The following is a 269,171-nucleotide window of genomic DNA, read 5'->3' as shown; positions in this document are numbered from 1 at the left end:
TTTGTACAAGTTGAAGCATGCGTTGTTCAATGGCATGTGAGTTTGTTTTGTTCCCTTATTTTTCCCAAATAAGTAAGGTAATTCTAATAAATCAAATCTTAACTTATTCACTTATGCATGTCGTACAACGTTATTTATCTATTTTAATTAAAAGAATATACTCAATGTATTCTAATTGTTTCATTGAATAATATAATACATATGTAATTGTTATTATTAAAAATGAGAAATGAGTCAAATGACGCTTATATGAGCTCATGATTTCATGTGTATTTGCACCGAGGACTTCGATGTCATCACCCCTACTTGAAATGGAAGAAATAAAAATGAAAAGCAATACTAGGTAATAAAATTTTACAATGATTTTTGTTTAAATTTTGTGTATGTAGGGTTTAGTCAAACGAAATATAATAAAGCCTAATCTCGAATATGAAGATATTATTATAATATGAAATGATAAGTTAAAAAAATTTATCTTTTTAATTTGGTTTTAAACTTAATGGAGGTGATGTCGGTCCTTATAACAGTACATTGCATGATTAACATAGAACGAGAGTGTGAAATTCACAATAGTTGTGGGTCAGACAGTTAAAAGCGTGCAAAGGAGAAAAGTAAGGAGTTCTCAACTTCTCACTATCATGTACCATAATTGGGTGAATATAATGAGAATAAAGCAAACTACAGAGTATGGAGTTTATGAACTTAAACTCTAGCTCTTTTCACCTTTAAAATTTCAGGTATAATTTGATAAAATACATAACACTATACAGAGTTAGAAATAACCAAAGTTAATAAAATCCAGAGTATGACGAAAGCTAAACTTGATAAGAAATGAGTAGAAACATAGATGAACCCATTCACAGACATTTTGACTTACTTAGCACAAAAGTTGTGAGGCCCAAAGACAGAAGTACTAGGCCCATTAGCTAAGCCAGTTGTAAATTGAGTTTGGGCCCAAAGGCTGGTAGCTGGTCTGTAAGTGGAAAAACATAAGCCCATAGATGCCAACTGCATATGCCCATATGCGTCCATCAACCCATTGCAGAGTTCGGCAGAAGCATAACATTCTGATCTTACTACTACAATATTGATAGTACTACAAAAAAAATCACGAGGGTTGAGATCTGATTTAATTCGATCTCCATATCGTTACATAAAAATAGTTTTCGAGGAGTAAATTTGCAAAATGGAATTTCCCTTCATTTTCTCTAATGCATACGCACTACACTAGACTAATAAGCAATTAAAGACATTAATACTACGATGTCGGATCAAAGTATTAGATGAATATAGAGGACATTAGGTAACAACTAACTATCTTATACACAAATGTAGCAAATACGAACTCGAAAAATAATATTAGATCCTTATAGGAGTACTTAACCTCAAGATTAACAAATAACAATGGTAAGTTTTGTTACAAATGTGTTTGATAATTATATAATATCAATCTAAAATGAAATTGATGGATAACTGATAACATAGTGGTATTCTTGGTACTCCCTGCATCAATTTTTTTTCACTTCATTTGACTTTTCACGATTTTCAATGCACATCTTAAAATATATGGTCAAAAAATTTAAGGTTCGACTCTAAATTATTAATTAATGGGACATAAAATTAGAGAGAAATGGAATAATGTTACTGCGAGGAGACTTTCGGAAGTGATGGGGCCATCACTAAAAGATTTGTTTGTTGAGTCGAGTCTAAAAAATATTGAAATGGGTTAAGAGTGGCCCAACCTTTAAAAATATAGTCGTTGATTGCAATGGTCCTACCGGGCCCTATCGTTGATTCCCAACGAATCTTTCGGCAACCAATCGCAAATGGAGTCTTTTAGTACATGCCGTGAATCGTGATACGGAAGGTTGCGTCAAGCCGTCAATGTATCATATTTCCATTGGTTCCACTTTAATTTACCCCCCTTTTTTCAAAAAAAAAAAAATCTCAATTCTTAAATTAAGGACATTTTCACATTTATTGAAATGAAATGAATATTTTATGAGCAAAGGGAATTAGGAACTAAACTTAGAGCCTGTTCACATTTACTTAATTTTAGTTTAATTCAGCTTCAATCAGTTCAGTTCAGCTCCGATCAGTTCAGTTCAGCTCCAATCAGTTCAGCTCAGTTCAGCTCAGTTCAGTAAATGTGAACAGGTCCTTAGGCTATTATATATATATATATATATATATATAATAATAATAATAATAATAATAATAATAAAATAAAAACTAGCCTCTTTCCTCTCCTATATTCTAGCTTTCATTATTAATTTTGAAGGGGCTTCCATCAGAGTTCACCGGTGGAAAGCCCTGATCTTTTTTTTTTTTTTTAGTTTATTACGGAGTAGGTCATAATAATGTCTTCCTCGAAAGATTAAGTTTATCCCATTCAAAAGACAAGGTTTTCTCGATCTCTTTCAACAGACAAGGTTTTATTTTGCTTAATATGGTCTCTAGTTGTATGATGCTACGATTGATTATTATTCGGATTCGGGTTACGAAATCAGCACAAATTTTTTCTCACAATCAAATTATGAAGCGATGACGGATGCACTAAAAAAGATATATTAGACAACGAATCAAAAATGTGTTGAATTGTTATATCTATGTATTTGGACTCTTAGGGCCTGTTCACATTTAATTAATTTTAGTTCAGTTCAGTTCAGCTCCAATTAGTTCAGCTCAGTTCAGTTCAGCTCCTAATTTTCCTCTCTCATAAAATATTCATTTTAGCTTAGTTCAGTTCAGTTCAGTTCAACTCCAATGAGTTCGGTTTAGCTCATTTCAGTATATGTGAACAATCCCTTAACCCTTCCTTGGTTAGTTCTTGTTTAATTTTGTTAAATTTGTTTTCATTATCGTTAATTGTCAATTATATATGTATAGCTGTCAAAAGTTGACCCAACCTGAAATACCGACTCAAACCCGATTATTAACTGACCCATCTGAACCCGAAAATATGGTGACCCAAACCCGACCTGAAACCAACCCTAGACCCGAGTTGACCCGAATATGTGAGACCCGAACCCGAACATGAACTGACATGGAGATTACCCGACCTGAATGTAACCCGTATATTATTGACCTGAATCGAACCCGACTTGAATCGACATTGACCCAAACCTATTTTAACCGTCAAAACCCAAATTTAACCCGACTTGTTACTAACCTGACCTGAATTTAACCCGATCCAAATTTAACCTAACCTGTTACAAACCCGACCCGAAATCAACCCGACTTGTTATTGACCTGACCCAAATTCAACCCGACTTGTTATTGACCCGACCTAAATTTTACCAGACCTATTAATAACCCGACCCAAAAATTCAACTCGATTTGTTACTAACCCGACTCAAAATCAACACGACTTGTTATTGACCCGGCCTAAATTCAACCCAAATTGTTCCTGACCCGATTTCAAATCACCTTAAATGCAATTTAGACTACCTTATTGTTGTTGATCAAAGCATTTTGTCTAGGGAGACTAAGTCGGTCCAGGCCAGCAAGAGAAAGGAGCATCATCCTCAAATTTAAGAATTAAATATATTATATATTTGTTGTAAGGTCAAAAGAGATAATTATCTTCCTAAATTATAGACTATAGTTCCTAGTATATTGTCATATATATTATAGTCAAAGGAAATAATTAGCTTGATAAAAATGATAATTATCTATTCATACTTAGTTGAACCCGAATATTTATGACAACAAATATTAATCATTAACTTGCAAATAATGATCAATAACTTGCAAATAATGACCAATTTACCGGTTTACAACTTGCACCGATTTCATTAACTCAAGCCTACCACGAACATTTATGACAACAAATAATGATCATATATTATTGTTCCAAACGGCATTATATGACCCCGGGATATATCCCCTAGAATTTCAAGACTTTTCGACATCGGGCCCCGAAACCTCCAAAATTTCTCAAAATATTTACCATGGTCTCTAATATCCTTCGGGATTCCAATTGGGTGGGTGCAACCATCTAATTTGCCTTTAAACGGCCTATTTACCGATCTATAACTTGTACCAATTTCATTAAATCAAGCCTACCACGAACATTTATGACAACATATAATGATTATATATGATTTCAAACGACATTATATGACCCCGAGATGTGTCCCTTAAATTTTCGAGACTTTTCGACACTAGGCCTCGAAATCTACAAAATTTCTCAAAAAACGTGGATTTTAGCCTTTAATTTTGGAATTTTTTGACTTTTTTTTGCCCCAAAATAAAAATTGTCGAAATGTTTACCATGGTAACTAATATCCTCCGGGAGTCCAATTGGGTGGGTGGAACCATCCAATCTGCCTTTAAACGACCAATTTACCGATTTACAACTTGCACCGATTTCATTAACTCAAGCCTACCACGAACTTCTATGACAACATATAATGATCATATATGGTTCCAAACGGCATTATATGACCCCCATATTTATTCCCAAAAATCTCAAGACTTTTCAACACCGGGCCCCGAAACCTCAAAAATTTCTCAAAAAGCGTGAACATTAACCTTTAATTTTGGAAAATTTTGACTTTTTTTGGCCCGAAAATAAAAATTGCTGAAATGTTTACCATGGTCCTTAATACCCCCAGGTAGTCCAATTGGGTGGGTGGAACCATCCAATTTTCCTTTAAACGGCCAATTTACCGGTTTACAACTTGCACCCAGTTCATTAACTCAAGCCTACCACGAACATTTATGAAACAAATAATGATCATATATGGTTCTAAACGACATTATATGACCCCGAGATGTATTCCCTAGAATTTCAAGGTTTTTCGATACCGGACCCCGAAACCTCCAAAATTTCTCAAAAAACGTGTATATTAGCCTTTATTTTTGGAATTGTTAGACTTTTTCCGCCCGGAAATAATAATTTCCGAAATATTTACCATGGTCTCTAATATCCTTCGGGGGTCCAATTGGGTGGGTGCAACCATCTAATTTGTCTTTAAACGACCTATTTACCGATCTATAACTTGTACCGATTTCATTAAATCAAGCCTACCACGAACATTTATGACAACATATAATGATCATATATGGTTCCAAACGTCATTATATGAACCTGAGATGTATTCCCTAAAATCTCAAGGCTTTTCGACACCGTGCCCCGAAACCTCCAAAATTTCTCAAAAACGTGGATATAAGCCTTCAATTTTGGAATTTTTTGACTTATTTTCACTCGAAACTTAAAATTGCTGAAATTTTTACCATGGTCCCTAATATCCTTCGGGAGTCCATTTGGGTGGGTTGAACTATCCAATTTGCCATTAAACGACCAATTTACCGTTTTACAACTTGCACCGATTTCATTAAATCAAGCCTACTACGAACAATTATGACAAGTTGACAACATATAATGATCATAAATGACTCCAAATGACATTGTATGACCCCGAGATGTATCCCCTAGAATATCAAGACTTTTCGACACCGGGTCCCGAATTCTCCAAAATTTCTCAAAAAGCGTGGATATTAAGCCTTCAATTTTGTAATTTTTGACTTTTTTCGCCCGAAAATAAAAATTGACGAAATGTTTACCATGGTCCCTAATACCATCTGGGAGTCCCATTGGGTGGGTGGAACCATCTAATTTGCCTTTAAACGACCAATTTACCGGTTTACAACTTGCACCGATTTCATTATAACTCAAGTTTACCACGAAGATTTATGACAACAAATAATGATCATATATGGTTCCAAACGGAATTATATGACCCCCGAGATGTATCCTCTAAAATTTTAAGCAGTCACCGGGCCCCGAAACCTCCAAAATTTCTCAAAAAACGTGGATATTAGTCTTCATTTTTGGAATTTTTTGACTTTTTTCGTCCGGAAATAAAAATTGCCGAAATGTTTACCATGGTCCCTAATATCCTCTGGGAGTCCGATTGGGTTGGTGGAACCATCTAATTTGCCTTTAAAGACCAATTTACCGGTTTACAACTTGCACGGATTTCATAAAATCAAGCATACTACGAACATTTATGACAACATATAATGATCATATATGGTTCCAAACGGTATTATATGACCCCAAGATGTATACCTTAAAATATCAAGACTTTCTACACTGGTCCCCAAAACCTCCATTATTTTTCAAAAAAAAATTCAAAATTTTTCAAAACTCGTGAAAACCTGAATTAAACCCGACCTATTGTTCACCCGATCCGAATGTAACTCGACCTGTTATTAACCCGACCCAAATCCGATAAAAGCATGACCCAACGTGACCCGACTCAAGCATGACTCAACCCAAACCCGAACCACATAGGTTATGGATTTAATCCAAATTGACCCGACCCACGCTTACCCGACCCAAACCTGACCCGTTTACCTTATTTACAACTCTATATATATGCTGTATATGGCTTTCATTAATAATTTATTTTACGTTTCATTTTATTTATTTTTTTAACGGACTTGTTCTTTTTACTTTATTCAGTTATGGAATACTAATTCATTATTCTTGTTCTCCAATCGCAAATGAAATCATGCTCAATTGATCAATAGAAGTGAACAAAAAATATAAGATCATCTTTAAAGAGCTATAATAGGGTTTGAAGTTTCACAAATTTTTGTATGTGGCTGGCCACACGGTGTGGTTAGCCACAATTTTTATTATTTTTTAAAATACTACAACTCTTCTCTCTCCTTTTTTCTTATCTTCTTCTCCAAGTCAAACCCTACATCACCAACAACCATATATCTACTCCACCAATTTTTTCTCTCCTCTTTTCTTAGCTTCATCTACAAACCAAACTACACATCACCAACAATTATATCACTAGTCCACCCATTTTCTCTCTCCTTTTTGCCAAATTGCTGCAATTAAAACCCAAAATTGTAGAAATTGGGTGTCAAATTGCTGTGAAAAAATGTGATTAATTATCCTTAAGATCATCAACAACATTTGAAGTAGTGAAATCGATGAGAACCAAAGAAATGCAAGCTCGTTTTGTTCGTGGAATCTTAGATCGAATATTCTACGTCAAAAATTGTAAGGTGTTACTAGTTTGGTATGGGGAACTTGTAGGGTGTTACCAGTTTGGTCATGGGTTACATGTAAGGTGTTACTGATTTAGTGAGGGTGTTACTGATTTGGTCAGGAATTACTTGTAGGGTGTTACTGGTTTTGGTCAGGGGTTACTTGTAGGGTGTTATTGGTTTTGGTCAAGGGTTACTTGTAGGGTGTTTCTGGTTTGGTTATGAGGTACTTGTAGGGTGTTACTAGTTTTTCTCAAGGGTTACTTGTAGGGTGTTACTAGTTTTTCTCAAGGGTTACTTGTAGGGTGTTACTAGTTTTGCTCAAGGGTTACTTGTAGGGTGTTACTGGTTTGGTATGGGGCTTACAAGCAACCCTTGAATAAGTGACAAGTAACCATTGAATAAATAATTCATACAAGTAATTTGAAGTAACTCATATAAGTAACCCCTGAATAAGTAACTCATACAAGTAACCCTTGAATAAGTAACTCATACAAGTAACCCTTGAATTAATCCATACAAGTAACCCTTGAAAAAAAAAATACAAGTAACCCCTGAAAAAAAAATACAAGTAACTCTTGAAAAAAAAAACAAGTAACCCCTGAATAAGTAATCTATACAAGTAACCCTTGAAAAAAAAAATTACAAGTAACCCCTGAAAAAAAAAATACAAGTAACCCCTAAAAAAAATACAAGTAACCCTTGAATAATACGAGTAACCTCTGTATAAGTAATCCATACAAGTAACCCCTGAAAAAAAAAAATACAAGTAACCCCAGAAAAAAAAAAATACAAGTAACCTCTGAAAAAAAAAATACAAGTAACCCTGACAAAACCAGTAACTCCGTTATACGAGTGAACGGTATTCCCGTTATGCGCGCATAATCCGTTATTTTTATTGACTTGGCAGCAGGCCACACGGTGTGACTTGCTGCACCAAAAAAGCTCCATTGAAGTTTTGATTTTTGAACCTATGAGGCCAAATCTTATCACTAGGATAAACTTACCTTAATTAGGAATTTATTTTATACCTAACTACAGTTCCAAACACTAAGATGGATTTAAAAATTAAATTATATTTATATACGGAGTATATATTTTTTTATCAATAAGGATTTTGTACGTTTTGCTGGCGTGCTTCAACATAACATTGCTTAGGAGTTAGAATTAAACAATCCTTTGAAAAAAAAAAAGAATTAAACAATTCTTTGATTCATGCCACTATAAACATCCAATCACGAAGTATTTAGATGTCAATGATTCCATCCAAAAGTTGAATTATTGGCACAAATGAATCTTTTAGGATGGGCCCCAACAGGCCAACATGTTAATTTGAGTATTACGATTAACAACTTGAAATTTAAAATAAACATGACATCTAATGATCAATAAGACCACTAATTAAACCTATCAATTATGATATTTTCATTTTCAACCCTTTATTATTTTCGTACGAAGTAACTTTTTTATTCGATACTACAGAGCAACATTTCTAAAATCCCTTTAAAGCAGTATCTTTTTGTCAAAAATAAGAACTAACATATATTTATACATCTAATTAATTGTGTTACCTAATCCTGATCGATTTTGATCATATTTCAATCTACTATTTATTTTTGGTTCAGCTTGGTTTGATTTAATTTCACAGAGCGTCCAAGCTTATTTATGCTCAAATTTTAATACCTTGCTCTCTCTCAACTTACTTAATAGGAAGAATTTGAGTTCAAACTAAATATAATCAGCTTAATTCGATAAATCATAAATTACATTCTACCTGGCCTCTAAGCCCAATAAAATACTAATGTTGTTGTTAGTTGTTACTTGACTATATAGTATAATTTCATCAGAAAGAGGACCTCCCCTTCTGCTCTCTTGGAGAAGGGTCTTTCTTTAACCTAACAAAGGCTTACTCTTTTCTGTGGGATAGGCAACATCAGTCCCAATCTACCTCTCCTGAATGGCAAAACATTTGGAATCTCCAGGCTACTCCAAATATTAAACTCTTCTTATGGCAGACCTTTTGGGATAGACTCCCTACTGCTTCTTGCCTCTCCCACATACACATCATTCCCTCACCATACTGTTCCTTCTGCCCTGGGATCTATGAGGATGCACTCCATGTCCTTTATTACTGCCCTAGAGCCATGGAAGTTTGGGAGAAAGTTATCACCTCCCATCCTCAACAAGCTCCCTCCTGCCTCCAGGAGTGGATTAGCTCCAACTTGAAAGATTCTTCTATCTCCTCATACTTCAATGCCCCTTGGAACTTATCATTTTCAGCTCTTATCTGGAAATTATGGACTAGGAGGAATGCCTGGGTCTTTACTCAGAAATCTTGTCCTATTGACCAATGGCTTAAAGGGGTTAAGGTCTCAATCCAGGAATTCTCATATATCTGTGACAAGGGTACAAGTCCCTCCAAACCCTTGATCAGCAAACCCATTCCTTTCCTTAAGTTCTCCATTGTTGTGGATGCTGCCTTCTGTGCTAAAACCTCTTCTGCTGGCATAGCTTGCTTATGCAGAAATGATAAAGGGGAATGGGTACTAGGTCTAGGGGCCAACATACCAGCTGTGAATGCTCTTCAAGCTGAACTGTTTGCTATATTAGCTGCCATGTCTCTCTGTGCAAATTTTGGATGGACCTCAACCTGTATCTTTTTTGACTGTCAAAGAGGGGTGTTGGGTATTAACTCAGTTCAGACACCAAATGATGAAGCTTATTTCCTATATGACATGTGCAGGGTCCTAGCTCAAGCAAATCCATCCATATCTCTAATGAATGTGCCGAGGATAAAGGTGAAGGAAGCAGATTTTCTTGCCAAGGAAGCAGGGCGGATTCTAACTTTGTCTGAAGTTTTTAGTAGCAACCTTTTGTTTCTGGATAGGTTTAATGTAATTTACGCTCCTCCTGATCCAACTAATTGTGTAGGGTTGAACAATAGACCCACTTTTGGTCCTTACATGGACATAACTCTAGCTAGATAGCTCTTTGATGCGTACTATGATTTGTAATTATCTATCTGCTATTTTCAGGCCTGATATGGCTTAATATATCTGCTCCTTTCCAACAAAAAAAAAATAGTATAATTTGTTTAGGAAAGCTATATTCCTAACATTTGTCATCCAATTGACACCTTAATTATTAGTCTACGTATGGATAAATGATATATAATGTTCACATTATATATGTGTTAAACATTGGATTTGATTTTGACTCAAGTTCAAGCTAAAACTTGGCTCATTAACTAATTAAAGAATAAATCCTTAATCAAATTTGACTAAATTAATTATGAGTTATTCATGAGAAATTATACTTAAATCCATCCCTTTAGTCCCTTACACCTAAGAAAACAAGGGATGAAAAGTTCGAAACTCTAAAAAGCACCAACCAAAATCAAGTATCTTGTTTTTCATCCACTTCTTGTAACCCATAAACTAGGTGCACAGTACAATACACTATATAATATCCAGTTTATTTCATACACGATCATACACGGTTAAATAATTGTTAACATAAATTTTTGAAAAAGTAAGTATCATGTGTAGTTTGTATATAGAAAAAAATTAAAGGTGATAAGTAACATAATATCTATAAATCTAGTTGTTGTTATGACGAATATAAGTAAACTATATATGTAAACAAATAATTAAAGAGAGTAACAAGAAAAGAACATGCATCTTGTGCAATTTGATGGAACTCCAATTCCAAAAGCTCCCTTTTTAATCCAATTTAAAATCAATGACTTAATAGTCAATTTATTATTTTAAATAAAATTGACACGTGTCACTTGATATATAGTCACTTCCAGCACACAATTCCGTCTAGGCTAGGTCAATTAGTCTTTGTGTATATATATCATCGTTTTGCTATGCTGCCACTGCTTACACTTGGATGCTGTCATTTCATTTCCAGTCGCTCTTGAGTCTTGAGGTTAGGGATTTTTCTTCACTTCAAATTAATCGAAGGTAAATCACAACTCCAGTCTTGTGTTTTATTTTTTTTTTAAATTATTCCATGTTAGTTCTTTTACATCACGTTGATTAGAGTTTGGATAATGCATGAGTTTATAAAAAATCTGCACATTTTGGTATGTAAGTGAGATTTAATTTTGATTTCAATTGATTTGGCCATTGGAATTGATATTCAATCTTTTCGATTGCCTTTCTTTATATATGAAGTACTCTGGTATTGATTTACAATTTACAAGCATTTAGTGTTCTGCGGTAAAACAAAGATTTCAAAATCGATAGGTTTATTTTTTTGGGCGTCGTTATCTAAAGTTAATTCTAAATGTATTGATTTTGATTAGTGAACATTTGAACACTTATTGTAAGTTTTCTTGAATTAGTTTATTCATTGAGCGATTAATTCGATCAATATGTGTTTGTGGGTCAAATTTGTATGATACATAAGATCACATGAATTAAAATTAAGTGAAAAATATCATTCTGTATATTTGTTCCACCGCTTCCACGCATGTATAAAAGTGTTTATCAGAAGTAAAAAATTAAGTATGAAATTTACTCTTTTTTTTTTTAAAAAAAAAAGTTAAGAAGTTGGAAGGTAGTAATGGAGGGGGCATGAAGAATGAGATAACTAAAATATTATGAAAAAACCTTCAACATCTTGTATAGTTGATATGTAACTCAATATAATAGTGAGTGTATCACTTGTTAAATGAGCAAGCAAGCCTAAAAACAAGCTTGATTGAATGCTGGTTATTCTGAAGCGATTGCAGAAATGTGTTGCAAATGACTTGTATAATTATCTTGTAAAATTAAGATCGACTCTCCCAATAATTTGATAAAAGTAAGCATGTTAGACCATTCAAGAACATACAATTAGCGAGTACTGATCATTACATAACATATGTAGTGTCTTTATTTCATTTATATCCTTTTAAGGTTGATGATAATAAGAAGACACCTAAACAAAAGTGGTTGAAGGTGTCATACACAATTTCATTAAGTATGAGGTAGATAATTAGATAGTCATAATCTCATAACTCTAACATTTGCAATGTTGTGCATTGAAAATTTGATACAACACTCATCTACAATTGACTCCTACATACCTTATCTAATAGGATAAAGTTAATTATACAACTTAACTTTTTTACTTATCAAGATCATAGTCACTTTCACCTAAACCTGGGCACCGTGCCGGGCCGGGCCGCCGCGGGCCGTGCCTGGCGGGCCACGGGCTGGTTCGTGCCGGCGGGCCCAGGATTTCGTGTCGTGCCGTGCCGGCCATTTTCACAGGCCAGCCCACGGCACGGCACGACCCTCATGCCTGGCGGGCTCGTGCCGTGCCGGCCACGTGCCGGCCTGCGGGCTGGTGCAGTTTTCAAATAATTTTTTTTTTTTTTTTTTTTTTTTTTTTTTTTTTTTTATATGACAACATTATAAATTAATAAGTTTATAATGTATATAAGTTATAAAATTATAATTATAAGTTTTATAAGGTTATAACTTATAAGTTTATAACTTATAAGTTATAAGTTATTAAGTTATGAATTTTATAATTATAAGTTGAATATTTATGTTTTATAATTTGTATATTCAATATTTATATTTATATATTTACTTTATACTATTACTTTAAAATTTAATGTTTATGATTTATTAGAAATTGGTATAATTTTAATTTTTTTTAATATGAATTTACAAATTGTAACAAAACGGGGAAAAAAGGCAAATTGGACTTTGGATGTGAATAATGCGTACTTTATATTATTATTACTTGAGTTGAGAAAATTGTACAATGATAACAATGATAAAAATCATACAATGATGGTATTAAACAAAAATTGGAAAATGATAAAATTGATATTTTTAAAATCGTACAATATACAATAATTGTCTATTCTTCTTCTCCTTCTTCTTGCTCGTCTTCGTCTTCGTCTTCGTCTTCGCCTTCAAGGTCATCGGCTAGTTGCATAGATTGGGAACTAGCCGAACCCGAACCGGAAGCGGAGGTTCCTTCTTCGTTGTCGTTGTGGTCGTAAGAACGGTCTTGTGAGCGATTTTCCGCATCCAACCAATCTTTGAAACACACGCATATTTCTAGTGTTTCGGGTTTTAGACTTGTTCTTCTATCGTCTAAAACCCCTCCGGATGCGCTGAAAGCTCGTTCGGAGGCGACGGAGGAAACTTGGATAGCAAGAATGTCTCGTGCCATTGCCGCCAAAGTTGGATGCTTCGAGCTTTGTTGTTTCCACCATGCAAGGAGGTCGAGGCTGTTTATCTCATCGTCGTCCATGCCTTTGGTGAAGTCGTAACTCAGGTACATCTGCAACTCCGAGACGTCGCTTTGCGTTCTCCTGATTGATGAATCACCTGAAAACCTTGAAATCAAGTTAGTAGCTTGTGAAAATAAATGTTTGGCCTTCTTACTTACGTTTTTGGATGGTTGGGAAGGCCCTGAGCGAGGAACGGTGCCATATTTGGCTTCATAGACTCTATATAAAGCAAAAAAATTGATCCTTCACATTAGTCTTATAGTTTTCTACATCATCGTCAAGAAACATGCATTGAAAGTAAATGTCAACTAACATAAATGTGTTTTCATACTTTTGCCTAGGATCTAATATGGAAGAAAAAATATAAATCAAAGGAATCTCACTATAATATTTACGCCACTTTTTTTCCATTGCTGGAAGATACTGATCATAATCACTTTGATGGCGATGATCAGCGAAAAGTTGGGCGAGTAAGCATGCATTAGAAAGAAAGTTTTGAGCACAAGGATTGTAAACAGTAGAAAAACAATACGTCATGTTATATAATAACTGTAAAAATTGCATATATCTTTCACAGTTATTCCAATCATCATCATACAAAGCATTTTGTGGAAATTTTTGGTTGTAAAATAATGTTAACGGGCCCTTGTACTCAATTGCCTTTGTTAACATGTCATAGGTGGAATTCCACCTAGTTGGGCAATCGGTTCTAATTTTTATTACCCTTATCTTTTGTTGTTTTAGAAAACTATTCCATTCTTGGTATCTCATGTTAGAGCTATTAATAGACATAATAACATCTCTGATTTTGCTGTAGTATGGGCCAATTGCCCGAACTCCATCCTGTACACATAAGTTAAGTACATGGCAAACACATCTAGTATGAAGAGCTTCACCGTCTAATAGTACATCGATTAAGTTTTGTTTGATAAGATTAGTTGTGTATGTCATAGAGGTTGCATTATCAAAAGTCATAGACATCATTTTATCTCGAAGGTTATATTCGTCTATTGCTTGCATTAAATGGTGAGCAATGTTAATGCCGGTGTGTGGGTATTCCAGCATTTTGAAATGTATTATTCTTTTTTGTAACATCCATTGATCATCTACCCAATGGCAAGTCACACATAAATAGTGATATTTATAACCACTATCCCAAGAATCGGCTGTTAAAGATACTCTATAGTTAAGGTTACTCAATTCGGCTTGTAACCGGACTTTGTACTCTAGGAAATTTTTCATTGCGGCGGAACGAACGGTTTTCCTAGAGATTCTTTTATGTTGGGGTTGTAGTGCTCTGTTAATGTAGGTGTTGAATGCGTCACTTTCCGAGAAAAGAAAAAGTTGTTCGGCGTGTACTATCATTTTTCCTAGTTCATCCCTATCCCTCTCATAGTTGTATGTAAAGCCGTATGGATGGAATTGGGAAATTTTGGGCTGGGTTGGATCACTAGCTGGTTTTGCACAAGCTTTCATGTGTCTAGATAAGTGTCCCGTCCCGTTTTTGGTAACTGCCGTGAATACACTATTACATGTTTTACATTTTGCCCATTGTTCACCATCTTTACTTAGGACAAAATAACGCCATACCTCACTCCTTCGTTTTTCAAAAGTAGCATCTCAGTTTCGGTTAACCATTCATGATGTGTGTGATGGTTAGTAGTGGGACTAGTGGGAGTGGCAGTAGAAGGGGTAGAACCGGAGGGAATTCGGGTACTTTCTTGGCTACCTTGGCTAGAACAATAGTTTTGTTGATCACCGATATAATTAGGTGGAAATTGGTATGGTGGTAGTGGAAATTGGTTTAGTGGAAGTGCTGGAAATCCCGACGTATTATATGGCTCATAGCCCGGGGGGAAGTAAATGGGGTCATTGGTTTGACTCGTAATTTGGGGGCTTGTTGTATTTGGTGGTTCCCTAGAACTACTACTACGGATAAGTCGGCCTTTCCCCCTAGACCTAGATGATGGGTTGTTCGATGCCATAATTAACAATTAATTTTTTAATAAAAAGTGGTTAACTATAATAATAATAATTAATAACAATAATTTTAACAATAAAAATATCAATAATATTAATTAATAACAACAACTATAACAATAACAATAACAACAAAAATAAATAATAACAACAATTGTAACAATAATAATAATTAATAACAACAATTATAACAACAACAATACCAATTAACAACAATAATAATTAAACAAGATTATTCTAATAATAACAATAAAACAATAATAAATTTAAGATTAGTTTAGATCTTACAACCGTGCTTCAACGCTCCACTAATTACGATTACGAACTTTTTAATTTTTTCCGATATTAGGAAAATAATTAGAGAATTTAAGAGAATAATTAGAGAATTTAAGAAAATAAGGATTATTAGAGATTTAGAGAATATAAGAGATAAGAAGAAGAGATTGTGATTTTGTGATTTGGGAATGAAATGGAGGTGAGTATTTATAGAATTTTTGGGGAGCAAATTGGCAAAAAACTAGCCGTTTTTTAGCCGTTTTTTTGGCTTATTAAGGAGCTAGAATAAACAGTAACATTACCGTTGGCCCGCGGGCCGGCACGACGGGCCAGCACGGCGGGCCATGCCCGTGCTCGTGCCGGGCCGTGCCTGGGAATTCTCAACCCTGTCCGTGGCACGGCCCGTGGCACGGGAGTTGAACTTCGTGCCGTGCCGTGCTTGAATTTGGGCCGTGCCGAACGACGGGCCGTGCCGGGCGGCACGCGGGCCAACCCGGCCCGTGCCCAGGTTTACTTTCACACCTTTCATCACCTTTGAAACTTACTAATTAAAAAAAATGACCATTTTCCATTAATTTAAACCTTCTTAAAAAAAAGTGAAAAAACAGGGGTTATTTTCATACATTGACTAATCCACCCCTATTACCTTAAACCAAAGATTCCAAAAAAGTGATTAAAAACAGAATATTGAGAAGGACAAAATTGTCATTTCTTTTGGAAAAATATTCTCTCTCCTCCTCACTTTTCCCACCACCTCTCTTGTCCATTCTTCAAGGCCACTCGCTTCTATCTTCAGGTGGCGGATGCCATTTTCGGCCCAAAATCCATATTATCAAAAAAACAATTTCTATTCTTTGAAAAATAAAGGAAAAAACAGAGAGCCTACAATACAAAAACAACATACTTTTAGGTCAAATGGTATCGTTGATTTGGTATTCAAGACCCTAATTGTCACAAATTATTCTTTGTTTTTCAAGAGTTCAGCTCAACTGGTAAGTAGTTGTTTAACCAATATATTTTCTTAAGCTTAATCTTTATCATATTCTGCTTATATATCTGAAGTATGATATTCTATATTTAGTATTATGTCTGGGATTTTTATTGCTTATTTTAGCATCAGCAAAACTGGGTATTTCTTCTTTCAGAGAATCATGTACTGGGTGTTGGTTATATAATGGAAATTAGTTGATTTTTTGAAGTTTTGGGTGGTCAATATGAGTTGTTTATGTGAACTTAGTGTATAATACTTGCTAATTGATATAATATGAATGAAAGTTTAATGATTTTAATTACAGAAAACTTGTCATATAAATTTTGTGGTATGCTAATTTATTTCATCTTATTGAAGAATTGCGTTATAAATGGGTCCTCCTTTCCCTTATTTTTTTTTTAATTTATTTTTGGGTGGGGAAAGGAGATTAGATGATGATGTGGTAATTTGGGTGACGTTCATATAATCAGGAATGGTGTTTTTTTGGTTTGATTATTTTTCATATTTGGTTGTTAGAAATTTGTTCTTGAGGCTACAAACTATATATTTGGTGTTATTTGGAATTAATTCTTCTGTGGTGTTGGTCCCATGTGGTCGTGTTCATATATGTTAGGTGGTTATGAGTTTTTGACCAAAATATGGTATGGATAGTTCTGTAGTTTGAAGTTCAAGGAATACAATTGAGCTAGTTATAGACACTTATGCATTTATTGATACAGGGACATGGTGCATCCTGCATATAGGTTCTTCGTATGGGTGAGCGCGATTGTTATATTTTGCACCCTTGTTTGTGTGGATGGATGTGAGAAATGTCCTCAGGAACCTGTGAGTAATGATGCTTGTGGCTCTTACTCAAGGTATCTCAGTTTGAATCATGGCTCAGGGGATCAAAAGATGGTGCCTCTTAACGACGGTGATGGTTGTAGGTCTGAATTGCTTCACTTCTTTTCGATTAATAGTGGTTTTTGGTCAGAAGCACAGTGTTTGAAGCCGGGAGACTTGGATATAAACAGGATTGATTCAGAAGCTGCGCTGCATAGACAATCAATAAGGTCAGATGGTAGTATTAGTGGATCATCAGATGGTGTTGTATTTCGCTTATCTGATGGGGGCAGTGTTAACTGTTCTTTAAATTTCTTAGAGTTTGGCCATGATAAGTTAACTTCAATTGTGAATGGTGCTGACCAAACTGTTCTTTCTTCCTGTAGTGGGCATTTACTTGGCCAAAAAGAAAAAAGTTTTAGCCTATGGAACATAGATGTAGAAAAGTATACATCCTCAGATTCTTCTTCTCCTTGTGTCAGTATTAGCCCTAGTAAACTGAATTGGGGACAGAACTATTTATATCATTTGTCTGTAGCTTCCCTGACCTTAATGAATACCTGCAATGAACGTGGTCTAAAGGTTTACAAACCTTTTACTACTGATTCACAGTTCTTTCCGTTCAATTTTAGCGAGGTAGTATTAGGACCTGGTGAAGTTACTTCCTTATCTTTCGTTTACTTACCGAATGAGTTGGGGTTGTCTTCTGCTGAAGTGATTTTGCCGACAAGTTTGGGTGGTTTCTTGGTAGTGGCTAAGGGTTCTGCTATTGAATCTCCTTATAAACTGATTCCCTTGGTTGGCTTGGATACTTCTTCTGGTGAGTGGTTGAGTAGGAAATTGTCCATATCTAATCCTTTCGATGAAACCATTGACCTGGAGGAAGTAACTTTATTGCTTTCAGTATTTGAAAGTAGTGGTTCTCTTTTAATAGAGTCAATCTGCAGGAAACAGAATCCTAAAGGTTTTAGCAAGTTTAGCTTTTCCAGTGACAAGTTACTAAATGGTGATACCGAACAATCAGACTCTATAATTATGACAGTTAGGCCTCTTGCCAACTGGTTAATTAGTCCTCATAAATCTCAAAGTGTTTTGGAAATGGCCTTTTCATCTGATTCGGAAAGAAAGGTTGTGGGTGCAATTTGTATGGAATTGTTTAGACCCCTGAAAGATGAGAAGGATATGCTCGTAATTCCGTTTGAAACAGAACTGAAGAAGACAGAACCGTGGAAAGATACAACTTCTTCACTTTCAGTATCTATGGAGGCTGTTGGTCTTTGTGATACAAGTGAAACCACTATTTCTGTATCAGTAAGAAACAGAGCTTTAACTTTGCTAAAGATTGTTAAAATTAATGAAGCTGTTGACAGCAGAAAAATCCTTAAGATAAAGTACTTGGAGGGACTCCTACTTTTTCCTGGCTCTACTTCACAGGTAGCAATAGTGACCTATAAATCCTCAAATATGGAGTACGATTCCTTTCTTGAGATTCCAGGTGTAAGCACAAGCTGTAAGCTAGAAATACTGGTGAATGACTCAACTAGCCCCCTCATTGAGGTTCCTTGCCTGAATATTTTTGCCGTATGTCCCAGACAACAGCGGAGATCCTCTTCTCATATTTCTGACATTGCTGATCTTAGCAATAGAAAAGTACCTCTGACCAACCCTGAAAAGACTCCAATATTAACAAAGGTATGAACAAATTGTGCTTACTGCCTTATTATCTTGACCCACTCTTTGGTTGCTGACTTGCTGCTGCTCCTTGACATGCATAAGTTTGTTTTTCCTTATTGTTAGTGTTGAGGTCTTCTGCTTTTCATGAATGAGGTGGACTTGCTTTCTTCTTGTGTCCTTTTTCCCAACTACTTCATTGCTTTTCATACATATTAGTGCTAATAGACATCGACTCATATCTTACAGGTTCAATGCATAAGTTGATAGAATTAATTAGCAACTAGAAAGAAATTTGACTTGGTCTTGTACTAGTGTTTATCAAATGTGTTGCTGCCTTTGTCTATTTACTATTATTATCATGTCTTTCTGCAACATAAGTTATGGGCTCAGAGAAATAAGTGATCTTTTTTCCACTAAACATGAAATAGTAATTAAGGCCCCGTTCACTTTGTCTTATTTTTGCTGATCTAAAATTAATTTTGCTGAATTGTAATTAATTTTACTGATACCCTATTATATTTCTTCTTTGAAGTTACTGATTTTTATTGAATTGAAATTATTTTTGTTGAACTGAACTTATTTTTACTGAACTTAAATTATTTTTACTGAAGTGAAATTATTTTTACTAAATATTATTTTTTTAAGGTGAGGTGAACAGGGCCTAAGAGGCCTCACTTGTCCTTTTTGCATTCTTTGAATCTTTTTAATCCTGCCTGCTTCTTGACATATTCCTTAGGGTACTTTTTGGTGATTCAATTGACTCTTTAGGGTGTATTTGTCGAAGCACCTAAAGTAGCTAACCCTAGTTATCCATACTCTGATATGCACACCTTAACTAGAAGTCTAGAACCCCACCTTTCTTGGACGGGATGGTTCACTGCTTCAGTACTTCCCTTGCCATGTCATGTGTGTGTTCTGTGGCTGATGAATAAGGACCTGGTTTACTAATGCTAAGGTTTCATACTTTTGTGATGATTGCTCTTAGCATACCAAACATGTGGAAAATAGAGGCATGCTCTCGTTTACTTCTGTTTCAACCTGACAAAGCATTTGTGCACAAGCTACAAGTAGCTCTACTAGTTCATCTTGCTCATCTAGCAGATGATTATGCAGGACCTACCAAGCAAAGTACAGAATAATTCATGGTTATGCTTTACAAAATATTTTTTTTGGAAACCATGTTGCCCCAAATGTAAAAAACATGACGGTGAAGTTGTTTCAACTTTTTAGGTGTCGCTTTCTAAGCTACTATGTTTTCTGTGTGCCCCTTCTTATCTGTATGCTCTTATAAGTTTGCTTTTCCATGTTTAAGTATTAACACTTTCCTGTCAATAAGTAAATAACACTATCTTTTTTGCTACATGAAGGCATTGGATGGTGCAGTGAAAGATGATTTTTTTCATGAAGAGTGGAGAACTCAGAGCTCAATGAGTGGGCTTTATCTGCTTGACAACCACGAGCTCCTTTTCCCGCTGCTCCCAGTTGGGAAATATTATGATAAGTCAATTACGGTCAGAAATCCCAGCCAGCAACCTGTCGTAGTGCAGCTTATACTAAACTCGATAGAAACTGTTGATAATTGCAAAACCTGTTATGGTCATCAACAGAAACCTTCTGCAAGTAGCTCTACCTGTAATGATTCCACCAGGATGAGTATGTGTGGGTTTTCAGTAGCAGACGGTACAGTTACAGAGGCCTTTCTACATCCAAATGGCACGGCATCACTGGGTCCTATCTATTTTCATCCTTCAGATAGATGTGAATGGAAGAGCTCGGCGTTCATAAGGAGTAATCTTTCTGGTCTGGAGATATTATCTCTGCATGGATCGGGTGGATCCTTTTCCTTAGTCTTGCTCGAGGGTTCAGAACATGTGCAGAGATTGGATTTTACTATGAACTATCCTCTAAATATATCCAACAATGAGGATGCTAAATCTGCCTGTCGTAAGCCATTATTAAAGAAGGTCTTTGCTTTTAATGCAGGTGATTACCCTGTCAATGTCAAGAGAATAGATGTCTCAGGAAGAGAATGTGGATTGGATGGTTTTGTTGTACATAATTGCCAGGGTTTTTCTCTGAAACCTGGAGAATCTTTGGAGCTTGGGCTATCATACCAACCAGATCTTTCTGGGCCTGTGGTACAAAGGGAGCTCGAATTGATTCTGGATGCTGGAATACTGGTAATACCAATGCAAGCAAGTATACCTCCAAATTCACTTAATGTATGTGTAGATTCCTTCTTTTGGTCTCCTGTAAAATGTTGCTTGGCAATCGGTTTTGTCATAATCTTACTCTCTCTCTCTCGTTTCAAAATGCCCTCTGAAACTATGGATTCCTCGATTGAAGGAGAGAAGAGATCCATTCCTGTTGTAAGACTTACAGATAAGTCATCATCAACTGTGTCTATCAGTAAGGAGAATCGAAAGGGTACAAAACCAGCTAAAACAGGTCGTGTGAAACAAGTAATCATTGCAGAACATACAGATCGATTTGTGGCTTGCCGAGCTGAGAATACCCCTTTATCAGAACATACTAATCGAGCTGTCAAGAATGCTTGCAAACCTGAGGTCGCACAACCTGATTCTCTGACAATCAAAACTCGCAAGGAAAAGAGAAGGCGTTCTAGGAAGAGGCATGCACTTATTGAAGTTTCCAGCAGCCAAAGTGGGAATTCTACACCATCTTCACCCCTGTCTCCCATCACAACCCTCTCTCCTCCAGAAACGTGCTCCCCATCTCCGAAGAAATTGCAACCTAATGATTGTTTCAGCAGTGAACCACTAGCTGCAGCAAGAGTTCCTGAAATGCAGAGTCAGAATCTTATTTCTACCCAACAAAAACCCCCTGGTGGATCCAAGAAGATGGAAAGCCAAGCAACACTTTTGCCTTCTGTTTCATGTCCTAGGACACATATTTCTCCTTCCAGGTTGGCAATGGAACAGCATGCTCGAGCTCCTGGACCAAAGATTCATCCCCCCAAAGCAGTGCAACCGGAGGAAAATATGAGGGCAGAGGAAGATAGGTTTACTTATGATATATGGGGTAACCATTTTTCTGGACTTCATCTTTGTAGGACTAATAGTTCATTAACCATGACATCTGAAGCTGTAGGTCATTCTAATAGCTTCTTTCTTCGAGGTCCTCAACAAACTCTCATTGCAAACTCTCCACCTCCATCTGTAAGTAGTTTCTGTGATGAAGGTTAATAATATATCAGAAAAATAATCATCATATTTTTTTTGGTAGTAGTACTGCAGTAGACTTGCACATAAAGTTACACGAAATTTATATGCCATAGCGATAGTAATACTAGGGAAAAAAAAACATATGGTAAATGATTAAGTATACATAACCCGTTCCTTTAATATTGCAACGAATACAAGATTTTAAGTAGTGGGAAAGAAGGAATAGAGAGATAAAATTACAAATTTATACTTGTAACAATCCCAGAATTCACCCACTTAAGTGCCCCTGCTTGGTCGTTTAAGGTTGAAACTAGAAAGCAATTGAAAACATAATAGCCCAATTTCATCGGTCACTTTGTGTCTGGTATGTGTGCAATACCTTTGGTATTCTTTCCAAATTTATGCTAAAATGACAACCATTTAGGGAAATCATCTAGATGAAGGTGAAATTCGGGTAGATAAAAGAAGAATTATAAGTTAACATTCATGAGTTTTGTTAATCAGTAGCTATCTGAGGAAGAAAATGTGCATAATTACCTGAATTATTTAATAACTGTAGTTATCAAAAATACCAGATTTTCAAATTATACGGTACCTCATCATTATTGGAACATCCCCAACAATGAATGGGATGGTTAAATAAAGACAAATTATATCTGTTTCACTGCATTAAACTAACAGCCGTATAGAAAATAAGGACATCAAACAAAGAAATGTAAAGTAGCGAAGATGATGGGCGTACCTTCAAAACACCCGGGACTTGAGATCCAATCCTTCCTAAATTTTTTCTATCTCTTACGAGATCAATTATTTTGTTTACTTTAATTTTACCATACCAAATCATAAGTTTTTCCTAGAGTTAAACATAGAGCTACTAAATATAGGGCATGTTTTCTTCAACTTAATTTCCTTCTCTCATAAACAATTCAATTTAGTTCAGTTAAGCTCAACTCTAATCTGATCAGCTCTATTCAGTTCAGTAAATCAAAACAGGTTCATAATCAAGCAAGCATTAATAACACTGATCGACACGTAATTTTGTATTTTGTCATCTAAATTAATACTCCCATAATATGTAATGTATTACTATTACATGATATTTACATGTTAAGGGTGATACATACCATTACTATGATATATTGCCTTAATCATGCATGCATATATGACGCACTAATACTGGATTAATATTATTAAGTTGAGTAGTTAATTAGGATTGAATGACGTACGTACAGACGTGCATGAGTTGTTAATTGCTGCAATTCTACCAGTATCAAGTCTTGCCAATATCAATTACGTGACACTAATTTGTAAATTACGGGTAACGTCCCTTTCTTAATGATATGAAGCTGTGATTTCCACTGAAATTATATCCATCTATCTATCCCAAATTGTTTTTTTTCCTGTTTGAACTTCATTTAAGTTTAAAAGACCAAGCCTCTGATTATGACTACTAGTTTTCCAAGATCTGATCTGATAGCTATTTTAGTTTTAGGTCCCAATTTGTTTCTTCTTATGAGTTTTCATCTTGTTTGACTTTACTTGTGGACTTGTGGTCCGATTAATAAAAGGTCGTATATAATGGTAACGAGTTTAATTTGTATTTATTAATACTCATTAAGTCACAAGTATGCATACGTTTTTTATATTACCGATATATAACTAAACTAAAATGAATTAAGATTGGTACAAATATATTACAATGGGCATTCACATAATCACATTGGACTAGTACGTGTATATGACATGATCATACACGTCACCTCAAATTATGAATCAATAACGCACAGACCATAAGTGTACGCAACAGGTTCCGGTCCAACTTCTTTCCAAATACGTAAGACATCAAAAAAGGTACCAGGGAAAAAAAAATGTTGAGCTTCAAGTATCATTAAGTTGTTGCTGTGGCTGAATGTAGCATCATTACACTGGAAACCTGGTATTTACCAAGATAGTGGATAGTCGTGGTCCAATTTTGTACGTGCTTGCAAAAGTTACGTCGTGGTCTGACCAATATATGTACATTGATCGATCACATAACAAACTAAATACAATAAAAACTTATATAGGGGACCTAATTTAATACAAGTAAATTTTTGCATGAAATGGGCATATATGTAAGAAATGAGTAGCTTTCATGGTTTGCTGGTGCTTTGTTGTGAAAGCTGAAGGTATAATGGATTAATGGTTACTGATTTGGACGAAGGGTAGTCGTGTAATCATAAAGGGCGACATTGTTACAATATTATGGATGTGAAATAAAGTTTCTCTTTAGTATGGCTAAGGTGGAGTGAAAAGGAAGGCAAATAAATGACATGATGTACCGAGCTTTTGATGATAATTAAGATAAGCTGACTCGCAAGCTTTGCAGGAACTTGAACTTGACTCGGGCTAACTACAATTTGAGTAAATCCAATTAGAACTCTATTCGAATGTATAATTGATTGAGCTAATTTGACAAATTCATGATTTAAGAAATTAAAGTACTTGTTATACGTAGTATGATAACTTTCTTATTGGGAGCTCTTAAACATAATTATCTATATATGTGACTGTGTATAAAGTATTCCGTCTTGTAATAGAGAGTGATATTTTTTTTCTTTCAAGCTACCGTTATTAAGCTAAGTTTAGCTTTGCTCAAATTAAATCAACTCGTGATTGACTCGTTCAGTTATTAACTTATTATAATATATCATTCTCGGATGACCATGTGGCAATTATTCAAGCACTAGGGGTAGAGAAACGAAATAGGCTGTCTTATTTAACCCTCATTCCATAGCAAAAGAAGAAGAGGGGAGAAGGGAACCAATGAACCATGAATGCAAACGAAAGAGAAATAACAAAATAAACAACCAAGAAAGAGTAATAAAAACAGAATGATAATGGTATGTAGTGGTAAGTTTTGGTATAAAAGCTAAGGTTGTCCCGTAAAAAGGGTTTGATTACCCTTAGCAGTTATGAAAAGAGTTGGAAGGCATTATGTTTTATTATGTAATGTGGTGGTCCATGTTATATTATCATCAACCTTACAATGTAATGTAATGTGTCCACATGTATTGCTAATACTTTATTTAGTGCCTTTGGTGGCCCCTCTTTTGGCCTTTTTATCACTTTAGGTTTTTTTTTTCTTTTCTTGTAACCGAATTATTGAAGATTGGCCGAATGGCTATCCAACCATTAGTTTTTTTTTTTTCAATAAGCTAATCACCATTTGATCACTACTAGCAATGGAGCACAAATGCACATCGTCATGGGACGGCGATCATCAAGATTTAATTTAAGTCAGCCTTTTATTTATTACACTAAGCATTATCTACAGTATAATAAGAAAGTTAACATACAACGATATTGATCTACACCAGATCATTTGTGTCTATAGACACACGAGCATGGGAAATTACTCATATATTTAGGATTATGGGTAGATTTGAAGTCTTGGAGGTTTATAATTAGTAATGCTTGTATATTTTTTTTGTTATTCTCCCTATGCAAATTATTAAATAGATAAGATGTTGGGTAAGGACGTTAAGGTAGCTTGGTAATAATGAATTTGTAGGTTTTGTTATGTTTTTATCCTTTAATGACCGTATTTTACTTGTATCTTATCTAGATTAGTAGATTACTACTCGAAATTAGATAGAAACTCTTAAAAAGTTTTAACAATAGATTGTTTCCCTAAAATATCTCATTGTTGAAACCCTACATATTAATGTATAGAGTTATTTCAATACTTCTTTCGTCTACAATTATGTGCAACAAAGGAATATGTTATATCTTACAAATAATATCCCTTTGTTGCACGAAAAATATGCTAATGCTAATGTTATTAAAAAATTAAATTCTTCTATTTTTTTAATTCAACAATAATTGACTTTATTATATTATTCAAATATTATATTTGTTCATTGAAAATTTTAAATTATATAATAAAATAAAAGGTGTACAAATATAATGTTATCAAATATACATGAATATCAATCAAAAAATTATTAAATTTATGAAACTTATATTTATATATACCTTATATTATATTGCTAATAAAATGAGGTCAAAAATTTATAAACGATATAACAAAAGTCAAATATTATAAAATTAATACTTGTAATAATGATGATAATATATATCCGAATAATAGGGTTTACTTAATTTCATTATCATCCTCAAACCCAGAATGTTAGAATAATTTTATTAATTATACAAGCCTACAAAAACAGTGGTATTCTTGCAAATATTCCTGGTAAATTATTTTTCACTAGCTAGCTTAGTAGCTTCTAAACCTAGCATACAAAATAATTAAGTGAGTAATTAATTACAGTTGCAATAATTAGTTACAGAGTATAATTACCTACCTGGAGCTGTTTTAGAATCTTTCTTGGCTAATCATTAAATGGCACGTTTGGTTGCTTGGTTTATAAGTCAATTTGCCACATCTAATTAAATTACGTCCGGCTAATTAATTATCATTAATGCGGTACGTCGTTGTCAACAATTCCAACTTGTTATTCAGCAACGATAATCTACTCTTAATTATTATAATTAATTAATTAATATAATCATTTTCATGTGGGAACCAATGTGATTTGTTACACAAAATAATTGTTTTATATATTGATTGCTTACACTTAGAATAGTTAGATATGATAAGCTTTGAAAGGTTATAATTATGTACTATCCCACTCACTGATTAGTGATAATGACATAGTTGCATTAGTACTAATGATCCGAATCTCGCTTATTTTTGGCGTGTCGACGTACGGACTACGGAGAAACAATATCTTCATACACAATTTTGTACTGTATTAATGCAATTAATGATTAGCTTAAAGCCGCTAGAAAAATGATAGTCACTATTAATTTGAATTCGTAAGCTAAAAACTAAAAGAACTTGTGAACTTATTAGAGCATTCGTGTTTTACTTATACTCCATATGAACTTATGTTATCTGAACTTATTTAGTTGTTAATTCAACTTAGAGCTTTTATCAAAATATATTTTAGTTGTAAATAAATTTTACCTAGAGCTTATTTTAATTGTGAATTCTTCATGTGTAAGTTAGTATATGAACCAATGAAGATTGATTTATCATTTTTCGCACAATGATTCTTGTAAAGTAAATAGTAATCTATCCATCGTCGCTAAAATAAATGATAACTTTTAGATGTAAATAAACACGTTTATTGGTAATCTATAATGTGACATAGACTAAGTACTCCGTACTCCATACTGTGTAGGAGGTAGCAAAGAAAAGGCAATAGCTTTTGTGAAGTGGGTTAAAGTAATAAGCTTTAAAGTTTAGATAGGCTTTAGCAAAAGAAGATTATGGTTGGTAAAATAATTGGAGCACGCTGGGGTATTCATGATGAAACAAGGTTGGCGTCACAGTCACACACTCACAAACATACACTAAAAAAAAATATGGAACTATTCTTACATTGTCTACCACTCGCTCATTCACTCAATTTCTTTGGTAATTAAAATTGTAAGGAGTACTAATATCATAATCCTAGCAGCTTTTAGCTTTTAGTAGCTTTTTAGCATGAGCTCTCCAAATTCCAAAGACAAAGACAATGTCTTGCCTCTCTCACCTCCCTACCCCACTCTCTTTGCCATATCACCCCTTTTTCCACCTCTCTTTGCCATTCTTTCATTTTTACAATTTTACACCACATTTTTTTTTAATATTCCTATCCATTTATCATTACATTACATGTTCTGTTTGATAAACATTTTACTATTCGGATTTGTGAATAGGCCTGCTTTGATTTACTGAACTGAGTTGATTGCAGCTGAATTGAACTGATTGGAGTCGAACTAAAATAAATTATTTATAAGAGAGGAAATTAGGAACTGAGTTGAATTGAATTAATTGGAGCTGAATTGGATTAAAATTAAGTTAAAAAGAACATGCCCTAAGTATGCTCTTCGACTATTTTTAATTATCTTTTAGACTTTAATAGATTAATCTCGATTAATACTTTTAATATAGTATCCATATAGAGTAAATTGTAACTATTCTACTCCGTAATAAATAAAATTAATGTTATGTTAAAAAGTGTGAAACACTGAAACTCCAAATAATACAATATTTGTAAGATAGACAATATAAATAAACAAACATAAACATAAAAATAGTAATAGTACTTGAATATAATACTCCAAAACCTATTGAACACCGTTTAAGTTCAATCACTTAAATTCGTCGTCTTCCTACACCCCCTCTCCTTTCTTATTCTTCTGCTATTACAGATTTTTATATATTTTACGTTTTATATTAAAAAGTACGAAGTATAAAGTATTCATTTTGATCTTCTTCCAAAGGAATATAAAAAACCAGGATCAGAAAAATTCAACAAAAAATCAACCCACATTTTTGTTTCTGGGTATCTTTTCAACTCTATTCAAACTCTTTCCCGCTCTGTAATACATTACTCTCATTTCATTTCATAAATTTAAAATACCCACTATTCTTATTTTTCTGCAATTTATTTTGACAATAAAATTAAAAAAATAGCTTAAATGGTGAAGTGCATGCTGCCCATCAAGTGAACAAGATGAACACTAAAGCTCGCACGTCTCAACAGATTCGAAAACACCCTTTGAATCGTCAAAATGTATGAATCTTCTACTTCTCTGTATATTTTTTTAATAGTTGTTTTTGTTAATAATTTTTTTTTTTAATTTTTATGGGTTGATTTTTCTGTTATTCCCAGCTGTCATTTGAAAATTTCTTGGTGGGTCTGTTAATTTGATATACAATGTTACAATCTGAATTTTAGTTGGCAAATGGGTATTTTGTAAATCTGGGTTTTCAAAAGATTAAATCTTTCTTTCTGGGTTTCTGCAATTTTATCTGGAAAAAGATAGAAATTCCTTATCTTTTGAGCTACAGAAAGTAAGCTAGCAAAACATATAACTGTCTTTTTCTATTTTTATATCATTCTTATCTTTATTTTCTTTAATTGAAAAAAAAAGAAGATTTTTGCTGGGTTTTGCAGTTGATATCATTTATAATTTTTTTTTTTCCAAATTTGGCATTTTTTTACAGGAGAATAAGGTGCAGATGCAGGGAACTAGATCACCAAGTGGAAACCAAAAGAGCAAAGAGAAGAAATTGGCATTATTGCAAGATGTAAATAACATTTCCCATATTTAAAAATAATATTTTTCTTATAATTTTTTTGATTTTTTGTTCAATTTATGAATTGAGGATTGGAATTCAGGTTGACAGATTGAAGAAGAAGCTCAGAGATGAAGAAAACATACATAGGGCCCTACAAAGAGCTTTTAATAGGCCTTTAGGTGCTCTTCCTCGTTTGCCACCTTATCTGCCTCCAAATGTAAGTAACACTGTTTTTAATGAAGTATTGAATCTTTGTATTAATATATAGACTAATGTTTTCATTTCATTTGATGATTGTTGGATGAAATTGAGCTTAAGTTGTTTAATGATTATAATTTTAAGTGTTTGTGTGGATTTTTGTAAATGGAGTAATTTGAATTCCTGAAGGGTTGTTTTGATTTCAGACACAGGAGCTTCTTGCAGAGATTGCTGTCCTAGAAGAGGAGGTGGTTCGGCTCGAAGAGCAGGTTGTGACTTTCAGGCATAACTTATATGAGGAAGCTGTATTCATTTGTTCAAAGAGGAAATTGGAGAGTCCTGTGGATTACTACGAGCGAATATTGAGTAGATGTTCATCTAAAGATGAGCATTCTGATTCAGAGATATCTCCAATATCAGTTGCCAGAACGGCGTCAACTTCATCTGACATTGTGTCTGACCGTTCTTCGCTGTCACTAGCTAGAACCACCTCAACGTCATCTGATATTGTTTCTGATCAAACAGCGCAGAATTCTAGTGATTTGGTTAATAGGAAAGGTGTAGTGGATGAACCTAATTCGACTGCAGATTCTTTGGAAAACTGCAAACAGAAAGAAAATAAAACACTTAGCAATTCCAATAGTAGGAATACAAACATTAAAACTCGTCATATTAGGAGAAATTCTGGTGATTTGATGAATGGGAAACAAGGTTTGAGTAATCATGATTTTTCCTTGGAGTTAATGAAGGAGAAGAAAGGAGAAGGTGATAAGAAGTGTTCTATTAACTTCAGAAACATTGAATTCTCAGAAAGAAAACTTTCCAGGGTCAAGACACCGGTTAAGAAGTCTTCTTTCAAGCGTCAACCATCTCAGAAACAGCAGGTATATTTGTCTGCGGTGCTAGTTACAAGTTAGAACATGAAACATGTTCTATACTGCCATGATTCTGACATTTTTTGTCTTTCAGCCAGTAAACAAAGAATTAGGAGGAGACAGCGAGCCAAACAAGATCTCAGAAGACATATTGAAGTGTCTGTGTAGCATTTATATAAGGATGGGCACAACAAATGATAAAGGAACTCAGCTGGACACATCACCTTTATCATTTGTTTCTCGACAAAAGAAGGAAGATTCGGAGTTTCAGGATCCTTATGGAGCTTCTGCAGAAATCAAGGCTAGAGATATTGGTGCTTACAAGAATTTCTGCTTAATTGATGCTATCTCGTTTGATCAGAAACGGAAAAGAAATGCTCTATTCTTGCTTCATAAACTCAAGTTAGTTGCTGCATTTCCCTATATTCTCACTATCTACATTTGGATTGATTGCGTATTAGCATTTTTACTTATCTTAATTATGGGTGTTACTAGGCTCCTCCTTGGAAAGCTTGCCAGAGTCAGCTTGGACGGTCTTAGCCACCAGCATAAGCTTGCATTCTGGATTAACACTTACAATGCCTGCTTGATGAATGTAAGGTCTCAATGCCAAGTACTATCTTGAAACTCTCAACTTATGTGCTTTGTGCTAAGGTTATGTCACTTTCAGGCTTTTCTAGAGCATGGAATACCCGAGAGTCCAGAAAAGGTTGTATTGCTGATGCGTGAGGTAAAATTTCTTGAGGCTGAGCTAGTTTGCACTGTAATATTGTGTCAGAATGTTCCTTTTACAAGTACTGTTGGCTAAACTTGGATAGGTTTTATTAGATCCTCAAACATTTTTACAGTACTGAATGCAAGATGTAGATTTTCTTAATATACATACCTTAAAACGAATTCAGATATCTCTGCAGCTGATCATTGTTAGGCCACTTTGTCGATGCATATTAGTATACATAAAACCACAGTTAAGATTCCTCTGGTGTAATGAGTAGCATAGTCTATCAGGTTCCTCTGGTGTCGGGTTCTAACTGTTATTTAAAGAACATGCAGCTGTGCTCATCATCTCTTTTATATAAATACTGCTGTACCTGTATGAGTCACTTAGGTACATTGGTATGATATTCTTTTGTATATGTTTAATAAAAAATGCTAGTTGTCTGATAATAGCTTTAATGTATCTTAGGAAATGGTATAGTATGGAGTTCTTTCACTGCAACTTTTTATAAGTAAAATTAAACTGTTTTGAAATTTTTATAGGCAACGATAACGGTGGGAGGCCAGAGAATGAATGCAATCACAATCGAGCATTTTATTTTAAGATTACCATACTATTTAAAACAGGTAACCGACACTATCTTTGTTACTATCTTCCAAACAGAGATCAACTCGATGCTTACTGTTAAGTAAATCAACATCCAAGGATGTCATGTATACTGATCTTGCTACATCTTTCTTTCTCAACAGGGTGGCAGAAAATCTGCCAAGGGTGATGACCTAAAGGCAAGCGAGATGTTTGGTTTGGAGTGCGTAGAACCATTGGTCACGTTTGCCTTATCCTGCGGAAGTTGGTCATCTCCTGTTGTAAGTTTTCCCATTACCTTAGCATTTGATTTGGTAACTTAAAGAATCTGAAATTGGAAATGCCCATGTAAAATTGGTTATGAATATATGGATATAGTTCATTCAAATTTGCATGAAGTTGTGTTCAACTAAGAAATTTGATTGCTTTAAGAAATTTGATTGCTTGGTCCCATACTTAGCAGATATGGAGAAAATTTACTCCCTTCGTCCCAAATTCCACATGAATATGTGCACTATATATTTTGCTCAGAGATAAAGGCATAAAGGTGTAAAAAGAATAGAGAGTAATTTGTGGGCGAGTATAGGGCCCAAATTTAGGGAAAGAGTAGAGAGAAATAACTTACTGATAGCAGAATGTACCGAGTAATACAGGACATCTGAAAATGGATTAGGTATGTAACTTAAATGGGGACAATGGAAACTGAGTGTATTGCTAATGAGGTCTCTTGATAGAACCTCGTAGCACCAATCCTTCCCTCTTAAGATGGAAATTCTCCCTTTGCTCATTGTGATTATGTCTTGTTAAAACATAGGTGAGGATATACACAGCATCTCAAATTGAAAGTGAATTGGAAGTAGCAAAGAAAGAGTATCTCCAGGCGGCAGTTGGAGTGTCGAAGAATGACAAGCTCTTAATACCGAAGCTGTTGGATTGGTATCAACTTGACTTTGCGAAGAATTTAGACTCATTGGTTGATTGGATTTGTCTCCAGTTACCTGATGAGCTTAGGAAAGAAGCATTTAGCTGTCTTGAGAGAAAAGAAAAAGTTAATCTTTCAGATTTAGTAGAAGTGGTACCATATGATTTCAGTTTCAGGTACATTATACATCCATAGCTTTTTTGTGCAATTTTAGATTTCATTTCCAGCCCCTGGAGCAATTAGCAGGCCTGTAATTTACTAGCACAAAATTACAGAGTATATAGTTTTTTTATTTTTTTTGGGTTTATTATATCAAATTCTTTTTTTAGTTGGTTTTTGTGAGGCTGCGAAGTAGGTACCTCTATATGTCCACAAAGGCACAAACGGAGCCTCTGTATTGATTTGATTATTTCATTTGATATATGTAATTAGTTTCTTTTCAATTGCTATTTTACATCATTTACTGTCAAAGTTACGATTTAGTATAAAATCAGATGTCTTTCTACTCAATGGTTAATTAGTATTGCCAACAGAGAATCGTCTGTAACTCAAAATGATGCATACTGTTTTTTTTGTCAATTGATTTGAATATGCAAAACATGAACAATATCCGATGGAGAGTCAATGTGATCATGTTCAAAGGCAACTGAGGATCAATAGGGAATACAGTAACGCAGGCATTGTAACAATGTAACATACTGTATTAAAGTCTTTGTAATCAGAAACAATAGTAAGTCTGTACCACGTAAACAGCGACATACTCACACGAGATAGAATACATATCTCCTTTGGTTGACTGACTGGCCGGCTGCACCAAATCTGTGCATCCTGCATCCTGCAGACATAGTTGTATCTTACCTTCTTCAGTACCACCAGTCCACCACACAATTTACTTCATTTTGGACCGGGATTGCCTTTTTTGTACCTAGAATCCAACCAGTCCAACAGGCTAACATACCTACAGTCTTGCCTAATAAATTAAGAATGCAATCAGAGAAATTGTGGACATTGCGGCGATCTAACAAATGATTTATCACATGAAATTCACAATAAACAATCATTCTGTTTGTTCATTTCCCAAACTACCTCGAGTACTAAATATTATCCTACTGTAACTGACCACTCTTACATTTGTGATTCCATTATCTAATTAGAAAGCACAAAGTATCGCTATTTATGGAAAGGGTATGCACATGCTTACATAATGCACTGAACTAGGAAGTACGGACAACTGCACTGCAGTCTGTACTAGTGTACTGTACTGTACTGTATATATTAAATCACTTGGGTACTAAATGGACAGCAGGACTACAAAATATATTTTTCATTTCTCTTTCTTTTGAGACTTGGGCTCAAGCCCATGTATGAGGCCCAAAGAGTGATATGGGCTTGAGTTTGTTTGAGGGCAGACAAACAGATCATTGCAAATCCTCAGTTTCCCCTAAGTTAACTGTTTCCTACCTGAACTCCCACCCCTTCACTTTTGCACTATAAATTGTTAACGTTCTTAACTAATTTTCCTGCTTTACTTTCAATGGACGATTTCGAATGACAATTCATGTTAGACAATCCCAAAACCTTCAGATTAAGGCTTTGATGTTAATAGTAGTAGCAAATAGCAGTAATGGAGTTGGAGTTGTTACTTACAATATGATAAACCATGAAACCAATCAAGGTTGTAGCTTAATCTGTGAGAACATCACACATCACAGTCTAACAGGCCGTCACAGGTCGTTGGCCACTTGCATATTACAATAACACCACTTCAATTGATGAAACTGTGGTCCAATTAACAATAAAGAACATTGTTGCTGGTGGTCCTTTATCCCAAAGTCACATATATTATCCTTTCATCCGATGGTTGATCCTCACAATGGCTTCATAAGTTATGCCGCCACCACGGCGTTGATCAACATCCACCAAGCCGTAATGCGATTACTCCCGTACGGTATAAGTTCTCTGCAATACTGAAAAGATCAAAGTATGTGAGCTGAGATAGAAATCCAAGCTTCTATTGTTCCACTTTCTTGCCAAATCATTACTCCATAATTATGAAAAATAAGAAGTTAAGAGCATGTAACATAGTTTATGTTACACATATTCTCAATTATGAAATATATGTAGTTTTCAACTTTTATAAATCAGATATATCTTCTATAAAAAGTATTGGGTTGAAAAAAAAAAAAAAAAAGGAACCGAAGAACACTAAAAGGCAATATATGGAAAGGAGGCATTCTTTTGGTTGTAAGATCGTCTGACTTCAGGGCATCTTTTATGGTAAAGGTCTGGGGGAAGAGGTCAAAGATCCTTTGGTATAAGTTGAACGCTATCCAAATTCTCCCTCTATCCCTTATTGTTTGCAACATTTAATCCAAAAAAATTCACAAAAAAAATTCAGATCTATGTTGCAAAGAATAAAAGACTAATTTTTAATGGTAAAAAAACCAACAATTTTTCTACGTTAGATACTTCTAAGTTCTAACTTTGTATTTAAGACAGAACTTTGCACGATAAACAGATCGAATTACGTACAGGCATAGAGATTAAACCTTTTAATCCTTTAGATCGAATGTTAAACAATTAAGATCTAGGACCAGACAGCTTTCTCTTAACCAACCCAAATTGTGCACACAATCATTCAACCCTACCTAATCCGACACATAGCCAACACAAGGATCTTATATGCACATATATTATTCCCTAATTGCATTGACAAGTCTTTCAACGACCATAGCTAAATTACAACTAGATTGCATGTAAGCAAATTTAATTGAGATTAGTTGATTAACATTAAAGGCACATTTAATTAAGATTCTAATACGTATTCTTTGTACGTAATGTATTACGTAAAGGACTAAAGGTCCAATACGTAAGCCACATGCAAGGATGGTGTTGTAGGGTAATTAAAGATCTGCTTTGTCTAGCTATCTCCCCTGCATTTTTACGAATGAATAAAATAAGGAATCCAATGTATGTATGTAATACTTCGTATGAAATTTAACTTCTTTAAAAGTATAAACGGATAATAAAAGAATATATTGATAACGACCATACACAGTAAGTAGTATAAACTATTCTTGCAAATTGGCTATTCATCATTTCAGGCTTCAGCATCACTCACAAGTCACAGCACACTTAATTGATAACAACTCTCAAAGAAAGGAAGCAAATGTTTCCCTTTCACCTTACTAGATAACAACATGAGTAAAAACTAGTCATTAAATGTGACTTCATAGGCAAACAAGCTGGATTAATTTTTAAAAATTTCGATTAAAATTTAACTTGAGTCCGAAAATTGTGAAGTGCTGTAATACGGAGTAAACTCTCTATTATTCCATAACAATTAGATAAAAACTTGTACATTATATTTGACATCCCAATAAATAGAAGTTATATATATATATATATATATATATATATATATATATATATATATATACAAACAAAACATTAAAAATAGAATAAATTAGAAATTTCAAGATTTATAAACAAATAAACGCAATATAATAATATGGTAGAAATTTGTAACAAAATGAATCTAAAACAGAAACAGTAGAAAGATACATAAAACGCACACCCATAATCTTGATAGAGCAAGTGACTGTAAATGAAGGACCAGCAATAGCATGATCAAGTTGATTAAAAGGAAAAACTGAAAGTAATGGCATATAGACGATTGCTAGTCATTGGCACTTGCGCAAGTTGTATAGAGCCAATTTGATAAGACAAAATACAAATAGTAATATGTAGATCGTCTGGTTCTCAAGAAAATGCTATATTTAGGTCATAGATTTTATTTCTATAATCAGAGCCATGAATAACTCACAACTAGACAACTTGCAATTCTTCTTATAATAATTATTAATACAAAGTGCTTACACTGTTTACTTTCATTGCTTAATTAACTTTGCTCTTATATATAAAGAAACAACCTTTATGTCTTTATTCTTTACACAGTAAACTTGTTAACAAAGGAGGAATAAGGGATTGGACACATGTAAATTTTCTAGGGAATTTTCTCCTATTCATTGTGAGTACACCCTTTTTATCGATTGACCATATTCTTGGGGCTCTTTTTTTATTGGTTAATCAAAAACCAATTATTTACCCACTTTATTTTCTCCTGTTTGTTTAGAATTTGTTATATACACCCGTATATCGTATGTCCGAGATTATTTACTCAATTAATCAATATATAAGCAAATAATATTTTTACTCATTTGTTGGTTAAATGAGCAAATAATTCCAGGGCACGGTATAATAGGTTCTCTTGTTTGTTAAATATTGCACAATTTGCACTTTCATACCAATACTGTTCAAAAATTTATTTTTTGACTTTGATGATATTAAATTCTTATAATTTTTTACTCTTACACAGTACTCGTATATAGAGTAATAAAAATTATTTAAGATTAGAAATATGCATTTGAATTAGTTAATAAAAAAAGTGTACTGGTACTATTTACCAATTTCCGCCAATATCAGTTACCAACTCGTGGGATTATTCACTTGGCCAACAGCAATTCGACAAACAGCATCCGTGAGAAATGTACAAATTGGTCCATCGCAACAGGCCAATCAATAATTACATATTAAATTCTAAGTGACCGACGAATCTACAGCTAACCCTACAAGTCCGAAATTTTGAGCCATAATTTTTTTTTTTTAAATCTGATTTCTTTTTTTTCCAATCAAAATTATCATGTACAGTAATAAATTACAAATGTTTAAAATACGATAATCACCAAAAATATACAAATAAATTGATGAAAAACTATAAAGATAAAGATCATGTCAAGAAGTAATTGCACAACCAATCCCTTAAACTTTAATAATCACGATTATGATGGTAGTTGCGAGCAAAAAGAACCTCTTAAGTAATACAAAGTACGGAGTATATATATTGTATTCATTCTTATATCTCTAGGATTTATACAAAGCTTCCATAGTCACCATGATTGATTGTACAAAACAAATACAATTGCCAATTTTGTCCGTCAATTCGTCAAATACTCCATCCTTTTCAAGTTATATGCAATAATTTGACTAACACATTTGCACAACTTTAACCATTTATATTTCTAATATATATTAGTAAAAAATTCAGTAGTAATCATTTTACTACAGAATAAGATTTGTTATTACGTGTACTTCGTACTACACTACTACGTAAAATTTACTGTCAAAAAAAAAAAGAAAAAAAAAAACTAGAAAAAAATTTAATCCCAGCAATTCCAATAAGCATTAAATCAAAGGGTCCCAAAAAAATATGCTACAGTAATGTGAGAGTGAAGGGGATATGATCTTTTAGCTGGCAATTTGGCAAATTGACACACACACTTGTTCAATTAACCAATGATTGGAGTATGGGACCAGATAAAAGGGAGGAGCAACAATCTTAGATCTTCCGCTTTTCTTGACAGAATGACCCTAAATTAGTTCTCATTGGTCAGCGCATGTATATCCATGGTCCATCTCATGCCTTCCTTTGCTATTTGCTTAATCATCAAATTTAATGCCATAACCTAATTAATTATTTGCTTCCCACCAACTACAAATCTTTCCAAATCGCTTGAGAAACCAAACAAACTCATACTTCGTAGTTTAATACGCAATACTACATAAATGCACACTTATTTAGGCTCCGTTTGTTTAATCTGAAAACACTTTACCTGAATATAAAGACTCATTTTCTACAGAAAAACATGATTGTAAAATTAGTTTTTCTTATTTGTTTGATTATAGGAAAATATATGAAAAAACAGAAATGGAACTAAAAGGAGGGGAAGGATAAAGAAGAGAAACTAATTAAAGAAGTGAAGAGTAAGGGCATGTTCTCATCAGATTATTTTCAGTTTAGTTTAGTTCAGCTCTAATAAGTTTAGTTCAGTTCAGTTCAGCTCCGCTTCGCTCCTAATTTCCTTCTCTCATAAAATATTCATTTCAGTTCAGTTCAGTTCAGCTCTGATAAGTTCGGTTATGTTCAGCTCTAATAAGTTCAGTTTTGTTCAGCTCATTTCAGTCAATGAGAACAGGCCCTAAAGAGGACAATAAGCATATTTTTTTCCCAAAAAGTAGCTTTCCACCTTTGGAAAAATCATTTTCCATCTTTAACGAAACAAAGGAAAATGAAGAAAAATATTTTCCACCAAAACAAACGAAGCCTGAGTAACTGTTTAGTTATGGATTCCTAAAGGAATTTAATACCCTTATCAACAAAATAAGCACCTGAGAATGGTTTAGAAAACCTTAAGATAGTGTACATATCATTTCAGTGAAAATGAAATGAATCAAATGATACATCAATCTCAAGGCCGGATTTTTTAGTAATTATTTTTCTTTACTTGAGTTTTTACATCTAAATCATTTATATCACAGCAGAAGGCGAGTTATACAGACGAGTTGCAAGTTTTTACAATGACACCAAGTGTATTTCCTTGGGGGCGCAGATAATTCTTCCATACTAAGCGAAGCACCCAAAAAAAGAGAGAATACAAATCCTACCTCATGCAACAAATTCAAGCATTTAAACCGCTAGTTTTACCAGACTTACTTCAATATGTTGCCAAATATACATCTTACAACTACCTTCAATTACTAATAACATGTTAAGCTAATTTTCAATACTAGAATCAATAATTATAAGGTCTACTTTTCCAGGATCTGTATATGCCTGACTTCAGTTTTTATTTGTCTATCATACAATCATGTATGCAAAAGAATATGCTCATCTGGAAAGGAAAAGTTTACTATAAAGAGAATAAGCACTAACCCACGCACATAGCGTACTTAGGCATAGAAAGAACTGTAAGTTGCCCGTGTCACTGTATAGACTAGCAAATGGCAAGCTTCTAGTTCTTAATATATAAAATAAAAAAAATAAAACATGCAAACTTGTCCATAAATATTATTGTGTAGCTAGCTAGGCATATGAGGAACACCATCAAGCCCGTGTAGCTCGAGATTAGCAACTGGCATGATTCTAGCATTCAATTTGCCGCTTTACTGATTCCAAATTCTTTATTCCTTGTGGCTTTTACATGTAAGTTCTAGCATTCTATATGATGCTAAAAGTTGAATAAAATTTAAGAAGTTTGTAAACACATTCGGCTGCTCGACCCTCTAATATAACATAAATGTTGAGATTAATTTACACTAAAAAATAGATATGGTACAACTAGTTCAATGCTGCCAGAAGCATATCATATCATATCATAATGATTTCATTGGCTTGATATGGCAGTCAAGTAGACAAAATAAGAAACTTTTAATATCCAATTTACAACTTGCCTTAGTGGCAATACTAGCTAGAGGATAAAGGTAGGGTGAGAAGAACACTTCACCACCATCTATTTGGAGTACATTGTTGAATGCACCCCAGTTATGTTATTCCTAGCCTCTAATATAGGGTCCACACCGCCTTATACACAAGGTTAAAAGGGTGAAAAGGCATCGAAACCTCTAGAGAAAGAAACTAAATGCTAGAACTCAATTGCAGAAATATTAACTGATTCTAATTTCTAAATTCTGATAATGTTATACTCCCTCCGTCCTATAATATAACGGTATTTAAGAAATAGTCTTTACATACTATCCCAAAAAAAAAAAAATTATTTTTTATCTCCAAAATAAGGAAACAAGAACTATATTATGAGACGGAGGGAGTATATTAGATCCCTAGAGTACAATTCAAAAACAAGGTAAAAACTAAATAAAAATGAGCTTAACATGGAAGTTCCTATAAGTGGGGTGTACTGAAAATGATTTCCCACCAAAATTACTATACAACAAAACATTACCATAACTTGGATTTGCTGTATGGACCCTGACGTGTATAAATAACGGACCAATCATTTAATGTACTCATCATGTGCACAAAGACCAAGAAAAAACAGTGGAATTACATTTTTTTTTCCTTTTCTTTTCCTTTTTTGGACCAAATAAGCTGATAAAAAGTATAAAATGGCTTATCTTTATCAAACACTAAAGAGAGGGGCCACACCTATGACAATTCACCACCATAAGTCCATAACTAAGCAGCTTGGTAACTGGTACGAAAGAGGTGGGAGTATCAAAATTTAGCAGACCAAAAAATGATGATTCCACCAAAAGAATATGGATCTCATGTCAACAGAATAAATCTGGGGTTTTGAGAAGGGAAAAAATAGAGCTACCCTTCAGTACATCGGAACTGCAAGAAGATTAAACATATACGTCAACTCCAAAACTACAGGAAATAATTGGAGAACTAACAAGTCTGTCTGGAGGAGGCAAGCTATAACACCGACAAACAACTTCCGTCGGGTTCTACATGTCTTCTTCATCGTATCTTCTAGATATTACTCCCTTCGTTCTATAATAAAATTTCTAATTTACTTTAGCAATGTCCAACATAGAGCTCTTACTGTTGTAATTCTGATAATTTTTTTTATTTATCTCTTTATTAAAGTGTTTTTCTAAACAAAAACAATAATGTTTATACTTTTCAAACATTAATTAATAAAAAATCATTGATCAGAGAAAGTCAAACAAGAATTTGATAGAGAATGGAAAGGTAATAATGCTAGTTTTTGCTACAAGTAATAACCTCCTCCCCCTACTCCTCTCCCCAAACTTTCCTAGCTTCATTCCTTAACAGTTCTTAGGGCAGATAATTTGGCAGAAAAGGAGATGCAAAACTCAAGCAGTTTCTCCTCAACAAACTCCAAAGGCATTGCTGCCATTGTTGGAGTAGGACCGAAACTTGGAAGATCCATTGCCCGAAAGTTTGCTCATGAAGGCTACACAGTTGCTATCCTCTCCAGGGATTTAGGCAGGCAACCTATTTATTTTCAATTATTATATATCTTGTTCGCTTTCATTCAATTCTTTTGCTTTTTTTTTCCAGGTTCCTCCTAATAAACCTTCAGAAATTATTGGTTTTCTGTGGTTTTGGCTCAGGGAGGCTATCAAGAATTGCAGAAGAGATAGCAAGGGAAGAGAAAGCTCAAGTCTTTGCAATAAGAATTGACTGCTCGGATACGAGAAGCATTAGTGAAGCTTTTGAAGGGGTTCTCTCTCTTGGATATGTTGAAGTGTTGGTCTACAATGCTGCATACCAACCCCTTCCTTTGCATCCAGCCAATTTCACTGGAATTCCAGTCAATTCTTTTGAAAAATCACTCGCAGTTTCATCTGTTGGTGACTTCCATTGTGCTCAGCAGGTAAACCTCACAAAAACTTGATTTAAATCTCCTCCTTCCTCTCGCTTCCTCTCTCTATCTAGATTTTAAATAAATGTGAAGATTAATTAAAACTACTTGCGGGCATGGGTTAGATTCTTCCGGGTATGGTGGAGAGAGGAAGAGGGACAATACTCTTCACCGGATGTTCAGCTTCTCTCAATGGCATGTCTGGCTTCTCAGAATTATGTATGTATTATAATAAATCCTTGCTAATTAAGATTTGGAATATTTGATTGATACAATCACTAATTAAGAATATTAAATTGCATGTATAGTTCATAAATGTTCCATGAATTTTTTTGTTTAAATAAAGGTTGTGGGAAGTTTGCGCTAAGAGGATTATCACAATGTCTGGCAAGGGAATTTCAGTCATTGGGAATTCATGTTGCTCATGTTATTATTGATGGCTTGGTCGGAGCACCAAGGTAAGTAGTGTGACTTGTACCCCTAACTCTTCATCCATTTCAATAGGATCTCAAGCTCAGACTTTCACTCCAGTCTCGATTATTTTTGGTAATATTTTATGGGGGTTTTAATATACTAAGAGCATGTCATCCTCGTATATATCAACCTATTTTTAGATTATTAGATTTTCCGTTAATTAAGAGAATTTATGGTAAGAATGGCCAATTTTTCTCTCCATCCCATTCTATCTTCTAATCCTCTCTTCTCCTCATCCCTCCCTAACTTTGCTAGAAGTGAACTAAACAAAGAGAATGAAAGGCGGTTTCCATGAAACTGAAATTCAAATCAAAATGTTTTCTTAAGAATCAAACACAGCCAAAATAAACCAAAGGGTACAAGATGAAGAAAACCTCTACTCTCACACTTAAAAATATTTCATTAAATTTCCCAACAGCAAAACTCAAAATATAATATCGCAAGCTAAGGCCAATATTCTTCGATTAGTACATTTGTTGACTCCAGGAAAAATTTACAGTGTTTAAAAAAACATGTAGATTAATCCAAAGAGTATTAGATGTATGGGTGTGTGTTCAGCAGAAACGATGCAAATCAAATAAGCTTGAGTGTTAATCTGAGGCAGCATGATCTATACAACAAATTAGGGAGCATCAATTCACTAGTTGAATCTTATTGATGGCTCTGTAGATTCGATAGATTATGAGGTTGGTGGAAAATTATGCAGGGTACCAAGTATATTGCAGAGAACAAATGTAGGGGAGCAACAAAGTGGAGTAGGAGTGGCAGCAGACGGCTTGATGGACCCCGATGCTCTAGCTCAAACCTATTGGCACTTACATCTACAAGATCGTTCAGCTTGGACACAAGAGATTGACCTTCGTCCCTCCACTACATTTAGGTTCTTCTAGCACCAAACCAGTCCTCGCACCATTCATGCAACTAGTATGTTTTACCCAATTTTTATGTCCATACAATGTTTACTTTTTCGACAAGGGATAGACGGAGTGGTAGATCCAGAAAAAGGGGATGCTAGGACTTTTTTGTCATCAATAGTCAGTCATCTGGCAACCATTAAGGTTCAAATCATAGTTTGGCATTGTGTTAATTTGAAGAAGCTAAACAAAAAAGGAGTGATATCTAAAATCTGCATAATGCCAAATCTTGAGTTGAAACCATGATGACAAACGTGGATGGATAAGAAATGCTTTGATTAGTATTTTTATGTTTAAATTGTGTGTATATGTTTTAGCTGTCTTCTTTGGTGGAAGATTTTGTATGCATGTCCAATATGCACAATTAATTATAGTTTCTAAATGTTGATATGTGAACATTTTTCTTGATTATATATCCAAGTTATGTAGCTTGGTTTACCAGTGATTGTGAATGACAAACTAATTTCTCCATACATATTATAGGTAAAGAAGCACATCCCTTATCCCGTCCTATGCGCCTTAACCCTAAACAGCTATGCCAGAATTCTATCCCAAACAAGAGGCTGAAAACCAGACCAACCTGTTGCATACCCAGCACTTCTCTTGACAACAAATGTTGATGACTTGGGCTGAGTCTAAGGAGGGAACATACTGCCAATAGACTAAGAGAACTTTGGTTAACTACAAACTAAACTGGTTGGAAGTTTTTTCCCTAATTTACCCCTAGGTTGTTGGCATCGGCAAGTGCTTTCTGAATCATTATGTCTTAAAATGCCACGTTAAAGCCTTAGGCAACTATAATAATTGAGAAGGCGAATCTAGTAAAGTCTATTGGCCCTAAAAATAAGGATCTAGCTAAAACAGTGGAACAAAGAGTGAAAATGGAGCATACAATGGGGGCAAGAGTTGCATGGAAGATAAGGAGACTTCGTGTTGTAATAGAGGACACAAACTTATTGTAGCCTAATTAAAGCTTAACGGCCCCACCAATTTCTTTTCTCTGTCTGACAAGAAAATTCACTCCAGTATCCTTCAGAAGGTCGAATTGTTGTTATTGGAAAGTGAATGGATGGAGGTTAAGGTACCATGTAGTCCGGTCAAAAAGGGAAGTTTAGAAATGAGTCAGAAGGTGATATTTCTATGAAAGGTCCAAGGCCGTCATTTAGTGGGGACTTAGCCCTATCATGTGCATACGGTGATACGGCAACAAATTCAAGTTCTGTGTTTCCAACACTTTCACATCAAATATCCAATTATGAAACATCTCAAAAAGTAGTGGACACGACATGATGTTAATTGTCTGCTCACCAATAATTCTAAATTCTTTTTAACAGTGGTGTTCTTACTTAAAATGTTAACTATAGTCAGGTAATGCACAGGATGGACAAGCAAAAACGACTCTAAATGGTCAAACTCAGAGATTAACAAAAGCTTTATTGGTGAGCAGACTGAGCTCGGTGAGAACCACCTCTAGTCATATTTCCATTTGAAGGGCCATTTTCTGTAAGTCTGTAACATAGCTATTCTAGAAGGAGATGAATAGGTCGACAAAAGCTTTATAACCCTCAACAAATATATACCTAGCAGCAACAAACGCGTAAAAAGATATTGCTTGAGCTATTTTCTCCTTTTGACTAAATAAAAGCATGTGCAAAAATAACTAAATACCCATACATAGATTAGTTTAGCATTGTTCTTCTGAATTTTGTCAATGAAATAACATAAAGACAACAAACAGTATGTCATATTGTCATGCTAGTATAATCCAAAAAAACATACCAGGTCGATGATGAAAAGCATTCAGCAAATTGACAAAAAGGCCCACGCATAAGTAAATCCTCAGACATAAGCTCTGTAGATATGAAGAGTCCAACTCCCATGCATCTCAACAATAGGGCTAGACATGAAGCATGCACCTGCAGTAGAAAGAGATACAATCAAAGGATGGAGTTGTGATTCTTATCTTGGAGTGAAAAAGATGCAGTAACAGCAAACAAAAATATGAAAAAGGCTTTCAATGAAGTATAAGCTTGATTTCCATTTCTTAGACAATAGACCCAATTTCTTTGCCCAATTAATAAGATCAGTAGTAGCTCAATCCTATTTATCATCAATAAGATGGAAGACCTTGAAACCAATTTGCTGGCCAAGTTTTAGTATTTTTGGTGAAGACTATTCTGTATATCGAAAAAACAGGACACCTTGCAACATCATTAACATTGATAAGGCCTCATAGTTGGCATCTGGATTAAAAACAAGAATCCCACAATGTAATAAAAGGAGTTTAAAACATGAAACGAAAACATTATATAACCTGAACAACTAATTAACAGGCTTTCCAGCATGAATTCCAGCAAAAACTTTTTTTGACAGGGGAAATACTGGAATTATGGGTTCGGTTAGCTTTACTAATGCATCTCTTCTCCTTTATTAATCATAAATCAGAGGAAGAACAAAATAGTAGCTCCCCGTCTGAAAAAATTTGTCATGTTATTCCAACCCCTTGTAAACATAGATATGACACAATAATTTTTAAAGACCTATTTAGGGAAAACCTGTCACGGTTAGTTTAGGAAAGAAGACAACTTCTAGAAGACAGGCTATCAGAGAATATACAACTAATCATTTTAAACGGAGTATCATATTAAAGCATTATGCTCTACACAAAGACTAAACTAGGAACTTATTAACTAAAAATTATTGCCCTCTAAACTAGGCAAAAATTTTGAGGCTAGATTCTACTTCATACCTAAATGATTGTTACACATTCCATTTTAATATATTACTGGTTGGTAACTTGGTTATACTTTTACTTTATTACTATTTTGGCAATCCTTTTCCCACCTCTCATGCAAACTCTTACACTCCTTTTTCGTCCACAAAGCCAGATAGTCACTCTTCACACCCCACCTCCAATATAATGTGTTTATCAAAATTATTATTCATAAACAGAGGTATTATGGAAAGGAAAATTATTTTTAAAAATAAAAAATTAAATTCAGCAAAAACAAAGTTTCTGTTATAGTAATATCATAAGATAGCACCAACCAGGGATGAGAGTTTCTATACGCATATGGATAAAGAACACCAAAGAATCGGTTGTCATCTATGGACATTGCACACCATTCCCACCCTTTGACAACACCTCCAACATGCAGAAATGACACATCTATTAGATCCTGGTTCATGACATCCATGAATTGAGCAGTTCACAAGACCAATCATCCTTTGTCCAAGTGTAGCCCCTGAAGGGAAAAACTGCCTCGAGTCCACTAGATTCACCCGTGGTAATTGAATGTCATAAGAATTACAAAAGGAGCTATGACTGAAATCACTATTTTGTGCTGCGGGCATCACCCTTGTGTAATGATAAGGGATATCACTCAGGAAAGCTGCAGAATTTAAGCCAAATGGAGAACTCCTATGAGGTCCCACAAGAGATTCAGAATAACTTTGAGAAGCACCATGAAATGAATGCAATGTAGAAGCCCTGTTGTCCCGGGATACTAGCTTTTGAGGGTCCCCGAAAGGTTTGAAATTTTTTTCTCTGTTAGAGTTTACTACAGCTCCTTGTTTCACATTCCGCTGTAGATTAGTGTAATGGTGGTTTTTTGAAGATGAGTCCCCCTGCTCTGCACCAAAATGTTTGCCTCCTTTAGGATAATTCAACTGAGAAGATCTTCCACGATGAGAAACCTTCCGAGATTTCCCTCCTAACAGACATTTAGATAGGCTTTGTTTGAGACCATATTTTGGAGAAATTGACACTTGTTAGTTGTTACAGATATTTCTACAGAAACAAGCATAAGGGGCGAAGGGCTTTTAGTCATTCAAACCTTTATCAGTAGATAAAGCATTCTTCCTCTTTGCTCTCTTATATCGTGCAGCTGTTCCTCGTCTATGCTTTTCTGCAAGAACTTTTCTTCTTTCTCCCTCGTTCTTCCATGGCTATAAGGTTTTGACATTTATGAAAATCAATAAATTACAATTATTAGAGCATATGCAAAGAAAAACAGGGATTTACCTGCCTGCAGGTCTTCAATCTATAGAGATTTCGGCCCTTGACAAGCAAAGGAAAGAGAGAAGGCAGTTTCTTTATTCCCTTGCTCCATAGTACCTCAACCTAGAAGATAAAAAGATTTTAGATTGGAACAAAATAAGCTTCATACATTAACAATAAAGAAATCTTTATATTATAGTCATTAATTCATTACACATCTAGGCTACTGCTGTTAGTCCATGTCTGGAATTTACAGGTAGATTTTGTGCTTTACAGTTAACTAATTTAGAGTTATACATTACATAGGCTGAATAGAAATAAATACCAAGGATATGCTTACTGTGAATGTATGTTGTTGCTTGGCTGCACCATAGCTTTCTTTCACGACTCGTCCAGCAACTGTTCTTTTCCCCAAAAGTTTACCTTGTCTTGTCACTTTGTCAAAACTTCTTTGGATGAGAATTCCATTTTATAAAGACACAAGTAAAAGGTTGGAAAAGCAAAAAGAAACAAGAAGAAAGGAAAAAAAACCAGGTACAATTCTTTCACATCAGAAGTAAAATTCACTACGTTTTGTTTCAAATTTTGGGGCCAAATAGCATTATATAATTCATACACAACCAACTAGTTTCCAACTTTCTATAACAGACTCTTGCAGCAAGATATGATGACTACATAATCACTCTCCCCTACCCCCAATAAAAAAAAGGAAAAACGAAAGGAGAAGTGGAGAAGCATTGTCCACCAGAAATGAAAAAGGATCCCAAGAAAACATAATAAAAAAAAACTTCACAAGGATGAGAATGATACCTTCCATACACTTTTTGTTTGAAGAGGACAGTATCTCCCTTGCAGACATCACCTGCTCCTCAGACCAATTTCCACAAAAAAGTATTAAAATATGAAATATAATTTGTAGGTAGCAAGAACAATTGAAGTTAACAGAGGAAAAGAAAGAGATTTTGGTGGGAAAATTAATCATACCTGTGCAATTGATGACAAAGGATGAGCTTGGGTAGAGAATTTCAGCTTTCCCGTCTTTTATCCTGTATATGAAATAGTTTAACTTCAGTTCTCACTCTATATAACAGGTGAGAATCCATCAAAACAAAAACAGCTAGGTAATAAATTACTACAAAAAGAACCTACCTATGGTGCTCTTGCACCCTACGAATACACTCGTCCTTGTTCCCTGATAGTCTAAGATCATGTCTTCTCAAATATGCTTTGCATGCTTTAAGACTTAACTCTTGCAAATCACGTCTTCCTGATTGACCAAAAAAGACTATCTAGTAAATATACAAATTACAATTCTGCATTGGAAAGTTCCTTAGAAGAAAGGCTCTTTATTGACTTCTCAAATATTGCAAGGTGACAATGAACATAAACACAAGCGCAATTTATGGAGAACATCAACATGTATAAAATATTTCACAAAGCCAAACTTATCATTTGCATTTTGCTAGCATTATTTATAAACGTTATAAAGAGTGAAACTAAATTAGATAACTAAATATGAAAAGAATTATACGTAGTATTATAGAAATGTTGAATTGAACAAAAATGGAATTAGCTATTGCCTCATTTTCTTTCACCACAAGCCTAAATAGGATTCAGCCTACCCTAACTACTATCTGTGAACCTAGAATCTAAGCAAAGTCAATAAGCCGACAGCCAAATCTTTCATCTTCTAGCTAACCTTCTCAAAATTACAAAAATGAATAGCAAATTCATCACAACCTTGTATATTATGATCCTCAATTACATTTCTGTAACTCGAAATAAACCACGAGTAACACTAATACCTGAGGAAAGTATATAGTATATACAGCTTCATATATTGTTGAACTGATATGTAATTACTAATTATCATCAATTTGTCACAAAATTCTTCAATAATCAAATTAAAACATCTTAGAAAACAAAAACAAAAATTAATCCAAAAGTAGTGCAGGCAAGTTTATATCTACTTTCACTAAAATGCGGCAACGAAGAAACTAGATAAACAGCTAATTTAAAAACCAAAAATAGCAGAAAAGAACAGTACTAAAAACCTTGAAGAAACTGAATGACTCGATTAGAGAGACAATGATCATCATCTTCAGTTCCACGGAAGTCATCTTTTAAGCAATCATCTTCCTCAGATTCATCATCTTCAATCTCGTAATCATCGTCATCATCAATCAATTCACATTCATCTCCGCTGAATCAAATTCAAACTTGTCATTCTTCCAAATTATCACCAAAAATCAATCAAAATCAACAGCTAGCAATAAATTGAACACAAAATATCTTCAAATTCAGCAAATAATTTATCATTTTCAAAATAAAAATAAAAAAAAGGCGAAAATCGTTATACCTAGAAGATGAAGCAGAATCGGAGGCGGTGTCGTCATCGTCGCCATTATCGTCGGAAGAAGAAGATGAAGAAAGATTAATCAAGAAATTCTTTCCTTTGTTGCTTGTCATTGCAGATACTATAGCATTATAGAGAGAGAAAGAGAGGGAAAATAGAGCGGAATGAATGGAATTCCGGTGAATCGGAGATAAAAAAGGGTTTCGTTTAGAATGAAGAGTACACTTGGTTGTTTCTCTCTCCTATGGTTTTAGGGGCGTATTTTATAGGTTACACTTTTACAGGCGGGACCCAATTCTTTAGCCCGCGAAGGAATCTGATGGATTTCAGGACTTGAGATGGACATATATAAACTGGACTCATTTGAAAGCATCGTACCCGAAAATTTTTTATACGGCGTAGGAGTCTAGGAGAGAATTATAGGCGTGATGTAAGTCACATCTCATTAAATTTATTATACACGGAGTGAAAAATATCTTAAGTGTTTAAAGTTTCTTCTCCATTTCAGCGGAATTAGAGATTAATTCTCATCATTTGCCCCTGGAGAAAAGGGCATGGATACACCTACCCACTAGGTAGTTTACCCGGTTGATGTGGAACTGATGTGGCAATGATGTGTAATAAAAACTGTTTATTTGACCCACTTTTAACACCATAAAATCATTAATAATGCAATTTAATTTTCCAATAAGCATAATACAAGGAACTAGACAACATATTTAATGCATTCCAATTTTCTAAATCTAAATCATTAAAGTGAAGTTTTAATTTACTGTACAACACTAAATAATTTTTATTTTTATTTTTTATTTTTTTTAAAAAAGACCATTTGCATTCTTCATGAGTAAGGTGCTAACTATTCTTCTTTATTGACAAAGTCTTGCATGATTTTCGTTATCAAAAAAATATACTCCATAATTATACAAGCTTCAATCAAAACAATTATTCTGTAATTTGGCTTCAAGTGATGATGTCCTTCCGATAACAATATTAAAGGAGTTTATCACAGGTTAGTAAAATATTTTTTATGTCATAATCTATCAATTTGTTGTGGTATGAAATAATCTTCTTGAAAGCAGATATAGTTTATATCATATACTTATGTGATAACTTAAATTATTAAGAACGATTTTTTTTATAGTCAATATTTTAATTTTAATCAAAATAATACTAGTTTAAAAAATCAGTTATTTGATAGTTATTTTTTTTATTTGATAGTTATTTGATAGTTATTCTATAACATTTTATTTATGATATTTGAAAACATTGTAAACGATTTTTTTATGTGAAACGATTTTTTTTAATCAAACAATAAAAAAAACATATAACTACGGGTTCGTTTGGCATTGTTGCGGTTTTCATTTTTTGGTTTTTTGTATTTTAAAAGTGTATGATATATGTAATGTAATGAATAAAAAATTAGTCAAACTTATTAAAATCATGCTAATTTTGAAAACTGACAACAGAAAAGTGAAAACACCTTATTCTTGTTTCTTGTTGAAAACTCAAAACAAAAACAATGCCAAACAAGCCCTAAATTTTTTTTTTTTGAGGGAATAAACATATAGCTATATTATTGAACAAGATAATAGGAAACAAATTCTTAAAATATCTACATGATAAAAGCAAATAATAGAAGATAAGTATTATCATGAAAACTAAATATTATAAGAATAACTTTCAATTCCCTTGTCTCATATGTCAAACCCCCTGCTTAGACTTTTAGGTTGTTCTATTTTGTTTTCTTTTATTTTTGGATGTATCCCTCATTTGCCAAAAAAAAAAACAAACAAAAAAAAAATTATAAGAATAATAACGTGTAGCTTAGAATTTTTTACCAAAAAGAAAAGTCTTTGACTGTTGAAATATTATTCAAGTAAACAGATTCATTATTTTTTTTTAAAAAAATATGATTTTTTTTTTCAATTTCTCCCTTTAATAATGATTGACTAATTATAATATATATTGTATGCAGAAATTTGAAAATGGATGAGAGTGGTATTGCTAAAGTAGTACCATCCACAATAGATCTTAATATGGAGTATCAAGATGAAGACAGTGACTACGATAGTTCCGATATGGACTTTGATATTAATTCGGAACCGGATTTTATTTGTGACGAAGTGAATGATGTGTTGAGGGATGATGATGATGCAAATGGAACTAATGAAAGTCATCCTATGCTAGAAAAACTTGCTCCTCCAAATGTAGGGATGATTTTTGCGTCTTATGAAGATGTCATTGGGTATTATCATGAATTTGGAAAACAAAATGGGTTCCAAATGAAAATCAGAAGTAGAGAAAATGTCAAAGGTACTGAATGTGGTAATAAGTATGATTGCAAAAGGTTGAGGCTAGTATGTAAGAAAGAAGGAAAGTTTGTTCCTAGGGGGAAGGATCCATCAAAGCCTACACGAAGTGAAGTTACCGGTTGTAAAGCTAAAATTACAGCTACATTTGACAAAAGTAGCGGGGAATGGAAACTCACCACGGTAGTGTTAAAGGAAATTATCAAAGACTAGATTCAAAGTAATAGTGGAATATGAAGTGTCTTCTCTTGTTTTTCAATATTTGATTTCATCTGGGAATTGTACAGAGGTGGATACCAAAAGTTTTTTCAAGTTTTCCAAAAAACTCCATTATATCTAAGAAACATTGGGAAGGGGTCAATCGTCTGTTTGTTTTTTTATTATTATATTTATAATTTTTTTTTTGAGATAAATTTTGAATAAATGGGGTATAACTGTTTTACTCTAAAAAAAATATGTAGTGTAATTTTGGTTTTCTTTTCTATATGGTTGCGACATAATTACATGAATGGATTTTTTTTTAATTTTTTTTTTAATTTTTTTTCGTTTTTTTTTAAATACAAGGTTTGACTTTTTTAGGAAATTAAACTAAATACACCCTTTAAAAAAAATAAACAAAATACTAAATAATATCATATACAGGTCGTTAAAAAAAAATAACATATCAAATGGGAAACAAAAATTTTATCAAGTGTGTTTAAATTTGTTCAAAATGGAAGATGAAACTAATAAAAATGGGGGGGGGGGGGAAATTAAGCACATGAAATGGCAAAAAAAATAAAATCACATTAAATATTAAGGTAAAGTGATTATTTTTTAATTACTTTAAAAAAAAACTGATTTTTGTAAATAATGAAAGAAAATGCTTTTAGTTTGTTCTAACTTTTTTTTTTTACACGTAGATTTGTTCTAACTGAAAAATGAAGATAATAAAAATGAGAAAAAATAAAATTTAGCATATGAACTGGGATTTTGGAAAAATGTAATAGTTTATCAATACATGTTAAGTTAAAGTGATTATAACATAAATAATTAAACAAACTGCGTTTAAATTTGTTCAAACTAAAAGATGAAATTAGTAGTATACCGATGAAATTCATTGATATAAAGCTGGGAAAATACATAAAGGAAGGTTAGTTTAAAATATAAAAAAATAGTAAAATGTAACATTAGAATATATAATCTAGATAACAACACGAGATATAAAATGCATTTATGTTTGAAATCGTTCGGTTTTTATTTAGACCAATTCCAATCTTACCTGAACAATGATTGGATTTGGAAAAATCGAGTCTAATCGGATCCTAATTTTGAAAACAGTTCATCTGACTTACTTCGAATTATAATCCGATTTGGATCTACTCATCAAAATTACTAATTGGATCTGTATTTGGTTTAGATTTGTATCATACTTTTGGATTTTGGTCTTTAATTACCAAGTCAATCATATGATTGCATCCCATGACATAATTTAGCTAGATTGACATCTAACCAAGCACATGTTAAGTTCTTTGACCTAGGTTTGATTAGGATTATTCGAGCTCAAGTCAAACTTAACTGAAGCTTCAATTTGGCAATTCGAGTTTTGCATGATCTAAAATTTTGATGCTATTGAAAGTCAGATCATATATAGGTGCCATGGATTCATAAGAACCTTCGATAAAAACATTCGATTGTAACAATATTCAAATTCAGATTCTAACAAACATGATAAATTTGGATCATATGCAGCTGAACTGAACTGTTTGGAGATGAACTAAACTGAATAGAGTTGAAATGAATAGTTTATGAGAAAAGGAAATTAGGATATAAGTTAAATTGAACTATATTGAACTGAACCGATTGGAGCTGAACTGAAATTAACCTGAAGTGAACATGCCCTAAATTCAAAAAAGTTCAGATGAAATCAATTCAATTCATTTCAAATAAGTTCAGTTAAGTTCAGATAAATCCAGAAAAGTGAAATTAAAGAAAATAGAACACACCCAAAATCTTGGTTAAGTTAATTGCTTGTTATATTGTCGTACTCCCTCTATTAAACTTCATCATCACGTCCCCTTCTAATTCAATTTTGTTATATTGTACTCCCTCTGTTAAACCTAAATGTTAGTATATTTAATGTATCTAACAAAATTATGGGTCTGTTCACAGATACTTAATTTCAGTTCAGTTTAGTTCAGCTCCAATCAATCAATTTAGTTCAGTTCAGTTCAGTTCAGCTCCGTATTTCCTTCTCGCATAAAATATTCATTTTAGCTCAGTTCAGTTTAGCACTTCAGCTCCAATCAGTTCAAGTTCAACTCCAATAAGTTCAATTCAGCTCAGTTCAGTTAATGTGAACATGCCCTATGTTTTAATAATTATGCATGAAACAACTTTATGTATGATGAAATATAAACAATTTTTCATATTCATAACATAAGCAATCATGACATAAAGTTTTCTTTGCTATGAAGGTTCACCCTTTTTTCCTTAAATAAGGTACGGAGTAGTAGCATACTAGTATATACCGTTTTTTATAATCGTATGTTATTGGATGTTATACCTTATCTTAATGCTTGGTTATTTCGCGTAATATGCATTCGTACAATAATACTCTTATGAGTATCAAGTAATTATTAAATTTTTAACATTTTTTTACTATTACATTTCATAACAAATTTTATTGAAAATTTCATAAGATATAATTTTAAGAATATATTATACGTTGTACTCGTATCCTCTATTTTAAAAACTCCGGAGGAGGTACTCTCTATTCAAATATTTTGAAGATGTGAAGAACCCGAAGCACTGTTCCTTAACAAATGTATCTTTATAAGAATTAATATTAACAGATGTATCTTGATAAGAATAAATATAACAAATGTTCCTCCCAAAAGCACCCGAAGAACAATTGATAGAACTTCATTCTTGAATATACTTCAATTATGTATCAACTAATAATAGAAATTAATATTATCATAAGAAACAAAGTTGATCATATAAGAAATACCTTTCTAAGTCATGGTCATATAAATAGAGTTGTCTCCACTAGTACAATAAAGGGGTAGGCCAAGTCTACCAATTAAACTTTCTCAAAAAAAATAAAATAATAAAAATATATATAATTAAGAATGAAAATTAATGGTGCCAAGGGATTCTTAGTTATTCACCATGCAACCTGTTGAATCATTAGTTTAGTAGCTTGATGAGGTAAAATCAGTCATTGGGAGAGAAGGAACAACAAAAGCCACAAATACCAAAATATTATCCTCTTTCCTCCAACAAAGCATTAATTGTGTTTTGATTCCTTTCAATGACATGTACATGCCACATATTATAAGAAATGCCACATTATTTGCCAACTCACATGAGTAGACTACCTAGTGGGTGAATTAAGTTTTCTCCAGGAGAAAAGCTCTAACCACAGGAGCCTTCTTTTTCCCATGTGGTGACCTTAATTGAGAAAATTTTCCGATTTAATTTATTGAAGTTTAACACAATTATTTTTCCAAAAAAGAAGAGGTTTATCACAATTTTCACTTTGATATGCTCCTTATTAATGTTTGAAGTTTAAGCTTTTTTTTTCTCTGTCATTTTTTTTTTTATATATATAAGCTCCGTCTAATGATGACTGAAACTTACATTGGTATAAGGTAGCAATAGGCAAATGGCATGCAAGGTAGCAGGCCTGCTTTGTATTCACTATACCAGACTAAGATTCTATGAATGTGACAGCTCGAGCCTTCGAGATTTTTACAGATACAGTGGATTATATCATCGGAAGATGAACTGATACCAGAACATGCAAATTCCTAGCACTATATTAACAACCAGTTTAAATGAAAGGAACAAGCGGAAAATATATAAGCAAAAAAATACGTAGTATATATAAAGCAGCACCCTCTTTCATTTAACTTTTGACAGCCTAAAACATGATTTGTGCATAGCTTTGATGCTAGGATTAGATTCACAATTAGAGCACTGAAACAATGCAGATTCCAGATATGTCAACCTCTGGGTCATCATCCCCAGCCCACAAAGGCTAAAACTAAACAATATATAGCGATAATTGAATCACATTTTTTTGCCCAGCTTTGAACAACGATTGAGGTTTACATTCCTTATGTGGTCAGAAACATTTAACCTATTTTGTAGTGAGCTGGCCATCAGCACTCAACTCTGCTGTCCAGCCAGTCACAGGTTTCTCATTTAGCACAGAAGTTTCATTCTCTGGCAAGATCTGGAATCAGTTGCAAGACCGAGAGCACCAGGCACGAGTCATGATGGCAATTGCTTGATACTCCCAACAGGCACAAACCACAACAATACGAAGCACCACAAAAGATAGACACAAAGATCACCTATAGTTGCACGCAATCAATGAGGTTTAATTAAAGTCCTGGAGGACACTCCATGAAGCAATTTGACAAAACCAAGAAAGCTCAGCTTCCCATCAGTATGCCGGATCCAGTCATGAAGGACAGCATGAACCGGTATGTTGGGTCCCAGTCCAAGCTCCTGAAACATCATTTGTACACAAATTTAAGGGACTTTGATTTATTATACTTCAGTACATCGAATTAAGGCTGAAGACCATGTCACACTAGGCACTCAGATATGCTTATTATACTTGCCTCAAGTGAAGGAACAAAACACAATAAAGAAATAAGATAGATTAAAAATAAACAAGGTCACAATAGGCAAGAAATAGCAGACAATTTCAGCATGTCATTAGCAAAAGGGTAATAAAAATCTATTTCATTTGATAAGTGCAGGCAATCATCTATCCGTGAAAGGAGATACAAGAGTTGAAAATGAATCCATACAACTGAGACATGAAAGATAGATGACTTACTGAAGCCAGCTCTTCGATCATGATGGGCCTATTACCATCCTTCTCAAAAAGTTCATAGGCACAACGAGCATGCTGGTCCCATCTTTCAAGAGCTTCAAGTTGATAGACACTTAAGGCGGCTGCACAGAATTCCTCAAAATCCATTTTTCTATACTGAAGTGCCGTTAACTGAGGAGACACAAACAGTAGTCAGAATGTGAAATTGAAGATGTTAGCTGGTATCATCCACCAAATCCAAAAAGCACTTACAGAGGTTAAGATTTCATGAGCACGAGACTCCTTCATGGCATCTGTTGCATTTTTCAACAAGGCCTGACCAGACCATAGAAAAAATTATGATTCATATCGTAATATCAGAAACCATTTGTTTCGATCATAAATAAACAATAATAGAAAGAAAGAAAAAGAAGAAAAAAAACACTTGTATTCTAAAAAGCCTACCTCTTTAATATTTTCCAAACTTATGGTTCCATTTTTGCTAGGTTGCAGTAGTGCAAACTGCTCCTTTAAGTAAAACAATTCATCTACAGTCAATGTTTTTGACAGAGCCTGTCAAAGAAATAACAATTGCACACAAAAGTAAGCCAATTAGGAGATTATGAAGGCAAATTGCAAGTTTTATTCAATCGGAAAGACTGGTAAGAGAACATGCTGAAATTGTGTATTATTGTATTCTGCCAGAGTCACCACACAACTTATTTCTCTCAATAACAACGTTTTAATAAAAAGAAGGGGAAAAACTTAAGTAGTATACCCACCCTCAAGGCAGCTTTGCGAAGAGAAGATGAACGCATATAAATCTTGAGAAGTTTGAAGACGAGTACATCAAGAGGAACTTTTACTTGTCCTTGATTTCTAAGCCAGGGATGGCCTGCAAAAGAAGGTAATTAGGAGAAGCATAGAACAGCAAGCATAGCTTCCACGAAAATCTAGCAGATATACTCACAAAGTGCTTGAGCTGCCGTTATTCTTTTTCTTGGATCTTTGTTTAACATGCGCTTTACAAAGTCTTTCGCCTCCAGGGACAAAGAAGGCCATGGTGGTTCATTAAAACTCGGATCAGCTTTAAGAACAGCTCTAAAGATACCAGACTCAGTACGAGCCCAGTATGGTCTGCTTCCACAAAGTAGGATATATGCAATTACACCCACACTCCAGACATCAGCCTCTGTTGTATAAGATCTATGCAGAACTTCTGGTGCAACATAATATGCACTGCCTACAATGTCATTTAACTTTTCATCTGCAGAAAAGTTAGCATGAAAATTCAGAAATAGTTCAACCATATACATATATCAATCCATTTGCAAAAACACATAAGTTAAATGACTAACCCGGCTTCACAAAATCTGATAAGCCGAAGTCAATGGCCTTCAATGATGAATCTTCATCCTTTGATGTAAAAAGGAAATTCTGATCCAACAGCAAACAGATGTTAGAATGAACATGATATAACTATTTGATTAGAGACCTGGTGAGTGGTGATATACACAGGCATTAATCTTGAAAATTAAGGATAGTTGTGAATACAGGTCTCAATAGAGAAGATATTTACATGACAGTTATAGGATGTCATTGGTTATCATGTTCCACGAAATATATCATTAACCAAAAAAACTAATTGGCAACTTGGCCACAATTCTTACAATTCAATCTAGCAACATTCACAACTCACGAAGGAGCCAGTTGACTGCACTACCGCGCAGTGAAATGCTTTATTGAATACTTAGTGATTGCAAACAGAGAAAATAATTATAATGCACACATCGTTTTTCGGTACCTCTGGCTTGAGATCTCGATGTACCACACCTTGCAGGTGGCAGAACGAAACAACGTTTAAGATCTGTATTAACACAACCTTGGCATCTTCTTCTGTGTATTTCCCACCCCTACAAAATCATGTGATGAAAAAATCTTCAATTTAAAATCACAATCATCAATTGGGTGTTTTGTCTGACCAGAATGATATTTTCAGAACTGCGAAAAATTAGTTTAAAAAAATTACCTTGAAAGTATTCTATCCAGCAACTCGCCTCCTCGACACAACCTGAAATGGCATGGAAACTAAATCTCAGCACGTAGAACATCAAAATTATAATGCTCCAGATTAACATCATCCATCACCAGTAAACATCATTTATAGGCTCATGGTAATTAATAAGCATGACTTTGTTAAGGCAGACATTACAAAATTATGTTTAGCCTTCAGGTACAATGATGTTTACAAAGGCAAACATGTATTTCTGGCTATATGTCAACCCAATGTAGCTAATAGGCATTCATAAAGCTCAAAATGGCATAAAGGAATGTAGCAAACCATCAGACTTCATACTCAGAATCAACATACACAAGCATAGTATAAGTAAGTGTGAAGACTACTTACTCCATCACAATGTAAACATTTTCGTTGTCTTCATATGCGTCGTAAATTTTAATGAGATTGGGATGTCCGGCCAGACCTTTCAAGATCTTCACCTCCCTTCTAACATCCTCAATGGCAATAGCCGTGGTCATCTAACAAAAAGATACAATGAGAAAGAATTAGTGCAAAAGATAAAATTACCAACCAGATAAGTCTTGGATGCTCAGCTGGATATTCTGAATATCAATGCATAATAAACTGCCTAATAAATTGCAGTAGCACTTTCAAATCTAATCAATGGTATTACGGAGTATAATAAAATAACGAGCTAAAACTCAACACAAACATCACCTTCCTATAGATTAGTAATTTATAAAATGACTGCAACAAACAATGAATTATATATATGGTCAATATGAATCCTAAAGTTAACACTGATTTCCAGTTTCCATTTTCCGCTATATAGATTGAGAGAGAATAAAAGACGATAGGTTTTTATTAATAGAAAAAATCAATTAAGAGAATTTAACGATGCAGATGTCCTTTAAAAGACTATAGAGCAAAAGGAAAAAGGCAACAAACAATTAGCAAGAGAGTAAAGCAGCTTGCAATGTATTAAAGTCATATGACTATTCAAGAACCGTAACTGACATCTATGTGTATATTTCATCAATGGCTAATAGTTCATGCAGTACACAACTACCCAATTGAGAGTAGACTAGTAGCAACGACAAACATTAAATCCATCCAGAAACACAGTTCCACTTCATCATGTCATCACGATTCACTAGTTGTTACTCGTCAGATGATTGATTATACCAAGCAAATAATTCTTAATGTCAGCTTAATCCTCTTTAGTTTTAGCTTCCAAGTTTTCTAAAGATCCACATTAGAATAAGCAAATGGAATTCCAAGTTTCTAGAGATTCTCACTCTAAACCTTCCTCTTCAAATATGACAAAGTTTGGCTCCATCTATTTCCAATAATTTAGTACCATAGAGTAATATCGCACGACCTCCCATGACCATATTCTAAACCAAATGGTGACAAGCATAGTAGCATATACATCAAAATGATCACAATGCCGCATAACGACTCATTAAAAAACTAAAAACCATCACATAAAAACACGCAATTAGGCATCCGAACTCATGACAACGAGGTTCAAACAACGAATCGATACAATTCCTCGGTCTCAAGGCAAGTCCCCGGTAAACACTCCACACGCCTTCGTCCTCACCCTCATCCTCGAGGCGAATTCCATCAAATAAGACAAACATAGGATGGTGGTGCAGGAACTCAAACTAAGTTCCAAAACAAAATTACAATCTTCACAAAGCAACCTGATCTTACCACCATTAAAATAATAAGAAATTCTACTCTTCTGATATCCAAATATATATATTTATAGTTATACATGTTCCATTATCCCCACAATCACAAACTCACATGACCCTTACTTAAACACAAACCAAGTACATTTTTTTTTATACTTACAGCAGATCTGATCTCTTCAATCCCAACAACATTCAACCAATCTTTTAGCAACATAATTGCAGATAAATCCCGTTACTCACCCATCAAAATATTACACATAATGACATAATTATAATCGATTAATCGCTCTTTTTTTTAACATAAATAAAATAATAAAAAGTAAACATAAAAAAATTACGAAAAAACATTCAAATTCAAAATGAATATGAAACAAAAAGCAGAAAAAAAAATAAAGAGAGGATGAACCTTGGCTTTAGGGATGATCTTGACAGCGACTTGAAGACCCTTCAAATCACCCTTCTTAGCAGTAGCAACCCTAGTATACCCAAAATGCCCTCGTCCAACTTCTTCACCAACTTCATACTTATCCCCAAAATGCTTGGAAAATCCAAACCGTTTATCCAAACCCACACCATTTCCACCACTACCACCTTCACTTCCTTCGGGAATAGAACCTCCGACGCCGTTACCGTTAGGTTTAACCGTTCCATGTCTTCTTGCTAACACTGCTTTTATGTGTTTCGCCGGCGACGGCGGAGGAAACGGCCGTTTGAAGAAACGTTTCGGCGTATTTGTACTTGAGTTTGAATTTGAATTTGAAGTCGCATTTGTAGCAGGTGACCATAATGGTGATTTCTTAGAAAACAAGTAGTGAGCTGGACTTGGACTGTAGATCCCTAAAAACGGGGATTTCTTCGCTTGATTTTCGCCGGAATTTCTCGCCGCTGGCGGTTGATTACTTCCTTCTTCCGGTGGTTTTGGATCGGAAACATACGGTTGCGTCGGTGGTTTTGAAGTACATATACCCATTTTTCTCTATTTTTTTCTCTTTCCTCTTTTTCTCTCTGTAAAACTATAAATTATAGTGTTATAGTGTGAACGCCATTGATGAGTTTTGAAGTAGGAGAGAGAAAGGAAGAATTTGGGATTTTCTCTCTCTAACTACTAGTAGTGCTACTATTAGAGTTGTTAGTGGGAAATTTTAGGGAGACAAAAACAATGAAAAATAAAAATTATTTAATAAAGTTGGGATTTCGTACTGGAGAAATTAGAGAGAAAGAAAGAGGAGAGAGAAAGAAAAAAGAAGAAAAAGAAAAGGAAAGAGAAAGAGAGAGAGATTAAAGGAGTAGTGCTGGGTTTTTAATGTGGACCGGTGGATGGTCCTGTCTGACCATAATTATTTCCACGTGGCATACATCTGATTTTTTTTTTATAAAAAATTTACATTTAAAATGTTAAATTAAATTAGAAAAAATGTTATTACTGGAATACTGAGTAAACTGGATATTACGTTACTGTACAATTAATTTATTTTGAACAAAATAAAAACGTTGAGAATACTGTTTATTCTTACTCCAATTTAATGTCTTTTAATTTTGTGTGCAAATTTATGGAGATGTAAGTTAATACAGACTATACAGTAGATTTAATAAAAGTTGGATTACTTTATTTTTTGATGAAATAATAGCTTTCTTAAAAACTTACTTAAGAGTACAAGTTAAACTCATTTGAAGTGAGAGAGTATGAAAAGGCATAAACTAAGGAAATCTCTATTCTAATTAGAAGATTTGATGTCGTGAGAATTAAAATTTACGAGTACAAGTTAAACTCATTGAAGTGAGAGAGTATGAACAGGCATAAAATAAGGAAATCTCTATTCTGATTAGAAGAGTTGATGCCGTGAGAATTAAAATTACTTTGTAATAGTTTATCTATATATTAAATTTTTCATTTACGGAATAAATTTGTAACAAAATTATTTTATGTGGAATAGAGTTTTTTAGAAGATAAGAGGATTTTACTATGTATAGTTGTGTTACTCCTAATACATGAAAAAAATTAAAAAAGTTGCTGGCTTTGTTGAATGATACAGGACTTGCATTCTTTTATTAGAATAGATTATAATTTTTGACAAAATTGGCTAGGGTGCAATGATTAAATATTTTTCGAAGTCAATGCATTATGATGCTAGACCTTGTTGCAAAATAAAGTTGCTATCTTATCATTTTCGCGGGGTTTGTTAGCTCTCACTATTCCCAAATACAACCTTTTTCTCTTTTTGATTAGTGAGTGTTGACTTATTGGTGCTCATAGACTCCATACTACATACTTACATAGCCATCATAAGATTCATAACCGTATAAAATCCCATGAGCCCACGAATGGCAAAAACATTGACCCTATAAAATTGAAACTAAACACAATTGCATAAATTAACATAGTTACCACTTACCACGATAAATAGTCTAGGGAAAATATAAAAGAAGTAAAAGATTGTTGCAAATGAGAAACATTACACACAAATATTACCATGGAAGAACCAATATCCTTACAATGCTAGTAGTATTAACTCACTCGTATCAATTTTTATTTAAATATGGTCTGTTCTCATTGACTGAACTGAACTGAACTGAACTGAAATGAATATTTTATAAGAGAAGGAAATTAGGAGTTGAACTGAACTGAAATGAATATTTTATAAGAAAATGAAATTAAAAGCTGAACTGAACTGAACTGAATTTCAACGTATGAGAACAAACCCTTACTGAACTGAGCTGAACTAAACTGAAATGAATATTTTATAAGAGAAGGAAATTAGGAGCTGAGCTAAACTGAGCTGAACTGAACTGAATTTCAACGTATGAGAACAAGCCCTAAATTTGGAGTACTCATATCAAATAAGTTTTTTCTAACTCTGTTTTAAATTATGGGTAATATTTAAATATGTTTTGGGAGATATAACAAATTTAATTGTTACGTATAATTTTAGAGACAAAGAAAACAAGATCTCAAATATTAACTTTTCCATAGCATTTATTTTAGGATCCCTTAAATTTTTCATATATATATATATATCCATCCTCAATCATAGCACGTTGGCTAAGTGGCTAGCAAAAGCTTACCTTGACTACAACCTCCAATTTCTCCAAATTATGTCCGTTGCTCCCTTTTTAATTCCACTAATAATTAATAACACAATATGCAATATCTACTAGGAAGTCAACTAGCTAGTTGGATGTTTGAGTAGATACTAGTCTACCACCAATTAACATGAAATTAATTTGCACACATGGAGGGTTATAACAATATTAATTTGTTACAACTCATTACTATTCGTAATGAAGCCTTTAAATGGTACTAACAAATTTTATGTTTGTAAGCACAAGAGGAGACATAAAAATTGATCAAGAATCAACATGTTATAGTTTTTGGTATGAAGAATGATTTTTTAGACCAAATCTCTCATATGTAAGCAAGCCTAGCGACACGATTATACAAACTAGCCTTTTACGTATTGGGGGGATGGATATGTAAGGCTAGGAGCCCTACCCAAGAATCACTAGTAGGGATCAAACCCATTAGCCATATCCTCAACATTTTAAGGTATTTCTCCAACCAACTATACCATATACTTCTTGGTGAATCTAGTCATGTATGTTTGCAATGATTAATGGTGAAAAATATGTATATACAAAGTAGGTATACGATAATGAAATATTAATTCAGACAATCCAACTAATTAGAGGTAAACATAATAAATCAGGCATCCTCACTTACCCTTTAAATACGTACGCATTAGAGTTCATGTGTTCCCTTTGTTGCAATTTAGGGTCTGTTCTCATTGACTGAACTCAGCTGAACTGAACTAAACTGAACTGAGCTGAGCTGAACTTAATTGAAATAAATATTTTATAAGAGAAGGAAATTAGAAGCTGAACTGAACTGAACTGAGCTGAACTGAACTGAATTTCAACGTATGAGAATTAGCCCTTAGTCTTTAAAAAAAAAAAATTATTCCGTATTTCCTTCTACACGAAGCCCACTTTTTTTTTGTATTTATAAATGCTCAATTTTAATTACTAATATATTTTAAATTATTTCATTATAAAATCAACCATATACACCATATGATAAAATAAGGACCTATTCCACATATATACTGGTCATTTTCATTTACTTTAATTATTTTTTGAATGAAAAGTAAAACAAGAAGGCGATTTTGTTTTAAATTAAATTACAAGATTTACAACTGTTAAAATAAGAAACCTATAGAGAAAGAAATGGTAGTGGATTTGTCAAACAAAAATGAGGAGCCGCCCTATCACATGAATGATAAGCAAGCATTAAATAGAGGCACCGGAATTTTATAAATTACGTATCTTAGTTTTATAGCAGCTTCGTCCTTAAGTTATGCCATTTGCCACTTCAGAAGCAACGAATTATGCCTTTTTCGCCCTAATTTTTAGTCTTAATCCCATTTTGTCTTTGATCTTATAGAAAAAGACTACTTGCCTAACTACCAAGGTGGTGTCTTAGTCCTATGTGAAAATTAAGGGATTACACGGTATATCTAAAATCGTAATTTCTTACTTTCATTTTAATTGACACATTTTCTTTGAATTGATGTATTTATGATTAAATTACAATCTGTCAAAGGTTAAATAGTGAATCGAATGTGTTAGCTAGCCAATTCCGTGCGGAACCATGTGAAGATTATAAACTTGGCTGTTGATTTCCATACTTGGTTGCTAAACGCCTTTTCAGAGTTATAAATTTTCTCATATAGTACTATGTTTCAGTCAACTGCATGCCCTAATAGCTAACCACCACATGCATGTCTACCGATCATTTATTGTTACAACTACTAACTTATTTAGTTATTATATACATGAAGCTACTATTAATCAAGGAAATTTCCAGCAATACGTAATTAATCAATTGAATAATGAACCTAATTCCGATCATAAACCACTATGAAATTAATTTAATTAATTAATTTTTTGGGGTCATGCAAATCATGAGCAATTTCTTAAGTATAAAAGTTGATCTTGTTGGTTTATCCTTGATAAAGTAGGGTGAAGGAAAAGAAGACAAAGTTGGAAGCAACGAACACAATACCTTGACAATATTGTTAGGCACTTGATCCATTCAAAATCTAGTAGAGTAATCAACAAGCAGTAATAAATGTACCATAAGACATGTCTCTTGGTTACCACCTCTATGAACAAGAGAAATTATCACAATTGCATGATCATAAATTCATAATGCACACATAGCTCATTGATACGCAAAAATATTAAATTTTCTTATGGCTTGTTTGGATTTAGTTTATTTTCAATATAAAAAATAAGGGAACTAATTTTTTTTTTCTTTTTCTCTTTCTTTAAATAACGTTGTGTCTACTTTTGATTTTTTTTTTTTTTGTAGCTACTTAATATTTGGAGTTTCACACTTATAATAGCACTACACGTACAATTCAATAATTCATAGCTAACATGTGGTTGGAGATCAAGTAAGGTTTAAACCAGCATTGTTATTGTACGGGATGATACTGGTACCGATATGATTCTAGTATAGTCAGGTTGGATATTGGTTTTGGCACGCTTTTTATAACATCATCTTACCTGTACCAGTATTACACGGTGGCCACGTGGACAACCATGCAAGCCACGTGGTACCTACTAAGCTTGGTTATCTTCTTATAAATACCCATGGTATTTCATTTATAAGGTACAATTTCTCTCACTAAAATGCTCTCTCTCTCTCTAGAATTCTCAAATCTTCTTTCTTATTCTTATAAATTTGAGACTAAATTTATATATCATCAGAGCGGTTATTCCCAGACACACCCCGAGGTTATTAGCTAATCCACGTTGATTGTGTAGGTACTCAATTAGACGACAAATTTTTACCGATTCCATACATGAGTTACCGGAGCTCACCCAAAACAGTTATCTTGATATCATTATGAACCAATCATGCTATTGTTTGACAAAATTTCATAAGCAAGCTAAGCGTTATAAAAATGTAAAATAATTAATGTAGTACTATGCAAATAATGTCAAGTAGTTGAGAGTCAAGAGAGTGTACAATAGTAAGACAAAATCAGTTCACATCCTTTCAAATTTGTAGCATGCTCTTTTTTAATGGATGACGTTATTATTAAGGAGCCCGGCCATTTTATTCTATCAATGTCACATGCGCACCAAACTAACCATGATGACCAAATCCTAAGACAAGAGCGGCTGCTGCATAAACCTAGCTAGTACTCCGTAACAAATTAAGAACATTGCATGAAAGTAATATTAATTGTGAAGTTAAGGGTTGACAAAAATTTACTTCTTTAGGGTCTAATTTTCAAAAAATAAATAAGAATAATAAATTTATCCAAGTAGATCGGGAGTTCGGGACCGAAGAGCAATCAAGAAATACTACCTGATAAATTTATATTATTCCCTATAATTTAAAAACCTTTATATATCGGTCTTATTTCGATCCAATTCAAACCTCTCTATATACCAGTCTTGGATTAGACCAATTTTTGTTTAAATTTATGCCTAAAATAAGCTTTTAGAATGATTATTTTTCTCCTCTAATTGTAGTATTTTAATTATAATTGTATGTTATGACTTACTTCTATACGTAGTATATGCTTATATAAAAGACATTAAACAATTAGCATGCATTGACCTCAAACCAACCCAGCCAATAGTTAGGTTTGTTTCAAATGAGAGCCATGACTAGCTCACTACTGTCACTAGCTCAAATAGTGTGTAATAAATTTCAACTCCATTTACCCAAAAAGATACAAAGCACTTTATAACAATTTGAAGTCATCCCTCATCAGTGTGTTCTTTCTTGTGGCAATGGAGAGGAAACTTTTGCGTTCTTTCTTTTGACAATGGAGAGGAAACTTTTTTTGGTTGATATCAAGGATTGAAGCTTGAGCTATTCTAAAGGTATTATAAGCTTTTCTTGGACAAGGATAAATAGATTTGTTGGACAACGTTGTTTTCACAAATTTTTTTTGAAACATTCCATATCACCTAAATTTATAGAGAAACAAACAGAGCTGCCGATATATTTTAAAATTTTGATCATCACATGTTAGGAGATGACAAAAGAAGTGGCATTTATACTTTGTCCGAATTGAAAAATAATGGTATATACTACGTATATAGTTTTTGTTTAACATGCTGTCAGCAAAAAAGCAAAAAAAAAAAAAAAAGAAAGAAAATTGTTATTCTAAATACTACAGGACGCAAAGTTATAAAAATGCTTACAATACATTGGTCGCTAAGTACAAAATTTGTATGTACTCATATCTTGTATCCTGAAACAATATAATGAGGATTATCAAATCTGTTATCATCTCATACCTTTTATATTGTCCCCCCTGACAAACAGAATCTTAACTGTACTAGCATCTCAAATGTTATTTGTAAATCTTGTTGTTGTGATGAATGATGATTGGGTTGTTAATTAGGCATGGTCGCTAATCCCGGCTTAAGTTAAGAATTAATATGATCTCCTTAATCAATGATTTGAGGTTGTTACAAAAGCACCACATGCTACATTGTTAGGAATATAGGAAAATATATTATTCTGATATATTTTCCATATAGATTTCATAATATTATATTTAGGATAATAATATATCTTAGTGATATTCTAAGATAGATTTATCGAAGCTTATATGATAGAGTTTATATTGTGTAGGTTATCTTTTGTACGCTATAAATAATAGCCAAGATCATCAATACAATTCAAGCTATTCTCTCATAAATAATTTGTCATGGTATCAAGAGCAGGTTAAATCTTGGGACCGTTCACACAAATACTCCCCCTGCCGGTGGGTTAGAATATTAAACCCACCGGTGGGATTCATAAATTTGCTTCCGCTATGCAATAGTATTGCTCTTTGAAATTTCTATTTTTTTATTTAATCCTTTTTTTTGGATTACCATGTGATACGTGGGTTATTATTGGTGTATGTGATCAATATGAATGATCATATGTGATTTGGTTAGGTTGTAGTGTTTGAGTGTGCTTCCTCCATTATTGCATCTCCATGGAGATGAAGAAAAGCCACGTTTGGCGTATTATTTATTATTTAAAAAAAAGAAATGCAAAAGACCACGGACACCAGCGAAGGGCCTGGCAAAGAAGATCACGGACACCAGCAAAGGGCTGTGGCAAAGAAGATTACGGACACCAGCAAAGGGCCGTGACAAAGATGACCACGGACACCAGCAAAGGGCCGTGACAAAAGACCACGGACACCAGCAAAGGGCCGTGAAAGAAGACCATGGACACCAGCAAAGGGCTGTGGTAGCAAAAGTTCGTTTTTTTTTAAATAAAAAAAATTGAAGGCGACATCAACATAGTAGTGCAACTCAATCGACTTCAACAAAGTGCGACTTTCCAATCGTAACGTTCGTGTTACTGCCGTTACGATTGCGGGAGGGTGTTAGGAATATAGGAAAATATATTATTCTGATATATTTTCCATATAGATTTCATAATATTATATTTAGGATAATAATATATCTTAGTGATATTCTAAGATAGATTTATGGAAGCTTATATGATAGAGTTTATATTGTGTAGGTTATCTTTTGTAGGTTATAAATAATAGTCAAGATCATCAATACAATTCAAGCTATTCTCTCATAAATAATTTGTCATACATTCCTACAATTAAGCCCCCTATTTTTTAATGGATCTATAATCCCCTGTTCAAATATCGAGTATTACCCATTAACTATAGATTTATTGTTTATTCATGTTGCATTATTTACACATTATTTCATATTAAGGTGCATTAACTATAAGACATTAAATACGAGTATTTCACATTAATAATAAAAGAGACCCTACGTAAGTGCAAGTGTTTGTAGGACAATTCCATCACCCCCTTGCCCCTTCCTCGCTTACACGGTAGCTACCCTCCCGGCCTCCCTCGGCTCTATATGCCTTTCTCTTGGATCAGTTTGAGCACAACAGCCAAATAGTGACCATCTATTACAAGTTACATCCATTTCAGCCCACCTTTCCTACAGACAAGAGATATCAACATCAAAGAATAAAGCACATTAATTTGGGTTTGCAAGAAAATGACATTATTTGTACGGATTTTTCACCAAATACCACTGAGTTAAAGCTTAATTCACCATATACCATAGAAAACTTTCTAATACACCGTATAACTAACCTTCAGTTTAACTAAAATGTCACAACATGCCATTAATGACTAACGGACGTTAACACCGTTAGTCATTAAGGCTAATAAGGCCACGTGGCAACATATGATTGGTTCCCTTTTAAATTACTTAATTTTAAAATAATTATATAATTTTAATTAAAAAAAATAAAAAAAAAGAAAAAGAAAAAAACCCAGCCACCCACGTCCCTCTAGCCAGCCACCACCGTCCCTCCAGCCACCCACGTCCCTCCACCCAGCCATCCACCACCGGTCGGCGAAAAACTCGACCATAACCCTTGCACTGGCGCGGAATTCCGACCACAACCCCCGCACTGATCTGAAATTAGACGAGAATACCCCCGTCGGGCCGCCGTACTCCCTTTCTCTTGAACCACCGGCGAAATACTAGAAGAACAATCGAACCACCGGTCACGAAACAACCCATCTCCCTCGAAGAACCCTTCCCTAACCATCGGTCAGCGCCCAAACCCCCCTCCCCCGCGCCGACGAATCAATTTCGCCCCTATTGGTGCCATTTCCACCCTAAACTAAACCACCACGTATGTCGAAATCCTATAACCAAAATCTAGGGTTTCGATTTTGGTGTTTTAGGGTTTCGGGGTGGTGGTTTTCGGCAAGTTGGGCGGCGGCGACGTGTGGGAGTGGATTTAGGCTGCCGCGCGAAGGTGGTGGCTGGAGATTTCGGGAGGGAAAGGGGAATTCGTAGGTGGTGCTTGGGAATTCGAGAGGGATAGGGATACTCGCAGGTGGTGGCTGGGAATTCCGGAGGGAAAGGTAGCTGGGGTCGGGAATTTCACCGGCGGGGAGGGGGGACGATCGCTGGCCAGCTGGGGGTAGGGTCAGGGCTAGGCTGGTGGCGGCGGTGGCTAAGTTGGTGGTGTTTTTTTTTAAATTTTTTTTAAAATAATTTCTCTAAAGTTAGTTAATTAAATAAAGAATATTAATAAGAACCAATTATAAGCTGCCATGTGGCACAATTAACGTTAATGACTAACTGAGTTAACGGAAAGGGCAAGTTGTGAAATTTTCGTAAAACTGAAGGTTATATGGTGTATTAGAAAATTTTTTATGGTATATGGTGAATGAAGTTTTAACTCAGTGGTATATGGTAAAAAATCCGTTATTTGTATTGTGGTGCTAACCCTCTAGCCTCGAAACAAAATCTATACCAGAATTATATTATTAGTTCTGTTTACCTTTCGGTTATCAATTATGGCCCACGAATTTAACTATACCGACAAGCATGATCCATCCTCATATATATATTTAGTAAATTATTTATTGTTTTGCTTGTTGTTTCTTCTACTTCTTTCTTTTCTATTAATTAATCAAAATTTGGACAATAGATACACCAGATAAAGTTGATGATGTGTTTACTTAGTAGGAAAAACAAAACAAGTGGTTGAAGCAAAATAATGCCATTTACTCATAGAGTAAACCATGTACGAAGTACGTACTTTGTATATATTTTCTCAATCCTTCTTCTTCTTTTTTTATTTATTTTTTATTTTTATTTTATTTTATTTTTTGTTTGTTTTGTAACATATAATATACTTATAATGTAAGAAAAAACAATAATAATAATAATTAAATTAAATTAAATACTTATAAAACTTTCATATACAGTTGCCTCATAGTGCAAATAAAAAAGAAAACCTCATTTTTTAATGGAAAATGATAAACATAGCCATAAGGGCTATGTATAAGAGGCTTAAAATGAAAAGATTGAGGAAAGATTAACATTAGTTACACCGATCTGTGCGTGATTTTGTTATGAATTATTAAATTCCCAACTTAATTCCATTATATTTAATATTTATATATAGTCCTAAGGCTACACGTATCATTACCCTTTTTTAATAACAATATAATGATGAACATTTCGTAATTTATATTATGATGCAATTATAGATATTATGTCAAAATACAAGTAAATAAAACTAAAATCATGCAAATTTAAATGTTACACGAATTATTCGATTGAGGGAGTAGTTAAACAATTAACAAGATAATCATCTCCTATTCTCCTACCAGAATAGCTAAGTACTCTGTAAATTAGGGGCTTGTGAGTCGAAGCATAGTTTAAGTATTTGTGTATTATTGTTGGTGGGGTTGTAGAGAGATGATCGGAGGTGAAAACTCAACCAACAAATGATCATTGACAAGACCGGTAAAATTCCCGCGTCTTTAGACCAACTGTCTATAGCTTTTGGGTCCCACTAAGATAGTGCGCTTTTGTCATTTTTTCAATATTCCTTGGCTTCTGTTTTTCTTCTCAGTATTTTTTATTCTAATTATGACGTCATTCATGTCCTAACATAGGTCAGCAACACAGTACTCCCGCCAAAAACTAAACACAAAATTACCAACTCCGTTTGTCGTCAATCTCAATTCTTATCCACTAATTTCTCTAACATAACAATCATGCTACTATTAATTAGGGTCGTTATTAAACAATTAATTGAAATTGTTTTTATTATGGTACAACTGTACAAGTCGCTTGGGGTATTTGACACAACTCATAAGTATACTACTCGTTTCATCTAGTGAACTCTAGCAATAGTATTCTTAACAAAAATGTGATCTTACCTTTGAGAAACAAAAATTATCTTACCTCTCATCCCACGACGCTTAATGCTTATGCCATTATCATCTACACCTCAACTAGTATTGCTATAGTTATGTGAAGTTCCAATCTAGCATTAATTTTGAATTTTCAATGAATCTATAAAATTAGCAAATACAGGCTTATCCTAAAAGCAATTGATTATAAGCAAATTTATCCACAATAATACATGATTGTTAAGCATCAACATCTTCTTCGTCCATGAAGGATATATAGTTGATAGGTTTAATTTGTTCTTAACAAAACCACTTCCACAAATTGTTTTTATATCACCATCAATCACATCGAACTAATATACAGATCAGCAGTGCTTTTACGTTATCAACTAGTCCACTTACATATAAAGGTTTCAATTAAGATGATCGGTTCTGGTGAGGTCGGGTCGGGTCAATTTTTTAAAGTTGAGTCATACTAAATTATTGTATCCACGTAAGTCGAAATCTTAATTGGATATTTTTCGAGTTGATCGGTTTCAAATCGGGTCGGATTGGACGTGGTTTTGACACCTCTACTTACATACCTTAATACCACCACTTTCACCACAAAACTGTTATAATCACCACCACCACCATTCATATTAATTTTGATCACAATGTACCAATGTACCATACATGAATAATTTAAATAAGTTATGACAAAATAGGTTATGCATTGCTTTCTTTGAACAATTGTTATAACCCACCCACAACTTCTAACTTTTGAAGTTCTTAATCAACGAGTAAATGCCCCCCAGGCCCCCACAAGTTAAGCTCTCAAAATTTCAGCATTCTTAATCAAGAAAGTAGCTTGGAAAGAATTACAGTACAATAATAATGCGACAATCCAAATAAGTGAAGTGTGGGCTAGGCACTAGCATTATGTTTAAGGAACCTCCTCCACCAAAACCCAATTGTTGAAAATGTGTATCCGAGTTTCAGTGACTGAGTGTTATCGTTCCATGATTTGATGGACCACAATTCAAGTCTCCATCAAACAACAAGTGAGTAATTAGTTCGTTATAGATGTGTTCCTTATTTTATCAGGTTGTACTTCATTCTCTGTTACTATATGCCTATATACAACTACAGCGTTCTTATATGTTATTGTTAATAATGTATGTTACATTACAACCCATTACTACGACAACCACTCGCTCTATCTCTTACAATATCAGCATTCTATCAACCGCGAAGAAAGTAATGTACTACTTCAATTTAGCTACATCTCGTTTCATTCTTCCTTTAATGAATTTAGCCCTCTCCCTTTATTATTTACAAAAATCTCAATATATTTATATCGCAAGCCTATAATCACGCCTAAGATCAAGGGGGCATATGAGATATGACACTATAATCTATATTCTATACCATATCAAAATATATATTTATACAAGTACAATATATGCTACTCGTAATATATACACAAAGATACCACAATAAAATATATCTCAATCAATTAAAATACATATATACTTAAGGGTCTGTTCTAATAGACTGAAATCAGCTGAATTGAACTGAATATTTTATAAGAGAAGGAAATTAGGAGCTGAACTGAACTGAAAATAAACGTATGAGAACAGGCCCTTGCATGGCCCTGCCCCCCACCTTGAACGAAAGCAATGTGTTCCTAACTCATTATGGATAGAAAATTTAAACAGGAACAAGGCCCGGCCCCTGCATGGCCCTGCCCCCCATCTTATTCAAATTGGAAGAATGTATATTTGGTTCCCTTGATGGTCAGTCGATCAGCAACCTAACCTGAATATATACAATAATATGATCTGATCAAAGATAAGGAATATATTATATACTATAATTATGTGATGAATTTAAAATATTAAATACAAGTGGACCGACCAATAATATGAAGAATATTTTATATAATCAACTTACTGTAACAACTTCTTGTCTCCTCATCTTGTTTAGATCAATATCCAATGAACTACCCTTTGGATGGAGCATTTAATAAAAGTACATACAAGTTTGGGTTAATACGTGCTTATTAGACAGCAACTGTTTTAACGATATTTGTTGCGCCTATAAAGTATAAACATGAATTGTATTTACACAAGTTGAATTGCAATTTTCATAATTACAGTACATATTATGTAACATTTATTTGTAATTATTCCAACAACTGTAGATTAGATTGATTATCCCATCAAAATAATTTTCGCAAATCTGTAATTTAATTTTTCTTATCATATGCTTAATCTATGATCTATCAATATGAGTTATATTTTTAATTACGTATATGGACGAGTGTTGATAATAATCAGGGGCGGATTTAAGGGGGTTCATTGAACCCACAGATTTTTCGAAAAAAAATTAAAAGTTTTAATTATTTTTTTTTTTTAAAAAAAAGGATTAAAACTAATTTATGTGAGATAAATAATCTAATGTCAAAGCCTGGCACATTGGTAAGGGAGTGATTGTTAGAGCATTGAACCTATCATCATTTTTTTAATAATAGTGTGTTATGTGCGAAAAAAGGGTTAACACACTATTATTTAGTTAATCTATGATCATCATTTTTTTAAAATTCCGAACCCACAGTTCGAAATTCCTGGATACGCCACTGATAATAATAGTGTGTTATGTGCGAATTAACGTCGATCGCCATCTAGAATAATTCTTTCAAGGACTAGGCTTCGAAGGGGCCTTCGGCCTTAGTAGGCCATGACTTCTCTCAAAGGCTCAAGGGTGTCTATTAAAAAAAATAAAAATAAAAAATTGACAATTTATATTAAGTTGGTTTGATGGTTTTATTGGTTTGGCTTTGGAATTTTTGTATAGAAGAATATTATAAGATTAAAATAACCTTGTCAAATCTTATAAAAGAATAAAAAAGGAAAAATAAAAATAAAAATGAGAAACATCCTACCCATGCATTTAGGATATATATATATGTAAAAATGGTAAATTGGAAAATTTGGAAAATATTGGAATTAATTTGGAAGATACTATTATGCTCAAATAAGGAAGTTAATACGTGCATCTAATATTAATTCCTAATTTTTGCCATATAAATGTATATTACGTATAAAAAGATTCCAATTAACTTAATTAACTGTACTAGCTAGAGCCAACTTAAATTCTTACACACCTTCATTCTCATTCATTATATATAATTACCATCTACATTATTCATTACAACACCTCTTTCCATCCATCTCTTTCGCCAAAAAAAAAAAGACTTAATTGGATAACATGGGTAGAGCAAAAATAGCAATGGAGTTCATTGTTAAGGAAAAAACAAGGAACGCTACTTATGGGAAGAGGAAAAAAGGGTTGCTTAAGAAAGCACACGAGTTATCGATTTTATGCAACGTACCGGTTTGCATAATCATCTACCCTTACAAAGAAGGGAAGCAATCCTCGGAAGCTGAGGTTTATGCTTTTAAAGGGGACTTGATAACGGAGTCTAATGCTATGGATTTGTCTCGAGCAACCGATCCGATGGTTGCTCGAGAGATGATTGATAGGTACGTTAGGATTCCTAATGAGGAGAAGTACAAAAGGGCTCTTAACTTGTTTGACATGTTTGATGAATGGACTAAAAAGGCTGATCAAGAGTTGTCCAAACTAAGGCATAAGAATGCATTGGTTAAGTACCCTTGTTGGGATTCTAGATTTGATGGGCTTACTCTTGAACAACTTATGGAATTGCTTGTTCATTTGGATCAGAAGATTGAGTTTGTTAGGCAAAAGATTTCGTTGTTTAAGAGTAATAATAATCATAATCATAGTCATACTCATAATCATGAGGGCGCGGCTTTGGTACCGTACCTTGAGCCTACGCCAATCACTAGTCATCAAATTGGGTTCCCTTATGTTGAAGGGTTTAATCAATTGACCTCATTTAATTATCCTATTAACAACAATAATTATAATTATCAACAATTTTGCCACCAATTAGTGCCTTTTAATTATCCAAATCTCGATAATCAAGGTGGTGGTAGTAGTAGTAGTCATCAAATGGGTGGTACTAGAATGGATGATCAGGGTGGTAGCAGCAGCAGAGGTAGCAGCTTGATGTATAATATGAACTCAATGCCCGGGGTTGTACCTGTGTACTATGATCAAGGGCGAGGATTTGTTGATAACTTCGGGGCGACATCATCATACGGTGCTGGTTTAACTATGTCTATGCCCTTGCAGTCGATGCCTATGCTGCCTAATGCTTCATTGCAAAGGCAGAGGCAATATCATCAGATGTACTACAAGCAGGTATGTGATTAAGATTAACATATTAATTCATATAATTGGTCTTCATGCATTTTTTTAAAAAAATTATTTTTATAATGCACGTATCATTTATTGGTTGGCATGACCATTAAGGGATAAGACATACTCTCTTTATCGCATAATATAAAGAAAGACTGTAGGGAACTGTATTGACTACTCTCTCATTGTTTCTTTTCGAAATAACCTTCACTCTAACCACATACTTGAGCTATCCTTCACTCTCTTCTAGTCTTCTTTTCGAAGTAATGGTTACATTTTTAACCATTAATATATCGATTATTCTACAATTTTTATTTTTCTATTTGTTACAGTATTTTATATTATATTGCCCATACTATTTTACAAGTTTTAAACTACTTTTCACCTCATATCATAACAAGGGTTTAAAATATTTTGCAGAATGGGTGAAGATCAACATATGAAGCTGTGTAATCTATCATAGACCCAAGAAATAAGAAATCACTTTGCTAAGTGTGTAATTTAATTAGTTTGGCGTTTATTTAGAATGGTTTTTAATAGACTAGTTTTGGTGTTTAATGGCTTTTATTAAACACCATACCAATGTTTCATTCTGGTTTATGTTACCAGATATACTTTTTCATAGTTCTGTTAATCTTTTTAACAGTCATAATACAGATTCACAGCTGATTTAAGCTTCCTGAAATTCGAACCATATCACAGAATGGAAAGCTAGGGAAGAATGAACAGAAATTAAGTATTTTTTTTCCCTTCAAATTTTAAGTTTTTAACAATACAAATTCTTCCAGTTTATCATAATTACTCACATGTAACAATTTATTTATGAAAAATAAAATTAAAAAATTCACAGCTTATGTAACAGTGTAACATTCAGTTGCACTTGTTACAAAAATATCATGAAGCCATAAGCAATTAAGTCTAAGGTATTGAGGTGTGAGCTAGCACAACAAACCTCCTCCACCAAGTGCTGATTCTAGATATTCTGTTTCTCTGAGATGACTGTTGAAGGACCAAACATCTCTTTTGGACAACTCAAGTACACTTATTTATGTGTTGGATACGTCTCCAGGATGACCTTCAAAAGGTACAAGTCTCCTATACAAATTTCTTATAACTTCTCCGTGTGTTACTACAATCACTCGCGCTCCTGCAGTGTCAACATATACAAACAGAGAAAATAATTCATGTGTTAGTACAAAACTAAGTATGGAGTATTTCGTATTATATAGCTGCTTGTTTTGCAAATATTAACTACAAGCACAACTTATTAAAGCCCAACCTCTATGTTTTTGAGCAATTCTTTGCAGTGAAGCTATGCTTCTTATGTGCAGTTGATCTCGACTTTCACCTCCACCCTGTAGATGTAGTTCAAAAGCTTAGATAGATATAAATATAGACCATATAATTTGGATGTCACATGTCAGTCTAAACTCAACAGAGTTCAACCAGAGATGAATGCTGCTGCTTAAATTTACAGCTATAAGTGATTTTATGATAAAGTAGATAATTTCTAAAGATAAAAGAAATGATACACACCGGAACTTCTTCACCTGATATGAGAGCTGCAAAAGCCTTGGGGTAAATCTTGGATATTGATTCATCATAAACAACTCCCTGAAGCTCCCCTATATGTCTTTCCCTCAGGTCTTCATCACGATTAACCTGAAAGGGAGTAACATACAAGCAGGAAGCAATTATGTTTGGTTTTTTATACTGCAAGTGGTACTAGATCATTCTCATCAAACTAGACCTTAGTAAGGTAAAAACCTACATTTCTTAGGTCCTATCAATTTCAACAGATTTTTACAAAGTATTTTATTTTCAAAACTCATTTAGTTTGACCTTTACTAATCATAACTAAATTTTGGAAATTCAAATTGAATTTTACTGATCAAAATATTTTTTGCTGATTCACTGTAATAGGAGGATATTAGAATGCTGAGTCAGCATAGTTAATAAGTCAGCCAGAGTTAGTTGAGATATTTTTAATATCTCTTTTCTTTTTACATAGTATAAATACTTGTAATAAATGTAAAAACTCATTCATTCAATTTTTGGGAAATAAAATCACAAAGAGCTTTCTCTCTCGTTCCTTCTGAAAACCTCTGTACATCTCTCAGTTCATCAATGGCTGTTCACCATTGAAATTGCTTGAATTAGCGGTTTAACTTGAGATTCCAGTATACACTTAGTATACTGTTACATTGGTATCAGAGCAAACCCATTTCAAGAATTCGGAATTCTTGAAAATACCCTGTTCGATTGAAAAACCCAGATCGATTGAATTCGATTTTCTTCGATTTTTCGTTGATATTCTTGTTTCTTGAAGATTCTTGGAGTAATCCTGGCACCAATTTCTGTGAAAAGAATGGTATCTGTCGAGCAACAGGTGAAGGATCTTGAGTTGCGTTTGGGAGAGCAGCAGAAAGTTAGCTCTGTTTTTCAAGATCGGGTGCTGAAAATGATGCAAGATTTGAGCGCGAAATTGGATGAAGTTTCCCCAAATACTCCAGTTTCAACCCCAAAAACGCCTGAACTAGGGTCCAATTCAACCAGGACTCTTGGGTATGTTCCTAAACTCAAGTTTCCTAAATTTGACGGCCATAATTGTAGACTGTGGATTAAGAAATGCAACAAGTATTTTAAGCTGTGCAAGATTAATGATGAACAGAAGGTTGATCTTGCTAGTTTGAATATGATTGATAAAGCTGAGGTGTGGGTTTTCTAGTTATTTGGCTAGTAGAAGTATTGTTGATTGGACAGATTTTATTGTTGATTTAGCTGCTAGATTTAAGGACTCTAAATCTGATAATGCAGTAGAGAATTTTAATAAGTTGCATCAGGTGGGTTCAATTGAGTCGTATAGTATGTTGATGACTTTGAGGAACTTAAATCTTTGATGTTACAACAAAACCATGGGTTAACGGATTCATATTTCCTTGCTAGTTTTATTGGGGGATTGAAGCCTGCTGTTAAGCCCTTTGTTAAGGCTTTTAAGCCTCAGACTCTAGCAGATGCTGTTGAGTTTGCTAGGTTACAAGAAGAAAGTTTAGAAGCATCCAAGAATATGGGTGAATCCTATACTACTTATGGTGCTAAGAATACAATTTCTAGTTCTAGTTTAGAGCCTAGTACTACAAACTCTGGTGCTTTGGTGCCTTTTCAGTCTTCCAAGCCCTTACATAAACCTCAGATTACCCTTACTGCTGCTGAGAGAAGGGAAAAACAACTTAAAGGGTTGTGTTATTTCTGTGACCAACCTTATGAAAGAAATCATAAGTGTCCACTTAAGCAAACTCAATTGTTTATAGTGGAAATACCTGGGGAAGATGAATGTGAGGAAGAAGGGATGGTAGAATCTGTGCAAGATCTGGATTCTACAATGGAAAGCATTGACCCTCAGATTTCTGTCCATGCTTTGTGTGGGAATCCTAGTTTTCAGATTATGAGAGTGACTGGTGTTTGTGGTAAAAGTCCTCTACATGTTTTGATTGACTCTGGTAGCACCCATAATTTCTTAGATATTGATGTTGCTAGGAGGTTAGGGTGTAAGATTGATAGTATTTCTCCTCAAGCAGTAACTGTTGCTGATGGTAACCACTTAGCTTGCCAGAATGTGTGTAAGGGATTCAAGTGGTCTATACAGGGCAATGAATTTGTTTCTGATGTGTTACTTCTTTCCTTGGGGAGTTGTGATATGGTCCTGGGTATTCAGTGGCTCAGTATGCTTGGGACAGTGTGTTAGGACTTTAAGAAATTAGTCATGAAATTTGAATTTCTGGGAAGGCAATATGTGTTGCTGGGTGAGAAATCTAAGAAAGCTGTGGCAACTGTTGGTCAGAAGGTTGACAAGGTTTTTAATCAGCCTAGTCAGCTGTATTTTTTACAGTTGATACCTGATAATTCAGATATTGACCTGTTTTGTCTGAAGACAGAAGTGACAGAGATACCTAGCAGTATGAACAATCTGTTAGAAGAGTTTAAGGCTATATTTGAATAGCCAAAGGTTTTACCTCCACATAGAGGTGTTTTTGACCACAGGATACCCTTGGAATTTGGAGCTGATCCAGTGAGTATCAGACCTTACAGGTATCCTTTGTCACAAAGGGATACTATTGAGAAGCTAGTTAAGGAAATGTTGGAGCAGGGTATAATTAGGGACAGCTGTAGCCCTTTTGCTTCTCCAGTGGTATTGGTAGGTAAGAAAGATGGGTCTTGGAGACTCTGTGTAGATTACAGGGAGTTAAATAAAAAGACAATCAAAGACAAATTTCCCATTCCAGTGGTGGATGAATTGATAGATGAGTTAGCTGGTTCTTGGATTTTTAGTAAAATTGACTTGAGAGCTGGGTATCATCAATTAAGGATGCATGATGAGGATGTGTTTAAAACTGCATTTAAGACTCACAATGGGCATTATGAGTTTTTAGTGATGCCTTTTGGCCTCACTAATGCTCCAGCTTCATTCCAGAGCTGGATGAACCATATTTTCAGGCCATTGCTTAGGAAATGTGTGTTAGTCTTTTTTGATGACATATTGATCTACAGCAGTACAGTGCAAGAGCATTTACAGCATTTGAGATCTGTCTTTGACTTAATGAGGCAGAATACTTTATATGCTAAGAAGAGTAAGTGTTCTTTTGGGATTGACAAAGTTGAGTATTTGGGCCACTTTATCTCTGGTAAAGGTGTAGAAACTGATCCAAAGAAGGTTGAATCAGTTGTCAAGTGGCCTATCCCTAAGAATGTGAAGGAGTTAAGGAGTTTCCTTGGTTTGGCAGGATATTACAGAAAGTTTGTTAAAGGATATGGGTACATTTGTAAACCTTTAACTCAGTTGTTGAAAAAGGGTGAGTTCAAATGGACTAGTGAGGCACAAGTGGCTTTTGAGACATTAAAGACTGCTTTAAGTACTGCTCCTGTACTTGCTTTGCCAGACTTCTCAAAACCCTTTGAAGTTGAGACTGATGCCTCAAATGTGGGTATTGGTGCTGTTCTTATGCAAGATGGTCATCCTTTGGCATTTTTAAGTAAAGCTTTGGGACCCAGATGGCAGAAACTGTCAGTATATGAGAAAGAACTTTTGGCTGTGGTTACTGCAGTTCAAAAATGGGAACAATACTTGACTGGTCATCAGTTCATTATCAAGATTGATCAGAAGAGTCTTAAGTGGTTGCTTCAACAAAAAATCTCCACCCCATTCCAGCAACTTTGGTTATCCAAGTTAATGGGATTTAATTATGAGAATGTGTACAGAAGTGGCAGTGAAAATGTTGTGGCAGATGCATTGTCTAGAGTATCTGGATCTGAGATTCTTTTATTAGCCTTGACTGTCTTAGACTCAAATTTATCTCAGAAACTTAAAGACAGTTATGAGCTAGATGTGAACACTGCAAGGATTTTTAGAGATGTTCAACTTGGTCAGTCTGTTATTCATTATGCTGTGACTGTGGGTTGCTTAGAAGAAAAGGCAAATTGGTGGTAGGGCCAGATGATGATTTGAAGGCAGCCATTTTGAGCTGGTTACATTCTTCTGGGCAAAGTGGTCACTCTGGAAAAGATGCTACCCTAGTAAGAGTCAAGGGCATGTTTTATTGGAAGGGCATGACTGCATATGTGTCAAACTTTGTGAGAAATTGCTTGGTATGTCAAGCTAGTAAATCTGAAAATGTGGCTAGTCCTGGTTTGCTCCAGCCATTACCAATTCCTTCTTAGGTATGGACTGATGTTTCTATGGATTTTATTAGTGGGTTACCAACCTCCAATGGCAAGACAGTTATTTTTGTGGTGGTGGACAGGTTTAGCAAGTATGCCCATTTTATAGCAATGGCTCATCCCTACACAGCTATTGATGTAGCTCAGAATTATTTGGACCATGTTTTTAAATTGCATGGTTGGCCAAGATCTATTGTTAGTGACAGAGATGCTGTTTTCCTAAGTAATTTCTGGAAAGCTTTATTTGAGTTGCAAGGCACTGAGTTGCTACTTTCTTCAGCTTACCATCCTCAAACTGATGGGCAAACTGAGAGAGTTAATAGGTGCCTAGAGACATATCTCAGATGTATGACTAGTGAGTGTCCTAAGCACTGGTGCAGGTGGCTGGCCTTAGCTGAATGGTGGTATAACACAACATTTCATACTTCAGCACAAGCTACACCTTATGAAGTTGTCTACTGTCAGTCACCACCACTTCACCTCCCTTATTTTCCAGGAGAATCAAAAGTGGATGCAGTTGACAGATCTCTGCAGAAGAGGGAAGAGATGATTCAGAGAGTAAAGTTCCATCTCAGGAGGGCTCAAGACAGAATGAAGGCTCAAGCAGACAAAAATAGAAGTGACAGAAATTTCACAGTTGGAGGTTGGGTGTGGTTGAAACTTCAGGCTTACAGGCAGAGTTCTATTAAGGGACATACTAATGAGAAGCTGTCTTCCAGATTTTATGGGCCTTTTCAAGTCTTGGAAACTGTAGGCAGTGTTGCTTACAAGTTGAAATTGCCTCAGGATGCTCAGATTCACCCTGTTTTTCATGTTTCTCAACTGAAAAAGTTTAGGGGTGTTTTGCCCACTATAACTCATATTCCTAGTTGGCTACATGGGAAAGATGCAAGTGAAGAATGGGAGCCAGAAGCTATTTTAGACAGAAGAACAGTGAAACACCATAATCATGCAGCTGTTCAATACTTGATTGACTGGAAGGATTGTCCTGCTACTGAAGCTACTTGGGAATTTGCTGAAGATTTTGAGAAGCGTTTTCCTTCTTTTGATGTGTCAACTTGAGGACAAGTTATTTTAAAGGGGGGAAGTATTGTAATAGGAGGATATTAGAATGCTGAGTCAGCATAGTTAATAAGTCAGCCAGAGTTAGTTGAGATATTTTTAATATCTCTTTTCTTTTTACATAGTATAAATACTTGTAATAAATGTAAAAACTCATTCATTCAATTTTTGGGAAATAAAATCACAAAGAGCTTTCTCTCTCGTTCCTTCTGAAAACCACTGTACATCTCTCAGTTCATCAATGGCGGTTCACCATTGAAATTGCTTGAATTAGCGGTTTAACTTGAGATTCCAGTATACACTTAGTATACTGTTACATTCACATGTACCATTTTCATGTTGAGTTAGCATACAGAGTTTACATCCTAAAATCAAGAACTGAAAACAAACAGTAATACTGATTTAAGTCCATAGAGAGGCTCTACTCAAAAAGCTCACCTCAAGCCCACCACATTCGGCTGCTATAGTTTCAGCTGTCTCTAGTGCCCTCATCAGATCAGATGAGTATACAACTGAGATATTAGGTTCCCTTGAAAGGCGTTTAGCAACCTTCAACAAAGACGATTAGAATTATGTGATTGAGGAATAATCGAACACAAATAGACCAAATACGCAGAGCATCACTACAAATAAACTTACTGCAACAGCCTGCTGTCTCCCAGCCTCATTCAAGTCAATATCTGACTGCCCCTGGATCATTAAATCAAATAGAATTACAAGTCTCAGTACTGAGTAATAATTTGATAATATACTTTCTTAATGAACATTTTTTTGTTTTTTCATACAGTTAAAGTGGATATGCAATTTAGACTAGTCCTCACCTGCATTTTTCCAATAGCATTCCATACAGTTTCACCATGACGAACAAGGATAAATTCGGTACAAGATTCATTAGTTGGAACGCATTTCATTGTCACCCTTTACAAATGGTACAACCAAATAGAAATAATTTAGATTCTCTATAATAACCAAATCACAGAAGTTTTAGATTTTCATCTATTTGCTCTATTTCCCTCAAATTTTCTTATACGAAGTATTAAGTCTCAAAACATTATTGTATAGCTTAAAAGACAACATAAAATATAAAATTTTCGCAATAACATAAAAGAACTACAATACACTAATATAGTCAAGCAACCAGATTATACTGGATACAAGACCAAAAAATAAATAAAAAACACAACAGAGAGACAGAGAAAGAGGAGACCTGGAATCAGAGGCAGCCATTTGGTTATAGAAGATGCAGGGAAGTGAGGAGGATGCCGGATGACGAATCTTGCAGCTCTCGTTAGCTATATGATGCCTTTCCTGGTTGACTTAGGGATGTCCTTTTGCAGCAGTCAGCTTAGTTTAACATTAACATGTCTATTAATTATAAATGACTACCTAAGCTCCACCTAATGCACTCACACCTTATTTTATCTTTTGTCTAGACTTGGTAACTGAAGATTTATACCAAATTAGTTTAGTCTAGAAATCTAAATGAAACCCTTTGGGGTTTTTTCAAAAAAAAAAAAAAAAAAAAAAAAAAAAAAAAAGAAATCTAAATGAAAATTCACATATCCACTGAACCCAAATTACCTCTGAACTAGTGCCTAATTTTATAGACATGCATCTCATTTACCTCTGATTTTTCAGTGTAAGAAACATTTAGCTGATTGTTATGTGTGTGAGTGTGTCTATAAATATTTTTTCTAACATTCAGCTTATCAAATACTCCGTATTCAGAAAGGGTCCTTACATCAATCTATAGGCTATAGCTACGGCTTACAACTTGTGTCTAACTCAAAAGGACATACTCCATAATACATATATTGATATATAACACCTACCCTTGCCTTTCACTAGGCTTCAGTGCAGAGTTTCCAATTAAAGAAATTGGTAATTATACATGTAATCGAGGTATAATCTAAATCACGAATCAGGACTCAGGAGTAAGCAAGTCCTAGAAATATTATCCCCCATGTCTTGCACATTACATGTGATTTTAAATTGCGACTGCATTTCACAGTCATAGGAAGAAATACAGCTAAACAGCATCAGTACTGTTTTCTGCTACTATGAACCTATGAATCAATGTATGCTGTGGCTGTTCCCATAATTGACATGCAATAGAATCCTTAATTTAAGTAGATAAATTTCCAGCATTTGGATTTCTGTATTAATATCATTCGAGTCATTAACTCCACTCATTGCAACTATCTCAAATTCACAGCTAACTTAAGCTTCCTGAAATTCAAACCATATCACAGATTGGAAAACTAGGACACATAGATTGAACAGAAATGAAGTAATCCAATTTTTTTTCTTCAAAATATATGTTTTAACAACCCAAATTCTTCCAGTTTACCATAATTATTCAAATGAAACAATTCATTTAAAAACAATAAAATTAAAAAATTCACAGCTTATGTTTAATTTCTCGCACTTCTCCACCAAATGCTGATTCTAGATAATCTGCTTCTCTGAGATGACTGTCATCATTCCATGTTTTGAAGGACCAAACCTCTCCTTCAGATAACTGAAGAACACTTACAGATGTGTTCGATATTCTAGGAAGGCCTTCAAAAGGTAAAATTCTCCTATACAGGATTCTTACAACTTCTCCGTGTGTTACTACAATCACTCGTGCTCCTGCAGTGTCAACATATTAGCTGCTTAGCTAGTTTTTCCAATATCATAACTACAAGTTTACAACACAGTTTACTTGGAACTATACCTCTATGTTTCTCGGCAATTCTTTGCAGTGAAGCTATGCTTCTCATGTACAGTTGATCATGACTTTCACCTCCACCCTATATATGTTCAAGTTCAAAAGCTTAGATAGATATAATTACAGACTATATAGTCTTTAGTTTGGATATCACATATCAGTCTGCTACTTAATTTTACAACTATACGCGATACATATGTTATGCTACTCCATTGCTCCACACAAGATCGATTAATCAACTTAATTTATACCAGCAGAGATCCAATAATTTTATGATTGTTTAGATAATTTCTATTGATAAAGAAATGATACACACCAGAATTTCTTCACCAGACAAGAGAGCTTCATGAGCCTCGGGTTAAATCTTGGATATTCATTCATCATAAACAACTCCCTGAAGCTCCCCTAAATGTCTTTCCCGCAGGTCTTGATCACATATAACCTGAGACGGAGTAAGATACAAGCAGGAAGCAATTAAGTTTATTCTCATTGAATTACTGATTTTTACTGTCAACTATTGATAATCGTTGGCATACAGAGTTTTCAATCCTAAAATCAAGAACTGAAAACAAACAGTGAAACTGATTAAGTTCAAAGAGAGGCCTACTCAAAAGACTCACCTCAAGCCCACCACATTTGCCTGCTATAGTTTCAGCTGTTTCTAGTGCTCTCTTCAGACCAGATGAGTATATACATGAGATGTTAGATTCCTTTGAAAGGCGTTTAGCAACCTTCAACAAAGATGATTAGAATTATGTGAGCGAGGAAGTAATCGAACACAAACAGACCAATAATACAGAACATAACTACAAAACTTACTGCAACAGCTTGCTGTCTCCCGGCCTCATTCAAGTCAATATCTGACTGGCCCTGGATCATTATATCAGATAGAATTACAAGTCTGAGTACCGAGTAATAATTTTCTATGTACCTTCTTAATGAACATTTTTTTTTTCACTTAAAGGAATATAAAATTTAGATAAGACCTCACCTGCATTTTTCCAATAGCATTCCATACAGTTTCACCATGACGAACAAGGATAAACTCGGTACAAGACTCATTAGTTGGAAGTGGAACACCTTCCATTGTCACCCTTTACAAGTGGAACACCCCAAACAAAAATGATTAAGCTTCTTTTCAACAACCAAATCACAGAAGTTTCAAATTTTCTTATATTTGCTCCATTTCCCTAAGAATTTCTTATATCAAGTCCCTAAACATTGTATAACTTGAAATACAATAAACAGCACAAAATTACTCAATAACATGTCTATTAGCTATATGATGCAGATCTCTGTTAGCTATATAATGCCTTTCCTGGTTGACTTGGGGATGTTATTATGAGAACATGTCTATTAGTTTATTAAAGACAACCTAATTTAGCATGTCTAGCTATTAGATGTTAACACGTACGCCTTTCCTGGTTGACTTGCCAACTTGGGGATGTTAACAACTCAGCTCAGTTTAACATTAACGCGTCTATTAGTTTTTTAAAGACTAGCTAATTAAGTTCCACGTAACATATTCACACCTTAATTACCTCTGAACTAGTACCTAATGAGTCCAACTGCTGTACACATGAACAAATTGGCCTAAGTTGCCACTCATGTCTGATTTTTCAGTGTAAGAAACAATCAGCTGATTGTTATGTGCGTCTATAATTACTACGTACTTTTTCTAACAGTTTGTTATCGCAATCGAGGAATAATCTAAATCAAGAATCAGGAGTAAGCAATTCCTACAAATACTTTCACCCATGTCTTGCACACTACATGTGATAGACTGATATCAAATTGCGAGTTTGTGACTGCATTTCATAATCGTCAAAAGACCTACAGCTGATATGCAAGAGTACCCTTAAATTAGATAAATATCCAGCATTTGAATCTCTTTATTAAAAATGTTTAGCTCCACTCATGCCAAATATCAATGCAACTATTAGAGTTTGCAAACAACAACAAAGAAGTACAGAAATCCTCCTTGATACAGCAAGTCTCATCACGAGTTAATAATCGTGTACCAGGAAATCAAGCATAAGCTAGCTAGCTTGAAGCATCGCCTCCATCTGGATAATATCCTAGTTCTTTCAGATGACTCTGATCATTCCATAATTTGATTGACCACTGGTCTCCTTCAGAAAATTGAAATATACTTATGGATGCATTCCGTATCCCACTAACAGATTCTCCAGGTATAGCTAGCTTGTACATATTTTTTATGACTGTATAATGAGTTACTACAACTACTCGCGCTCCTGTAATGTCATCATTCATCCAGAAGAAAAAAGGTTATTACTTCATTGGAATTTTTTATCCCTTGATACAAAAGAGCTGAAAGCTACTTTTCTAAACATTACCTCGGTGTTTTTCAGCAATTCTTTGCAACGAAGATTTGTATCTGTTATTCAACTGATCTCGACTTTCACCACCACCCTGCAGATGATGATATGTATTTTCAATGTTCAGAAAATCTTCAATGTCAAATGAGCTTTTGACCCAAATTAATACTGTAATTCTATTTCATAGTCCCATAGCAGATGAACACATCAAGTCAGCAAAGAAAGGAAATCATGCATTCAGACTTTTTTCAAAAAAAGAAACCATACACACCGGAATTTTTTGATCATTTCCAGCTGACTTTAATGCTTCAAAGGCTATAGGGTTAACCTTGGGTGATTTGCTAAATGCAAGTCCTTGAAGATCCCCTACATGTCTTTCCCGCAGGTCTTTATCTGTAACAACCTGATTTTGAGACCCATATAAAACTTATGAGCAGCTAATTACCATATAAACATATCATATCAGTACACTGCACACTTCTGGTACAACAAATTAATCTAATACAAGCATGTTTAAACTGTTATCAAAGATTTACACTATACCTGTCAGTAAGGAAAGTCACTTCAGTATTTTTCCTTTTTTTAATGTAACTATTGGTTTTTGAATCCAAGACTTTACCACATACTTAACTGAAATTCTAGTTCATCTCATCAAATTCAAGCCCCAATATTAGTTCCCCTTGTTATACCCAAAGAAGGATAAAGTTGTATTATTTTGATTGACAAGTAACAAACCTCAAGCCCACATCTAGATGCTATTGCTTCCGCTGTCTTGAGAGCCCTCTTCAAATCAGATGAATATATAGCGGATATATTAGGCTCCCTTGATAGTCTCTCAGCAACCTTAAAAAAAAAAAGAGAGAGAGAAGGGAGGATTATATTCAAGGACTGAACAAGAGAACCTAGATCAGTGCATAATATCATAACTTACTCTGACGGCTTGTTTTCTCCCAACTTCATTCAGCTCAATGTCCGTCTGTCCCTGGATCATTAACAAAGAAGTAGAAATTTGAGTAATTAACAGACACCAATAAGAATATATACTTGAAACAACCTTTATTATTGCATATAGATGAAGCAAGAATTTAGCAGCATAAAATATAAATGAGAGTGCCATATAGGCATCTGCTGCAGGTTCTTTACAGGAGCATAATTTGTGTAATGCTAGACTCAAGTCAATTTTATCAGACAGGTTCTACTTATACTATCAAAAAGACAAAACCGAGCTCGCTAGAAAAGCAATACAGCCCAGAATCCCCTTGTGATACAAAGACATATGTAGATACACAGAGCAGACCAAATTTTGAAACAGAGAATACAAATGAAAGCTGGAATAGGAAATCATTAAAAAAGGTCTAACCAACTTTATATATCTAAGAAAATTGATTGTAAAATAATTATATCATGTATTGCATATAAGTTGTTTTCCCCCTTTTTAGGCTAATTTTTACCTGAATAACTCTTGAACTCATCTGATATTTTGTTGTGAAAGGTACTTATTTTCCCTTATCTAGACTTATTAGATCTGAATCATCTGATACTTGTTATTAAGGCAAAAAATGAACATTATCTTCATCTAGTTAAACCATGATTAAAATCTTAATTTTGTGTATGGTGTTTTTGAGTGGTTCCTCTCACTTGTTGACTTGTTGTCAGTCATCAGTTTATCACAAAAAGTTAAGGGATGTAACACAAAACATGAATGCAAAATAGTATGTTTATTTTGTCAACTCTTAAGATGAATAGAGTTAACAGCCTAACCTGACTTTTGCCAAGAACATTCCAATCTGTTAAACCATGGCGAACAACAATAATGACAAATTAGGGAGAAGAGAGAATGAATAGCTTGTTTATTATTCATCAATAGGTAGAGTATTTATACAAAACCTACGCCCATAAGATAGGAAACAATATTCCTAAAAGATATACCATATATCCTAATGATATATTCTCTAAATAATATCTTAACATAAGATAATACTAAATATATTATTCTCTTAAATGATATCTACGGAAAATATATTACACAATATTTTCCGATATCTCATATCTCTAACACCCTCCCGCAATCGTAACGGCAGTAATACGAACGTTGCGATTGGAAATTCTTCAATTTGTTGAAGCCGAGATGCACACTCTTGTGATGTCTCCTTCAATTTTTTCTTCTTTTTCAATGATGAGAACGTTCATCTTTTCGAACTCATCTGTCATCCATCAAACAGGAACGCCCTTCTTTTCGAACCTGTAAATATAACAATTTTTCGTTTTTCTCGAGCAAAACCGAGCTCCAATCTTTTATTGGTCTTTCAGAGTAAACCACACTCAAATCTCTTGGTCTTTCAGAGTAAACCACGCTCAAATCTTTTATTGGTTTGTCAGAGTAAACCACACTCATATCCAAAGGAGCAAAATCATGCTCGAATCAACTCACAAACCTTGTCTCATGGCACAAAGAGAACCAAATATATCTTGTCTCACGACACAAGAGAGCTGAAAACTTTTTTTTTTTTTCATCTTTGAGAGTCAAAAACACACCAACAACTTTATTTTGATCTCAATGCTTAGAAAAGCCACGCATGATGTAATGTATACATCAAGTCATCAACTCAAACTCTGCACCAACACTAACTTGCACAGCGGAATAAACTAAAAAAAAAACTTGGTAATTTTTGCTAAAGGATCATCCCACCGATGGGTTTAATTTCTAACCCACCGGTAGGGGGGAAATTTTTTATAAACGGTCCCAAGATTTAACCTGCTCTTGATACCATGATAAATTAGAGAGAAGAGAGAATAAATAGCTTGTTTATTATTCATCGATAGGTAGAGTATTTATACAAAACCTACGCCTATAAGATAGGAAACAATATTCCTAAAAGATATACCATATATCCTAATGATATATTCTCTAAATAATATCTTAACATAAGATAATACTAAATATATTATTCTCTTAAATGATATCTACGGAAAATATATTACACAATATTTTCCGATATCTCATATCTCTAACAAATAATCTCTGTCCATTAACCGGCCCTGCTTCTCCAGCTATAACTCCTTTACTAACGCAATCCATCGATACCTACCTTTTACAAACTGTACACTGTAAACCAAGTAATTATAGGTATACAAAACAACAGATTTAAAAAAAAAAAAAAACAAAAGAAGACAGATGACAAGAGTTTTTCCACAGAGAGAAACCTGGAATGAGATGCAGTTCAGAAAAAAAGCAGAAATGACAAAGAGTTTAACAACTGAAGCTTCCTGCTGTAGTCTTCTTTAGCAGTCTACTTAAATTACTAATTAACGTTATTATAGTACTACTTGTATTAAACTATGAAAGTGGACGAACATTTTTTCTTCTGTTCTGATGTTGATTCCTCTTCCACTTGAATGGTACTTTTTCTTAGGGCTTAAAAGTGCCAATGCAAGGATTTTTTTGATTAGAATACTTGGTTACACACATGGCTAAGGTAAAAATAATGTTGAGATCAAGTTATATTAGTACGCATCTCTTGCACTATACCATGTCTAAATCAGAACATTATAACAAAGCCTAAACTGCAACTCTTGGCTTCATTCAGATCAATATCTGACTGTCCCTGGATCATTAAATCGAATAGAATTACAAGTTTGAGTAAACACACCAATTTTATTCGGTTTTTCCCATTGTTTGTATTGAATTTACAAAACTATAATTGTAATTTTCTTCAGTTGTTAAATAGTTTTCAGTAATACTCTGATATTTGCTAATATACTTCACAAAGAATCATTTTTTCCAAGAGCTCACCTGCATTTTCCCTAGAGCGTTCCATACAGTTTCACCACGAATATCCCATAAATTTCCTTACACCGCATATTTAAGTCCCAAAACATAGTAAAACTAAAATAGCAGTATACAGTACATAGTTCTGTAACAACATACAATTAACCAAAGAACTTATGAAGTAAACACATTAATATAGTCAAGCAACCAAATTATAATGGATACATGATGGTATTTCTGACGGAGAGAGAAAGATTGGAGACCTGGAAGGCTGGAACCAGAGGCAGCCATTAGTTGAAGAAACTGAAGGGAAGTGAGGAGGCCAGATGACGAATCTTGCAGCTCAAAGGACATAATACATACACATATTATAATCAAATTGCGATTACATTTCACAATGGTCAGAAGATATACAAATGAGCAGATGCAGCATCAACATCAACACTGTTTTCTGTGCTACTATGAACCAATGAATCAATGAACGTCAGGACTGTTCAATAATGACATGCAAGAGTACCCTTATATTAAGAAAATAGATTTCCAGCATTTTTGGATCTCTTTATTAATATTTCATTCGAGTCATTAAATCCACTCATGTCAAATAACATTGCAACTAATACAGTTTGCAAGTAACAAAACAACAAAACAAGTGGTTGTAACCTAACTATTACTTGATGATTTACATCCTTCGCTCAAAAAAAAAAAAAAAAAAAGTAACAAAACAACAGTAAAATACTGCAAATCTTCCTTGATACAGCAAGTCTCTTCATGAGTTAATAATTAAGTGCCAGAAATTCAAGCAATAGCTAGCTAGCCTGAAGCATCACCTCCACCTGAAGCCGATTCCAGATATTCAGTTTCTCTCAGATGACTCTTATCATTCCATAATTTGATTGACCATTTGTCTCCTTCAGACAACTGAAATATATTTATAGATGTATTCCATAACCTTCCAGCAGTTCCTCCAGGTATAGCTCGCTTGTATAGCTTATCTATGACAGCCCCATGAGTTACAACAACTACTCGTGCTCCTGAGATGTAAAAAATCAGCCAGAAAAAATAAAAGTTACTTCATTGGTTGATTTTTTTTGGCCTTAGATACAAAATTAGTAACTAATTGCTGCTTCCATAAACATTACCTCTGTGTTTTTCAGCAATTCTTTGCATTGAAGATGTGCATCTTCTTATCAACTGATCACGACTTTCACCACCACCCTGCAGATGAAGCTTTACATCTTCAAAATTTATTTTAGGAAATCTTTGATTTCAAATGAGCTTTTGACCCAAATGAATACTGTAATTCTATTCCATAATCACATAGAAGATTAACATATCAAGTCAGCAAAGAGGGGAGAAGGGGACCATTTAGAGTTGTTTAAAAAGAGAGTAGGAGATCATACACACCGGAATTTCTTGATCGTTTCTAGGAGACCTCAATGCTTCAAAGGCTACAGGGTTAATCTTGGGTGATTCTATTATTGTAAGTCCTTGAAGATCCCCTATATGTCTTTCCCGCAGGTCTTTATCCTCAACAACCTGATTTTGAGACCCATGTAGAACTTATGAGCAACTAATTACCATGTATGCGTATCAGATCAGTACACTTCTGATCTAACAAATTTACTAATTCATGCATATTAATTAAAACTGATAGAAAAGGTTTTACACTATACCTGCCACTAGGAAAGTCACTTTAATTTTTTGTTTTTTTTTTACTCATGGTTTATATTTGATCATTCTCACCAAAGTTGTCAATTTGTTTATTTGATAACCACATAATCTTATTTTACTAACTAAGTTTAGCTGAAACATTCTTAATTTTATAAACTGAATAGAACAAAAAATATTTAGTAAATCGGTCAAGAGGGATAAAATTGTATTGTTTTAGTTACAAACCTCAAGCCCACATCTAGATGCTATTGTTTCTGCTGTCTTGAGAGCCCTCTTCAAATCAGATGAATATATAGCGGATATATTTGGATCCCTTGATAGTCTCTCAGCAACCTACAACCAAAAAAAAAAAAAAAAAAAAAGGGATTATATTGATCAAGGACTCAACAAAATGACTTAGACCAGTACAGAATATCATAGCTAACTTACCATGACAGCTTGTCGTCTCCCAACCTCATTTAGATCAGTATCTGTCTGTCCCTGGAGCATTAACAAAGATGTAGAGATACGATTTACAAACACACACCAAAAGAAACAACCTTATAATTGCATATAAATGAAGCAAGAATTCAGCAGTATAATGAGAGTACCATCTAGGCATCTACTGCAGGTTCTTTACAAGAGCAACCTTTGTGCAATGCTATAATTTTCTAGCAAATATTTAACAGACAGGCTCTACTTAAATTATTGAAAAGAATAGAGCTCGCTACATAAACAATATAGCCCAGAAACACCTTGTGATATAAAGACATTGAGGATATGAGCTTATTAGTTGGTTGTGAAAGGAATGTAACACAAAACAGTGGCAAAAAGTTCAAACATTCACATATTGAACAATAATAAAAATACTTTATGGGTTATATCCCAAGTTAGCAGCTCTGGTCCTAGAACAACTAGTATGTATTTTGTCAACTCTCAGGATGAATAGCCTAACCTGCATTTTCCCAAGAGCATTCCATTCTGTTTCACCATGACGAACAACAATAATCTCTGTACAAGATCCATTAACCGGCCCTGCTTCTCCAGCTAGAATTCCTTTATTAAAGCAATCCATTGTCACCTTTTACAAACTGTACACCAACTAATCAAAGAAAAACAAGAACAATAAATTAAAAATAAAAAAACAAAAGAGGAAAGCCGACAAGAATTTTTTCAGAGAGAGACAGACCTGGATGAGATGCGATTCAGATAAAATGAGGAGGATTTGTTTAACAGCTGAAGCTTCCTGCTGTATGTATTATTGGTACATACTACATACATGCTGTCTTCTCGTTGACTCAGGGATATATCATATATTCATATACGTAGTCTTCTTTAGCATTCAGCTTAAAATATTTATTATAGTCCTACTTGTGTAAAACTATGAAAGTGGATGAAGATGTTTTTCGTTTGTTCTGTTTTGCTTTGTTCTTTTTCATTCTCTGATGTTGATTTCCCTTGCGAATTCCACTAAATTCAAAATTCTATAAAATTTCCCACATCATAAAAACATTTACTTTTATTATATGAAAAAAAGTATTTTTTATCAAATGTTACAAACTGAAACTGTACACCAACTCGGAGCACATACAAAATAGCAGGCGTAATTGAAATTTTTTAATTAGAATACCTGGTAACACACATTGCCAAGGTAAAACTAAATCATATCTTGATGAAAATTAGTACGCATTTCTTGCACTATATGATGTCGAAATCAGAGGCTCAGAGCACAAATATTGGATAATTAGCTAGGCAGAAGAAGCATCCCCACCAAAAGCTGATTCGAGAAATTCAGATTGTTTGAGGTGACTGGCATCATTCCATGATTTGATGGACCACATGTCTCCGTCAGACAGCTGAATTATGCCAATTGATGTATTAGAAATTTTTTCTGGATGCTTCCCTTTGGCTGCAGCCCGATTAAATAGTGTTCTTATGGCACCCCCATGACTGACTACAATCACTCGTTGCCCTGCAATGACAACATGCAACCAGAACAAATGCAACATCTATCAATTGTCTGTATTTAAAAACCAAACTATTTTCTGTAATATGTAGCCAATGAATGTATAAATAATGGAATACAGGCAATGTAGATGACCTCTATGGTTTTCACCAATTCTCTGCACCAAAGACGTACAGCGATTATAAAGCTGATCACGACTTTCACCACCACCCTGCACAGACACACAGTGATTTTGAAAAATCATAGAATATTTAGCTTGTATATCAAAAGAGCTATAATTCAAGTTTTGGCAGCCACTCAATGAAGCATGTTACATACTATGAAACTTTCAAAATAATACAATATGTATCGGGCAAGCAATTTGTCATCCCTCGTCTAAAAGATGAACATCAAGATGCTGATTCAAAAGAGACATTTTCAGACAAACCTTAAAAGGGATTAGGAAGAAAAAACAGACTTATGCTGTAGTATCTTTTACATGTATACTAGGGTTTTGCAATATCTGGTAATAAGCAGTTTGAAAAGCGGCATTGTGTACTGATATGAAAGGAGATTTAGTAATTTTGTATCTCAAAATGGTGTTCCATATCAAATGCACCTCCAAAGCGTCTAAAGTAAAAGCAAATACACAAAAGCAGTTGATATGAATAGTAGGTATTAGCTGCACACTCCTTAATATTGAATTGCTAGTCATCATAAACTAATAAAGTGCACTAAACTATCAAATGAAACACACCGGAATTTCTTGATCTGATCTGTGAGACTTAAATGCTTCATAAGCTTTAGGGTTAAGCTTCGCTATGTCTTGATAAACATGTCCTTGCAGATCTCCTACATGCCTTTCCCTCAGGCCTTTCTTTCTTATAACCTGTAGTTCATACATTGCCAAAATTATATAATATACTAGTATAAAGCATTACATTACTTGATATTTGATACCCTTCCTGCATCAAAGATCAAACTACACAATGACAGACATCTAATTATACAAGTAGTGAAACTCAGAGAAGGTTCAACTAACATAAACCTAATTCAAACTTATAAATCTTACACCATAATTAAGTTGAATTAATAGACTCATCAGCTGTCTTCCTCACTAATAATAAAGAAATCCCACATGCCACATCTGTTAAACTTGCGCAGCAAGAAAGCATGCCTAACAGCCTAAGTGCACTGTAAATAAGTTCCCCACATTCTTTCTACATTAAAAGTATGTAAAGTATTAAGGTCAATAACTGACCTCAAGCCCACCACATCTTGATGCTATCGCCTCTGCAGTCACAAGTGCCCTTTTCAGATCAGAAGAATAAATAGCAGATATATTAGGCTCCTTTGATAGTCTCTCAGCAACCTAACATAAATCAGGATTAGGTGAGGCACTTCGGCAAAGCAAGGTACACAACCAGCAAAGATTATCCTCAACTTACTGCAACTGCTTGCTGCCTCCCAATCTCATTCAATTCAACATCCAACTGCCCCTGGTAAAATAGTAATGAAGGAGATAATAGACATAGAAACAGTCATGAAACCGCAAATGCTTCATAATAACAAAAGTCGCAAAATGATTTATGACATGTACCTTTTTTTTTTTTTTTAATGTATATCCCCCATAATAATTTAGCTGAGATGACACTAAAATTATATACGAGCAATACACAGTAACGTCTCTTTTCTCTCATTTTCATTACACGCGCTGTTCTTACACTAAATTGTCGAATTTCTAGTCCTCTATTTACACAATCACTAGCTGTCTGTCTAGCTCAACACGTTTACATAAACTAATTTAGCGAATTTCTTACAATGTTCATTCGTGACAGCAGAGAAGACTATCAGTGATTATTTCATTGACCTAATCATACAAATATCAATGTGTAGAATAAAAATAATACTCCGGATTAGCAATATGTTTGGAGAAGCAGAAGGGGACTTGACGGGATATGAAGGCGAGCAAGAGTGTAATTATTCAATTCCCTTTCAATAAACCAAATCCCTCTGATTTCCTTATAAGATTTGAAATAAAAACACAAGCCTACTAGTACTTTAAAAATATATATGTATATTAATTTTAAAAAAATATTGAAGAAATTGAGTCAAACCTGCATTTTGCCAATAACATTCCAATCAGTTTCGCCATGACGAACCACGATGATCTCCGTACAACAAGGATCAATTGACCCAATTCCATGACTTTCCACGGAATATGAAGACCTACTTGATTATCCCAAACAAAAATTCAATAAAAAAAACTCGGATGATTTGGCTATAAAATAAAAAAGAATTCATTCAAATTTTGTAATTGAATTACTAAAATGGATCGCCCAAGTAAATAAAATTAAGCTTCTTTTCAACAACCAAATACAGAAGTTTCAACTTTAAAGTTTTTCTTCATTTGCTCCATTTCCCTCAAATTATTTTAGTATAACAAGTCAATAAACATTATATAGCTTTAAAAAAAAAAAAAAAAAAAATCCACAATAACATACAATCAACCAAAAGAACATAAACATAGTAACATAGTCAAGAACATGATAGTATCTGGACGTAGACGAAAAGTGAGAGACAGATAAAGAGGAAACCTGGAATCAGAGGCAGCCATTGATTGAGGAGGCCTGATGACAATAGCTAATAATGCCTCTCCTGATTGACTTGGGGATGTTCTTTTGCAGCAGTCAGCTTAGTTTAATATTAACACTAAAATGCTTATTACATCACCACCTAAGCTCCACCTAACTCATTCTCACCTTATTTTTTCTTTTGTCCTGTCTTTTCCCCTCTTTCCTGTGAAGTTCACTGACATTGGATTTACTCCGAATTTTATAACAGAACATTTATCATAAACTAGTTTAGTCTAGCTTACACTGCGACTCATGTCCGTATAAGATTGGATCACAATACGTCATAATTTTATAGACAAGCATCACATTTACCTCTATCTTTTCAGCATAAGAAAGATAAGAGACATTCTGCTGATTGTTATGTGTGTTTGTTATCTTTAAACACTTATTCTAACAGTTTGTAATATTTCTTTGGTTCTGAAAGGGTCCTTACATATATTTATAGATGCCGCTTACTACTTTTGTCGAACTAAAAAGGACATAATACAATACATACTATATAGTATATACCACCCTTGCCTTTTACCAGGCTTTGGTGCAGATTTTCCAATCAAAGAACTTATAATCGCGGTATAATCTAAATCACAAACCATGAGTAAGCAAATCCTAGAAATATTTTTATCCACATCTATGTGATAATCAAATTGCAACCGCATATCGCCAGAAGAAATACAGCTGAGCAGCATCAGTACAGTTTTCTGGGATACTATGAACCTATGAATTAATGAACGTTGTTGTGACTGTTCCAATAATTGACATGCAAGAGTACTCGTAAAGTCGTAATTTAAGTAGATAAATTTCCAGCATTTGGATCTCTTTATTAAAATTTCATTTGAGTCTTAAAGTCCACTCATTGCAACTATTACAGTTTACAATTAGCATAACAACAATAAAGAAGTACAACAATCCTCCTGGATACAGCAAGTCTCATCAAGAGTAAATAGATTGATTGAGTACCAGGAATTAAAGCATAAGCTAGCTAGCTAGCCTGAAGCATCACCTCCACCCGAAGCTGATTCCAGATATTCTGTTTCTTTGAGATGACTTTTGTCATTCCATAATTTGATTGACCAATTGTCTCCTTCAGACAACTGAAATATACTTATTGATGTATTCCATACCCCTCCAGGACGTTCTCCAGGTATAGCTCGCTTATAGAGCTTTCCAGTGATACCCCCATGAGTTACTACCACTACTCGTTCTCCTGAAATGTAGCCAGAAAAAAAAGAAGTTACTTCACCGGTTTTGATTTTACCTCCCATGGCTAGTGGCTGCCCTAGATACATACGAAGTAAGTAACTAACTAACTACAAACAGCTTCCAAAATATTACCTCGATGTTTTTCAGCAATTCTTTGCAATGAGGATGTGCATCTTCTGAACACTTGATCTTTACTTTCGCCACCACCCTGCAAATGATGAAGTACATTCTGAAGTTAACATAACTCCGAGCTCCAAATTTTAGAAAATCTTTAGTTAGAATGTCAAATGATCTTTTGACTCTATTGAATACTGTAATTATATTCTGTAGTGTATAGTCAGAAAAATCAAGTCAGAAAAATAGTCTTTCAGAGTTTCTTAGAAAGAGTTGGGAACCATAAACTACACACCGGAATTTCTTGATCTTTTCTGGAGGACTTCAGTGCTGCAAAGGCGATAGGGTTAACCTTGGATGCTTCGCTATATGCAAGTCCTTGAAGATCCCCGATATGTCTTTCTCGCAGGTCTTTATCTATAACAACCTGATTTGAGACCCACATAAAATTGATGAGCAGCTAATATCCATATATAAGTATCAGATCAGTATACTCTGGTTGAACAAATCAATCTGCATGTTTTAAACTTTTTTAAAATCGTTAAAAGGTTTTAATATACATTCCACTAGATTGGTCACTACAAATCTACAATATTTTGTTTTGTTTTGTGCTTTTTTTTTTTAATTTTATTTTATAAACTCTTGGTTAAAGTAGTATTCGATCATTCTCAACAAAAGTGTCATTTTTGTTATTTAATAACCACAAAATCGTATTGTATGTATTAACTATCTTATGCTGAAACATTCTTAATTTATGAGTTGAATAGTACAAAGAGAAAGAGGGGTATAGGTATATTGCATCTCATCAAATTCAAGCCCTATTATTAGCTCCCCTGGTTATCCCAAAAGAGGGGTATAGTTGCATTAATTTGACTAACAAACCTGAAGCCCACATCTAGATGCTATTGTTTCTGCTGTGTCAAAAGCCCTTTTCAAATCAGATGAATATATAGCAGATATATTAGGCTCCCTTGATAGTTTCTCAGCAACCTACGACAAAAAAGCAGGATATATTTAAGAACCTCACAAGATAACCTAAATCAGTGCAGAATGTCATAACTTACTATGATGGCTTGTTGTCTCCCAACCTCGTTTAGATCAATGTCCGTCTGTCCCTGGAGCATTAGCAAAAGAAGTAGAATTTCGAGTAATAAACAGAAATCAGTTGCATATGCATGAAGCAAAAATTCAGCAGTATAATGAGAGTACCGTCTAGGCATCTTCTGTTTAAAGGTGCAAAGTTTGTGCAATGCTAGAAATTTCTAGTGAGCATTTATCAGCCAAATTCTACTTATATTATTGAAAAGAATAGGATACTAATGTACTTTACGAGCTTGCTAGAAAATCAAGATAGGCAACAATCATAGACCTATGTGAATATGTAGAATAGCTTGAATTTTGAAACAGAGAATACCAATGAAAACTGGAAAAGGAAATTATCAAGGTAAATCAAGTCTATATATCTAAGACAAATGACTTATACTTCGTATTAGTTCATTGTCTTCTTCTTAGGCTATGTTTTTGCCTAATAACTCTTGAACTCATCTGATATGAGCTATATGAGCTTATTAGTCTATATCCATACATTTTATTTTTGTTATGAAAGGAACTTGTTTTCTCTTTAGTAAACCCAATACTTGTTTTAAAGGGAAAAAATAGGGCATTATTTTCATCTAATTAAACTATTGTATCACTCACTAAAACTCTTTTATTCAGTGTATAATGTGTTTTGCAGTTCCTCTCGCTTGTCAGTCATCACAAAGTTAAAATATTGTATCAACTCGCCCCATGAATAGAACTATCAGTCTAACCTGCATTTTGCTAAGAGCATTCCATTCTGTTTCACCATGACGAACAATGATAATCTCTGTACAGGATCCATCAACTAGCCCTGCTTCTCCAGCTATATCACCATTCTTAACGCTTTCCATTGACAATCTTTACAAACTGTACACCTAAATGGAATAACAACAAAATAAAATTAAAAAACAGAAGAAAGATGACGTTTTCAGAGGTAGAGAGAGAGAGAGAAACCTGGACTGAGATGCGTTTCAGAAGAAAGCAAAGAAATTAAGAAGCTTTGTTAAACAGCTGAAGCTTCCTACTGTATTATTGGTCCATATATGCCATCTTCCCGTTGACTCATTGATGTACGTAGTCTTCTTGAGCAGTCAACTTAAGCTAAAGTGCTTGCTTTATTATAATACGTAGTACGGAGTACTTACTAGTATAAAACTATGAATGTGGACGAACATATTTCTCTTTTATTCTGTTTTGCTTTGTCCTGTCTCTCTGATGTTGATTTCTCTCGTGAATTCCACTCAATATGGACCTTCTTCGAAAATTCCATATAATTTCAACATCAGAAATACATTTTTTATTTATTTATTTATGTATACAAGTATATAAGAACAGTTTATAATAAAAGTACTCCGTATTTAACAGGGTATACAGAGTCACTAAGATACTGTAAAATTAACAATCAGCTATCAAAGAGGGTTTTTACAGCAATATACAGTTCACGGTCTCCAACTCAGAGCACATACAATATAGCTGCATTGTCTCTTTAGCAGGCCTAATTCAAATTTCCCGGTTAGAATACTTGGTTACACAAATGGCCAGGGTAAAAAACTACATGTCGTAAGCAAATGATGTGAAAATTAATACGCAAATCTTGCACTACATCATGTCTAAATCAGAGCACAAATATTGGCTAGCCTGAAGAAGCATCCCCACCAAAAGCTGATTCGAGAAATTCTGTTTGCTTGAGGTGACTGGCATCATTCCATGATTTGATGGACCACAAATCCCCATCATACAGCTGAATTATGCCAACTGATGTATTAGATATTTTCCCTGGATGTTGTCCTTTGGCTGCAGCCCGGTTAAACAGTGATCTTATGGCACCCCCATGACTGACTACAATTACTCGTTGCCCTGCAATGACATGCAACCAGAGCAAATGCAACATCAATTGTCTGAATTTCAGAAGATGCAACTGAAAACAGCTTCCTGCAAACTAATTTATGTAATATGTAGCCAATGAATGTATAAATAATGGAAAGAGGCAAGAGTAGATGACCTCTATGGTTTTCACCAATTTTCTGAACCAAAGACGTACAACGATTATAAAGCTGATCACGACTTTCACCACCACCCTGCACTCAGTGATGTTGAACAATCATATAATCTTTAGTTCGTATTTCAATAGAGCTATAAATTCAAAGTTTTGGCTGACACTCCATGAAGCATGCCGCTGTAAAACTTTGAAAATTATGAGATATATGAGGCAAGCAATTTCACAAGCAGCATTTTGTACTAATATGTCTGTTGCTATGCAACAGTATAGACTCTTACGAGATTCCATCAAATGCCAGTCCAGATTGTGGGGCCACGTACATTCGTATCAATATCAATCACATGAAAATGGTGAAAGAAGCAAGAGAGGCCATACTAGTACAATCCTACTATATTTAAATCAGTAGCATTTCATTTGCCAACTGAGTGACAAGGCAATTAGAATGAGGGAAGGGGCCTTATTCAACTTATTCACTCTCATTCCTGATCTGGATGAATGCCATCCAAATCTGGTTATATGATGGGTGAAATTCGGAATTCACTTGCCAGTGAGTGATTTGTCAGTATGAATCAAATGACATAGTTGTACAAGAAGTGAATGTGTTTTCTCAACTACAAGGACATAATAGAGATGAAGATGTGTTTTCTCAACTACAAGGACATAATAGAGATGAAGATGTGTTTTCTTTAACCAACATTCTGCAATCCAATGACACAATCTAATATCAAGTATCCCACTCAACTAAGCCCTGATCTCAAAATTGACAACATCGTGCAACATACTTAACTATAAGATTCAATTTATATTCCTTGTGTTAGGGTACTAAGCTTCTAAAATGCAAAAAGGAGATTGAGCACTTTTGCATTCTAAATATGGTGTTCTATATCGAGTGGACCTCCAAAGCGTCAAAAAGTAGAAGCAAATGAGGTATTGCATGCAACACAAAGCAATTGATCATGGTAGTCATAATAGAGTGCACTAAAACATCTAACAAGCATAGAGTCCGTACTCACCGGAATTTCTTGATCAGATCTATGAGACTTAAATGCTTCATAAGCTTTAGTGCTAAGCTTCGCTAAGTCTTGATAAACATGTCCTTGCAGATCTCCTAAATGCCTTTCCCGCAGGTCTTTGTCTCTAATAACCTGTAATTCATACATCGCCAAAATTAAATAAAAAGATGAAGCATTAAATTACATTATACCCTTCATGTTCAAAGATGAATCTACAGAATGACAGACACCTAAATATATACAAGTAGTGAAGCTCAGAGAAGGTTCACTAAAGTTTAGAGTCCATAAAGATCTGTATGTATACAGCCTTTCTAAGAAAAACTTTTCCAAAGAGCCTCAACATCTACATGTAAGATAGAACTAAGAAGGTTTAAAGTAGATTAACCGTAGATTCTTAAGAAATTTGCATGGTTATTTTCTTCCAATACTTACCAAAAAAATTCACACATCTAATAATTACAAAAGTTTTCTTAAATATAGCCAGGATCACTGTATCAAAATATATAAAAGCAAACACTTCTACAATGCGTTTCCTCCTCTTCAGCTGAAAACCTTATCTGAACTTATAATCAGTTGTGAATTAAACTTGGTAGCAGTTAATAATAAAGAAATCCTACATCTTTGAATTTGCACTGATAAAAACCATGCCCAGTGCACCGTAAATATTCTACATTAATAGTAGTTTGAAGTATCTTTAGCAAAGTAACTGACCTCAAGTCCACCACCACATCTTGATGCTATTGCCTCTGCAGTCTCAAGAGCCCTCTTCAGATCAGACGAATATATAGCAGATATATTAGGCTCCCTTGATAGTCTCTCAGCAACCTAACAGAAATCAGGATTAGGCGAGGCACTTTGGCAAAGCAAGGTACACAACCAGACAATATCATCCTCAACTTACTGCAACCGCTTGCTGCCTCCCAATCTCATTCAATTCAACATCCAACTGACCCTGATGAAAGAGGAATGAAAGAGAAAATAGACATAGAAACAGTCATGTACCGCATAAACTTAGCAAATAGTTCGTAGTACAAAAGTACTGCTTGAATCTAACTATCTAAGTCTCGTTGGGTAAAAGTGAACAAGTCTGCATCACACCATAAGACAGGTACCTTTTTTCTTTATCTCACTAAATTCTGTTGGCATGACACTTGAATCAAATACGAGTTATATACAATAGTGTTTCTTATCTCTGATTTGCATAGAATGTTAGTCCTATTCCAACAACGCTTTCCTAAAATTCTACTACCATAACCTGTTCTTTAACGAATTTATCCAATTTCTAGTCCATTTACACGATCACTAGCTGTCTAGCTCAACCCATATACATAATCTAATTTGAAATTAATGTATTCATTTGTTATTGCAGAGAATAACATCAGCATATATAATGAAAATTACAGCAATGTAGCTGGATAAAAAGAATTGACGGGATACAAAGGCGAGCAAGAGTAATCAATCAATTCCTTTTTCAATAAATAACCTTGCAACTTCCTCAAAAGATGGTAAAGTAAAAACACAAGCCTACTATTGCTTCAACGTTTTCTATCCAAACACAGAAAAGAAAAATAATGAAGAAATAGATAAAAATCAACCTGCATTTTGCCAATAGCATTCCAATCAGTTTCGCCATGACGAACCACGATGATCTCCGTACAACTAGGATCAATTGACCCAATTCCATCACTTTCCACTGAAACTGAAACCCTAATTGATTATCACAAACAACAATCCATCAAAAATTTCGGAGTATCCGACGAATAAATTAAGAAGAAGTCATTCAAATTTTGCAATCGAATTAACAAACTCAAACAAATCAACAACAATCAGAAAAACGTAAAGCAAAAAAGTGAGAAACCTGGAATGAGATTCGGACATTGTGATACGACTGCAGCTTGTGATTTTGCGGAGATTATTGTTGTTAACGTCAATGCTGCTGAAGAATATAGATTGAAAGGGGTTTTGCTTAAAAAATAATTGAGAAATATTCGTATTTGATTTTGTGGTTAAGAATTTGATAGAGGGAAAACAGGAATATTCAACAGGAGGGAGAGGGACTGAGGGAGTTAAACTAAGCAACCACATACTAAACCATCATTTTCGTTTCCATAAACTTCCACATATACTGTATTAGAGTTGGGCACGGATAACTCTAGTGGTTAGAGCTCCCCTTCCGATTCCAGGTGATTTTAATGTCGATTCTCATCACTCTAAACACCAAAAAAAAAAAGAATCGGGCACGGTCGTTCAAGCAAAACTCAAATGCATGTGCTGAGCTTGTGAATAGGCTCATGTATTCTGGTCTGTGTGTTGTACTATGTCACTGACTACCTTATTACTCCTTATGACCATATGTGCTCAGAGTCACCGAAGACTTGTGACTTTGTGATGGGCTTGGCGCAAATTAAACAATTTTCATGTCGTATCTAACCAGTCCCTTAACCTGTTGATACAAAGTACTCCAAATAGCGTTTGGTACAGAGTATACGAAATGAAAGAGGCATGCCGCATGCTTAAGTGCAACATTTACAACAACTGTGACTTTTATACTCTGGCAGATTAATCAATTGAAAATCAAGTATGGAGTACATACTATCATGAATTACAGAAATAATTAGAATAATGTTGCAGACAATGTGATAATTAAAAAAAAAAGTTAAGGATAAAACAGGAATGTAAGGAGAATAAAACATGTAAATGAATTGAGCAAATCATAACTATAAAGGGAAGATAGTTCCATTTCAGATGGTTTAGGTTGCTAAAATGTACATCAAAAGTTGGTACATATATTCTAAACTTTGCAAATTTTTCCTATTTTACCACCTATACAAAATTTAAGATATCAAGCCCATCATCTATGCTCATCCAATCAAGTGAAAAATCTTCCCTTCATGAAAACCTGAAATGTAACACAAACGATATCAGTTGGATGACAGATTGATCACTTTAAGGATTTGAATTAAGCAATTTAGTTTTCCAAGACCATCATCAAAATCTTGCAGGCAAGAACATGATATATAGACAATATAGTACTCCATATATTATACATCAGGGCTCGGATTTACCATTCTACTAGTCCTGGAGCAAAAGAAAGCAAGGTGGGCTACTTAAACTTCTCACATACCACTCAGCATCCCTGAATTTCACATGAACATTCTAGTGTAGGTTTTCTTCTCTTTACTGTGTCGATCAGCAATCTGAAAGCACATACAGATCAAAAGGTTAGCTCGAGCTAACAGTATAGGCCGTTTTACACTACTCTTGGTCTGACCTAACAGAATGCATGTTTTGGAAAGTTTAGATTACCTTCTTTTTCGTGGCAGTAAGTTCTCTCTTTATGCCACCTACAAACAATTTAAAGTTAAGAGGCGTTTACCATTTCAAGCATCCAAAATATAAAATTAATAGATGATATATTGGAATTACTGAATGATACATGAATGACGAAACTAACCATCATTCGGTTCAAGTTCCAAAGCCTTCTCGTAGCATTCAGCTGCTGAATCTATGTCACCAAGAGCAATAAATGCCTGCATTCGAAATGGTATTAAATTGTAATATTTCATGTGCATGATTCGGAATGATGCTTGTGGTTCATGTGGACAAGAAGGGTATATGCTGGTAACCAAACAAAAAAGAAATAAAAATCACTGACCTGACCCCTTCGGAAGTGAGCCTTCACATTTTCTTCTTCGTCGCGAAGTGCAAAGTCAGTATCCCACAAGGCTCCTTCTATATCTTCCATCTTCAACTTACAGGCCTAAGCAAGAGTAACAGACAGGAACATGTTAAAGCTTGAAAACCATCTCATAATCAACTAATTGATGAACCTATAAATATTTAGCACCGATGTAGTGTTTAAGAAACCGAAAACGAAGCATTTCAGAAAGGTATTAGTAATACTTATTCTTCAAAGCCCCATAGCGTTCAGCCGAATTGCACCCACATCAATTAGGAAAACTGATTAAGAATCTTACCGCAGTATTAGTGTATAACTGAGATCTCATTTTCCTCAAAGATAAACTCTTTTCTGTGTACAGAAAAAAAAAAAAAAAAAAAAAAAAAACATTAGATCAGCACAGGTCAAAGAACTCTAGAAGAATAGAGTATTGACATAATGATGTTGACAAACAAAAAGATCACCTCCATCTAACGATTCCATGTCCCAGCACATATCCAAATACCGCATAGCTTTTAGATATTTTCGAATAGCCATCTTATAGTCTTGCTTCTGCATGTGCAAAAACATTTGATTATTCTTTAGGATACCTATCAATGATATGCAAATTGCAATTTGATACACCCTCTGCATAACTCAGCAAGAATTTCAGTGTATTTCAAGTTTAATGATCCCATTTCTTGGACAAAATTATTATTTGCCTATCAATGTGCAAATAATTACAGGACCAATTTTGGTCCCAGTAATATATTTTTGTCAAATACCTTAAACCTCTCATTGCCAAAAACCTTGATGCAATCTGCTGCAGTAACCCACCAAGTGAAATCATCTGATTTGGAATCAAGGTCAGATGGCCAGTCAGGGTAAGTGTCCCCATCTTTGAAAAAGTTGATAATGCCATAATCTTCCCCCTCGGGAATCTCTCCACAATCCTCGATGACAATATCAAGCAACGGCCCATTATCAGGATCAACATCAACATGCTCGATTGAACGTATAACACCCAAACCTTTGATCACTCTTCCAAACACAACATGCTTACCGTTATACTGATGAGTTTGAGTAGTAGTAATAAAGAATTGAGATCCATTTGTATTAGGCCCAACGTTAACCATGGACAGCATTCCTTTCCTTTCATGCCTCAGCTCAAAATTTTCATCTTCAAACGTTGAACCATAGATGGACTCTCCACCACTCTCGCCCCCAGATATGTCTCCACCTTGAATAAGTGCTCCTTTCACAATACGATGGAAAGGTATACCCTGCCAGTTTTTCAAATTTGAACCATTAGAATAAGGATATACTAGTATTGTTTTAAAAAAAAAAACATAACTCATAAAACACCCACATGGCCCGCACGCCTTCAAGGGGACACATATATTTCTGATGCTACTACACTGATAACTTTCATCTTCACTTTCAGTTCCACAACAACTATTGCTTAAAACAGCCACATTTCGCATTGCAAAATCTTGTGATGGTAATGCAAAAGCTCTGCCTTATATTTTATTCAATTCCAAAGAAGTGAAGTTACTAGCAAATTGATAAGTTAGCAAACAGCATTCAGGTTTAGTCAAAGCTCATTACAATAACAAAATCAGGTTAATCAAACACAATTGCTACTTTACTAGTAGATACAGAGTACTAAAATTCATTAAAATGTAGACATTGGTACTGTTGTGAATGTTGAATTCAACAATTACTTCTTATCCTCAATAATAAAAAGTTTCAACAATAAGCTCAACTCATAAACATTCAATTTCAATTCTTCCAATGAACCTGTAAGCCGAAAATCAAAATTGAATAATAAGGGATTGCACCCTTCAATTCAAGAGACTGCTAAGCTATTAAAATTAATATGAGATACAATATGTATGTTAATGAAGTGATCAGACAGTTTATGCAACCAAGATGCAATCTTTAAATTAAATTCAATACCCCAGAACAAAAACGCAACAAATTAAACTATCAGAAACCCAAAATCCAAAACATAACATTCAACAAATCAAATGTAATTGACACATAAACAAACTCAAAACCAAGATTCAATCTTTACATTACACACATAAAAACCAAAACCCATACTGAAAATCCAATCAAACAACAAATATAATCCACAAAACAAAACAAAATATCAAATGAAATTGAGACTTTAAAGACAAACAAATGCAATCTTTGCACAAAACACATAAACCCACATCATACATTCCACCAGAAAAAAAAAATTTAAAATCATAAAAATTAAACCTTGAAGTGAAGAGGACGGCCAGAAATAGGGGAAATACCCAATTCACCAGTACAAAGAGCCCTAAAATTTTCAGCAGTTTTAGGAACTACATTATTGTACAACTCCACAACAATCCTTCCTTCAAGTTCTCCTCCAATACTAATATCCAAGAAACATTTTGGTCTTCCCTCCATTCTTGATTTTTTTTTTCTCTGCAAATAATTTTTGCTTCCTAAAACCCTAGAAACTGAGATTTTTTAAGGTTAAATAAACTATGAAAATCTTATTTATTTAAAAAAAAAAAAAAAAACAAAAAAACAAAAATACTCGTATTTAAAGCTGCACTGCTCTTATTAATTTTGGATATAAATTGGAAGGGCTTTTTTTGTTGTCTTCATTGACTCATTGTTAAATGATGATCTTTTCAAATCAGAAAATTATAAAAAGAATTCTGTTTACTTCAGATCGTGTGGTCCCCACTAAAACTACCGTGCTCTCTCTACCGTCGATTTCATGGTGCGGGACCCTGTAACTTCCACTGAATTTCGAGGATAGAAGAGATACAGTCGGATCATTTACTCTTTCTTTTTAAAAAAAAAAAAAAAAAAAAAAAAAAAACTCAATAACTTTTCCTTTTTCTTTTCTCTTTTGTAAAGGGTGTCCTTTTCTTTTTTATTTTTTGGGTTCGGTAATTTAGGACTGAATTGCTGACACTTCGATTGTACCCTTGTACTCTAATAACACAACATAATTAGCTGAAATCATGCAAGTTTTATGCAGGAAATACGTAGTAATATGGAGTAGTGGTTATAGTGAGAAGCTATACAAGAAGGGTACTGTACTTGTATCAAGATTTCATTGATTTAAAGAGTTTTTGTAGGCCCTAAGAAAATACAGAGTATTACATCAAGAAGATATTGCTTAAATTAGTAATCTGCATATGTTACACCGTATCATAATCAGGTTTTGTCACGGTTTAATAAGTTAATAGTCCTACTTATATGGTATCCAGGGGCGGACCCACCTTTAGTCATAGTGGGTCCGGTGACACAGTATTTTTTTTAAAAAATAAAATATCAAAGAGACCCCTTATTATAGATAGGGGGTCTCGTTGATGCTGCTAGTGGTAACAACAAACAATATCAAAGAGACCACTTATTAAGATAGAAGATCTCTTTGATGCTGCTATTGCTACAAAAGACTTTGTGTGTTTTTTTTATATTAAAGAGACCTGTTATTTATATAAGAGGTCTCTTTGATGCTGCTGCATTTCACAATTTTTTTGCGTTACTTTCTTTTTCATTAAAGAGACCAGTTATATTTAATAACTGGTCTTTTAAGTTATCTCACTTTTTTTTGTATAATTTTTTTCCCCTTTTTATATCTTATGTACAACCAATTTTAATATTTCCCCATAAAGCTTATCAATTAACTAAAAAATCATAAAGTTAATTTTAATTCAATATAATAATTTTATTGTACCATTGGTTTATAACATGTTATTTGTAGTATTTTCGACTTGTAAAATTGAATTCTTAAGTACTGTATTTGGTTGTGATATGAATTTTTGTGTCCTATTTTTGGATTGAAATCAATTTGGTATATGTATATATACATATATATGTATGTATATATATAAGTTTTGGATTGAAATTAATTATGAACAAGACATGGAAAAAAAAATTGTACTTTCACAAATGATCAATAATTGATGGTGACACACTATCTCGGAAATCCTGGATCCGCCACTGATGGTATCACTATAGTCACTATACCTTTATGACTTTTTGAGGTACTCATAACAAAATTATAAATGAAATGTGTGCATGTTGATTTTGTTGATGTAGTCAGATCAAATTGACTACACATTGGACCTAGCCTGTGAATTTTATAGATTTTTTGGAGCATCTTCATTGGCCAATGCCCATTAATTGTCTTCAATTGATGATATCAAATTAACAGCAAATACTTTTTGCATTGTGATAAAAGATAGCATTTGATCCTATTATCCTAATAAGACCACTTTCACTAATGAGCTAATGGCTTAACCTTTCAGTAAGGCTCACAAAGACAAACGTGGCATTCATTGACAAGTATTTCAATAAGTACTTCGCATACAATACCTCTGTTTCACAATGCATTTACGTAGTACATGTTTTGTTTTACTAGTGGTCATAATCTTTACTTTAAACGTTGACTTACTTGACTAGTATTTGTAATTTATACGTAAAGCAAATATGTTTTTAAATAAGTAATATCTTGTATTTTTGGAATGTTAACTTTTTACAAACACGATTATCCAATTTTTATATTATCAAACATGAAAAGGTAGAATGCTTAAAATTTTCAAAAACGAAGACAATACATACTCCTTACATCTAATTTCTTAAATAAAGAAATAGTGAAAGCTTCACAAAATCACACCAGGACACATTTCAAATACTTAAATAACTTAATAAGTGAAATTTATGATAAGTTATAGGCTTGGTCCAACCTTTAGCGATATCGAGATTATTTAGGGCCTGTTCTGATTTTCTTAACTGAACTTATTAGAGCTAAATTAATTGGAGCTGAATTGAACTAATAAGCTGTCTATGAGAGAAGGAAGTTAGTAACTTAACTAAAATATACTGAAGTAAACTAAACTAAATTTAAGCTGAAGAGAACATGATTTTAGCCTTTCGTTCATAAGGTTATGTCAATTCGAAAAGACTTTATACAAGGAATTGCCACTCTAAAATTCATGTCAAAAAGAGAGAGAACAAAGGAATGATTAGATGTATATTGAAAGCTTAAAGTCTTATACGTACTCATCAATTACATGTCTCATACATCCTCCCACTATTCTCTGTCCCTGCATTTTATTTTATTTTTTTGAGGAAAAGTTGATTAGCTTAGGTGTATGGAGATAACAATGATATCAAACGTATTATCAATACTACAATAAGTGTATTAAAAGGCATTTCAAACAAAATATATGTGTCATATACTCATATGGCACTCTCATCCATACGTTTTCATTACATGTCAGATTTCATCAATTTATAATACGTACAAAAAAGTTATACAAGTACATGATAGTCAAAACATGCAACCTTTAATTGTTAAACCTAATTTTTAACCACTCCTGTATGATATATTTTTAATTTAAAATATTAATATGTAGCGAATGCCAATATGAATAACAAATTTTATTTTTGAGAAAGTTACGTATAATAAATTTAATTAAAAAAACAAGTCATAAATTAAAACGTAAGATTTTAATGTCAACCCCATGAAATGACCCGACGCATTACCTGAGCCCAAAACCCAAATTAGAGAATAGAGATATCAAATTATCAATTCGGGTGTTCTGATCGGGTATGATGAGGTCAGATCAAATCGAATTAAGTTTTAAAGTTCAATCATAGTACTAAATTACTGCGTTCACGTAAGTTGAAATCTGAATCGTATATTTTTGGACTCGGGGGTGCTTGTGATTTTGAAACCTCAAGCCCAAATACAAGTTACGAGTATTTTATTAAGGTAAGCAATCAAATTGTCACACCAAGTATCTCCTAGTTTGTTAAATACCATATCAAGTGTTTTCCAAAAAAAAAAAAAATACGGAGTACCATATCAAGTCATTATCAGTCCAATCACACCCTTAAATTACGAGATTTTGTTTCGTTGACCTAACCCTTTGACGTAAAATAATAATGTAACTTTATGATTTTCATCCTCTACTTTCCAAACCAAATTCTTTAATATACTCCGAATTAAAATACATTAATTTCTTTGTCCAAAAATTCATAAATAATAAATACACCATAACCAATCAATAAATTTTTTCCAAGGACTCAACAAACATTAGACGAGTAAATTATAATTTAATCACTTGATAATTCTAAATTAATTCGAGAAATTATGAAAACTAGACTACTAATACTCCATAGTAGATTATTAAAAATTGTTTCAACAATGGGTCAATTACACAAGTTAATACTCAATAATCTCCATTTTTTCGACTAATAACAATAATAATTTATTTATAATAAAAAAAAATTCTTACATTGAACTATGAAAAATTAACAACAAAAATCAGAATCGCAGCACAGGAAGTCCAGCAGGCCTTGAAAACAATCGTAGAAGCAAGAACAACTGTATATTCCCCACAATATAAAAACAAAAACAAAGTTAAAATCATAAAAATCAAATCTTTAAATTTTATTAACAAAATTTTTAAAAAATAAATAAGTAAATAATGAAATTACCATTGATCGACAACTTTCTCTTCAGGATCATCAGTGCTTAGATAATCCTTGGTTGAAAGTTCAACTTGTTGATTTGTGGGTGCTTCCATCTTTTTCTCTCTCAAAACTTGGTGTAAATTAGAGTTATTACACAATCTTACCTTGTTTTGAAAAGGAATTGAAACTAGTGGTTATGAATGGGTGATTTCTTTGTGGATTCACGTGGGTTCTATATTTATACCACCCTTGTGTTGTGTGTTGACTAACTAGTTAGTAACTAGGACAATTATTCTTGTGGGACGTAAGTACGTAACTCCTATATACAAGTAGTCCATTTGGCATGTGATAATAAATGATAGGACGATACATGTAACATGTAACGATGGTTGGCGATAGGAGGGATGGCCGGATGGGTAAGGTTATGGTAAGTCCGATAGGATTAAAATTTTCAATAAAATATAAATGACCTATTTTATTGTAGGGTACAATATTTCTTTGTAAGTGAGTTTTAAATCTACTTTACTTTGTTAGGATTGATGATTTCACATGTACACGAAATTCGTTCTCGCATTTTGAATATCGGCCTTAAAATTTTAACTAACTAGACTAGTAGAAAATCCACTAATACTTCAATATACTCCGTATCTACTTTAAACACCACAAGTTCTTACTGTGTAAAATTTTGCTATTGTTAGAATTTGACAAGGACATGCAACAAACCGATGGCCAAAGTGCCTTTCCTTTTCTAGCACATTCCTACCTTTTTCCAACTTTTAATTTTCTTTTTCTTTCTTTTTTTTTTTTTTTTTTTTTTTTTTGAAGGGGAACTTTTAATTTTCTTAGTGGGAGCTGATGAAGTGATTTTATCAAATTCAGGAACCATTGACTCTGCTTTGACTTCAACAGTTTGAAAGTGGAGTTGTAGACTTGTAGCCTCCAATGCTTGTTTTTTTGGGAAATGGTTGATTAATCTGAATATGGTTAAGTCGTTATCACTTTAATATCACCTCCATTTCATATTATTTGCAACGATTAAACATTTTTCCTCTTTATTTTATGTCAAATCGTTTGCAAATAATATTAAACGGAAGGTAGCACATTATTTGTTGACTTTGACTTCAAATATTATTAATCCTTTCACATTATGAGTTTATGACTCAAAATTGTTTAAACACGGCATCGCAATTTTATTTACCACGTATTTGGTGAGCGCTCATCAAATGTGGGAATGGTTATAGGTTTGCATGTACGAGTAATAGTACAAGAATACCTTTGTTTATCATCATGTCAATAAAATTCCACCTCGTAACATCTCTTTGTTCATAGATCTTCCTTACCACACATTAGTACATTACCATGGACATTGGCATGACATTTTCTTTACAAACTTAACCATTTATACGGTTATACCAACAACCAAACAAGTCATGAGGAATCATTTTTAACCGCATTGATTTACAAATTCAAATAGATAGCTGTGTATTATTATGCTATAGTCTAAATGATAAATATCAGGATTCTTCTGTAAAGAATATCAGAATCACAATACAGTTTGTATCAAATTCTAACTATGATTTTCCAACTCCTAGAAGCTACGCAGGTAATATACAAAAAATCATATGCATAAGAATTTATAAATTATAATCAACTCTAACCTTTACAACAAATGGAAGAAATGGTGGAAAATCTCTATGTACAGACTACTGAGTCGTCATGATCACATTCAGAGAATGTTGCTATGGAGTCATGAAGATAGCATCTTAAGTAGCAACCTGCAAACTTGCACTGAACCTTGACAGCTTCTTGTATACACTTTAACAGATTTGAATCCTAGTCTCAGAATACAGCGGTCAAGTACATTGCGAAGAGCAGCTATACAGCTCTGCATAAGTGAAAAGCAAGCACAAACTATCATGCACAGAGTTCGCATTTGATATGCCTTCAATACTCCAACCAAATCTTCATTTCCATAGTTTGAAACAGAGAGCATTATAAGAGCACCCAACATCATACTTTTAAGACAATTGCATAAACTGGAAATTTCAACCAATTGCAGTGGAGATGGGATTGTAACTAGCTCAAGAATAGATTGTAAGCAATGAAAAAAGTCCCCAATCACGTCAGAAGTCTCATGAGGCATGATGAGATACTTGGCCACTCTCACTAGAGAGCACGAATAACCACAGTCAGAGTATGGTGCAGTTGAAACGATTCGCCATGCAGGCAGTTTTCTTTGATTTTATGAGCTTGCAATGCATTAATAATAGATATAAGACAAGCCAATGCAGAAGGAAACCCTCACTAGATGTAGCCTCTTCCATTAGTTGCCCATCTTCTAGGGGACAACAAAACTTTTTCAAGATTGGAACCATATGTTTCTCTTGAACTATGAGCTACTTTATCCTGATTTTTAGAAGTACATGAATCAAAATCCAAGTTTATTTTGAACTAATTAACCCAAAAGAGAAACAGAGTATATGGATGGATAAGAAGAATGAGATTGGAATTGGATTTGGAACTTACCATTTTAATCATAAGATCTGGTGCTACGCGGGAAGAAGGAAGATCCATTTGCTGAGAGGTTCTCAAGAATAGATGGTCCAACAACTTGATAGCAGGTGGTCTGTCTGCGGGGTCTCGCTGAAAGCAACAGTGTAAAAAATCCTTTCCTTCAGGTGACAATGTTTCAGGAATGGGTGGGGATTCTTTCAAGACCTTGAACATTGCGGCAGCCTACAGCAAAAGATAAAGAAACTTGTAAATAGATGTAGAGTACATGTACATCTTCATGTTCGCATCTCAACCCATAGTATGATCTCGTGACAATCCATTGATATTAATATACTTGCTACAATTTCCCATATTGAGCCCATTGAAGTAAAAATAAAAAAACCCTAGGCTGCTTACCTCCATTATTTCTAACTTTAATAATGTAACACTGTCTCACCCACATCAGTAATTAGCTTCAGCAAAGGATATTAATATCTTAGCAAGAGAGGCACCTAAACCGCACCTTAATCAGAAATAATGAATACAATAAAAAAGGTGAGAAAATTTTAATCATTAAACCTACCCCTTCAAATTCACTCCATGGGGGCTTGCCAGTGAGCATCTCAATGATAGTGCACCCCAAACTCCATATGTCAACGGCAAAAGCCAAATCAGAACTATTTTCGTTCTGTATCACAGATTGCATGAGCTGTAGGGAAAAAAAATGCACGTTAACAACAGCCAATTTAAGGATAATTCTTAAAAGTTTACCTCAACAAAGGAAAACATACCTCTGGAGCCATCCAGTACGGACTCCCCTTTAGCGAAAGAATAGCTGACTGTTCACTAAGCTGACAAGGAAATATAACTCAAATTAGAATGCAGTATAAGCAGTGCATCTAAGATTGGCCCTAATTTAGTTAGCAGTGCATCTTAAAAGTCATGATTTTGATAATGCGAAGTTGACAGGAAAACACTGAAACTTATGGTCATCACCACAAAAGTCAACTAGAGTCACCATAGCAAGATAATTTCCCAAAAACAGAAAAGCATGTAGCTGGAGATTACCAGCTGACTCATACATTAATTGGTGGCTTATATCAAACGGTTCACAAGTTATTGGTTCCTTTAGATCAAAAGTGATGATAACACAGTAATCATAGGTACTAGATGAGAAGACCCATGGAAGCTATCATCCTCCATCCTCCTTTGGACATAGACAAAAGGATGAACACTAAGTTACCTAGTTCCTAACAAACATCCAGTGCTAAGCTGCTGCATATCTATTAACAATAAAATTAGACGCATTACAATATGACATCATGCCCAACATTGCCTTAAAACATCCATAAAAATGGATTTTTTTACACCCTACTCCATCACTCTCCACAAAAGTATGTATCAATGAAGGATCAACATGCAAATGTAAATTTACAAAATCTGAAACTCACAGGTTTTGCCATCCCAAAGTCTGCAAGCTTGACAACTCCAGATGAATCAACAAGTAAGTTTGCCCCTTTGATGTCCCTAAACATTATAAATAAGTAGAGAATTTTAGCTTTTGAAAAAACAAAAAAGAGAAAGATGGACTCTGGAAATTAATAGATGGATAAAAGCCACAGCACTTTCAACCCCCCCTAATTACACCCTTTCATTAAAAAAAAAATGAAAAAAAAGGCAACTTTCCCTATACCATCCCGAAAGTACAAATTGCTATGTACTATCAGCAACTCATAACTGAGGAGTATATATTAACATGATTGGCAGAGAGTTCGTATACATATAGATATAATGATGTTTAGGTGATCTAACAAAAAAGATAAACTATAAAATCATCCATATCGTAATGCCTCCAGATTAATTTCAGTGTTACCTGTGAATTGTCTTCCTGCTGTGCAAGTAAGCCAATCCAGATACTATATGACGAGTGAAATTCCGAACAACTGCTTCTGTGATAGCCCCACAATGCTCACGAATGTATTTATTGATAGAACCAGGATAAACATACTCCAAATATATGTAAAACTTGTCATCCACCTGCATTTCTCATCAAATTCACAAGTAAATGAAGTGTTGATTATTGGAATCACATAGATATAACAGAGAATTATTCATGGTTGGATACACTTACAATCTCACTACCATAGTACTGCACAATATTTGGATGCTTTAGATGGCTCAGGACCTCAATCTCCTGTATCAAGAAATAGAATTAGCACAAAATTATGGAACATTACAAAATAAATTCAACAAATACATCAAAACAAATTGCCCACAATGAACATGCTTCATAGCTCAGAAGACAGGGGGCGGATAGAACATAACTACCCTAATCAGTAATCACGTAAATCATACACTTGCTCAGCTTAGCTTAACCCACCTAGATCTGGTAAAACACACACTAAATGCCAAACTTGAAGATATATAATATACAAAGTATGTAAAATCAGAAAAAGAATCCGCAACATAGGTATTTTATTAATTCATTTATTTTTAACTGTTTCAAGGACAATTAAGACACTATTGCAGGAGCAGGGAAACATTCATGAATGTTGACAGGGAATTGTAATGCCAGAAGTTAAGCTTTGGAAAGTTTAAAGAAATTACTATGGAAAAGAAAAAAAAAAAAAAAAAAGAGGTTAAAAAAATTATATTTGAAACAAATTCCCTATTTAAGACATTGATATACAAAGTAGTTATTATTGCCTTGGAAAAAATTTCAAAGAACTACCTGCTCAAGTTGCCTCATGCACTCAGCAGACCTCTGATCATCAGGAATTAAGTCTACTTCTTTCATGGCACACAAGGCTCCTGTTTCCCTGGACATTCAAAAAAGAAAAATTTAAATAGGCAGAATCAATGGAAACCAATGACTGATGGACCAAGATGAGCACAACTACATACCGGTTTGTTGCAGCGTACACACTTCCAAATGTGCCCCGTCCTATAAGTTTCCCTTTTATCCATTGACTTTTCATGGGCAAGACTTCTGGTCTTGAACTGACTTGAGGAACAGGAGACGCCAGCATTGAGGATGAAGGTGTGGGAGGAAGAGGTAATGGATGGACATTAAAATCATGATGAGGGGAAGATATTTCAACAGATAGTCTGGGGTGCAGGGGTGATGGTGGTCCACTGATGCTGTTTCGGGGTGGTCTGGGGCTCCTTAGTAATGGACTTCTAAATGAAGGACTGTCACGACTAGCCATAGTGCTCTCTGGTAGACCACCATATGGGAAACCAGTTGGCATGGCTGGTTCAGACCAACGTGCGGGTTCCATTGGATACATGAAAAATGGATCTCCATTAAGCATCCTTTGTGGGCTATACATGGGACTAGAACTTGAACTTGGAGGAGCACTCTGAAAGTTGATGTCTATGCTATAGTTCTCTTGAGGTCGATGTGGACTCTGTATCTTTTGGGGGACATTCCATAATGGCCAGGTTTCTGTACGGTGCACACTACTACTTTGAGGATCAGCTAAAGTTTGCACATTAACTCCTTGCCGAGCACTAACCCTTTTTTGAGCATCAACAGCAACTCCCCTCTGATCAATTTGCGATGCTACCTTACTGTTTGAAAATGAAATGCCAAAGCAACAGCAAGTCAGACACACCTATGCTATCACAATAAGCTAATCTTAAACTTTTTGCTAGAAGAATTGACATCTCTAGATTTGATAAAATGAGCTATGTTACTTATTTTCATAAAAATTAAGATACATTAACATTAATCCAACCCAAAAAAAAAAACACATTAAACCAAGTTAGTCATACTTTGGCCTAAATAAACATCAAGTGTTTACAATTCAAATTTTTTTTATCATAAACCAACTTACAAAAGTTCGTAGTGTTATATTGTTACAATTATTAAATGTTTCTTACTTCCATTCATCTTATGCACAATCCTTATTTGGTATATACGAGTTTCAATCTAAAGACTTTACCAACTAACCTAGCTTGGATTCTCACATTCGAGTCTACTTTTTTCGTTGCCCTATATAGGACACACAATAATTACTATTGAAGATATTTCTAGTATCTATCTATAATGCAAACTGAGCATGATAACGAAATACCTTCCTATTGCAGTAAAAAGGCAAAAAGACATTCCATTTTCCAATTTCCATCAACAATTCAACAACCAAAAAAGGCAAAAACAATAAACATTCATCAAATTCAATTAAAAAACAACCTATTTATTATAAAAAGTAAAGAGTAGTGATTATAGTATTATACCAAGCATTGAGCTTATTGTTATTGTCAAACCCTCTTTCTTTCTCTCTAGAAACTTCCGTTGGCGACGGAAGCCGGAAATTCTCACAATCACCACGCTTTGGCTTTGATTTCGATTTTGTTTTGGATTTCGACACCGATTTATCTTCACCAGAGATGATCTCCGGGAGAGGAAGCGGTTGAGGAGGCGGTGAAGAAGCGGTGCGCAATAAATCGTCACCGTGACGGTGACCGTGACCTTTACCGTTACGGTCACCTAAAAAGAAATCCAAATAACTAAGGTCACAGTCACGGAGATGACGGAGCTGCTTAGCTCTGGTTAACCGGCGATTATTTGACGTCGTTGAAGTATTCGAATTCGAAGTTGATGATGAATTTGAAGATGAAAATGACCAGCGTGGCAAATTCATTTAATTACCCTTGTAATTTTATTATCATTGTACACAAAAATCAATCCCACCATTAACAACAACAACAAAAACTAAATTAACATCAAATTATAAACATGAATTTATTGCTGTTTTTTTTTTTACAATAATAATATATATAAAAATGTAGGAAAAATAGAGAAAAAGGAGGAGTATTAGGAGGAAAGAGAGGAAGATTGTGAAGTGGGGGTTGGGGATTTTTTTTGTGAAATCAATTTTCTCTCTCCTCCCTTCCTCGCGATCTTTTGTCTGTTACCTTCCTGGAAGATATCTCTGGTTTTCCAGCAATTTTTTTTATTTAATTTAATTTTTGAATGTATTTTATTTATGGGGTGGTGGGTTAGAATTGAATTGGAAGTTCCGACAAGATGAACAATTCCAGATGGAATGCCAACTGATTTGGGATAAAAGAGTGTATACGTCAACCCAGATCTGCCGTACACTAAAGTACTCTCTGCTTTACTCATCAAACTTTACTCTCTTTTCTCGTATTAATCACTTGAGTATGAGTTGGTGATCCTTCTTTACAATATAATCAATGCCTAATGATTTCCTTTTATCTTTCCTCTCTTTCGGTCCAACCCCTAATTTTCATATTAGAACCTTTCAGTGACAGGAATTTAAATAATGAATAATACATATTTTGCATAAATGACTATATAAGTATTGTATAAGGTGACGGTAAAAAATAATTTTATTAGAAACAGAAAAATGCTTATCTAATGCGCACACGGCTTTTATTAGGTAAAAAATGGAGATTCATGAGTCGAGTGCCAATAAGGCATGAGAGTTGGCCATTCGTTAGTCATTCACTCATTCTTCTGTTGTTTGCACACCAATAATATAATATACCTTAATAATAATAGAATAATTATTTACACCATTAGTATTAAAAATTATCATCCATGTATGCTCAAAGTTGCAAGTGTAAGTCGCAGCTGACTTTGTCAATAAACAAATGATGATATGTATTGTACTATTATGTAGGGTTAATGAATGAAGGGTACATTAAAATATAAGTGTAAAATCAGTTGACAAGGGTAAACAAAAGAGTTTGACTGATTAAGAGAAGAGCGTGTGAAATGACAAGTAGGTTTCCTCCATTTTACGCTTAATTAAGCTTAGTAAACTTTCAATGTAGACCATGGTTTGACTGTGACAATCCTTGATGACAAGTCCGCTGAAGAATGCAACTGAATAGTCTGATTAATAAGTTCGGCAAATACCGCCAATATAAACAACTTTCAACTTTAAACGGTGCAAGAGAAATAGAATTTCAACTTTAAATTAGTGGAATTTTATCATGCATTCTAAACTTAATACTATTTTAAGTAATATGGTACGTCTATATATTACTTAGTTATCTAACGTCCCGGCCTCTTAGGTGCTTATTAGCAAGATCCTTAAAAGAATATAGTGGTATATATTTAATGCATATGTAAAACCTTGATTAATTATAAATAACAAAACGCCTCATAAAATATAGCAATGTACTGATTGGCCTCTAGGAGGCGAGTCTATTGAATTTCATTTTTCAGAAAAATAATTAAGAGTACATTAGTTAAAAACTAAAAAATGATGCTGCAAGCGTGGTCAACAATTTCAAACAATTGTTTAGCACGGCCAACCTTAAAAGTTAATCACAAATACCATTTTTTTTTTTATTTTTTTTTAATACTCCCTGTTTAAATCTACATAAACCATGGGTTTTAGATTGTTTAGCAAGGCCAACCTGTATACCATGTGTTTCATAAATTTTAATACTCTGTTATTGAATCTAAACGGGAAATTATACAGTATGTTAATTTAGTCAAACCAACATAAACATATTTTATCAAAAACAAAAGAAGAATAATCAACATATTTTATCATGAGCCACTTTATAATAAACCCAGGCAATACTATAGACTCTTGACTAGACAATTGCATCTTATACGTTGTAATAAATACAATACTAGTAATATGTACTGAAATAAAAGTAAATAATTCAATAGATAAATACTCCGTAAAAACATACACACTCAACAACATGGAGGGCTAAAACTAAAATCCACAAATGTCCAATTTATACACCTGAAACCCACATGCCCACACCCTACCAAGCAGCAAACCCTCAAAGGGCAAAATAATAAGAAAATTAATTATTATTAGAAGAACAAGCATCTAAGACACAAAATACAAAGGCAATGAATATAATAGAACATGATGTTATACAAGGGGTAAACTTGTCATGGCAGCTTATGGACTCAACATTCACCAATGCAAACACCCCCCCCCCCCTTCTCTCTCTTTTTTTTTTTCTTCTCTTTTTTCCTCCTTCAAATTTTTTAATACACCCTAAATCAGATACTTTTTTTTCATAAATTGAAGCAGTTTTCAATTTTCATCATTGAATTATATGGTCCCTTAAAGAAAAGATAAAAACTAAAAATAAAAAATAAATAAAAACTAAAACGCCTCACTTATAAAATTAAGTTTCTAGAGGTACCGAATTTTCTACTTCTGAAGCCACAATCTTGCAGATAGGTTTTGTATCATTCCCACTTAAAAGCTTCAATGACGAATCAACCTCAATATCTTTCATAAAGACCCGATCTCCAATGTCCAAATTGCTTATGTCCACCTCGATCTTTTGAGGGATGCATTCTGTTGGGCAAAGATACTTTAGGTTCTTCCTTACTGTTTTTAGCTGTCCCCCTGTTTAACACGAGACGTAATAATGTAAGCATCATTTGTGACAAGATAAACAATGAATAAAAGGATACTGGTTCAGTCTGTATCCATACAGAATAATGCTTGAAACAAGGAAGTATGAATGTTTACAAGTTCATCCAATTTAACTTCAAAAGAAAAAACAGGTTGGGTTGTTAACAATCAAAAAGTAAACAAGAGTCACATTTCCAAATCTAAGGTAAATGTTAAATACAACTTTGAATAGCAAAGAAAATTCTAATCCTGAAAAAGTAATACAGTACTTTGTATTAGTCTGTAGTGTAGAAACTTTTCCTTTCAGCTTCAAATGAGATTTGTTCTTCTAAGGGCAGCCCTATATTGAACAGACTGACATACAGAAAAGCTAACCCTCACAAGGGCCCAACCCCCCCCCCCCCCTCTCCCTGCAGAGGGACCAAGGGATGAGATAAGGTACATAAACAATTAAGCAGAGGCAGCAGCTCAGCAAACCATGACTTACTATAGTTGAAAGGAGGCCACATTTTAAATTCTGCTCAATAAGCAAGTGGTCAGATACTCACAGTACCCAGATAATATTGGTTAAATATATGCATTGCATTCATGACTGATTCACTTCTGATATGAAGCCTTTTCTGATCTGGTAAGAGATAAGTACTTAACACCAGAAGAAAGCATGCTGATAAGCTTGTCTCATTTGACTTTCTTAGCATTTGTACACGAACCTAATACTTTTCAAACATAAGAGTCTGACAACTATTCTGATTTTCAAGGAGAGAAGAGTCCGCAAGCAAAGGTTGAGCCTACCTCTAGTGAAGTGTGTGGATGCAATGATGAAAACATTCTAACAAAAACAATGGAGCAAGATCAAGTATAAATCAATGGATCCAAGTATGTCATATCTACGGCAATATATGGGCACAAAATGATGCCACACTATCCATCATGATTCTTATTAATAAATGCAAGCAAATCGCTGATGCCCTGATGGTAATACAGCTAATACTAGAGCAAAGACCTCCACAACATTCTATGGTTTTAACTTTTAAGATAATAATCTTCCTTCAGTAGATAAATCATAAGAAAACTGGTAGATATGGCATATAGGTTGAATTATCATAACAATAAGCTCCACTTCAAAGGAAGAGAAGAAAGAAAATTGGTAAGGAAAACCTGATACTTAAACCTTCTACAAAAAATAGTGTGTAACTCCAAGATTTTGATATTTATGCACTTTTATTATACGCTGTAGAAAACTCCAACTAAAGGCATATTGAATCATATACCTAGTCTAATCAACCGTACATACAGATTCTCAAAACAATCTAATGATTAGAAATTACTCCTTGGAACACTATACTAGTTTGATCTGATTCAAACATAAGTGAATCGAGAAGAAAGAGCTGTCCTTGCCTCCTTGGAGGCTTCCAAAACCAATGCAAACAATCACATATAGGCAATGACATCCAAATTCATCACATCAAAGTAGTAAGTGATGTTCTATTTTGAAGTGTATATCCCGATATGAGCAATACTAACAGTCTAGCACTGTCTATACCTGTACATTGCTAATTACATCTATGCATCATCATTAGTAAAGCTATAACGATTATATCAAATAAACAACGATTCGTGTCCCTTATACTTGCTTTGTTTTGACTCATTAGAGAGTTATAATCTCAAACAAGAGCATCAAACCAAAACCAAAAACAAAGAAACCAAAAATCAATAATTAAACAAACCTTTCTTAAGGCCAGGACGAGAATCTACACCCTTGAAAACAACGGGCAAATCAACTTCTAACTTCGATCCTTCTTCCGCCCACACAAACACCATATTCATCACCTTCCCTGTCTCCTCATTTCTCGCTAGCTGCTCAATCACACACCCAATAAAAAAAACACCCACATTTTAAAATGAACAAAATTCAACACTAATTACAATTAATTTACACCAAATTCACCATTAAATCATATTAACAGAAAATGAGAAATGACCTTAATGGGGAGGACATTTCCAGAATGAAGAAGAACCGAAGACCCGGACCCGGCCCGAACTTGAAGCTTGAAAGTGGTGGAGCAGAAGAAGGTAGGATCCAACTTAGTAAGAATGGAATCAATCTGCTTAGTTTCAGTGGTAAGAAGCTGCTTTGAGGTGTTTTCTGCGGTGGGGGAGAAGACGACGGCGGGGATCCGACCCTGAGCTCTGTCACGGGCCGAAATTCGGGGGCCCGAAATCTCTCTTGGTATGGCTTGTATTGTATGGAACTTTCTGTAATACTCCGCCGCCTTTCTCAGCCGTTCGCCGCCGATGCGCCACCATTGTTGCTGCATTTTCCTCGATTTTCGAGTGATATTAGGGTTTAACAAGGGTTTTCTTTTTTCTTTTTTAATTTTGTTTTTTTGGTTAGTGAGTGTCTGATTGATCACTGATTCAGCTTGATCAGGTGAGTAGATTGGGCTTTTGTTTTGGGCTTGCTTTTGTAAAAGGTTGAAGTGGGCCTTCTTTGTGTTTCCCTTTTAAAAAAAAATTGGTCCATTTTTAAATATGGATACGTGGAATAGTAAGTTTTTCCCTTCTATTTTTTTCTTTTTCTTTTTAGAGGACTTATTGACAGGTGAATTTTTATAACACCTATAAGTTATGTGCAACGATTTGATATAAAGCAGAAAGGAAAAATGTCCACATAACCTGTAAGTCTGTAACGGAGCTAGTACTACACTAGAAAACTTGATATAAGGTACTCTGTGTTGAGCACTAGTAATGCATTCGAATGGATTATTTCATGATCTTTTGTACTTAGCCTTGTCTTACCTTGTTCATACCTTTCTCAAGTACATAGATTACGAGCCCCGAGTGTCAAAACCCGAACTTCGTTATGTGAGAGGAGTTAAACTCCGGCTGTGGGTGTTTGTGTGAGCTGCGGGCGCAGGTGTGGGCTGCGGGCAGGCAGTAGCAAACACCTGTTGTGGCAGTCGCAGGTCAGACCCGCGGGTTAGAGGCTGCGGGCGCGGGTTCGGGGCTGCGACCGCGGGATTTGTCGAGTGTGAGGCGGTTTGTGAAGTGTGGGTTCTTTGATTTTTTCTTTCTTTCTTTAATACCAACGATTCTTTTTATTTTCTTTTGATTCCTTTGGGCCCACATGAAGATTTATATACTTCATGTTTATATAAGTCAGACTTGATGTTTTTCATTCGTTGTTGATATATATATATATATATATACGATCGTCCATTATTATTTTATTTTTTATCAATTAATTTTGGAGTCAAAAATAAAATAAGGAAAACCCTAAACACAAACCTACCCTTTGAGATCTGAATAGTTCTTGAGCAATTCCAACCTTCAAGTTTGGGTACACGAATTGCGAAGGTCGTAGTGTAAAACTTGGGGGGTGTGCGTCACTAGGAAATCTGTACCGGTGGTGGCGTATTTCGCTTCTAAGGCAGTGGGTTCCAAACCAGAAGGAGGTCGGATCTTGATTGATTGTAACACATTGCTTGTTTTTGTTCTTGATTTCAACAGGTATTTTTCCTACAATTTAGAAGCGAAATATTTATTATTAGATCTGTTGATATCATGAATAGCAATTCTCAATCTCGTTTATACCTAGATCTATCTAAGGTTGAGTCTCTTGATGGAATTAATTATAAGAGATGGTCACAAAGAATGTTGATCGCTTTTGAACAAGTAGAAGTTGATTATGTCTTGTTTAATGATGCCCCAAAACCTATCACTCAGACCAATGCTATGATTGATATTCCTAGTACCCCTGTCGCTGGGAATAAAGAATCTGTCCCTATTCAGACTACTTCCTCTGTTATTTTGCTAATAAATCTGAAATCAAGAAATTTAAACGTGATAACAAGTTTGTTAGCGGTCATCTTCTGAACCACATGAAAAATACATCTTTGATTTGTATATTAAAGTCAAATCTGCCAAGGAGATTTGGGTGTCTTTGGAAAAGAAATATGGGGCTGATGATGCCGAGAAAAAGAAATATGTGACTGGAAACTGGTTGAATTTTAAGTTGGTTGATACGAAACCTATCATGGAACGAGTCCACGTGTATGAAAATTATGTTGCTGAAATTCTTGCTCAAGGTATGAAGATGTGTAAGATCCTGCAGGCTAATGTGTTAATTGAGAAATTACCTGAATCTTGGTCTGATTATAGAAATCACCTCAAGCATAAGAAAAGAGATCTAACTCTCGAAGAGTTGGTGAGTCATATGAAAATTGAAGAGGCAAATCGCCTTAAGGATTCTACCCCCAAGCCGAAAAATGAATTGGCTGTGAAAGCAAATCTGGTAGAACTCAATTCTGACAATGAAAGGAAACCTGAAAATCGTGATGGAAAGGGAAAATCTGGAATCTACAATGGTAAACTTAAGCCTAGAAGAAAGATTGACAAATCCAAGACCAAATGTTGGAACTGTGACAAATTGGGGCACTTTGTTGTGAACTGCAAGGTTAAAGGCAAGATGGATCAGAAAAATAATGGTGGGAAGAAAGGAAAATTTAAGAATTAAGCTCATCTGGAATCTACAATGATGTTATTGCTGCGGTAGTATCTGAGGTCAACTTGGTAGAAAATAACTCAGAGTGAATTGTTGACACAGGAGCCTCCAAACACTTTTGTGCCAACAAGGATCTGTTCGCTACTATGGAGGAAGCCAAGGAAGGTGAACAAGTGTACATGGGGAACTCTAGCAGCTCTGAGGTGCTAGGGAGAGGAAAGGTGATACTTAAGCTGACTTCAGGCAAGACTCTGGCCCTACACAATGTACTGTATGTTCCTTCTCTTCGCAGGAACCTTATTTCTGGTGCTTTGCTTAACAAAGTAGGAGTTAAGTTAGTCTTTGATGCTAATAAACTTGTACTAACCCGCAATGGGGAATATATTGGTAAAGGGTACCTAAGTGGGGGTCTTTTTGTCCTTGAAATTGTAACCGAATCTTCTATTAATAAAAATTCTACTTCTGCTTATATTACTTTGATTTGTGGCATGCTAGATTGGGTCATATTGGTGCTGCCAAACTGAAACGTATGAAACGTTTAAATTTGCTCCCAAATATGTCATTAGATGGACTAGAAAAATGTGAAGTATGTGTAAAGTCTAAGTTTGTGAAGAAACCTTACAAGTCTGTCACAAAAAAGGGAAACTGCATTGCTAGAGCTAATTCACTATGATTTAGCTGACTTTAAGAACTTGGAAAGCAGGGGTGGCAAAAGATACTATGTTACTTTCGTTGATGATCACTCTAGATACTGCAGAGTTTATCTTTTGAGGTCAAAAGATGAAGCTGAATCCAAGTTTCTTGTGTATAAGGCAGAAGTTGAAAAACAACTGGATCGAAAAATTAAAAGGGTTCGATCTGACAGAGGAGGAGAGTACGGCTCAAATTTCCTCAAGGGGGTGTGTGAAACTGAGGGCATTATTCATGAGGTCTGAGCTCCGTACACACCACAACAGAATGGGATCGCAGAGAGGAAAAATAGGACTCTGAAGGAGATGATGAATGTTATGCTCTTGAGTTTCGGGTTGCCAGAAAATATGTGGGGAGAAGCTGTACTATCAGTAAATTTTGTTTTAAATAGAGTTACCCACAAAAGGTTAGACAAGACTCCATACGAGTTGTGGAAAGGTTACTCCCCAAATCTGAGTTACTTGAAAGTGTGGGGGTGTTTAGCAAAGGTGGGATATCCTTCCTTCAAACGGTCGACAATAGGTTTGAGAACGTTTGATACAGTGTTCATTGGATATGCTGAGAACAGTGCTGCTTACAGGTTCATGAGCCTAGGAGACAATGTCATAAACAAGTCCCAAGATGCAGAGTTCTTTGAACAGGTGTTTCCTTTGAAGAAAAATGATGCTACTAACAATGTTTCTTCAAATTCCTTTGTCTACGGAGCAGGTTGAAACTTGTCCAAGGACTGAAGAATTAACTCAACCTAGGAGAAGTAAAAGACAGAGAACAGAAGCAACTTTTGGCCCTGATTTCCTTGCGGCGTTCCTAACTGAAATGGAAGGTGAGGATGGTCTAGATGAGGTCATGGTTTGTCTTCATTTTGTAGATGAAGATCCCAAAACGTTCGAAGAAGCTATGAACTCGGTTGATGCAAGCCTTTGGAAGGAAGCAGTTGATAGTGAGCTTGAGTCCATCATACAGAATGGGACTTGGGAACTTGTTGACTTACCAAAGGGAAGCAGACCTATAGGGTGCAAGTGGATTTTCAAGAAGAAAATAAGGACAGATGGTACTGTAGAAAGGTTCAAGGCCAGATTGGTTATTAGAGGGTTCACTCAAAAATACGACATTGATTATTTCTACACTTATTCTCCGGTGACTAAGATTGCTACTATTCGTACTTTATTTTCCTTAGCATCATCATTTAATTTGTTTGTGCATCAGATGGATGTCAAGACAACTTTCTTGAATGGTGATTTGGAAGAGGAAATTTATATGGAGCAACCTCCTGGGTTCGTAGTTCCTGGAAAGGAGAATAAGGTATGTAGGCTCAAGAAGTCCTTGTATGGACTAAAGCAGGCACCAAAGCAATGGTATGAAAAATTTCATAGTACCATTCTTAGTTTCGGTTTTGTTGTCAATGGTAGTGATGCATGCTTTTACTCTAAAATTTTTGGTAATCATTGTGTGATCATTTGCCTGTATGTGGATGACATGTTGTTATTTAGTACTGATTTAAGTGCTATAAGTGAAACTAAGAAATTGCTTTCCTCTAAGTTTGAGATGAAAGATTTGGGAGAAGTAGATGTGATTCTTGGTGTTAAGGTTTTAAAGACCAAGAAGGGTTATTTTCTGAATCAGTCTCATTATGTTGAGAAAGTGTTGAAAAAATTTGATTTCTTTGATGTTGTGTCTTTGAAAACTCCCTATGACAGCAGTATAGCTCTAGAGAAAAATCAGGGAAAGACTGTTTCTCAAGAAGAGTATGCTAAGGTAATAGGGAGCTTGATGTTCTTGATGAATTGCACTCGCCCAGACATTGCATTTGTTGTAAGCAGGCTTAGCAGGTACACTCATTTCCCAAGTGACTCTCATTGGGTAGCTTTGAGACGTGTTCTGAGATATCTTCGTGGAACCATGAATTGGGGTTTAGACTTTGTTGGTCGTCCTTTGGTTCTAGAAGGGTATTATGATGCTAATTGGGTTAGTTCCAGTGATGAAGTGAACTCTACTAGTGGGTATGTTTTTACTCTTTGTGGTAGTGCTATATCATGGAAGTCTACGAAACAGTCATGTATTGACAGGTCTACAATGGAAGCAGAGTTCATAGCTTTGAATCTTGCTACCCAAGAAGCGGACTGGTTGAGAAACTTATTGGCTGACATCCCTTTGTGGGGGAAACCATCACCACCGGTCTCTATGCATTGTGATTCACAGACTGCTATTTGTGTTGCTAAGAATAGTGTCTACAATGGCAAGAAGTGACACATCCATGTCAGGCAGAAGTCAGTGAGACAATTTATTGTGAATGGGGTTGTTTCTTTGGACTATGTCCGGATAGAGAAGAACCTAGCTGATCCTTTTACAAAGGGTCTATGCAAGAGAATGGTAATTGAGTCGTCAACAGGAATGGGTTTGAAACCTTATGTTGAACGGATGTGAATTATTGTAAGTATTGATTAAACAATTTTTTTTTAATGTGTCGTATGAATAAATCCTGGCTTGCTGAATATTTTCTAGTAGAGAAATATTAGCTGGATTTGTTGCTTAATGTCTATACTTACATATGTTTGAATCTAATGACTCTTTGAGTGGTTGTTAACCAGGTTGATTCAAGGAACATGATAAGTCTAGCTCTTAATACCTCTATCCCGGTAATCAAGAGTGAGGAGTGTTGGTGGTCTTAAGTGACCTGGATTGTCAACTCTGAGACTACTTGAGTAGGGAATGTGAGAGGTACCGAAGAGATGAGGTTGGGTTTAGCCCTTAATGCTACGCCTAGTCCATGGCTCGTTGAGCATTATAGGTGCACCGAAATATTGAAAGAGGGTGAACTTAATTGTTCTTAATGTCGAAACTCCGATGCATGAATAGTCCTTGAATTTGCAAAGTATTGTGAGCTGCACATATTTGCATGAATAGTTCTCGGATTTGCAGGAGTGTGTGATGTGGTTCACACGGCGACACCTGCGTGAGTACGAAGAGTGGCGCTCTTCTAGGGAGAACAAGTATGGTTCTCTTGAAGTACTCATTAGTTCCCAAGAGTAGCCAAATTTTGCGGAGTTGCTTAAGCTCTAAAGTCATGGTATGTGTTTACAAGGTCCCTTCCTCGCTCCTAGGAGTTCAAATCTTAGGATACTTACTAGGGAAGTGTTGAAAACCTTGTGCACTAATGTGTTAGTTCAAATCTTCGGATACTAGCATTTAAGTACTAAGACTTTTATTTACTTTTCAGGTCTCATATTATAGCATTCGTATGCATTAGTGGGGGATTGTTGAGCACTATTAATGCATTCGAATGGATTAATTCATGATCTTTTGTACTTAGCCTTGTCTTACCTTGTTCATGCCTTTCTCAAGTACAAAGATTACGAGCCCCGAGTGTCAAAACCCGAACTTCGTTATGTGAGAGGAGTTAAACTCCGGTTGTGGGTGTTTGTGTGAGCTGTGGGCAGGCAGTAGCAAACACCTGTTGTGGCAGTCGCAGGTTAGACCCGCGGGTTAGAGGCTGCGGGCGCGGGTTCGGGGCTGCGACCGCAGGATTTGTCGAGTGTGAGGCGGTTTGTGAGGTGTGGGTTCTTTGATTTTTTCTTTCTTTCTTTAATACCAACGATTCTTTTTATTTTCTTTTGATTCCTTTGGGCCCACATGAAGATTTATATACTTCATGTTTATATAAGTCAGACTTGATGTTTTTCATTCGTTGTTGATATATATATATATATATATACCAACGATTCTTTTTATTTTCTTTTGATTCCTTTGGGCCCACATGAAGATTTATATACTTCATGTTTATATAAGTCAGACTTGATGTTTTTCATTCGTTGTTGATATATATATATATATATATATATATATATATATATATATATATATACACACGATCGTCCATTATTATTTTGTTTTTTATCAATTAATTTTGGAGTCAAAAATAAAATAAGGAAAACCCTAAACACAAACCTACCCTTTGAGATCTGAATAGTTCTTGAGCAATTCCAACCTTCAAGTTTGGGTACACGAATTGCGAAGGTCGTTGTGTAAAACTTGGGGGGCGTGCATCACTAGGAAATCTGTACCGATGGTGGCGTATTTCGCTTCTAAGGCAGTGAGTTCCAAACCACGACACAACAGAAGGAGGTCGGATCTTGATTGATTGTAACACATTGCTTGTTTTTGTTCTTGATTTCAACATGTATTTTTCCTACACTCTGTAGTAAGTACTTCTAGTAACTTTGATCAACGTAAGATAAAAATAGTCATTTTACACTTAATTAATTTATAACATCATTTTCCTATTATAAGAACACTTTATGCTAATAATCTAATGTGAGTTCTCTTGTGAGCATGCAGTTAAGATCGCTCCTTTAGAAGTTCGTCATCCAGTATTTGCGATCACATGTGATGGTATAAAAGAAATTAGATGAAAAAAAAAATAATGTATACAATGTGTCATACAATACTATAATTTCTGGTCCTAACAAAAAAAAAAGATTTAAAAAGTCCATTTAGTAAACATGAACCACTAAAAGAATCTACAAGTATGTACTCTGTATATATGTAGCACACACAATATAATGTCACTTCTAAATTCTAATCGCTCTTGTTTTTGCTCAAGCGTTTATATATGTGAATATGTATGTCTTGGGTCTTGACTGTACGCGCAAATTAAAACGAGTCACACAATCTTGCATAGATAAAGCATAAAGGATAGTTTTTTTGCTTGGCAAGCTCGATCACCATCTCTGGTTTATTTTAATAACAGTTTACCAACATGATATCTTGGACTCAAAAATAAAGTGAGAGATTTTTGAAAAAAAATGTAGGAGTAAATGTAAAAGTTGGGCTGCTTTTAACGGATTTCCACACGTTAGCCGCATAAAACCAAATTAGTCGACGAATTTGGTTTGATATGATGTCTACCATCCCAGGCCACATGCTGACATGCATACATACATCATATATGACATTATTATGTGTTCCTTTTTTTTATCCTTTCAAAAATAGTACATGAAGTAAATGTTTGTACAAGAAAGCAGCCTTTTAATTCTGATTTGAATTGAACCAATTCTATTTGCTTGCTTCAGTAGCAGTATCAAATTAATTATAAGTTCATCAACTTTTATCTTTGACCTTGATTCACTAGCAGTATAATCGAACAAAAGCTGCTAATAAATCCTTTCAATTTATGGGGTGACTGTCTGTTTGTACAATACGGAGTACATATTTATAATATTATGTGCATGTAAAATGTATTACGAGTACTTATAATATGATCTCGGGATAGACATGTGTGTATCGATGAAATAATCTTAGATACCTAGGTTAATGAGTGTTAGTAAAATGAATAAACTAAGATCAAATAAGTAGAAATGTCTAATTATTAAAATGAGTCGAACTTTCAACAACAGAATGAGTAAAAGAAATGGATTGTTAAATGAGTACATAAATCCTCACCTATTACTATTTATATTCCACATAATAAACATTAATATTGACCAAGAATAATTATTCCTCCTCAGCCCTCATCTATCACTATTTATACACCACATGTCCACATAAAGTAACAATAATTTGGCCTAATATTTGCCAAAATTGTTAAAAATCAAAGAGTAGCAAAGTCAAAGCATGGGCTAAAAGCGATGTGAAAAAAAGAGGGGGAGAAAAATAAATGACAAAGATATGATATGAGGAAGAAAAGACTCCATCAGGTACATGCACATCCAATCACGAAACAAGTCAATCCACTCATCATACTTGGAATTATTTATTTATACTAACCTTGATTTTATTAGGTGGTCCACATATTTAATTTATTTAGTCAAAATAACATATTGATATACTCCTATAAATAGTTATTAGGTAAGATCTTCCCTAAATTTAGTCATGGCTAGTGGATAATTGAAATTGATATGTCCAACTTATAAGGGACAAATTCCATTTTTCTATGTGGGAATGAAGATAACAAAAGGAGACTATAAAATCATCGAATAAAGTAAGTCTATGTCTTTGTGATGATCATCATATGACGAACCAAAAGTGAAATGTTATTGTGTATCAATTATTAATTTGTGATTTGCTTGTGCTACCATATCTAATGGTAGAAATTTAGTGCAACAACTTTCTAGTCTTTCTATGTTACATTATTATTAATATATATGCATGTTATTATTATCGGTTTAAAATTGGGTATATTGAACTTCATTGATATCTTTTCTAATTATAGAAAAAAAAAAAATAGTGTCAATGACAATAGGTCTTTAGTTGTTAACTTGTTACACCTTAGCTAATTTAGTATGGATTATTCTCTTTTACTTAATTTCTTTTCTAACAACTAGTCATTATTTTGTACTTCATATTATCATAAATACCCCATCTAATAGCATAGTAATTGAAGGTTGTATAATTGGTTTAAAATATATATATATATATATTAATGTATGCATGCATGGTACGCCAATTGATATCATTTAATGGATTTATTGAAAGCATAAATTAATAAGATTAGGAAACCATTTTTCTAACAATGCTCCAGAAAATGATGTGATTAGTTTTCGTAACAACAACTACAATATGATTGCTAGAAACATAATTAACCTGGTAATGTAGACATGATTAATTAATTGATGAGTAGCTACTTAGCTTAGCTAGGGAAGGAGCAGGAGGAACCCTAAGCTAGCTAATGCAATAATTATGTGAGTAGGTGAGCAGTTAAAACTTAATAGTGACATTTCATTAAAATTTGGTTAACTTTCAGCATTGCTTTTATACTCTATTCCTCTGAATCAACAGCCAAACTTCAAGTAATGACAAAATCCAAATACGACCCCCTTATTTATGAGCAGGAGATATAATAATGAGATAGACAAATTTTAAATGCAAACGCCATATTGTTGTCAAGTTTACTTTTATGGTCCCATGGGAATACAATCTCGACCCCTCTACACTTAAAATTATCAAGTAAAGATCAATTATTTATCGTAAGTAGGTTATGCAACGCTGACCCCTCTTATTATCTAATACCGAGTACCAGGCTTGGGTCGTAGTGAAAACTAAGAAAAAGAGTCTACTTTTTTATAAGTCTAAGGAGGTTAATTTCATCCCAAAACCATATAATATTGACATTTAATTGGAGAGAGGTCCCTTAGCCTTATAAACATGGAACACTTACATGTGTTGTTAAAGTAGGCTATATCTCAACATCTACAAGAAACCGTCAAAGTAAGAAACATAATTCAACATTTTTGATGAGTACAATTCATTAGGTTGAAAATTTTTAAGCTACTTAATTAAATCAATTTCTCATAGATAGTTGAGACGTTAGGTAGGTTACCTTGAAATCAAAACTTTAATTTAGTTCACAATTCAAATATTCATTTCTCTGATTGAAACTAAAATGAGGGTCGAATCTTAAAAAATTCCAAAATAAAACTAAAATGAAGATCGTAATTTTAAAAATCTGAACAAATTTGTTTGATATAATATTATCTTTGTTTCATATTATTTGTTGTTGGGTGTGGTCCAAATTTTCTAAGCCCATTATTTTAGTGGAGTATTGTGCATATTTTAGAAGCTTCCGTAATGATTAAGCAAGGTCATAACTTGCTCATGATTTCTCTAGAATAATAACCTACTTGAACGTTTTATAGAAGTATTGACATTAGAAACAATTAGATTAGAATATAATACATGGTTTGTGAACATTCTACAATATTAAGACTACAAGAATGATGGAGAAATTTCTGAAATATTTAGGCCATTTCTTCCAAGCTCCATTTACAGCTATAAATATGAGTCATGGGCATTCAAGGTACGTGTATCTCACATCTGAAGTCATACTATACACACTAGCTTTTCTACCTACAATTTTTATTAATTGTCTTGTATTTATCTTTCTCCTATTTATTTTATAAATCCCTACATCTTTAATTTACTTCCATTATGCACTCATCAACCCTAACATTTACAACAATTAGACATTTTCTATACAAATTTTATGTTAAATCATTACAAATAGTATGAAACGGAAGTGACATTATATATATTAGGTAACTAGGTAGACATATTAAAGCAAAAAACACTATTAAATCCCTTATGATAATTTAAATTATTGTATCTTGATACGATTAGAATATTTAAAATCAAAATATATTTAATTACCAAGATTATAGTTCAAAGTCACGGATTCTTTCATTTTATTATAATCTCTTGATGTTGCAACTCACTTCATTCCCCTTATTAAAAAAATCACCATATGAATATATGGAACGTGCATCAAAGTAATACATAATAGTTATAATTTATTAGCATAATTACATATACAACTCACCATTGGTAAATGATGAGCATATACTTGTATATGCATCATTGTACGAATATACCGACCACAATGTAATTTATAGGTAGGTATAACTATTTTTGGAGTTAGCTAGATAGGACAAGTATTGTCAATGTAAGGATATGATCTTATATATTCCCATTGAAAATTTACAAAATTGGTATTGTGTTTTAGCACATACAAGAATCGAAGTGACGGCTAGACTTGTTTTGGGTTGCATGATGCTTTTTGGAAACCATTTAATTACTATGTCGTCGTATGTCGTAATTCATGAAGAGTTTGTGGTTCAATCTTATTTGTGCTTTACCAATCGTTCAAAATTTATTCAAGGATTGATTTAATATATGTTTTAATTAGTTTAATATCTATATGCTAACGTTTTGTTTAAGAAAATTCTAATTTAAAATTCATACCTCAAATTCAAAAGGTATGGGAAATAGAAACTCAAATAGAAGGTGAGGTATGACTGTATGATGTACTCATATCAACCACTTTTTTGTTGTTAGTTTTCAAAATTAATATGATTTTAATAAGTTAGATCGATTTTTTTTATTCATTTGTGACATATTCACATATACTTCTTCTGTTCTGTTAATATTGCAACAAGGAGGAAATTACGCATCTCGAAACACCTTTTATATGCTAAATATCTATAATTGTGTAAGAGTAAAAATTATAAAAAGTTGATATTGTGAAAGTATTTTATGAGACGAATCCAACAAGATCCCACTTGACTATATTTTTCTAACGTATAATTCATATTATATGGTCAAACAAGAGTAATGAATAGTGCAAAAAGTCCATTGTTGCAATATTAATAGAACGGAGGAAGTATCCTATAATTTAAAAAACCAAAAAATAGAAGATTGTAACTACACCGAACGGACCCAAAGGTATTAACAATGAAGTTATTACCCAGTATGCCTTTACCACTTTGATTTTATTCTTGATTCCAAATATATATATGATCCCCTATGAACCAAATAAATGCCTCCTTCTGTACTTTGTGATGCAATGAACTGAGCACTGCCTATGAACAAGTCTGCTAATCTCATGTGTGTCTGGGAAGGAAATGAAGTTGCACCTACATAATCTAGCAAAGTTTTTTCCTGTTAATTTAGAGCAAGTTTGGATTAGGAACGTCCTTAGGGAGGTCTCCCCGTACTCATGGATGCTCGATTCTCTCATTATGAATGTATAATTTGCTTTGCCTGAAAAAAAAAAAAAAAAAAAAAAAGCTCCCTTAAGGCCTGTTGACATTTACTGAACTAAAATGAGTTGAATGAATATTTTATGAGAGAATGAAATTAGGAGCTGAACTGAACTGAACTAAACTGATCGGAGCTAAAATGAACTGAAATTAAATGAAATTAAGCTGGAGTGAGCGCTATTATACTTATACTCCACATATACTTCCTTTTGTGTTTACATGAGTGTGTTTACATAGGTTCACGTGTTCCTTCAACTTGGATTGTCCATGTTCATTGTTACTTAGAGTACGTTTAATTTACTTTTAATTTTGTTTCTTGAATATATTTGAATTTAACTGAATTATTTCAATATACTTAGCTTGAACTTATCTAAAATTTGACAGTATTTTATTTACATGATTTTCTTTGTTGAACTAATTTAATATTATTTAAACTTATCAGATCTAATCGAAACTTATCAAGACTTCATTGAACTTATGGTAACTTATATTTGTTGCAAATTGAGCTATAATTGGAATTAAGTTTATGATTGATTAGTCATAGTGCCATGGAACTATAATGATATCAATCACGTCATACATTCATACCTCATTAATTTAAGGGCTATATATAACCATTAAATATACTCTTGGAAATTGCATAAAATTAGGAATTCATGACAAAAACACGCGTAAATCAGTGTTATTAGTGTTTATATTTTGATGATTTCTTAACTTTTTACGATTTTTAAGTGTAAATTTAATGTTTATATGTATTAATCCATTAACATTTTAAACACCAATTTAAAATTTGAACACAAGGATTTATTAATGGCAAGTAGAGTAAACAATGAATGGATAAAAATATTAATTATAGTCCTACCGGATTAGTACAGAAAATAAAATCAAAAAAATCGGTTTTGACAAATGGGATATGAGATAACTATCCAAGATTAGAATACTCGTATTTGGTATTAACCAAAAATACCAAAAAATATAGGGCATTTTAGTAAATTCAATAAAAAAAATTGAACAGTGTTACAGCGCAGTAAAAAAGAAAAGGGGTAAATTCGAGAAAGTCAAGAAATGAAAGAACAGAAAGATTTGGGCTACAAAATGGTGAGTCAGATTTCATAAAGTGATAAAACTGAAAATAGGAACAAAATCAAAAAAATAAAACTCCGTATAAATCTAAACATCGGACGGCTGAGATTGACTAACACCATAGATCGAAAGGTCAAAGTTGAAAGACAAGATATAGTTAGTTGAAGGTTCATTTCACTACTATATACATACCCATACCCACACGCTCACCCTTTCTCTTTCTTCATCTTCTCCATCTCTCTCCATCATCAGGTCCCCTGCCCCCACCTTTAACAAAAAAAAAAAAAAAAAACGAATTGAATATTCTTCTGTCAAAATCCCTTTTAATAAATAAAAATTAAATATAAATACAAAATAAAGCACAAATTTGGCTTCGTCTTCGTTATGGTATGATATTTATTTCTCTCCCATTTTTTGTATAATTTTGATATTAATTGTTATTATTATTATAATTATGGTGTTGATTCGATTTTGAAGGAGTATTCGTTAGTATTCGGATCCTGAAACTGGGAAGATCGGATCCAGTGCACTTTCTTTCTCTTTTTTCCTCCGGTAAACCACGTCATTTCAGGTTTTCTTTCGTTTTATTTGATTCATTGTATTACGACGAAAACGACGTCGTAATCTGGTGTTTATCCGGCGACAGGTGGCAGTATTAAGTGAAGCTTCAAGGAGGAGAGAGAAACAGAAAGAGAAAGAGAAGTGTGGGATGGTATTGAGTGGAGTCCAAGACAATCGTAGGTGATTTTTTTTTTCTTTAATATAATTAATTTTAAAATTAAATATAATTACTCTTAATGTTTGAGATTTGTTTTGTAATTTTCCTCTAACGAATCTAGATAATCTTTTCGATAAAACGTTTTAAAGGAATGATTATCAGTGATTAGTATATAACAATAATTAAGTTAAATTTTGATTAAAATGGTTTAGGTTGTCATTTTTCAATCTTTCTTTATTTCATTTCACTTGTCTTTTAAGGAGTGTTAACGACGATTTATGAATGCGACAACTTTCTTGCATTTTAAGTCGGTGAAACTATTTTTAGGGCGAAACGCGTTTTAGGTTTTTTTTTTTTTGTTCTTGATTTTGATTGGTATGAAAGCGAGAGATTGATTTTTCTGGTAATATGAATGAATGAATGAATGAAGCAGCATTTTAATGGAAATCATACGAGTTGTTGTTTTTAGGTTCATTAATGAAAGATACTTTCGTGTTAATTACTACTAATACTTAATTTATTTCTACTGGTACGAATTAGTAGTATACTTAAGTATTTTTTTAATTTTAATTTTTCAGTACTAATATTAAAATTAATCCATTTGACTTGGAAATATGAAAAAATATGAATGAATATGCTTTTGTGATTCCCTATATATCTGAGTCTAAATCCATGAAACTTCTCCCTCTTTTCTTCATTTTCTCTCTCTTCCCCTAAAATATTATTCATTTTTAGATTTTTGATACTATTATAATTTATTTATGTCAATCAATAGTTCGTTATTTTCCAGATTTGATTGATGATAGTATCTATTTTTTTGGCAGTATTTGAAGCAAATTCATTCTAAAAAAAAAGGAATTTATTGTGTAAAAAAATAAAGGGGAATTGAAGATTATTGAAGGTTTCTGGAAATGTCATCGTCAAATTCACCGTGTGCAGCGTGCAAATTTCTAAGGAGAAAATGTACGCAAGAATGTGTGTTCGCGCCATACTTTCCGCCGGATCAACCTCAACGATTCTCGAATGTTCATAAGGTGTTTGGTGCTAGTAATGTTGCAAAGCTTCTGAATGACTTGGATGCTACACAGAGGGAGGATGCTGTTAATTCGTTGGCGTACGAGGCGGAGGCGAGGCTGCGTGACCCGGTGTATGGTTGTGTAGGACTTATCTCGCTTCTGCAGCACCGGTTGAAGCAAGTTCAGACTGATCTGTATTCTGCTAAGAAGGAATTAGCTACTTATATTGGGCCCACTGCGCTTATGCCTATGATTCAGCCTGGTTATGCTAACCCGGGTTCGTCTTCTGCTGTTAATTTGATGCAGCAGCAGTATCATATGGGTCCTATGATGGGTATTCCTACTGGGGTTGCTGCTGCTGGTCCCGGTCCGTCTCATGCTGGGGCACTTATGATCAGAGAGCCGCAGCCTCAGCCACAGCCGCAACAACAGCACCAACATCAGCAGCAACAGCAGCAACAACAGCAGCAACAGCAGTTGATTGAGGTACAACAACAGCAACAGTTGGCAGCATTGGCGGTGAGAGATGAGCAGGAGTTGTTAAGAAACTGGGAACTACAACAGCAGCAACAGCAACAGCAACAACAACAACAGTTTATGAGGTATACTGGTGGCGGTGGTGGGTACGAGGGAGCACTGGTTATTGCTGGTGGTAGCGGAGGAGGAGGGTTCAATCAGGCGGGGCCTTCATCGGGTGCTGTATCACCGTCTTTGGCTCTTGGGGCTGCCACATTCGATCCAAACCCGTATGCTCAGATTCAACAACAGCAGCCACCACCACAGCAGCAACCGCCGCAAGATGATCAGTCATTAGGGCAGCTGTTACTCCTTCAGCAGCCAGTAACACCACAACAACCGCAACAGGAACATTTAGAATTGGGTCAAGGAATTTCTCATCATGAACAACTTCCTCAACAACATTTACACCCTCTTCTTCAATCTCAACATCATCATTTTCATCAGCAACCCATTGAACATAATCCGCAGCAACAACAACAACACCAACAACAACCGCAACAGCCCGGAATCGATGAAGGTGGTGGTAGGACTCTTGGTCCAACTTTGTAGAGGAAAAGAATGCACATTCTGGAGCTCATTAGTTTGATTTTAGTACTTGCTAGCTATAACAAGCTCATCTGATCTCTTGAACAAAATTCAGTCCCTAGGTAACTTCTAACTCCATTCCCTTTATTTCTCTCTCCTCTTTCTTGTACAGTAATATTATTGAATTTGCAGATTTGTATGTTTTCTTGCTGTTATTGATTGATGGATATATTTTATTTGGTGAATACGAGATGTAAAAAAATGCATGGCGTGTGTTTTGAGAAATGGAACAAAATGTAGTTTTGAGGGTTTTCATGACAGAGATAACTCATGGTACCACTGTGTCTCTTTCTGAAATTATTTTGGGTTCAGGGAATTGTCACATTCAACATTTAATTAAATTTCAATACTATATGTATCATGTATGTATCAATATAATGTATGTTCTTCCTTTCAGTTTCAGAGTGTTTTATCACTTTGTTGGGTTGTTCTATTTTTGCAATTTTAGTATCAAAAGCTCACCTACTAGTATGTTAGGGTGTCACCATTAGTACTACAGTGATGTTTTACTAAAAGAGTAATTTGAGAATTTGATTATTCAGGAGAATCTTTCTTGCAATTTTTAGTTTTGACATTACTAAAAGCTAAAAGATTTTGTGACATAATGTTTAGTGATACATGATCCCATTGATTGCAACTACTTACTACGAAGTACTATATACTCGTAAGGGTCCAACTCTTTCCTCATAAAATGTTAATTAAGGTTGTTAATTGTTGACGATTAGGCTATAAGTGTGTGCGTGTGTGTGTACGTGTGCGTATAATTGTATATGCACTCTTGCATTATTAGTACATGTCTAATAGTTTGCCAATAATTGTTACTTTTGAGAATTGTCAATTGCAATTATCGTGCAAATTGTTTGAGGTTTGTGTCAAACTCATGCTGTAAGATCAAGATGAAATTGTTCTTATTTCCCTTTCTGACATTTTCATTAATCTCTCTTTCTTGTAATTGTAATATTTTATTTCTAAGTTTCACTATCTCCTTGTATTGTGTGTTGTCAGTATTATTTTACTACATAATTAAGTAATAATGCCCATATTTAAACCTAAATGTCAAAACTTGGTACATATAATATAGAGCCCTCTCTTTCTTTTAAAAACATGATGTTAAATGTCTTGTCTAACATGATTCCCTTTTAATTATATGAAGTATTTTATTTTTTAAAATTAATATTGTGGATATAAAAGGGCAAAATGGGTATTTTTTTTTACTAAGCAAAAGGGTTTCCAGAAGAAAAAAGGTTAATACCTGTCCATAAATTAGTCTTTATATGTGTGCAAATTAGAAAAAAGAAGTCAAACATGAATTACTGCTATGATGCATGTTATTGGATCATAAGTGGAGTGATGAAGCTTATATTTTTCATTAATAAGTTAAATTAAACCACTTTTGGAATATTAAAAACATATCTAATGCTGTAGTTGCCTAGAATTTGGAGAAGAACTTGACATGGTTTTTGGAAGTGGGATGAAAAGGAGACAAACAGTGTGAAAAAATTGCATGATATTGTAATCAGTTTTATTATTGGGATCTTTCATTTCTCCTTTTTGTCTTTTGTTTTTTTTTATGATTGACTTTCTTTTTGTTGTTCAGAAACTGCTACTTGATCTGCACCCAAAAAGTTTAAAATATTTGTGTCAATTGATTTTATATTCATAGATTAAGGGGATATCATTTTGTCTTTTTAATATACAATAATCTTTGATTAAGAGGCTCTAATCCTGAGTTAATGTTGCTTTTTTCGAACTCTACAGTAGTTTGACTCAGATCACAAGTTATTTAGCTTATTTTTTAAGCCTATTAATGCTTGTTTATGTTAATACTTAGTGCTAATTGTTTTGCTTTTGTGGTTGCAGCTCAGTTGATGCATGATTAGATGCAGTATTATAATACACAAGGAAGAGTTGACCAATGACAGTAGAAACAGAGGTGAAGCAGGAGTTCTTAGACATTAAACATCTGATTTCTAATTACCATAATATTTTTGTAAGTCCATAGAATTTTTTTTTCTTATATTTTTTTTAGTCTTTTTTTTTTTTTAAAAAAAAAAATTTCCGGGCGGATTGGAGGGTGGTAAGAAGAGAGCATAGAAATTGAGGTATATTCAAGAAATGTAGGTTGGCATATGGATAAAATTTTGTTCCCATTTACTATAAATATTGAGTACAGTTCTTTCTTTCCTTCTTTCTCTGTTGAAACTAAATAGTTTTCAGCTCAATCTTATGGCTAGGAAACGATACAGTCTGTTCTATGTTATGGCAGCCATCTAATTGTCTAAATTTACTTTTTATTAAATGTCATTAGTGGTCATGATCATCTTATAAGTTTTACTTTATTTATGCACATGATGCAGTTGTACGATAAATATTAGTTGATGACTATTAGTAACAAGGTTTAATCCACGGAGATATCCCGTCTAATGAATGTATCTTACGTACCAAGTAACATATACGGATTATTACTAGCTTTGTATAATCCAATCGAGCTACTTCGTGTATGTAATGTATGGAAGTATATTTTGTAATGTCAATTGCATATGCAGGCCCGTAGAAGGCCATGTGCAAGGTGCCCCTTAGCACAGGGCCCCAATTTAAGGGGCCCAATTTTTTTTCCAATCATTAATTTTTAAAAAAAAAATAAAAAAAATATTGTTTTTATCACCAGAAGACAGCAAAGAGGAAGGAGAAGCAACACTACAACATTCACGCATTCAACTTTCCCAATTCCCATAATCCCATTCAATCAATTCAGCCTTCCATATTAATTTCTCCATGTTTCCAAATTCCTCCCTAATTACATCAATCATGGAAAATTGTATTGCACATTTTCCCAGAATTTCAACGGAAAAAAAAAAAAAAACTCAGTCAAGAAATCAATTTCAATCTTCCGAATTTCCTGTTATCAAACGGTAATTATTTTCCCATATATATGGGTTATCTTCCATTCAATCATCTTCATCTATCTATTCCCAATTGATACAATTATACTTTATACAAAATCAAAAACGAATTGAAGGGTTGAAGCAAATTTTTTTTTTTTCTTTTTAAGGGGAACGAATTGAAGCAATTGAAGCAATCGATTTTAGGTAAATTTTTTATTTTTGTTTTTAATTATTTCCGGGTTTGATAATTTCAATTGAAGCAATTTTTATTTCATTTTTTTTTATTTTTCGGCCCTGCTTTGAAGTTTGAATGCTTCGTGAGTTCGTGTCTTCTGGACTTCTGGTAAATTTTTTATTTTTGTTTTTAATTAATTCTGGGTTTGATAATTTCAATTGATGAATTGAAGCAATTTTTATTTCATTTTTTTTTTTTCGGCCCTGCTCGTGTTGCAACAGAGACATTAATTTTTGATTTTGGCTAATAATATCTGGAAAAGTGGAAATTCTAGACTATTGCACGCTATTAATCTAATTAGCTGTATCGTACAATTAATCTAACATCCTACAAATACATACCGTGGTCAGTGGTTCAGTGGTTGTTTAGATGAATGGCATTCAAAACAGAACCAATGCACAGCTAATCAATCATAAAACAAATTCAATCAATAATTATATACGAATGAATGAATGAATGAATTAAAATTATACAATCATCTTACATCAAAATCAAAGGAATGGATGCTCTAAGATTCGTAATCATATATAGCAGATTTGATTGATATACAACAGATGGGAGACTAGTTCTGTATCTAACAATTTTATTTTTTGAAGGTCCAAATTGGTCCTATTCTTTTGAACAAAGATTGAGAATCAACGTTATCGAGTAATTCGCCAGTTATGTGAAAGCATTTTTATTTTGCAATGTATATATAGGAAAATTGTGCATTGCCAAAATTATAGATTAAAAAAAAATGTATAATTTTAACATTATTAAGGCCCCTTTTTCGATTTGGAACAGAGCCCCTAAAATCAATGCTACGGCCTGTACATATGAATAGAATATCAAATAATATACCCTTCATAGCAATTATTGTTAAATTGAGAAAATTATTGCAATTTACCTTTTACAAGTAACAATTTAGGGGGTGCACCCTACAACCCTAATGTCAGATTTCCTATAAAAACTACATGGTTTTAACTATTTTCAGTAAAACCTTGATGAAAAATCAAACAAAAGGACCACGTACTGGTTGGTTAAATGGCCACCAAACAATGAAAAGTTTAATACAGTTGACTGCGCAGTGCATAAAAATAGTGGATTTAGATCACTTTAGTAAGTTTGTGGTAAGTTTGACTAATCAAGATAGTACCATATATTATTTCAAGTGTTTGGTGATCGTATATTGTAAATTTCGAAAATCTATCTTTTAACAACACCGTCAAGATCAGAGTTCTTGTGATTAAGTTGTGAGGTGAGAGAGATCTTAAGTTTAGTATTGTCAAACATAATTATTTGCGTAGTACCTACAAACTCATCACATCCTCGGATCCTCCTAAATAGCTAATAAAACCCCTATTCAATTCACCCTCACTTTAATATTTGAAGATTTTTCGAGATAAAAGGTAAGACTGCATTGTTTTTGTTACTAAATAATGGATGGTAATAATTAAAAATTGTACAGTGGTTGTTTGAAGTATAACTACCATAATATTTTAATAATTATATTGTTTATATTTGACGTATTTTTTCTCCAAGTAATTAATTATATTACTTTATTTTTGCTATAAAATACTGAGTATTATTATAGGTAGGATTATCATTGTAGATTTGTGACCTTCCTAATTAACAACGGAGCTAGTACTACAATGCTTAATTGATGATGTAGGGTGCACCTTTGTGCAGGCAAAGCACATTGATGTTCATGTGCGTTATACACATAGATAAAATATAACTAGACTATGCAAATTACACTTTAAATAATTACGTAAAACTTAGAAGTAAGTATTTGATTAAATTACACTTTAAATAATTACGTAAAACTTAGAAGTAAGTATTTGATTAATAATTTCCTAAGAGTTGTAATGGACAGCTACTAAACTAGGCAGCTAGCTAGCTAGCTAACTTCACAGTTACTACTAATGCTAAATTTTAAATATTTTTATTAATTTCTTGGAAGAACGTTAGATTCATTTGCACGTGGGTTATTTCTACTAGGTTGAAAGACATACCAGACCTTTTCATTTTTTATATTATTTTTTTCCCTTCATTATTCGGTGGTCAAAGTAACTAGTTAAGGCAGCTGCTAAATTCTTACTTTAGTCAATATTTTCTCATCTATCTTACTTTGAAAATCTCTCAGTTGCACAACTTACCTACTACGAGTAGTATTTTTGTACTATTATTTTACATAATTGAACGTTGGTATAATGCAAATATATCTTAGTATGTACACCCAAATGTATGATACGTAAATAGCTAAAAACGTGATAAAATTGTCAATGAAGTGATGTACGTGGTTCCTTGCATTTAAACAAATTATATCTCAATCAACCCCTCAAAGCTGTCCGTTTTTTAATTCGAAGAGTCAACAAAAGACTCATGTCAGACAAACCAACCCCCCAAAAAAGATAAGAAACTAAGGTAAGAGAGGTTAAATTATGGGAGCTAAAGGAAGAGGAAAAACAAACTTACAGAAAGATATGTTTGTGATTTATATTCAATAATATGTAGACAACTACTTGACGACAATAAGAAGGGAAATAATAGAGTCCATCTTTTTATGTTATTGCTTGAATTTGACATATAGTTTTGTCACATTTGAAATAACGTGTTACCAAGTATATCATTTTTAAGAAGGATGTAAATGTCTGTTAGCAAATCTTAGCATTATAAGTTTATAACCATCAATCACCAAAGTTTATCTCTTGTTATTGTTTTGCACTCATTAGTTGCAAAAACTATCAATATACGTTAGTCACCCGGGTGTATCAAAGGAGGCTACACCAAAGATGGTGTGTACGTTCACTATACATGTTTATTTGGCTATGACTCTATGAAGAGTGAGGTATATATGTAAATGCACTAACTTGAAACGTGCAGCTACGTACCATCAAGCAATGAATATGTGTTAAAGGGCCAACTCAACCAAAAGTTGTACAGGTCCTCTCATGTCTGGCGCAAATTAATTCCACTTTGAAAGAGGGGTGGATGAGATTTGAATCCATGACCTTTGTGTCACGCTGGCTTCGATACCATGTTAAAGGACAACTCAACCAAAAGCTTAAGCTGATGGTTGAGGCCCAAGAATATGTTTTATTCACTATCAATATGGTCATATGGATGTAGTAGATACATAAAATTAAAGATAGTTGAGATTCAAGGCTTGAACATTACATGTACATCGTTGTATTTACTCTATAAAAGATACAAGATTCAAGGCTAGAGAACATTTTGCGCAATTTCAAAAGTTCTTCTGCTTCCAGGAGAAATTCTCTCGTGTGGGTGTAATGCATAAGTCCAGTTTAACAACTAAACATGCAACTTATGTAAGCTACATGTTGCTTTCACAAAGATTTAAGTTAGCTTTATGCCCCATTTTAAGTAAATTTCATGATTAATTAAAGGGTTAGGTAACTTTGCTGATGCTTTATCAAGATTTTTCCCTCCTCTTTGTCCTTGACTTTAGTTATAAGCTTGGCCCCAGGTTTATTATGATTAAACGCTAAATTGACTTTTTTTTTAAATAAAATAAATAAATAAGAGCAAATAAAAAATCAAAAGGCAATTGTCTTCGCTATCAAAAACGTATCATATCGCCACATAGCACGTATGAGTTTCAAATAATTCTAAAGTGGACTTGGAAGAATGAAAATGGAGGACAAGAATGTGAGACAAATCCAGAGTACAATGAGCTGCAATTTCACCTGTTATGTTTTAGCTTATGTTATGTTTATTCTATTTGTATTAGTTCCAGTATATTCTTACACGAAAATTTTAAAATTGAACGACATTTTGCCAGTCTTTCCCATGTTCAATTAATTAGTAGCAACATAATTGATGGATGATAGAAATGTCTGCCAATTAAATTTTCTGGGTGGAATGGTATTCCATGTTCGGATAGGTATACATTAATTTGGTCAGGTTTGAAAATTCGAGTATGAAAAATTGTTGAATTTCTCTTTATATTATTAGTCACATTTTTTTTTACAGGATTTCCTTAAAAAAAAAAAAAAAAATTGAAGGCAAGGAAGAATAAATATTACCTTCGATTTTTTTAGTTGCAATTTTGAAATATTTTATATCTCACAAATGATACCCGAAGTTGCAACTAAAAAAAATCAGAGGTAGTATTAAGATACCCTTCTCTCGAGCATATACAGTCAACACGGAGTAACCGATAGACTAATATTTTAATCCGTCGAACGTCATCAAGAAATACGGACTTACGGAGTGCAAGGCTGTAAGCTTCATAAAGTAAATATTATAGATCTATTCAAAAAAAAAAAAAAAAAAGTAAATATTATAGACCTATCGAAAGAAACCTATACTTGAGCCAGTCGGTCCAAGGATCTTTCTAGAGTAAACAAAGGAAAAATTCAACTGTATTTACAACAGATTATAAGTTCTTGTAGCATGTCTACAGTTAAACTAATCTGAATCAGAGGTTACATCAGAGTATGGATCCAGATTCCTGACCATGTTTGATAATGTCTCTCCCATATCTTCAAGTTCCTCCTTTCCAAAACCCCAACTATTCATTAATTCTCCTCCGATAGCACCATATTGAATACCAAATTTCCGAAGGTTTTCCAGCCTGCTGGACAAGAAAGGTAATACAGCACTGCTAGAGCGCAGTCTTGCAGCCATAGGGATAGAATGGACATCGAGTGGTCCCTTTGAAGATGAATTTGGACTAGGATTGCTAAGCAGTTGTCCACTGCAACCAACATTTTCCGAGAATATAGATGGAAATGGTAATGGTATCGGGAGAGGGCAAGTTACAGCAGATAGATTACAGAATCTAGGCCTCAAAGATGCCTGTTCATAAGCAGCAGAAATAGCTTGTTGGACTTCAGACAGTGATGCTCGTTGCTCACCTGAGTCCGAAAAAATATTTCATATTAGATGAAGTGGCAGCACAACTACTACAATGTCTACCAACCCCCCAGTTCCCCAGAAGGACCTTAGAACCCTACACATACAGCCTACGAAGTAGTAGAAACACTATACACATTCAAGTGGAAAGATACATAGACTCAACAGAAGTATTAATTGGATGAAGAAGAAATGCTATCTGAGGCTAGGGATGATGTGGCTACAAGCATAAGATATCAACAGAAAAGCAAATCATCCCTAACTATCGAATTCCTAAATGAATAGAAGCACAGAATCCTTCCTTTCTAACTTTCAAGCATTAAAATCTGTTAATTCAAGGAGATGTAAGACCTAATAATGACATGAGGAGCTGAGGTTGAAAGTAACACATTGCACTTAGGACAAGCCAGGTAAAATCCTTAGTTTAAGGCGATGTAAATAATGGGCAACAACTATTATCTGTGGATGTAGTGAGTATCAACATACGGAGTAGTTAGTTTACACCATAAAACAGGCATATGCAGATATAGAGTACCTGATTTAAGAGCTCCATGTATCACCAATGTTTCTACAGAATGCACGTCTTCCATATTTTCCGATGTTTCTGGAGTCAATGACTGCAACTTACTCAATAATTGTTCCTGAGCAGGTTCCCCTGAGTCTCACATCAAAAAGGGGGGAGAGCACCATGAGAAGACATATTTTATAAGACACTGAGCCAGGGCAATTGAATTAGAAAATACCAATAGCAGGTGCAGGCATGGTAGCATCTAATGTAGCAACCATATTCTGTCGGAGGTGGCCAGATAGCATCTGTGCAATGCTATTGATATCCAAAGCACCAAGAGAAGATCCAGAAGTTGCAGCAGGCGCAAGCGTGTCCATGCGAAAGGGCAGGCTGAGAGTGTGAAGAGCAGCAGCATAGATTGAACTGCTATGGAAAGGCTTTTTATCATTCACATGCAGATTTGTTGAAACTTTGCCTGCAAAAAAAGGATTTTAGAAACAAAAGGAGACCTTAACCATATAAGCTACAATCAGCCCAAATGCAACAATTTTTATAAGCCAGAAAGTATCAAAACTTACTTCCACTCAAAGAAGGTAAACCAACGGGTACAATTAGTTTGCAGAAAGGAGATAGTTTTGCAAAAGAAATTGCATCATGAAGGTCCCGAGAAATGTTCCTTTTTCGACTTCTAGAGCTCATTGATGAACCAGGATCGCGAACAGTATAAAGTAACACTGGAGTATTGGTGAATTCATCAGCAATGTTCTGCAGAAAGTCTACTGCCACACTGGAAAAGCCCCCCGAATCATCCACCACACATTGTATTCCCTGTCAGCAAGTTTCTGACTAAGTAAAGAAAGGTTTTTACAAAAATACAATTTTACAGAAGTTCCTTTAAGCAACAATATAAAGCAGATAATTTGTCATTAATTTTCTGAAGCTAGACCATCTAAAAACCATACTCCGTGATAAAATGGCATTGTTGGAGACCAGAGGTTAGTTACTCATAACATTTAGTCAACACAAAACTCCATAAAGTTAAATCCATTAATTTGACTCCACAAAACAAATAATATGAATGGGTGACATTGGATTTATGTCTCATGAACAGAGCAAATTTAAAGCATAAAACCTTATCATTCAGCCCTCAGGAAGTGAGAAGATTTAAAATAAAATAAAATAAAATAAAAAAACTAGCCAGAAACACTTGGATCAAGAATTCAAGATAATGGAGAACCAAAAACAAAGCTTGGTATGGCATAGACATGAACAAAACCACTTTTTTTTGTTGAAGGTAGAGACTTTTTTGTCATATGCTTTTAGATAGTAAGAAACCCACTGAGGAATCAGGGGGTGAAACTTATGGAGGTGAAAAAAAAAAACCCTGGGTCATGTCTTGGATTCATGAAGTGTATAATCCATCAAGACTAGCCCACCAGCTCAAAACAAGCACCAGAATAGGCTAAAAATACATGCACTCTTAGAGATAATTATGAAGTTTGCTAGATACCTGTACATGATCACACTCTTCTATGAAGAAACGGAGTCTTTCGGTCATCTCTTCTCCCCGAAAACTTTCAGAAAAAACATCCTTTCCCATACCATAATTATCAAATCCCTCAACATCCATCCACAACCCATTTATTTCATATAGACTCTGTGGATGATAATGGGCTTTTGAGAAGTCAGTCCAGAACTGTACATCATTTTCCAAAGATTCCACTATATCCTTGTCTCCAATATCATCTGGCAAATCAGCATTTCTGTTGTCTTTACCAATTTTTTGCTTCTGCTCTTCCTCGTACAAACTTTGCAGGAATAAGTTTCTCTTGTGAGACTCAGAACGTTGGGTGGATACACTGCCTTTCCTGAAAGTCAAACTCAAAACCTTAGTTTAAATACCAACATCATAGAAAATATTTGAGATATAAGTAAATCATATCTGAAGAGTACTTGTAGTTGCTCAACATCAATAATGCGATGACATTTTGACCATTTCATATTAAGAGAAACATTAGATTTTCATAGGGGAAAAATTAATGTTATTTCATAGGAGTAGTATTATGCAACATGTCACTCATATCAGAAATCATATTGATATTGGAAAACTTGAAGATGCATTCTTCATGATCACAGCTTTACTATTTCACTAAGTATGACTATAGTTATGCCAGACAGCCTCACAGCTCACTGGCATATGAGGTTGCCTGCAACTCTGCTATGGGCTATTTGATTCTAGATTATTGAGGAATAAATGCAAATAATGAACTAATGAAGAATAGTGTACACTATTGTCCCACTTAAAAATATTAAGCAGCACTTCCTTTTCTTTGGAGATGACAAAATTATTAAATCATCCTTTTGCAATCCCAAATTCAGCAGTCATTTTAGTTTTCTATTTAACAGAGATTGACTGCTAAATTTCTGTGTTTGCGCTTTCATTCTCCAGAATGATATTTTCAAACCATTAAAGCCAGAAGGCAATTTTTTTATGGGGAGCATGCAATGCATTTTATCACACAGGTCTCATAAAGCCTCACCAGGTGGCCACAGGGGAAGGTGATTCTGAAGTCTGATTATACAATGTACCATGGGAGCTCATTGATCCAAGGGATCCTGGTTAGATCACAAAAGGGAAATGTCAGATATCCAAGATGCTTATGCTAGAAGAAAAAATGTCCAAATGATCCCAAATAGGTAACCAAACACAAAACAACTATAATAAGAGAGCAAGATCGGTATTATGAGCTTATGCTGTTACCTATCAGATCAGAACTCAAGCAAGTAAGAAATCCCAAAACATTAGACAAAATGCATTCCCGCATACAATCATATGTTTACATAAATACCTACACAAATACATATGTACTTACAAGTATACACGCACAAATACATACATAAATGGAGTGATAACACTAATAACTGTAGTTTGATGAGCCACAATGGGGCAATTACAGACATAAGGGTAACCGTATTAGCTGATGATACCAAGGTTGCTCTAAGAATAGTTTTGTATGACGACTTATACACAAGCACCAGAACTATAAGGCCAAGTCACATGGGAAATGACTGGTGATTTCCAGTCCAGACTTCATAAAAATCTATTATTCCATATATATATGTAAGCAATACAAGTTGGCATCAGCAGCAATCATACAAAAATCGGACTAATAATCCATTAAACAGACTTCAGTCAAAACCATGGGTTAAAAAAATACATTTCCACGAAAAACAAAAGCAAGAAAGAACAGGTGCATATACGCTGGAAAAAACATCATACCTTGATAATTAACAGAAACTAATCGAGGGGTATAGGTAAGAACACCCTGCAGACACAAATAGACAATTATTTGCATTTCTCTCAGATCTTCCGCCCCAAAAGCAAGAGAAATCAGCAGGCTGAGGGTGTTGCAGAAGATAGTGGGGAGCATAATACGCACACTAGAATACTAGAAAGTGAATAAGTTCCCTCATTACAGTAAAAAACTAACTATTTCAAAGTCAACTTGCCTCACACTCTTAGTCAAGATTATTAATCCATCTGAGCTATTAGTCTCAGAAAAGTGTTAACTCAATAAATGCTCATATATTCTTTAATTAATTTATATCTGTCTTCCACTCAGATAATATCAGCATTCGAAAATTGTCTAAGGGCTTATACACAAGTTTTAGAAACTAGATAGTGAGACAGTGACAGCCAGATATATCAGATTATTATTTATTAGCACTTGATCACGAGCGATTTCTAAAAGATAACAATCCAGCTATCAAATTTTACAGAGGTAGAAAGCTACAATGGCATTACACACAAAATGGTAGTTTCAAAGCCAGATAAGTATAACAGTTGTATCACAGTCAGCACAATAGCACATGATACTGCTTCTCAAGTAGATTAAGGAAGAATTATAATTTAATATTACAAGCACATCCATAAGCTAGATGGTTGATCAATATTACTCTTTGATACAGATACACAAGGTCACCGAATAGATAGATCATACAAGGTGGCTTGTGGAAGAATTTTTAAGCTCTAATGCCTTCTTTAAAATTAGAAAAACATGCCAAAATTAAAGAAACCCAGCCAGCAACAAATCTTACCTCATGAGTCTCTCCAGAGCGATAAAGCACATCCATGTTAACTCCAGGATTTTTAAACACTGGATCAGCATCAGGGTCACCAGCCAAACCAAGCAGCTCATCCTTCAATAGAGGAATTAAGTCAAATTTAATTTTTTAACTCCATTCTCATTCATTGAGTTTGGAAAAAAAAAAAAAATAGATTTTATCATTAGCTATACTCAAATCAAATCAATATCATTACAAATAAATAATCGAAGGGAAAAAACATACATTGAAGAATGAAGGTGTCACCCGATGATAGGAAATAAGATAGAAAATGTTCACATATCTTCTTATTTACCATGTAATTCAGAGAGAATGAATTGAAAACCCACTTGCAAACATGAAATAGCCAATAAAGCATTAAGAAGACTTGCATTCTAATATAGCTCTAGGATCAAACAAGCTCATCTCATATTCTCATGTAATGATTTGATGAAACCTCGTTACTTTCGAAGTCTAACAGTAATGGCAATTTTATGTTTGAGTGTTTTAAAGACTTCATTTAATAATATTACAAGTACAACAATAAACACATATAGCGCAAGAACAACCTCTGGGATAAACAATACTCCATAGAATCGACTATTGACATATAAATTGTATTTCACTGAGTAATTTAGCACTTAAAACCCCCAAATCATAATTTCACTAACATGTAAAATCCCGATTCTCGACAAAATAAAATAAAATGATATTGACAGAAAGATGTACCTGGAAGTTCCAGAAATGAGAGCCTATGAAATTGGCAAAACCTCCAATTTGAAGTGTAACAACTTCCCTCATGTTGCCTGCTAAACCACAATACCAGTAAACCCAGATGCACAATTAATCGCCCAATTAAATAATTAACCAAAATAAAATTGAACAGCTAATGTTGATGCTGCAGCTAGTAAAGTGCAGTATAAGGATATTGAATTCCATATTTAGGAAATGCGCATAAGGTGTTCGATAAAATGCCAATGTGAATTTCTGCATACCTAACAGAATTACAACTTTACATAAACCCTAGTAGCTAAATAACAACCGAAATCTGAAAGAAATCAAACAACATTTAGAGGATTTAGGTTGGGTGGAATTATAGAGCATAATACTTACCTTGTAGTTTGAAGAATAGTAAGCAGAATATTCAAGAATCAACAGATTAAGCAAACTTTTGCAGCAGATTGAAGAAGATGACAGAGAGGAGTAGAAATGTAGAATAGCGTGGGAATTTGGTTGTGATGACTGTAAAGAAGATGAAGTTTGCAGGTGCTCCGTAGCTTGAATTTGTTGCACGATTAAGCTCAAGTCAGAGCTTTTTACAAATACGTAGTATAAACAGTTTACTTAGGGCTATGCTAAAGTGTACAACCGCCAAAACGGGATCATTTAGAGATAATTGTATCGTCTTAAATTATCAATTTCGTTCATTCGTTATCGACCCTTGACGTGTTACATAGTACGAATAGCCAGAGCTGTCAAAAACCGACCCGAACCATTTTGAACTGTTCCGAAAAGAAGCCAAACCGCTAAGAACCTGTTATTTTAAAATCGTAAATCGACCCGACCGGATTTTTAAAAAGCTGAAACTGAACCGATCCGAGTGTTTGAGAACCGTTAACGAACCGCACCCGATATCAAGTCGTACCGAGAACAACCCAAAACTGAGAACAACCCGAACCGAGTACTTTTGAACTCGATAGCAACCCAACCCATTATAAACCGAAACCGTTTAAACCCAACAAAAACCCGATAAACCCAAATCGTTTGCAACCTGTAACTGGTTAGGATTTAACCGTTTATAACCCGTGATAAGTTATGAACGAACTGTTTACAAACCGTAATCGGTTATAGCCGAATCATTTTTAATCCGTAAGTCCGTAACCTGTTATGATCGTAGATTTTTTTTCTCTTTTTTGGTATATTTTATCAATAGTAAAACAAAAGGGTTTAATTTGAATTATAAAGTATTTATATTGAAAAGGTTTGAAATTTTGATGTCATTAAAACTCTTATGCTACAACATTATCGTCCTCTAACGAGTAATGGCCTATGGAACACTATACTGTATTAAAAAAAATTAAAAATCTAAATCAAAAGCTAGCTCTAGATTTGTTAGTATTATTTGATCCTTAAAATCATTATACAAAAACGGACGTAAAGTTAAACAACTAATTAATACTGCGTATGATCTACTGAATAACTAATTAAAGAATATTGAGGATATAATAGACGATATACGTTAACGAAATTCGTTTAAAACTGGCAAAACTAGTTGTCAAACCGACTAAGTTCAACTTGAACCGATTACAACCCGACCCGATTAGGACCCGATATGTGTTGATTCAAAATCCGCTTTAAACTGACAAACCCCATTTTTAAACCGACCGAAATTAACCCGAACCGATTATGACCCGAACCAATTATAACCCGACCCGATTAGAATCCGACCCGAAAAAAACTGTAATTAAAATAAACCAAACCGAATCGACCCGAAATTATTTAAAACCAACCCGAACTGACCCGTTAATAATTCCAACCCGTTAAAAACCGACCCGTTACAAACCGAAAACCGATAAACCGAACCCAAAACTGAACTGAAAACCCGATTGACACCCCTACGAATAGCTGAAGTAGTACGATGACAAAAGTAAAAATCGAAATTGATAGAAGTATTACATACTGTATTATTTTTTATTGTCTCAAAATAATTGACACTTTTAAGAAAATCTATCCAAAATTAAAGGGAAAAAAACTCATTACCTCCCTTATTATATACTTCCTCCGTTCTATTAATATTGCAACAATGGACTTTTTGCACTATTCATCACTCTTGTTTGACCATATAATATGAGTTATACGTTAAGCAAAATATAGTCAAGTGAGATCTTGTTGGATTCGTCTCATTTAATACTTTCACAATATCAACTTTTTATAATTTTTACTCATATACAATTATAGATATTTAGCATATAAAATGTGTTTTGGGATGCGTAATTTCCTCCTTGTTGCAATATTAACAGAACGGAGGAAGTATAAGCACAAATGCACTATGTATTTCATTGACACTTGGTTTTAGATTGATGAAGAATAGATAAGTGTTTGGGCCTAGTCCATTGTCCTAAGCCTACTGACCTGGAATTACGAAAATACCCCTCCATGATCCAGCCCATCATTAGTCAGAGCAAAGTACGAATTTACCCCTAATCTGTCCAATTAAGTACAACTTCTGCCACCTGAAAGTACATCTATAAATAGCTCTCCAATCATTGATGATGGTAACTTTTTCCTAATTCTCTAATCATCTCTCTCTACTTTCTCTTTCTAAAGTACTCTTTCTCTCTCTAGAAAATACATTCGCTGACTTAAGCATCGGATGGGCTTTCCCGGGTCACACCCCCGGGGCAGTTAACTTTCTTTCTCTTTTGCAGGCCTAGCTCTCGGACAACAAGGCATAGCTGAGGGAAATTCGGACATTCATTGGACATAGCTCTAGGACATCTTGATCACCCTTACTACCCTAAGACTCCCAGGAGCATTCTGTTTCCAGAAACAATAAGCACTTTAATTAACAATGTTGATGTATCGATACTCTCATCCTGCTCTATATAATTATCCAAATGAGCTCAGGAAGTAATTATGATTAATGTTTCTTCATCTTCACATAATCACATTCACAAAGTTACAATTTATATTATTCTGTGCAGTACTTTGTATCAAACTAATGATTAAATTTATAAAACAAATGCAAACATATTCATAAATAACAATTTTACTATTTCAATGTACACTAATTTTTCAACTCTAACTCGGGGTTTCAATATTTTCAATCAACCATTGCTTGTATCAACAGGGTTCCTACCACTAGGTGTCTAGGCTAGTAGAAGAATGCTAAACCTATACTTGATGTATTCTTTTTTAGTTGATTTCCAAAAATAGTCTTTAAAAATTTCATTCCTCATAAATAAAATATGGTCTAGTATAATTTCATTTATAAAACTCATTTTCTAGCCTAGTCTTCAAAAACACGAACCCAAATATGCAAGTCGTCCCACTAATAGTTATCTTGATTATTTTATTTGATTTTGTCTCATTTAAAATACGTAGTATTAATATTCCACTGCGCATAGGGAGCATAGTACAAGTCATAAGTCAGCAAGTCACTCATAACTCCACCTCTAGTACACCGTATGTAGGAAGCTGAAATATTCATCCTCCTCCAGAGTCCAGATCAGATCATAATAGATTGTTCCATTAATTACAAACTCTTGAAGATCTATTTCGTCATTCACTTTAACACCATGAAAACAACAAGACAATAAGATGCATGAATGGGTCCTGTTTTTTTTTTTTATACCCGTAGAATTATTAATCATAGACAGCAAATATCTTCAAAATAGCCAAAACTCTCAAAGAATATATTACCCATTGAATTTCAGATCATTCTCAACCTTCCATATTTCTCCAACTGAATTATTACCACACACTATTGCTTCCTGAATAGACTATCCACTGTCTCCTCCTTAGTGCCACGCCAGGTACGCCACTGCACAGAATAGTTCCTCTACACTTTTACATCAACTCTCTAAGCTAATTACGTACGTACTACTTTGTTTTAAGATCTCTATCACGGGCAACTGTACTTCTGCATTATGCAGTTACAGTTTGGCTACAAATCGATTCCAAACATGTTCTACTCAATACTTTCTTTACAAATGTTGTTGCATTGTGTCAATCAAACAAAGAGAACAAAGAAATTGTGCACTATGAAATCTCCCCGGAACTAATTTTGTTCTCAGGGAGTCGAGGATGAAATCATAAAAGTGGGGTGATATTTCCTATAATGGCTGTAATATACCAGCAGAGATCAAAACCTGAGTGAATTTTGGTGACTGAAAAATAATCAATTACAAAAATGCAATTGCATATTTCGCTTGTACTAACATGAAGATAAGCACATCAGCATCTCAAGTAAATGTAAGGAAGGGGCAGAGGAGGCACAATGTTATTTTATAACTCAACATCAGTACAAACAATAGGGAAAAAGAGATATTCCTAAATCTCGCTGCAAAATTTGTTAGGGCCTCATCCCTCCTCACTAAAGCCCCGAATGAGGGAAAATGCCAAATGGAGAGCGTAGCAGTTCCCAGCATCTCCCTTTGTTACATTAAATAGTTTTCGATGCATGTCAAACCTCTGCATTCTACTATTCCAATACATTATACATACTATTATTATACCAAGTATACCCACCCTAGTTCCAAAGGTGTGTATGATTAGCACTCACCTATACATTAATGTATGTCAATTCTCTCATGATCTATATATGAGGCTAAACCTTTCAACTCTGGCCATCAGATTTCTCCTCTTCATCCTCTTCGAAACTAGAAGAGTTGCATTTCCTCGACTCCCCCAAGTGTAATGGGCCTTTTGGAGAACCTGAATGCTGGAGGTCCGTTGTCAAGCAGCCTAATTCAAGCTGATCTCCATAGTCCATTCCTAAGTCAGTTGTCAATTGATTGGTTTTGCTAGCAGCTGGAAGCTTTCGGACATGAAGCCTATATTTCTGCACATGAGCAAGCAGGCAATAAATTTAGCTACTGAGCCTAAGGATAAATAAAGGCTTCGTTTATAAACTCCTAATCATACAGTCATACAAGAGTATATCATCAGCTTGCCATATACATCTTAGAAGTAGTTCCGGTCCTCCATTGCATTATACAAGCAAAGAAGCAAACATTTTGAGATCTCTTGGAGAAAATCTAATGAACATCTACGAAAACCATTTTCTCACGCCTATCATTGCCCCTTGTCCTATACTAACCAAGTAAGTTTCAAGCTAGTGTACTACATACGGGAGTACCAAGTTGAACAACAACCTAGCAAGAATTTTACCAAACTCAAAAACCCGATTAGAAGCCACCAGAAAATAAGTTATCGACCACAAAACCAAGGTGCAACGAACCAGAATCTACCCAATACAACGGATCATCATATTACCAACATGTATGAATATGAACGTCCCTCATCTCTTGCATGTCACTAGTCACGCAATATGAATGCAAGATGAATTACACGAGAAAAGAACATAACAGTACAAAAGAATTTCACCTGTAAGTGGCTTTTAACTTCATCATTAGTGAGCCCATCCACTTTCATAAGCTCCTTTATCTGCTTAGGAGTAGCCACTGCAAACCAAACATGTAACACATGAACAACATATAATACTCTATCAAACACTAATTATGCATCATAAATTTAAATTATTGGTCCTATTATTTTTTTTGCATTACAAAAAACAATAAAATTTTTGTATCATAACAAATCAGCAAGTACTGCTATTACAAGTTTACAAGGTTTGCAACAAACGTTACCAACCTCTTTTTCACCCATATTACCAAATTAAAATAGCATGTCTAACAACACCATATTAGCCAATTATCAAAATATTATTCTTATACTACCTCAGGTATGTGAAACGATTAGACATTTGTGAATTTTTATCTCTGCTCTATATCAAATCGTTGCACATACCCTATAACATAGGTAGTACTTTGAATTATTCAAAGTATCATTAGGATTAAGATTAATGCTTTAATGTTGTTCTTGTCGTTGTATACTTTTGAATCACCAAACTAATTTTTGTTAAGATTACTAAAAATTGAAAATTCAATTAGAAGCACGTAACCTCACCTTGGGCCCCACCGAGGCTTTCGAGGGCATCTACAAATCGCCGATGAAGCTCCGGCGACCAACACCGACGTCTTTTTCTAGTAGTCTGATACGACGGTTTGATTGCTGGTTTGGCAAAAACTGAACCGGAAAATATTCCGCCGGTTCGAAGTTTAGCCGGACCGGGTTCAACCATTTCAAGAGAAGTGTTTAAACCGGGAGGTACCAACGAGAGTCCCGTGACATCTTCCCTAACTTTTTTTTCGAAAGACAAAACTGCCCCTTTCCCTTCATTTTTATGCGGCTCATAGTCGCCGCCTCCTACTGTTGTCTGTAATGGTTAAAGCTTATAATTACCTTTTTATCCTCAACAACTCCAAATTAATAAAAAATTAAAATTAAAAATAAAAATTACCGAACTCCATAGCTGAGCAGAGCTCATCCATGTCTTCTTCTCAAATTGTTTTTCCTCATTTTTCTTTGCAACCTCTTTCAATTTGCTAATTGCTGTAATTAACACATAATTAAACAATTATTAAAAATAAACTATAGGTTCAAATATTCGCATAACAAAAAATTATAACAGTCATAATAAAGAACATGAAGAAATAAATAAAGAAAACGAACCATCGTTTACGATAATGGAAGAGAGAGGGAGTTCACGGTGAAATGCCTGAATCTTCTTGAGCTCATCTTCGAGGCAGATAATAAAACCATTAAGCTTGGAAAGTTCACCCAAATCCGATATTCCGGCGACTAAAAATCGGGTTAAAACTTCAGGAGGATTTGGCAAGCTCAAACTCAATTGTGGAAAATTTGATGCCATAATTTGTCTGTTGATTTGATTAGATTTTAATTTGAATGTTAATTTATGAGTGAGAAAATAGGTTCACACTTACAGTTGGAAGATAAGCATGACAGAAAATGAGAGGAGAAAAATACAAGAATAACAACTTATTTATAGGGATATATACAGAATAATATTGGGAGGAAAACGAAAACGGTTCCTCGCGTAAAATAGAATCTTGAAATTTTATTTATTTATTTATTTGTAATTCCTTTTTGTTTGTCTTTTCACTTTTTAAAATCAAGGGTGTAAAATTAAAGAAAGGATATAGGGGAATCAGAAGTGATTTTATTTTTTTCAAAATAAAAATTATAAGGGCGTGTGTTTTATGGATAAGCATATAGTTAGAGTGGTACATCCGTAATTCACATGTTTGTCCTACCAAATTTATTATTTTTCCATTTGTCAATAATTATATAATAGATTTTTATTGTGTAGAACTTTCTTATGGCACCTAATAAGTCCAAAACTAATACTGTGCTATATGTATTGCCATTATCAAGTTACTCTCGATTTTAATTCATTGCAATAATAATTACTCCCATCGTTTTTAAATACTTGCTCCATTTCTTTATGCACGGAGTTTTAGGAGAAATTTGAGAAAATAATAAAATATGAAGGTAGTGAAGTATGTGGAAGAATATAAAATTGTAAAAAACAAAAGTAGTGGAGAGAATATGAAATTAATAAAATATTATTCATGTTAGGTCCACTAGTGAAATAAATGAATTAAATAATATAAAAGTTTTCTAAATAAAGAAATGGATCAAATAATTAAAAATGGCCGGAAAAGGAAAGTGAAGCAAGTATTTAAAAACGAAGGGAGTACTACGTATTACTCCGTATCATATACGACAATATGACATACTGTATGTATTAGGAGTTTCGAGAAATGTTTACATTTTAAGCTAAAAATAATCGTAATTATCCAACAGATGAATAAGCCCCCGATTGTTAGTCCGAAACCTTTAAAATTTCTCAAAAAGTGAGGATATTAGCCTTTAATTTTGGAATTTTTTGACTTTTTTTCACCCGAAAATAAAAAATTGCCGAAATGTTTACCATGGTCCCTAATATCCTCCGGGAGTCCAATTGGCTGAGTGGAACCGTCCAATTGGCTGAGTGGAACCATCCAATTTGCCTTTAAACAATCCATTTACCGGTTTACAACTTGCACCGATTTCATTAACTCGAGCCTACCACGAACATTTATGACAACAAATAATGATCATATATGGTTCCCAATGACATTATATGACCTCGAAATGTATTCCCTAAAATTTCAAAACTTTTCAACACCTGGCCCCGAAACCTCCAAAATTTCTCAAAAAGTGTGGATATTAGACTTCATTTTTGGAATTTTTTTCACTTTTTTTTGCCCAAAAATAAAAATTGCCGAAATGTTTACCAAGGTCCCTAATATCCTTCGGGAGTTCAATTAGGTGACGATTAGCATCGTTTTAATATCCTTCGGGAGTTCAATTAGGTGGGAGGAATGATGTGTCTATTTTATATAGTATCTTACCCCCGTTCCTTGGTCATAATTAGTAGTGTTTTTGGCTCTTTAGAGCCACTTTTATTACTAATTGGTGTTTTCTAGTGTTTTCGTAGATTTGGTTGACTTTTACAGGGAATTACACTTTTGGAGTATTTTCCCGAGATAATTTGGAGTAATCACGAGCACTGGAGAAATACGACCAGATTTTATAGCCCATGGCCGGTGTTTGGGGGTATTTTATGTCCTTCGGGAGAGTTACAATTTCCTAGCAGATCCTTCTTACGCCTGTACCTGCACAAGTAACGGAGACTCCGGATGGGGGTGGGAGTTCCGCCTCCGAAGATTAAGTTAGTATCTTTTCGAAGTGGAATAAGAACAATAAAAGCTTCTCGGTTCGAGAGCGTTTTAGTAGGTTTGGGCTTTGTTTGTTTTTTGTGGTTGCAATTAATGTGTGTCCTCTTCATAAATGAGGTCTACCCTTACTATTTATAGTAAGGGAGAACTGTACCTCAATTAGGGTATAAGGGACATGTGTCGCAAAGGGATTGGGCCTTTGCAGACCGTTGAAAGATTGACACGTGTCAAGCCTTTATTGGGCCACGTGTCTTAGGGTATTTTCACCCTAAACAGCCGGTTAGAGCCATCGAACCGGTGATTAAGGGCTCGGTAGAGGTGATACCGGGGCATTTGGACCGAGTATTAAAGACCGGAAGAGGATCAGAAACCCTGATTGGCCCGAAGAATTGGAGTCAATCGTAGTCCAAATAGTGGCCCAAGAGAGCCGCCCGGCCAAAGAGGCTGGCGCACGGAGGCGCGCCCGGCCGGGCGGGAGAAGCTAAGGTCGGCGCCCGGATACGCGCCCGGCCGGGCGCGAGATTTCACTTGAAGAACAAAAAGTCGCGCCCGGCCGGGCGCGAGATTTCACTTGAAGAACAAAAAGTCGCGCCCGAACGGGCGCGTGTATTTATTAGGAGACGATTAGCGTCGTTTTAATTTGTTTTAGTTTAGGATTTGTACGGAGTATAAATACTCCTCCGTAATACGATTTTAATCTCTGATTCTCTCTCTCTCTCTCTCTCTCTTTTACTCTCTTAATTGTTTTCGTAGATTTCTTTCTCTTAAACCTTTGTTCTTAATCTACTCTTAATTCCAAATTTATTTTGGTAACGATTTCTCTTCTCTTAATCTTAGTTGTTTATTTCATTCATTTTCTCATGTCTTGTTTAATTACTTTGTTTAGTTTAGTTTCTATTCTGTGTGAGTAGTTTCATTCTAGGGTTTATGGGGATCCATAATTAATATGAAGGGATAATTTGTTATTATTGATTATTGGTATTGCATGATAATTTCTTATTGAATTGTTTTAATTCTTTGCAATTAGATTATGAATCGAGCAGATGTAATTTGATTGTGAATGTTTAGCAATATTGAATTGATGAATCGAGCAGATGTTAATTTAATATTAAAGGCTATTTTTAATAAGAACTTAGATCTAGTAAATTGCGAGAGCCTGTTAGATCTATGTTGATTAATAAATTGCGAGAGCCTGTTAATAATGTTATTTGTGCAATGTTAATTATTAATTATTATGGTTTATCCCGGAATATTAATTATTGGTGAACCTGTGACCCTGGGCCTTCTTATTATTGTTTTTCTCCTTAAACTTATTCTTCGTAGTATATAATTTATTCCCAAAAATATTGGTTACTTAGATAATTTAGATTATAATAATCAATTAGGAGTAAAAAGACTTGTTTCCCTGTGGAGTTCGACCCTACTTCCCTATCTACTTTAGTTAGAGGACTTAGGTATTTACTTTTGATTAGAGGATACGACTTTACCCTGTCAAGGAACCGGCTAATTTGCCTTTAAACGACCAATTTACAACTTGCACTAATTTCATTAACTCAAGCATACCACGAACATTCATGACAACATATAATGATCACATGTGGTTCCAAATATCATTAATGTATCCCCTAAAATTTCAAGACTTTTCGACACCGGGCCTCAAAACCTTCAAAAATTCGCCCGGAAATAAAAATTGTCGTAATGTTTACAATGGTTTCTAATACCCTCCGGGAGTCCACCTGACTGGGTGCAACCATCCAATTTGCCTTTAAACAGCTGACTTTTACCGGTTTACAACTTGCATCGATTTCATTAACTCAAGCCTACAGCGAACATTTATGACAACAAAAAATTTTGAGAGTTCAAATAATGATCATATATGGTTCCAAACAACATTATATGACCCCGAAATGTATTCCTTAAAATTTCAATACTTTTCGACACTAGGCCCAGAAACATCCAAAATTTCTCAAAAAGCGTGGATATTAGACTTCAATTTTTGAATTTTATAACTTTTTTTCGCCCGAAAATAAAATTTGCCGTAATGTTTAAAATGGTTTCTAATACCCTCCGGGAGTTCAATTGGGTGGGTGAAACCATCCAATTTGCCTTTTGAACGGCCTATTTACCGGTTTACAACTTGCACCGATTTCATTAACTCAAGCTTACCACGATCATTTATGACAACATATAATGATCATATATGGTTCCAAACGGCATTATATGACTCCGAGATGTAATTCTAAAATTTCAAGGCTTTTCGACACCTGGCCTCGAAATCTCCAAAATTTCTCAACAAGCATAATCTTGCTTAAGCTTTTAACTTTGGAGTTTTTTGACTTTTTTTCGCCAGGAAATAAAAAATTGCCGAAATATTTAGCATGGTCCCTAATATCCTCCGAGAGGCCAATTGGATGGGTGGAACCATCCAATTTTCCTTTAAACGACCAATTTACCGGTTTACAACTTGTACCGATTTCATTAACTCAAGCCTACCACGAACATTTATGACAACATATAATGATCATATATGGTTCCAAACGGAATTATATGACCTCGAGATGTATTCCCTAAAATCACATGGATTTTAGACACTGTGTCCCAAAACCTCCAAAATTTCTTAAAAAACGTGGATATAAGCCTTCAATTTTGGAATTTTTTTAATTTTTTTCGCCCAAAAATAAATTGTCGAAATTTTTACCATGGTCCCTAATACCCTCCGAGAGACCGAGAGTTCAATTGGGTGGGTGGAACCATCCAATTTGCCTTTAAACGACCAATTTACCGATTTACAACTTGCACCAATATAATTAATTTAAGACTATCACGAACATTTCTGACGACAAATAATGATCATATATGGTTCCAAACAACATTATTTGACCCCGAGATGTATCCCATAGAATTTCAAGACTTTTCGACACCGGGCCCCAAAACCTCCAAAATTTCTCAAAAAACGTGGATATTAGCCTTCAATTTTGGAATTTTTTTTACTTTTTTTCGCTCGAAAATAAAAATTGCCAAATGTTTACCATGGTCCATAATACTCTCAAGGAGTCCAATTGGGTGTGTGGAAGCATCCAATTTGCTTTTAAACGGCCAACTAACCGTTTACAACGACCAATATAATTAACTTGCACCAAACCCGTTTTAACCCGTCAAAACCCGAATTTAACCCGACTTGTTAATAACCTGACCTGAATTCAACCTGACCCGTTCCTAACCCGACCCGAAATCAACCCGACTTATTATTGACCTGACCCAAATTCAACTCGATTTGTTATTGACCCGACTTAAGTTTTACTAGACCTATTACTTACCCGACCCAAAAATTCAACCCGGTCTGTTACTAACTCGACTCGAAATTAACACGACTTGTTATTGACCTGACCTAAATTCAACCCAAATTGTTCCTGACCCGATTTCAAATCACCTTATTAAATGCAATTTAGACCACCTTATTATTGTTGATCAAAGCATTTTGTCTAAGGAGACCAAGTCGGTCTAGGCAACAAAAGAAAGGAGCATCCTCAAATTTAAGAGCTAAATGTAGTATATACTTGTTGTATGGTCAAAGGAGATAATTATCTTCCTAAATTATAGGCTATAGTTCCCTAGTATATTGCCATATATATTATAGTCAAAGGAAATAATTAGCTTGATAAAAATAATAATTATCTATTTATAGTTAGTTGAACCCAAAATAAGACCTAACTTGGAAATGACCCGATCTGATTGTAACTTGCAAATTATTGACTTGAACATAACCCGACTTAAATCCGAGAATGACCCGACTTGGAAATGACCCAATTTGATTATAACACGCAAATTATTGACTTGAACCGGATCTGGCTTGAACCCGAGAATGACCCGACCTGATTATAACCCCCAAATTATTGACATGAACCGAACCCGACTCAAACCCGAGAATGACCCGACCTGATTCTAACCCGCAAAGTATTGACTTTAACTGAACCCGACTTGAATTCGAGAATTATCCTAACCCGTTTTAACCCGTGAAAACCCGAATTAAACCCGACCTATTGTTCACCCGACCCGAATGTAACCCGACCTGTTATTAACCTGACCTAAACCCGACCCAAACCCGATAAGAAGTATGACCGGATGTGACCTGACTCAAGCATGACCTAACCCAAACCCGGCCCGCATAGGTTATGGAATTAATCCGAATTGACCCGACCCACTCTAACCCAACCCAAACCCGACCCGTTTACCCGAATTGACAGCTCTAATTGTTACCACAAAAAAAATAATCTATTAGTCTAAATTTGAATTGTCTCCAATAATATAAATTGTTTTTCTACATTCTTACCCAAATTTGCTTAAAACATCTTAAATTGTACAACCAACTCAAACAAGTAATATACCCTATGCCTTTATTTGGGTAAATTAACTTTCAAGTTGCACAACTTTTTAGTCATTGTCAATTAATTTGAGCACATTTTTTCTCTTATACGTAACGTTATCATTATCTCTTATCCAACAAATATTGTTTTATAAAGTGGTGTGTACGTAAAGAGGTGATTTTTAATATTTAAATGGCCATTCCAATATTTTTTGGAACCGGGAGAGTAACTCTAACCATTTGAGTTATAACTTCATCAATGTTGATTCATGCAAATTTGTAAATTTTAGATGTATATTACTCTAAATTTGGATCTACCCTGCAATCCAAAAATTAAAATACTAAAAAATCATCATATTGTGTCGTTATACTCTTAAAAAATGAACAAATTTGTTAAAGTTTATTATATTATACAGTATTCGATACGGTATTTATCTTAATTAAGGTATGAAGCACATGCTAAATTAGGTATAAGAGCTCATTTTAAGAGCTACTCGTAGTTGAGTACTGTTGAGTTGTATGCAAGATAGCAAGAAGAATAGTACTTGCACCATTTGGTACTTTTACAAGTTCATCATAACAAAGGCTGACCTATGAGTAAGTCCGAATTCGTATTCCCATTGTAAAATTTAATTGCACTGCGAGTACCATTTAATATTTGTTGGTAAAATAACTGTTGAAATCAATAACAAACAAGAAAAGATTAGAACTTTCCTGGATTGAAGATCCCAAACTCACAGTCGCGCCGCGAAACAAAATCCACTGCCTTAGAAGCGAAATACGCCACCACCGGTACAAGTTTCCTAGTGACGCACGCCCCCCAAGTTTAACGCAACTCTCCTTCGTAATTCGTGCACCCGAACCCGAAGAGTGGAATTGCTCAAGAACTGTTCAGATCTCAAAGGGTAGGTTTGTGTTTGTGTGTTTAGGGTATAATCAATAATGAAATTAACGTGTATTGATTTTGTGGTATGAGGGTATTTATATGAATATATTGGAGTAAGGAACAAGCCAAGAAATTAGGTCTTTTAGCCCACGCAAGCCCACCGCCCAAAAGCAAACTGATCGACCGAGCTCTCGCTCGCAGTCGAGCGAGCTATCGCTCGGCCTAGCAGTGAGCAACTAAGGCAGCGAGCTCTCGCTCGAGCTCTCGCTCGCCCCTGCCGCAAGCAAATGGCCAGCGAGCTATAGCTCTCTCGTATCCGAGCTATAGCTTGGCCTTGCAGCGACCACGAGCAGCAGCGAGCTATAGCTCTCTCACCCGAGCTATAGCTCGGCCTTGCCGAAGCTATCTATCCTCGCTAGAGCTATAGCTCATTCGCTAGATCTTTAGCTTGCATATATCACTCCCTCGTTAAATCCTCGCACACTCACTTGGTAAATCTCCGATTTGCATTACTAGAATTGCAAATACTCCAACAATCCCCCACTAATGCAAAACGGACATGAGATCATGAAATCTGAACAGTAAATGAAAGTCTTAGTACTTAAATGCTAGTATCCAAAGGTTTGAACTAACACATTAGTGCACAAGGTTTTCAACACTTCCCTAGTGAGTATCCTAAGAATTGAACTCCTAGGAGCGAGGAAGGGACCTTGAATGCACATACCTTGAATTTAGAGCTTAAGCAACTCCGCCAATCTTGGCCAACACTTGAGCTCTCATGAGTACTTCAGGAAAACAATACTTCAGTCTTCCCTTGAGAGAGGCCACCTCTCGTACTCACGTAGGTGTTCATCCTATGTGTTACTCACACACGTTCCCAGCAAATTCAAAGGTCTTTCCCTGCAGGCTTAAACATGTTTAAGCACCTTGCAAACCTAAGAAATCCATGCAATGGAACTAGAACATTAAGAACATAAGTTCAACCCTTCAACTTTCGGTGTCATTATCTATCCTGTTTTAGGAGCCACTGGGATAAAGGTCTTAACTCTTTAAGAACCTCCACCTATCCCTGCTCAGAAAACAACTAGACTAATGACATTAAGAGATAAACTCAACCTAACAGAATCAACTTACCACTCTTATAGAGTAATAGATTCAAACACATGATACACATATAACAAATCCACATGATTCATTGCAATGAAACAAAATAACCAAAACAGGTTCTTGATTTATCATAACCAATGTATCATGTCACATAGCTAGAATAGCTACCACTTCAAGTCATTACAACAAAGGTCCTAAACCCATACCAGCTGATGACTCCACCACTAGTCTACGACTCAAACCTTTAGTAAAAGGGTCTGCCAGGTTTTTCTCTGTTCGAACATAGTCCAACGAAATAACCCCATTCACAATAAATTGCCTCACAGACTCGTGTCTGACTCTTATGTGCCTTTTCTTACCGTTATAAACGCTATTTTTAGGAACACATATAGCGGCTTGTGAATCACAATGCATAGATACAGGTGGTGATGGCTTCCCCCACAAAGGAATATCGTTCAGCAAATTTCTCAACCAATCTGCTTCTTGTGTAACAAGATCCAATGCAATGAACTCAGCTTCCATAGTTGATCTAGCTATACACGTCTGCTTATCAGACTTCCATGAAACTGCATCCCAACTAAGGGTAAACACATAGCCACTTGTAGAGCTTGTTTCATCACTATCCGTTACCCAATTTGCATCACAATACCCTTCAAGAACCAAAGGATGACCAACAAAATTCAATCCCTAAGACATGGTTCCACATAGATATCTGAGCACACGCCTCAAAGCAACCCAATGTTGCTCACTAGGACAATGAGTATAGCGACTAAGTCTACTAACAGCAAAAGCAATATCAGGGCGAGTGCAGTTCATCAAAAACATCAGACTTCCAAGCACCTTAGCATATTCAGTTTGAGACACACCGTCCCCCACATTTTTTACCAAAAATCCAGAAGGATCAAAAGGAGTTCTCAATGGAGGCAAATCAAAACAATTAAAGTTCTTCAGATTTTTCTCCACATAATGAGACTGAGATAGATATTACCCTTTCTTGGTTTTAGTAACTTTAACACCAAGGATCACATCTACCTCTCCCAAATCCTTCATCTCGAACTTTGAATTTAAATATTTCTTAGTTTCATTAATGACGTACATGTTTGTGCCAAACAGGAGCATGTCGTCAACATACAGGCATAATATCACACATTACGCACCAAACATCTTAGAGTACACACATGCATCACTACCATTGACAACAAAACCAAAACTAAGAATAGTTTTATGAAATTTTTCATACCATTGCTTCGGAGCTTGTTTCAAGCCATATAAGGACTTTTTTAGTCTGCACACCTTATTCTCCATCCCAGGAACTACAAAACCCGGAGGTTGCTCTATGTAGATCTCCTCCTCCAAATTGCCATTCAGAAAAGCTGTCTTAACATCCATCTGATGCACAATCAAGTTGTAAGATGAAGCTAAGGCAAACAAAACACGAATAGTGGCAATTTTAGTCACCGGAGAATAAGTATAAAAATAATCAAGGCCAAATTTTTGAGTGAATCATGTTATCACTGATAACTTGTTATTTGGCATGATTTTAGGGTACTTTTGAACCTTGTTTTCGTTATTAATCGACATCAAAGTTCATTTTTTATCCTATTGTTATGCAAATTTTGTACCATGCATGCTTCACCGGTTGTTTGTGTTTTTGATGTAATGTAGCTATTTTTAGCACTATGGAAATGATCAAGCATGAGTGAGAAAGGATAAGGGCAAGTTTGGTTGATAGAGCCATGGAGGAAGAAGGAGGAATGCCTTAAAGGGAAATGAAAAGCTTTTGGAGAACCTTGAAAGGTCGTTTGCGTAAGCGTCAACTTCAACCAACAATAACTTTTGATCTTATCAACTTTTTGAAGCGATTCAAATTGGAGATTAAAGTTCGTCTCAAGAGCTTTCCAACGACTGGTCACAAGTCCATTTCCGACAAGAAACGTAGAAGTTACAACTTCCCAAAGTTAAGCAGTCTAGGCAGGGCATCCTGCACGGACGTGCAAGATGATAGCACGTCCGTGCAAGTCTGCACGTCCGTGCCAAAAGCTGCACGTCCGTGCAGACCTTGGCAGAAGCTTCTGCCTCCATTTTGGCCCTCCTGCACGTCCGTGCCAAACTTAGCACGGCCGTGCTTAGCCTTGCACGTCCGTGCCAAATCTGGCACGTCCGTGCAGACCTGCAGTCGAACTCCTTCCTTGTTTTCTCCGTCCTTTTTATTTGGGGGTCATATAAATACCCCTTTAGAGCTCATTTGTATGGGGGGGAGGCAGTTTTCAGAGCTTTTCTCTTAGTTTGTAGTCTTAGAACATTAAATTCTCAAATCATTAGTTAGTTCTCAATTATTAGCTTGGAATTATTCAAATTCAATCATTGTAGAAGACAAAATCCACCATTGTTGCTCACCTTGAAGCTTCATAGTAACCATTTCTTACTCATCTTTTCTACTTCTCTTTACTTTGTTGTTAATTATTTGCTAGTTCTTGCATGTTTTGGATTGTTAATTAGCTTAATCCTTAGTTTGAATTTGTTCATGAATTGCTTGAATTCTTTAATTGCTTTAACCCCCATGGATTGTGAGTAGTCTAAATTCTAGGGTTTGGGCAAAACCCTCAATGTAGTCACTAATTACTTGTTGCATGTGCTAATTTGGTTGTTGTGGGATGTTAATTAGTTGAGCTTAAGTGGTTTAATTGCTTAGTTCTTGTATATGGCCATTGCTAGAACTATTTATCCAAGCTTTCTCAACGAAGGATCGAGAGATGAACTTGAGTTAGCTCCCTTATGCTTGATTGACCCGAAATGCCATGAGAATAGGGATTACCGGTCAAGGGAATGTTTATGTCATCGTGATTATGCTTTAACACTTGTTTTATGCTATGTAACCACGAAAGTAGGTCGTATTCATGATTCAAGTAATCCCTCTAGCTTGAGAGAGTAGTTGGGTGCTTTAGATGACTTCCCCTAATTTATCCCACTAATTTACCTTGATTGTTGCATGCTAATTGTGATTTGTGATGAAGTTGAGTGGTATAACCCAAGCCCTGGATTCCTCTTAATATTGTTAACCTCCTCTTAGCTTAGTTGAATTGTGTTAGAAGAAGTTACTAAAAACCAACCCAATTTAGAATTCGTTTAGCTTATTTAAACGGTAGTACTCGGTGGTTGATTCAACGCCTCTCTTGGGTTCGACCCTTTCTTACCCTTACTATTGTTAGTGAGACCAAGATAGGAATTATTATCTTTGGTAGGCTCGACGACGGCCTATCAAGTTTTGGCGCCGTTGCCGGGGAGGCAAAGTCACATTGAATGTATTATTGTTGAATGAGACTAGATGTGTGTATATGTATAGTAGTTTTCTTACCTTAATTTTTGTTTATGTGTGTTTAAATTGCGATAGTCATTGCTAACGTTTTTCTTAGCTTTGTTTGACTTTGCATGACACGAAAGAGTAAGCAATCACCGCTTATTCCCGTTGATCCAGAGCTAAATAGGACTTTGAGAAACGTGAGGAGACTCTTGCAAGGCACACCCGAGTTTTCCATTGTATATTCGGATTCCGATCCGGAAGAGGTTTTTGGAACTAACGAAGAAGATAACATGGGAGAGAATCCTCCTCAACCATTGTTAAGAGACTATGACCACCCCAACGCATTCCAACTTCGGAGTGGCATACGTCTTCCCACCACAAATGCAAACAACTTTGAACTTTCACCTCAACTCATCCGTATGATTCAAAGCGATCAATTCGGAGGTAGTCCTCATGAGTGTCCTTTTGCTCATTTGGACAACTTTCTTGAGTTGTGTACAACTATCAAGCAAAACAACATTTCGGAAGAGTTCATCCGTATGCACATGTTTCAATTCTCCCTCCGTGATAAAGCAAAACATTGGTTGAGAACGGTTGAAGAGGGATCATTGAGTACATGGGACGAAGTCACTAGAGCCTTTCTTGGAAAGTATTGTCCTCCGGAAAAGACCGCCGAACTAAGAAGAAAGATCACCAATTTCAATCAAGACATTGATGAAACATTGAGTGAAGCTTGGGAGCGTTTCAAAGATTACACAAGGAAATGCCCCCACCATGGTTTTACATCATGGATCATTGTACAAAGCTTCTATGACGGTCTTACTCCTATTTCAAGGGCCAACCTTGATTCCGGGGCCGGTGGTAGCCTCAAAAAGCTATCGGTGGACGATGCATACAAGATGATTGAAGAAGTGGCCAAGCATTATGCATATGGAGGTGATAGAAGGCAACCTCAAACAAAGAAGGGCGGAATTCATGATCTTAGTGCAATAGATCTTATTGCATCAAAGTTTGATATGCTAGCTCACAAGCTAGATCAAGCCACCCTCACACCCTCAAGCTCTTCCTCGCAAGTCATGTCTTGTGAGACTTGTGGAGGAAATGATCACTTGTCCTCTTATTGCAACTCAACGAATCAAGAGCAAGCGGCGGCAATTGGGCAAAGGAATGAACAATACTCCCAATCCCACAATCAAAGTTGGAAGCCCCAACATAACACGGGATGGAAGCAATACAACCAAGGCCCCCACAAAATAACTACAACCAAAATCAAACCCAACCTCAAAACCACTACAACCAACCTCAATCACAAAACCAACAAGCTCCATACCGCCATCCCAACCAAAGGGATCAAAACCACCAAAGATCACAATATAACCAACCCGCTCCTCCTCCTCCACCTCCTCAAAAGACTAGCCTTGAGTCCGTTCTTGAAACTTTCATGACTCAACAAATAAGGAACAATGCGGAGATGAATGCAAACATCCAACAACTCCAAGCACATAATAAGATAATGGAGGGCCAATTGGCTCAAATTGCACAACAAGTTGGAAGTTCATCCTCTAACCCCGGTGGTCAATTTCCAAGCACAACGGTAATGAATCCAAAAGAGCAAGCGAAATCAATCACCTTGATTATGGAAGGGGGGTATGAAACTCCAATTATGAGAGAAAATGTTGCCAAAAAGGGAGATGAGGGAGATAGTTGGGTAGATGAAAGTGAGTTTGAAAATGAAGTGAGTGAGGAGGCGAGAGGAAGGTCAAAAATGAGTGATGAGGGTGCCTCAAAGAGAGATGAGGGAGAAGTGAAGAGTCAAGCTCCATTGAGAGCATATGAGCCTCATATTCCATTCCCTCATAGAATGATAGAGAAGAAGCTAAATGAGAAACTTTCTAAGTTCCTTGATGAAATGGAAGGACTTCAATCAAACATTCCACTTCTCCATGCTTTGTCTCAAATGCCTACATATGCAAAGTTTTTGAAAAATATTCTTTCTAACAAGAGTAGGCTTGAGGAGAGTGATTCTATCTCTCTTCCAACGGAGATAAGTGCTATTCCTCAAAATGAGCTTCCCGAGAAGTTTGGTGACCCCGGTAGTTTTGCTATACCGGTTAAGGTTGGAGATCTTGAATCAACAAATGCTTTGTGTGATCTTGGGGCTAGTGTTAGCCTTATGCCTCTCTCTATGGCAAAAAGATTAAATCTTGGGGAGATTAGCCCCACCAAAATGTCAATCCAACTAGCCGACCGCTCGGTTAAAGTCCCATTGGGAGTCTTGAAGGACATCCCAATTCAAGTGGGGAAGGTTCTTGTGCCTTGTGATTTTGTAATCATGGAGATGGATGAGGATTTCAAAATTCCTCTCATATTGGGTAGGCCCTTTTTGAAAACCGCGGGTGTTAATATTGACATGAAAAAAGGGCGGCTTACCTTAAATGTTGGGCATGAAAGAATCTCTTTCTCATTTCCGGAAACGTTGAATGACCCCATGGTTAAACAAGTTCATCGGGTTGATGTTTTGGTTAATATTTTGAAAGAAGACATGGAGGAGTCACAAGATGAATCGACTCATGCTCCGGAGGTGAAAAAGCAAGAGAGGGCCAAGAAGAAAAAGAAAAACAAAATCAAGTTGATAGACAAGATGTTTGGTTGCATTTCTAGTGATGATAGCAATGTGATTATTTTGCCTAAGGAAAATGGCAAGTGTGTGGGAACAATGAGATGGGTCAAAAAGGTGTGCCTTGATCCTCCCTAATTTTGGATAGCGCAATTTCGTCAAGCTAGTGACGTTAAAGAAGCGCTTCCGGGAGGCAACCCGAATATTTTTGTAGTGGATTAACTTTAAAAAAAAAAAAAAGAAAGAAAAAAACAAAAGAAGAAAAAAAAAAAAAAAAAAAAAACAGCACAAAGTGCATGTCTTCCAACAACAACCAACAGGAACAAAGGTACCAAGGAGGTTCAAGCGTCGAAGAAGACCCGATCCTTGAGTTAGTCTTCTTTCTCCTTTTTTTTATGAGCTTTTATTGCTTAACATTGAGGACAATGTTTATGATAACTTGGGGGGAGTCATTTGCATGCCTTCTTGACATGTTGGTTTGTTTGGTTGCGTTTGTTTCGGTTGTTTCATTTCCCTAATATCCAAGACCCTTAATCCAATTTAGCTTCCTTGAAATCCAAACCTCTTGTCATGTGAATATTAGTGTTCCCTCTCTAGTTAGTAATGTGAATATTTTCGCTTTCTCTAAAAAAAATGATGAAAAAATTGAAAAATGAAAAAAAAATAAAATTGCCCAAGGTTGAGACTCAAATGACAATGCTTATATGTTTTTCTTGCTTGACTCTTGAGCGATGAGTACTAGTTCTTTTAGAAGGGTGCATGCAAGAGTTGGGGTCATTTAGAGGTCTATTAATCCTGGTTGCATTAGTGTATATGAAATGAAAGTCGATGAATGCTCAATTGCACATCTAGCATAGGATATTGTTAAATTTGCCCAAAGTAGGATATGTTTGAGTCAAATTGCGGTCCCTTGTGCCCTTAATGTGCCTCACTTCCTCCCCGAAATGAAACTCTATTAGGGAATTGGTTATACTTGTATTATGTGTAATAAGTGGCATAATAAGCCACACGTTTCGAATAAAGAAAGAGCCGCTCACAGTTAAAAGAGGCGAGGGCAATAATGTAAAAAAAAATGAGAGAAAAAAAAAATAAATAAATAGAAAAGAAGGGAGAACAAAAAAAAAAAAAAAACTCCCCCAAAAATTCTCAAAATTTTGATTTTCTTTTCTTTAGAGGTCAACTTGTGGATGCCTCCCACACATTGTCGAATTTGTTGCTTATTGTTTCTTGTGAAATTCCCGAGTTAGAGTGTAATTAAGGGGCCTTGGGTGTGCATTTTGGGAGGTGGACTAGCATTTTGAGATTTTATAACCGAAAGAGGGCTCATTACAACTTTGGAATATCTAGGTGTGCTCTAATGAACTAGTAAAAGGCCAAAGGAAGTATCCTAGTGCAACCTTCTTTAGTTTTCCTCTCTACCCCCAACTCATGTGTACATTTGTATGATCGGTAATTCTTGAAAGTCGCTCATTTGTCTTGCTTGCTATTTATATCTCGATGAGTTGACTTGGGTGATAATAACATCAGAACTTGTGTAGTTTGATAGTTTTGTTGTGGTTTGTGTGAGTTGTGGGTTAAGCTCAATGGAAACCCTCACGAGATAAAAACTCGTCCTCTAAGGCGACTTAGAGGTTTAAATTGCTTCTCACTTGTGCTAAAAGTGATGATGGCTGTCACCATGCGGATTTGTGTATTTATGCTTCCTCCTTGTTGCCTTTCCTTGGATTGTTGTTAGCAAGTCGTTTTCCTCCTTTGATTCGACATGTTTGTTTTGCTCGAGGACGAGCAAAATCTTAGCTTGGGGGGATTTGATAACTTGTTATTTGGCATGATTTTAGGGTACTTTTGAACCTTGTTTTCGTTATTAATCGACATCAAAGTTCATTTTTTATCCTATTGTTATGCAAATTTTGTACCATGCATGCTTCACCGGTTGTTTGTGTTTTTGATGTAATGTAGCTATTTTTAGCACTATGGAAATGATCAAGCATGAGTGAGAAAGGATAAGGGCAAGTTTGGTTGATAGAGCCATGGAGGAAGAAGGAGGAATGCCTTAAAGGGAAATGAAAAGCTTTTGGAGAACCTTGAAAGGTCGTTTGCGTAAGCGTCAACTTCAACCAACAATAACTTTTGATCTTATCAACTTTTTGAAGCGATTCAAATTGGAGATTAAAGTTCGTCTCAAGAGCTTTCCAACGACTGGTCACAAGTCCATTTCCGACAAGAAACGTAGAAGTTACAACTTCCCAAAGTTAAGCAGTCTAGGCAGGGCATCCTGCACGGACGTGCAAGATGATAGCACGTCCGTGCAAGTCTGCACGTCCGTGCCAAAAGCTGCACGTCCGTGCAGACCTTGGCAGAAGCTTCTGCCTCCATTTTGGCCCTCCTGCACGTCCGTGCCAAACTTAGCACGGCCGTGCTTAGCCTTGCACGTCCGTGCCAAATCTGGCACGTCCGTGCAGACCTGCAGTCGAACTCCTTCCTTGTTTTCTCCGTCCTTTTTATTTGGGGGTCATATAAATACCCCTTTAGAGCTCATTTGTATGGGGGGGAGGCAGTTTTCAGAGCTTTTCTCTTAGTTTGTAGTCTTAGAACATTAAATTCTCAAATCATTAGTTAGTTCTCAATTATTAGCTTGGAATTATTCAAATTCAATCATTGTAGAAGACAAAATCCACCATTGTTGCTCACCTTGAAGCTTCATAGTAACCATTTCTTACTCATCTTTTCTACTTCTCTTTACTTTGTTGTTAATTATTTGCTAGTTCTTGCATGTTTTGGATTGTTAATTAGCTTAATCCTTAGTTTGAATTTGTTCATGAATTGCTTGAATTCTTTAATTGCTTTAACCCCCATGGATTGTGAGTAGTCTAAATTCTAGGGTTTGGGCAAAACCCTCAATGTAGTCACTAATTACTTGTTGCATGTGCTAATTTGGTTGTTGTGGGATGTTAATTAGTTGAGCTTAAGTGGTTTAATTGCTTAGTTCTTGTATATGGCCATTGCTAGAACTATTTATCCAAGCTTTCTCAACGAAGGATCGAGAGATGAACTTGAGTTAGCTCCCTTATGCTTGATTGACCCGAAATGCCATGAGAATAGGGATTACCGGTCAAGGGAATGTTTATGTCATCGTGATTATGCTTTAACACTTGTTTTATGCTATGTAACCACGAAAGTAGGTCGTATTCATGATTCAAGTAATCCCTCTAGCTTGAGAGAGTAGTTGGGTGCTTTAGATGACTTCCCCTAATTTATCCCACTAATTTACCTTGATTGTTGCATGCTAATTGTGATTTGTGATGAAGTTGAGTGGTATAACCCAAGCCCTGGATTCCTCTTAATATTGTTAACCTCCTCTTAGCTTAGTTGAATTGTGTTAGAAGAAGTTACTAAAAACCAACCCAATTTAGAATTCGTTTAGCTTATTTAAACGGTAGTACTCGGTGGTTGATTCAACGCCTCTCTTGGGTTCGACCCTTTCTTACCCTTACTATTGTTAGTGAGACCAAGATAGGAATTATTATCTTTGGTAGGCTCGACGACGGCCTATCAATCACCAATCTAGCTTTGAACCTTTCCACAGTGTCGTCGGTTCTCATCTTTCTCTTGAAAATCCACTTGCACCCAATAGCTCTGCTCCCTTTTGGCAGGTCCACAAGCTCCCAGGTTCCATTTGACATGATTGAGTCAAGCTCACTGTTTACAGCTTCCTTCCAGAATGTTGCATCTACTGAACCCATAGCTTCTTCAAACGATTTCGGATCTTCATCCACAACCTGTAGACACAGCATGATCTCATCTAGATCATCTTCGAACTCACCTAGATTTCCGCACTCTTCTATAAAGGCTGTTAGGAAATCAGGTCCAAAGCTTGTCTCCACTCTTTTCCTTTTACTTCTCCTAGGTTGAATCTCACTTTCAATCCTAGGGGAAGTATCTTCTGGCTCTGCAGATGAAGGAACTGTATGCGGCACTATTCTCAGCGTAGCCAATGAATACCTTATCATAGGTCCTAGAACCTATAGTTGAGCGCTTGAACGATGGATAGCCCACCTTAGCTAGGCACCCCCACACTTTCATGTGATTCAAGTTTGGAGCATAACCCTTTCCATATTTCATATGGAGTCTTGTCTAACTTCTTGTGAGTTACTCTGTTCTGTACATAATTAGCTGATAGAACCGTTTCACCCCACAAATTGTCTGGCAACCCGGAACTTAGGAGCATTGCATTCATCATTTCCTTCAAGTACCTATTTTTCCTCTCTGCCACACCATTTTGCTGCGGAGTATACGGGGCCGAAACTTCGTGAATGATTCCCTCACTTTCACATAATTCCTTGAGGAAATCAGAGCCATACTCTCCACCCCTATCTTAGCGAACTCTCTTTATTTTCCGCTCCAACTAATTTTCTACCTCTGCCTTATACACAAGAAACTTGGATCAGCTTCATCCCTTGTCCTTAAAAGATACACCTTGCTGTATCTAGAACAATCATCAACGAAGGTGATATAGTAGCGTTTCCCGCCTCTACTTTCCAAGTTCTTAAAGTCTGCTAAATCTGAATGAATTAGCTCAAGTGGTGTGGTCTCTCTCTTCGTGACATATTTATAGGGTTTCTTCACGAATTTAGACTCCGCACACACTTCACATTTTTCAAATCCATCTAATGACATATTAGGGAGCAAATTTAAACTTTTCATTTGTTTCAATTTTGTTGCACCAACATGACCCAACCTACTATGCCATAATTCAAAGGACTCAACAATATAAGCAGAAGTAGAAATCTTATTCATTGAAGGAACAATTACAATCTCAAGAACAAATAGGCCCCCACTAAGGTAACCCTTTCCAACATACTCCCCATTACGGGTTAACACAAGTTTATTAGCATCAAAAACTAACTTAACTCCTACTTTGTTCAACAAAGCACCAGAAATTAAATTTCTACGAAGAGAAGGAACATACAACACATTGTGAAGAGCTAAGGTCTTCCCTGAAGTCAGCTTCAGAACCACTTTGCCCTTTCCAAGTACCTCAGAGCTGCTTGAATTTCCCATGTAGACTTGTTCACCTTCCTTTGCATCTTCCATACTGACAAACAGGTCCTTGTTAGCACAGAAGTGTTTAGATGCACCAGTGTCCACGATCCATTCACTGTTGTTATCAACCAGGTTGACTTCAGAAACAACTGCAGCAATGACATCTTTATCCTCATTCTCAACCAGATGAGCATGACCCTTGATTCCTCCACTCGATTTCAGATTTTTCTTCTTCTTGTTTTTGCATCGTGAAGCAAAGTGCCCCACTTCACCACATGACCAACACTTGCCAGTGACTTTCGTCCCAATTTTGCCCTTAGCTTGGAGATTTCCCTTCTTCTCAGAGCTCCCCTTCTTGGCACGATTATCACTTGTTTTCTTGTCAGAGTCAGCACCAGATTCAACAAGGTTACCTTGATTGCTAACACATTCTTAGGCTTAGAGGAAACATCCTTAAGCCTATTGGCTTCCTCAATCTTCATGTGGCTCACAAGTTCTTCTAGGGTTAAATCCCTCTTTTTATGCTTGAGGTGATTTCTATAATCAGACCAGGAATCAGGCAATTTTTCAATCAAGACATTAGCCTGAAGGATTTCACACATCTTCATACCCTGAGCAAGAATTTCAGCAACATAATTTTCATACACATGGACTTGGTCCATAATAGGCTTTGTATCAACCAATTTGAAATTCAACCAATTTCCAGTCACATACTTCTTTTTCCCAGCATCATCGGCAGCATATTTCTTCTCTAAAGACTCCCACAACTCCTTAGCAGATTTTATATTGACATACAAATCAAATATGTTGTTTTTTCATGCTGTTCAAAAGATGACCTCTTACGAATTTATTATCACGATCAAATTTCTTGATTTCAGATTCATTAGCAGTAATAGTAGTGATCCCTTGACTAGAACTAGATTCTTTATTCCCAGGAGCAGGAGTACTAGGAATTTCAATCATGGTATTGGTTTGCTCAATGGGCTTTGGAGCATCCCTAAACAAAACATAATCAATCTCTACTTGTTTAAAAGCAATCAACATCCTTTGTGACCATCTCTTATAATTAATTCCATCAAGAGACTCAACCTTAGACAGATCTAGGTATAGACGAGTTTGAGAATTGCTAGTCATGATATCAACAGAATAAATCAAATTCTATTTCGCTTCTAAATTGTTGGTAAAATAACTGTTGAAATCAATAACAAACAAGAAAAGATTAGAACTTTCCTGGATTGAAGATCCCAAACTCACAGTCGCGCCGCGGAACAAAATCCACTGCCTTAGAAGCGAAATACGCCACCACCGGTACAAGTTTCCTAGTGACGCACGCCCCCCAAGTTTAACGCAACTCTCCTTCGTAATTCGTGCACCCGAACCCGAGCTATAGCAAATGGCCAGCGAGCTATAGCTCTCTCGTATCCGAGCTATAGCTCGGCCTTGCAGCGACCACGAGCAGCAGCGAGCTATAGCTCTCTCTTACCCGAGCTATAGCTCGGCCTTGCCGAAGCTATCTATCCTCGCTAGAGCTATAGCTCATTCGCTAGATCTTTAGCTTGCATATATCACTCCCTCGTTAAATCCTCGCACACTCACTTGGTAAATCTCCGATTTGCATTACTAGAATTGCAAATACTCCAATAATATTTACGTCCATTCTAATTTAATTGTAATATTAATCATCAAGAATTTATGACATGGACACGTTAATAATACCTCTTTTTTCCAACAAAAAAAAATAAAAAATAAAAATAAAAATGGGGCTAATTCATTCTCATTTGATTACAAAATCCTCCACTATTTCTCAATCATTATATATTCTTTTCGATTAAAATATAATTAAAGACATCCAACAACTTATCACCTAAAACTCTTTACAATCCTCGATGTGATAATCAGATTGAGACAAAGGGAGTACTTATTATATTATTTTTCATGTGACTATTAAATCGATTTTTGTATCACTTTAAAGGCGGTCCAGGACTTTTAGTATAGGACATGCCATACAAATTAAGTAGCCAAAAATTTAAATCCAAAAAAAAAAAAAAGTTAGTTATAGGCATGACCTCCAACACTAGGGCTGGCAAACGGATCAGGTCGGGTCGGGTTCGTGTTCGGGTCAATTCAATTTCGGGTTGAATACCCCTGACCTGAACCTGACCCATTTAACTTTTCGGGTCAAAAAGCTCAACCCTAACCTGATTTTTTCGGGTTCGGGTCAACCCGAATCTGACCTGATTTTTTTTTTTTAAATCATTTTTTTCGATTTTGAATTTACTTTAATTTTCAGATCTAATATTTCCCATTTCAATTTTAAATATTAACATCTTAATTTTATAAAGAAAATCATTGATAAATAATCAAATTGATACCATCTACAAATTAAAAGTGTAGATCATAAACATATAACAGCTGCCCTTCTAGAAAGAGTCTTAATTAGATAATAAAATACCAAATTAAATTACATTACATAAGATCTAAAACTAAAAAAACATAAACGTTTCTCCAATTTCAATGATTTGCGGAAATATCATCTAGATATTGTTCGATGACGATGAGGTTGATGCTTGCAGCCTGCTGTTGTTAGATCGATCGAGCGGTAGAAAGTATAGAAAGAACATAAAACGCCGAAGGAGGCTGATGAAGCATAGAAAGCGTGATGTGATGGTGGTGGAAAAATGCCGAAGGATTAACACAACCTTGGATTGATGAAGGAGAGATTGAGATAACGCAAGGAAGTGTAGATTGATGAAAAGAATTCCAAGGATTAAATAGAAATTAAGGGTTTAAAAAAAGGTTGGAGAAGATTTTAGGGAATGAAGAGAGAGAAAATTTAAGAGAGAGAATGGAGGAGAATAAGAACGGCTGAGTGAAAGTGAGAAAGAATTGAGGAGTTAGGGTTTTTAATGTTAGTAGGTGGGCTCATTTTGAATTTGGGCTGGTATGATGATCTATTTAGGCTTTTTATTTTATTTTTTTCGGGTTATATGGGTCAATTTCGGGTTGGGATTTTCAACCTTAACCTAACCCATTTAAATTTCAGGTCGGGTTCGTGTCAACCCATTTAAATTTTTGGGTCGAAAACCTCAACCCTAACCCGCTATTTTCAGGTCGGGTTCGTGTCGTGTTTTCGGGTCGGGTCAATTTTTGCCAGCCCTATCCAACACAAGCAGATGTATTGATTACCAATTACAATGCAAACCAACTCAGCCAATTAATAATTTTACTTTAAATATTTACAACAATTTAACACATAACTCAAAATATTTTATGGGAATACGGCGGGCCATGGCCTTGGTAAGCCAACCCCTAGATCCGTCCTTATATCACCTAGGAAAATTCTCAAAATACCCTATAATATTTACAAGCTCTTAAAATATTGTAATTTGATCTTAAACATCAGATTGAATGGTCTTAAATCATTGATCATTTTATCTTTATCATTCAACACACAAGCTTACATTAAAAAAAAAAAAATCAAAAAAATCTACTGTACCATGTATGACAATCACAAAGTTTTAGGTAACATCAAACCAATTATTTGTAATTCACAGAAATAGACAAAAATTAAGACAACGAAAGAAAAAGGGTACTCTGTATTAGACAATGAGGAATCATGGCACTATGTGGGAGCTTTTTGGAATCCATATTTTAGTTTATGCGGAATTGTAGACCTTTGGTTGCAAACCCAAATTGTTCATATCCGTTGGTGGTGTGATTAAATACTCCCACGTTACTATCCATACTTAGGTTTTATTCGAATTGATACAGTTTAAAGTATATATGAATGAATAAAGCAAGATTTTCCCCAAATTATTCCGAGCATCTAAGACTCAGTACTCCCTTCGTTTCATAAAATTGATTATATTTTTTCAATATGTAATTCTAAAATATTACTCGTAACATTTTATAGTTTTCTGAATATTGCTAATAATACTCAAAAGGAATCCTCAGTCATCATGTGAGACTTCACCAGATTCTAGCATTGCAAGGCCCAGTGGACCTCAGTTTTTAAATTGACCCACTAAGATAAAGCCCACCACCTAACCTCTGGATACTTGGAATTATGTAGCTATGCAACCTATACTTCCTCCGACCCCAAATAATTAAGAACCGGGAGCATTTTACACGCTTTTTATATGTGGTTTAATGAAGTTGATGAAAAAATAAGTTAGAAAGACCACATACTGACGAGAGTGTAAAGTAATAAGACCACATGCTTATTTCCAAGAAATGAGACGTTCTCTAGACATCCATAAAATGAAATTAGAGCATACTAGGATGGACCGACGGAGGGAGTACAAACAATTAATTGATTGACCTTTCCTCCACTCCTTCGCCCCCGCCCCCCCCCCCCCCCTCTCCTAAATTACATGCTGATACAAACTACATTATAATCATTTAGAATCCGAAAACTTCTGTCAATAACAGCTTGAAAGGTTGGCTTCAGCAAATGCAGATGGTCACAATTTCAGAAAATGTGCAGAGAGGAGTTTGGAGACCATGAATCCGTTAAAGGAGTCGACATTAAAGAGCTCCTTCAGCTTCTCATCACATATTACTGTCTTCTTCGCAAATGGGTCCTTCAAGAAAAACCACAACATTCATGAAAATAGTTAGGAGTAGTAGGCTTTTATAATGGCAAGTGTTTGCGGCTTCAAATGTAGCACCTCTTGCAGTTGCAGCTCAATGATGCTTAACACTGAGCCAATGTTATGGTTTTACCATTAATGCACTTATGAGATCAATGAAATATATACCTGGAGATTGTTTTCTTTTATGTATTCCCATACTCTCTTTATAACAACAGCACGGGTCAGTGCACTTTCTCCAGTACCCAGGAATTTTACAAGAGCGTCTGAGAGCGGAAGAGGGGCAAGAAAACCAGAATATACTTTCCTTGGAGGCTTTGCTTCAAATGGATCTGAATGGAGAACACAACGATACGGATAAGATCAGAAACATGGATTATAGGTGATTTAGTACGAGTAAAACTTAAACTCCACCAATTCAATATTCAGATTCTGCAAACCCTCAAGCATCATGAGGGAACTGGATCAAAAAAATAAATAAAATCTACATGAACACACTAAGAGAGAAATAACATATTAACTCATGGCAAAATGGCTTGATGATTGGTACCAATTGTATGCCAGCCAGATTTCTTACAATTTCTAACATTAGTAATTAACTTGAAATTTGAAAGCACACTGTTGTCCTCACCTTCTTCCTTCTCTTGCTTCCGTGGCTTCTCTCTCCTGACCGACTTCTCTGAAATTGCAAAATATTATGCATGTTAAATCGGTTTCAGTTATTCTGGAAGAATATTGTAATACTTCAGCATGCGAATCAATTTTAAGCCTATGAACAATGGTTTCAACATTCTTTTTGCAGCACTAAAGCGCGTATGAAATAAGAAGCCCAATAACGGGTATTACTAATCATTTAATCAATCACCATAACTGAATAAAGAATTTCAGAACAAAAGAACTGCATATGCTGTGTCAGGACAATAGACTAAGGCAATCAGGCATTGTGGCAACATATCAACAAAGTGATCAGGGATAACTAGGCTTCAACATCAGAGATATCCAGGCAGAGGGCAAGTATCATTAATAGATTGGCAATTACAAGATATCCATACAAAATTCATTTCAGTCAGTAGAGGCAGATATACACAAGCCTTGCTTTTCTCATCTAAGAAAGTACTTTCAGACAATAAATACCAGAATCATACGGAGTGTTACAGCTAAAATAAGTGCAGATGAGTTACGCTAAGTATAGATAAGATCAGATTAGGGAAATTGAGGAGAAAAAATGAAGCTGCAATGACCCAAAGATGATCTGAACAAGATTGAAAAAAAAATCCTGATGTGGGGGGAAAAGGACTGACCCAAACAACATTTTCTTGCACAGAGCCCCAGGCAACTGAAGATAAGACTGTCAAGAGACTCGGCGTGCAAACCCATTGATAACTAATAGGGGACTTAACTACAGAGTTCCTTTAAGAACTGGGAGCCAATTGATCTAGGAAAGCTGCAATGCCCTATGCATCTAGTTGAATCTATATGTTGCACCAAATTTAGCCTGTACACACCGCAAAAGGAAGCAGAAGTATCAATATGTACCTGACGGCCAAATGTGTTTTGTTAAGGCACTATGAATCTGGAGAATGTTGATGGAATCAACGCCAAAAAGTTCATGTAATGTTTCATCACAAATGATAGTCTTTCCATCCTGAGGATCTTGCAGCCTTTTATCTCTAACATAGCTCCACAATCGTCTGACAACCTGCAATCAGCAAACATTTCCCTGATTACATCCCCGGAAGTGTATTGTACAGCATGGGAAAATTGATGATGACATAGAGAATGTTCAGCATATACCTCTGTCCTTATCAAGTGAGGTACTCCGAGGAATTTCTGGAGTGCAGGAGACAGCGTACAGAACTTGCCAGACTCGCACACTCTTTTATTTTTCACTTTATTTTGTCGGCGAGACCTGGAATTAATATATATATATTATTAATATCTTTAAAATTTGCATTATGAAACTTTTACACAGGTCATTTTGAGAAAATCACTCAAGTAAATAAAAACTGATCGAGTGGGGAGATATCTTTATGTCAACCTCGTACAACACTAACAATCTAAATCACAGATATCCCAGTTTAAAGAAACCGAAATGAATTTTCCCAATATGCCTTCATGTAAAGGTTGCATGACTATTAGCAAATTCCGCCTTATATCTCTCTATTTTCGTTTCTATCCCCTATATATTTTGCCTCCCTCCAAAAAATTGCATAATTTTGAGCTTCATCCAAGGGCCAAATATCCCTCATTGCATGTTCATCCTTTGCTTGCCTGATCCAACAACATCACAATCTCGTAGAAATGTAAAGGCCAAGTCTACAGCCATAACTTATTGCATGAATTATGCTAGGCTTGCCATGTTCAACAACATTACAGTCTCATAGAGCTAGAAGGAGTTGACATTCTTGACAAGAACAAACCATGACCATGTCAATATCAGTGACCAAAACAGTGATGGACATGGACAAGGTCTTAAATAGAGTTTGGGACACTTAGTCACTTAGGATCTGGGAACCCTAACTTAGTTTAGATTGAACCATAAAAGTTACAAAATGTGCAACTACTTTTACATAAGGGTCTGGCTTGGACAAGAAACCCATTATGAACTCTGTGCGTTGACGTCGATGTTTGTTCTGGCAAAAGGAAAAAATTTAATAACTCTCTTAACGTCCTACTTGGTGATTTTGAAGTATCAACTGATGAAATCAGGATAATGAAGTTAAAATGGATTGATACACATTTAGTTTCAAAAGAACATCAGTAAGTTCTGATAGTTTATACTGTATAGTTTTTAGAATATGTTTTCATTGTGACCTATGCTCTTTTATGATGGATACTAGACATGCTCTTTGAATTTGAACAGTATAACGTTCTATTTTCATTTGAAATGTATGTTCTTTTACTTCGTAAGATAATATATACGTATGACCTTATCATAATATATTCTTCATCCATGGTTTCTCAAAAAAAATTATTTTATTAAATGAGATTTCATCCCCAATGAAGATGCAATTTGTTGATCTATGAAGACAGTATGAGGCTGTCTTCGGTTCTTGATAAATTTGTGTTAAAATATGATACCCTTTTATGTAATGGCAAGATGATATACTGATTATTGTTATGAATTAATTTGTATTAACTCTTTGCCCCAAAAAATTATTTGGCGGAACTTGATGTGCATTAATAAATCTTGGTTAACTTTACTTCATAAAAAAAGAAAAAACAATTTGTTTAAAATTAAAGTCTAATTTACATGATATGTGTATACAATTTTTAATTTTTCAATAAAAAACAACAAATATATGTTCTTTTTAACAATAGCCAATGCTTCACAATAAAACATGTGAATGTTCTTTTTTTTTTTTCTTTTTTTTTTGTGGTCATTTTACATACTCAAAGTCTCAATTTTTATCCTCAGCAAGTGGCACGGCATTCAATCACCTATTTACCAAACATTTTTATGCAATAAGCTAATACAATCACTTAGCCAATAAATCAGTTAACACAACCCACTAGTCAAAATCTGCTAAACATGGTCTTACACAAATAAGCCATTTGTTTAACAAAATTATAACAAAATACCATCTAATCATAAATTCATAATGCAGTACTCATACAACGGAGTACTAACATCGAGGATTCTATGTGTACTCTTAAATTCTACAATTGTACATGAACTCTTAATCTTTACTCAATACTTTAAGTAGTCAGTTTTTGCTGAATTACTGACATACATTGAAATGTAGGATCCCATGTCTTTAATTGGCCATTAAATAATTAATCCCCATTACTTGCAAAAACATTTATACAGAAATTCAAATATCCTACAACTAAATCAAATTAAACTTTTTTTTAACCCTCATTACTGTATAAATAAACCATGCATGTACTGTACAAAAAGTAACTAATACACCAAATTCAATCATACAAATAAAATTAATAAAGCTAACATAAAAATAATCAAACCCCAGAAAAATAATCTAAATATTTCAAAAGAATTGAAATTACCGTTTGAATTTGCTAATACCCTTGAAAGTATCTGCTGCTGCTCTAATTCCTCCTACAGATAATTCACCCTCATCTTCATCCTCGTAATACTCATCGTCTTCAGAATCTGAAACGTCGTCGTTTCCTTCATCACCCCTAACAACCGCAGCATCAAGATAATCATCTTGTTCTTCAGAAAATTTGTACTGGGTTTGAAGAAAGCGGTCAACTTGGATTCTGAGAAAAGGTTTTTTATGAGATAAATCAACCCCAAAATCAGACTCTAATTTTTTTCTAATGATATTATTAGTCGTCTTCTTCAAATCAGACCCACTTAAAAATTCATGCACTTTCTCTGCAAGCTCAGAATCTGAAACCATTTTCACCAAATTTGTTTGTAATACCAACTGGAATACAGAATACTGTATAACTTTACGGGGTTTGCTTTGAATTTAAGGTGAAAAAAAGGGTTACGGGGTAATAAGGGCCAAAATGTGTGACAACTTGTGGGTCCCACCGTCCTAGTACATCCTTAATGTTTTGTGCTTTAAATGCATTCAAAAAAAATGAGTGAATGGTTTTTTCTAAGGAAAAAAAAGTGAATGGTTTAGAATGCTGCAATGCTCTTTGTCTTGCAAAAGGATTGTAAAACAAGATTAGGTATAATGGACATGAATCATTAACTTGTTGTTAACATGTCACATACTATAAAATAGACCATTTAATATGTGAAATGCTAAATACCGTCATCAAACTTAATCAAACCACCATCATTTTAAGCAAAGAGATTTTCTTGCCCTTACTAAATTTTTTTCCATTTTCCTAATAGCAACCACAACTAAGGCAACCACCACCAATCACGACACTGTTACAACCCACGCCACCACGACCACCATAACCCAAATGAAGGGTCTTTCTTAAAGTTCACTATGGTTGGAGGAAGACAGGTGGGAACGAGCGGAGCGAGAGCTATCCACCGTGTCAATGTAACCTCTACCTTCTACACCAGACAACTACAACGACGACGAAAAATTAATGAAATTTAAGATTATAGATTGTAAAAATATAAAGAAATTGAACTAATGAGTGCTTACCTCGGTAGATAGATTGACAGGAAAACTAACTATATGAAGTGCTTAAACAAAACGATACTCGTAAATAACTTTGTACAAGACCAGTAGTTGGTTCTTTCTGGGATGTGTTTAGGATTGTTTATTCTTTATTTATTTTTGTATTTACAAAAAAAAAAACTCATATGTCTACGAATTAGAACCTGTGTATACTCCACTAATAGTGGTGGCTAGTAACCAAAGTTTAAAATCGGTTGCCTGCTGCCGATAACCGGACGCCAAATTCGGTTGACCGCTGCGATTAACCGGTTATGACCATCGGTTACCAGGCAACTGGTTTTCAGCTCCGGTTACCAGCTAACAATTGTAAAAGAAAAAAACGAAATCAAACTGGAAAACTTTCCTCATGTCCACCCATTTCGCTACCCCTTGACAGTTGACACCCACCTGATTAGCCCCCTGGCTGGTTTCGAGCCGCCGCTGCCTTCCTCCGCCACGAACAGCTGTCGGTAATCTCTAATATTTGGTTGTGGTGGTTGGGGGTTTAGTAGGGGCAAGATTGACACTTTACTTGAAATGATGACGATTTTGATAAATTTAAATGGCGGTATTTAACACTCTTTTAATATTAGGAACACTGATTGTTTTATTAATAATAATAAAAAAAAATTACTATATTACAATGAGTGAATGGTGTTTAAAAAAAATTAAAAAAAGTAAATGATTTATGATTTAGTGTGCTCTTTATCTTGCAAAAGGATTGAAAAACAAAATTAAGTATAATGGACACGATTATCGTTGTTGGCATGTCACATATAGAGTAGACAATTAACATTAGATATTTAATTAATAAAAACGAAGTCACTATACTAAAATAAAGATTATTATGTTGAAAGAAAAATAATTGTGTGTTTGTGACATTATAAAACTATTATAAGAGGTTTTTTTAAATGAAAATTTTAATATACTCATGCTAGTCAACTTAAACAATAAAGGTGTTAAAATTAGTGTTGTACGTTCAACTTAACATTGTATTTTAGGTTCACACTAACATCAAAGATCACACAAATTTTAATTAAGATTACTAGTTAAAAATAAAGTTATTATGTTAAAATTAAGGTCATTCTATTAAATATAGCGCAAACCTTAATTCCACAATAATATTATTGTGTAATGTGTCATATTTATTTGAAAGATTGGATATATCAATCTATTTATCAAGATATAAATTACTAAATAAGATATTCACTCTATTTTAAATCAAATCGGAAAAAATAACTTTAAATCAAATTAATCAGAAAAATAAAGTTTGGATCAGATTGAGTACGAGATATTTTTAATCGCTAAATATCTTTAATCGTAATGAAACAATTACGAGTATAAAAAATACTCTAGATTTGTCGCATTTTAACATATTTTAATTCGTCACAAATTAATTTTATACACTAACAAATCAACACAATTATTTCATCTGTTATTAGAGGGTTATTTATTATTTGTTTACCTATTTAGTTCTATTTTTTTCAATTAATGTATAAGAACTAAAATTCTTGTAAAAATGAAAAGTAATTTGAAATGATTGTTCACAATTTTTTTTTTTCACTTTTCTAACTTGCATGTATTTTTCTAGTATAAATGTACTTTAACCTACTTTCAATTCATCTAAACTCTCATTTTTTTTTTCTAAAAAAACAGATAAACACGTGATGAGAATAATGTTCCATAAGGTTCAGCAGCCGACTGTTTTCAAGATTACAAGAAGCCACATCAGCTCAAAGTCATAACAGAATAACTAATTCTGTTAATGGTTAACTAATTCTGTTATGCTTAGTTGTTACTAACAGCTGTAATAATTAGATTGTGTAGCTATAATAATTAGCTTGTATAAATATGCTATTCTACTGCTTTACTCATTCAATCAATCATATTTTTACAAACACATTATTGTAAACATTGAGCTAATAATAGAAATCAAACAGCAAGTATTTCTGTTGTTCTTCCCTAATTTTTCTCCTTGTTCTGTTGTTCTAAATTTCTCTAATCTCTGAGTTCTAAACTCTTACATGGTATCAGAGCCTACATAAAACGATTTTGAGTTCAAATTTGTCGAGCATTTTTCCTGCAAAATTCTATAATCTTACAATTTTCTGTTCAAATACAAACATCATAATTCGATCAAATGGCTGCAATGTCCGCATTAGATCCTTCACAAGATCCAATTTCACCTTCTTATCTTTCATCCTTTTGATAATCCAGGCATTAAATTGGTTTCAGAGAAGTTTGATGGATCTGAGTATAATGATTGGAAGCGTTCAATGCTAATCAGTTTGTCGGCAAAGAACAAAGTAGGATTTGTTGATGGTTCAATCAGCAGACCTGGTCAGACTTCAGGGTTTACAAGGCCTGGAATAGGTGCAATAGCATGATGATTTATTGGATTCTGGGGGTTTTAGATCAGAATTTGGCTAAAAGTGTGTTGTATTTCAACACAACAAGAGAAATATGGGTGAGTCTTGAAGAAAGATTTGGTGCTTCTTCTGGTACAGTTCTTTATGCTCTACAACAATCTAGGGATCATATTGAGCAAGGTATGGATGACATTTCAACTTTCTATACAAAAATTGAACGGTATGGGATCAAATTGATGAGTTAGATCCTCTTCCTACATGTTCTTGTGCTAATTGTACATGTTCAATCACACAAAAACTCTTGAAACCTCAGCAGGATAGTAGGTTAATTGTGTTCTCGATGAAGTTGAATGGTGGATATAAGGTTATGAGGGGAAGTTTGTTATTGCAGCAGCCATTACCTACTATTGAAGAAAAACATAAGCAGTTGAACAAAAGCAGTTTAGACTCAGAGTTTATGGCATTTGCTGTCAATAAAAGAAGTTATAATAAGATTTACAATAACTTTGAAAAGAACATACAACAGAATTTTAATGGGAATTTTGGTAATAAAAGGCAGAATTCTTATAACCACCCGAACAGGAAAAGCCAATTACTATTGTGATTTTTGCAAGATACTAGTCTTCAGAGATGCAGGAAGGTGAATGGTCAGAATGCTAACACAAATTAAAACATGAAGATCACAAAAAGGTTCACCTCAATATATATTCTTCGCACAAAATAACGAATAGCTTAGATCTTAACAAATATTGGTTGTAGTAGACTAATAACTAAAGATGATTAATTTATTAAACAAGATATTTATAAGTGGTATACCCATACCAAAGCATCTGAAAGCACAAATAATTGGGCCTTATAACAACATTTTTTCGGGTAACCGACTTTACCGCCCACCTGCAGATTCTCCACACTTCCACATGGGCTACCTACATTTTTACCCAATCACTTTCCAACACCCGTCTTTTTTATTTTTTCTATTTTTTAATTCCCAAAATATCTTCTGCATCACTTAACCAAACACATTTTACGCGGTTAATTATTAATTAATTAAAAAATATCATCAATAAACCATATTAATTTGTCCCCAGTAAGGCAACCGGATCATAAACGACGCCGTTTTGCCTCTTTGTCCTTTCCCTTTTTACCTTCATAAAAAATCCTCTCTTTCTTTGCTGCTCATACATCACTCTCTTTACCTATCTTTCTATTTCTCTCTCTACTTTCTCACTCATTTGAATAAGTTTTGACCGATTAATCGGAAATTATTCGCCGATCTAGGGTTTTTGATTTTATAAATCATCAATTCAAATTATACGACACCGTTTCGTTTGATTGCTGTAAATGTCATCGGAAGATCTGAAATTGCTAGATTGTTGAAGAATAAGAACGAATTTGCGACCGTCGATTGAAGAAGGGGTGTCGGAAAATTTTAATTAAAAAATGGACGCCGGAAGTCGAGCTCAAGCGTCGGTAAATCCTGCCATGGATATGCCGATTATGCACGATAGTGACCGTTATGATTTTGTTCGAGATATTGGTTCTGGAAACTTTGGTGTTGCTCGTTTGATGAGAGATAAAGTCACTCGAGAGCTTGTTGCTGTCAAGTATATCGAACGAGGAGATAAGGTTCATCTTCTTCTTCTTTCTTTTTTTTTTTGGATTTTTTTTATTATTTTTTTTGATTTTTTTTGGAGGAGTTTTGAATTCTTATCCGTTATGGTGGTATTGATTGCAAGCTGTTTGCTTTTTTGTGGGGTTTTATTTCTTGTATTGGGAATTTTTTGTTGGAGTTGTTTCGGAAAAAAAGATAAACTTTTTCTTGGGATTTCACGTGAATGGTGTTTTTTCGAAGAGTTTTGATGGTTATCTTTCGTTTTTTTGGTATAAATTTGACTGGAATCTTTGATTCTTTCACGCAGATATTCTACTTTTGTGATATTCAATGCTCTCTTTTTTTATTTATTAATTTTTTTGGTATAAGTTTTAATGCAGTGATTTTTTTGGGCTTATGGTTATTAGACATAAAGATTGACTGGGAGTAAATGAGTAATGATGGCGTTGTGATGCTATTAGTAGTAGTGATGCTATTTGTAGAAGTGCAGGTGTGCAGCTATTTTAAGTAAAAAGGTTTTTCCCCAGATATGCATTTAAAAGACCAGTATTGGGGTTATTTTTGGGATTTTAGAAATGGTTATAAGGGTGTTTTTGGAATGCCCTGCAAAAATAGGGAGACTTTTATCATTAATGGAGGTCATATGCATTTATGCATGGTGAGGTTTGGAAAGTGAGACATTTAATATGGCATAACGGTCATAGCAAATGTGGAATTTGATACTATTTGAGTGTTTGAGTTTTGAACCTGATATGAAGAGTATGAGGTGTTTCATATCTGTGTGCTGGTTGCAAAATGCTGTTGTTGGTGAAGAACGGAAGATTGTTAAGAACATGTTAATCTAACTTACAATAGGTTCTGGTTGACTCGTCGATGGTGTATGATATGTGACTCTTGGAGAATTCGGCTTGATGGGGGTGTTACTTGTTAATATGTTAGTTGAACGTATAAGTTATTTTTATTTGACTCTAGAGGCAAAATTAGTCAAAATATGTAGTATCCTTGTAGGCAAACATTGGAATGTTGAGGACAAAAGCTTCTACGATATTAACTTTCTTTTCTTATTCGAATGCAAAACCTTGGATATTTTTGCTTCAAAACCTTAACTAACTTATAGTTATACCTTATAACATGTCTGAGACTCTAAGGTGTTTCGAATGAATCTTTGACTGAGGCTATGGTGTAGGGATTTGCTACTTAGAGAGTATCAAGTTGTGTTCCTAAGATTGGTACAATAAGAAATTGCGTCTTAATATTGAGAGTTTTCATAAGCTGTGTGCTGAAATATAAGAGTTTCTACTTATTTAGTTGCTTGGTTGTCTTGAGTTCAGGAGAAGGCACACATGCAAATAGATGTGAAGTAGGTTCAAAAGTTGGTCCTGTGGACCTATTTTCTTTTATATTTTAAACTGTGTATTAACCATTGTCATCATTTATCAACATCAGTGCAGCAGCGATGTCTATTGAAATGGCTCCCATCCAGGATGGAGTTGGATGTAAGCAGCCTTAACCTAATGATGAATGTCATGATGCGTATCATGACAAAAGAGGCTCTCATTAAACCCTTGATTTAAAGCAAATGACCAGTTTTACGAGCTATCTTGAATACTATAATTCTGAGTGAATCTTTCAGTTTCATTGGAATTGGAATTGAGTTAACCACTGTCATGGTTTCATGATTGTTATGAAGGAGATACCCAAAACTAATTGAAGTTAGGAAAATTATTATAGCTAAGAGGTAAATGGTTTGATTTATTATACTCTGATATTATGGTTGACCAATGTTCTGAGTGTCGTATGTTAGTGATATAATTCCCTTTTTTAGGAAATCGTTGTTGCTATGCTAGTATGGTTTTAGGAAATCTTGACAAGGGTTTTGAGACGGCTATCTCTTTTCGCTATGTTTTCTTGCAGATAGATGAGAATGTTCAAAGAGAGATCATCAATCACCGGTCATTAAGGCACCCAAATATTGTTAGATTTAAAGAGGTTTATTCGGAACCTTTTTTTTTTTTTTTTTTCTTACTTAGCAATTCCAGTTAGAGATGCTTAGTGCTTTTTTCACTCTTTCTGAATAGGTCATTTTAACACCTACCCATCTGGCAATTGTGATGGAGTATGCATCTGGAGGAGAGCTCTTTGAGCGAATATGTAATGCAGGCCGTTTTAGTGAGGATGAGGTTCTTGATTTCAACTGTTTTTCCCTTCTCGTATTAATTACTATTTTATTCAATTTCTACTGACACTAGCTTGACTGCAGGCTCGCTTCTTTTTCCAACAGCTTATCTCAGGAGTTAGCTATTGTCATGCAATGGTCTGTAGTGCAATCTTTCTGTATCTGCCTTTCAACATTCTATATAGATGCTACTGTTAATGAAATTAAAAATCTGTAGTCACAAATAGGATAATTTTATGGCTCTTACTTATAAGTCTTATTTTATGATGAAGCAAGTGTGTCACCGAGACCTAAAGTTGGAAAATACTTTACTGGATGGAAGTCCAGCTCCTCGTTTGAAGATATGTGACTTTGGCTACTCGAAGGTACCACATTTGACTCTGTTATTGGCCCTCTTCGTTCTTTTGTGTTTCAGTGCATAGAGATTTGTGTTTTCACAATTGGATACAGTGCTCTGCTTCATAAATAAGTATTTATTTGCTTCACTTGTATTATGGAGGATTAATATTCTTTTCATGTCTTAGTTTGAGGCTATATGTAGACACTTTTAGTACTTTGGAAGAGACCTTTTAGGTTATCATGGATTGCTAATGACCTACCTTATGCCTCTTTCTCCCAGTCTTCTGTGTATCATTCACAGCCTAAATCCACAGTGGGGACACCTGCTTACATTGCTCCAGAAGTCTTACTGAGGAAAGAATATGATGGAAAGGTATCCTTTTTCTTTTTCCTGTTTGATTGTTGGCATCATGTGGACATTTTGGCATTGGCATCTGTATTTTAGAGAGCTTTTAAAACCATCTTATAAATTCCGTATGGAGAAATTGTTGAATGAGCCTATAGAAAGAACAGCTGCTGCCAACTAGTAATGCTAATGTTAAACAGGAATTGTTTACTGTTTCATTACATCCCGCAACATGTTATTGCAATCTTTTTTAGCATAGAACATACCTAAATACAAGGAACTCAACATGCACTTATATATGTTAGTACGAGCATACAAGGGAGTTGCCTCATATAGGATTTGATATGTTCTAAAACCTAGAACTGTGAGTCTGTGACACTTTGCTTACATATTATGGGGATACCTCGATTTTTAAGACTTATTTGAGTTCCCTTGTGTTTCCCTGATTGTGGCTAATACTTGACTATCAACTGAACTCTGTTCTGAATACATGCTGGAGAGGAATGGACAAAGTGGTGATGCTCAGCAGGATTTAGATCTGAAAGGCAAAGGATTATCTGAAGAAGATTTTTGACCTGTGATTATTTTAAAAGTCAGCTCAGTTGCAAGTAGTTATTATAGCCCGCCCTTACTTTGTAAGTGAAGTGAAGCTTAGTATTAACTACATGCGAACTACAATAATTTTGTTTAGCTGTAGTGCTAGTGGCATAGTGTCTTTTTACTTTCCGTAAAGCGACTGGCTGCACAACTGCAACAACTGGACCTAAATAAAAAGACTCCATGAAGTACAACTTTCATCTGTTGCATACCATCCGTTCCAAGGCTATTGAGTGTTTTAGCAAAACTTTATTGCTTTTGGTTCCTCTTGGCTTCTATGAGCATTTCTTTACAAACTTCACCAATCACCAATGATAAAATTCTTGACCATTAAACTTGATTGATGCAGTATTTATCTGGGCATCTTCAAACTTATTGATAAAGTCACCATAAATTTGTAAATGAGCAAACAATATGGTGGTGGATTTCCACTGGAGATAGTAGGCTGTGACAATGGGCTGGAGGAGAGCAGGTTTGAAAATTAGGGTTGGGATATGATCAAGGTTGAATCAAGGATGAGGGGTTGGGTTTCTGAAAAGGCAACATTTCCCTTTTCTGGATGTTTCAAGTCGCAAAAGGTTTATGTTACTGAAAATCCACCTGATTTCATGCTTGTGTGCATCAGAGACTGAGTTTGTTTTCTGGTGGCTATCAGTAAAGTGAAGATTACATATGCATAACTAATTGAGAACATGATAGGAAATAGAGAATATTTGTTAAAATGTTTTATGGGCCGGAGGAGAGCAGAGGTCTTAAATAGCTGGGTTGGGATCAAGGTTGAATTGCAAGGGAGAGAGAGGAGGGGGGCGGGGGGCACTTCACCTTCGCGGTTGTTTCAAATGGCCAAGTGTTTCTGTAACTGCAATAACAAATTGAGAGCATGATAGGAAAATAAGAATCTTTTTTACATTGGGAGGCAATTGTCCTAATGGGCAAACAAAGCCCCTTTTTTTGGGTTTGAGGTAAGGTAATTGTAACAGTAATTGTACATCATAACAGAATTGAAGTCTTTGTTAGAAAAGCTAGGGGTTGATAGAAATATGGAAAATGTATTGCTCTCCAAACAGAAACCACTTTTTGATTTATGCTTTAATCCTCCTAGTATTTGAGTTTGAGTACTTGAGAGGGATAGTTGACATTTTACTACTTTCCCTGGTATTATTGGTGGTATGTTGCATGTTATCTATCTTTCTAAGAGTATAATTGCTCTGCATATGCATATCCTAGTTCAATACTGCAATGTGCCCCTATGTCTAAGTGGTATGCTGTTTTTACTGACATGGAAGTATGCTGAGAATTGCAGATAGCAGATGTGTGGTCATGCGGAGTGACTTTGTATGTAATGTTGGTGGGCGCATACCCTTTTGAGGACCCTGAGGAACCAAAGGATTTTCGGAAGATGATTCAAGTGTGTACTCTGATTATTATCCTTGGTGATTTGTTTGACATACTTACGATTAATATATGTATTTTCCTGTGTCGCCTTTTTCTGCAGAGAATATTGAGTGTGCAGTATGCAATTCCTGACAGCATAAACATATCACCAGAATGTCGCCATCTTATCTCCAGGATCTTTGTTCAAGAACCTGAGTCGGTAAGTATTCTTTCTTGACATTGATAGCCTTTTCCCTGTTTTTGTCAGGGGATGGGGGTTGAGAATGATTATTGCTTTTGTGAGGGATGGCATATGTTCCTTCTTTTGCATGTTGGGAAAAGAGATTCTCCTATTTAGCTGGTTTACTATCACCGTTTGCTAGATTTAGCTTATACTTGTAAGTGTGCATTCCAGAGGATCTCAATTCCTGAGATTAAGAGGCATGAGTGGTTCATCAAAAACTTTCCCACCGATCTAATGGATGAGAATACAATGAGCAACCAATTTCAAGAGCTGGAGCAACCCATGCAAAGCATTGATGCTATCATGCAAATCATTTCAGAGGCAACCATCCCTGCTGCTGGGTCATCAGCACTCAATTTTCTCTCAGATACTCTCGATATGGATGAAGATATTGACGACTTGTCAGATTCTGAGATTGATATTGATAGTAGCGGAGAGATAGTTTACGCAATGTGATCCTCCAAATGTTTTGCTTCCTGTTTGATGGAGGTTCCAACATTATCCCCATTGCTACTCTGGGCAATTTGGTTGCTCATTAGTCATGATTGAAATGTTTTGGCTCCTTTTATCCTCTCTTCTTTTGTGCTCCAGCTGATACATGTAGTCATAGGGAAAGAAAAAGAAAAAAAAAAAATATTAAAATGGGGAGGGTAGAGGCCTTGCGGGGTCAGGTGTTGCTGGGTGATTCTGCCCCCCACTTACAGTGTTAAGATCCAAGTTTCCCCTGGTCCTTTAGGATTGTAATATATGCATTTTATATTATTCATGTACTTTGTCGAAATTGTTGAAGCTTCATGTTTGTTATGCTATAATAATGGACATTGGCATGAGTAGAGCTTAGAACAGATTTCAGGGTAGTTTATGTTCCTTTGTAAAATCAAAGTCTGGAGTAGATGACTTATTGTCTGTCTACATTGTACAGTATATTCTGAAGTCCTGTGTCACTGTGGTTGTATCCTGGGCAAGCTTAGGCATCAGAGATGTATTTATACTGTTTGTTTAGTCTTACCACATCTAATACAGGGAGATTATCACATACAGTGTACTTTAGATGGAGATTTTGTTTATGATCGTGTGCAGTTGACTTGTATCAGAAGGCTTGTTGCAGCTGTTCAGGTGGTTGTTGGATGCTGTAGGTTTTCACTCTTTTTAGGGTGGAGTATGCATTATTCCAATGATCATGGGTTCTACTAGGTTCTGTCATTTCTGTGTAGATCAAACTCGCGATTTAGGGTTCAGTACTTAACTGATTGGATCAAATTTACATCATGCAAGGTCAAAAACTCCATTTAAGAAACTTGTCTCAAGTCTCAACTCTCATGCAACTATGAGTCAAAAAAGTTCAAGCGAAATTGAAATAATCTAGGATCCTATTGGAAATACAGTGCTCCGTCTATCATGAGTGTCGTAAATACTTATTTCTTTAAATACGTTATTTATTATAGATATGGTAAACATAATCTCTATTGCATGAGATTGTTACGATGAATATGTGCTTAATTTTTAAAAATTATAATTTTAAAAATTATATTTTTAATTAATAATAGGATTTAATAATCTCAATAGAGTGTGTGTTTCTTTCTTTTATGTTGGAAAACTACAAAAAACTTTTGGGCTAATAACATGATCCGTTTTGTAAATGGGTGGTTACTGATTGACCCACCCGAGGTTTTGGTAAAACCTCTCATATTGACTCATCTTTGTCGTTGAGCTCTGCACTCAACACTGTGAAACAATGGCAGCAACAACTCCTCTTCGTTTCTCTCTCCTCAGAATCAATCTTCAAAGGAGACTCTTATCATCTTCTTCAATCAACACTAATCAACACACTCAAAACCAATTTTTGGAGAAAAAGTTTAATCACCCAGTTCACAATGAGGAAATTATAAACCAATTATGTAGAAATGGAAGATTCAAGGAAGCCATTGATATACTATGCGAGAAAAAGCTTCTTAAAGAAGCTGTTCATTTGCTGGGTCACATTCATCGTCCTTCTGCTTCTATTTACTCTTCTCTGTTACTTTCATGTCTTCAACAAAGAGCTCTTCAAGAGGGAAGAAGGGTTCATGGTCATATCAATGCTTCGGATTTTATTCCTGGGATTTTTATATCGAATCGTTTGATGGATATGTATGTTAAATGTGGGAGTTTGAGGGATGCCCAGAAGGTGTTTGATGAAATGTCTGAGAGAGACTTATGTTCTTGGAATACTATGATTAAAGGGTATGCGAAAATAGGGAAGGTCGAAAACGCACGTAAGTTGTTCGATGAAATGCCGAAGAGAGATGGGTTTTCTTGGACTGCTATGATATCGTGTTATGTTCAACATGGGAGGCCAAAGGAGGCATTGAATTTGTACAGGGAAATGCAGAGTATTGGGAATTTTGATTCTAACAAATTTACTATGTCAAGTGTGATTGCTGCTTCTGCTGCTGTACCGAGTTTACTTTCTGGGAAAGAGATTCATGGGCGTATAGTGAGGTTGGGTTTGGAATCTGATTCTGCAGTTTGGAGTGCACTGTCTGATATGTATGCTAAATGTGGCTGTGTTGAAGGAGCTAGGCGTATATTTGATAAAACTGTGGACCGAGATGTTGTTTCTTGGACAGCAATGATTGATGGATATTTTGAGGATGGGAAGTGGAGAGACGGGTTCACATTGTTGGCAGAAATGTTGAGGTCTCGAATCAGACCAAATGAGTTTACATTTGCAGGGGTTTTGAACGCGTGTGCAGATCAAGCATTGGAGAATGTAGGGAAGCAGGTCCATGGGAATATGATCAGGATTGGTGTTAATCCAGATTCATTTGCTGCAAGTGCACTTGTTCATATGTATTCCAAGTGTGGGAATGTCAGGAGTGCAAGAAAGGCTTTTGAAGGACTGTGTACGCCTGATTTAGTATCATGGACTTCACTTATTGTTGGATTTGCACAGAATGGTCATACAGAGGAATCTTTGGAGCTCTTTGAGTTGATGCTCAGATCAGATACTCAGCCTGATCATGTCACTTTTGTTGGAGTTCTTTCTGCCTGTACTCATGCAGGATTAGTCGAGAAGGGAATTGAATATTTCCACTCAATCAAGGATCGCCATGGACTAACACCAATTGTAGAACACTATTCTTGCCTCATTGATCTACTGAGCCGAGCTGGCCGTTTCAAGGAAGCTGAAGAATACATTAGTAAAATGCCTATGAAGCCTGACAAATTTTTGTGGGCTTCTCTTCTTGGTGGCTGTCGAATTCATAAAAACGTGGAACTAGCAGAACAAGCAGCAAAAGCGTTGTTTGAGATAGAGCCTGAAAATGCTGCTACTTATGCAACTTTGGCCAACATATATGCCACTGCAGGTCGATGGGAGGAGGTGGAAAAAGTCAGAAAAATGATGGATAATAGAGGGGTGGTTAAGAAGCCAGGCTTGAGTTGGATTGAGGTCCATAGAGAGGTCCACAGATTTCTTGTGGGTGATATTTCTCATCCCAATTACAATCAAATCCATGCATTCTTGACAGAGGTCTCAAAAAAGATGAAGCAAGAAGGCTATGTGCCAGACACTGACTTTGTCCTGCATGATGTAGAAGAAGAGCAAAAGGAGCAGAATTTATCCTACCACAGTGAGAAGCTTGCAGTTGCTTTCGGAATCATCTCTACTCCACCTGGGACACCAATCAAGGTGTATAAAAATTTAAGGACCTGTGTAGACTGTCATACTGCAATCAAATTTATTTCTAGGATTACCAAAAGAAAAATAATTGTGAGGGATTCAAACAGGTTTCACTTTTTTGAGGACGGAAGCTGCTCTTGTAGTGACTATTGGTGAAATATATTGTTAAGTGAATTCTTGGATTTTTCTCATCCCAGGCCACAAGTCCTGATTCATTAGTCTGGGTTATCTACGCTTCAGTTGCGGTTTAAGAATTTTCAGCTGCTACTTTTCTCTGTACTGTGCCTCTTGTCAAAGAATGGTAGCTACCCTTGGTATATCTTACCAGTGCCAATCACTAGAATTGGACAAAAAAAAAAAAAAAAAAAAAAATCTGGTCTTTTAATGACCTTATTATACACAATATGATCTGTGCAGAAATGTCATCTATACCATTCTGGAGCTGATACATTCTGGAATCCTCATGATCATCAGTAGTGTATTATCAGTTCTCAGGTACATAGTATTCGAATTTCAGAAAAAAAAAAAGGAAACAAAAAAAGTTTTCTGCATGATATAAATTCATGTATGTTTGTCTTATATTAGTTTACTAGTTATGCCAATTATATCTGAAATAACTTTAATCCACATTTAACTTAATCTATACGAATTCTTTGTCCTAATTTGTTTGGGGCTATTGCTTCTAAATGCAATAAGAGCATGGAACCACTGATGCTTCTGCTTTTTGTAGCATGTTTCCTGTGGCTGAAGGAAAATGCTATAAACAGAGAATTTGTTTTGATCATACTGGTTGATCTACTTTTAGAAAGGCTTAGCAAACTGATTTCTCAAGACATAACTGTGTCTAACTTCAATAACATTCCCCTAATGGCTATAAGTTTATATATACTGCCTAGTATGTATCTGCCTTTGGAAATTAAGCCAAATTGAATATCATGCTTGCTGATTAATGCTATATAGATTCCTGGTAATGATTTATTGAGGATCATTCTTTGTATGAGACCCCCTTTTCTCTGTCAACCTTCCCAAATTTTCTTTACTCAGAAAGTTGTATTGAATTTTCCTTAAACACTTTTGTTTCAATTGTGTTGGAGTGTCAGATATCTTGACATTGCTAAGCTCGCGATTTGTTATTACGTATTAGCTTCCTGTTGTCTAAAAGCTATTTCATAGACTTGTTTGTTATATGCAGTATGGTGTCCCTGGTCTATAGAATTTCGGTGTTCTTCATTTACCCATTTATCTCTCTTCATTGACTTATTTTCAATCATGTGATGTATTTAAAAAATTGTACCATTTGCAACTAAAATAAACAGATTTGATCTTGAAATATATTGAAGCAAGAAAATATAAAGTTGAGCATACCATCTGCACATGTTGAGTCCATGAGTAATTGAATTTTCTCAAGTGGGTTTGCAAATTGGCGCCGAATTGGCTAATTCTGTTGAGGCTGCCCACTACCTGTGTTTTTCTTATAGATCATTGACATTTTCAACGTGTTTTGTCTGAATATGCATATATACATGAATCTTCCTCTTTTTGCACCATCATCTGCCTTCCTTAACTGCTTAAGAATTATTTTTCGATTAGTTCTGGTTGTGCTCGTTCTCTGTAATTCGGTTGGTTGCCTCCTACACACATACCCCTCTCAGTCTCTCACTCATTTGCTTTCTTTTGCTGTTTTATGTATATGCTTTTGAAATTGTCATGCTTTGTTTTATGGATACAGAATTGCGGATTTGTTGTGTGTTGCAACATGTTACGGATTTGTTGTGTTTTGCTAGGAAGGTTACTTTGTAGCAGTTATCTTGTTTTCAGTGAAATATGCCTTTTTCTTGCTTTTGCTGTATATAAGTTTCCTGTACCGCATTTTGGCTGGTAATGAGTTATGACTGAACATTCCCTCTGCTGAGATTTCTGCCCTAGCATTCTCTCCTTTTCTCCTTGCATCATTCATTTTATTTTAGTCTTCTTATATTATGTCTAATTCTCTCACAATCTCTCCTCATTCTTATGCAGAGCGTGTATTAACTTCGGTACTTTCAGAGACTTGCATTGACAGTGTCTCAGTCACAGAAGGAAATTGCAATGACAGAAGTTGCTGCAACAGTTGCCAAAGACGGTGATATCTGCAGTATCCTTAATGCTATAAATATTGATTCCGCGACAGATTGTGGTAGTAATGGTAAATGTTCTGTAAGCAGTCCTACAGAAGGTTTTACTTGCATTTTGGATGCCATTGATGATATCCGTCAAGGGAAGGTTATTTCTTTATTTTGTTTTCTTCTCTTCTCTATAGTCTTTATCTCTCTCTATATTGCTAATTTGGGAGGTTTGAGAGGTGTAGAGGGTTATCTGCAATTCACCTTGTAGTATTTTCACTTTCTACCTTTCTCAATCGTCTATCTTTAAACATATATGAGTGTGCTTATGCAATGCTCTCTGTAGCCACCATATTTCATATTAGATCCAGTGTCTGCAGAAATGTATTGTTAAAGATAAAGTTGGAAAACTGAGTTCGAAATGAATTTTAAACTTTAACTGGAAATACATGACAATGGGCACTATCCTCTACATGTTTATGGGAGTAAAATTAATAATTAATACTATTAAATAGTCCCTCCTTGAATATCTATCATATTCTGTTTCAAGGTTTGATTTGGATTTTGGGCAACTTAGACAGTCATTCTCTTCATCTCTATCTGTTCTTTGTAGATGGTGATCATTTTAGGTAAAGAAAAGCGAGAAAATAAAGGGTATCTAATGGTGGCAGCTTCACATATATCACCTGAAGCTATAGATTATTTTATGAGGCGAGGATCTGGGATCATCTATGTGACAACGAAAGAGGAAGATTTAGAGAGACAGCAGGACCTCTGTATGGTAAGAACTAAGAAAATATACATAATGATATGTGATATTATTGATCTATTTAACATTCTATGCATACAAACTTATTGACTAGAAGAAATTGATTCAATTCCATTGAACATGATATCTAACAAATCTTCTTTTTTCTGTACTCTGTGAATGTATTATATGCAGTATTTGAGAATCTGATTTTATTTCTTGGTCTTGTTGTTTGCTTCTCTATTAAATGCTTCAATGCTTCAGTTTGTAATGATTGAAATTAGTCTCAGGACAATGAGAACAGTAGGACATGGTATAAATGAGATAATCTGGCTTATGAACTATAATAAGTATGTGTGCTTGAGGCGAATGATTCTGATCAATGTTAACCGTTTACATGCTGGCATGCTGCTATACATTAGTCATCCAATGACTGCATAAAGTTTTCCTAATGGTATCATCTATTACAAGGGTTTCATGACAATTTTTTTATGATGTGCTTTACAGAAGGTGGAACGCGCCGCAACTGCTTGCAGTAATGACTTGGAAACCACTATCCTGGCTTTAGCATCAACGGAGTCCAAAATTGAGGATTTTTGCTGTTCAGGTCCTGTTTCTTTGCTAAAGTATAGAGAGGGAGGGGTTCTGGAAAGAGCCGGGCACGGAGAAGCTGCTGTAGATCTTGCTGTGCTTGCTGGGCTAGAACCAGTTAGGGTTTTGTGCGAGCTTTCTTGTGAAGATGGCTCAACAGAGAGACTTGCCAAGCTTCATGAATTTGCTAACAAGGAGAAACTGAAAATCATATCTATCACTGATCTCATACGGTAAGTCTCACTTTAATTAAAAAGATACATCCTAGTGACCCTCTGGCTCAATAAATTCTTAGAATGACAACACATGTTTTAACTTGTCCTCAAAGGTTGTAAGTTTGTGCATACTAGATTCTATGGATTCATTGTTTCAGTCCTGTTAGATTTGACGTATACCCATCCTTATTCCTGCTTATTGGGCGGGTCAGGTTAGGGGTTGGTGTGGGTCAAGGGCAGGTTTGGTCATTAGTGAGTTAATCTGGCTCAAACAAAGCAGGCCACAAGTCAATGGCAGGCCGATAATAGACATGTCAATAATAGAGCAAAGAAAAATGTAAAAGGAAAGAGACAAAAGTGAACCCAAGTGAATACAAATCTATACTTCAAACTTAATTTTCACAAATTAAAAGTCTTATTTTCACAATTTATTTATTTTATTCACTTGGAATCAACCAAAGTTACCTAACCCCACTATTTTCATTTTTTTAAAACACTTTTAATCAACAAAATCCCTCCCTCTCTCTCTCTCATATCAACCAAACTACATTACTTTTTTTTTTTTTTTTTTTTTTTTTTTTTTTTTTTTTTTTTTTAAATTCACCTCTTTAAAAACTTGTGCTAAAGGCAAACATGACTATTATTTGGGGATGGAGGGAGTAGTTTTTGTACAAAATTATCGGGCTATTATTTTAGCCCCATTAACCTTGTCTATTAAAGGCCGTGTACAATTTGACTAGAGCTGTCAAAAATTGACCTCACCTAAAATACCGACTCAAACCCGATTATTAACCGACCCATCTGAACCCGAAAAAATGGTGACCCAAACCCGACCTGAAACCAACCCTAGACCTGAGTATGTGAGACCCGAACCCGAACATGAACTGGAGATGACCCAACCCGAATGTAACTCAAAATTATTGACCTGAACCGAACCCGACTTGAACCGAAATTGATCCAAACCCGTTCAAACCCGAATTTAACCCGACTTGTTACTAACTTGACCTGAATTCAACCCGACCCGTTCCTAACCTGACCCAAATTTAACCCAACCTGTTACAAATCCGACCCGAAATCAACCCGACTTGTTATTGACCTGACTTAAATTCAACCCAAATTGTTCCAGACCCGATTTCAAACCACCTTAAATGCAATTTAGACCACCTTGTTATTGTTGATCAAAACATTTTGTCTAGGAAGACCAAGTCGGTCCAAGCAGCAAAAGGAAGGAGCATCATCCTCAAATTTAAGAGTTAAATATAATATATATTTGTTGTATGGTCAAAGGAGATAATTATCTTCCTAAATTATAGACTATAGTCCTCTAGTATATCACTAAGTCATATATATTATAGTCCAAGGAAATAATTAGCTTGATAAAAATGATAATAATCTATTTATAGTTAGTTGAAGTCGAATATGACGCGACTTGGAAATGACCCAACCTGATTATAACTTGCAAATTATTGACTTAAAAATAACCCGACTTGAATCCGAGAATGACCTGACTTGGAAATGACTCAACCTGATTACAACCGCAAATTATTGACTTGAATCGAACCCGACTTGAACCCGAAAATAACCCGACTTGAAAATGACCCGACCTGATTATAATCCGCAAATTATTGACTTGAATCAAATCCGACTCAAACCCGAAAATGACCCGACCTGATTCTAGCCCTCAAATTATTGACTTGAACCGGAACCCGAGAATTACCCTAACACGTTTTAACCCGAATTAAACCCGACCTATTGTTCACCCGACCCAAATGTAACTCGACCTGTTATTAACCCTACCCAAACCCGATAAGAAGTATGACCCGACATGACCTAACTAAAGCATGACCTAACCCAAACCCGGCCCGCATAGGTTATGGAATTAATCCGAAATGACCTGACCCACTCTTACGGACCCAACCCGACCCGTTTACCCTAATTAACACCTCTACCCGAAACCTCCAAAATTTCTCAAAAAACGTGGATATTAGTCTTCAATTTTGTAATTTTTTGACTTTTTTTCACCCGGAAATAAAAATTGCCGAAATGTTTACCATGGTCTCTAATACCCTCCGGGAGTCCAATTGACTAGGTGGAACCATCCAATTTGCCTTTAAACGACCAATTTACCGGTTTACAACTTGCACCGATTTCATTAATTCAAGCCTACCATGAACATTTATGAAAACAATATAATGATCATATGTGGTTACAAATGGCATTATACGACCCCAAGATATATTCCCTAAAATCTCAATGCTTTTCGACAACAGGCCCTGAAGCATTCGAAATTTCTCAAAAAATGTGGATATAGCCTTCCATTTTGGAATTTTTTGACTTTTTTTTCGCCTGAATATAAAAATTGCCGAATTGTTTACTATGGTCCCAAATACCCTCCGGAAGTCCAATTGGGTAGGTGGAACCATCCAATTTACTGTTAAACGACCAATTTACCGGTTTACAACTTGCACCGATTTCATTAACTCAAGCCTACCACGAACATTTATGACAACAAATAATGATAATATATGGTTCCAAACGATATTATATGACCAGGAGATATATCCCCTAGAATTTCAACTTTTTGACTCCGGGCCCTGAAACCTCCAACATTTCTCAAAAAGTGTGGATATTAGCCTTCAAGTTTGGAAAATTTTGACTTTTTTCTCCCGAAAATAAAAATTGCCGAAATGTTTACCATGGTCCCTAATACCCTACGAGAGTCCAATTGCGTGGGTGGAATCATCCAATTTGCTTTTAAACGACAAATTTACCGAATTACAACTTGCAACGATTTCATTAACTCAAGGCTACCACGAATATTTATGACAACAAATAATGATCATATATGGTTCCAAACGACATTATATGACCCCGAGATGTATTCCCATGAATTTCAAGACTTTTCGACACCGGACCCCAAATACTCCAAAATTTCTCAAAAAGCGTGGATATATCTTTCTTCATATTATAAATTTTTTTTACTTTTTTTGGCCCGGAAATAAAAATTGCCGAAATGTGTACCATGGTCTTTAATACCCTCCAGGAGTCCTATTGGGTGGGTGGAACCATCCAATTTGCCTTTAAACAACCAATTTACCAGTTTACATTTTGCACCGATTTCATTAACTCAAGTCTACCACAAACATTTATGACAACAAATAATGATAATATATGGTTCCAAACGATATTATATGACCCGGAAATATATCCCGTAGAATTTCAACACTTTTTGACACCGGGCCCTGAAACCTCCAAAATTTCTCAAAAAGTGTGGATATTAGCCTTTAATTTTGGAAATTTTTGACTTTTTTTCACCCGAAAATAAAAATTGCCGAAATGTTTACCATGGTCCCTAATATCCTACGGGAGACCAATTGGGGGGTGGAATCATCCAATTTGCCTTTAAACGACAAATTTACCGAATTACAACTTGAAACGATTCATTAACTCAAGCCTACCACGAACATTTATGACAACAATAATGATCATATATGGTTCCAAACGACATTATATGACCCCGAGATGTATTCCCACGAATTTCAAAACTTTTCGACACCGGACCCCGAAGACTCCAAAAATTCTCAAAAAGCGTGTTTTTGACTTTTTTTTGCCCGAAAACAAAAATTGCCGAATGTTTACCATGGTCTCTAATACCCTCCAGGAGTCCTATTGGGTGGGTGGAACCATCCAATTTGCCTTTAAACGGCCAATTTACCGGTTTACAACCTGCACCGATTTCATTAACTCAAGCCTACTACGAACATTTATGACAACATATAATGATCATATATGGTTCCAAACGGCATTATATGACCCCGACAGGTATCCCATTATATCTCAAAACTTTTCGACACCGGGTCTCAAAACATCCCAAATTTCTCAAAAAGCGTGGATTTCAATTTTAGAATTTTTTGACCTTTTTTCGCTAGAAATAATAATTGCTGAAATGATTACCATGGTCCCTAATATCCCCCGGGAGTCCAATTGGGCGGGTGGAACCATCTAATTTGTCTTCAAACGACCAATTTATCGATTTACAACTTGCACCGATTTCATTAAATCAAGCCTACCACGAACATATATGACAACAAATAATGATAATATATGATTCCAAACGATATTATATGACCCAGAGATATATCTCCTAGAAGTTCAAGAATTTTTGACACCGGGCCCCGAAACCTCCAAAATTTCTCAAAAAGTGTGGATATTAGCCTTCAATTTTGGAAATTTTCGACTTTTTTTCACCCAGAAATAAAAATTGCCGAAATGTTTACCATGCTCCCTAATACCCTAAGGGAGTCCAATTGGGTGGGTGGAATCATCCAATTTGCCTTTAAACGGTAAATTTACCAAATTACAACTTGCAACGATTTCATTAATTCAAGCTTACCACGAACATGACAACATATAATGATTACATATGGTTCTAAACGGCATTTTATGACCACGAGATGTATCCCCTTAAATCTTGATTCTTTTCATCAACGGGCCCCGAAACCTTCAAAATTACTCAAAAAGCGTGGATATTAGACATAAATTTTGGGATTTTTTTACTTTTTTTTTGCCCGGAAATAAAAACTGACTAAATGTTTACCATGGTTCCTAATACCATCCGAGAGTCTAATTGGGTGGGTGGAACCATCCAATTTGCCTTTAAACGACCAATTTACCGGTTTACACTTGCACCGATTTCATTAAATCAAGCCTACCATGAACATTTTTGACAACATATAATGATTATATATGATTCCAAATGGCATTATATGACCCCGAGATGTATCCCTTAAAATCTTGAAGCTTTTCGACATCGGGCCTCAAAATCTCGAAAATTTCTCAAAAAGCATGGATATTAGCTTTCAATTTTGGAATTTTTTTTACTTTTTTTCGCCCGGAAATAAAAATTTCCGAATTTTTTACTATGATCACTAATACCCTCCGGGAGTCTAATTGGGTGTGTGGAACAATCTAATTTGCCTTTAAACTGCCAATTTACCGATTTACAAGTTGCACCAATTTCATTAACTCATGACTACCACGAACATTTATGACAACATATAATGATCATATATGGTTCCAAACGTCATTATATAACCAAGAGATGTATTCCCTAAAATGTCAAGGCTTTTCGACACCGTGACCCGAAACCTCTATAATTTCTCAAAAAGCGTGGATAAAAGCCTTCAATTTCTGAATTTTTTAACATTTTTTCGCCCGCAAATAAAAGTTGTCGAAATTTTTACCATGTTTCCTAATACCCTTTGGGCGTCCAATTGGGTGGGTTGAACAATCCAATTTGCCTTTAAACGGCCAATTTATTGGTTTTCAACTTGTACCGATTTCATTAAAGGAAAATTTGCCAAGAATAATACGACCTTTCAGCGGTCTTCCATAAATAGAACGACCTTTGGATTATTTCAAAATGGAACGACCTTTGATACACATTTGCCATAAATAGAACGTGACATGAAGGTTACCAGTGACACGTGTCACAGTGTCGTTGGTCAATTTGTTTAACAATTTTTTTTTAAATTTAAAATAAAAAAATACTTAAAAACTAAATCAGAAAACTGAAATTAAAAAAAAAAAACCTCCCTCTTGCAGCCACGCAGCAGCCACTCGACCACCATCTGCTCTCCCCTTCTCCACCCCCGGCGGCCTGATCCCTCTACCCGGCGACGGCGCACCCCTCCTGACCCAGATCTCGAGCCTACACGCCCCTTCCCTTCCCTTAATAAACCACCTTCCCTCCACCTTATAACCCCCTCCCTCCTCTTGAAAACCCACCTCTCCTCACCGCGCGGCCGACCAGCACCCCAACCCTTTCCCCTTTGCCGGCGAATCCATCACGCCCCTCCGGCGCCCATCTCCAATCCATTCCTCCCCTGAACCACCACTTGAAAACCTTAAATTCGAGTGGTGGTTTTAGGCTCGTTAAATTTTCGGGTGGATGTTCAAGGGGAGTGGATGTGTGGTTGAAGTCGGGGTCTAGGTCAGGTGGGTACCACCGACACCAGGCATAGGCTCTGGCAACCGGCGGGTTAAAGGATGGGGATAGCAGGTGATGGTGGGTGGCTGTCGGGAAGGGGTAGGGATTTGTTTTTTTCCATTTTTTTTTCTTTATAATTTTAAAAAAGAATTTAATTTAAGTTTTATTTTTTATATCATATTATTAAAAGAAAAATGTTAAAATAAAATAAGTAAAGTTTTAGCCAATCACAAATGTGACACGTGTCCAAAGTAACCCGTGAAACAAGTTATAGGTTTTTTGGTCTATTTTCGGCAAATGTAAATCAAAGGTCGTTCCATTTTGAAATAATTCAAAGGTTATTCCATTCTTGGAAGACCGCTGAAAGGTCGTATTATTCTTGGCAAATTTTCCTTCATTAAATCAAGCCTACCACGAATATTTATGACAACAAATAATGATCATATGTGGTTACAAACAACATTATATGACCTAGATATGTATCCCCTAGAATTTCAAGACTTTTCTACATCGGGCCGTGAAACCTTTAAAATTTCTCAAAAAGTGTGGATATTAGCCTTCAATTTTTAAATTTTTTTTGACTTTTTTTGCCCGAAAATAAAAATTGCCGAAATGTTTATCATGGTCTTTAATACCCTACAGGAGTCCAATTGGGTGAGTGGAACCATCCAATTTGCTGTTAAACAACCAATTTAATGGTTTACAACTTCCACCGATTTACCGGTTTACTAGGCCAATTTAATCAATTTGCACCGTACTTGACTTGAACTGAAATTGACCCTAACTCGTTTTAACCCTTCAAAACCCTAATTTAATCCGACTTGTTACTAACCTGACATGAATTCAGCCCGAACCGTTCCTAACCCGACCTGAATTTAACCTAACCTGTTACAAACCCGACCCAAAATCAACCCGACTTGTTATTGACCTGTCCCAAATTCAACCCGTCTTGTTATTGACCCGACCCGAATTTTACCAGACCTATTACTTACCCGACCCAAAAATTCAACCCGATCTGTTACTAACCCGACTCGAAATTAACACGGCTTGTTATTGACCCGACCTAAATTCAACCTTAATTGTTCCTGACCCAATTTCAAATCACCTTAAATGCAATTTAGACCTCCTTATTATTGTTGATCAAAGCATTTTGTCTAGGGAGTCCAAGTCGGTCCAGGCTAGCAAAAGAAAGGAGCATCATCCTCAAATTTAAGAGTTAAATATAATATATATTTGTTGTATGGTCAAAGGAGATAATTATCATCTTAAATTATAGACTATAGTTCCCTAGTATATCACTAATTTGTCATATATATTATAGTCAAAGGAAATAATTAGCTTGATAAAAATGATAATTATCTATTTATAGTTAGTTGAACCCGAATATGACGTGACTTGGAAATGACCCAACCTGGTTATAACCTGCAAATCATTGACTTGAACATAACCCGACTTGAATCCGAGAATGACCCGACTTGGAAATGACCCAACTTGATTCTAACCCGCAAATTATTGACTTGAACCGAACCCGACTTGAACCCGAGAACGACCCGACTTGAAAATGGCCTGATTATAATCCGCAAATTATTGACTTGAACCGAACCGGAGAATGACCCGACCTGATTCTAACCCGTAAATTATTGACTTGAACCGAACCTGAGAATTACCCTAACCCGTGAAAACCCGAATTAAACCCGACCTATTGTTCACCCGACCTGTTATTAACCCGAACCAAACCCGACCCAAACTTGATAAGAAGTATGACCCGTCGTGACCCGTTTCAAGCATGACCCAACCCAAACCCTACCTGCATAGGTTATGGAATTAATTCGTATTGACCCGACCCGAGTTGACCGACCCACTCTTACCCGACCCGTTTACCCGAATTGATAGCTCTAAATATGACCCTTTTAAACTTGACTTGAACCCTATGCCCATTGAGTTACCATGTCTATTAACTAGGTCCAATCCTAATAGCAAAGAGGGATGGTTTAATGAAAATTTGACACAAGGTTCTTACCAGAGGAATGAAAAGGAGATTTCATTCAAGCCATCCTTGGTCCTTGAGACTTGAGGTGTTATATACGAGTTTCTGGATTTCTGTACTCTGTACTTTAAAGTAGGTGGATGACTGAATACATTCGATGATCTCACAGGCACAGAAGGGTAAATGATATATTGATTAATCATGCTGCTAGTGCAAGTATTCCTACTACATGGGGGACATTTACAGCTCACTGTTACCTGTCAATCATGGATGGCATTGAGCATATTGCAATGGTCAAGGTGTGCAATTTTAATGTATCATTGCTAGATATATTTTCTGCTGTAACCCTTATTATAACTAATAAAAGACTATGATCAAAACAGGGTGCAATAGGAGATGGCCAAGATGTCCTTGTGAGGGTACATTCTGAATGTCTAACAGGGGACATATTTGGCTCAGCCAGATGCGACTGTGGGAACCAACTTGCACTTGCAATGCGGCTGATTGAGGAAGCTGGCAGAGGTGTATTGGTTTACAATCGTGGGCATGAAGGAAGGGGCATTGGTTTGGGAAACAAACTTCGTGCTTATACTTTACAGGACGCTGGACTGGACACTGTTGATGCGAATATAGAGCTTGGTTTACCTGTGGACTCACGCGAGTATCACATTAGTGCACAGGTATTAAGAAGCCTATCATGGAAGATGGAATGTCCATTATAAACGAACATTCATATTCACACTCTTTTCAGCACATTGCTCTTGCTCTCTCCCTGCTTCTCCTCTTTACATGAAGACTGTTCCCAGTCTTCCCCACCTCCCCCCCCCCTCGCCCGCGCGAAAAAATGAACAAATTCCTCCCAAATATTGTGTGTCGAATTCTAAAACCAGATCAACGTCAGGGTTAATGGTTAATTATATTACAGTACTTGGCTTTTATTTGTTTTGAGTTTAGATAAAAAGAAATTCAGGTAACCAATTCTACTTGAAAAGTCAAAACTTATGTAATTCAGTTGAATTATTTACTCTGGTTCGTTAATTATGCCTTGGTAAGCTTGCAGATACTGAGGCATCTTGGAGTTCGATCATTGAGGCTACTGACAAACAATCCTGTGAAATGTGTTGAGCTCCGTAACTATGGTCTCGCTGTTATTGAGAGAATACCAGTTGTCACTGCTATCACAAAGGAGAATGAGAGATATCTGGAAACAAAACGTGCTAAGATGAACCATGTGTTTGGCCTTGGATCTGATATATGTACGAGTAACATTATCAATGGTAAGAAATGTCATGATCACTTTCCACCCCCTCCCCCTGCTTTCCTAATACTGTAGGGGCTTGTTTGGTATAAATAGATGGAAAGTGACAATGATGGTTTTGCATGTAATATTTTTAAGTGTCATGCACATATCCACGAAAATATGCCAATATATCTGTCCCCGAAACATATACAACTTTGCCTCTGAACAGCTTCAAGCAATTGGAAAAAAGATGACTTTTTTGTGCCTAGGCACTTAGACCAGTTGATAAGTTTTCGCTCTTTGCCCTCTAAAGAATATTCGTCCTTTTCTCTTTTCATCTATTGGATGTCCAGAATCGTGGATGTTCTTTTGTGGTGGCAGTAGAATCCTCCGCATTTCATTTGGGAAAAGTATGTTTAGTTTGACATTGTAATTTGTATGTCCTAATTTCAGGTAGTTAAGCTGCCTGCTGAGCACTGGAATGCACTGGCTACTTTTCATTATCATCATTGATGAAGCGGCTTGTTTTCATGATAGTGGACTGCTATTATCAATTAAAGAAATCCAGGATATTGTTTCGTTTATGCAAGCTAAATTTCTGCCTTCTGTACGTGCTTCATGCATATATTTGTTCTTCTTTGGCTTCTGTAATTAGATATGGCAGATTGAGGAAATCCTGGTTTAATTTCAGCCTGATTTCAGGTTTTGAGTATTTGGATTAAATTGGGTTATTTAAGTTCAAGGTCCCTTCTAGACATAGTTTGACTGTCAAATGTGTCTGTGAGAAGAGTTATACTTGCACATTGTTTAGCTAATCCAGCACTGCAAAATATTATTGTTAGCTTTACACAGCTGCGTTCTACGATGATCTCGATTTTTCTTATCTATATTATGCGGGGAAAATTAGTGATTTCATGTACTAGAGTATGAGTATATATTAGAGTATGAGTAGAAGATGAAACAAAAGCTCCAGCTCGAACACCGAGTAACCAATGAATCAAGCTCAAGTAGTGCTCACAATTCATGGGAGTTGTAGATATAAACTTGTAACATGGGGAAAATTAGTGATTTCATGTACTAGAGTATGAGTAGAAGATGAAACAAAAGCTCCAGCTCGAACACCGAGTAACCAACGAATCGAGCTCAAGTAGTGCTCACAATTCATGGGAGTTGTAGATATAAACTTGTAACATCTATGTATCTGATAAGCATAAGCCATTATATCTAAACAATAAGCATGAGCCATTATATGATTTATATCTAAACAATAAGCAGAAATGGAAAAAATAGTTTAACGCATTCCCAAAAAAAAAAAGGAGGATCTAAGTTCGGGATATTGAACCCGACGTGAATCGAACACGCAACCTTCTGATCTGGAGTCAGACGCGCTACCATTGCGCCACGGATCCTCAGGTTTGTTAATTTACCTCAAAATATATAGATATAAATTGCTTACAAACTTGCAAAAAACAGCAGCTAATATATATTTTTTTTAATCAAGAAATTAGAATTCTACTTTACTAAAATGTTATTCAAACACACTTAATTTTTTATTAAACTTTTTACTCTATTTTTTTTTAATACTATACTAATTTTCGTTTTATGCAATATTATTTTGAAAATACGTTGTCATCAACCATAGGAACAAACTATGTATTCAGTATTCTTGACTTCTTGTGCTTTGATCTCTCAACTTTTTTGTTTATATCTTTATAGCATATTCTATTTAATATAATCACAAGACCCATTCCCTACGTTATTCTTGCAAAAACTATATTTGATTAAAAAAAAAGATTTATATTAATATTTTTACTTTTTGAAACTTGACAATTAAATTATTGACAGAGACAATTAAATTGCTCGCTATTAGTATATAGAAGGATAATCATGTATAATGCCTCATGTCTCCCCATAAGGTACGGGAAGACCAAAATCATAACACGAAGAAAGTTTTACCACCCCCCTCCCCCCAAATTTGTATCTTAACTATCAATTCAGCCAGTTACAAATCACAATCTCATCATTGACTCAAGGTTATTACAAGCGACTAATGGTTCCGAAATCCGAACAACCTATTATTTGTATAAAATTGGAATGCATCTCTCACCATCGTTTTAGTTTCAAAGGCCAAAAATAAAAAATCACTGTACATTTGACTTGTAAGCAAAATCAATTTGCTGTATAATTATTTGTATTTTGTACTCGATAATCTTAAACTCGAATATCACAAACTTTAAATTGTACATATTAACAAATACCTCGCCAAAATAAGTCCGTTTTTACTTTAGTTTCTGTAAAACCGTTAACATACATTTTCATGGCCTGTATATAGGTGCAAGTCCTGAACTTGTAAGAAATTGCAACATGTTACATGCATGAGCATTAAGAGTAAAGTAAAGTGCAAATTGAAGACTATGCATGGTGATGCCATTAGGTCATGTAGGTGACCTTTCCCTTAATTGATGCCTTGAATATAAACAACTAACGGTGGTCATTCAATTTGGTAGTAAGTGGACTAGTGGCTCATAAAAACGTGTGGACCCTACAAACTTCAGAAGATCCCAAAGACAACCCATGTTAGCCTCCATCATTACCGAAATAACTACACTGTAACATTTTAAAATATTGGTTAATCATTTGCCATAATCTCGATTGGTAGTCTTAATTAACAACATAAATTAAAGTTGATTTTTTTTTTTGTACATGCCATTGCTTACACTGCATGCAAACCCTCTCGTAGTCCCACCTTACCAATTGTAGCCTTATCTATCTTTATTCTTTCTCTAGTAACTTCTTAATTTTAAGCCACTAATTGTGGAGAAATTGACCCCTTTTTAGTATTAATTGATGTGCATGCAGAATTTCACAACTTTTCAAGGCATCCTCTCATTATGGACCTATTCTTAAAAGTCAAAAGTTTTTCATTAGTTTTACCCAATGTGAACGAAGAGTTATTTCTTACTCTATCTTTCCGTCTTGATATGATGGTTAATTGGTTATATATTTGTTAATTGGAGTATATGTTAATTTTACCTTGTTATAATGTCAATGTAAAACTCTAAACTATATGTTATTATATATTTATTAAAATCGACAATTAATTGATATCAGAATATTAGGAAGCTACATTTTAAGTCAATACTTTAACAAATTTTCACGTTTTTTTTCTTCTTTGTTTTCTTACATATAGATTGCAAATAAAGGAAAGATGAGACGGAATCGATATGAAATTCAAAAGGCTTTATTTAGATGAAATTAAATAGAGTAAGAACATGGTCATACATAGTTAATCGTTGAATTGGAAATCAACAGTATTCAAAATCTATTTTAATGTATTTAAGAAATTTTTTCTATTATACTCACTCAATTTTAATGAATAAATACATTTTGAATCTTGGCACTTTCACAGACTATTTCAATTCGGGTAAACGAGTCGGGTTTGAGTCGGGCCAACTCGACTCGGGTTGGGTCAATTCAGATTAATATTATAACATATGCGGTTCGGGTTTGGGTAATGTAGGATCATGCTTGAATCGGGTCACGTCGGGTCATACTTCTTATCAAGTTTGGGTCGAGTTTAGGTCGGGTTAATAACAGGTTACATTTGGGTCGGATGAACAATAGGTCGGGTTTAATTCAGGTTAAAACGGGTTAGGGTAATTCTCAAGTTCGAGTCGGGTTCGGTTTAAGTTAATAATTTTCAGGTTAGAATCAGGTCGGGTTGAATTTTTGGGCTAGGTAAGTAATAGGTATGGTAAAATTCGAGTCGGGTCAATAACAAGTTGGGTTGAATTTGGGTCAAATCAATAACAAGTCGGGTTGATTTCAGGTCGGGTTTGTAAAAGGTTGGGTTAAATTCGGGTCTGGTTAGGAACGGGTCGGGTTAAATTCAGGTCATGTTAGTAACAAGTCGGGTTAAATTCGGGTTTTGACGGGTTAAAATGGGTTTGGGTCAATTTCGGTTCAAGTTAATTAAATTGGTCGTTGTAAACCGGTAAATCAGTGCAAGTTGTAAACTGGTAAATCGGTCGTTTAAAAGCAAATTGAATGGTTCCACACACCCAATTGAACTCTCAGGGGGTATTAGAGACCATGGTAAACATTTCGGCAATTTTTATTTTCAAGCGGAAAAAAAGTAAAAAATTCCAAAACTAAAGGCTAATATCCACGCCTTTTTGAGAAAATTTGGAGGTTTCGGGTCCCGGTGTCGAAAAGTCTTGAAATTCTATGGGATATATCTCGGGGTATATAATACCGTTTGGAACCATATATGATCATTATTTGTTGTCATAAATGTTCGTGGTAGGCTTGAATTAATGAAATCGTTGCAAGTTGTAAATCGGTAAATTGGTCGTTTAAAGGCAAATTGGATGGTTTCACCCACCCAATTGTTCTCCCGGAGGGTATTAGGGATCATGGTAAACATTTCAGCAATTTTTATTTTCGGGCAAAAAAAAATCAAAAAATCTCAAAATTGAAGGCTAATATTCACGCTTTTTGAGAAATCTTAGAGGTTTCAATTCGGGGCCCAGTGTAGAAAAGTATTAAAATTTAAGGGGATACATCTCGGGGTCATAAAATGTCGTTTGGAACCATATATGATCATTATATGTTGTCATAAATGTTCGTAGTAGGCTTGAGTAGTTAATGAAATCCGTGCAAGTTGTAACCCGGTAATTAATTGGCCGTTAAAGGCAAATCGGATGGTTCCACCAATCCAATTGGACTCCCGGAGGCTATTTGGGATCATAATAAACATTTCTGCAATTTTTATTTCTGGGCAAACAAAAATAAAAAAATCTCAAAATTGAACGCTTTTTGAGAAATTTTCGGGGCCCGGTGTAGAAAAGTATTAATATTTAAGGGATACATCTCGAGGTCATAAAATGTCGTTTGGAACCATATATGACCATTATATGTTGTCATAAATGTTAGTAGTAGGCTTGAGTTAATGAAATCCGTGCAAGTTGTAACCTGGTAATTAAATTGGTCGTTAAAGGCAAATCAGATGGTTCCTCTAACCCAATTGGACTCCCGGAGGCTATTTGGGACCATAATAAACATTTCTGAAATTTTTATTTCCGGGCGAAAAAAGTCAAAAAATTCCAAAATGGAAGACCATTTCCACGCTTTTTGAGAAATTTTGGAGGTTTCGGGGCCCAATGTCAAAAATTCTTGAAATTTTAGGGGATACATCTCATGGTCATATAATGTCGTTTGGAACCATATATGATCATTATATGTTGTCATAAATGTTTGTGGTAGACTTGAGTTAATGAAATCGGTGCAAGTTGTAAACTGGTGAATTGGTTGTTTAAAGGCAAATTGGATGGTTCCACCCACCCAACGGGACTCCCGGACGGTATTAGGGACCATGGTAAACATTTCGACAATTTTAATTTCCATGCGAAAAAAAGTCAAAAATTTCAAAATTGAAATCTAATATCCACGCTTTTTGAGAAATGTTGGAGGATTCGGGGCTAGGTGTTGAAAAGTCTTGAAATTCTAGGGGATACATATCGGGGTCATTTAATGACGTTTGGAACCATATATGTTAATTTTTTGTTGTCATAGATATTCTAGTTAGGTTTGAGTTAATGAAATCGGTGCATGTTATAAACCGGTAATTAAATAGGCCGTTTAAAAGGAAAATTGGATGGTTTCACCCACCCAATTGAACTCCCTAAGGGTATTAGGGATCATGGTAAACATTTTGGCAATTATTATTTTCGGGCGAAAAAAAGTGTAAAAATTCCAAAATTAAAGGCTAATATCCACGTATTTTTAGAAATTTTGGAGGTTTCGGGGCCCGGTATCGAAATGCCTTGAAATTATAGGGAATATATTTCGGGGTCATATAATGTCGTTTGGAACTATACATGATCACTATTTGTTGTCGTAAATGTTCGTGGAGGCTTAAGTTAATGAGATCGGTGCAGGTTGTAAAGCGGTAAATTGGTCGTTTAAAGGCAAATTGGATGGTTCCACCCACCCAATTGGACTCCCGGAGGATATAAGAGAACATGTTAAACACTTCGGCAATTTTTATTTTCAAGCAAAAAAAAGTAAAAAATTTCAAAATTGAAGGCTAAGATCCATAATTTTTTTGAGAAATTTTGAAGATTTCGTGGCCGGTGTCGAAAAGCATTGAGATTTTAGGGGATACATCTCAGGGTCATATAATGCCTTTTGGAACCATTTATGATTATTATATGTTGTCATAAATGTTCGTGGTAGGCTTGATTTAATGAAATCGGTGCAAATTGTAAATCGGTAAATTGGCCGTTTAAAGGCAAATGGGATGGATAAACCCACACAATTGGACTTTTGGAGGGTATTAGAGAACATGGTAAAAATTTCGGCAATTTTTATTTTCGGGCGAAAAAAAGTCAAAAATTTCAAAAATTGAAGGTTTATATCCACGTTTTTTGAGAAATTTTTTAAATTGGGTACGATGTTGAAAAACCTTGAGATTTTAGGGAATATATATCTCAGGGTCATATAATGTCGTTTGGAACCATATAGGATCATTATATGTTGTCATAATGTTCTTGGTAGGCTTGAGTTAACAAAATCAGTGCAAGTTGTAAGACGGTAAATTGACCGTTTAAAGGCAAATTGAATAGTTCCACCCATCCAATTGGTTGCCCGGAGGGTATTAGGGACCATGGTAAACATTTCGGAAATTTTTTATTTTTAGCTGAAAATAAGTCAAAAAATTCCAAAATTGAAGTCTAATATCCACGCTTTTTGAGTAATTTTTGAGGTTTCGTGGCCCGGTGTCGAAAAGCCTTAAGAATAAGGAGATACATCCTGGGGTCATGTAATGCTGTTTGGAACCGTATATGATCATTATATGTTGTCATAAATGATCGTAGTAAACTTGAGTTAATGAAATCGGTGCAAGTTATAAACCGGTAAATTGGCCGTTTATAGACAAATTGGATGGTACCACCCACACAATTGGACTCCCGGAGGGTATTAGGGATCATGGTAAAAATTTCGGCAATTTTTATTTATGGGCGAAAAAAAGTCAAAAAATTTCAAAATTGAAGGCTTATATCATGCTTTTTGAGAAATTTTTTAGGTTGGGCACGGTGTCGAAAATCCTTGAGATTTTAGGGAATACATCTCGGGGTCATATAATGCCGTTTGGAACCATATATGATCATTATATGGTGTCATAAATGTTCGTGGTAAGCTTGAGTTAATGAAATCGGTGCAAGTTGTAAATCGGTAAATTGGTCTTTTAAAGGTAAATTGGATGGTTCCACCCACCCAATTGGATTCCTGAAGGCTATTTGGGACCATGGTAAACATTTAGGCAATTTTTATATGCGGGCGAAAAAAAGTCAATAAATTCCAAATTTAAGGCTAATTTCCACGCTTTTTGAGAAATTTCGAATGTTTCGGGGCTTGATGTCGAAAAGCATTGAGATTTTAGGGGATACATCTCGGAGTCATATAATGCCGTTTGGATCCATATATGATCATTATATGTTGTCATAAATGTTTGTGGTAAGCTTGAGTTAATGAAATCGATGTAAGTTGTAAACCAGTAAATTGGTCGTTTAAAGGCAAATTGGATGTTTCCACCCTGCCAATTGGATTCCCGGAGAGTATTAGGGATCATGGTAAACATTTCGACAACTTTTATTTCCGGGAGAAAAAAAGTCAAGAAATTCCAAAATTAAAGGCTAATATTCACGCTTTTTGAGATATTTTGGAGGTTTCGGCCTTGTAAGCCATCATGTTTAAAACTGGGGAGCTCAAAACTATTTGAATGATTAAAAAATTGACATTGTCACGTATGTAATATTTTATATAATTGTCAATTTCTATACTAAAATAATTTACAGTTTATTTACCTTTATATCCTTTCTAATTAACAAAATTTGTCATAATCAAAATACGTCAACTAAACTGAAATAAAGCCAAGGAAGTACGAGTATTAATAAGATACTTCCCCATGAAAAATCCATATGTCAATAGTGTTCTATTTTTTTCACCTTTAAATATCCATTAGTAACAACCTGTACTCCTATAGAAACTATAAACTACAAACTATAAATTTCATAGACAATGATACTTCTGCGATATGCATTTGTAAATTAGTGTTATGCACTTGCCTTTTAAAAAAGAATACTTAATTGACAATTGAAAATAAAAAATAGAGCTAAAAAAAGGGTAGTGTGTACTTGTGTCCAATCAGTGGCGGATCCAGGATTTCCGAGATAGTGTGTCACCATCAATTATTGATCATTTGTGAAAGTACAATTTTTTTTTCCATGTCTTGTTCATAATTAATTTCAATCCAAAACTTATATATATAAAATATATATATATATATATGTGTATATATACATACATATATATGTATATATACATATACCAAATTGATTTCAATCCAAAAATAGGACACAAAAATTCATATCACAACCAAATACAGTACTTAAGAATTCAATTTTACAAGTCGAAAATACTACAAATAACATGTTATAAACCAATGGTACAATAAAATTATTATATTGAATTAACTTTATGATTTTTTAGTTAATTGATAAGCTTTATGGGGAAATATTAAAATTGGTTGTACAAATATAAGATATAAAAAGGGGGAAAAAATTATTAAAAAATTATACAAAAAAAAGTGAGATAACTTAAAAGACCAGTTATTAAATATAACTGGTCTCTTTAATGAAAAAGAAAGTAACGCAAAAAATTGTGAAATGCAATAGCAGCATCAAAGAGACCTTTTATATAAATAACAGATCTCTTTAATATATAAAAAAAACACACAAAGTCTTTTGTAGCAATAGCAGCATCAAAGAGATCTTCTATCTTAATAAGGGGTCTCTTTGACATTGTTTGTTGTTACCACTAGCAGCATCAAACAAACCACCTATCTATAATAAGGGGTCTCTTTGATATTGTTTGTTGTTACCACTAGCAGCATCAACGAGACCCCCTATCTATAATAAGGGGTCTCTTTGATATTTTATTTTTTTTTAAAAAATACTGTGTCACCGGACCCACTATGACTAAAGGTGGGTCCGCCCCTGTGTCCAATGGAGGACAGCGATCAGTAAATTGACTTTAGTCCAGCCGAGATTAAAGGAATCCTGTAATACTAATATGTTAATACTAATGTACAGTAGTATCTTTGTTCCCATATATTTAACTCGAAGGGGTTGGTGAGTGTCAATGTAATCCATTTTTTAAGCACTAAATATTGCTTGCACCGACTATCCATTGCTCATTAAAGAAATTGTTAGACACCGATTAAATATGTATGTTATTTCAATTGAATTTAAATTTAAGAAAAGGTGAAGTAGAAGTTCCCTTATTTCTCTCAACTAAAACATATTTAAATTTGATTGATGATATTTTTTCCATGTTTACGATTAATTACACTCTTATCACGACTTTTACATTACTCATGTATTATGTTTTGACTACTTTTTATGATTAATATTCAAGAAAAAATACGTCTTGTTTAGTTATTTAATCAAGTTGGATTCATCTTTACATTTGATCAAGTTAGGGTCTGTTCTCTTACGTTGAAATTCAGTTCAGTTCAGTTCAGTTCAGCTCAGTTTAGTTCAGTTCAGCTCCTAATTTCCTTCTCTTATAAAATATTCATTTCAGTTCAATTTAGTTAAGCTCAGTTCAGTTCAGTTCAGCTGAGTTCAGTCAATGAAAACATGCCCTTAGTTATTATCACTACACTGACCTTTGCACACAACAAGGTCTTAAAATTAATTTATGTTGTACTTCACAGTGTGGATGTGAAGCAAAATCTGTAATGATATTAGTTTGACAAAAAAATTAGACAAAATTACATTAGACTTAGGGCCTGTTCATATTTACTTATTTTCAGTTCAGTTCAGTTCAGCTCCAATAAGTTCAGTTCAGTTCAGTTCAGCTCAGCTCAGCTCAGTAAATATGAACAAGCCCTTAGTATTTTTAAATACACTAGTCCATTTAAAATTTAAATTAGCCATTTCAACCAACTCATTGTAATCACAAATTTGTACAATATGTACATTAATCAAATAACTGTACATTAATCATATAATGAAAATCAAAATCAAGTATAAATTGGAAATTAGGTCCATAGAAATTATGGATAAAGGTATTATGAGCTTCACGCGAAAGCGAAACCGCGTAAAAGAAGCACCGAATGCCAGCTCTTAAGGAGAAGTAGTACACACAAAAGTAGAAAAAACCAAGAAATTTTGAAATTATTGATATCAGGAAAACTGCCTTTTCCAGGAGTTAATAAATTACACATTTTCCTGCCTCATTTTCTTTATTTATATATATCCTCTGCTTTCATCACCCTCTCTTTCATTGACAGTCCTCCTGCAAGATCTCCAACCAAATCTTTGCCTCCCTTCACTCCTTAAGGTATGCACCATTGCACCTTCCTCTATATTCCACCACTCCTTAGTCTAGTGGACTAGTTGTTAAGGATAAGGTTGCGTACATCTAACCCGTGTCATGCCGGGGTTGTTTATAGTGGCACTCATTTTTCTTATGTAACTCTAATGTGTTTTTGTGTGGTATATATTTACAGGAATAGAAGATAATGGAGAGGAGAAGTTTGATAAACATAACATTATTTGGAATAGTTGCATTATTGAGTATTTCCATTGCAAAAGCAGATGACCCTTATAAATTTTTCACTTGGTCTGTAACTTATGGAAACATTGCTCCTTTGGGTGTTCCTCAACAGGTAGGTTTTTTTTTATTTCTTTTGTAATAGAATACTTCATTTTTGATTAAAACCTTTAACAATTAAGATCTAATTTACATTTATTTTGGCAAGGTTATTCTCATCAATGGTCAATTTCCTGGACCAAAACTTGATTGTGTGACAAATGACAACATTGTCCTCAATGTTATTAATAAATTGAATGAGCCTTTCCTTCTCACTTGGTATGTTTCCTTTCTTTCCTCCTATACTTTTTATTGGTTCAGTATTTTGAAGAACTAATTACTCCGTACTCAATTCAATTTTCAAGTATATTAGTGTAAATGAGGCATTTTCTTGATTTATTTTTTAAATTGATGTTACATTATTGATGCATTTTGTCTGTTAATTACGGATTTATATGGTACCTAATAGATCTTATAATCCTTGAAATGTTGCTTCAAAGTATATAAATACATTACAATTAAAAATAAAGGAAGAAGAACGTAACAATTGACTGCTAATTCTAAGGTCCCACACCCTGTCAACAAATATTTATTAAACTGATATCATTTTTACCGACAAAAGTTATTTATACCGCTTAATTTGACTTTTATTAATTGACTAATTTTTTATATGACTGCTTTTTGCTGTTGATTATCTTTTACTCCATATAATCTTTTGCAAAATCAGGTAATGTATGACCGATTTTACATTAGTTCAATTTGATACTTTACCAATGTGCTAATTACTATTACTTGAAAAGTGTAAATTAAACTCCAAAGTGCAAGAAAACCGTGATTTTTAATTAGAGATGTAGAGTATGTAATCCTTTTTTAAACAGTGTTACATAGAAATACTGGTGTTTTTGTTATTAAAAAAGAACCAAATGAAATGCAAATATGGTTTTGCTAAGATGGATTAAAACTATTATGCAAATGTGATTGCTTAAGCACATTGATAATGAAATATGAACGGAAATTTGTGGACTAATCTAAACTCATATATCCAACATTGGCCTTCCAAGTATGGATGAAGGACTGATCTAATATGAACTTTTTTCAATAATTATAGGAATGGAATTAAGCAAAGGAAGAACTCGTGGCAAGACGGTGTATTGGGGACCAACTGTCCAATTCCCCCAAACAAGAACTTCACTTACATCTTTCAGCCTAAAGATCAGATTGGTTCATACACTTACTTCCCATCAACTGGGTTGCACCGCGCTGCTGGTGGGTTTGGTGCCCTTAATGTCTACTCTAGGCCTCGCATTCCTGTTCCTTATGCCGACCCTGCTGGTGACTTTACTTTGCTTGTTGGTGATTGGTTCAAAGCCAGCTACAAGGTCAGTATTCTATTGTGTATCAAGAAATAATGTTACCCCTATAGTGTATAATCTTAAGTTCAATGTATAAATTTCACTTCTATTTACTGATCATGACTTCATGAAGCTTTCATATGTTGCTGGTTTTTGATGTTTATTAGAGTACTGTTTTCGTTACAAATGTGAGAAAACCAACCGTTGATACTCCTCTAAGACTTTCATCATCTTTTGAATAATCTTTAATACCATATTTTGAACTTGGAACTTATTGCTACAAGTAGTCTTTCTGAAATCTAATTCTAATTACAATATTATGTTTTATGCAGACCCTGCAGCAAAGTCTGGATGCAGGAAAGGTTCTTCCATTCCCTGATGGCTTGCTTATCAATGGCCAGCAGACTCGGAGCACCTTCACCGGAGAACAAGGTTACCTTCATGAATCATTGAAACTCCCCTAAGTTTGACATATCATTGCCTTGTTTTTTATGTTTTAAGCAATAACATCAATATCTGAACATTAATTGCTTGTCAAATTTCAGGAAAAACATACAAATTTCGAGTCTCAAACGTTGGATTGTTGACATCATTCAACTTCAGGATCCAAGGTCACAAATTAAAGGTGGTAGAAGTGGAAGGATCTAATGTTATTCAAAATGTCTACGATTCGATTGATGTGCACGTCGGTCAGTCTCTCTCAATCCTTGTGACCTTAGATCAGGCTCCCAAGGATTATTACATAGTTGCATCAACACGTTTCACAAGGACAGTTCTAACTGCCACTGGAGCTCTCCACTACTCAAACTCTGCCTCACAAGTCTCTGGACCTCTGCCTGCTGCCCCTGCTGGAGGATTCCATTGGTCCTTGCAGCAAGCCAGAACCTTCAGGTATGGAATTGAACTCGATGTTGAACCTCAATATCTTTGATGTCAATGGCAACCTTGTTGATGTTAGCGTTTCACCTTATACTAACATAGTGTTTAGATGACCTTGGATTTTCTAGTTTGAATGCTTTAGCACGAAAAATTCTGTGTTTCTGATCATGCCTATGTTTTGTTGGTAACATATGGTTAACTTTCAATTTCTTAATTGTGTAGGTGGAACTTGACAGCAAATGCAGCTAGGCCCAACCCTCAGGGATCTTTCCACTATGGAACAATCCCAATTTCAAAAACCTTTGTATTAGCCAACTCAGCACCTCTTATCAACGGAAAGCAACGTTATGCTGTTAACCAGATTTCCTTTATCAACCCTGATACTCCTCTGAAGCTCGCCGATTACTTCAATATTCCTGGAGTTTTCAGCTTGAATTCCATCCAAAGTAGCCCATCTGGTGGTGCTGCAAGGCTTGGCACATCTGTTTTGGGTGCAACTCACCACGACTTCATTGAGGTTGTCTTCCAGAATGATGAGAATGCCATGCAGTCTTGGCATCTTGATGGTTATGATTTCTGGGTAGTTGGGTACGTCTCATAACATTGTTATTTTCTCGTATTTTCCATTTTTATGAGTTTATTAAGCAGGCATTCTCATTTTTTGACTCGAAATTGTTGCAGTTTTGGTTCTGGTAGATGGAGTCAAGCCAGTAGGAAGAATTACAATCTAAAGGATGCCCTCACCAGACATACCACTCAGGTACAGCATACTGCATGCATACTGACCTGGGAAATTTGATTAATTAGTAAAATATACTCTGCTGTTGTTTGTTCTCCCCCTCGGAAAATTAGATTCTGATCATCTTTGCGACTTGCCTGTATTTGGATGAATTTTACAGGTCTATCCCAACTCTTGGACAGCAATATTGGTATCATTAGACAACCAAGGGATGTGGAACCTGAGGTCTGCAATGTGGTCGCGACAATATCTTGGACAGCAACTCTATCTCCGGGTGTGGAACTCTGCCCAGAGCCTTGCTAATGAGTACAACCCCCCTACTAACGTTCTCCTCTGTGGAAAAGCAGTTGGACGTCATCCTTAAACAACACATATCGATCAGTCTAGTTCATTAATCATAATACTACTACTATAGATTTAATCAGTCATCAGAGTTTGACTGTGAGTTAGAAAGTTGAAGCGGGAAATATTTTGATTTTTTCATCCTCTTCCCCCTGAAATCGTCTGTATATTGATTTGTATTGGAAATTACAGTGTTTGTTTGATTAATTTATCTCTTTAATCAGAATGAAATTACTTCACCATTGTTGAAGTTGTTTAGTACTCCTTTTTCAACACTCAACAGACAACAGCAGTTAGCAGCAATTTATTGCTCAGACCAACATCAATCGTACTCTTACACACTTTTTTTTTGTTACGAGAATTACGTGAGTAGAACTCACCATTCTCAGCTCAACTAGATACTACGTACGGAGTAGTATTTCATTTCAAAATTCATATTAAGGTCATGATTAATTAATCGTTAGTAATTCCTCGTTCATTAAATAGTGCAATTTTATTGAATGAGGTATTTTATGTACTTATGTAGAACAATATTCAATGACATTGGATCCAATCAATGCATCAAGATACGAGCAGGCTAAATGGGGTGCAGAGTATCTAAAATTTCGCCTACTAATTTTTACAAGTAATTTACTGAAAAAGCAATCTATCTCTATGGAATGTATCTGTAGCCTTGTAGGACTATGATCCTAATTTAATTTTTCAATGCCTTTTAGAACTCCGTCGTACCATTGATATGTTGTTAATGAGGCATAAGAGATACGATTCATACGACTGGCATTAAAATTCTACTCTTTTCAACTTAAAGTCGCTTGTGTTTCAAGGATGAAAAGTCTCAACTTGAGCTTAGTAGGAAGCTTAGAAGTTGGTATTTGGTAGATAGATCTCTTCGAAAATCTACCACGCGCCTCAAATGTACTCCCTACATCGCTATTTGTTGTTCTAAAGAAAAACTGCATTATTATATTGTTTTTAAATAGAGATCATGGGAACACAAAATATAGTAACTTGATCCACGAAAACCTCCAATGATCTTCCATTCTTAAGTTGTGTACTTCCATGTGTGAGACATTAATGATCTTCCATTGATATTGAAAATAAGGCAATTTTTATTAAAAGATCCGTTCTAAGCTCCGCCGCTCTCGCTCTTATTATCTTACTACAATTTGCACCAAGGAAGCATCATACTCAATTTCTAGCATGATAACAACGTTAAAATATTGCAAATTTGGCAATATTGTTACACTATTACAACTTACAAGCAATTCATACTACAACTCTACAACTCCAACCAATTGAAGAATATACAAGTAGTATTAAAATATGAGTTGTGACGCTGACTTTATTATAATAGCATGAAGTACGGCGCAATAGATCTTTGACACCTTTAAATTCAAGTATGGCATTATACTTAATTCACTGAAATTTGTACAACTTCCGGGAAACTGCACCCTTAATTTGCAATCCCCATATATCCTTGTTTTACATCTCTTCTTTCTTTTATAAACAAGAGACATTCTACTCTACTACTATGCTCCTACCTTAAGGTATTGCTTATTTGCTTTCACTTTTTTTTTTTTTTTTAAAGTATTTGCTGGTTATTTAGAAAAGTATCTTAGTTTGGGTAGTTTTCTAATATTATTAAACTCGCTATTATTAATGATATCTCACTATCCACACACTTTTAAATTGCCTAAAATATCCTATTTTTAGACTAGACATGCGGTTCCTACATGAGTACGACGTCTCTTCATTTAGTTCAATAGTTGTATTGTGTAGTACTCTCTCACCGTCCCTCTAATATCATCCATTGTGTCTTTTTTTTTTTTTTTGGTTTAATTTGTCCCTTTATTTTTGTTCCAAATCATAATTAGTTTGATAGATCACACACAACTTCACTCTCAAATACTTTCTGACTTCACTCTCAACTTTGATCCGCTTTGATGATTTTGTTAATGAAAACCGAAGTATTACTGTATTCTATGAGGCATTGCTACAAAGTCTAATAGTTGATAAATTTCTGCATATTTCCTCAGCAGGTTTATTAATCAATCAAAACTCATAAAATGGGACATTTTTCAGTCCTATCTTTGGTTCTTGGAAGTTTAGCCTTGTCAAGTATTTTCGGAATTCATGCAGAAAGTCCGTATAAATACTACACTTGGACCGTAACATATGCAACGATATATCCTGGGAATTTCCCTCCACAAACGGTTTGTTAAATACTTTGCACCACTAATTTTATTTCCAAAGTTTTTTATGTATTTTCTTTTGCAATTAAGTAATATATTCATACTCAATTGTAGGGTATTGTTGTTAATGGCCAATTTCCGGGTCCAACAATTGAGGTCAACACCAATGACAATCTCATTGTCACTATTATTAATCAGTTGGACGAGCCATTCCTCATGACATGGTTAGTATTCACTATATCCACTACTCAGTATTCACTATTCAATTCAATTATTCCTTTTAATTTTTTTAATGCGCCTAAATTTATTTTAAGCTTTGTCCCCTGTTTAAACGTAAAATTACTGCATTACTTACATTTTATAACGACATTAGCATTTTACTTTTTTCATGTTTGTCAATGTAAATGTTTGAACATTATTATCTCTAAATGTATACTTGTAAAAACACAGCAAAACCTCGCATGATTACATTATTTCACCATCAATATGAAACGAAGGTATTGTATGTTATTTTGATTGGTTCTAAACTCATTCTACATACCCTTACCACAAGTAATTGGACATCATTGCCGAATTCAACTAGAAAGTTGTACACTTTTGTTTATTCTGAGTGAAAACTTATTTATTATAAGTTGTGTTTAACCTTTAGGAATGGAATTTGGCAAAGAAAAAATTCATGGCAAGATGGAGTACTTGGAACAAACTGCCCTATTCCTCCAGGGCAAAACTACACATATACGATGCAAGTCAAGGATCAAATTGGTACCTACATGTACTTCCCTTCCACATTGATGCATCGCGCTTCGGGTGGATTCGGTGCCATCAATGTTTACAAAAGATCTGTCATTCCTCTTCCTTACCCTCAGCCAGATGGTGAACACTCTTTCCTTGTTGGAGACTGGTACAAGACTGACCACAAGGTTTGTAAACTTCAACCATTAATTATTAATGTCCACAATGTCTGATCCCACTATTCATATACTAACTTTGACTAGTCGCTATGACACAGGTGCTTCAAAATAGGCTAGATAATGGTGATGCCATGCCTATGCCCGATGGCCTACTTATTAACGGTCTTCAAAACTTTAGTACTGATAGAGTCTACACGGGTGAAGCTGGGAAAACCTACTTGTTTCGGGTGGCTAATGTAGGGATCATGACTTCAATCAACTTCAGGATTCAAGGGCATACAATGAAGCTTGTCGAGGTTGAGGGATCTCATGTTCTCCAAGAAATTTACGAGTCACTTGATGTTCACCCTGGCCAATCCTTAACTTTCTTGGTGACCTTCAATGGTGCAATCAAAGACTATTACATTGTTGCATCGAGTCGTTTCACTAGACCGACTCTCACTACCACCGCAACCCTTCATTATGAAGGTTCAAATATTACTGTTTCTGGTCCTGCACCTAGTCCCCCTGCTTTTGAGGTTCACGGGTCCATGAAACAAGCCAGATCTTTTAGGTAATACTCGTACATATTGACTTTTCCAAGTTGTATGCATTATGGATAACATAATTATCTAGTTTAGCATAACATTCTACGTGTCATATTAACATTGATATTTTTATTTTCCTAATTCAACAGAAGGAATTTAACTGCCAATGCTGCAAGGCCGAACCCCCAAGGATCGTTCCGTTATGGGGAAATTAACATAACAAGGACATTAGTTTTGGCCAATTCAGCTGAAAAGGTCAACAACAAGTTGCTTTATGGTGTTAATGGTGTTTCCTACGTGAATCCAACCACACCACTCAAGCTTGCTGACTATTACAACATTCCTGGTGTTTTCGACATCAACACGAGTAGGGACAATCCCACACCCGGCCCTATGGTCCAAGGCACCACAGTATATGGCTTGGCTCTTCATGATTTTGTAGAAATAGTCTTTCAAAATAACGAGGCTACCACTCAGTCTTGGCATCTTGATGGCTACAATTTCTTTGTTGTCGCGTAAGCTAGCTTCTTCATCTCTCTATCTAACATTACTAGCTCTTCTAGCCATCAAAAGAATCTATACTGAAATGAAGGTACATGTTTCAGATACGGATCAAACCAATGGAGTCCAGTAAGTAGGAAAAATTACAATTTGGTGGATGCTATTTCAAGAAGTACTGTCCAGGTAATCTTTGAACATACACTTGTACATACATACATATTGTATCGAATATACTAAGTAAAAATTATTATACTTGTAATTCTAATTTAATTGATGTTGTGCCTCTTTTCTTTACAAATTGGCAGGTGTTTAGAAACTCATGGACAGCAGTATTAGCATCTCTAGATAACAAGGGAATGTGGAATTTGAGATCAGCGATTTGGCATCGACAGTACTTAGGACAACAAGTTTATTTGAGGGTTTGGAATGACGAAACAAGCCTCACTACCGAATATGACATCCCTCCAAATGCTCTCAAATGTGGAAAGGCTACCATATAATCAAATTTTTTTTACTTACAGTGCTATACTCATATACGCAAAAATTAATTAAGTGTATTGTTTTAAACATTGGGAGGACTCTGTGTACCAATTGCACCATAGCTAGAGTGAATGTATTTTTAGAAAGGTTTCCATACACACCGAGATATATAATTTAGCCTATATTATTATTGTTTAGGCAAATCTCAATGACATACGAGAATCTGCTAGGTTTGAGGGGTAATAACAATCATACTACCAAAAGCATATAAATAACTAAGAACAAAAATGAATCAACAAGTAATCAATAAGTAGGCAGTAAATATTCGATTATATAAAGAAGATGAGTTTAGAGATACAATACTGAGTAAGGACAGACCTCCTTGTTCAGTAAAGACGTAGTTCCGTAGATAAAAGTAGAGTAATTCTGTTATATTTAAGTGTATGCGTGTGTACATGAATGCTAAAATTGTCTAATTATGCTTATTTATACCTAGGGATCTCTAGGGTTTACAAATATCTTCAGAATATATTTGAAATGGGGAAGATCTTCTTGATTTATCTTCTTCCCTGTTCTGTAGGTGTATCTTTGGCAAGTATCTCCTTAATTGATATGCATGATGCTACTTTCCTTGTTTACTTCAATCAAGCCGTTTTGCATATTCTTGCTGACTTATTGGTCTTGGATTGATGCCCTAGATGTAATGGGTCGTGTGATAATACGGGCCCAACAATTGCCCCTAATTTTTATTTTCAAGTATTTGGAAGTGAAAATTACTTAAAAAGCCTTTGGGAGGATTTTGAATTTTTCAGAAATTACTTCAACGGTTAGCAAAATAGGAAACGTGATGGCATTTTTAAGGCAACTTCCTCGATAACCGTTCGTGGCGGTTTATTTCTTTTTTTTTTGGTATTTATTGGGTGTGCAGGCTCTTGTCTAATCACTTCATTGCTTTGCCCCAATTTCGGTTTTCACCAGGTATTTTCTCTTCTTTCTCTATTTCTTTACTCCGTTGTTTTTCTTTTTGTTTTGCGATGGGTAGTCATGTGAAAGTGGTGTTTGTTGGGGTGGATGAGGGTGTGAAAAAGCCTAACTTAATGGCGCAGAACGTCTTCCCTGCTAAGGATGTCTATCCTTCTACCATCATGAAAGAGGAAGTTCTGAACATCGCTGCTATTGCGCGATTCCCTGATGGGATTATGGTGAAAATCCCATCTTCTAGGGAGAGGGCTGATTGGACTGCCCCTGGTTGGATGTGTTTCTTCGAGTATCCCTTTGTAATTGGGCATACTTTCCCTTTTTCTGCTCTTGTTCGTCAATATCTTTCTAGGGTTAGGGTTTCACCTTGTCAGTTATTGCCCCAAACTTGGAGGGTTTTGCGAATTTTGGATTTGCTAAGTGCAAAATTGGGTATAGAGCTTGATGTAAGGGACTTGTGTTATCCTTACACTATTAGAACCAGTGGTAAGGGTCGGGTTGGTCTTCGTTTGAAGGATGGTGTTGGTCCTTTGGTGACTGACTTGGAGAAGGCGTTTGATAAGAAGTTGTATCACAAGTTCTTCTTTGTGAGGATTGACTCGTTGGGTGATGATTGTGGTTTTTTTATTGACACTGTTGAGGCTGAAGGTATTTTGTTTTCTTATTCTCCTATGTTTAGCTCTCCTTCTTTGTTGATTTGGGCTTATTTGCTTGATGGTTGCAGTGAGTAAATTGAAGCAGCGTTCTCAATCTCCGTCCTTGGTAGACAAGTTGTACGAGTTGAGTGTAGACGAGAGATCTTTCATCAAGTTGACGTAATCAGAGGCGGTTATCCAGATCAAGTCTTTGGACGATTCTGATTCTGAGCAGAAAGTTGCCCCAACTATGTCTCAAGGTGTGTTCTTCTTTTTTCCTTTTCTGTTTGTGGTTTCTGTTGTGTTCTTCCTTGTGGATGCGTCCTGTTGTGAATTTGTTTTGCTTTTGTTGAAGATTTACTTAGCTCTTAATTTGTTTATCCTTTTTGAGGCGGTTATGTATTTTGCTGAGTATATTTGTCGTGTTCATTGTTGTATTCCCTTTTGAATTCTGCCATGTTCTTTGCAGATACTTCGAGGTCACTAAGGTCTCATGACCTTCTTAGCTCATCTTCCCTTTTGGGACGCCTTAAGCATCGCTCTTCTTCTCAAACCACTGAAGTCGTTCCTCTTAACACGGTGGCTCCAAAGAGTGGTGTTCCTCCGCCTCCACCTCGTATTGGCCTTAAGAGGAAGCTGGGGGTACCTATTGATGTTGATGCTGCTGATTTCTCTTTTGATTCTTTGGCTCCGCATGTGGACACCTTACTGTTTCCGTCCTTCAAGGATCGTCAGTCCTCGCAGACTTTCACTGACCTTTCTCAAGAGGCTGCTGTGCAGTCTTTCCAGGTATGGTATACTCCGAAAAAAAAAAATTTAATAAACATGGTTAAAACCGGATTGTGCATTCCTTACTTGATTCCGTGTTCTGCAGAGCCTGCAGTCTTGCTTGGGCGTGCTGGGCAAAGTGTCTGAGTTTACTCGAGTGTATGAGGCTATGAAGAAGGAACATGATTCTCTTTCTGATAAGTACAAGGCTGCTACCGAGGCTCTGAAGGCTGAACGAGCTAGGCACAGGGAATGCATTGCTGAACGTGATGGGCTGAAGAGGACCTTGAAGGAGGCTGGGAACGAGGCTGTTGATGCTGCAGCGTACTAATTTGGGAAAGCTCGTCTTGAAATGATGGAGGAATTTCAGCAGGGAAAACATGAGGCCTGGGATTATGATGCTGACAAGGCTGCTTTTGAGGTTGCATTTCCTGCAGGGACTGCTGCTCCTGGCACATTGTTGCTGAGCTATGCTGATGAGGAAGTGAATTCTCCTCACAACACCAAGGTCAAGGATGTCCCAGAGAGTACGAAGCCTGCTGCCGAGGAAATGGTCCCTGTTGACAACATGGATGTGAATTAGCTTCAATGGTGCTGTGTCACCTTTAAAAATTTGTTAGATTTGGAGGATGTTTGTTTTTACTGCCTTAGTGCAGTTGGATAATTTGTTTTGTCTTTGTGCTACATTTCTGTAGCTGGATAATTTGTTTGTTTTGTTGCTCTGCAACTAAGTATTCCTGTCTCCTTTTTGCTATGTTGATTTGTATTTATGTTTCTTATTGTATCATTGTTGTCTTATAATCGTATTGCAGTCGTATTGCAGTTGTATTACAGTTGTAATATGAATTTAGTGTTGCTTACATGTGTTTGCTTGCTCTGCGAGGATAGTTGGTTTGTCCCTTGCAGTTGCAGGGATGGTTAACCTTTGCTCTGTGATGGTCTGTTGTGCTTTTGCCTAGTAGTGTAGGTAATGTTCCTTGCAAAACAGAATAAGGTGAGGGGTGGCCGTGGGTTTCCCCAACGACCCTCCGATGCCAAAGTCAGTACTCGTAATGATCATAAATTGAATTGACAAAGTGTGAGTAAAGAGGAGTACCTTTCGTGCTGATTTTGGCTGTTGGAGATTTTTGTGTTTTTCTTCTTTTTTTTTTCTGTTTTTGGTAAAAAAGACAAAATTGAAAGGATAACTACATGCCTTCACTTCTTCAGAAATGATATAGATTTAAGTGTGTTGCATTCCAGCTTCGCTGTACTTCTTTTCCTTCTGCATTTCTGAGTCTGTAAGCTCCATTACCTACTACCTTGATGATCTCGTAGGGTCCTTCCCAGTTGGGTGCTAGCTTCCCTGCGTTTACTTCCTTGGTGTTTTCGTATACCTTTCTGAGAACCCAATCTCCTAGTTTGAAGACTTTTGTTCTGACATTCTTATTAAAAGATCTTGCCACTTCTTACTGGTATGCTGCCATCCTTATTTGTGCATCTTCTCTAAGTTCTTCTACTGTATCTAGGTTGTGGATTAATTCTGCTTGGTTCCTTTCTTCTGTCATCAACCCATACCTTGCTGTGGGGACTTCTACCTCTGTTGGCATCACTGCTTCACATCCGTACACCAATGAGAATGGAGTGTGGCTTGTAGCGCCTTTTGGAGTTGTTCTGTCTGCCCACAGTATGTTGGGTAGTTCGTCTGCCCATTTCCCTTTGGCTCCTTCTAGCCTTTTCTTCATGTTGCCTATAAGGACTTTGTTGCTTGATTCTTCCTGTCCATTTGCTTGTGGGTACCTAGGTGTAGATGTGATGAGGGAGATGTTCTATTCTTTATAGAATTTGGTGGTCTTATTGCTGATGAATTGGGATCCATTGTCTGTAATGATCTCTGCTGGTACTCCGAATCTACTTAGAATGTTTCTTTTTATAAACGAGATGACATGTTTATCCTTGATTTCCTTGTATGCTTCTGCTTCGATCCATTTCGAAAAGTACTCTGTCATTACTAAGAAGTATATTCTCTGTCCTGATGATGGAGGTAGATTTACTATATCCATTCCCCACTTCATAAATGGCCAAGGCGTCAATGTTGGATGTAACTCTTCTGATGCCTTGTGTGTCAAGGGTGCGTGCTTTTGGCGTGCTAGGCATTTCTTGGTGAACTCTGCTGCGTCCTTTCTCATGTTGGGCCAGTAGTATCCCATTCTGAGTGCTCTGTTGGCTAGGTTCCTTCCTCCGGAATGGTTTCCACATTCTCCGCTGTGTAAGGATTGTAGGACTTGCTGAGCTTCTTTTTCTTCTAGGCATCGTAAGAAAGGTCCTGCTGCAGATTTCTTGAAGAGTACATTGCTGATCAGACAGTACTTGGAACGCTTGAGCTGCTACTTTCCCTGTTGGTTTTGTCTTGCCCAAGAGGTATTCTTTCAATGGTGTTGTCCACCTGTTGTCTTTCTCTTCTGTAAGGTTTGTTTGAACTTCGTAAACGCTCATTGTTGATTCTTTCTCTATGGCTGGAAAGAGTACGTGCACTAGAGGGATAGTTCCAAATTCCTCTAGGTTGATGTTTGATCCCAACTTTGCCAGGGCGTCTGCTTCAGTGTTCAAGTTTCTGGGTACTTGCTCTATTTTGAATTCCTTGAACTCTTTAATGAGCTTCTTTGCGACTTCCAGATAAGCTATCATTCTGGCGTCCTTTGCTGCATACTCTCCATTGATTTGGTTTACCATGAGCAAGGAGTCTGAAATTACCTCTAGATGTTGTATCTTCATGTCCTTTGCAACGGTTAATCCTGTGATTAGTGCTTCAAATTCAGCTTCATTATTGGTTGCTTTGAAGTTGCACCTTATTGCCTGTGTTATCTTGTCTCCTTAGGGTGACGTCAGTACTACTCCCAAACTCACTCCACGTATGTTTGCTGCGCCATCTGTGTGGAGTATCCATTTCTGTGTAGCTTTTGGTTCTTGTAGCGCCAGTACTTCCTTCTGTGCTTCCTCTTCAAGGGTAGGGCTGAAGTCTGCTACGAAGTCTGCCAAGGCTTGTGATTTGACTGTCGTCCTGGGTTCGTATTGTATATCGTATCTGCTCAAGTGTAAGGCCCATTTCTCCATCCTTCCTGACATCTATGGCTTTCTCATGATAGCTTTGATGGGATAGTTGGTACGTACTCGTATGGAGTGGCTTTCAAAGTATGGGCGTAGTTTCACTGAAGCAATGAATAAGGATAAAATGATTTTCTCTAATGATGCGTACCTCGTTTCTACACTGAGTAGGGTTTTGCTTATGTAGTAGATTGGGAACTGTTCTTTGTCTTCCTCTCTTGTGAGAATTGTGCTAACTGTCCCTTCAGACACTGCGAGGTACAACTGAAGCGGCTCCTCTTCTTTGGGTTTGGAGAGAATCAACGGGTTGGCTAAATATTCTTTCAGCTTTTGGAATGCTTTGTCGTGCTCTTGTTCCCACTTGAATTCCTTATTCTTCTTCAGTACTTCGTAAAATGCTCTATTCTTGTCTGAAGATTTTGAGATGAACCTGTTCAATGCTGCAATTTTCCCTGTTAAGCTTTGTACATCCTTCTTGGATTTTGGTCGCTCTAGGTCTAGGATGGCTTTGACTTGGTCTGGGCTGGCTTCTATTCCTCCTTTGTGTGACCATGTATCCTAGGAACCTTCCTGACTGTACTCCAAATGTGCATTTTGTGGGGTTTAACTTCATGTCGTACTGCTTTAAGATGGCAAATGCTTCTCTAAGGTCTTTGACGTGATCTTCTGCCTTTTTGGACTTAACTACCATGTCAACAATGTAGACTTCCATTGTGTTGCCAATTTGCTCTTCAAACATCTTGTTCACCAACCTTTGGTATGTTGCTCCTTCGTTCTTCAATCCAAAAGGCATTACCTTATAGCAGTATATTCCTTGACTGGTAATGAAGGCGGTTTTCTCCTGGTCATCTTTGTGCATGAGGATCTGGTTGTAACCACTGTAGGCGTCCATGAAGGATAGCAGCTCGTGCCCTGCTGTGGCGTCTACCATGGCATCAATATGAGGTAAAGGGAACAGATCTTTTGGGCACGCCTTATTGATGTCTGTAAAGTCTATGAAGATACGCCATTTTCCGTTCTTCTTCCTGACTACCACTACGTTGGCGAGCCATTCTGGGTACTTTACCTCTCTGATCTTCCCAGTCTTCAGTAGGTTTTGATTTCCTCATTGATAATCTTGTTCCTTTCTGGCGCAAATTTCCTTCTCTTCTGTTTTTACTGGTGTATGCATTGGATCCACGTTCAACTTGTGAGTAATTACGTCTGAAGAGATGCCTTTCATGTCTTCATAGGTCCAGGCGAATACGTCTTTCTCTTCGTCTAGAAAGTCGTAAACTTGTTGTCTGAGTTCTGCCTTCAATTCCGATCCTATTCTGACTTTTTGATCTGGATGTTTGGGGTTCGACTGGACTTCTGTAGCTTCTTGTTCTTCTGCTATGCTCAACTTTTCTTGGCCCAGCTGACCCTCTGATTGCTATGCTGAACTCTTTTCTGCAGACGTTGCTTTCAATGCTATCTTGTAACACTCTTTTGCTTCCCTAGGATCTCCTCTGATTTCTTGAATACCCTACCTAGTAGGGAACTTAATGACTTGATGGTACGTAGAAGGGATGGCTTTCATCTCATGTATCCAAGGTCTGCGTAAAATCATATTGTACGAAGACAGAGTATCAATCACTAGGAACTTGACCTGTAGGTTGATCCCTTTTGCGTATGTTGCCAATGTAATCTCTCCACTTGTCTTTTTGGTTTCCCCACTGAATCCCACTAACATTGCTGACTTGTTGACGATGTTCTTCTCATCTATGTTCATATGTTTCAGGGTGTCAAGCATGATGATATTTGCAGAGCTTCCATTGTCAACTAGGATTCGTTTGATCATGCAGTTTCTCATTGGGAGTGAAATTACCAGACCGTCATGATGGCCTTCTAATGCATCACTTTCTTCAAACATGATGGGGATGTCTATCTTAGATTTCTCCCTCTTGTCCGGTTGATTCTTGTTACTTTCCTTTGCATGTCGTTTTGCTGCTGAATATTTTAAACCGCATACTTCTGACCCTCCTGATATGAAACAGATGGTTTTGACAATTGGAGGCGGAGGAGGAGGACCTCCTTGCTTAGACTCTCTCTCCTTCCCTGAAGCTTTAGATCTATCTGACAGGAGCTCTTTGAGGTAGCCTTTCTTCAGCAAGTATGCGACTTCCTTTCTGAGCGTGACACATTCGTCAGTAGTGTGACCGATATCTGAATGGAAATCACACCATCTGGAGGGATCTTTCTTCTCTCCAGGTCTATCACTCCTTCTGGACCATTGCACAGTATCTCCCATCTTATTCAAGGTCCTTATTACTCCTGCAGGATTAACGTTAAAGCAATACTTATGTAATTTAGGTGGGAGTTCAGGATCCTCCCTCCAATTAGAAAATTCTTCTTCGACAGCATTGACTGTTCCCTCGTCAAAGCGAGAACGCTGATACGGCTTACATCGATGGTCTCTTCTGGGAAAATTGTTGTTCCTTCTTGGTTGGAGATCTGGCTCAGGAGTCTTTCTTGTATATGCATCTTCCTCAAATCTGACTTGAGCCATAGCTTTGGCTTGCACATCTTCAAAGGTTGTACAAGGATATTTAGTCAACTCCTTGTAGAGCTCACTATGGTCTAGCAATCCTCTTCTGAACGCTTCGATTGTTGTGGGAGCATCACACTTATGTATTCCAATCTTCTCCCTGTTGAACCTGTTAAGATAATCTCTCAAGGATTCACCATGTCTCTGCACAACGCGGTACAGATCTGAAGATTGTTTTTCGATTTTCCTGCTGCTGGCAAATTGGACCTTGAATAGGTTCACCATTCCTGCAAAAGATCGAATAGTCCCATTATCTAAATTAATGAACCAGGTTAGAGCTGGACTTGATAATGTGGATCCAAAGCCTTTGCACATGATAGCCTCTCTAATGTCTCTAGGGATTGAGCTTGTCATCATCTTCTGTTTGTAGAGGGACACGTGCTCATCAGGGTCTGTTGTTCCATCGTACATAGTCATATTGGGCGTGCTGAACCTCTTTGGGACTTCTACCATGGCGATCTCTTCTGAGAATGGGGATTCTATATAGCCATCTACTGCTTCCTCTTCCATGGGTTTTGGCATTCCAGGGATTTTGGCTATTTTGGCCTCGATTGTCTTGAGGTATTCCTTGACCATCTTTTCTACTTTTCCTTCTTCGGCTCTTTCCTGACTGTCCTTCTTGGGGGTTCCTGCATCCAAAGAGTCTAGATCCAGGGTATCATCCCTGTTGCTAGATCCTTTTTCCCCGTTAGGGGGTGTGAAAGGTTCCGGACAAGTCAAGCTGCATGGCTATGCCTTCGGTGTTCTTTCTGGTGTTAATGGTTTTGGATGCAACTGATTGTATTTGGCTACGAAGGGCTTCATTTTGTTTGGTAAGGCTGGTGAGTTTGGCTTCAGTTTGGATCTTTTGGGCCAGCAGCGTTTCGATTTGGCTTTTCTGCTGGTCTAAAGTTTGGCGGAATGCGTTCATTCCTTCATTAATTTCGGCAATGGTAAAAGGTACTGGTTGCCTAGTCATGGTGTTTGTCTTGTTTTTTGGCGGATTGGTAGGTTAAATGATTATCAGCCCCACGGTGGGCGCCAAATTGTTTAGGCAAATCTCAATAAGGACATACGAGAATCTGCTAGGTTTGAGGGGTAATAACAATCATACTACCAAAAGCATAAAAATAACTAAGAACAATAATGAATCAACAAGTAATCAATAAGTAGGCAGTAAATATTCGATTATATAAAGAAGATGAGTTTAGAGATACAATACTGAGTAAGGACAGGCCTCCTTGTTCAGTAAAGACGCAGTTCCGTAGATAAAAGTAGAGTAATTCTGTTATATTTAAGTGTATGCGTGTGTACATGAATGCTAAAATTGTCTAATTATGCTTATTTATACCTAGGGATCTCTAGGGTTTACAAATATCTTCAGAATATATTTGAAATGGGGAAGATCTTCTTGATTTATCTTCTTCCATGTTTTGTAGGTGTATCTTTGGCAAGTATCTCCTTGATTGATATGCATGATGTTGCTTTCCTTGTTTACTTCAATCAAGCAGTTTTGCATATTCTTGCTGACTTATTGGTCTTGGATTGATGCCCTAGATGTAATGGGTCGTGTGATAATACGGGCCCAACAATTATTAGTGATGAATTTATTTATGCTCTTTACAATAATACAATGTATTTTATTACATTTTAGAAGTAAGATTTAGATATATATGCTATTACTGGTATTGTAACAACATGAATTGATTTGATTTGCTATATTATAGTGGTGTTAACTAATCTATGTTATATGTTCATACTTTTTTTATATTAAAAAAAAAAGTGTAACTTAATACTTTGTATAAAGCGGGATTGGAGTCTTAATTTGATAATTAAGTGAAATCAAGTGAATATGACACATACAAAATCCTTTCTTCCGTGTTTTTTTTAACCGTCTTCACGATTGGTTATTGCCTAATTTGGAGTCATGATTGAGCACCCTATCTTGTTCATCCATACAGCCATACTATTACATAAATACAGAGTATACTAATTTATGTTCATCCGTGTTTCATGAAAAGTACCTCTTTTAACTCCAAAAAAAAAAAATAAAAAAAAAAAAAAAAAATCAAAGAATTTTGTATTTAGCTGTTTTGGTAAATAGTAATAGATCCAACGCATGTTTGACTTGTTTTAAAATCCACTTTCCTTTTACAATATTACTACAAGTAGTTTCTTTCATGTTTAATGGTAGCTAGGACTCTTTTGTAAGCTTAGAGGAAATGATGATGATGATGATGTAATTGTTAGAGCTGTCAATTCCGGTAAACGGGTCGGGTTTGGGTCGGGTAAGAGTGGGTCATGTCAACTCGAGTCAGGTCAATTCAGATTAATTCCATAACCTATGCGGGTTGAGTTTGAGTTGGGTCATGCTTGAATCGGGTCACGTTGAGTCATACTTCTTATCGGGTTTGAGTCGGGTTTAGGCCGGGTTTAGGTCGGGTTAATAACAGGTCAGGTTACATTCAAATCGGGTTTAATTCGGGTTTTCAAGGGTTAAAACGGGTTAGGGTAATTCTCAGGTTCGAGTCGGGTTCAGTTCAAGTCAATAATTTGCGGGTTAGAATCAGGTCAGGTCATTCTCGGGTTTGAATTGGGTTTAGTTTAAGTCAATAATTTGCGGGTTATAATCAAGTTGGAACATTTCTAAGTCGGGTTATTCTCGGATTCAAGTCGGGCTATGTTCAAGTCAATAATTTGCAGGTTACTGATGTGTCTATTTTATATAGTATTTTACCCCCGTCCCTTGGTCATAATTAGTAGTGTTTTTGGCTCTTTTGAGCCACTTTTATTACTAATTGGTGTTTTCTAGTGTTTTCATAGATTTGGTTGACTTTTGCAGGGAATTACACTTTTGGAGTATTTTCCCGAGATATTTTGGAGCAATCACGAGCACTGGAGAAGCACGACCAATTTTTATAGCCCAGGGCCGGTTAGAGCCATCGAACCGGTGATTAAGGGCTCGGTATAGGTGATACCGGGGCATTTGGACCGAGTATTCAAGACCGGAAGAGGAAACCCAGATTGACCCGAAGAATTAGAGCCCAATCGTAGTCCAAATAGTGGCCCAAGAGAGTCGCCCGACCAAAGAGGCTGGCGCCCGGAGGCGCGCCCGGCCGGGCGGGAGAAGCTAAGGTCGGTGCCCGGTGACGCGTCCGGCCGGGCGCGAGATTGGTACTGACGAGCAAAAAGGCGCGCCCGATCGAGCGGTGCCTCGCCCGATCGGGCGCGTGTAATTATTAGAGACGATTAGCGTCGTTTTAATTTGTTTTAGTGTAGGATTTGTACGGAGTATAAATACTCCTCCGTAATACAATTTTAGGATCTCTCTCTTTCTTTACTCCCTTAATTATTTTCTTAGATTTTCTCTCTCATAAACCTTTGTTCTTAATCTATTCTTAATTCCAGATTTGTTTTGGTAACGATTTCTCTTCTCTTAATCTTAGTTGTTTATTTTATTCCTTTAATCATGTCTTGCTTTATTGCTTTGATTAGTTTAGTTTTTGTTATGAGTGAGTAATTTTATTTCTAAGGTTTGTAGGGATCCATAAATAATATGAAGGGGTAATTTATTGTTGTTGATTGTCAATGCTTAATTAATTTCCTATTGATTGATTTAATGCTCTGTGACTAGAATAGGCATAATCTTTTATGCATGAGTTTGACAATATTGATTCGAGATTCGACAGATGAGAATTGATGTTTAGGTCTAGTTTCAATAGGCAGGTTAATTTATAAATGGTTAAGTCGAGATTCGAAAGATGAGATTTAATATCGGTAAATTAATTGTGTGATTATAATACGTAGGGAAAGCCCTTTATAATCTGAGTAATATATGCATTGATGAATGATTATTATATTCTACCCTGAAATATTATCTATTGGTGAACCTATGCCCTAGATCCTTTTATATATTATTTTCTCCTTATTCTTCATCTCCGTAGTTTAGTTTATTATTCAAATATAAATATTGGTTACCTCATAATCTAGATTATAATAGTTAATTAGGAATAGAAAGATCCGTTTCTCTGTGGATTCGACCCTACTTCCTATCTACATTAGTTAGAGGATTTAGGAATTACTTTTGATTTGGGGATACGACTTTACCATGTCAGTTACAATCAGGTCGGGTCATTTCCAAGTCAAGTCATATTCGGGTTCAACTAACTAAAAATAGATAATTATCATTTTTATCAAGCTAATTATTTCTTTTGACTATAATATATATGACAATATACTAGGGAACTATAGTCTATAATTTAGGAAGATAATTATCTCCTTTGACCATACAAAAAATATATACTATGTTTAACTCTTAAATTTGAGGATGATGCTCCTTTCTTTTGTTGGCCTTGACCGACTTGGACTCCATAGACAAAATGCTTTGATCAACTATAATAAGGTGGTCTAAATTGCATTTAAGTTGATTTGAAATCAGGTCAGGAACAATTTGGGTTTAATTTAGGTTAGGTCAATAACATTTCATGTTAATTTCAAGTCGGGTTAGTAACAGATCAGGATGAATTTTTGGGTTGGGTAAGTAATAGTTATGGTAATATTCGAATCGGTTCAATAACAAGTCGGGTTGAATTTGGGTCAGGTCAATAACAAGTCAAGTTGATTTCAGGTCGGGTTTTTAATAGGTTGGGTTAAATTCGGGTCGGGTTAGGAACGAGTTTCATTGAATTCAAATCAGGTTAGTAACAAGTCGGGTAAAATTCGGGTCAAAACGGGTTTGGGTCAATTTCGATTCAAGTCGGGTTCGATACATATTAATTAAATTGGCCGTTGTAAACCGGTAAATCGCTGCAAGTTGTAAACCGATAAATTGGCCATTTAAAAGCAAATTGAATGGTTCCACACACCCAATTGAACTCCCTTAGGGTATTAGCAACCATGGTTAATATTTCGACAATTTTTATTTCCTGACGAAAAAAAGTCAAAAATTCCAAAAATTGAAGGCTAATATCCACGTTTTTTGAGAAATTTTAAGGTTACACAGCCTGGTGTCGAAAATTCTTAAAATTATATTGAATACATCTCGGGGTCATATAATGTCGTTTGGAACAATACATAATCATTATTTGTTGTCATAAATGTTCGTGGTAGGCTTGAATTAATGAAATCGGTGCATGTTGTAAACCGGTAAATGGTTCGTTTAAAGGCAAATTGTATGGTTCCACCCACCCAATTGGACTCCCGGAGGATATTAGGGACCATTGTAAACATTTCGGAAATTTTTATTTCCAGGCGAAATAAAATCAAAACATTTCAAAATTGAAGGCTAATATCCACGCTTGTTGAGAAATTTTGGAGGTTTCGGCCCCGGTATAGAAAAGTATAAATATTTTAGGAGATACATCTCGGGGTCATATAATACCTTTTGGAACCATATATGATAATTATATGTTGTCATAAATGTTCGTAGTAGGCTTTAGTTAATGAAATCCATGCAAATTGTAAACCGGTAATTAAATTGACCGTTTAAAGGCAAATTGGATGGTTCCACCAACCCAATTGAAATCCCGGAGGACATTAAAGATGATGGTAAACATTTAGGCAATTTTTATTTTCGGGCAAAAAAAAGTCAAAAAATTCCAAAATTAAAGATTAATATCCACGCTTTATGAGAAATTTTGGAGGTTTCAGGAACTGGTGTCGAAAAGACTTTAAATTTTAGGGGATACATCTCGGGGTCATTTAATGCTGTTTGGAACCATAAATGATCTTTATTTGTTGTCATAAATGTTTGTAGTAGGCTTTAGTTAATGAAATCAATGCAAGTTAAAAATCGGTAAATAGGCCGGTTAAAGGCAAATTGGATGGTTCCACCCACCCAATTGGACTCTCGGAGGGTATTAGGGAACATGGTAAACATTTCGGCAATATTTATTTTTAGACGAAAAAAGTCAAAAAATTCCAAAATTGAAGGCTAATATCCACGCTTTTTGAGAAATTTTGGAGGTTTCGGGACCAGGTGTCAAAAAGGCTTGAGATTTTAGGAGATACATGCCAGAGTCATATAATGCTGTTTGGAACCATATACGATCATTATATGTTGTCATAAATAATGTTCGTGGTAGGCTTGAATTAATGAAATGGGCGGAAGTTGTAAATCGGTAAATTGGTCGTTTAAAGGCAAATTGGATGGTTCCACCCACCCAATTGGACTCCCAGAGGGTTTCGGGACCATGGTAAACATTTCGGCAATTTCAATTTTCCGGCAAAATAAAGTCAAAAAATTCCAAAATCGAAGGCTAATACCCACACTTTTTGAGAAATTTTGGGGTTTCAGGGCTGGTGTCGAAAAGAAATGAGATTTTATCTAGGGGATACATCTCGAAGTGAAATAATTCCGTTTAGAACCATATATGATCATTTTATGTTGTCATAAATGTTCGTGGTAGGCTTGAATTAATGAAATCGGTGCAAGTTGTAAATCGGTAAATTGGTCGTTTAAAGAAAAATTGGATGGTTTCACCCACCCAATTGGACTCCCGGAGGGTATTAGGGACCATGGTAAACATTTCAGCAATTTTTATTTTTGAGCAAAAAAAAATCAAAAAATCTCAAAAATGAAGGCTAATATCCATGCTTTTTGAGAAATTTTGGAGGATTCGAGGCCCGATATAGAAAAGTATAAATATTTTAGGGGATACATCTCGGGGTCATATAATACCTTTTGGAACCATATATGATAATTATATGTTGTCATAAATGTTCGTGTTAGGCTTTAGTTAATGAAATCCGTGCAAGTTGTAAACCGGTAATTAAATTAACCGTTTAAAGGAAAATTGGATGGTTCCACCAACTTAATTGAAATCACGGAGGACATTAAGGATGATCGTAAACATTTCGGCAATTTTTATTTTCGGGCAAAAAAAAGTCAAAAAATTCCAAAATTAAAGACTAAATCCACGTTTTTTGAGAAATTTTCGAGGTTTCGGGGCCCGGTGTCGAAAAGACTTTACATTATAGGGGATACATCGCGGGGTCATTTAATACCATTTAGAACCATATATGATCTTTATTTGTGATCATAAATTTTTGTGGTAGGCTTTAGTTAATTAATGAAATCGGTGCAAGTTATAAACCGGTAAATAGGTCGTTTAAAGGCAAATTGGATGGTTCCACCCACCCAATTGGACTCTTGGAGGGTATTAGGGAACATGGTAAACATTTCGGCAATATTTATTTTCGGACAAAAATAGTTTAAAAAATCCAAAATTGAAGGCTAATATCAACGCTTTTTGAGAAATTTTTGAGATTTCGGGACCAGGTGTCAAAAAGGCTTGAGATTTTAGGAGATACATGTCAGATTCATATAATTCTATTTGGAACCATATACGATCATTAAATGTTGTCATAAATGTTCGTGGTAGGCTTGAATTAATAAAATTGGTGGAAATTGTAAATTGGTAAATTGGTCGTTTAAAGGCAAATTGGATGGTTCCACCCACCCAATTGGACTTCCAGAGGGTTTCGGGACCATGGTAAAAATTTCGGCAATTTTAATTTTCTGGCGAAATAAAGTCAAAAAATTCCAAAATCGAAGGTTAATATCCACGCTTTTTGAGAAATTTTGAGGTTTCGAGGCTGGTGTCAAAAAGAAATGAGATTTTACCTAGGGGATACATCTCAAAGTGATATAATGCAGTTTAGAACCATATATGATCATTTTATGTTGTCATAAATGTTCGTGGTAGGCTTGAATTAATGAAATCGGTGCAAGTTGTAAATCAGTAAATTGGTCGTTTAAAAACAAATTGGATGGTTTCACCCACCCAATTGGACTCCCGGAGGCTATTAGGGACCATGGTAAACATTTCAGCAATTTTTATTTTCTAGCAAAAAAAAATCAAAAAATCTCAAAATTGAAGGCTAATATCCATGCTTTTTGAGAAATTTTGGAGGTTTCGGGCCCTGGTATAGAAAAGTATAAATATTTTAGGGGATACATATCGGGGTCATATAATACCTTTTGGAACCATATATGATAATTATATGTTGTCATAAATGTTCGTATTAGTTAGGCTTTAGTTAATGAAATCCGTGCAAGTTGTAAACCGGTAATTAAATTGACCGTTTAAAGGAAAATTGGATGGTTCCACCAACCCAATTGAAATCCCGGAGGACATTAAGGATGATGGTAAATATTTCGACAATTTTTATTTCCGGGCAAAAAAAAACTCAAAAAATTCCAAAATTAAATACTAATATCCACGCTTTTTGAGAAATTTTGGAGGTTTAGGGGCCCGGTGTCAAAAAGACTTTAAATTATAGGGGATACTTCTCATGGACATTAAGGATGATGGTAAACATTTCGGCAATTTTTATTTCCGGGCAAAAAAAACTCAAAAAATTCCAAAATTAAATACTAATATCCACGCTTTTTGAGAAATTTTGGAGGTTAAGGGGCCCGGTGTCGAAAAGACTTTAAATTACAGGGGATACTTCTCGGGGTCATTTAATTCCGTTTAGAACCATATATGATCTTTATTTGATGTCATAAATGTTTGTGGTAGGCTTTAGTTAATGAAATCGGTGCAAGTTATAAACCGGTAAATAGGCCGTTTAAAGGCAAATTGGATGGTTCCACCCACCCAATTGGACTCTCGGAGGGTATTAGGGAACATGGTAAACATTTCGGCAATATTTATTTTCGGACAAAAAAGTCAAAAAATTCCAAAATTGAAGGCTAATATCCACGCTTTTTGAGAAATTTTGGAGGTTTCGGGATTAGGTGTCAAAAAGGCTTGAGATTTTAGGAGATACATGTCAGAGTCATATAATGCTAGCTATTCGGAACCATATACGATCATTATATGTTGTCATAAATGTTCGTGGTAGGCTTGAAATAATGAAATTGGTGGAAGTTGTAAATCGGTAAATTGGCCGTTAAAAGGCAAATTGGATGGTTCCACCTACCCAATTGGACTCCTAGAGGGTTTAGGGACCATGGTAAACATTTCGGCAATTTTAATTTTCCGGCGAAATAAAGTCAAAAAATTCCAAAACTGAAGGCTAATATCCACGCTTTTTGAGAAATTTTGGAGGTTTTGGGGCTGGTGTCGAAAAGAAATGAGATTTTAGGGGATATATCTCGAAGTAATATAATGCCGTTTAGAACCATATATGATCATTTTATGTTGTCATAAATGTTCGTGGTAGGCTTGAATTAATGAAATCGGTGCAAGTTGTAAATCGGTAAATTGGATGTTTAAAGGAAAATTGGATGGTTCCACCCAACCAATTGGACTCTCGGGGGGTATTAGAGACCATGGTAAACATTTCGGCAATTAATTAGGTACCATGGTAAACATTTCGACAAATTTTATTACCGGGCGAAAAAAGTAAAAAAAAATCAAAAAAATGAAATTCAGGCTTTTTGAGAAATTTAGAATGTTTCGAGGCCCAATGTCGAAAAGTTTGAGATTTTAGGGGATATATCTCAGGGTCATATAATGTTGTTTGGTTCCATATATGATAATTTTACGTTATCATAAAAGTTCGTAGTAGGCTTGAGTTAATTAAATTGGTGCAAGTTGTAAACTAGTAAATTGGCCGTTTAAAGGCATATAGGATAGTCCACCCACCCAATTGGTCTCCGAGAGCGTATTAGGGATCATGGAAAACATTTCGGCAAGTTTTATTTTCGGGCGAAAAAAAGTTAAAAAATTCCAAAATTGAAGGCTAATATCCATGCTTTTTGAGAAAATTTGAAGGTTTCTGGGCTAGTGTCGAAAAGAAATGAGATTTTAGGGGATACATCTCGGGGTCATATAATGCCCTTTCGAACCATAAATGATTATAATATGTTGTCATAAATGTTTTGTAATAGACTTGACTTAATGAAATCGGTGTAAAGTTGTAAACCGGTAAATTAGCTGATTAAAGACAAATTGATTGGTTCCACCCACCCAATTGGACTCCTGGAGGGTAAAAGAGACCGTGGTAAACATTTCGGCAATTTTTATTTTCGGGCGAAAAAAAGTCAAAAAACTCCAAAATTTAATATCACGCTTTTCGAGAAATTTGGGATGTTTCGAGGCCCGGTGTCGAAAATTTTTAAGATTTAAGGGATACATCTTGGGGTCATATAATGTTGTTTAGAACCATTTATGATCATTATATGTTGTCATAAATGTTCATAGTAGGCTTGAATTAATTTAATCATTGCAATAAGTTGTAAACCGGTATATTGGTCGTTTAAAGGCAAATAGGATGGTTCAACCCACCCAATTGGACTCACGGAGGGCATTAGGGACCATAGTAAACATTTTGGCGCTTTTTATTTCTGGGCGAAGAAAATTTAAAAAATTCCAAAATTGAAGGCTAATATCCACGCTTTTTGAGAAATTTTGGAGGTTTCGGGGCCCGGTGTTGAAAAACCTTTAGATTTTAGGGGATACATCTCGGGGTCATATAATGCCGTTTGGAACCATATATGATCATTATATGTTGGTCAGAAAGTTTTGTGGTAGGCTTGAGTTAATGAAATCGGTGCAAGTTGTAAACCGGTAAATTGGTTGTTTAAAGGTAAATTAGATGGTTCCACCCACCCGATTGGACTCCCGGAGGGTATTAGAGACCATGGTAAACATTTCGGCAATTTTTATTTTCGGGCGAAAAAAGTCAAAATTTTCTAAAATTCACGCTTTTTGAGAATTTTTGGAGTCCTCAGGGTAGGTGTCGAAAAGTCTTGAAATTCTAGGTATTACATCTCGGGGTCATATAATGTTGTTTGGAACCATATATGATCATTATTTGTTGTCATAGATGTTCGTGGTAGTCTTGAAATAATGAAATCGGTGTAAGTTGTAAACTGGTAAATTGGTCGTTTACCGGCAAATTGGATGGTTCCACCCACCCAATTGGACTCCCAGAGGCTATTTGGGACCATGGTTAACATTTCGGCAATTTTTATATCCGGGCGAAAAAAAAAGTCAAAAATTTCCAAAGTTGAAGACTAATATCCACGCGTTTTGAGAAATTTCGAATGTTTCGGGGTCCGGTGTTGAAAAACATTGAGATTTTAGGGGATACATCTCGGGGTCATATAATGTCGTTTGGATCCATATATGATCATTATATGTTATCATTAATGTTCGTGGTAAGCTTGAGTTAATGAAATCAGTGCAAGTTGTAAACCGGTAAATTGGTCGTTTAAAGGCAAATTGGATGGTTCCACCCTGCCAATTGGAATCCCGGAGGGTATTAGGGACCATGGTAATTATTTCGGTAATTTTTATTTCTGATTGAAAAAAGTTCTAAAAATTCCAAAATTGAAGGCTAATATTCACGCTTTTTGAGAAATTATGAATGTTTCGGGTAGAGATGTCAATTCGGGTAAACGGGTCGAGTTTGGGTCGATATGAGTGGGTCGGGTCAACTCGGGTGTGGTCAATTCGGATTAATTTCCTAACCTATGCGGGTCGGGTTTGGGTTGTGTCATGATTGAGTCGGGTTACATCGGATTATACTTCTTTTCGGGTTTGGGTCGGGTTACATTCAGGTTGTGTGAACAATAGGTCAGGGTTAATTTGGGTTTTCACGGGTTAAATCGGGTTAGGGTAATTCTCGGGTTCGAGTCGTGTTTAGTTCAAGTTAATAATTTGCGGGTTAGAATCAGGTCGGGTCATTCTCGGGTTTGAGTCGGGTTTGGTTCAAGTCAATAATTTGCGGGTTATAATCAGGTCGGGTCATTTTCAAGTTGGGTCATTCTCGGGTTCAAGTCAGGTTCGGTTCAAGTCAATAATTTGCGGGTTATAATCAGGTTGGATCATTTCCAAGTCGGGTCATTCTCGGAGTCAAGTCGGGTTATATTCAGATCAATAATTTGCAGGTTACAATCTAGTCGGGTTATTTCCAAATCACACTACTTGAAAAAGGCTCTTACGAATTTCTTCCGACGGACACAAAATTCCGTTGGAAACATCGTAAATTCTGATGGATTTTTATTCTGTCGGTTAATTCCGATGGATTTTAACAATCCGTAGGAAATTTCGACGGAATAAAAATCCGTCGAAAAAAATACGATTTTCGACCGAAAATTCCTTCGGAAAGTGAAATTTCCGACGGAATATTCCGTTGGAATATACTTGTATATTAAAAAAAACACGGGCCATCTATTCTCTTAAAACTCTAATGTCCCTAAATGCTTTCCTCCCTAAATGTATTCCGCCCCGTCTCTCCTTCTTTCTCATCTGCCCTTCTCTCCTTCTCTTTCTCTCTCTTCCGCCTCTCTCTCCTCCGCTTCTCTCTCCTCCGCCCCTTCTTTTTCTTCTTCTCTTCCTCTCTCCTCCTCCATCTTCTCCTTCTTTCATCTCTTTCCTCATATTTCGTCTTGGTGTTTTGCTTGGTCGAATTTAATGGTTTCTTTGGTCAAATTCGACCATGAAAAGTGTAGATCTAGACTTTTCATATTTAAAGCAAATTCAAGAATTAAAAACCTAATTCAGGTAATAAGGTATTTTTTCGACTTTTTAATTATTTTTTTTTATAAAAAAAAAAATCGGTTGTTGGCTGGTGGTTTGGGTGATTTGGGTTTGTTTGGGTGGTTTGGGTGTGTGGTTTTGGTGGTTTGGGGGTGTGAGTTTGGGTCGGTTTAGTTGGTGGTTGGGTTGGTTAGGGTAGATCTGGGTTTGGGTGTGGGTTAGGTGACATGGGGTAGTGGGTTCGGTGGAGTGTAGGGGCTGGTGGGGTACCGGGCTGGTGGGGTGGGGGATTAGGGTGGTGGGGCTGGTGGGGTACCGGGCTGGTGGGGTGGGGGATTAGGGTGGAGGGGCTGGTGGGGTACCGGGCTGGTGGGGTAGGGGATTAGGGTGGAGGGGCTGGGGGTGGTGGAGGTGGTAATACGTCGTGCCGGTGGTTGTGCGACGTTTTTTTTTAATTCCAGAATATTATTTTCCGACGAAATTCCCGTCGGAAGTTTCCGATTGAATTTACTATTTCGTCGAAAATTTCCGATGGATTTTACTATTCCGTCGGAAATTTCCGTAACTTGCAATTTGATTTTAAAAATGTTGCAACTTGCAATCGATCAATTAGGGTCTGTTCTCTTACGTTGAAATTTAGTTCAGTTCAGTTCAGCTCAGCTCAGCTTAGTTCAGTTCAGTTCAGTTCAGTTCAGCTCCTAATTTCCTTCTCTTATAAAATATTCATTTCAGTTTAGTTCAACTCAGTTCAGTTCAGCTCATTTCAGTTCAGCTCAGTTCAGTCAATGAGAACAGACCCTTAGTTACATATGAAAAAGAGAGTGCATGTTGGGATCAATTTGAAATAGAATGATGGATTACATTATTAGACCAATATGCAAATGAACAATAAAAACACTTAGACAAGTTCCTTTCATACTAGATTAATTACTAACCCTCATTTCCTTAATATTGAACTCCCTCCGTCTCCAAAAGAACAACCCGTTTGGGTTGATTTCGCGGGTATTAAGAAAGTTAAATAAAAAGAAGTAAAAGTATATTGGAAAAATAAATTTACATGGGATTTGTAAAAAAGTAGAAAGAGAAAGTAATAAAAGTATATAGAAAAACAAAATTTTATATGGAGAAGCTAATTTTGCACAAATATTATTGCAAATTTGTGAGGATTTTAATGCAAATGGGTCATTCTTTTTGGGACTAAATTAGGCCAAATGGGTCGTTCTTTCGGGGACGGAGGGAGTAACAATTTGTTATTTGATTATCACACTGGTCAACGTATCAACTTCACCATTGTAAAAAGTTAATATATTGATAATGTACATTTGAACAGATCCATTAACAGATTAACTAATATTCTCTCCGTCCCTTAATACAATGCTTCTTTCTCTTTATTATGTGAGTAATAAATGCTCGAAAGAGACATTGTATTAAGGGACGGAGTGAGTACGGTTTGTATGCTAATTAAAACATGAGGTTATAGGTAAAGAGAAACAGACCTAATGGCCAAGATGATAATTTATTAATCTGTGTGTTGACTTAGTGAAATTCGTGATACACGGAGTACTTTGTATTTTATTTTCTTTTTGGAAATCAAATGGTTTCAATTCACACTATCACACATGAGTGACTTTACTACTCATCAGTCATCACGTGGCGCAGAGGAGCTTCAAATGACTAATGTCAAATGTTCATAGTTAATGTATGTAGAAAGTCAAACCATTATAATGGAGATTGTATTTAAAACTCAATTAGTTTGTGAGTCTGCGCAATATTATAAATCACCTAATTAAATAAACTTGAAGGATATATAGGTGAAGTTTGAAGTATACTCTATGATGTACCCTTGGGAGGAGAAGTATTGTGAATCTGTGACTGAGTACAAATTAACCTTAAGACTCTAATTTCCGGGAATGAATTTTTAGTTGAGTTGATCATTGACATATTATTAAGTGTCTAGTACATAACAAGAACGCAATTACGCGATAATATGAAAAGATCTATATTACATCCACAATTAAGTTCAAAAGACTCTCTTGTTTGATGATGTATTATAAACTAATTTTTAGATTCCAACCGTCAAATAAACCTATTGGTCCCAAATTAAAAACAAAAAACCAAGGAAAGTTGGAGAAAAAAATAATAATTTGAGATCGAAAACCTAAGTTGTGATATCATGTTAGATTTCGGGAAAACTCCTCAGATTGGAGTGTGTACCATTGATTATAATATATAGAGGTTTACAAGAGTCGTAATCCTATTATAATAAGGATACAAGGTATAACAAAATATATAAAAAATTATCCTAATCTGCGACAAATATTATCGTAAATATAATATCTATCAATACTAAATTGTAAAATGGCGTAAAGTATATCATGTATAGTTAATTGCATACATAGAAATGTCACCATTATATTGGTTAAGCATAAGTTCAATGGGGGTGGAGGATGAAGCTTTGATTCATCTTGGAAAAAGGGCAAAAATTAAAATTGGAGATAGATTTATTTTAGGAATAATCAATATCGATCAAACTAAATTCTCATGTCACATGAGTTTTGTTAAAAAAACCACTCTTAAACGATTGAAAGATCTAAAAGTAATAGTCACTATTGCACAACCTCACCAAATTGGTATAGCAAAACTCGAGTGTAAAATTAAAAAAAGAATATCCAAAAATTGGATCTAGTTGACTAATATACTCAACATATGAAAAAGGCAAGTAAACAGTGAATGAAATCAAAAGAAGCGTTGACCGCAAATAATGGCGGGAAAAATCACTCTGTTATGTTTCAAACTCTGATGAACACAGAGTGTGTACAGAGTAGAAAAATGGCTCGAAACCCTACAATTTCAGAATCAGAAAGAATAAAAGAAGGAAGACCAAATTATAAGCCTTGTTTTTGTACTTATAAACTGGATCCACTAAAACCTCCCTCTGTTTTTAGTTAAATTAATCAAATATTTCATGGAAATTGAAATTAAAATCCTTAATTAAATTCAAAGATCCGTCCTCAGCTCCGTTGCTTTCGCATACCTCGTCTTCTTCATTCTCTAACTCCTTCCTTTGCATCACCGACGCTTCGCTTCAAGTTGTAGTAATAAACAAAAAAGTTCAAACTACAACTTGAAGAAACTAATTAAAGTATATTATTTTGAAAATTGATAAAAAATGTAACATTAAAAAATACAAAGTAAAGAACACTCCAAGCAAAAAAGCGGGAATTGTAGTATAGGTATAAGCCTTGTTTACCATGAAGTGCGCCGCAATAGATCCCAAACACGTCCATTTTGACTCCACCTTGTCATAATTTTTATATTTAAGATGGGTTCTGGGAAACACACACACTTGTACTCGTACTTCATTTATAATTCTTCTTTCTCGTCTCTTTCGTTTACGAGTCGGGGGATCGAGTTTTTTTCTCCTGTAACTAAGTAATGTATAGCGTTATATTTCCTCTTTTGTATCATGGTGCTTAACTTGAGTGTTTGATAAATTTGCGTACATTTCATCACCCATATTTTACTCTAAAATGCTTTACGCATTTGCTAGACGTACATGTAATGCTTGAGTGTGCGTGTTTATACTTACATTTTACTTCGCACATTCTGTTCATAATTAGCTGTCACATAGTAATGTATGATGATCATAATTTAAACGAGAAATTGAAATAGTTTTTTTGCAAAAAAAAAAGTAAACTAATGAATTTTCTTTTCAATAAAGAGATGGTAGTCTAATAGTAGTTGTATTTTTTTTCACTTTGTCTAAGCAGGTTGGATTAAGTAATTAATCCTCATACAATGGGACGTATAACGTTCTTGTATTTCGTCGGAATTTTGGCCTTGTCAAGTATTTTCGGAGTTGATGCAGAAAGTCCTTACAGATATTATGATTGGGAAGTAACATACGGAACAATATCACCTCTTGGAGTTCCTCAAAGGGTAGGGTTGGTTTCATAACAACATTGTAAACAAGCTTAATCAAAGTAATTTTTCATACTAATTTTCTTCATCAAAATGCAGGGTATTCTAATAAATGGCCAATTTCCTGGTCCAACAATTGAATGTGACACCAATGATAATGTCATTATTTCTATAAGAAATAGTTTGGATGAGCCATTTCTCATGACATGGTTAGTATCATCAATTCCTTTTAGTAGGTTTGTAATTTGCTATTATTACATACTTATGATTTCTTCCTTGGTTATAGGAATGGGGTTTGGCAAAGGAAGGTGTCGTGGCAAGACGGTGTACTCGGAACCAACTGTCCTATCCCTCCACACTCAAACTGGACCTACACAATGCAAGCCAAGGATCAAATTGGTACCTATATGTACTTCCCTTCCACGGAGTTGCATCGACTGGCCGGGGGTTTTGGTGCTTTCATTATTAATAAAAGGTCTGTCATTGCGCTCCCATACACTGAGTCAGCAGCCGCATTCACCCTCCTTGTTGGAGACTGGTACAAGACTGATCACAAGGTTCGTAAGCGTAGTCACAGTCACACTAAGTAAAAATGTAGCAAATTAAGAACAATTTTGTGTATATATAAAAGAGTGTTACTAGATTATTTCATAATGCAAATTTCATCTAGGAAAGATTTGTTTTCTTGTATAGATGTATGTTACGGTTTCAATATCGACTCACGGTTTCAATGCATATATGATTTGACACAGGAACTCCAAAAAAAGCTGGACAATGGAGAAAGTATGCCCATGCCAGATGGCTTGCTTATTAACGGTGATCCAAGCAACACAGTTTTCAGTGGTGAAGCAGGGAAAACTTACTTGTTTCGAGTGGCAAACGTAGGGACAATGACATCCATCAATATTAGGATTCAGGGGCATATGATGAAGCTTGTTGAGATTGAGGGTTCTCATGTTCTCCAAGAAATCTACGAGTCACTCGATGTTCATCCAGGCCAATCTTTAGCTTTCTTGGTTACCCTCCATGGCTCGGCCAAGGACTACTACATAGTCGCATCAACTCGTTTTGACAGAACGTCTATAGACGCCACTGCCATACTTCATTACAATGGTTCAGATATCGGCCCTTCTCATCCTTTGCCCGTTGGCCCTACTTATCAAGTTCATTGGTCCATGAAGCAAGCCAGAACTTTCAGGTAAATCCTGTTTCCATCATTGCCTTTTGTGACTCTCTGGATATATGATTGTAAAAATTCAAGGTCATATTAATCATGGGAAATTCCCTGTATGTTTCTCATAGTGAGAAACGAAATTTGTTTCTCATGGGGGTATTTTCGTGAATAAATCAACAACTTTTTTATTATTGTGGGCTCCACAGCTGAATAAAGTTGAATAAAGTTGTTGGTTTATTTACGAAAATGTAATGTGAGAAACATGAGAAAGTGGGGCATTCTCATTAATCATAGTCTAGCTTAACCTTATGACCGTTTTTCTCTTTGATATAGATGGAATCTGACAGCTAATGCTGCAAGGCCTAACCCTCAAGGATCTTACCGTTATGGAGGAATCCAAGTAACTAAGACAATTGTTTTGGAAAATTCTGTTGGAGAGGTCAATGGCAAGTTACGTTATGGGGTCAACAATGTTTCCTACGTAAACCCGGATACACCACTGAAACTTGCTGACTATTACGGTATTCCTGGTGTTTTCGACCTTAACACGAGTAGAGATCAACCAACACCAGGGCCTATGATCTCCGGCACCACGGTTTATGGGACAGAACTACATGATTTTGCAGAAATCATCTTCCAAAACAATGAGACGGACACCCAATCTTGGCATCTTGATGGCCATAACTTCTTTGTTGTCGCGTAAGCTTCTATCCATCTACCATGCTTAAAGTTTGATTAGGTTGAAATTCTTGATTCTAATACAAGGTTCATATTTAATTTCAGATTTGGTGCGGGTACATGGAGTCCAGATGTTAGAAGAAAATACAATATGGTTGATGCTGTTTGGAGGAGCACCGTCCAGGTAAACTTAAAGTTATACTAGTATTACTATAACAAACAAAAATTTCGTGTCAATTTATACTACCTACGATACAGGTTATATGTAACGATTTGACATAAAATAGAGAGGAAAAATGTCTAATTGTTGTACATAACTTGCAACAGTGGTAGTATTTAACTGTCTGCCTATGTAACAAGTCAAACAAGTTGATCGTGCGTTCAATTATGATTGTGATATGCTTATTAGTTTAAACATAAAGTATTTTATCTTCGATGTGATTAAAAGTGTTTATTTTTCGATTGTAGGTGTATCGAAATTCATGGACAGCAATATTAGTATCTTTGGACAACAAAGGAATGTGGAATTTAAGGTCAGCAATATGGCACAGGCAGTACTTGGGACAGGAAGTGTATATCAGGGTATGGAACGATGAAAAAAGTCTGTTTACAGAGAGTGACATCCCTCCAAATGCTCTCAAGTGTGGAAAGGCTGCTAATTTATAGATTTAGTTTATATATTGTAGTTTTCTTGTATTGTACTCATTTCAATTTTTTTTCTTGATTTTATATTTTCCTATTGTGGGGGTATTTATTTTCCCAAAAAAGGAAAAATCAGTCACAAGGGTATGACTGTCCAAAAAAAGAGGGGGAAACAAGCTTATAAGGAGGGATAAGAAAAGAAATTCAACTGTACCTTGATCATATATCTCAATCCAAAATTATAATAAATATATTGAGGTATTTTTCTTATTAAAGCAAGATGATCAGAAAGCATATGTTAATTACGGGTTTGGGCAGCACCCGTCACGGAAGAGTGCAAATCCACCCCTTTATAAGACCAAGAAGGTTCCACCTCAAAATCATATGGTAATGAGGGGAGTAGCCCTTTAGCATTATATTGTGATGATAACTCTTGAATTCTTTCAATGTAAGATTCCATTACTACTACACTCCCCCTTTAGTGTTTTAGTGTGGGACAAGAGAATGCTCACATGTGGGTTGTTCATAGGCTCAACAACACACTTTAATGTTGGTCCAATTATGTAATATGAGCCCAACCTATCTCGTTTCTACTGCATATAATGACCCAGTATGTGTTGCTTTCTAATCCATTCAAAAAAGCCCAAGTTGTAACATGAAAGTACAGAACAAAAATAAACCCAAAAGATCAACGAACCACAATTTTATTTTTTTTTTAATTACATGAATAGACCACAAAAACTTTTTACTTACACCTCTCAAGAGTAACAATCTATTGGTTCTAACTTCTAACAAAGCTAAAAAAAAAATAAAAAAAAAAAAAAAAAAAAAAAAATTAACTTCTAACAAAGCTTATTATTTTTGCCACTGCTTTTATTTGTAAAGGAATTAGGAGATGATAGCAAACTACCACGAATTCATGATAAATTTTTGTTGTATGAGAACTTTTCAGCCTCTAATAGCTTGAGTCTTTATTGACTCTAATAACATCTATTGTATTGAATTACGCTTAGATGGTATCATTTTAATATCAACAAAGACGTATATTGCTACTGATAAAGCTTATTTTGTGTTTGTTTGTATTAATAAAGAAGATTTTTGGTATTGAATTGGTACTAAATTAGCACAATTAAATACTACTCCAATAGGCGTTAATAGAGCTGTCAATTCGGGTAAACGGGTCAGGTTTGGGTCGGGTAAGAGTGGGTCGGGTCAACTCGGGTTGGGTCAATTCTGATTAATTTCATAACCTATGCAGTCGAGTTTGGGTTGGGTCATGCTTGAGTCGGGTCATATATCTTACTGGGTTTGAGTCGGTTTTGGATCGGGTTAATAACAGGAGGGGTTACATTCGGGTAGAGTGAACAATAGGACAAGTTTAATTTGGGTTAAAACGGGTTAGGGTAATTCTCGGGTTTGATTCAAGTCAATAATTTGCGGGATAGAATCAGGTCAGGTCATTCTCCGGTTTGAGTCGGGTTCGATTCAAGTCAATAATTTGCAGATTATAATTAGGTCGGGTCATTCTCAAGTTCGATTCGGGTTCGTTTCAAGTCAATAATTTGCGGGTTATAATCAGGTTGGGTCATTTCTAAGTCGAGTCATTCTCGGATTCAAGTCGGGTTATGTTCAAGTCAATAATTTGCACATTACAAACAGGTCAGGTCATTTCCAAGTCAGGTCATATTCAGGTTCAACTAACTATAAATAAATAATTATCATTTTTATCAAGCCAATTATTTCCTTTGACTATAATATATATGGCAATAAACTAGGGAATTATAGTCTATAATTTAGGAAGATAATTAACTCATTTGGCCATATAACAAATATATATTATATTAAACAATTTGGGTTGAATTTAGGTCAGGTCAAAAACAAGTCGTGTTGATTTCGAGTCAGGTTAGTAAACGAGCTGGTTGAATTTTTGGGTTGGGTAAGTTATAAGTATGGTAAAATTCAGGTCGGGTTAATAACAAGTCGGATTGAATTTGGGTCAGGTCAATAACAAACCGGGTTGATTTTGGGTCGGGTTTGTAGCAGGTTGGGTTTAAATTTGGGTCGGGTTAGGAACAGGTCGGGTTGAATTCAGGTCAGGTTAGTAACAACTCGGGTTAAATTCGGGTTTTGCAAGTTAAAACAGGTTTGGGTCAATTTCGGTTCAAGTCGGGTACAGTGCAAGTTAATTAAATTGGCCGTTGTAAATCGGTAAATTGGTCGTTTAAAAGCAAATTGAATGATCCCACACACCCAATTGGACTCTTGGAGGTCATTTCAACAATATTTATTTTTGGGCGAAAAAAAGTAAAAAATTCCACACGCTTTTTGAGAAATTTTGGAGGTCTCGGGGTCCAGTGTCAAAAAGTATTGAAATTCTATGGGATACATCTCGGGGTCATATAATGCTGTTTGGAACCATATATGATCATTATTTGTTGTCATAAATGTTCGTGGTAGGCTTGAATTAATGAAATCGGTGCAAGTTGTAAACGTGTAAATTGGTCGTTTAAAGGCAAATTGGATGGTTCAACCCACCCAATTGGACTCCCGGAAGGTATTAGGGACCATGGTAAACATTTCAGTAATTTTTACTTTCGGGCGAAAAAAAAATCAATAATTTTCAAAATTAAAGGCTATTTATCCACGCTTTTTGAGAAATTTTGGAGGTTTCAGGGCTCGTTGTAGAATGTATTAATATTTTAGGGGATACATCTCGGGGTCATATAATGCCGTTTGGAATCATATATGATCATTATATTTTGTCATAAATGTTCGTAGTATGCTTGGGTTAATGAATTCCGTATAAGTTGTAAACAAGTAATTATATTGGCCGTTCAAAGACAAATTGGATGGTTCCACGGTTCCACCAACACAATTGAACTCTCGGACGGCATAAGGGACAATAATAAACATTTCGGCAATTTTTATTTCCGGGCAAAAAAAGTCAAAAAATTCCAAAATTGAAGACTAATGTCCACGCTTTTGGAGAAATTTTGGAAGCTTCAAGGCACGGTGTCGAAAAGTCTTGAAATTTGAGAACATAAATCTCGGGGTCATGTAATGCTGTTTGGAACCATATATGATCATTATTTGTTGTCATAAATGTTCATGGTAGGCTTGAGTAAATGAAATCAGTGCAAGTTGTAAACTAGCAAATTGGATAGTTCCACCCACCCAATGGGACTCTCGGAGGGTATAAAGGACCATGGTAAAAATTTCGGCAATTTTTATTTCCGGGCAAAAAAAAAGTCTAAAAATTCCAAAAACTAAAAGGTAATATCCACGTTTTTCGAGAAATTTTGGAGGTTTTAAGGCCCAGTATCGAAAAGCTTTGAGATTCATGGAAATACATTTCGGGTCATATAATGCCGTTTGGAACCATATATGATTATTATATGTTAGTTGTCATAAATTTTCGTGGTAGGCTTGAGTTAATTAAATCGGTGCAAGTTGTAAATCGGTAAATTTGTCGTTTAAAGGCAAATTGGATGGTTCCACCCACCCAATGGGACTCTCAGAGGGTATAAAGGACCATGGTAAAAATTTCGGCAATTATTATTTCCGGGCAAAAAAAAGTCTAAAAATTCCAAAAATTAAAGGTTAATATCCACGCTTTTTGAGAAATTTAAAAGTTTCGGGGTCCGGTATCAAAAAGCGTAGAGATTTAAGGGAATACAACTCAGGGTCATATAATGTCGTTTGGAACCATATATGATCATTATTTGTTGTCATAACTGTTAGTGGTAGGCTTGAATCAATTAAATCAGTGCAAGTTATAAACCGGTAAATTGGTTGTTAAAAGGCAAATTGGATGGTTTCACCCACCCAATTGGACTCGCAGAGGGTATTAGGGACCATGGTAAACATTTCAGTAATTTTTATTTTTAGGCGAAAAAAAATAAAAAAATTTCAAATTTGAAGGCTATACGCTTTTTGAAAAATTTTGAAGGTTTCCGGGTTTGTTGTCGAAAAGTTTTAAGATTTTAGGGGATACATCTCGGGGTCATATAGTGTGGTTTGGAACCATATATGATCATTATATGTTGTCATAAATGTTTGTGGTTGGCTTGAATAGATGAAATCGGTACAAATTGTAAATTAGTAAATTGATGGTTTAAAGGGAAATTGGATGGTTCCACCCGCCCAATTGGACTCCCGGAAGGTATTAGGGACCATGGTAAACATTTCGGCAATTTGTACTTCTAGGCGAAAAAAAGTCAAAAAATTCCGAAATTGAAGGCAAATATCCACGCTTTTTAGAAATTTTACAAGTTTCGGGGCTAGCTGTCGAAAAGGCTTGAGATTGTAGGAGATACTTTTCAGGTTCATATAATTCCGTTTGGAACCATATATGATCATTATATGTCGTCATAAATGTTTGTGGTAGGCTTGAATTAATGAAATCGGGGCAAGTTGTAAATCAGTAGATTGGTCGTTTAAAAGCAAATTGGATGGTTCCGCCCATCCAATTGGACTCTCGGAGGGTATTAGGGACCATGGTTAACATTTCAGCAATTTTAATTTTCAGGCGGAAAAAAAAAAAATCAAAACATATCAAAATTGAAGGCTATAATCCACGCTTTTTGAGAAATTTTGAAGGTTTTAAGGGCTTGTTGTCGAAACGTTTTATGATTTTAGGGGATACATCTCGGGGTCATATAATGTGGTTTGGAACCATATATGATCATTATATGTTGTCATAAATGTTCGTGGTTGGCTTGAATAGATGAAATCGGTACTAATTGTAAATCAGTACATTGGTCGTTTAAAGGGAAATTGGATGGTTCCACCCACCCAATTGGACTCCCAGAGGGTATCAGGGGGCCATGGTAAACATTTGGGCAATTTTTTTTTCCTTGCTAAAAAAAGTTTTAAAAAATCCAAAATTGAAGGCTAATATCCACACTTTTTTGAAATTTTAGAGGTTTTGGGGTCCTGTGTCGAAAAGTCTTGAAATTATATGTGATATATCTCAGGGTCATATAATGCCGTTTGGAACCATATATGATCATTATTTGTTGTTATAAATGTTTGTGGTAGCCTAGAGCTAATGAAATTGGTGCAATTTGTAAACCGGTACGTAAATTGGTTGTTTAAAGGTAAATTGGTTGGTTCCACCAACCCAATGGGAATCCAGGACGGTATTAGGGACCATGGTATAAATGTCAGAAATTATTATTTCTAGGCAAAAAAAAAGTCTAAAAATTCCAAAAATTAAAGGCTAATATCCACGCTTGTTGAGAAATTTTGGAGGTTTCGGGGCCCAGTATCGAAAAACCTTGAGATTCAAGGGAATACATCTCGGGGTCATATAATGTCGTTTGGAACCATATATGATCATTATTTGTTGTCATAAATGTTCGTGATAGGCTTGAATTAATGAAATCAGTGCAAGTTGTAACCTGCTAAAATGGTCGTTTAAAGGCAAATTTGATGGTTCCACCCAACCAATTGGACCCCCAGAGGGTATTAGGAACCATGGTAAACTTTTCGGCAATTTTTATTTATTGGCATAAAAAGTCAAAAAAAATCCAAAATTGAAGGCTAATATCCAAACTTTTTTTAGAAATTTTTGATGTTTTGGGGAACGGTGTCAAAAAGTCATTAATTCTAAAGGATATATCTCAGGGTCATAAATTGTCGTTTGAAACCATATATGATCATTATTTGTTGTTATAAATGTTTGTGGTAGCTTTAAGTTAATGTAATTAGTGCAAGTTGTAAACCGGTAAATTGGTCGTTTAAAGGCAAATTGGATGGTTCTACCCACCCAATGGGAATCCCGGACGGTATTGGGGACCATGGTAAACATTTCGACAATTATTATTTACGGGCCAAAAAAAGTCTAAAAATTCCAAAAATTAAAGGCCAATATCCACTGTTTTGTGAGAAATTTTGGAGGTTTCGGGACCTGGTATCGAAAAGCCTTGATATTTAAGGGAATACATCTCGGGGTCAAATAATGTCGTTTGGAACCAAATATGATCATTATTTGTTTCCATAAATGTTTGTGGTAGGCTTGAATTAATGAAATCGATGCAAGTTGTAAACCGTTAAATTGGTCGTTTAAAGGGAAATTCGATGGTTCCACCCACATAATTGTAATCCCGGAGGGCATTAGGGTCCATGCATGGTAAACATATCAGCAATTTTTATTTATGGGCGAAAAAAAATTCAAAAAATTCCAAAACTGAATGCTAATGTCTACGATTTTTGAGAAATTTTGGAGGTTTCGGGGACAACTGTCGAAAAGGCATGAGATTGTAGGAGATACTTCTCAGGTTCATATAATACCGTTTGGAACCATATATGTTCATTATATGTCGTTATAAATGTTCGTGCTAGGCTTGAATTAATGAAATCAGTGCATGTTGTAAATCAGTAAATTGGTCGTTTAAAGGCAAATTGGATGGTTCCACCCTACTAATTGGACTCCCAGAGTGTATCAGGGACAATGGTAAAAATTTCAGAAATTTTTATTTCCAAGCCAAAAAAAGTCAAAATTTTCAAAAATTGTAGGCTAACATTCACACTTTTTTAGAAATTTTTGATGTTCTGGAGCCCGGTGTCAAAAAGTCATGAAATTCTAGGGGATATATTTCGAGGTCATATAATGTCGCTTGCAACCATATATGATAATTTTTATTGTTATAAATGTTCGTGGTAGGCTTGAGTTAATGAAATTGGTGCAAGTTGTAAATTGGTTGTTTAAAGGCAAATTGGATGGTTCCACCTACCCAATGGGACTCCCGGACGGTATTAGGGACCATGGTAAACATTTCGGCAATTATTATATTCAGGCGAAAAAAGTCTAAAAATTCCAAAAATTATAGGCTAATATCCACGGTTTTTGAGATATTTTAGAGGTTTCGGGGCTCGGTATCGAAACGCCTTGAGATTCAA

The 269,171-nt window shown here is 35.2% G+C and overlaps 29 protein-coding genes, 1 non-coding gene and 1 pseudogene across 51 annotated transcripts; 14 read left to right on the top strand and 17 right to left on the bottom strand.

The window, feature by feature from the left end:
- Positions 1-10,912: 10,912 nt before the first annotated feature.
- On the top strand, positions 10,913-22,237 carry LOC110682278. The gene is made up of 3 exons (XM_021858584.1): positions 10,913-10,985; positions 17,228-19,022; positions 20,372-22,237. The coding sequence occupies exons 2-3, from the start codon at positions 17,232-17,234 to the stop codon at positions 22,208-22,210; spliced, it is 3,630 nt and encodes a 1,209-aa protein (XP_021714276.1). The 5' UTR covers positions 10,913-10,985; positions 17,228-17,231; the 3' UTR covers positions 22,211-22,237.
- A 6,039-nt stretch (positions 22,238-28,276) lies between these two features.
- LOC110682277 lies at positions 28,277-33,047 on the top strand. Of its 3 annotated transcripts, XM_021858582.1 has the most exons (11): positions 28,277-28,566; positions 28,698-28,797; positions 29,232-29,315; positions 29,407-29,523; positions 29,711-30,388; positions 30,474-30,781; positions 30,875-30,974; positions 31,050-31,109; positions 31,640-31,723; positions 31,847-31,963; positions 32,497-33,047. In XM_021858582.1, exons 2-11 carry the CDS (start codon positions 28,738-28,740, stop codon positions 32,797-32,799), a joined length of 1,911 nt encoding a protein of 636 aa, XP_021714274.1. In that variant the 5' UTR covers positions 28,277-28,566; positions 28,698-28,737; the 3' UTR covers positions 32,800-33,047. The 3 variants fall into 3 exon arrangements, with proteins under 3 accessions (XP_021714274.1, XP_021714275.1, XP_021714273.1); XM_021858583.1 differs by having other exon boundaries at positions 28,277-28,797; positions 29,241-29,315; XM_021858581.1 differs by having other exon boundaries at positions 28,277-28,797.
- A 7,206-nt stretch (positions 33,048-40,253) lies between these two features.
- LOC110682276 (3-oxoacyl-[acyl-carrier-protein] reductase FabG-like) lies at positions 40,254-43,603 on the top strand. Of its 3 annotated transcripts, none has more exons than XM_021858579.1 (6): positions 40,254-40,929; positions 41,255-41,416; positions 41,545-41,807; positions 41,921-42,014; positions 42,142-42,253; positions 42,976-43,603. In XM_021858579.1, the coding sequence occupies exons 2-6, from the start codon at positions 41,275-41,277 to the stop codon at positions 43,157-43,159; spliced, it is 795 nt and encodes a 264-aa protein (XP_021714271.1). In that variant the 5' UTR covers positions 40,254-40,929; positions 41,255-41,274; the 3' UTR covers positions 43,160-43,603. The 3 variants fall into 3 exon arrangements, with proteins under 3 accessions (XP_021714271.1, XP_021714269.1, XP_021714270.1); XM_021858577.1 differs by having other exon boundaries at positions 41,250-41,416; XM_021858578.1 differs by having other exon boundaries at positions 40,254-41,158.
- Positions 43,604-43,687: 84 nt separating this feature from the next.
- LOC110682275 (zinc finger CCCH domain-containing protein 62-like) lies at positions 43,688-50,056 on the bottom strand. 4 transcript variants are annotated; one of them, XR_002503395.1, is made up of 10 exons: positions 49,543-50,051; positions 49,238-49,386; positions 48,333-48,450; positions 48,168-48,229; positions 47,994-48,045; positions 47,524-47,632; positions 47,208-47,306; positions 47,020-47,131; positions 46,232-46,896; positions 43,688-45,099 (listed from the first exon to the last, which is right to left on the bottom strand). XR_002503395.1 is itself a non-coding variant. In XM_021858576.1 (9 exons), exons 1-9 carry the CDS (start codon positions 49,650-49,652, stop codon positions 45,023-45,025), a joined length of 888 nt encoding a protein of 295 aa, XP_021714268.1. In that variant the 5' UTR covers positions 49,653-50,056; the 3' UTR covers positions 43,688-45,022. The 4 variants fall into 4 exon arrangements, 2 of the variants coding, with proteins under 2 accessions (XP_021714268.1, XP_021714266.1); XR_002503396.1 differs by having other exon boundaries at positions 47,524-47,629; positions 49,543-50,050; XM_021858576.1 differs by lacking the exon at positions 46,232-46,896 and having other exon boundaries at positions 49,543-50,056.
- Positions 50,057-55,694: 5,638 nt separating this feature from the next.
- On the bottom strand, positions 55,695-61,644 carry LOC110682274 (CDPK-related kinase 5-like). The gene is made up of 11 exons (XM_021858573.1): positions 60,791-61,644; positions 59,069-59,199; positions 58,691-58,732; positions 58,466-58,574; positions 58,020-58,098; positions 57,632-57,928; positions 57,444-57,556; positions 57,127-57,234; positions 56,935-56,997; positions 56,686-56,853; positions 55,695-56,348 (listed from the first exon to the last, which is right to left on the bottom strand). The coding sequence occupies exons 1-11, from the start codon at positions 61,352-61,354 to the stop codon at positions 56,208-56,210; spliced, it is 1,815 nt and encodes a 604-aa protein (XP_021714265.1). The 5' UTR covers positions 61,355-61,644; the 3' UTR covers positions 55,695-56,207.
- A 13,721-nt stretch (positions 61,645-75,365) lies between these two features.
- LOC110682575 (floral homeotic protein GLOBOSA-like) lies at positions 75,366-76,397 on the top strand. Its single transcript, XM_021858930.1, has one exon. It carries the CDS (start codon positions 75,366-75,368, stop codon positions 76,395-76,397), a length of 1,032 nt encoding a protein of 343 aa, XP_021714622.1.
- Positions 76,398-77,075: 678 nt separating this feature from the next.
- Positions 77,076-84,509, bottom strand: LOC110682273 (phosphoglycerate mutase-like protein 4). Its single transcript, XM_021858572.1, has 7 exons — positions 84,367-84,509; positions 83,981-84,077; positions 83,799-83,849; positions 83,598-83,708; positions 77,919-78,044; positions 77,662-77,737; positions 77,076-77,529 (listed from the first exon to the last, which is right to left on the bottom strand). The coding sequence occupies exons 1-7, from the start codon at positions 84,384-84,386 to the stop codon at positions 77,429-77,431; spliced, it is 582 nt and encodes a 193-aa protein (XP_021714264.1). The 5' UTR covers positions 84,387-84,509; the 3' UTR covers positions 77,076-77,428.
- A 624-nt stretch (positions 84,510-85,133) lies between these two features.
- LOC110682271 lies at positions 85,134-87,650 on the bottom strand (annotated as a pseudogene).
- Positions 86,894-89,862, bottom strand: LOC110682268 (phosphoglycerate mutase-like protein 4). 4 transcript variants are annotated; one of them, XM_021858567.1, is made up of 6 exons: positions 89,143-89,573; positions 88,947-89,054; positions 88,483-88,614; positions 88,230-88,305; positions 87,894-88,127; positions 86,894-86,966 (listed from the first exon to the last, which is right to left on the bottom strand). In XM_021858567.1, the coding sequence occupies exons 1-5, from the start codon at positions 89,326-89,328 to the stop codon at positions 87,916-87,918; spliced, it is 714 nt and encodes a 237-aa protein (XP_021714259.1). In that variant the 5' UTR covers positions 89,329-89,573; the 3' UTR covers positions 86,894-86,966; positions 87,894-87,915. The 4 variants fall into 4 exon arrangements, with proteins under 4 accessions (XP_021714259.1, XP_021714261.1, XP_021714260.1 ...); XM_021858569.1 differs by lacking the exon at positions 86,894-86,966 and adding an exon at positions 89,663-89,862 and having other exon boundaries at positions 87,747-88,127; positions 89,143-89,193; XM_021858568.1 differs by lacking the exon at positions 86,894-86,966 and having other exon boundaries at positions 87,747-88,127; positions 88,540-88,614; positions 89,143-89,574.
- Positions 89,863-92,504: 2,642 nt separating this feature from the next.
- LOC110682270 (phosphoglycerate mutase-like protein 4) lies at positions 92,505-95,038 on the bottom strand. Its single transcript, XM_021858571.1, has 7 exons — positions 94,820-95,038; positions 94,586-94,732; positions 94,081-94,131; positions 93,877-93,984; positions 93,385-93,516; positions 93,120-93,195; positions 92,505-93,011 (listed from the first exon to the last, which is right to left on the bottom strand). Exons 2-7 carry the CDS (start codon positions 94,703-94,705, stop codon positions 92,791-92,793), a joined length of 708 nt encoding a protein of 235 aa, XP_021714263.1. The 5' UTR covers positions 94,706-94,732; positions 94,820-95,038; the 3' UTR covers positions 92,505-92,790.
- A 93-nt stretch (positions 95,039-95,131) lies between these two features.
- On the bottom strand, positions 95,132-98,405 carry LOC110682267 (phosphoglycerate mutase-like protein 4). 2 transcript variants are annotated; one of them, XM_021858565.1, is made up of 7 exons: positions 98,173-98,405; positions 97,693-97,804; positions 97,024-97,074; positions 96,837-96,947; positions 96,333-96,464; positions 95,732-95,807; positions 95,132-95,602 (listed from the first exon to the last, which is right to left on the bottom strand). In XM_021858565.1, exons 1-7 carry the CDS (start codon positions 98,190-98,192, stop codon positions 95,379-95,381), a joined length of 726 nt encoding a protein of 241 aa, XP_021714257.1. In that variant the 5' UTR covers positions 98,193-98,405; the 3' UTR covers positions 95,132-95,378. The 2 variants fall into 2 exon arrangements, with proteins under 2 accessions (XP_021714257.1, XP_021714255.1); XM_021858563.1 differs by having other exon boundaries at positions 97,693-97,807; positions 98,173-98,404.
- Positions 98,406-98,998: 593 nt separating this feature from the next.
- LOC110682269 (phosphoglycerate mutase-like protein 4) lies at positions 98,999-101,712 on the bottom strand. The gene is made up of 7 exons (XM_021858570.1): positions 101,560-101,712; positions 101,337-101,480; positions 100,590-100,640; positions 100,408-100,515; positions 99,821-99,952; positions 99,544-99,619; positions 98,999-99,415 (listed from the first exon to the last, which is right to left on the bottom strand). Exons 2-7 carry the CDS (start codon positions 101,454-101,456, stop codon positions 99,195-99,197), a joined length of 708 nt encoding a protein of 235 aa, XP_021714262.1. The 5' UTR covers positions 101,457-101,480; positions 101,560-101,712; the 3' UTR covers positions 98,999-99,194.
- A 300-nt stretch (positions 101,713-102,012) lies between these two features.
- LOC110682266 (phosphoglycerate mutase-like protein 4) lies at positions 102,013-105,879 on the bottom strand. Of its 2 annotated transcripts, none has more exons than XM_021858561.1 (7): positions 105,476-105,879; positions 105,213-105,324; positions 104,519-104,569; positions 104,329-104,442; positions 103,618-103,749; positions 102,608-102,683; positions 102,013-102,462 (listed from the first exon to the last, which is right to left on the bottom strand). In XM_021858561.1, the coding sequence occupies exons 1-7, from the start codon at positions 105,700-105,702 to the stop codon at positions 102,239-102,241; spliced, it is 936 nt and encodes a 311-aa protein (XP_021714253.1). In that variant the 5' UTR covers positions 105,703-105,879; the 3' UTR covers positions 102,013-102,238. The 2 variants fall into 2 exon arrangements, with proteins under 2 accessions (XP_021714253.1, XP_021714254.1); XM_021858562.1 differs by having other exon boundaries at positions 105,494-105,874.
- Positions 105,880-106,294: 415 nt separating this feature from the next.
- Positions 106,295-110,012, bottom strand: LOC110682265 (peptidyl-prolyl cis-trans isomerase CYP40-like). Of its 2 annotated transcripts, none has more exons than XR_002503394.1 (9): positions 109,544-110,011; positions 108,061-108,558; positions 107,761-107,848; positions 107,595-107,647; positions 107,273-107,377; positions 107,072-107,147; positions 106,924-106,961; positions 106,683-106,814; positions 106,295-106,516 (listed from the first exon to the last, which is right to left on the bottom strand). XR_002503394.1 is itself a non-coding variant. In XM_021858560.1 (9 exons), exons 1-8 carry the CDS (start codon positions 109,715-109,717, stop codon positions 106,761-106,763), a joined length of 1,086 nt encoding a protein of 361 aa, XP_021714252.1. In that variant the 5' UTR covers positions 109,718-110,012; the 3' UTR covers positions 106,295-106,516; positions 106,742-106,760. The 2 variants fall into 2 exon arrangements, 1 of the variants encoding a protein (XP_021714252.1); XM_021858560.1 differs by having other exon boundaries at positions 106,742-106,814; positions 109,544-110,012.
- Positions 110,013-115,253: 5,241 nt separating this feature from the next.
- LOC110682263 (mitogen-activated protein kinase kinase kinase 5-like) lies at positions 115,254-121,101 on the bottom strand. The gene is made up of 10 exons (XM_021858558.1): positions 120,485-121,101; positions 119,150-119,818; positions 118,977-119,064; positions 118,377-118,439; positions 118,119-118,282; positions 117,697-117,772; positions 117,037-117,096; positions 116,829-116,954; positions 116,279-116,488; positions 115,254-116,158 (listed from the first exon to the last, which is right to left on the bottom strand). Exons 1-10 carry the CDS (start codon positions 120,889-120,891, stop codon positions 116,057-116,059), a joined length of 1,965 nt encoding a protein of 654 aa, XP_021714250.1. The 5' UTR covers positions 120,892-121,101; the 3' UTR covers positions 115,254-116,056.
- A 115-nt stretch (positions 121,102-121,216) lies between these two features.
- On the bottom strand, positions 121,217-126,023 carry LOC110682264 (50S ribosomal protein L25-like). Its single transcript, XM_021858559.1, has 3 exons — positions 125,598-126,023; positions 125,343-125,472; positions 121,217-123,606 (listed from the first exon to the last, which is right to left on the bottom strand). Exons 1-3 carry the CDS (start codon positions 125,931-125,933, stop codon positions 123,380-123,382), a joined length of 693 nt encoding a protein of 230 aa, XP_021714251.1. The 5' UTR covers positions 125,934-126,023; the 3' UTR covers positions 121,217-123,379.
- A 12,920-nt stretch (positions 126,024-138,943) lies between these two features.
- Positions 138,944-145,123, top strand: LOC110682262 (LOB domain-containing protein 36-like). 3 transcript variants are annotated; one of them, XM_021858557.1, is made up of 5 exons: positions 138,944-139,809; positions 139,900-139,974; positions 140,069-140,163; positions 140,965-142,322; positions 144,121-145,123. In XM_021858557.1, the coding sequence occupies exon 4, from the start codon at positions 141,052-141,054 to the stop codon at positions 142,222-142,224; it is 1,173 nt and encodes a 390-aa protein (XP_021714249.1). In that variant the 5' UTR covers positions 138,944-139,809; positions 139,900-139,974; positions 140,069-140,163; positions 140,965-141,051; the 3' UTR covers positions 142,225-142,322; positions 144,121-145,123. The 3 variants fall into 3 exon arrangements, with proteins under 3 accessions (XP_021714249.1, XP_021714247.1, XP_021714246.1); XM_021858555.1 differs by having other exon boundaries at positions 139,900-140,163; XM_021858554.1 differs by having other exon boundaries at positions 138,944-140,163.
- Positions 145,124-145,566: 443 nt separating this feature from the next.
- Positions 145,567-156,227, bottom strand: LOC110682260 (protein misato homolog 1-like). Of its 3 annotated transcripts, none has more exons than XM_021858552.1 (10): positions 155,966-156,227; positions 155,582-155,661; positions 154,847-154,948; positions 154,029-154,074; positions 153,289-153,364; positions 152,259-152,616; positions 151,327-151,576; positions 150,984-151,223; positions 150,776-150,895; positions 145,567-150,242 (listed from the first exon to the last, which is right to left on the bottom strand). In XM_021858552.1, exons 2-10 carry the CDS (start codon positions 155,651-155,653, stop codon positions 149,794-149,796), a joined length of 1,713 nt encoding a protein of 570 aa, XP_021714244.1. In that variant the 5' UTR covers positions 155,654-155,661; positions 155,966-156,227; the 3' UTR covers positions 145,567-149,793. The 3 variants fall into 3 exon arrangements, with proteins under 3 accessions (XP_021714244.1, XP_021714243.1, XP_021714245.1); XM_021858551.1 differs by having other exon boundaries at positions 155,582-155,658; XM_021858553.1 differs by lacking the exons at positions 154,029-154,074; positions 155,582-155,661; positions 155,966-156,227 and having other exon boundaries at positions 154,847-154,931.
- Positions 156,228-159,843: 3,616 nt separating this feature from the next.
- On the bottom strand, positions 159,844-162,690 carry LOC110682259 (transcription factor HHO5-like). The gene is made up of 5 exons (XM_021858550.1): positions 162,149-162,690; positions 161,937-162,028; positions 161,543-161,852; positions 160,961-161,037; positions 159,844-160,415 (listed from the first exon to the last, which is right to left on the bottom strand). Exons 1-5 carry the CDS (start codon positions 162,345-162,347, stop codon positions 160,191-160,193), a joined length of 903 nt encoding a protein of 300 aa, XP_021714242.1. The 5' UTR covers positions 162,348-162,690; the 3' UTR covers positions 159,844-160,190.
- Positions 162,691-174,167: 11,477 nt separating this feature from the next.
- Positions 174,168-175,322, top strand: LOC110682573. The gene has a single exon (XM_021858929.1). The coding sequence runs from the start codon at positions 174,168-174,170 to the stop codon at positions 175,320-175,322; it is 1,155 nt and encodes a 384-aa protein (XP_021714621.1).
- Positions 175,323-175,390: 68 nt separating this feature from the next.
- On the top strand, positions 175,391-176,632 carry LOC110682572. The gene is made up of 2 exons (XM_021858928.1): positions 175,391-175,956; positions 176,041-176,632. Exons 1-2 carry the CDS (start codon positions 175,391-175,393, stop codon positions 176,630-176,632), a joined length of 1,158 nt encoding a protein of 385 aa, XP_021714620.1.
- Positions 176,633-185,891: 9,259 nt separating this feature from the next.
- Positions 185,892-190,684, bottom strand: LOC110682258 (upstream activation factor subunit spp27-like). Its single transcript, XM_021858549.1, has 6 exons — positions 190,138-190,684; positions 187,924-188,038; positions 187,666-187,828; positions 186,761-186,808; positions 186,298-186,461; positions 185,892-186,120 (listed from the first exon to the last, which is right to left on the bottom strand). Exons 1-6 carry the CDS (start codon positions 190,494-190,496, stop codon positions 186,001-186,003), a joined length of 969 nt encoding a protein of 322 aa, XP_021714241.1. The 5' UTR covers positions 190,497-190,684; the 3' UTR covers positions 185,892-186,000.
- Positions 190,685-192,744: 2,060 nt separating this feature from the next.
- On the top strand, positions 192,745-194,198 carry LOC110682571. Its single transcript, XM_021858927.1, has 4 exons — positions 192,745-192,751; positions 193,443-193,598; positions 193,640-193,774; positions 193,840-194,198. Exons 1-4 carry the CDS (start codon positions 192,745-192,747, stop codon positions 194,196-194,198), a joined length of 657 nt encoding a protein of 218 aa, XP_021714619.1.
- Positions 194,199-194,726: 528 nt separating this feature from the next.
- Positions 194,727-201,332, top strand: LOC110682257 (serine/threonine-protein kinase SRK2I-like). Its single transcript, XM_021858548.1, has 9 exons — positions 194,727-195,220; positions 197,121-197,195; positions 197,285-197,386; positions 197,467-197,520; positions 197,655-197,747; positions 198,002-198,094; positions 199,968-200,072; positions 200,160-200,258; positions 200,454-201,332. The coding sequence occupies exons 1-9, from the start codon at positions 195,035-195,037 to the stop codon at positions 200,736-200,738; spliced, it is 1,092 nt and encodes a 363-aa protein (XP_021714240.1). The 5' UTR covers positions 194,727-195,034; the 3' UTR covers positions 200,739-201,332.
- Positions 201,333-201,906: 574 nt separating this feature from the next.
- On the top strand, positions 201,907-206,042 carry LOC110682255 (pentatricopeptide repeat-containing protein At4g37170-like). Its single transcript, XM_021858546.1, has 2 exons — positions 201,907-204,441; positions 205,966-206,042. The coding sequence occupies exon 1, from the start codon at positions 202,018-202,020 to the stop codon at positions 204,100-204,102; it is 2,085 nt and encodes a 694-aa protein (XP_021714238.1). The 5' UTR covers positions 201,907-202,017; the 3' UTR covers positions 204,103-204,441; positions 205,966-206,042.
- Positions 206,043-206,125: 83 nt separating this feature from the next.
- On the top strand, positions 206,126-217,575 carry LOC110682256 (bifunctional riboflavin biosynthesis protein RIBA 1, chloroplastic-like). Its single transcript, XM_021858547.1, has 6 exons — positions 206,126-206,829; positions 207,304-207,620; positions 215,748-215,877; positions 215,962-216,258; positions 216,639-216,855; positions 217,272-217,575. The coding sequence occupies exons 1-6, from the start codon at positions 206,662-206,664 to the stop codon at positions 217,277-217,279; spliced, it is 1,137 nt and encodes a 378-aa protein (XP_021714239.1). The 5' UTR covers positions 206,126-206,661; the 3' UTR covers positions 217,280-217,575.
- A 580-nt stretch (positions 217,576-218,155) lies between these two features.
- Positions 218,156-218,227, bottom strand: TRNAW-CCA. Its single transcript has one exon. It is a non-coding gene; the product is annotated as a tRNA-Trp (tRNA).
- An 8,765-nt stretch (positions 218,228-226,992) lies between these two features.
- Positions 226,993-231,053, top strand: LOC110682254 (L-ascorbate oxidase homolog). Its single transcript, XM_021858545.1, has 9 exons — positions 226,993-227,228; positions 227,398-227,556; positions 227,650-227,759; positions 228,589-228,859; positions 229,165-229,264; positions 229,378-229,723; positions 229,934-230,299; positions 230,393-230,471; positions 230,611-231,053. The coding sequence occupies exons 2-9, from the start codon at positions 227,410-227,412 to the stop codon at positions 230,812-230,814; spliced, it is 1,623 nt and encodes a 540-aa protein (XP_021714237.1). The 5' UTR covers positions 226,993-227,228; positions 227,398-227,409; the 3' UTR covers positions 230,815-231,053.
- Positions 231,054-232,218: 1,165 nt separating this feature from the next.
- On the top strand, positions 232,219-237,819 carry LOC110682253 (L-ascorbate oxidase homolog). 3 transcript variants are annotated; one of them, XM_021858543.1, is made up of 8 exons: positions 232,219-232,339; positions 232,829-233,005; positions 233,099-233,208; positions 233,634-233,904; positions 233,994-234,448; positions 234,572-234,937; positions 235,028-235,106; positions 235,229-237,819. In XM_021858543.1, exons 2-8 carry the CDS (start codon positions 232,859-232,861, stop codon positions 235,421-235,423), a joined length of 1,623 nt encoding a protein of 540 aa, XP_021714235.1. In that variant the 5' UTR covers positions 232,219-232,339; positions 232,829-232,858; the 3' UTR covers positions 235,424-237,819. The 3 variants fall into 3 exon arrangements, 2 of the variants coding, with proteins under 2 accessions (XP_021714235.1, XP_021714234.1); XR_002503393.1 differs by lacking the exon at positions 232,219-232,339 and having other exon boundaries at positions 232,366-233,005; positions 235,229-237,276; positions 237,486-237,819; XM_021858542.1 differs by lacking the exon at positions 232,219-232,339 and having other exon boundaries at positions 232,366-233,005.
- Positions 237,820-242,375: 4,556 nt separating this feature from the next.
- On the bottom strand, positions 242,376-244,013 carry LOC110682570. Its single transcript, XM_021858926.1, has one exon. It carries the CDS (start codon positions 244,011-244,013, stop codon positions 242,376-242,378), a length of 1,638 nt encoding a protein of 545 aa, XP_021714618.1.
- A 15,188-nt stretch (positions 244,014-259,201) lies between these two features.
- LOC110682250 (L-ascorbate oxidase homolog) lies at positions 259,202-262,543 on the top strand. Of its 3 annotated transcripts, none has more exons than XM_021858541.1 (8): positions 259,202-259,285; positions 259,624-259,792; positions 259,874-259,983; positions 260,061-260,331; positions 260,527-260,972; positions 261,282-261,647; positions 261,732-261,810; positions 262,095-262,543. In XM_021858541.1, exons 2-8 carry the CDS (start codon positions 259,652-259,654, stop codon positions 262,290-262,292), a joined length of 1,611 nt encoding a protein of 536 aa, XP_021714233.1. In that variant the 5' UTR covers positions 259,202-259,285; positions 259,624-259,651; the 3' UTR covers positions 262,293-262,543. The 3 variants fall into 3 exon arrangements, with proteins under 3 accessions (XP_021714233.1, XP_021714232.1, XP_021714231.1); XM_021858540.1 differs by having other exon boundaries at positions 259,207-259,290; XM_021858539.1 differs by having other exon boundaries at positions 259,211-259,424.
- The last annotated feature ends 6,628 nt before the right edge of the window (positions 262,544-269,171 follow it).

This window comes from Chenopodium quinoa, unplaced genomic scaffold (genome assembly GCF_001683475.1).
Source record: "Chenopodium quinoa cultivar QQ74 unplaced genomic scaffold, ASM168347v1, whole genome shotgun sequence".
Classification (NCBI taxonomy): Eukaryota; Viridiplantae; Streptophyta; class Magnoliopsida; order Caryophyllales; family Amaranthaceae; genus Chenopodium; species Chenopodium quinoa.
Note: the sequence above shows the minus strand (reverse complement) of the source record. Positions and strands in the feature narration are given on the sequence as shown.

Bases quoted from the DNA above. Each gene is read 5' to 3' on its own strand.
- LOC110682268 (XM_021858567.1), bottom strand. From the start codon at position 89,328: ATGGCACTCTCATTTATATTTTATGCTGCTAAATTCTTGCTTCATCTA. The intron at 89,055-89,142 runs GTAAGTTATGAT...TTTTTTTTTAAG, and splicing joins GGAGAAAACAAGCCGTCAGA to GTTGCTGAGAGACTATCAAG. The intron at 88,615-88,946 runs GTTTGTTACTTG...TCTCAAAATCAG, and splicing joins CATCTAGATGTGGGCTTGAG to GTTGTTACAGATAAAGACCT.
- LOC110682258 (XM_021858549.1), bottom strand. From the start codon at position 190,496: ATGGTTTCAGATTCTGAGCTTGCAGAGAAAGTGCATGAATTTTTAAGT. The intron at 188,039-190,137 runs GTAATTTCAATT...TATTAATTCCAG, and splicing joins GGTATTAGCAAATTCAAACG to GTCTCGCCGACAAAATAAAG. The intron at 187,829-187,923 runs GTATATGCTGAA...TGCTGATTGCAG, and splicing joins CTCACTTGATAAGGACAGAG to GTTGTCAGACGATTGTGGAG.
- LOC110682250 (XM_021858541.1), top strand. From the start codon at position 259,652: ATGGGACGTATAACGTTCTTGTATTTCGTCGGAATTTTGGCCTTGTCA. The intron at 259,793-259,873 runs GTAGGGTTGGTT...ATCAAAATGCAG, and splicing joins CTCTTGGAGTTCCTCAAAGG to GGTATTCTAATAAATGGCCA. The intron at 261,648-261,731 runs GTAAGCTTCTAT...ATTTAATTTCAG, and splicing joins CATAACTTCTTTGTTGTCGC to ATTTGGTGCGGGTACATGGA.
- LOC110682263 (XM_021858558.1), bottom strand. From the start codon at position 120,891: ATGAATTTGCCACGCTGGTCATTTTCATCTTCAAATTCATCATCAACT. The intron at 119,819-120,484 runs GTATAATACTAT...ATTTTCAAACAG, and splicing joins AACAATAAGCTCAATGCTTG to TAAGGTAGCATCGCAAATTG. The intron at 116,489-116,828 runs GTAGGTTTAATG...CTTTTGCTGTAG, and splicing joins CATGGAGTGAATTTGAAGGG to GCTGCCGCAATGTTCAAGGT.
- LOC110682267 (XM_021858563.1), bottom strand. From the start codon at position 98,192: ATGGCTGCCTCTGATTCCAG. The intron at 97,075-97,692 runs GTTTGACTCAAT...CTATTTTACCAG, and splicing joins ATGTTATTGGCAAAATGCAG to GGGCAGTTGGATGTTGAATT. The intron at 95,603-95,731 runs GTCATCTACATT...TTGTCATTGCAG, and splicing joins AATTGGTGAAAACCATAGAG to GGCAACGAGTGATTGTAGTC.
- LOC110682255 (XM_021858546.1), top strand. From the start codon at position 202,018: ATGGCAGCAACAACTCCTCTTCGTTTCTCTCTCCTCAGAATCAATCTT.
- LOC110682572 (XM_021858928.1), top strand. From the start codon at position 175,391: ATGGAGGGCCAATTGGCTCAAATTGCACAACAAGTTGGAAGTTCATCC. The intron at 175,957-176,040 runs GTTTGGTGACCC...TCTTGGGGCTAG, and splicing joins CAAAATGAGCTTCCCGAGAA to TGTTAGCCTTATGCCTCTCT.
- LOC110682570 (XM_021858926.1), bottom strand. From the start codon at position 244,013: ATGGTCAAGGAATACCTCAAGACAATCGAGGCCAAAATAGCCAAAATC.
- LOC110682253 (XM_021858543.1), top strand. From the start codon at position 232,859: ATGGGACATTTTTCAGTCCTATCTTTGGTTCTTGGAAGTTTAGCCTTG. The intron at 234,449-234,571 runs GTAATACTCGTA...CTAATTCAACAG, and splicing joins AAACAAGCCAGATCTTTTAG to AAGGAATTTAACTGCCAATG. The intron at 234,938-235,027 runs GTAAGCTAGCTT...TACATGTTTCAG, and splicing joins TACAATTTCTTTGTTGTCGC to ATACGGATCAAACCAATGGA.
- LOC110682257 (XM_021858548.1), top strand. From the start codon at position 195,035: ATGGACGCCGGAAGTCGAGCTCAAGCGTCGGTAAATCCTGCCATGGAT. The intron at 195,221-197,120 runs GTTCATCTTCTT...GTTTTCTTGCAG, and splicing joins ATATCGAACGAGGAGATAAG to ATAGATGAGAATGTTCAAAG. The intron at 197,387-197,466 runs GTTCTTGATTTC...GCTTGACTGCAG, and splicing joins GCCGTTTTAGTGAGGATGAG to GCTCGCTTCTTTTTCCAACA.
- LOC110682277 (XM_021858582.1), top strand. From the start codon at position 28,738: ATGAACACTAAAGCTCGCACGTCTCAACAGATTCGAAAACACCCTTTG. The intron at 29,316-29,406 runs GTAAATAACATT...ATTGGAATTCAG, and splicing joins AATTGGCATTATTGCAAGAT to GTTGACAGATTGAAGAAGAA. The intron at 31,964-32,496 runs GTAAGTTTTCCC...GTTAAAACATAG, and splicing joins GAAGTTGGTCATCTCCTGTT to GTGAGGATATACACAGCATC.
- LOC110682260 (XM_021858552.1), bottom strand. From the start codon at position 155,653: ATGAGGGAAGTTGTTACACTTCAAATTGGAGGTTTTGCCAATTTCATA. The intron at 151,224-151,326 runs GTAAGTTTTGAT...CTTTTTTTGCAG, and splicing joins TTTACCTTCTTTGAGTGGAA to GCAAAGTTTCAACAAATCTG. The intron at 150,896-150,983 runs GTATTTTCTAAT...TGTGAGACTCAG, and splicing joins CATGCCTGCACCTGCTATTG to GGGAACCTGCTCAGGAACAA.
- LOC110682278 (XM_021858584.1), top strand. From the start codon at position 17,232: ATGGTGCATCCTGCATATAGGTTCTTCGTATGGGTGAGCGCGATTGTT. The intron at 19,023-20,371 runs GTATGAACAAAT...TGCTACATGAAG, and splicing joins AGACTCCAATATTAACAAAG to GCATTGGATGGTGCAGTGAA.
- LOC110682274 (XM_021858573.1), bottom strand. From the start codon at position 61,354: ATGGGTATATGTACTTCAAAACCACCGACGCAACCGTATGTTTCCGAT. The intron at 58,575-58,690 runs GTAATTTTTTTA...ATGATTTTGTAG, and splicing joins CTGGATAGAATACTTTCAAG to GGGTGGGAAATACACAGAAG. The intron at 56,349-56,685 runs GTAAGTCATCTA...ATGATGTTTCAG, and splicing joins TGATCGAAGAGCTGGCTTCA to GAGCTTGGACTGGGACCCAA.
- LOC110682256 (XM_021858547.1), top strand. From the start codon at position 206,662: ATGGTGATCATTTTAGGTAAAGAAAAGCGAGAAAATAAAGGGTATCTA. The intron at 215,878-215,961 runs GTGTGCAATTTT...TGATCAAAACAG, and splicing joins AGCATATTGCAATGGTCAAG to GGTGCAATAGGAGATGGCCA. The intron at 216,259-216,638 runs GTATTAAGAAGC...GTAAGCTTGCAG, and splicing joins AGTATCACATTAGTGCACAG to ATACTGAGGCATCTTGGAGT.
- LOC110682275 (XM_021858574.1), bottom strand. From the start codon at position 49,652: ATGACAAGCAACAAAGGAAAGAATTTCTTGATTAATCTTTCTTCATCT. The intron at 47,633-47,993 runs GTATCATTCTCA...TCTCATCCAAAG, and splicing joins AAACAAAAAGTGTATGGAAG to AAGTTTTGACAAAGTGACAA. The intron at 47,132-47,207 runs GTAAATCCCTGT...AAAACCTTATAG, and splicing joins GATTGAAGACCTGCAGGCAG to CCATGGAAGAACGAGGGAGA.
- LOC110682573 (XM_021858929.1), top strand. From the start codon at position 174,168: ATGGGAGAGAATCCTCCTCAACCATTGTTAAGAGACTATGACCACCCC.
- LOC110682259 (XM_021858550.1), bottom strand. From the start codon at position 162,347: ATGGCATCAAATTTTCCACAATTGAGTTTGAGCTTGCCAAATCCTCCT. The intron at 162,029-162,148 runs GTTCGTTTTCTT...TGTTAATTACAG, and splicing joins TTCCATTATCGTAAACGATG to CAATTAGCAAATTGAAAGAG. The intron at 160,416-160,960 runs GTGAAATTCTTT...GCTCATGTGCAG, and splicing joins AAGTTAAAAGCCACTTACAG to AAATATAGGCTTCATGTCCG.
- LOC110682270 (XM_021858571.1), bottom strand. From the start codon at position 94,705: ATGGATTGCTTTAATAAAGGAATTCTAGCTGGAGAAGCAGGGCCGGTT. The intron at 93,517-93,876 runs GTTTGTAACTAA...TCTCAAAATCAG, and splicing joins CATCTAGATGTGGGCTTGAG to GTTGTTGAGGATAAAGACCT. The intron at 93,196-93,384 runs GTGTGTATGATC...CTTCATCTGCAG, and splicing joins GAAACGATCAAGAAATTCCG to GGTGGTGGTGAAAGTCGTGA.
- LOC110682262 (XM_021858557.1), top strand. From the start codon at position 141,052: ATGTCATCGTCAAATTCACCGTGTGCAGCGTGCAAATTTCTAAGGAGA.
- LOC110682575 (XM_021858930.1), top strand. From the start codon at position 75,366: ATGGGTAGAGCAAAAATAGCAATGGAGTTCATTGTTAAGGAAAAAACA.
- LOC110682571 (XM_021858927.1), top strand. The intron at 193,599-193,639 runs GTGCAATAGCAT...TGGGGGTTTTAG, and splicing joins GTTTACAAGGCCTGGAATAG to ATCAGAATTTGGCTAAAAGT. The intron at 193,775-193,839 runs GTATGGATGACA...TTGATGAGTTAG, and splicing joins TAGGGATCATATTGAGCAAG to ATCCTCTTCCTACATGTTCT.
- LOC110682273 (XM_021858572.1), bottom strand. From the start codon at position 84,386: ATGGCTGCCTCTGATTCCAG. The intron at 84,078-84,366 runs GTCTCCTCTTTC...CCATTTGTAAAG, and splicing joins ATGGCTGCCTCTGATTCCAG to GGTGACAATGAAATGCGTTC. The intron at 83,709-83,798 runs GTAAGTTTATTT...TCTTTGTTGAAG, and splicing joins GGAGACAGCAGGCTGTTGCA to GTTGCTAAACGCCTTTCAAG.
- LOC110682265 (XM_021858560.1), bottom strand. From the start codon at position 109,717: ATGGAGGGAAGACCAAAATGTTTCTTGGATATTAGTATTGGAGGAGAA. The intron at 108,559-109,543 runs GTTTAATTTTTA...AAAAACTGGCAG, and splicing joins GCCGTCCTCTTCACTTCAAG to GGTATACCTTTCCATCGTAT. The intron at 107,849-108,060 runs GTATTTGACAAA...TTGCACATGCAG, and splicing joins TTGGCAATGAGAGGTTTAAG to AAGCAAGACTATAAGATGGC.
- LOC110682254 (XM_021858545.1), top strand. From the start codon at position 227,410: ATGGAGAGGAGAAGTTTGATAAACATAACATTATTTGGAATAGTTGCA. The intron at 227,760-228,588 runs GTATGTTTCCTT...CAATAATTATAG, and splicing joins GAGCCTTTCCTTCTCACTTG to GAATGGAATTAAGCAAAGGA. The intron at 229,724-229,933 runs GTATGGAATTGA...TTAATTGTGTAG, and splicing joins CAGCAAGCCAGAACCTTCAG to GTGGAACTTGACAGCAAATG.
- LOC110682266 (XM_021858561.1), bottom strand. From the start codon at position 105,702: ATGTGGTTGCTTAGTTTAACTCCCTCAGTCCCTCTCCCTCCTGTTGAA. The intron at 105,325-105,475 runs GTTTCTCACTTT...ATAATCAATTAG, and splicing joins ATGTCCGAATCTCATTCCAG to GGTTTCAGTTTCAGTGGAAA. The intron at 104,570-105,212 runs GTTGATTTTTAT...CTCTTTCATCAG, and splicing joins ATGCTATTGGCAAAATGCAG to GGTCAGTTGGATGTTGAATT.
- LOC110682276 (XM_021858577.1), top strand. The intron at 42,015-42,141 runs GTATGTATTATA...GTTTAAATAAAG, and splicing joins GTCTGGCTTCTCAGAATTAT to GTTGTGGGAAGTTTGCGCTA. The intron at 42,254-42,975 runs GTAAGTAGTGTG...AAAATTATGCAG, and splicing joins GGCTTGGTCGGAGCACCAAG to GGTACCAAGTATATTGCAGA.
- LOC110682269 (XM_021858570.1), bottom strand. From the start codon at position 101,456: ATGGAAAGCGTTAAGAATGGTGATATAGCTGGAGAAGCAGGGCTAGTT. The intron at 100,641-101,336 runs GTTAGACTGATA...CTAATGCTCCAG, and splicing joins ATGCTCTTAGCAAAATGCAG to GGACAGACGGACATTGATCT. The intron at 99,620-99,820 runs GTGTGTAGTTTA...CATCATTTGCAG, and splicing joins GAAAAGATCAAGAAATTCCG to GGTGGTGGCGAAAGTAAAGA.
- LOC110682264 (XM_021858559.1), bottom strand. From the start codon at position 125,933: ATGCAGCAACAATGGTGGCGCATCGGCGGCGAACGGCTGAGAAAGGCG. The intron at 125,473-125,597 runs GTCATTTCTCAT...GTGATTGAGCAG, and splicing joins GAAATGTCCTCCCCATTAAG to CTAGCGAGAAATGAGGAGAC. The intron at 123,607-125,342 runs GTTTGTTTAATT...CGTGTTAAACAG, and splicing joins TCGTCCTGGCCTTAAGAAAG to GGGGACAGCTAAAAACAGTA.